General features: G+C 42.4%; 8 protein-coding genes and 1 non-coding gene across 20 annotated transcripts; 7 read left to right on the top strand and 2 right to left on the bottom strand.

Annotated features, from left to right (window-relative positions):
• Positions 1-17,781: 17,781 nt before the first annotated feature.
• Positions 17,782-24,080, bottom strand: mchr1b (melanin-concentrating hormone receptor 1b). Of its 2 annotated transcripts, none has more exons than XM_072693794.1 (3): positions 24,022-24,080; positions 23,454-23,539; positions 17,782-20,453 (listed from the first exon to the last, which is right to left on the bottom strand). In XM_072693794.1, the coding sequence occupies exons 2-3, from the start codon at positions 23,521-23,523 to the stop codon at positions 19,438-19,440; spliced, it is 1,086 nt and encodes a 361-aa protein (XP_072549895.1). In that variant the 5' UTR covers positions 23,524-23,539; positions 24,022-24,080; the 3' UTR covers positions 17,782-19,437. The 2 variants fall into 2 exon arrangements, with proteins under 2 accessions (XP_072549895.1, XP_072549894.1); XM_072693793.1 differs by lacking the exon at positions 24,022-24,080 and adding an exon at positions 23,751-23,974.
• A 6,731-nt stretch (positions 24,081-30,811) lies between these two features.
• grb2b (growth factor receptor-bound protein 2b) lies at positions 30,812-75,468 on the top strand. Its single transcript, XM_072693975.1, has 6 exons — positions 30,812-30,945; positions 32,460-32,764; positions 61,313-61,410; positions 68,864-68,986; positions 71,512-71,680; positions 73,360-75,468. The coding sequence occupies exons 2-6, from the start codon at positions 32,687-32,689 to the stop codon at positions 73,543-73,545; spliced, it is 654 nt and encodes a 217-aa protein (XP_072550076.1). The 5' UTR covers positions 30,812-30,945; positions 32,460-32,686; the 3' UTR covers positions 73,546-75,468.
• Positions 75,469-87,835: 12,367 nt separating this feature from the next.
• Positions 87,836-87,917, bottom strand: trnas-aga (transfer RNA serine (anticodon AGA)). Its single transcript has one exon. It is a non-coding gene; the product is annotated as a tRNA-Ser (tRNA).
• A 2,213-nt stretch (positions 87,918-90,130) lies between these two features.
• On the top strand, positions 90,131-130,564 carry bptf (bromodomain PHD finger transcription factor). 7 transcript variants are annotated; one of them, XM_072692852.1, is made up of 32 exons: positions 90,131-90,857; positions 92,873-93,695; positions 97,066-97,289; positions 103,076-103,279; positions 103,679-103,852; positions 106,255-106,440; positions 107,212-107,363; positions 107,895-108,238; positions 109,089-109,220; positions 109,574-109,703; positions 110,495-110,630; positions 110,831-111,142; positions 111,242-113,102; positions 113,822-113,946; positions 114,041-114,169; positions 114,312-114,462; positions 114,554-114,593; positions 115,029-115,257; positions 115,660-115,830; positions 116,900-117,036; positions 117,552-117,663; positions 117,797-118,011; positions 118,156-118,450; positions 118,719-119,806; positions 121,598-121,680; positions 121,793-122,018; positions 122,403-122,689; positions 123,087-123,260; positions 123,407-123,599; positions 123,728-123,812; positions 125,751-125,937; positions 129,751-130,564. In XM_072692852.1, exons 1-32 carry the CDS (start codon positions 90,389-90,391, stop codon positions 129,785-129,787), a joined length of 9,111 nt encoding a protein of 3,036 aa, XP_072548953.1. In that variant the 5' UTR covers positions 90,131-90,388; the 3' UTR covers positions 129,788-130,564. The 7 variants fall into 7 exon arrangements, with proteins under 7 accessions (XP_072548953.1, XP_072548952.1, XP_072548950.1 ...); XM_072692851.1 differs by having other exon boundaries at positions 115,029-115,266; XM_072692849.1 differs by having other exon boundaries at positions 114,554-114,674; positions 115,029-115,266.
• A 6,125-nt stretch (positions 130,565-136,689) lies between these two features.
• Positions 136,690-140,857, top strand: kpna2 (karyopherin alpha 2 (RAG cohort 1, importin alpha 1)). Its single transcript, XM_072693167.1, has 10 exons — positions 136,690-136,809; positions 136,917-137,057; positions 137,800-137,885; positions 137,999-138,267; positions 138,370-138,464; positions 138,683-138,946; positions 139,148-139,381; positions 139,515-139,697; positions 139,804-139,953; positions 140,632-140,857. The coding sequence occupies exons 1-10, from the start codon at positions 136,744-136,746 to the stop codon at positions 140,719-140,721; spliced, it is 1,578 nt and encodes a 525-aa protein (XP_072549268.1). The 5' UTR covers positions 136,690-136,743; the 3' UTR covers positions 140,722-140,857.
• A 192-nt stretch (positions 140,858-141,049) lies between these two features.
• Positions 141,050-207,110, top strand: smurf2 (SMAD specific E3 ubiquitin protein ligase 2). 3 transcript variants are annotated; one of them, XM_072693485.1, is made up of 20 exons: positions 141,050-141,378; positions 171,532-171,570; positions 173,895-174,003; positions 180,399-180,532; positions 183,702-183,767; positions 185,948-186,032; positions 186,130-186,213; positions 187,985-188,187; positions 190,756-190,840; positions 191,444-191,602; positions 191,747-191,791; positions 196,928-197,126; positions 200,846-200,949; positions 201,374-201,488; positions 201,617-201,795; positions 202,618-202,755; positions 202,865-202,985; positions 203,111-203,312; positions 204,154-204,229; positions 204,352-207,110. In XM_072693485.1, coding segments are annotated over exons 1-20 (2,244 nt in total). In that variant the 5' UTR covers positions 141,050-141,377; the 3' UTR covers positions 204,452-207,110. The 3 variants fall into 3 exon arrangements, with proteins under 3 accessions (XP_072549586.1, XP_072549585.1, XP_072549584.1); XM_072693484.1 differs by having other exon boundaries at positions 141,050-141,530; positions 204,163-204,229; XM_072693483.1 differs by having other exon boundaries at positions 141,050-141,530.
• A 6,535-nt stretch (positions 207,111-213,645) lies between these two features.
• On the top strand, positions 213,646-219,166 carry ddx5 (DEAD (Asp-Glu-Ala-Asp) box helicase 5). 2 transcript variants are annotated; one of them, XM_072693381.1, is made up of 13 exons: positions 213,646-213,798; positions 214,659-214,830; positions 214,958-215,054; positions 215,144-215,277; positions 215,388-215,453; positions 215,543-215,684; positions 215,794-215,954; positions 216,100-216,272; positions 216,462-216,572; positions 216,661-216,722; positions 216,818-216,877; positions 217,914-218,135; positions 218,368-219,166. In XM_072693381.1, the coding sequence occupies exons 1-13, from the start codon at positions 213,758-213,760 to the stop codon at positions 218,787-218,789; spliced, it is 1,863 nt and encodes a 620-aa protein (XP_072549482.1). In that variant the 5' UTR covers positions 213,646-213,757; the 3' UTR covers positions 218,790-219,166. The 2 variants fall into 2 exon arrangements, with proteins under 2 accessions (XP_072549482.1, XP_072549484.1); XM_072693383.1 differs by having other exon boundaries at positions 217,914-218,148; positions 218,368-218,497.
• Positions 219,167-223,546: 4,380 nt separating this feature from the next.
• Positions 223,547-231,824, top strand: pglyrp6 (peptidoglycan recognition protein 6). Its single transcript, XM_072693492.1, has 5 exons — positions 223,547-223,612; positions 229,265-230,119; positions 230,209-230,419; positions 231,325-231,619; positions 231,735-231,824. Exons 1-5 carry the CDS (start codon positions 223,552-223,554, stop codon positions 231,747-231,749), a joined length of 1,437 nt encoding a protein of 478 aa, XP_072549593.1. The 5' UTR covers positions 223,547-223,551; the 3' UTR covers positions 231,750-231,824.
• A 3,828-nt stretch (positions 231,825-235,652) lies between these two features.
• wizb (WIZ zinc finger b) lies at positions 235,653-269,014 on the top strand. 2 transcript variants are annotated; one of them, XM_072693523.1, is made up of 18 exons: positions 235,653-235,917; positions 238,296-238,441; positions 238,539-238,716; positions 239,629-239,713; positions 239,960-240,105; positions 240,225-241,763; positions 243,180-243,368; positions 244,416-244,877; positions 247,653-248,009; positions 253,612-253,746; positions 255,539-256,117; positions 257,796-258,287; positions 260,084-260,602; positions 261,944-262,477; positions 262,822-263,042; positions 263,262-263,553; positions 263,890-264,055; positions 264,401-269,014. In XM_072693523.1, exons 2-18 carry the CDS (start codon positions 238,340-238,342, stop codon positions 264,768-264,770), a joined length of 6,366 nt encoding a protein of 2,121 aa, XP_072549624.1. In that variant the 5' UTR covers positions 235,653-235,917; positions 238,296-238,339; the 3' UTR covers positions 264,771-269,014. The 2 variants fall into 2 exon arrangements, with proteins under 2 accessions (XP_072549624.1, XP_072549625.1); XM_072693524.1 differs by lacking the exon at positions 243,180-243,368.
• Positions 269,015-288,358: the final 19,344 nt, after the last annotated feature.

Below are 288,358 nucleotides of genomic sequence, written 5' to 3'. Positions count from 1 at the left end.
TGCTGTGACACACCTCTCAGCGTGTTAGAAGTGCCCTAGAATTTAAAACTGTATATAACTTGGAATAGTTGAGTTCAATAATGAGAGTTCAGGACATTGAAGTGACATATTGTGCAACGTCAAACACTGTTCTGTTCTTATTTAAATGCAAAACCCATCCAGTAAAATGAGAGCTCTAAATCTGTTTTTTTGACAGTCGACTCAAAAAATTGACCCAACTGACCCAAAACTGACATATATCTAGATCACTAGAATGAATATGGCAGTTAGGCTCAAAACTGTGCTAGGCAACATGGAAAATGGAGAATGGCTGTCCAGAACAAGTGTCATAATGGTTATCCATGACGGAGGTGCCCCTCGACGACTGAAAAGGCTAAAAACTAACTCAGCCGTCTTGCTACTAACAGTACACTGTGACAACTGGACACTGACCTTTTAGCATAGGTCATCATGATTACGTCATCACGTCCACACAAGCTGATGTGCAGCCCACTTGCGGTATGCGCAATGCTTGTTGGTTGGGCACAAAAGTGGGAGGCATTCTCGTAGGGTCTGCATAGTTGGAGACAGCCTGTAAGATTGCAAGATTTTTTGTATAGGCTATTTTTTCTTAGTTAGTTTCAACACTGGTAACTACAAATATGGAAGATCAGCTTGGGCCGACACCTGCTTCCATGCTAAACCTTTTATGATTGGTCATGATTAGTTGTCAGATGGGTTAAAAACATTTAAACTTCATATCACCACATGCATCTGTCGCTGAGCTCAGCACAGTGAAAACTTGCATCTGCACAGCACATCCCATTGGAAATAGTGTAACAGTGTATTGACCGCATTCAGAGCAAAATAGCTCAAAACCATGAATTCAACATTCACATAGTTTAAAGGGCAGCTAGTGGCTGTGCTTCCACTTAAGTCGAGTTGCTCTGACGTTTGAGGACACCCAATGTGTCATAGCAAAGCTGTTTGGCACTACAACCTATCCTGATATCAGCCTATCCAACAGCATATTTACACAGCACTGTTGCCTTTTGCTTCAGCTGTGTGAATATGCATGATCTTCCAGTGAACTAATGATTAATAATATATATAAAAGCACTTTTCACTGATTCAAGAGAAGCACGTACTGTGTGCACTGGATGTTTGCCTTCTGAGCAGGGGGCACAAACACACACACACACACACACACTTATCCACGCGCACACTCACTGTTGTGCTTCCAAAGCATGGATTTGCAAAAATGTCAAAGTTCTTGAGGCTTCAAAACATTCACTTCACAAGCAACAGACTAGTCCTCCTACTTTTCATAATTGCTTCCTGCCAACTGCCTGAAGGGTCATTTTAATTTAGTCTCCGCCATATTGTGCAGCAAGGAAAAGAAGAACTTTATTCCAGAGGAACTGTATGCAAATGAAATGGCAAAAAACAAGAAAAGTTAGGTGTAATTGCTATTAGTATGTTTTTTCCCCCAAGGTATAATGCATATGTGGATGCGAGAAAAATGACAGCTTTTTCTATGACCTTGAACTGACCCATCGTGTAAGGAAAGTGTGTTTATTTTTATTACTTTAGGAGCTTTTTCATAAACCATAGTAAGGACAGACAGAGGTACAATAAATGTACAATAAAAAATACTGTAAAATTAAAGCAATATTATTACAATCTATCTTAAAATAACAGCTTCCAAATCAGTTGGATGCTCCACTGACTTGTGATAAGGAGAACAGCATCTACAGTATATCATTGCTACTCTGGGTTAAAGTGACTTTGGTGAAGCGGGTAGAACAGAACTCCCACACGCTTCTTTCCCTTCAGATGCTGGATGCAGATGTTCAGTGTCTCTCTGGTTGTTTAAAAATGCCTGTGTAAAGTGTGTCCTTTAAGATGTGGCTCAAAATGGAGTTTTGGGAGGTGGCCCACGCCTCAAACTCCTCCCACCATACATAGCCATACATAAACCCTCAGTCGCACTCCATCACCGCATCGAACAAGTTTGCACCATCTGCCTCCCAGTCTCCTCCCCTCACGTCCCCTCCACCTAAAAGCAGCACCGAACTCCATCCAGGAGCCCAAAAGCGCTCCAGGTTCGCCTCCCTGTTAAAGTAATCAAAAGGCATACTTTAATGGGACGTACTAGCAAAGCATTAATTACACTTTTTGACTGTAGGGGGAGCAAGAAATAGCAATTCTTGTAAAATGCTGCTTAAACCTAGACTATAATATCAATGATGTAGCACCACTGACTATATTTAACACCAATGATATGGTTTATGATTTGACTCGAATGTGCAAAATATTTGGATACAAATTCAATACAAATATTCCTTAAAACCATTAAACTTACTAGTGTAACTCCAGTCTATCCTCATTAAAGCTATGGACTAGACTGCTAGCAACAACAAAAAAGCATGGCTCAGGGCTATGCACTTTCTCCATCACTCTAAATCTAAATGTTTAGCCAGACAAAACAGATTCCTCACACAATGTCGGAATATTTAGCTCAGACATCAAAAAAAAAAAAAAAAAAGCTAATGAGCTCACTGAGGCTAGCCTAGAGGAGATTAAATGCATTCCCATGGAACATCATAAAACAGAGATTTAAGCCTTAGACCAAGCAGTGTTTGGAAAAATGGATGTCTATAAGTGTGTGTGCTTTTATTATTTATGGGACTGGATTTGGCATATACAGAGGTTCAAAATATAAAGTCCATGCTGTGTTTTCATGCACTGAATTTAAACTGAGCAGCACGCCAGCAGAACTTGAAACAGGCCGTGGATTTGCACTTGTCATACGGTGTGTGTGTATTTGCGCTCCATAGCTGGAGCAGGAGTAAGCAGATCAGAGGCTGTGACCAAAATGAATTTCTACTCCTACATTAGTATTGCACTGTATGGGAGGGTTAGAGTGGTGCTAGAAACCCAAATCAATTTCCACATCCTCATCATTCGTCAGCAACGCGTCTCTGGCTGAGCCATGTTTTTAATCTTCATTCACACAGGACCTGAATCCCGAATTCAAGCGTGCTGTTCATGAAATAATTTCTGATCATCATGCTTAGGCTTATGTTGCTATCATTAACTAATTACATGGGGATATATCTGAAATGCACCACCTCCAGTGACTCGGAACTATCGCTTGCTAAAATGAGCAAGCGCCATTGGCTGCATCTCGTTCCACTGACTGTTGCTGAGTAACAATGTGACGCGCACTGCATTACGGTCTACGCTCAGTTAATGTAGTGAGCTACGCTGTTCACTAACCAGATAGCAAGGTGATTTTGATATCATTGATTATTGATCAGAATCAGCAATTTGGTTGAGGTTGAAATTTTGATAGCACTACTATGTTGGATCAGAGGTACAGTATCAATGAAAGATGACCGTTCCTAACGTTCCTAACAGCAATTACATTTACATTTATATTTACATTTACAGCATTTAGCAGACGCTCTTATCCAGAGCGACTTACAAAAGTGCTTTGCTATTTACCCAAGAAAAACCTTAGCTAGTTAGAATAGACTAATAGTTCAAAGATACCTCTAAGCTTTAGACATTACTAAGCACAAGTCAATAAGGTGACCATAGTACTCTACTCTTCACCCAAGTATTCTCTGAAGAGGAGGGTTTTCAGTCTGCGTTTGAAGACAGCGAGCGACACGGCCGGTTGGACACCCAGGGGAAGCTCGTTCCACCACTTTGGTGCCAGGACAGAAAAAAGCCTGGACGCTTGTCTTCCGTGGATTTTGAGAGATGGCGGGTCGAGCCGAGCAGTACTTTAAGCTCGAAGGGCTCTAGGTGCCGATCGGCTTTTGACCATTGCCATCAAGTACAGAGGGGCTGGTCCGTTCTTGGCTTTGTAGGCCAGCGTCAGGGTTTTGAATCTGATGCGGGCATGACTACACCAAGGCTTGACACCAAGGCTCATCCATGACTACACCAAGGCTTCTAGCTTCTGTAGAAGCAGTGACCAGTGAGTTCTGAAAGGAGATGGCAAGATCGTTTTAGGTCTAGCAGTTCCCGGTTCCCAGTTCCTAGTTCCCAATTACACTGAATACACACTGAGTTATAGTTGACGGGGAGTGTGCGGAAGCTCACTCTGTCAATTCCAATGGACCCAAACAGACATTTACAACTAATTGAGGTTGAACTTCTGAGTGTCTGAAGCAAACACTTCATAATGTAAAACAATATTTATATATATATATATATATATATATATATATACTCATATAATGTCAGACTATTGCAATGTCTAACCTAGTTCACATTTCACTTATTAGCTCAACGTTTGAGTATGATTTTAATTTAAAAAAATAGCTAGCTAGGTAACATTGTGTTACTTTAATGTTTTAAACAGAGTTGTAAAGTCTTTGAAACTGTTTAAATTGGCAAGTGTTTTGAAGTTGTTTTTTAATATAATAATTACTTTCTTTGCTGTGCTGTATGCTCTGCTATGAGCCGAATTGCTAAGCTGAACCAGGTTGCCAGACAAGTGCTGCACCTACTGATTTGGAACATGAACTGAGGGCATGAACGTTAACATAGGGGGGATAGTGAGGAACAACCTTATGTAGGGTAAAATATAACATAGATATTTTATGTAGTGTAACATGTAATTGTGATTTTTATCTGAAGATTCATATTTTACTCCGTAAAATTAACTTTTAGTAAGTCGCACAGAAATATTTTTCCAGTTAGATAAGAAGTTTGATAGATATGCAAGGATGATTTGCAAAAATCTATGTATTTATTTATACAACTGTATTCATGCATACATTTGACAAAGTCTCTTTTCACTATTCCTTGATTAAACATATTTTACTGCAGTAATAGAATTTTTAGAAGGTTTAAAGATGATGAGTGCTTTTGAGTTTTTATGATAACATTCCAGTGTTGTTTCAATGTTAATTTAGAGTGCAAAAGTGATGATGGATCAACATAATAGTGGAACATTGAATCAATAAAGTTAAGGGTGACAGTTTAATGTTGATTTAACATCTACTCAATGACTGACTGCTATCTGGGTAGAAAATATGAGCGCTTTGTGGGAGATTAAAATTCCTCGTCAAATTAATCAAATCAAATTTCATGGAAATAAGCCACAGCTAAATGTACTATGTAGAAATCGTACATGTGTTTAATCCTACTTGTTTATGATATCAGCCTATTAAATAGAAACCTGGCTAGATATTAGGTGGTGGGCATCCATCAACGCACCTTTCAACTCAAACCTTTCAACCATTTAACATTAACCTGAAATCTAAATGGATCTTTTTGCTTTTTCAGGTCATGTCCTTAGTCATATTTTATCAAAACGCAAAGAGCCAGATTCATTTTGGCATCCAAACAGGCAGAATGTCAGCCATGAGCTCTGCGTGTGGGTGCCAAAATGAAGCAGCAATCAGAGTCAGAGCTACAGACTATAATAAACAAAGCTGAGCTGAGTTATGCTCAGAAATTCTCCTAACAGTGGTCGTTATATTTGTCATGATACTTTATTAAAATAGACCTAATTATGCAGGACTGTGATGGTGAGAAGAGGGGTAAAGTGGTGCTACTTCTCTCACAGATGTTAAAACATTATGGCAGCAGCAGGGAGGGAAAAATAATAATAACCAAAAATAGCTTGCTTCACCTCCTCCTACCATCACCCCCATGCTCAGTTCAGAGACCTTTCCTGTTACTGCAGGTCTCCTAAAAAATCCCAGCCTTAACACAGCCTCGTTATTCTAATTATTTATTAAATACAGTGACTGCAGTGCAAACTAGCTAATACTGTCTTAAAGAATGAAATGGAATGTGTGTGGTATAGCTTTTGGTCTAGCCAGCTGATCCGATGGTGCTGGTCATCTGAGGGGTTAAAATGACCTTTTAGGCCAAAGGATTTTCAATATGTTCTTTGGAGAAGTGTTAAATAATTATCATCATCATTTGATGATTTTGCATAAATCATAATTGAGTGCTAAGTTTTTTTATGTTAAAATAGAATATATACCTTGTTAAATCTCAAGTTTAGACCATTTGGGAGGAGACTGAAGAGAGGACAGGGAAATTGGAGCGGAAGTTCAGGTGGCTTCTGCTTGTGGTAGGAAGCCATTCCCTCCATCTGATAAGCAGAGCTAAGAATGAGATATTTGACGGTGTTTAATGGAGGTGACGGTGGGGTTGGTGGAGGGCTGCAAAGACCTGTCAAGGACATGTGAGCAAGGTAGAGATGCTATTAGTTCAACATTAGACAAACAACAACAAAAATGGTTCTTCTATGGCATCAGTCAAAGAACCTTTTGCAGTACCTTTATTTTATAAAGACTGTAGCTGCAATTAGCTCTTCTTTCATTCACAAACTCCAGATGGTGCAGAACTCTGTTCTCTCTACCTCAGCTGGCTCTCTACCTCAAGTTCAAAGCTCTCAACACTCTAGCTCCTTCTGACCTGTCTGATCATCTTCATCAGCAAAAGAGCAGAGAACCCTCTTGGGTCTTCTTCAACTGGGCTACTCACCATTCCTCTATCCAACCTCCATGGCTTTGGTTGACTGAGCGTTCCGTACATTTCCACCTTAACTCTGGAACTCTCTTTTTCCAGTGGCCCTTCTCTTTTACATTCAGTCTTTCTCAAGCCTAAACTCACTGGCAGACTATGCCACCCCTGACAGTGACAGTGTCCCAAATAGTGTTCTATGCAGCAGAGAAAAAAAACACCTCTACAGGTGAGAAAACATGATGACATGCCCAAATATGTACTCCTGTAATGCAAAAGTGCCTATGCACTTAAAATGTGATGCATATGTTTGAGCATGTGGGGAAGTTTCCTTCCTTTCCCAGTAAGAGGACATGATGAAGTGCCCTTGCAACATACTCTTTGGGCAGACTTTCCCAAAGTGGGTGCTGTGACAGCAGTCTAGGGGTCTCCGCAAAGAGATTCTGAATTAAGTGTAGGCTAATAACGTTATTTTAGCCTTAATTAAGGATGAAGATTTGATCCTACAAGGTGCATCTTAGCTTTCTGTTCATGTGGTGGGCCCCCATGTTGCGCAGTAGATGGCCTTTTTTTATTTTTTCACCCCTGCCCTTCAAAGAGTCCACCACTATGTAAACTAGTCCTCCAGTTAGTGCTGGTCATTTCTTGTGCTGTCCATTGTCCACGGCCCATAAAACACTTCAAAACATGTTCGACAGACAGAGAATTTCAAATAAGGGTAGCTTTCTGTAGTAGGAGGTGCAGTCACTGAGGAACAACAGCTGAATGTTTTCTTAAAGCAGCTGGAGACAGCTTCTGCTTTGGACTTGTGTTCTTTCACGTCTGTGTTGTTGACTTCTGAAAGTTTCATGCTTTGCATTAACGATGGCTGGGAAGCCTATGGTGCGGCTGTAGACAGTCCAGAGGAGGATGAGGAGGTGGTGCAGGTTTTGAAAGTTTCTTCTCTGCCATCACTTTTAAAGATTACATTGTTTTCCCCACCTTAGTTCATACAGGATTTGACATTTAAAACTGTCAATTGCCCGTTATGAACATTTCCTGAGTCATTTGTAAACAACAACAACAAAAACAACAACAAAACAAGAAGTGACTTTACTTTATCAGAGAAATGTCACGGTTAGTGGAGGTTGGAGGCGGAGGCAGACGTAAATGCAGGTTTTCTGCAATACTTTCAGAAAACAAAGCAAATCGCACAGGATACCAAAGAAAAACAAACCAAAACAAACACTTGGAAAAAAGGCCACTGCTACCAGGCCACGGCTACCAGGCCATGGCTACCAGGCCACGGCTACCCCATTTAACATGCACAAGACCAGACAAGGAACACTGAAAGAAAGGGACTAGGAACATCTGAGACTAACAAGAGGGCAAGGCTACAAAAGAGGCACAGGTGAGAACACTAATGACAAGGTGGGGCAAGTACGGAGACAAGGGAGGAGACACAAACAAAGCGATGTGCTGAAGAGCACATGGGAAAAACAAAAACAAGCCCAAATCCAAGAGAAATAGAGCAGAGGGACACAAACAGGACAAAAGCGTGATAAGAAAATGGTACTCAACGTGTCCTTATAATAAGCAACATTCAGGATTCAAGGATTTACTGTCATATGCACACGCCAAATATCAGAGAGCAATAGAAAATATGAGATTTTTTATTAAACTTCATCTAAAAGAACAGTTCTTGTACAGAAAAAAAACATAGATGAAAGATTTAATAATAATGCCTAGACGTAAGCATGGTAGGCCTGTTACAATAAATGGCCCTGCATGAAAGCCGATTTTTTCATTAGGATGTTTCACTGAGAGACATGCTCTGATAAATAACCTGACCCCAAAACATATGCGCACTGAACAATTCCAGAAACAGATCATGATATTTCCCAGGAGAAACAATGACAGATCAGTCACAGCTAAAAAAAAAAAGCCATTAGACCTGCAGATTGGCTTCAAGACAGGACTTTTAAAGCACTGTTAAATTGTCCCTATTCAATCTCATACAACAGAATCAGGAAATATATGGAATCCATGTGAATAGTGTATCAAAGTGAGCCATTTACCACTTACAATCACCATCCCTATAGTCAGCCTGTTTTAAGACCCAGCCATTTTTCCAAAGCCAAATTCTTTGGCTGCATTCTACTCCATTTAATATCATTCGGTTGCTGAGCACAGGACTGCTGCTGACAGACAGATAAGCACTGTCAGGAAAAGATTATATCATAAATTGCTGTAGTTAATGAGTATAACTGCTCCATTTTCCATTGAAGTTAAATTACAAGTGACATTACAGGGCAGTTTGAAAATGGTCTTTTTTCTCCCTTGTTAGTTCATATTTCTGGCAATGTTAAATTATATCATTTATTATTATATCATAAAAACGTGATAATTATATCATGTTTGGGGAAAAAGAACTAAAATTCTTGAAAAAAGGCATGTCCCTGGTTCACATAGTGACTGACAGTGGTGTAGTTATGGCTAAAAAAATATTATTTTAAATACAAAGCATCTCATAGACCTCACTTACTCACTTACGTTTAGCAGCTGCTTTTAGTATTCTAATAAGTGTTGATCCATCTTAAAGGAGACTTCTTTTACTCTTTATGCCTGTTTTAAAGAGTAAAGAGTAAAAACAGCAATAATGCAGTAATCAGTTTTTATATGATGTGTTTTACCCTGCTAATAACGCTAGCTTCAAGTCAAGTGATAGCTTTCTTTAGAAGTTCCTACTTAGAACTTAGTAAGTCATAGTAGGAAATTGTACTTACTTATACATATTAAGTACATTGCATTTACTGTCTCCTACCAAAGACTAAGTAAGTCCACAGAAATCATGAATAGAGCACCGGAGCTATTGATAACAGGGTTGTGGGTTCGATTCACTGTCAAGGGCCCAACAGTGGCAGCTTGCCGAGCCGGGAATCGAACCCACAACCTTGTTATCGATAGCCCGGCGCTCTAACCGCTGAGCCACCACTGCCCCTAGAACCTAGAATGTCAGAACCTAGAACCTAGAAAGTCAGGGTTCATTAAGAATTCCACTTTTCCACTAGTAAATACAACATTATGGTGGCATTCATAAGCACTGTTAATAAGCTTCCTGTTAATACAACATTTCCCACATGACTTGAAGGCAGCATTACTCCTTCTTGAGGTATTGCTTTTGTGTATTTATGACAACTGCTCTAATGGGTCTGAGATAAGGAGAGTATCTTTGTATTGCAGCAAGGAAGTCAACAATGGCTGCTAATTTCTACTGGGCTAGTAAGTAATGTTTTGTTAGCATTAAGCTAACAATGATAGGTTTCGACATTCTACAGCAGCTCTCCAGATTAACCGTAGACATTTGAAGCTTGTAACAGAATTATAAGCACTATTCTTTACTCTGGATGTTGTGTTGTTCAGTTCTTCTCCTTTTATTTCAGGTAGAGGTCAGATTTTCAATTGGTATGATACTGTATATTGGACTACAGCGGTAACATCATGTTCACTTATCATCAAGTGAAAATGCTCAGCAAGCTCAGACACCCTCCCTAATACTGTGTTTCACTGAACCATGTCTTTCTACAGAGGGAAAATGCATTTCCCATTTTCACATACTTTTAGTCCCACTGTTGGACACTACAGGGTTCAGTACAGGCTCCCTTGCCTTTAAAAGTTTTCAAAGCCGGCCTTTTGAAGTTCTTCAGGCTGGGAAAAATAGTTTCCCTCGAGAAACCTCTCAATAGAGAAGCCTCAGGGATTGCTTCTATGTAGTGATTTCTCTACATACGGAATCAAAACTAGGAACGCCTACAGGCCACTGAAAATGTGGACATATTATGGGTGTGATGATGAAGGTCTTTAATGTTGCAACTGCATATCTGACATTTATTTGAGCCACAAATGATATTCTTTTATAGAAGCTATTGCAGGATTGGGCAAGCTTTTTTACATTGGGAGCTCTGACATAAGTAGGACCATTTAACATGGTAGAAATGGTAGCTTAGATTATGTCAAAATATTTCTGAACATTTGGGGTGTTCATTTCAGCCGGCATTTATATTGTATGTCAGGTCACACTTACGATATATATATTTTTAAAGACGTTTATTCGAGCTCACATTAGTCAATTTCCAACCTGCTTAAAATCCAACATAGTGCAGCTATGTACACTCTTATTTGAAAAAAATTGTTTGAATGATTAACTTAGTCTTTAGGTGGTTAAAGGGTTCTTTAAATACAACCTAAACACGGTTGTATGTAGGCGTGCAACAAGATCTCAAAAAATGTGTTACCCCAAAAAAAAGTGCACCCAAGAAATATATTGTATTTCGTACATATCTTACATTGAGCTCCCGTCCACTGGTGTCGCTATTTTGTCACATTCTACTACTATGTTTAGAGTTAGTGTTAGTTTAGGTCTAGGGTAAGTTTAGGGTAAGGCTTAGGTTAAGTTTAGGGTTTTGGTAAGTATAGGGTAAGGTTTAGGGTAAGGGTTAGGGTACGTTTAGGTTTACGGTTATGGTTAGGGTAGGTTTAGGGTAAGTTTAGGGTTAGGTTACATTTATGGTTAGGTTAAATTTAGGATTAGGGTCAGTTCATGTTTAGGGTTAGGTTAAGTTTAGGGTTAGGGTAAGTTTATGGTTAGAGTAAGTTTAGGGTTTAGGGCAAGGGTTAGGTTAAGTTTAGGGTTATGGTAAGTTTAGAGTTAGGATAAGGGTTGTGTTAAGTCTAGGGTTAGGTTATGTTTAGGATTAGGGTCAGTTTATGTTTAGGGTTAGGGCAAGGGTTAGGTTAAGTTTAGGGTTAGGGTAAGTTTAGGGTTAGAGTAAGTTTAGGGTTAGGGCAAGGGTTAGGTTAAGTTTAGGGTTATGGTAAGTTTAGAGTTAGGATAAGAATTGTGTTAAGTTTAGGGTTAGGTTAAGTTTAGGGTTATGGTAAGTTTAGAGTTTGAGTTAGTTTAGGGTTAGGTTATGTTTAGGGTTAGGTTACATTTAAGGTTAGGTTAAGTTTAGCGTTAGGGTAAGTTTAGAGTTTGAGTTAGTTTAGGGTTAGGTTACGTTTAGGGTTAGGGTAAGTTTAAGGTTAGGTTACATTTAGGGTTAGGATAAGTTTAGGGTTAGGTTACATTTAGGGTTAGGGTAGGTTTAGGGTTAGGATAAGTTAAGGGTTAGGTTAAGTTTATGGTTAGGGTAAGTTTAAGGTTAGGTTACATTTAGGGTTAGGTTACATTTAGGGTTAGGGTAGGTTTAGGGTTAGGTTACGTTTAGGGTTAGGATAAGTTAAGGGTTAGGTTACGTTTAGGGTTAGGATAAGTTAAGGGTTAGGTTACGTTTAGGGTTAGGGTAAGTTTAAGGTTAGGTTACATTTAGGGTAAGGTTACGTTTAGGGTTAGGGTAAGTTTAAGGTTAGGTTACATTTAGGGTTAGGTTATGTTTAGGGTTAGGGTAGGTTTAAGGTTAGGTTACATTTAGGGTTATGATAAGTTTAGGTTTAGGTTACATTTAGGGTTAGGATAAGTTTAGGGTTAGGTTACGTTTAGGGTTAGGGTAGGTTTAGGGTTAGGTTACGTTTAGGGTTAGGTTATGTACACATTGTATGAATCCTAAAAAACGTCTTTTAGTCTCATTTGTACAAATTACTCTTGACACCAGGCTGCCAGAAAGGGTTCCTCTTTTGTTACGAGTCAAATAATCTTTTTCAACCTAATCAAAGGGTGCTACACTTTCTCATTAGGTATAACAGAACTCAGTAACCTAAAGGGGGGGGGGGGGGGGGGAAATGGTTCTGAATCTGTGCACTGCTTTGCATTCCTAACTGGCCCCTGAAATAGTAACTGTTATTATATTTGAATATCATCATGATGTTGAGCTGCCACTGTTCCACAGCGTGAAAAGAATCCAAAAACATTCAGTGAGCAAAAAGAAGCCTTTATAAATCTTCACAGTAAACATCAAAGGCAGGCTAGCCTGATCCAACACCAACCTGCAACATCAACAGCTGCGTGCACAGCCAGCAACTAATCAGCCCTATCAGAGCCTGTTTCTGTGTCCTGTGTACCCTTTCAGTCACTCCATAAAACCACATGATAGTGATTATTTCAGTTACCAGTGCTTTCATATGTCCAAGCGAAGCTTCTATTATGGATGGCTTCAGGTTTTCTGTGGGTCCTTTGCTCAAAATGTTGACCCTCTAGATCACTGTAGTCACTCAACATGTACACCATCATTTTGGGGACTACTTTGCGAAGCCATCATTTATTTATTTCTGGTTAAATAACTCTCACATTCAAGAAACTCATTTTTCTGAAGATTAGTATTTTTTTTCATAAGTTTTAATACGTTTTTTTTTTAGTTAAAAATGAAAAAAACAAAAAAATAAAGGAAATGGGACCCTTAATAACTATGCAAGACTATACAAGACCACCTGCTACCACCAAATTAGCCCCATCCATACAGAAAAGGCTTTCTAAAGCTAAAAGTTAATCCATGAAAGTCTACAGATTGTGTTGTCATTGCTTAAAAAAATAAATGAGCATCAGCAACCAGAGCCTGAGAGAGCACAATTGGCCTTGCTCTCTTTGGGTGGGTAGATACCACGCTCTCTCACTTCAGTTTGATGCTAGTCGGCACAGGTATTTGCACAGGTATATGCATCAGAGCCGGTTACCACCTAGAGTATTAAAAATAAAAAAAATAAAAAATATAAGAAAATGGGACCCTTAACAACCATACAAAACCTGCTACCACCAAAATTGTCAGATAAACAGCACTTTCATCTTTGAAAGTGTATAAAATCAAGCTCCATTCTCGTCTCAATCCCTCCACTGTGAGAAGACCTTTCGAAACTGTGGATCTTTAGGGATTCAGAGCTTGTTTAGAAGCTCCTACTGAGAAAAGCAAAGAAATAAAAAGAAGAAGATTTGGAAATCAGACTGCTGAAGCTGCTGGTGTTCTCTGACCACCCAGAAGCCAGACCTCAACATTATCATAGGACATGTTTGGGATTACTGGGATGGCGAGAAGAAGAAAAGCTTGAACTTTGGAGGAGTGGAAAATCCCCTTGCAGATTTCTGCAAATTAAAAGATGGAAATTAAAAGACTCCTGAAATGAACAAAAGTTAGAATGTGGGGAAAGGATAGATGCATGAAACACTGCAACATTAGATGTTGTTGTATTTAGCTGTTGAGGCCTCATTTTCTTTTTGTTCTGAAGGTGAAAAAAATAAAACCTTGTGCTTAATGGATGTTTGGCATGCAAATGAAATAAAAATGAATGAAGTCTTTGATTGTTGCAACTTTGAAGTACACATTCACATATAAGCCAAATTTAGACTATATGACTATATGGATGTTCGTTCATATAATTGGAGTCCATTGACTTTTATGTAAGTCTACTTCATACATCCAGTCATGCAAAAATGTCTTTGCAACACAACCATGGAATGAGCCATGAGAACTGACTATTATAGCCCTGTCTGAAACCCAAATCAGTGCTCAATAAAACACAGTATCATCCAATCAAAGCCACCCTCCTGCTGCGTCCCATCTGTGCATCACATTATTATTACAGTTTGATTGGTGGGGAGAGGAATGATGGGATCTAAATTATGTTTAAACCTTTGATTGAAGCCATTAATCACTGAATCAGTACCGCTGCCTAGGCCATGGTTATTTGGAAGCTTATTCTCCTATGACATTATGACAAAAATAGCTTGTTAAGAAGGGATTCTTACTCTGAAAGAAGCAGATAAGGGACTTCATATAGCAGCAATCTGTCTTTTTAGAGTAGCTGCAGAGCTCTGTGGAGCTACTCCCATCTGTCATGCAGGGGAGCTGGCACCATGACGAAAAAACAGCTTACCATTAGAACAAATCCCACACACAGCCATTAAGGAGAAATCAGCTTTATTGTGAAAGATATGTCAACAGGTACTTGATCAGATGTGCTTTATCACAAAAGTCGCAGGTGGCACATATGTAGTTCTATCAATTAATCTTTTTTTTACAGAATACAGAAATTACACAGAGGAACATTTCTACTTACTTTCTAAAGCATTTTGTGTGTGATCGAGGCTGGATCAGTAGATCTAAAGCAGCACACTTAAAAATAGAGGTGTTACAAAGGGTTCTTGGAGTGATATTGTAGGATCAGGGCAGCTGCCAGGGATTTTGGGCCCTGTCAAAAGATAATACATTGGGCTACCACCTACCGCCCCCACCTAAAAATGTAACTTTATGCATAGTAAAAAATCTATTTGTTTTTTTATTGATAATAACAATAACAGTAATAACAACAATAATAATACATTTCCCTACTGAGTCCCTGTAAGTATGCCAAGTGATAAGACATTCAACACAGTGCTGTTTACCTCCTTTATCAGTTGGTAGTAGGGCTGTGCTATGAGGATGGGGAGGCAGGGCTGCTGAGCCTGAAGCTGCGTCTGCCTGTCCTGGCTCAGGGCAGAGGCAGGGACAAAGGACTTAGTATGAACAGCTGCTAAAAGCTGCATGCCTGCATTGGTTAAATGTCAGCTAAAAGAAGAGTGAAAAATACTCAACACTACTCACAGACTACACCCACCTTTCTCTGGGATAAATTGGGCGACACGTCATCACCCTTTTCTTTCTCTGTTCTGTCTTTGTTGACTTACTGCACGTTTCTGATTTTCCTTTTACGCACAACACAATGCTTCACGCTTAACTCACAGGGCACTGCTCACAATTCCAATTTGCACCTGTTTGGAGGGTGGACTGAATTTCATCTAAATAAAAGGGGGAGGCAAATCAGGCAAAGCAGAAGCTCTGGATGTTTACTTTTTGCCAAACAAGAATACATTTAAGAAAATGTTTTAGCATTTTCATTTAAATATTCTATGGATGATGAACATTTTATAGTTTAATTTCGAAATAAAATAAAAAAAAATGTTCTAACACAATTTTAGGGCCCCTGTCAGTCCCAGGCCTTTAGAATTATTCTAACTTCCCCCACCGTTCAGCACCCCTGCTAAGAAGAAACACTTTGGTTCCACAAAAAACATGGTTTGTAAAATAGGTGTGAAAGTGTAAGCAATGGTCAAAAGCCGATCCGCACCAAGAGCCCTTCGAGCTTCAAGTACAGCTCGGCTCGACCCGCCATCCCTCAAAATCCACAGAAGACAAGTGTCCAGGCTTTTTTCTGTCCTGCACCAAAGTGGTGGAACGAGCTTCCCCTGGGTGTCCGAACGGCAGAGTCGCTCACTGTCTTCAAACGCTGACTGAAGACCCACCTCTTCAGAGAACACTTGGGCGAATAGCAGAGTGTATTGAAGTACACTTGAGCAAATAGCAGAGAGTATTGAATTTCGTAGTTTAGTAGTGTTTTAACTTAAATTTTAGCCTATTCAAACTAGCTGAGGTTATTCTTAAGTAAATAGCAAAGCACTTTTGTAAGTCGCTCTGGAAAAGAGTGTCTGCTAACTGCCTTAAATGTAAATGTAAATGTACACACAGGACATCTCAAAATCACCCACAGGCAACCTTTAAAAAATCAAGGGTATTAAAAGTAAAATAGGAGTAAATGTCTCTCCCTGTCCAGGGAACGCTTTCTATTAGATTTAGATATTGGATTTTGGAACATTGTTGTGGGAATTCACCCCACCTCATCCCCAATTCATCTGAAAAGTATTGAATGGAGCACCATCAGTTCCAGTGCTCCACAGCTCAATGCTGGAGGCCTTTCCACCCAATAGATGGTTTAAGTAGTTGTTCTGCGCCTTTTTAAAAGATGTGGCACCATCACTGGACTGCGTATTGAGTACACAATCCTAGTACACAAGTAACTGTGTGGTTCGGTAGGTTAGCCAGTTAACTGTGTGCTGCAGAGTCCTGTGTTGTGCATGAGGACTGTGATGATCATTTTAAAGTGTGGATGAATTGCTGCAGTGGCTGCTGTAGATCACCTAGTAGTGATAGTTAGTAGTGACTAAGCTTAGAGGTATCTTTGTAAGATTTGTAAGTATGTATGAAGAGCCTTCTATGGGTTTAAAGAATCTCCATGTGATGTAAAGCTTCTTCAAACTCTCTTACATATCTCTTACAAACATGGTCTTTTTTTGGCATCACTCAAAGAATCCTTTGAAGCACCTTCATTTTTATTTTTTACATTGGAGACATTTCCCCACTTCTAGTTGAAATTATGATCTTTGAATATTATCACCTTTGCTAAGCTGTCATGGTTCTCCCATATGAAAAGGATTCTGTATGCAGACCCCTTATTTAATACTACGAAAGCCCCTTTGTCTCCACAAGTTTTACAATCTTCGTCGAATTAGCCGGCTCTTCACAGACCTTTGTTGGGGTTCATGTCTGGGCTTTGGCCAGACTGCTTAAGGTCTACTTTCTCAGAAACTAGCCCTTTGGGATATGCTTTGGGTCATTGTCATGTCGCAAGGTCAGCTGTCGCTCTGGCTGTCTGGCTTTGTGTGTACTCTGGACAAGGTTTTCTTTAAGAATGTTCCTGTATTTGCCTGCATTCATCTGTCCCCTCAATTGTTACGAGTCTCTCTGTCCCTACCACTGAGAAGCATCCCCATAGCATGATGCTGCCACCACTATGTTTCACCATATGGATGGTATTAGCCGGGTGACGTACAGAACCTGTGTTTCACAAGACATCATCACATCAGAGAAACCTTTCCACAATTTGCCACAATTCCCATCAATTCAAATTGCAACAGGTGGACTCCAAATAAGTTCTAGACAAAAACATAATGATAATTAGAGCAAAACAGGATGCAGAGGCTCAGAATGCTTTTGGGAATGAGGGATTTTGAGTGTGATGGGTAAAAATATATATGCATTCAAAATCAAATCCACAACACAATACACCATGCAAGTGAAGGGACTTGTTTATATCTAGCTTTTGGCAAAATTGTTGCCCTAAACAGTCTCATTTTAATCAACACAGCATGACTAGGAATTCAATAAATATAAAAAACAAATACATTTTTGTCAAAAGACGACAATTATGGATCAATCGAAAGATGCAGCTGGCCTTCTGTAATCCAAATGTCACTGCATTGCCTTCAAATTGTGCTAGGTCTCCTGCAGGTAAATTGCGGTGCCAATTTTACCATCATTTCACCTTGGGCTTGAGTTCACCCATACTCCTTTCAGCTTACCAGGTAAGCACATACGCGAAAAGAGCTGTACTGCCAGCAGTGTTTCGTTCATGTATTATTTATTACCCTTTCTTAACAAGGAAAATATCAATATCAATGAAAACAAACTGTTTCCACATATACATACATTACATAACATGAAAAACTAACCAGCATGTAAAACATTCACAAAACATTCTGCCCACTTCTATACCTTGAAGAACATTTTAAAATGAGTTAACGACAGCATACAATTGCTTGAGCCTTAAATCTTCCTGAAACACATTCCCTCAGACGGAGCAGCGCGCCTTAAAGCTTGTGTTCCTAATTCAGTACGTACATTAGTACAATAGGGGCCTTAAGATGAAGAACGTAGACTGTTGAGTTTTAGAAAATGGCTAATTTTAACCCCTTAAAAAACCCTTAATGGGCCGCCGACAAGCCAAAAATGTTATTACAATCTTCTATTAGCAAAGAATAGCCCCATCAGTTTGTACAGATATCCCTGTAGTTACTGAATAATACACCTTAGATGTGTAATAAGCCTTAAAGCTTAATAGAGGTTAAATAAAATACTCTATACCAGTGGGTTTTGTCTGAGGATCAACATTTCCATACTGGTATCAGAAAATAAAAGGTAGCACTGTGCCATCTCTGACAGAATTCAAGTGATAATCGCCTTTTTTTCTGCTTACACACACAAATTGTCTTGTTTTATTCAGGTACAAGTGAGACATAATTAATATCAAAACACCAGCAATGACTAAAATGACACAATAAGACATAAGACAATACAATAAAATCAATCACTTTCACTTATCATGAAAAAGGAAGTTTTTTTACCAAGAGCAGTGAGATGCTCAGCCAAGGCCACCATTCACTGGCATCGGGACCTCTCTTGAAGGAATGGTAGAGGGTTTTAAAAAAAAGTATCTGTCGTTTCAACTTCAGCGGGATAATGTGACTGACCACACTTGACATCCATTCGTCAGGCAGAAAATGGAACACAACTTCCTGCAAGCGTTAAAACTCACAGGTCCTATCCAATCTTCTGGGCCACCAATCTGTGGGATGTACTGCATCTAATCAGGTTTTACGCCATTCTTCTCCAAAGTGCAACAGCAAACTGGAATCGGGAATCATTATGGAGCCTCTAATTGCTCGATTTATGATTAGCTTTGATTTATTTCAGCGATATGTTCTCTGTGCTACAGGTTTATCCGTTATCCATTTGAGGTCCGGCAAAAAGAGAGAAAAGAGTGTGCTGATGCATTTTGATGCACCACATGCAGTGACTGAGTGATGGAAATGTCTCAGTCCCAGAGGACTGAATCCTTTTGTGCCTTTTGTGTCTCACAGTTCAAAGAGTCTCCGTATCTCTACTAGCTACATTCAACAACAGCCTTTCATGCTGGAGCAGATACATGCAGTCATATAAATGTGAGAAGTGTGTTTTCCCCAGCCTTTAATGAAGATGTACAACTTCCAATGGCGACTGCTTACACTCAAAGCAGACCAATGCTCCATTTTTCAACCTTGATCTAATTCCAGTATTTCCTTTTCAGCCTCAAGAGTGCAAAGTGTCTTTGAATAAGGTTCATCTGTAACAAGCAGAACAGGATAAGAGCAGCCTCTTACATGACTTGCGACACAAAAGAACTACTCATACACTACTGAATGTTAGCACTAGCAGGTTTTTTTTTTTTGGGGGGGGGGGGGGGTTGTTCATTATAGACAGCTTCATGATGTTCTATTCAGTGTGTTTTATCCTCATTCGCCCAAGGCCCTCTCTTAGAGTCCTGTGGAGCTGTGGAAAGCTTACTGAGGCTTAGCCTTCCCTAGTGCACAGCCACTGTGACGGGCAAGAGCTCCCTGGAGGACTGGGACTGCTGCACCCCGTCAGGGGCCAAACGCATGCTCACGCTGCCATCTGCCATGCCCGGATCAGCCCGCAAGTCCCTGTGGCCCGGCCGGATGGCGACAATGAACTGCCTCTTGAAGGTCTCGCTTAGTACGATGTACAGCAGCGGGTTGATGCAGCTGTTGGCGTACCCCATGCTAATAGCGATGTTATAAGCACAGAGGAAGGCGAAGCTCGGCCGCTGGACCCCGAGGTGGGCCAGCTGTAAGATGTAATAAGGGGCCCAGCAGATGAAGAACGCCAAGCAGATGGCCACAGCCATGCGGGTGACCTTCCTGGTGCGAACGCGGAGGCTTCTCTGGGGAAGAGGGGCCACGGTGGCGGCCATGTTCTTGAGGATCTTGAAGAAGACCACGCAGATGACCACCAGCGGCAGGGCGAAAGTCAGCACGAACTGGTAAAGGGTGAACCAGTAGGTGTCCGTGGACGGGTTGGGGAGGAGGAGAGCGCAACCCACGGAGCCGTCTCGCAGGGGCATAAGGCCTGCGTACATCCAGACGGGCGTGATGGAGAGCAGGGACAGTATCCACACCAGGCTGACCACGGAGACGGCCATACATGGAGTGCGTACGTGGTTGAAGCGGATGGGGTGGACCGTGGCCAGGTATCGGTCCAGTGTCATGACCGTCAGGATGTAGGTGCTGACTGTCTGGCTGTTGGAGTCCAGCGCGGTGATGACTGTGCACATGGTGGCCCCAAAACACCAAGAGCCGTTTCCCACCAGCTGGTGGATGAGGAACGGCATGCCCAGAAGGAAGAGCAGGTCCACGATAGACAGGCTAAAGATGAAGATGTCGGGCACAGTCTGCTGAGCCCGAAACTTTGTCTTCTTGACTATTGTGTAGATGACGATGCAGTTCCCAATGATGCCCACAAAGCAGATAACTCCATAGATGCTCGGCATGAAAACATTATGATAGGGCTCGCTGGTCTCTGTGGGGAACACGATAGACACTTAAAGAATGGTTCACCACAAAATCTGATTAATTTAGTTTACTCTTACCACACACATACACACACATTCTATCAGCCAAGAAAGGTTTGATATCCAAAGTTATTATTTTGTTTTGCTTGGTCCTATAATTGTGGTGTCATTTATCCATTGTCATTTATCCAACTCTTTAAAAAATCTATGCATTTTTAATGAACAATTTACTTTTAATCTATAGTTGAACATTAGCTGTGCCAGCACTGGAGGGAGGGGGGGGGGTATTGTACCAGGTCAATAGCCATTAAAACATGAACAATATTACAGCCATTATACTGAAATTGCTGGACAGGTGGAAAGAATACAATGTATGTACAAAGTACTGAAATCTACAAGGACACTACAGCGACCAGTTCACAGTGTGCTGTTTTAACTGCTGCTTATTTCACTAGATAATGACTTTAGAGCACATATTTTAAAGTATGGAATCATATCAGTACCAACATTAGAATGAAAAAGTAATATGAATGAATGTCTGGGCCCACTGAAACCTTTAGCACTTTTTAATGGCATTCCTCATTATGCTTTTATCTGCACAAACCCATTTGTGCTCTGAATCTCTGTTGGGTCTTTTATCTTACAATGCGATGATCACGTTTACGTTTTCGTGAAATATCAAATATTTTCATAGCTTGTTCAAGGCATTGCCTTATTTGAGGCTTTTCGGCAGCAGAGAGATCCTTTTTCTTTCCCATGTTGCTTGAAACCTGTGGTCTGCTTAATACCGTGGAACATCCTTCTCAAGTAGTTTTCCTTTAATTGGGCTGACCTGGCAAACTAATTATCACAGGTGTCTGAGATGCTTTCAGTGATCCAAAGAGCCTCGAGACACAATATCATCTAGGAGTTTAATTGAACAGCAAAGATCTTTATGACACTTAAATCCAATTTGCATAATAATTTGGAATGCGTGTTAAAGTTCCACTCACACATGCAAGTTTGAGCTCCAGAATCCCATTTACATTTGACATTTGGGAGACTTCTTTTGATATTTCATTTACACAGATATTTGTATGCTTTATGAGTAGCTTTATTTGATTTAATTGCCTTGCAATCAGTCTGGGTCAAAACTCTTGTAAAATTGCAAACCGATAATTGCATTTTCATTTCCAAGGTCTTTCACCACAGTCAGTCAATCAGGTTCCACAGCCTTCTACCTCAGTCAGCCTATCAGGTGCCACAGTTTTCTACTGCAGCCAGCCAATCAGGTTTCACAGCCTTGCCTCAGTCAGCCTATCAGGTTTCACAACATTCTACCTCATTCAGCCAATCAGGTTCCAAAGTCCTCTATCTAATTCAGCCAATCAGATTCCACAGCCTTCTACCTTGGTTAGTCAGTCAGGTTCTACAGTTTTCCACCTCAGTCAGCCAATCAGGTTCCACAGCCTTCTACCTAAGTCACCTCAGTCAGCCAATCACATTCCACAGTCTTCCACCACAGTCAGTCAATCTGAACGGGACTCCTGATTGGGGTGTGAGGTCAGTGGAAGTCTACCAAATGGCGAATGTAAGTGGAATTATTCTGGGATTTGAATTCTGAGCTCAAACTTGCATGTATGAGTGGAAAATTTCAAACCTGGCAGTGCACTGCTATTTTGCATATTACATTTTCATTCCAATTCTGGTACTGAAATGCTTCCATATTCAAGGACACACCGCTAATTTGTTCCATTTCCCCGCCTTCCCTAAAGCTGCTGAAAACAAAGCTGCAGCTGGACTAAAAATGATGCTGTTAATTGGCGCTATAGTGCAGAGTGAAAGCCAGCCACAGATGACCCTGAACTGAAACATGCCTATAGTCCTATAGCTGTCTCCATTCCCCACAGGCGGTGTAATTGGGGGGCGTGAGGGATGCGTGGTGGCCAGTGATGTCAGGAATGCGTACTTAGTAACACGTCGCTCTAATCTGACCACTTCTTTCAGTAATGAGAAATCGAAGAAGTTACTATTCAGTACCAATCCAGTAATCAGATTAAAGTTACTTATCCAAGTCACTATATCCATCATATTTTCGCTTTCTTCTTGCGTCATCGAGGAGTGACGTCTGGCCTATGCGACAATTAAGTGACGTTTTCGGCAAGAGGACAACTCGCGTGTAATACCACGCAGCGTCACGAACGTAAAGAATGGAGGAAGGAGAGAGATGCTCGTATTCCAGCTGGAACTACAGGCACTATTTTGAGTTTTGTGTGAGCTAAAGATGACAACATCAAGGTTTGCTGTACACTTTTTGTGCTGGCGACAAAGTGCTATCTAGCTGAAAATACACCACGTCAAATTTGAAGAAACATTTGGTGTTGCAGCACGGCACAGTCAAACTTACAGAGCAAGTCCTACCAGGTGGTGCGAAGCAGAGAGCTGCGACTAATGCAGGAGGTCCCACACCACCCAAAAACATCAAAAGCTGGACTGGAAAGGGGTACAGAACGTTGTAGTGAAGGCAAAACTGGTGGTCATTTACTGATGGATTACTGATTACTTCAGCATATTTTAGTTTTTACATAATACTTTTTAGCTATACTAGCCTCACTCCTGCAGCACAACACTGAAGAAATACACTTAAGCCACTAAACAAGGGCACACCGTTATGGGCACCCATCACTGGAAGCTAATCACGCCCCCTTGTGGAGAATCAGCCTGCTAACTGTGAGCAAGTGAGTGAGAATATGTGACTGAGAGTAGTTACAGGCCAGGGCAATGAGGTGCTTCTCTTCTAATAACATACATGAACATATCATTTCTATATGAATCAAGTATTTCATCAAAACAGTTTGGACAGCTGCCTTACTTTTGTCAATGGATGCATTGATGTCACCTAATTTCATTCATGTGGAAATCATGTACACGTTGCAGCCAAGCAAGACTGTCTGTCTATCAGACATCTACGTCATATATCTTTAAATCCTGGATGAGGGAGGAAAGAGGGTGGAAAGCCATGAGCCTACCTGTCTGAACAGTCCGAGATGAGCTGTCCTGGAGGCTGGAATTATCATCGGGTTCAGAGATGAAATCCATCTCCAGCTTGATCGACCTACGTTCCAGTCAGAAAAGCACAAGGTGTAGAAATAAGCACAATGCAGTGACCCTAGCAAACCCAAAAGCACAGAAGACAGTCCTATAAACTAGAGAAATGAATGCTGCAGCTCCTTCACAGGCGTACCTGGGGGACCGCTGGCTAATTGCTGTTGGTAGGTTAATTACATGGAGCGCAACGTTAGCCAGACGTTAGCCAGTTCACTTACCTTCTTCCAGAGCCTCTTCACTGGACCGCGTTTCTTCGTTCTTGGGCATTTCTCCCTTCTACATCCCTTCTACAGTCTGTGTGACACAATTACAGCCCAGAAGTTTAACTAGCTAGCTACCTCTCCTCAGGTTCAGCACAGACGCCCCCTCTCACTCTCTCTCTCTCTGTGTGTGTGTGTGTGTGAGTGTGTGAGTGAAGAGCTGCTGTCTGAATGAGCGCTAAGCGCGGCTCCGCCTCTCCCGTGTAGCCGACAGACGTAGAGCTCTTACCGGAGCCGACAGCGGAGAGAGAACGGAGGATGAAGCCACGGCAGCGGTTCACGGTCGGCTCTCGGGGAGCTCTTCGGTGCTCTCCTGCTTTTCAAAGACCAGGCTTATTCATCTCCCACCCACCGACCAGGGGGCTCTGCAAAGTTGCTCCTCAGCCTCCTGCTTCTGTGAGCTCACTGACTGCAAAGCTGCAAAGTGCAACGCTTAAAAGAGCTGGACCCCAGACGACCGGCATTCCGGAGGACCATTACCGAAGACGGTCCACATTTAATGAAACATTACGTTATATATAATTTATATAATTATTATTATTATTATTTATAAAAACATTTAAGTATATATTTATATATCATTTATAGAATTTGCACTTTTATATATTTAAATTTGATATTTAATAAACAGAAAAAATATTGTAATTGTAGAAGATCTTTGTAAAATGGACAAGAATTGTAGCTAAATATAACTGATATATCATTCAGTATTATTTTAGAGTACATATATATATATATACATATAAATAATATAAATACATTATAATATTATATTATATACATAATATATATACCGTCACTGTCGTGCAAAAAAAAAAGTCTTCAGTTTCGGTTTTTAATCCAGGAATAAAATATTACAACATAGTTTCTCATATAAATATACATTTTTAACTACTTAAACGTAAAGAAATTACTTCCTGTAAAATGTTTTTTATATTGTAATGTGAAAAAATGTGGACAGCCCATAAACACCTTTTATATAATTAAACAAATAAAACTGAAGAAGTGTCTCTAAAAATGTGAATTCAAGCAATGATTTATTTCTTAGGAGGAAAAGGTTTGAACACCCCCACATTAATTAGAGATTAATTATTATAAGATGGGGGAGAGGGGGGCAGTACAGAGTATGCCATGTTCGGACTGGTGTACTTGGTGGTACTGATTTTGAAGGTTGGATTCCTGAGAACAGTAGGACGCTGTACAGTAATTCTGCAATTGGTACAGCAGTGTGGTGTGTAATGCATCCTGGGATATTTAGCTGTGCCAAGTTCACACAAATCACGTCCTGATCCGAACAAGAACACATCCGGGCTTTCGGACTGTATGTGGCTAGATGTGAACTTTTGAATGGAACAGTACTTGAGCAACAACCAATGAGAATCGGCCATGATTTTGGAGGAGCCTGTCTTATTTGGACCTCAGACATGTAGGCTGTGTCCGAAACGTAAAAAGCGCTGCCTATTCAGGCAGTTTTCGAAGGCAGGGTAGTAATCAGTCATGTTTGAATCAAATGTTTGTGTTTGTGATGTATCTATCCTGCTGTACGTATCCCATTAGCGATCTACCTTAACCTGAGCGACCAAAAAAAATGTCCCTGCTGCCAATGTAAGGTGCACATATTTGTCACTGTACTACGTACAGCAAAATGTGTCCTCAACATTTAACCCATCTGTGGTAGTTCACACTAATGTGTGAACCTGGGAAACCTGGGGAACAGAGAGGGTAAAGGGCCTTGCTCAAGGGCCCAATAGTGGCAGCTTGCCAAGCAAGGGAAATGGAACCCACAACCCTGTTATCGATAGCCTGGCAATCTAACCACTGAGCCACCACTGCCCCTATAGAGAAATGGTGATTAAACATGTGAAATGGCTTCAGCTACAACACACTCTTGATCATTCATCTCGCCAGTAGGACTTAGAGTATTTCACAACAAGGATCTCTGACAGTGAGAAACTGTCCAGTAGGACTGTTTCATAAGTACCACTTTTCAGATTGGACACCCTTGACCTTATCTGAGAAGTCCTGCTATGGTGAATCGGTGTGGACAACTTGGAGATGGCTTTGTGCAGACTCCCAGGGCAGTGTTGGGGTACAGTGGTGAACAAGACACGTGCACCCACATGAGTGTTTCCTATGTGGCTGAAAGGTCTGGGACAAAATGAAGAAAAATGTCCAAAACCATCTCAGGTCTTTTCCTTCATTTAATCTGTTTCTTCAGGGATGTGAGAACCTAAGGCCAGGGTATTTGTGGGCAACAGTCTGCCCTTCATCAGGTTACACATGTCATGCCTGCCCCTGTCGTCATGTCTGCCTTTGTTTGGTTTTGCCATGTGCTCCCAAGCACATGGCTCTGTTTGTGTCTTGTCTGCCCTAGCCACGCCTGTCCATTAGTGTTTCCACAAGTGTCTTTGTAGCCATGCCCCCTTGTTAGTCCCAGGTGTTCCTCGTGAGTCTCTTGTTAGTGTCTGTAAAAGTATCCCTTTGTTTCAGTCGTCCCTTGTCTGGTCTTGTGCATGTATGTGAGAAGATGTTCTGTAGATGTTTTGTAGATTTGGCCTGTTTATGGGATTTATGTGTTTATTTAGTAAGCTTTGCGTGTTTGGTTTCTGTTTGTTCTGTTTTCTTGTCTGGCATTAAAATATCCTGCGAGTACGTCCACCTCTGTCTGGTGACAAACCGTGACAACACAAATCATCACTGTCACTCCAAGACCTAATTTGACCAAAAAAACCTTCTAAACCTTTGATAGAAAAAATCAGTGTGAAACGGATTTATTCACCAAATCAGATCTGTGTCAAAAGGTAACAGTAACACCTTCAATATACATCATCGTGAATGGATTCTCCTGATATTTAACCTGGAAAATCTAGCTCTGGAGACTATCACAGCACAATTGGTGGGAGGTGAGCAGTCATGTTCACAACAGATGTAGCGAAAATTACATTTCTTCCCTCCAGACTGGAGTGTCCATTTACTGGCTATTACTACGAGGCCTATAAACCCATTATGTTGTCTGCTGATAATTTCAGGCACATTACATAAGCTATTACCATTAGCAAAGCTGTCAGACATTATATCTGTCAACTAGCCAATTAGCAGACAGAAGAATTAGGCCTGTCCTCAGGAAAGATGAATGAAAACAGTATAAAAAAGGTCACACAGGAGGAAAATTGCACCTTAATAAATGAAAAAAAATGATAATGTTTCAGTGATCTGTAGAAGGCTAAAATCCTAGACATGGTTGTTTGTGTGATTCATTTACATGGGCAGTTTCTAGCCCTTTTGTATTAATTATGGGTGGAATTATAATAATGTTAATGTGCCTCTAAGACTGATATATGTAAATGATCTCATCTTTGTTACTGTGCCTGTAATCATTTTGGAGCACGCTCACTGTGGGCTCAGGCAAGGATGGGTACCCAAGAGAAACTTGGGCTAGAGTTCTGGGTGGCTTCAGCTCATGCGACTTGAAGCCAGGTCTCCCTTTGGCGAGCAAAAACCAGTCATGAGTTGGAAGAGAAGGCGGAGATTGAGGGGGGTGAATGGAAAGTGAGGGGTTTGGGCATGGTCTATCTTGCAAACTTTCATTATTTTCATCGTGCCTTTAAGATCAATATTATTAAGGGGCAGTGGTGGCTCAGCGGTTACAGTGCGGTTAGAGTGCCGGGACATCGATAACAGGGTTGTGGGTTCGATTCCCGGGCTTGGCAAGCTGCCACTGTTGGGCCCTTGAGCAAGGCCCTTTACCCTCTCTGCTCCCTGGGTGCTGGAGTTGGCTGCCCACCAGGGTGTGGGTGTGTGCTCACTGCCCCTAACACATGTGAGTGTGTGTTCACTACCAGATGGGTTAAATGCAGAGGACACATTTCACTGTACACTGTACAGTGACAAATATCGATTTTAACCTTTACCTTAAGATCAATATATCTGAATGATCACTTTTTTCTTTTGGTGCCTTTAAGGATCTGTGGATCTGTGTGAATTTTCTTTTTTGTTACTGTGCCTTTAAGACGGATATACACTGCTCACAAAAACATTAGGGATATCTGGCTTTTGGGTGATATATATAAAAAATGCAATTCAGCTGATACCATAGCTTTTCTATGGGATTGAAGTCTGGAGAAAATGCAGGCCACTGCAGGACACTGATGCGACCCCGATGAGCTGGAGCATGCTGGAGTCGTCCATGAAGATTCATGCAGAGGCACAACGACTGGATTAATAATGTTATTCAAGTAGTATGGGCTTGTCACTGTACCATTCACAAAGTGTAGGGCAGTTCTGTATAGACTAGACACCCCTGCCCACACTGTAACACTCGTCTACTCATGACAGCAGTGGCTAATGCACAGCGCTCTCCTTGACCTCACCAACATCGTTGGCGGTTATCTTTTCTGCTCAGCGTGAATCGTTTTTTATCAGTGAACAGCACTGAGGGCCACAGGTCCCTCGTCCAGCGGAAATGGCCCTCCCTGGCCCATGCAAGACAATGACGCTGATGTGATGCTTCGAATGGTCTGACGTGACACTTTCCTTAAATGTGCCTTAAATGAGTGGTGTGGCATTCATCATCCAGTTCCGCAGGGCACTGTTCACTTTAAGCTCAGTGGCCACTTCCGTCTGAGAACATTCTGTTTGAAGCCTCGCAATGGCGAGGTACTGTTGATTAACTGTGAGGAGGACTGTTTAAATACCAATTCTAATTGAACCAGGGAATCTATCGGTCTCAAACACCTGTTGTGAATTTTGCTGTTGCATCCTGGCCTCTCACAGCAAAGCAGCAAGGAAATGTCAATTTCAGTGGTATGAGCCCTTTAAAATCGATCCGGTTGATTTGAATCCATCGGCGAAAACACGGCTATTGTTGGAATCAACACAAAAGACACTGGACTACAAGGTTACAGAGTGAAATTACTTATCTGCAGGTACAATAGCAAGACTCATGAACGAGAAAAAGAAGCAGACAGGACCGGATGACCCCAATTGTAACCCAGCATCAACAACCATGTACAAAGTCAGATAAGATTACATATGTTACCAACAGAAAATCACCAGCAGAGACATGAGGAATATGTGAGGGAGAAACCAAGAGATACGTGAGGGGAATTTCATAAAGCAGTTGTTCAGTGAAGGCATTGTTCCTTAATTAATGGTAACCTTAACATTTAATAACCCATCCTACTCAGATGGTGATAAGATATCCTCTGACAAAGCATTTATACTCCAGTGGGAGTGCTTCGGTCCAGGATGGCTCTGATCCACATATGCCATTGAGTGGTCAATAAAGTTCAACACATTCAAAAGCAACAGGGGAATCCAGAGTGGCCATGAAGATAAACAAAGCTCAAGCATGGATTCTATAAGACTTAACAATGTGTTTGCCTTGTATGGCCTTCAGCAGCATGGAGAAATCAACCTTTCTGTAACCACTGCATACTGTGGACAGAGGACACTTCTACTAGAAATGACGAGGCTGCTCTGTTTAGACTGTTTTCATAGAAGATTCGAAATAAACATATATATTTTTAGACTGGAAGAAACAAGGCCATCAGAAATGTAAAATACCCTATACTGTTAAGCTAGCTGGTTAGTCATGCTTGGTCTTGTTGGTCTTGCTGGTTGATGATCTTGGTCTTGTTGGTCATGCTGGTTGATCAGTTTGGTATTGCTGGTTGATCGGCTTGGTCTTGTTGGTCATGCTGGTGGATTAGCTTGATACTGCTGGTCATGCTGATCATTCAGTTTGCGACCGTTACACTTCTACTTCCAACATATGAACTTCAAGAACTGACTGTTTACTTGCTGCCTAATACACCACACCTCATTGTGATGCTCCACTGACTTGTAAAAGGAAGAAAAACAGCTCTATTGTTACTACCCTGGGCTCGACATGCTGCTAACTGCACCTATATCACTACCATCACATCTGTCCACATTCTTCTTTCACTTTCAGTGTCGGTTCAGTATCTCTCAGCTTGATCAGAAATGCATGTCCTTTAGGGTGGCCCAGAGGTCAAATTGCACTTCTCAACTGTAGAGGGAGCCCTTTGGTTTGATTTGGTTCTAGTCATTATAGCCATGGTAACAGATTTTGAAGAACAGTGGTCAAAGAACTTGGTTAACCGTTTAAAGCTAAGGACCATACAGTTTGGACTCAGTTTGGGTCAGACCAGTAAGGAATGATTCCACCTGAGTAAACAGCACAGGGGAGGTGTTAACAGATCTGACCAAATGTTAAATAAATGCACAGTCTACTTAAAAACAATATATATATATTATATTATATTATCCTTCATATATAAATCAAACTAAATACAACATTAGAATTGCTCTGTTCTTTGATTTAATTTAGTGTATTATTATTATTATTATTATTATTATTAATAATAATAATAATAATAATATCATGTGATAGTATGATATGTTTATTATCATATATTTAATGCAATTATGTGAGGGTTTGCAATATTAATATATATATGATGTTTTTTTTTGTCTTTTAAATTTTTTTTATGATGTGTTTGTGATCTTTTGTCGTCAGTGTGCTTGTTTTGTCATACTAAATTAACTGTTAATATATTTAACGCAATAATTCTGCCAAAATAAACTACAATTTTCAAGAAGAAGAAGAAAAAGGAAGAAAATATTTAATATATTGAAGATATTTTATCAGGAAAGTGAAATGGGAATTATATGAACATTGTAAACCACTAAAGACAGTTTAAAAAAAAAAAATTGAAAAAATGAAATTCAGATTTTGAATTTGTGAATCATGAAGAAATGCATGTTAAAAATCACCATGATCACAATCATAATACTACAAAATAATTAATAAAAAAAAATAATATTCAGAATAGACAATAGGATATTTCAATCTGAACTGAATATTAAACAGCGCGAGTGGAGTGTCAGTTAGAGGGTCGGTCAGCCGGGGGCAGCCTGAGCCCGTGTAAAGAGAACAGCCCCCTCCTGAGGAAGCGGAAACGCACGTCGCGAAACGAGCAAAGGCAAACAAGCGTCTGGCCGGAGCTTCATCGGGAGAAACGGGCTTTCCGTGGGCAGGTTAACGGGGAAACACGGCGCCGTAGCGGTCCAGTACTTCTCCGAGTGGGATTTAGCGGGGCCTCAGAAAGAGTGAAGACCTTCCACGAGGGTGAGAACACCTTATCCCTACCCTTCTCGCTGACGGGCTGCCAGAAGGTGGAGGTTTTCTCCAGCCCTCAGCAGCGTTAGATAACGTTAGCCCCAGCTACCGCCGAGTTAGCAAAACAAGCTAGCTAGCGCTGCAGTCAGAGCGGCCCGGTCAGTCTCAGCTCGCGCTCAGCTGCCCAGTGCGGTTAAAGGTCCGAAACGGTAAACACGCAGCTCTCCCCGACCACTTGTTGTGGAGAGCTCAAGCTCACACTCCGAGTAGTCATGTACACTCGTTATTTTCGCCTCTTGGTAGCTAGCTAACTGATGTTATGCCACGTTAGCGCGGTGGCAGGGGCTCGCGGTTTACTCGTTTGGTGAGCGCTCGCTGTGCTAGGTTAGCTAGCCGGAGAGTGCGCGAGGTTTTAGACTTTAGCTACCATAAAACAAATAGGTGGCTTATACTTTACAGGTTTTTCTTTTTAGTTATACGTTATCAGTGATCGCTTTAAACGTAAAACAAACGTTGTGTGGCGTTTGGAAGCTGTTAGTGAGTTGACTGGCGTGATTGATGTGATGACAAATGAACGTTAGCCAGTCAGCTAGCTAGTGCTAGCTCCCGAATATTCTAGTGAACGTTAGCTAGCTAACTTGGTTAACGCAAGCTCGCCTCTTTGGCGCTTTAACGACATACGTTTCCACTGTTTTGTCACTAACTGGGTTTCGTGGTGTTCTTTTGATTGCTCTTTTAAGAACTAGCACTATATATTTTTTTTTTATCTAGTGCTACTGTAAACATAAATGGGCGATTAGCTGGACTGTTGGTGCCTGCTGTGGCGAAGTGAACTGCGTAGACAGCTGTGATTTGCGAGCAGTTGTCATCTGTCTGTGATGGGGAAACCATCTGAAGTTACACTGGAATGAAATCGTTGTATTTCTGTCTGATGTAAGGATTGTGTCGATTAAAAGGACATCCACAAAAACAGTCCCAGTTCTCAGGGTTTTTTTTAAGTGAAACTATGGGACTAGTATCGCAGATTTGTGGGTAAAAGTTGAAGTAACACTATTTTCACTTAGTAAGTTTGACGCGTGAACTGGAGCTTTTGCCCTTTAATTGAATTGAATCTTTTTAATGCGCTGCTTTCACGAAATGCTCATCTCTACATGTGCATATGCGCCATGTCGTCATCGAGCTTCGTCCTTCTTCTTTTTGGGGGGCTGCGTACGTCTGGCCAGCTACTGGTCTAATGCCAGACCGCCGTCAGCCAATCGGGCGCGTCCCTCTCGAGTTTCTGCCGTGCTCTTGTACAGCCTCGCTCTGTGCTGGACCCTGATTGGTCGGTGCTCGGCGCTTGGACGACGCAGTTGGCTGCTGGAAATGTCAGACACACGGGCTTCCTTCCTCTTCATAGGGAGCGCAGGGCTTTTAATGCCAGTCGTATTGTGGGCGCGGTCCATTGAACAGCGTTGAGTCAGTCTGTCTGTTTCAGCAGCCCGGTCTCACTCTTCTTCTTCATCCACTTCTTGCATTTGCAGGCTCGTCGCCGTGATCTGTATGCGAGGATCGAGACGGAGGGTCAGAGACTGGAGGGCTGATTCGAAGCCGCCGGTTGCAGCGTCTGTCCTGGATCTAGCCTTGTGCTCACACTTGTGACATCTTTTGTCTTCAGCCAGCCAGCCAGAGGGGAGCAAACTCTTCCAAACAAACAACAGACGTTTTTCTGCTGTAGTTAGTCTCTTGTAGGTGTCCGGCACGCTGAATCATGGAGGCCATCGCCAAGTATGATTTCAAAGCGACTGCAGATGATGAGCTAAGTTTTAAACGTGGAGAAATCCTAAAGGTAATGTACCCCCTCTTGCACCTTGACTTCATTCATTCTCATGTATAGGCACAGTACGTTTATGTGGGTTTGCCTAGATGTTTGTTTAATGTGTTGAGCCGCTCTGGCTCTCTCCGGTTGTCAAGTTCTGCTGTACCACGGAAGCACAAACGTCAGAAAGGCTTGATTTGTGTGCTTGTTTGCCTGTTATTTACCTGCTACTTGTTAACAATGTGGGTTTGTTTATGGATGAGTATTGCAAGTATGAGGGGACCTCCTTCTGGTCTGTGAGCCACAATAAATGAAGTGGGGTTACTGACATCTTCACATCACCACACAAACTCATCATTTATCATTGAGACAAAACTGTTTTTAACAGTTGCTCAGGCGAGTGTGTGTAGTGTTGGTGGTGGTTAATGAAGTAGCAAAGTGTTACACAGTGCTGAAAGTTTTGAGGAAGTGTCTTGAGGTTATCAGTTTTTGACTGTTAGCCACACGGCAAACTGCTGTTCACATCCAGATGTTCTTTTAATTCATTTTATCAATTACAAGCTATGGGTGGTGCAGGAACATTAAAAATAATGTCTCTGTTTAGAATGAAACAAAATGAAAAATCTAGTTTGTAATCCTCGTGGCCAAATCAGAACTCCGTGGTGTGACACTCAGCACTGCTTTTCCTCTTTCTTTAGTTTGCCTGTGTTGTTTTTAGGGGAAGTGTTCTGTGAATTGTCTCAAAGAAATTTGGTTCTGCCTAGCACTAGTATTAGCAGTAAACACAGAAGGAGTAACAGTATCAGTGTGACTTCTGCGCACAGTGATTGCGCAGCATGACTGTCTTTAACCAATCGGTGGTCTGTGCTGTTTTTAGCTCCACCTGCATCCCAGTTTGGTAGACTTGGTACCTTTTTTATATATATACATCTGTTGTTAGGACTGCTCTTTTGTCCTAATTTCACATTATTCAACACACATCTTTAGGTGGTATTGGCCTAAAACATTTGATTTAGAATAAATGACACATTCCCTCAATATGTTGAAATTCTGTCATTTTAACAACTCCTTTTAGAGTGTGGGCAGCCACCCACCACAGGCATCTTGTGAATTGTAATGCAAGCATAATTGTTTTAGACACCTTAGAGTAACATGACTTTAGAGTGACTAACGTTTTCTTACTTCTTCGGACTGCACTGAAACATTCTTTTGTTCTGCTTTCTAATCTCAGTCTAATGCCAGTTATGTTTGTTACTCATCGTGTTGCTTAGAATTTGTATGTTGAAATTAGAAGTCAACAGAAGTGCCTTAAAATGTCTGCGTTCCGCTTCTCTTTTTGCTTTTAATGCCTGAATGCTTATCTTCAGCTGCAGTTTCTGTGAATCTGTTTGGCCCTTGAGGCTGCAGGGCATTGCCCTGCTTGTGCAAAACAGAGCTCTGCCTAAAAGACTTTGAGCTACCGCCTTTGAGCATGATGGTACAGAGAAGCTTTTTCACTCCAGTGCTCTAAGATTTAAATGCAGTCATCGTAATCCCCCTCAATGGATGCTGTAGGACCTTTGATAAAGAGGCAACATAAGCACTTGAAATACGTCATGTCTTTTATCTTCTTTGCCATTGGACTTGTGGCCTGAGCTTGCTCTGGGAAGAGCCACAAAAAAGAGACAAAATGAAATGCAAAAATACGCATCCATTTAGGACAAATCAGATTTATCGTTTCGCAAAGGATTAAAAGAACCCTCACTGTACCCTAGATTGGGACCCCCCCCCCCCCATGGACAACTGTTGGATAATACTTGCGTAATACTTACGCTGGAAGTCACGAACACATTACTTTAAGCATTTATGCACGTCTAATTTATAGACCATACAGAACATGAGTGTAGACTTGACATGTAGAAAGCCACTGATGTAAATGCTTGTAGCAGGAAGCAGGAGGGCGTAAATGACAAGTGTACAAACATATATTTAGACACACTTGTATGTCATGACACTCTTTTCACCACAGTCAACTTAGAAAGTACTCTAAATTTAAATAATTTGTTTGCAGCTATCATGATATAATCGTTTCTCAGGTCATTTTCAGAATTTTCAGTGTGTGTGTGTGTGTGATATATATATATCTTATGTTATGATAACAGACCCCAGACGAATTCAGTTGTATGGAATGATTTAAGGTGCTGTAGAATGCATTTCCTGAGTAATTTTAATTGTTCTTTGCTGTGTAAATACTAAGTAGGAGACTTGGGTTGGGGCGAAAAATGCTCAAATGTCATTTAGCAAGCTTATTTACAACCCTCTAATTAACCTGAGATTAAAACAAGTGGAATTTCCTTTTACAGAGAAAAGCTCTGCTTTTATTGTCTGGTTTACAACACTGGGAACAGATTGCAAAAGCTGCCTATTTCAACAAAACAAACGCAGACACACTAACTATTTCTGGATAGAGGCGTTGTCCTTGTTGTGTTGTCCTTCTCTCGGAGTTTGAATATATTGCAGTTGATGGTGGGATAATTGTTTATTATAAGCAGAATTTCTAAGTCTGGTAACAGGTGATGAAAGTGATGACCAACTTAAGGGCATTTTATTTAATAAACATGTTAGACGTTGATTCCTTTGTCCTTGTATCTTATCTTTGCTTCCTCAGTAGGCAGAGCTAAGGCACAAGGAGAGAAAACAAAAATGTGAGGTCCAATCCAGATTGCCCAGGAGCCCAGCCCTGGTTCATTCAAGGGCAGGTGATAGTTCAGAATCCTCAACTTAACATGCCCTTCAGCAGTGCAGTCGTGTAGCTTAAGTTGATATGGTGGCGATAAAAACGAGTTTGATGTCATTTTCTGTGCACTGCACTTTTTCGCGTCAGAGCATCCTAATTGACGTTTACACCTCGGTGACTAAAATATGCAGAAAATCATATCTACCGAAAGTAGAAATACACTAAATACTCTTCACTCTATACCAGTCTACCTTACATAAGCAAACAAATACCTCAGCTAACCCAAATGTACTTTTCCAGGATGGAATCAAATTTTAACATGTATACCTGCCTCGTTCTCTGAATCGCTTCCCTGTCCTTATTACATGCGGCAGCAAACGAACAGGCTCGGGGAAGCTGAAAGTAACGACTTTTTTTCCCCTCTCTCTCTCTTTAAATTTGTTTTTAACCTTTAAGTCCTCATGCTTCTTGGGAGCGTTCTTCCAAGAGCTGAGGACATTTCCACTAAAAGCTCCATTAAGCCTAATTTTAAACCATTTCGATAATGTCGCCGTTTCTCTGAAGCGTATCCCTCCCACCCAACTGTGACGTTGGCAAAAAAAGCCACAGAAGAGGAACGCCACAGGACGTTTTAACTGCTAGACATTTTAACCCCAAGTCGGGCCTAAAGATGAGGCTAGAAAAATGAAGCGTGCTACATCCTTGCTTTATTAATGTGGTTTGACAGCAGTTGTGGCATTTCACATGACCCCACTTTTTGCTGTTGCCACCTGTTGTCGGAACCCAATGCATGGCTGCTCCCTTTCAGCACAGACAGCGAGTGAGACAGCGAGTATAGGACTCAATCACGCAAATATCTCGTTACACTTTTGTCTGATGTGGTCTTCAAATCAGCCTTGCGCTCGTGCAACCTGTATTGCACGGGTGAACTCTTTGCACAGCAGCTAAGTGGCCTGAAGTTGTTACAACACTGTTACGATAAACCTAACAATAGAGAGCAGTAATGACAGTATTTTAAGGTCTTTGAGCATTGTGTTTATTACGGCTCCTCTCAGATATGTGGCAGAACCTTAACTAAATGCATATATTAAAGTTAATGTGGGGCATATTTATCCAACCTCTGATCTGGTTGTTCATATCTGAATGAATGTAATCATACGCGAAGGCTGTGCTGAGAATAGGATATTAATGCTGCAGGCATCTTTGACGTTCTTCTCTGCAAAGCTTCCGTCGTAGTGGTAGAGTAGCACGGGAGGGAGGGGGGGAGCAATACAGGCAGCAAGCGATCATTGCTGTGCTGTATGTGTGTTCTTTTAGGTTTTGACTGGTTGGTCACGTAAAAAGATTAAGCAGCTGTTTTAAGATCCATTATGGCAGCTGTGCGCATTTAACAAGTATAGGCTGAGACATATAAACAGCATCAGATGGTGCCCTCACTCGATTTAAAATAATAAGCATTCAGTTTTAGGGAAAGCTTAAGCTTTATGGCAGCATTGTCGAGCACTCCCAGCTGTTTTGTGTAGGCTGCATCCGCTAATATTTATCATTTTGTATTTTTTTTAAACCGTATGCTAAAGAGGTCATTTATGTTTATCTAATTATGTTCCTCACTTTATTTTAAATACTTTCTTTATGTTCTGCAGTTTTCTCCAGTGGCTGTGATCCTCGAAGCCTCACTACAGACCATCATGGTTCAGCGAGGGCAGCCTGATGATTTCAAACGAAAGGCCAGCAGTTCTTGCCTTGACCCGTTTTACTCTCGCTTATTTCTGACCCTTAGGGCTCCGCGAGACTCTGATTCACCAGGCTGGCTCTATTTATTCTGCTCTCCTGCCTTTGAAGTAAGTGAGAGTCAGTCCGTCAGATTATGCCCCAAGGGTTATGATCCTGTGGATGCGCAAATTGCGCTGGTAGTGGGGGGAAAAAAGGCCTCGTTGACACATGCATGGCTGCGTCCTTGTTTCTCATTCAAAATCCATCTCAAACACGTCATTTTTAGTCTGTAAACTTGCTGCTGGGCTGTTCAGGTTCCTTGAAACTTTTTTTTTTTTTTATGTTTCTTTCAGATTCCTAGCAATCATTACGTAAAATCAGAACAGAGTACTGTCATCATTCAGAAAGCAGGCTTTTTGAGTCTGTGTTCTTCCCCCAAGTTGTTCCCTGTTCCTACCCGATTTTGCCCTTTTAAGTGACTTTATGAAACAGGACAGGCTGGAACACACTAGTTGAACCCATGCTCCTGGTGCCCCTTTAGAACCTTTAACCTCCTCACATCGTAAGGAATAAAACACAGAGCACCGGGCACTGGGAGACCTTAGCAGTAACATGAAGTTGAATTGATTAGGGACTCCCCTCTTGCTTGAAATGGAAGTGTTGTGATATTTGTATTGTTTTATGAACAGTAGGTCCAGGTTGTTTCCGTCTGTTATTATTACAGTCATGCTTGGCATATGGCTATGTTCACTTTAATCCATGAGTGATCTTGAGACTTTCCTGGGAATCCTGGTATTTAGATGGCTTAGTCGGAATGCTCCCTGCCCCCTTTATTCATCTATTTCCTGATGCACTGACCGAACTAAAATATATGTATACATCTTGCTGACTGGCTGTTTATTTCTGCAGGATTTCAATCTCCCAAAGCACTTGAATCCGGGTGTCTTACATAATGTGATTAACGGCATGACGTGCCAGATGGAACTGCTGCTTTTTATTGGCTAACAATGTTAATTTAGATAAATGGTCATCATCTGCAAAGTTATTGCAATAGCTGATATTATTGCAGTATAATTCGAGTGCTACAACGTGTTTTGAACCTCGTGACCTGTCTGTTCTGCACCTCAGTGGTAAAATTCAAATGTAGGACATGTTAATCGGGAATAGTTCCTAGTAGTTACTGATTCAGAGTATTTAGCAATATGATTTCATTCAAACACAAACATGCTGCAGTGTTCCCAATAAAAAATAATAGTTTACATGACTCCACGCTACTCACCTGCCATCATAAATCACTGCAGAAACCAGTGTCTGCTATAAATGTAAACGCACTGTTTGCAGACCTGTGTGTGTATTTAGTGTACAATACATCCCTGTGTCAGAAAAGCCTGAAAGACGTTACTGTAGCCACTGCTTTGGTGCTGGGTAGGATTTAAGCAGAAAAAAAAGCTGCATGTGAACAGTAAAACATATTTTCATTATAGGCCTTCACTTGGTGGCAGTCGTAGTGGTGGTGAGCTGCTGCTGCTGCTGCTGCTGCTGATTTGTGGCTGTTACTTGATTCTGAATGGCGCAGACTTGGAAGCATTGGGACACATGTCAATCAGTGCTGATGTCCAATTACATAGGCCGATCTCCCTGGCCTGTACTGAACTACAGATTTTGGAGGCTCTTTGTTCTCCCAAAAGGCATAACTATCTTATGTTTAGGCTCCCTCATCAGAAGATCATGAGTTTGGTCCCTGGTGATGCCACAGCAGTCCATGCTTCAAGTATTATTGACTTTCTTCGCATTTTCTAGCGTTCTCTGCCAAGCGGGCTATGCTGCCCAATAAGGTTGAGTAAGCGGCAATTAAAAAAATAATAATAATAATTGGCTTTAAATGAAGTACATGCTAACCCTCCTCATCTCAGCACTGTTGACACATAAGGCACAATAAGGCAGTCCCAGCTAGTGAGTAGGGATAGACAAATTGAAATGTGGAAAAAATACATAATAAATGAGCCATGTAAGTGTACCGTCCACTGCGACTGCAGAATTTCAACAACTGGATTAGGAAAAGTTGTGACTGCAGCTTGAAATACACAAAAAACAGAACTGCGTCATTAGTGTTGAAAATCCAGTAGCTAACTCCTAAGGGCCTTCCTTTGATCATGTAGTATTTTATAATCGTAGTGACAGTTTGAGGGTGAGCGCCTACAGTAGAAGAACTGGATGTCTTCTGTATCTCGTTCTGTGAAAGTCACAGATCAGTCAGAAAGTGCCTTTAACTATTCATCATCTACCGAGACAGAGAGTGTGAGTGGATAACCAGGAATTACTCAGTCCCAGCTTTCTCTGAATTCCTTAATGTTTTATTTGGTGCTGATGTTACGCAGCAGGGACAGGAAAGTAGAGCGCTTAATAAACATAGTGTTACTGGGGAAGCTTTTGCAGTTTGCATATCCTCTAATGAACAACCAGCCTTTAACGTCTAGAGATTCATTTAATAATTTTTGTTCATAACACTGTACATGGGAACAGTGAGTGGGTTTGTATTCCTAGTGTAAACTTTTGCTATTATGTAGAAATGTACAAATGTACCATTATGTACAAATTTAGCCACAAAAAAAATGGAAAGCCTGAAAAGTGTATTGGTGAGGTCTAAAGTATAAGATTTCAATAATTTGACTGATAAAGGATAAAGCTACTGGACCTGTGCTGACACAATTGAAAATACTTCCCCTTTTGGACATTACATTTTATTGAAAAGAGAACTGTGGAGAAGACTTGCTGAATAAGACGTTCTTTTCACAGCATGGCCCTCTGTTCTCACTCCCACCTCGCTCCCCACTGCTTAATATGGCCCCGGTTTACATGCAGATGGTTCCTCATTGTCTCTCTGTCTTTGTCTCTCTTGCTCTGTCTCTTTCTACAGTAGTAAACTACAAGTTTAAGGTCTCTGCTCCTCTATTTGATTCTTATAATCAGACATTCTGTTTTTTTATATAACATGTAATTTAGCTTGATTGCTGATAGGATTGATGGAGGAGGGGGATCAGATTCTAAGCTTCCCCCCTTCCCCTGGCATTAATCGCCTCAAAGCACTGGTATGTAAAGCCTTTGTTTTGTCTTCTATCTGGCACCACTGGATTTTTCCAGGAATAGATTTCACTTCATAATCCTAAAGCCAAAGATGAACCCGATTCTGTGAGGGTATTTCTGAGTCGCTTCTTTGAACCTCACTCCAGTAAGGTTTTTCTCGGGCTTCACAAAAGCTTTATTGTTCAAACTAGGGATTAACCATTTATCAGTAAACCATTAAGTCCAGTGTGGTAATAGTTGATAGAATGTAAACAAATCTTGTTTTCTGCTTGAATAAGTACGCTGTATGTGGGGAGGATGATGATGATGATGATGTGGTGATAGGATATTAATAGGTAATGTGATATGATTTTTTTATGTGTGTTTTAAATCTTACGCTATTCTTATCAGTAGCAGAGTTGAACCTTTAGGTTACTTGGCGTTTAGCGTTAAACCTTTGGGTTACTTCTTGCAATGCAGCCTTTTGACTTGTGCTTGTTGAGTTATTTGTTTGTGGATTTACACCCGTATTGACCAACCACAGATTAATCGTGGTGTTGTAAACTTTCATCATCTTATGTGAAATGTGACCCAGTCGGTGCTCTAGATGAGCTTTGGTTAGAAACCAGAACCAAAACAGTTATTTTCTTTACATTCCTGTTTTATCTTCTCTATTTGGACTCTAATGACCCAAAAGGCTATTTTAAACTAAAATTGCTAAAACAGCAAAAATGATCCAAGTAATGGCTTGTATTTATAATAGTAGTATATTAGTAAGAGCAACTTACCAATTAATTACTAATTAATGCTCTGTAATATTTTGTTTTTCTAAAGTAAAGAAAACCTCCATTTGAAGTATTATTTTTCAAGTTGTAAAATTAAATTAAGTGTTTCACTGTTTCTAAAAATGTCCTAACACCTACAATTGTAATAGAATTGTGCCCTTCACAGCCTAATGTAATAAATTGCCTTATATTGTAATACCTCAATACCATTTTTATCAGTAATATTACCTTATTACATTATTGGGTTTTATTCACCTTTTCTGATTGCGTTAGGTGCAAAATTGCGGCATAGTGAGACGTGCAGTGTCCTGTCAGAACACAATATACATGCACATCATGCTACAACAGGATTCCATAGAGTTCTTATTGTCCATGACGCATGTACTCGAGGCTGATTGTATCTGCCCAGTATCAGTTATTTTACTGCAATATTCAATACACAGAATGGAATATTAATATCATTACATGTTGATCATTGGCTTCTGAAGAAATCTGGTGAGCAGATTTTAAGTACTACAAGTGTACAAGGTATGAGACTGAAATTAATTCTGTTCTCTTTCCTAACATGGCAACCATCATCTTTCAAGCATTGCCATTGCATTCTATCAGTCATTGGCATCTCCGGTCATGTTACGTGACCATCATCTCCAGCATCCGCTTACATTTCTGTATTGCCCAGGCGCTACGTCTACATGCTTATTGAGTCGTCTTTGGGGTATTTTTGAAGGTAGCTGGCCCATTAATAGGGCAGACAATATTCACAAGGGCACAGTCACCCACTGTACTGAGATTGTGCTTTGCTGGTGCTGGATCTCAACATTTTTGTGTGTTCAAACAAAGACCAACTTGTGGCACAAACATGTTGGTGTACCATGAGCAGCTTAGTTTCAGCAAAGAGACCTTGTGGTTATGAATCATGCTAGTCAGGGTGAAAAAAGGAGAAGCACCTTATTTCTGTCTTGGTACGTTTTAGCCGAGCTGTCTAAATATGCACTTGGGCTTGCAATCACAAATGAGTTGTGTACTTGGTGTGATAATAGATGAGCTGTTGGGCCTTTGAATTTGAACAAGGCTAGCACTTTTGAGGAGCTAGTGTCTTACACTCTCTCACTCACTATTATTAATTTTTTTAAGCATGTTTATTATTTATTAGCATTTATTAAGGATTAAGAAGTTATTTGATTTAGTAGTAAGTATGTGACATTGGCGTCAAAAAGTGCTCAGATGCAGTCTAACAAGCTCATTTGCAACCCTGCTATTTTGCCAGCAGAATGAAACACAGGTTTTCCTTAAATTGTGGGCTCATTGTTTAGCCCTGGTTTCTAGCATAAACGGCCATATCTGGCATAGCATAGTCTAGCGCTGTTATAAGCAAATAATGTCTTGTAATTATTTCTGAGGCTTTGGGCGATTTGGTTAGAATTTAGCCAAGCTGTGTAAACTTTTAACTTCTCGCCCAGCATCTGGTCAGAATTAGCTTTTCGCCTCTCGCCTTATTAGCCACTCCCCTGATTTACCTTGCGGTGCTCTTCTCCAGCCTCCACACACTGATACCCGCAGCAGCTGTTTGTTCGGTTAGCCCCTCTCTCTTCTCCTGCCGGACCTGCATAAGCTTTTGGGCTTTTCTTCCGTATTCTCCTGAGGTATTTGTTTCGCTCGTGGAGCTGAGGTGTACAAAAGTTTTAGGGGATGTAAATAAAATAAGTCAAAACTGTTACATGACAGTTTGGAGATTTTAAAATTGGCTTGTGTTGATTTAGATAAGATTTAGCTTGATTAGATGAATGCATTACTGGCAGCTCGTTATCTAAAATGGTGCATATGTGTTATTTTTCCTCAGGTTATCGTGCACACTAGTGTTGCTGTGGTGTGCCAACAAAACTTTTTGTTTGTGTACAAACCACCTCTTTGTTTTGTGCTGATATGAAGTACATAATTTGTTGTAGATAACTTGTAGATTTGAACAGAGTTGACTGATGACTTGATCCAAAAATGACCACTGTTGTTAGAATTCAAGCACAAATCCATAGAAGCTAAATATGAATTAAATATTAATATTAAAATTAATGCGATATTCTAAATATTAATGTTTTTCTGCATCTGCACCATCAATTATGTCAACATTTTGTAGTAAAGGAGCAGGAGTCTCGTAGTGAATGTTCTGTACCATCCTCTAAAGCTTGTTTATTGGTCATAAATCAGGCCATGCAGAAATGTACTGGCAGGTTCATAGGTGGTCTTTCTCCATCAAGTCCTGCCTACCTTTACGACTTGATTCGTAAGATGGAACGAAGATGACTTGCATGTAGCAGCACCTTGGTAACGTGTGCATGTGAGTTTGCAGCCGCCCTTGACACCACTTTGTTCTCACTTCCTGTTTGGTGCCTCTTCCACCCCCAGCAACTTCCTGTCTCCATGGAGCTACAGTGGAGATTGTGTGTTGAGCCCTTAGCTGTGCTGTGGCCTGTCAGTTCTTCTGTCTTTTTTGCAAACGTGTGCTTGCACGGGTCCCGTCTTTCTCGACCACCTTGTCCTGTGCAGTCTGTCTCCTTTCATCTAATGTGTTTCGTTTCAGTAACCTGAACAGATTTTGTTCAGGTCATAGAGGTGTGAGATGAGGCATGACTTAAGACTTTGTCCTCTTTTTGTGTTAATTGCCATTTGCTTTTGACAGAACAGCCCTTCTTCAGAGAGACTGAAGAAGAATTAAATCAAATGCTGACAGCTTTAGTTCTTAGTACATGGCGTGCTAAGTCAATCCCTTACAGCCTTTGCTGTGATGCAAGGCAGAGGTGTTTGTAGAGATGGCATATTCACATTGCTGGGTATCTGTAGTGGGCAGATATGACAAAAAATGAATGGGTCTTGTAGCAAATCTGGCTTGCAGTAGCTCTCACACACATTGTGTGATGTGGTGTTGGCTCTGTGTATCGTCCCGGGGTAGTAGTGTGTTTGAGTAGTTGAGTTTGAGTATGATCGTCTACTGTTGGATGCTCGAATTAAGTAAAGTGCTTCAGCATTGTTTCTGTAAATTTGAAGCTCAAGCTTTCAGGACAGCACAAGGCGTAGAAACCCCACTGTACCCTTCTTCTGCTTGGTAAATGAAGTGACCTTGTTTGCCCTGGTAGTGGTTTCATGTTGTGGCTTGTAACTGCTGTGCTGCAAATGAATGCTTCAGGACACATTTTCCTTCTTTATCGTTAGCTACGCTTCAGCAGTGTCCATTCTTTTCTGCCCTTTTTCAACTAATATGCATAATATTCAAATTATTCTTACTGTTCTAACATAACAAAAAAGAAATTCAGTGTCTGTGTTTGGAGCACACATTGCAATAAGCATAAGAAGGTGTTGAACATGAAGGAAAAATATGAAAAAGGAGTTACATATCGCTGCTGTTCACTGAAAACCATGCATCTCCATTTTTGTCAGTTTTTTAGTTTTCTCCATGGTTTGAACCCTGTAGCTGAGTGAATCTGAATGAATAGACAAATAGAAATGCTCTAAATTACTTGGAATTAACTCTTATTTTTACGTTGACTTCTATTCAAAGTTAAGGAGTCACCCTTTTGGAGATACATTTTTCATTGGACAGTGATGACATGCTTTTTACATCCTTCTGTATGAAAAATACAAGATAAACAATATGATTGTTCATCTGTTTTATTTGATAAATTTTAATTTATGTTTATCACTCAGTGGTTGTATAATTCTGTGTTTTTATGACATTTTTAGGTATTACTTTTCTTTCCGTTTTTTGGTAGAGACTTTGATTTATAGGAACAGTGTGTCCAGATTTGACTATACCTGTCTGCTGCATGAAGAAACAGCCTAGACAGACTGGGGGCCTTTGGCTGAATGTCTCAGTGGGATTGGTTGGAGCTCGGACTCAAAGTGATTACCACTTGAGGCTTTGTGCTCTCTATCTGCTGTTCATTCCAGCCAGAGCCGTGCTGTGAGGAGCTGTCATTCCACAGCAGGGGAGGAAGCTCTGCCACGCGGCATGTGCCTGTATATGTATGCGTGTGTGCTGAGCAACCAGACAGTGACTGACTCTGATTATTTTTTAATTGAAGTCTTCCTCTTTACCCTCCAACCAGCGAACAGAGCAATTTAGCGCTCAGTCATTTCTCTTTGCTTCTCCTTACTCCAACCCAAAAAGCAAGGTGCCCTTGACATTGAAAGTGGCAGCTAAAACCAAATCATCAGCAGTGGTTTTATTTGTAAAGCCCATCAACACAAAATCATGTGTACCCAACAATAAGGGAAGCCCAATTTTTTTTTATTTGGTGATAATAAACACAGTAGTACTAAAAGCACAGATTCTAACCGCTGATGCATGTTGTTCTGGCCAGTATAGGCATGCATGCATGCTCTATGAGTGAACTGGGCCAATGCCAGGAGATGTCAAGGTGGGAATAATACATCAACAATGCATGTAGAGCGTGGAGCTGCATGATATGCACAAAATACAATTGTAGTACAATTGTGATGCACCTTAATGTGAGCGATCCACCTGCGTTGACTGTTTTTACACTTGTTGGATGTAGTGTATGCTTTGATTGGGGCTGAGTGATGTATTAAATATTCATGTTAATTCGTGAATGCATTATTTTGTAGATGCAGACAACGGTAAATATTACAATCTTAATGGGTCTCGTACGCATGAATGCATTTCAAAGCACTTTCGAGTTTCTTGAAGGTCATTGGAGTTATGCAACCTATACTTGAGCCAAATAGAAACCTCAGGTCATGTGACCGTTTGATGATTTTAATTCAAGGTTCAACTCATCAGGACTGTGGATTGTGTGGATTGCACCAGTAAATCACCAGCACCAGTCAGCAACCCTTCCCCAGCTCAGGTGTCATGCTCCACACTTGTTCTGAGTAACTCCAGTCTCAAGTTTATTTGTAGAATTAGCAAGAACTGACTTTTTAAATATTTTAGGTGGTAAATTGTGCAGCTCTGATATAACCACATGCTTCCTGTTCTAAGATCTCATGCAGTTGAATCATATTATTTTCCATGTTTTACCACATTTGTTTCAACTCTCCGGGTAATTCCACACTTGGGTGTTTCTCAGCCGGGAAAACCCAAACATGAGCAGCACGTGGCTTCTCCATGACCGTTTAAAACAAGTAGGTTAGATGCACTCTGAGCTGGGCTACAATATTCATTCAATCATTAGCAGCAACACAGTAGCTGAGATCTGGTGCGGTCTCAGCGTCAGTGACTCAGTACTGCGGACAGGGAGCAGTACTCCTAAAGGGAGCTGTGATTCAGTGACAGGTCACATGGCAAGCTCTGAGGTTTTATATCCACCTTGAGTGTCTTGGATGCTGAATTACTTAGTCAGATGTCTTTTTGTGTGAGGTCTGTGTATATTTAAGAGAGATGAACACTGGTACATCTTAAGTACTCTTAACCATTCAAGCACTCAGTCGTACAAAATGGAAATCGCTGTTTTTTTTTTCTTTCATTGTGGGAAGAAAATCTAGAGAAGACACAGTGGTTTTGTTTTACATAACTGTAAAATGTGACTGCTGCGCTCATATTTGTGACCTTTTTACATAAGTGACTCAGCAAGAACATGTTGTTGTCAAGACTGTGACTGAGAAGGCAGAGAAGCGCATGGCTGGAACTAACGTTGATGATGAGTCCAGAAACCGTTACTCATTCAGCACAGAATTCTATATGATTTTCTTTTGGCTGATTTTTAAACTGATTTCTTCATCCACAGCCCCAGTGTTCCTATAAAAACATTTGTTTTTGGCTGATTGGCATTAGATATTAATCAGAAATTAGCCAGAATGCACATCGCTAGTGTATATTAAATTGATGTGTGGTGTTCAAACAATCAGAAACACAACAAAGGCAACAAATTCTGTTTCTGAGGTGAGCTGTTTACACCTGGTCACCTCATGTGACTAGTATCTGAATTATTTTATCCTGATACTATTTTAGCCACATGCATTTTTGCTTTGTGCTCAAAAGGGTCTCCAGTTAGTCAGACTGAAATCTGATCACTGTGTGGGACAGAACATGCAAATTTACACGTTACGCTACAATTACTATTGGTGTTTCGGTCGTTCTGGGAAAGGTTTCGGTTGCAGAATGTGTCCTTGTGAGACGGATGCATTTGCACTGCAGGACGCCCTACGCCATCACTATGGAAGCAATAAGGTCATTATTTTGCTAATTCCTACCTTAAAGCAGCTTTATGGAGCATTTGTACCTTAAAATAACAGCTTCGAAATCATTGTGATGCTCCACTGATCTAAAATGGGGAGAGTAATGTCACTATCGCTGCTTCTCTGGGCTCAGCACACTGGTAACTGCAGTATGTAACTTTATTTATGTAAGTATTTAAGCCATACTTGTGTAAAAATGCTTCTTTCGCTTTCAGTGACCGTTCCATATCTCTCAGCTAGTAAAGGTGGCTCAAAGCGCTAGTTACACTTCTCAATCCTAGGGGGAGCCCAGGAGCAAGAAATACCCATTTTCCCCTAGTGTTGCTTTTAAAGAGGTAGTTTAACAAGCCCTACTTTACTCAATCACACTTTGCACCATCTAATCATTTTATGTCTTTGTGACCCTTTCTTTAACCTCCATAATGCTGCCAGAATTCACTTTCTGAAAGTCCCTCCTCGCCTTTCCTCTTTTCCTCTTTTCCTCCATCTCTTTGCTAAATCCTTAGGCTAAGACACCATGTGTCCATCCAGCCCATCACAGTGCCGTAAGCCATGTAACAGAGTTCATGGCGATGAGATTACAGCTCAGCGATCACAGCAGGAGGGAGAGCTGCTCTCATCTGTCTCCGCTCTAACCAAGCAAGAAAGAGAGCAATAGATGAAATGTAGGAGAGGGATAAAATCTAATGTGGATTTTTATGCAGTTTAACAGAATGAAATAGTACATGGTTCATCTTGTATTCCCATAGCAACCTCCAGTTGCATCTTTCCTGTACAAGTCAGAGTATTAACCTTTGTATTATTTTAATCTTACTGGGTTTTAAAGCATGTAGTGAGAGCCACTCAGCAGGGTTAGCTGCAACACTGATAATACTAAACCTCCCAAAAGAAACAATGAGAGACGTCTATTTCCCCACATATAAACTCAAATCAGTTATTTATTGGAACTTTTTTATGCAAAGATTTATCAAGAATATGATCCTTTTCTGTGCAGTCTATTTGCAAATCATGTTTATTGTCATTTTTATGCATTTATGATATCAGGCTTGTCTAGTCTGGTTAAAATAACACTTAAGTGAATCTAATTAAATAAATTGTGCAAGCATACTTTTAAAAATTCTGTCCTAATAAATTATCCCTGGTACTGTCGAATTTGCCCGTGGGGTGGGTTGGTTGGTTGCACGTTTGCCCTTATGCCAACAATTGGAGGCTAAAGTGTTTTTGTTTAGTAATTTTGTTTGTTGTTGTTGTTGTTTTATTTGTTTGTTTTTTCCCTCTCCCCTCTCTCCCTGGTCTGTCCACAATATGACAAGCATTAGGAAAAATAAAGCCAAAATAGGTTCATTCAAACAGGTACAGAATTGGGCTATAAAGCAGTAGTAAATGTCAGCGTTTGTCCCCATAATTATTATGTGCCTTAGAGCTGTTATTTACCTCATTCTTTTAGTTTCCAATAAAATGGAAAGCTGTAGCGGAATGGTCTTTAACCCTATGACTGCAGACCTACCTTCTGCAGATATCTGCTGATCCATCTAATGATGGCCTTCTGAAGTCCTTGGTTAGATGAATGAGGCGAGTTCGATTTGGACATAAAGCCTACAAGAAAGTAGATCTTCAGTAGGAGGGTTGATGGCCACTGAATTGGAGCTTTCTATAATAGTCTTGTCTAGTTTGGTTGCATCAGCTAGAGATATGAAAACTATACTGACAAGACCCACAGGGAGTGGAGGTTGCTCGTATTTGCTGGGTAAGTGAGAATGACCTCTGTGTTTAAACAGTAATCAAACTCCTCCACAAGGGACGTCTTGACATGAACTGTGAGTCAGCCAAACTTAAGGCTCTGCCTTGTCCCTTTAGACTCTTGTTGTTTTTTTTTTCTTGAAATCCTTCTTGCCTTTTTTGGAAAACTGCTTTGTGTTTATATTAAACACACGCGGTTATATCTAAAGAAAACTTGTGCTGCAATCCCCTGCTAACAGTGTTCCATTTTTTCCCTTTTTTCCTGGTATTACTTTATCAAAAGCTGCAGTTTCCTTTTATTTTCTTTTGTTGACCCTACATGACATGATTGTGTGTGTGTGGGGGGGGGGGTGGAATTATGTGCTTTATAATTCCTTTTAAATGCTTAGAGTGGGTCAGTTTTATTGTTTTTACTGTCATTTATTATCTCTATTATAAAGTGATGTTTTCTAAGACTATATAACAACAGTTGAAGGGTATGTTGAAGTAATGGCCTGCGTGCCAGTGCTGATCTGGATTGGCAGCACAGTTTTCTAATCTTGCTTCAGCATTATCACTAATGCAATCCGAATAATGTTCTTTTTCATCTCTCTGATGGGACTCTAGTCAGCAGAAATGCTGATTACTTGCATGTCGGAGTGTGAGATTGCCACTTAGAGCTAATCAAAGCCAAGTCTGGGTAATCACAGAAATTGGCTGTACGTTGCAGCATGCCCTTGCCCTGCTTTTTCCACAGGGACGTTACAGTAATTAAGTACAGTCATCTTAGCACTGACTGGCGCTTGGATAGGGGATGAGCACACAGAGCGTTTCTTATGCCGATGTCTCCTGGGTGCAGCGCTTCCATTAGCACCATCAAAATTAGCATCTCATTGTCCTATCTTGTTGTCTTCAGTCTGTCTGCTCGACCCCCGGTTTAAGTGACCGTGGTGGTTGAACTGTTGTTTTTGGTTTCATTTTGAGTTCTGCTTGTATTTCAGGGCCCTTAGGAATGGAGTGAGTGATTTAGAGTTCAATGTGTGTGGTGCTACAGGTACTAACAGCAGTGAACAGAGACTGGACTGAACATGTAGCTAGATTTTCAGCACAAATTGAAGCTGATCAGATGAAAATTAGTTTTCAAAAAAGAAATAAAAAAGGGGTCCCTGAGTGATCCTATCCTTGGTCGATGCCACAACTAACTAATGGCAGAGATTTCCAGAGACCTTGTTTTCTCTAGGTGGATAGGATGGCCCTCCCCCTTCCCCCATCAGTCAAAGCCATGCTGGCCAGTGCGACATCTTGTTAGCTGACGTAACTGGAACTGTCAGTTATCGCTCTCTTCCAGATGTGTTCAGCTGTTTAATGAGATTGCATTAAAGGCTGTTTTAAAAAGAAAAGGTTGGCTGACAACATGTGACTCAGAGGAAGCACATGTCTTCACCCTGTCTACGCTGGTAGAATGTGGAAATCCAAGTGAGTGAGTCGAAATGAGGAATGACTAAATCCATCAAAGATTTCCATCAAACTAAGTTATCGCAATAAAAATAAATCTTTAAATAAGGACAGTTCTGTCCTGTTGTCTCATAAGTTTCTTTTGGATAAATGTTTATTAAAAGTATAGATGGACTAATCAGTGATTCCATCATCAGTGCAGCTGGAAAGCAGGGCAGGACCCCACATTAATCTTTCCAGGCACACTTGGTAATGCATCATGGTGCAAGGCTTCTGTAATGCTCTGTGAAATATTCTTTGGTTTTTGAAATCACACTGTGTGTGTTGTGTATATTTGATCATTTCTGCAAATAAAGTTTCCTTACAACAAATATTCATCCTTTCATCTTGGAGCCAGGGGGTTGAGGCAGATGGTCTCTTGTAAGAGGGAGGCGTGTTCCTAAGCCCTGTGTTGATTACAGCAAGAACCGGAGTGATTCAGTAGTCACTTTAATCTGGTTTCTAGTGCATTTCAGGATTCTAATCCCTCATGCTGCCCTGGAAGGAAATAAAGACCCTTTTCCCCTTTTGTTTGAGGTAATGTCTGTATTTTCAGATGAGAAGATGTAAGTAACATTTCTTCTCCCATCTTAAGCCCCTTTTTTGCTGAATAAGGCATTCGGCATATTGGAAAATATGTGCTCTGTGGTGCTGCCTACTGTAGCCGAAGCTTAGTTCTTGGATCAGCTTTCTCCAGGCCAGCTGTGTTGGCTGTACGCACACACGCCATGTCAACGTTGAGTTTGTGCTAACGTGTAACCGTCCATTCTTTTAAAACATCTCAGCGTTTTCATGTGTGTCTTAGATAAGCGAACGTGGGAACATGACGTTTGCCGTCTTTGAACGTGTATACAGTGCTCTATTGCTTGTATAGTCAGTTTTCCAATTTGTCATGAGGTACAGAGTGGCTGGTACGAACATGCACACTCGCAGCATTGTGAAAGCCGTCGTTCCAATGAAAGTAAGCCTTGTTTACTGAGCATGGCTGTTTATTATGGTGCAGAGCTGTGCTGAGGCAGCCTTTTGTTGAGTCATGTTTTGGAGTGTCGATACTGTAGTGTGTGTGTGTGTGTGTGGTGCTTAAACGTTTTCACACATCTGCACTAATGTTTCTGTTTAGTCATTTAGGTGATAAAAAGGTAAAACCGTGACCTGAATGATGCTCACCTTGACATGGGAATAGATGTATCCTTGAAAGATACTTCCTTTGAAATCCTTTGGGCCTACTGTAATTCTGTAGAGCTGACTAACTAGAGTCCAGACTAATACAGTCTCATGGTCCTAGGGTGTGATTTAAAAAAAAATATTTTTAGATACAGATATATAGATACAGATATATTGATATAGATACATATCTACAGATATATAAATAGTGTGCAGGGCTATGTTTGAACTGTGTTGGGACGCCTCAAGGACAATTAACTTGTAGTGTGTGTGTGTGTGTGTGTGTGTGTGTGTGTGTGTGTGTGTGTGTGTGTGTGTGTGAGGCTTAATGTGTGTAAGGCATAGTTGCAAGTTCTGTAAATGTGTCCATACCCTTCTTGAATATAACAAACTGTATTTAATGAACTTTAATAAGTACCTTTTTATTGTTTATCAAAGTTTTACCCAGAGCATGATGCTGATTTCTGTTAGCCTGCCAGTGAGATTTCTCATGTAATGTTAGCACCTTTTTGTCTATTCCCTTTTAATCAGGAGTTATCTGTTTATAGATCAGTTGTCTTAAACTTCTGTTGGGGTTTTAGTCTCTCTTTAGTACAGTTAACAAACTGTAATCACATGCTTTGTGTTCTGTTAAAAGCCAGTTGTGTTGCATCAGCCAAGCCTTTCAACCCTTTTGTGTGTGGAAAATTTTGAATAAATACTTGGGGATGTCTGATACTTAGATCCAATCTAGGCATATTTTAATGGGTATCGGCTATTTTAATCCCAATCCAGTTCAGGGTCTTTGTTTTTTTTATTGTGCTCAGAGCACCATCTGGTGTCCTAGCCAGCAGCGCTGAGGATTTTCTCGGAAGGTAAATTAAAGAGTTTAGAGTCCAGTGTGAAACTATTTTACAGTGGAACATGAAAAGATAACATCTGAAGCTATGTAAAACTATTGCTAACACTTTTTTTTTTTTTTAACAGCATGGGAACCACATGCCTCTCTTTGTTTATAAACATGTACTGAAGAGCTCATTTAGAACCAAGTGGAGGCGGAGGCCAATGCTATTACACACATGCTATAGAAACCCAATCATAGCACATTGACCTTACTGTAAAATAAGTTGTTTCACATCAGTAGTTGACAAACAGATATCAGTCCAGAGTGTGCATCACTACACACACACACACACACACACACACACACACACACACACACCTTATGTTATTTCTTTTTTGTCTCTCTTTTACTAATTACTAATTATGTAAAGCTGCTTTGTGACAGTTGTAAAAAGCGCTATACAAATAAATTTGACTTGTCTTGAGACACACACACTGAATTTGGCTGCAGTGTTTTAAAGGGACTAGGAGCTGATGGTCAGGGAGATGAGTCAGACTGGATTATAAGATATTAAACACACTATAAAAATTAACAGCATGTCTTCTGAAAAGTCTATTAAAATTTGAGTGGTTGAAAATTGAGTGTATTTCAGGACTGCGGCTCATAATGAATGAAGTGATGCTTAATAACATTTTAATTACAGAGCTTTTAGTCTACCGGCCAAATACATATGAACGTTAATGAGTTTCAGGACCATAGATGTGTGTGTAAATGCGTATGTGTGCTTCTCCAAATTTGTTGTTTTGGGAATTTACAAAAAATATTGAGAAATGTTTGCTGGTCGTTTTTCTAGGCAGTTCTGGATCCCTGCTGACCAGCAAATAACAGATCAGGTCATAGGCAGAATGAGCACCTGAGCTGTAAACCACACGCTAACATTAGATGTTAGTGCTGTGGCAGGTTAGCTGTGGTAAATACCCTCAGTCGATGCTTAAAAAAGCAACTCTGGCTAGAAACATTGCTTTTTTGCCATCAGTGAGAGAAGTGAATAGGAGAAATGTAAATGCTGCTGTGAAATGTTAGATGTTTAAATTGATGTCTGTATTTCTACAGTTTTTATTAGCACAAAAGGAAGCTGGAAAAAAAATGGGAAGAACCTTAAATGTATGTGAAAATGTTCCGTAATTGCATTCGTCATCCAGTTTTCCACTTGGTACAGTCATACTGACTGAGGTGATTTCTTCATCTGTCTATGTTCACTCTACATTAATGAATCAATAGACGTTTGATGGTGTAGGCCTCCTCATTAGGTGCTAAAGGCCTGTGGTTAATGTCTGGATGGAGGAGCAGTGTGTGTGATTGTTTGTTCCAAATGGGTGACAGAAGGCAGAGACCCATTATCAGCAATCCAGCATGTGGCCTACAGTTGGAAGGAGCTTTGTCCAGTGGTCGATTAATTCACTCTCCTATAATCCTGTCTTGATTTATAGCTGTCCTCAGTAGATTGCATGGATATGTGAGAAGCCGTTCCCCGACTTGCAGTAGAACATGGGGCTTTTTGAATCCTGTTATTATTCAGAAATCAATAATGGGTCCAAGAAACAGTGTATGTGGACCATGTAGCAGTTCAACATAAGGTAAAGTGCTGCCAAATTCTAACTGCGGCATTGGATATTTAAGAAGTTTTGGCTTGATTTTTTTTTTTAAGTTTAAATATTTTTCTGCATGATATATTTGAAATTATATAAACTTTATGATATAAAGTTTTTCCACCTTCCAATTGTTTTGTGTAAATTTGCTTTTGTGATCTCTATATGTTAATGCTCATCCCCTACAGAAGAAACTTGAGGCTCCAATAAGTCTTTTAATAATGCTCTAGTCAGTCCACATGCTTCTTTTACCTCAGCTTGTCAACAAATGCACATGTACAGCTGTACATTTTTTAAAGTGTGATTTGCGTTTACGGTAGTGGTGTTAAAGTGAACTACACTCCCCGACCTTTAAGGGAGCCCAGAAGCCAGATTAATGCTGCTTTAAAGTGACCTGGTTTAAAGATACACCCCATCTAGGAATTTGCAGTCTTGCAATCACAAGAGTTTACTCAAACTAAACCCATTCTTACAGTATTTGCCAGGGTTCTCTCTTCTCCTAATAATGGCTTCATTTCCTCTTTTTTCTTATCCTCCCCCTCACCTGAACTGTCAGCGCTCTTAAGCTCTGAGTAAAATGCTGAGAATTCTCCTCAGGTGGGATATTGAACAGTGGGGAATTTATTCTACTGCAATGGCTTATTAATGCCCTGTAAGAATCCAGTTATTTTAACAGTACAGAGCTAATCATTTATCAAGCTGTTCAACTTCCAATTAGTTTTCTTTAGTCCTCCATCAGTTCTTTCACACCACTACGATTAATCACCTGGAGTCATTGGAATCAGGTAACATGATTAGGTTTATAACTTCTGGCCCAGGTCTGCATGGCACTGCATCATTTTCTGTTGTTCCTGCTCGCATAAACATCAGATATAGTTCACAAAGAGCTTGATAATTATCCAGGAATTGAGTCATATGACCTCTTGAACAACTTCTCTGCACAGTGGTGTAGCCAGTCTGACTCGAGGTTAACAGTACAGTCATAACATGAGCATTGATGGTAGCAGGAGGTCATAACGGCTATGGACAAGATTATCCCTCAGTCCATCTGGAAGTAATAGAAACTGTGTTGTAGCTTGGTAAGAAAATAAGATGATATAGTTTGTGTATGTGTGTTTTTTTTTTTTTTTTTGTTACTTTACTTTTCTTTTTGACTGCGTCGGAGTCGTTCTATATGAGGAGATCAGCTGAAATATGTAATGGGAGTGAATTGGGACAACATGGCCCTGGCTCCAAAGTGGTGGATCGAACTTCCCCTGGGTGTCCGAACAGCAGAGTTGCTCCCCGTCTTAAAACACAAATTTAAGGCTCACCTCTTCCGAGAGTGCTTGGGCGAAGTCTAGAGTACTATGGTCTCCATATTGACTTGTGTTTAGTAGTGTGTAAACTTAAAGGTATCATAGAATTCTTAGTCTATTCAAACTAGCTAAGGTTATTCTTGAGTAAGTATCGAAGCACTTTTGTAAGTCGCTCTGGATAAGAGTGTCTGCTAAACGCCTTAAATGAACATGGAAATGCTTACAAATAAAGTCCCACCTCTTAAGAAAAAGAGCCAGTCAGCCTGCTGTTTAGACCGTGAGCGGAGGAACACCCCCACCCCCCACCCTCGATGCGGAGATAGTAGCTAGAACAAGCTGAAAATCACACTTTTGTGCATTATTGAGCCAATGTTACAAATTATTCATGGTGTTTTTTGTCAGATTTCTATCTGTGATTTAAAAATGTTTTGAAAAGTAATCTGCCCTTCAATTTCCAATATTTTGGTCTCTTCCAATTTATATGGTCTTGTGTTGCTGGAAATAGCTGCCCGGCGGCATTGTGTATATGGCCACAGAGTGAACAGACTTGCCTGTAGGGACTGTGAGTGTATTCGTGTCTGGTTGTGATCACAGATGCTGAAACTATGCAAAAAGGAAGAGAGTGAAAGTGAAGCTTTTTCTTCCTCTTCCTTGTCACTTTTTGTTCCCTCCTTGTTCTGTAAATCATACATAAAATATGCAGCCCAGTCACTTTATGCAAGTATTTTTGGACTGGAGTTCTTAGTACTTTTCCTCCAGCTGTCTTGCAAGGTTTTGCGGAAAGATCCTGAACGGTCCTGAACTGGAATGTCACGGAGTTCAGTGAATTTGGTTAGATTAAATAAAAACAAATGCATAACATATAGTTTGTTAATCGCTAATGTGGAGGTAGATGATATGGCAAAAATGTTATATACATAAAAACTTTGAAGAATTGCTAACTCTGTCCAATGTTGTCACACAGGGCTACAGGGTGATGCACTGGCGAAGTCCTCAGTATCGTCAATTTGACAATGAAATGATTTTCATATTGGCCACACATACCTTACTTCTAAGTTGATATTTGCCGTACTAATGTTTCTAAAGGCCGCAAGGTACAGTTGAGTGCTCTGTTTTTGTGTGGTGTGTGCAAGACTCATTAAGCTGGCTCAGATCATTGGCATTTCTCCGTTCTTATTTATGAAATATTTTAGTATTTATTATTTACTATTTACATTACTGTTCCAAAGAGTAAGACAGTGTTATGTCCTAAACCCATGGGTGGGTTCTCTTAAATATCTAGCATCCCCAAAAGCCCCCAGTGTTCCATACCAGCGTTTTTCAGCAAATGTGTGTCAGATGGTTGTCTAAATAAAGATACCTAGGCTTATTTTTGCATATTGTTGAGGAACTTTTCCATTAAAATGCCCCGGGCCAGTGGTCATGGTAAGCGGCTGCCTGAATGAAGGCAAGTCAAATAAGGTCTCTAACCAGCAGAAGTGTAGCTTCAGTCGACACCACAAAACCAGTCAGCTCAATAAACTGGAATATGCTGTTCTGCAGAAACGAAACTGATTGCTAATATTTGTTGAAAATGTGCATGATTATTAGCCTACTGTGCTACAGAGAACCCGCGTTTAGAGTGTTTGCCTGTGAGAAAGTGTCCCATCTAAGTTTAGACAGAAGCAGAGAAATGTATTCGGCTTATTAGCTCTTTATTCTTTATTTAAGCTGTGATGTTTGATGTATAAATAGAAGGCATGTGTAGTTAATTGGTCTAGATTCAATTTTTGCTGCTACTTTCTTTGATTTTTATTTATTTTTTTGCTTCAGAATTAACTGGTTGTGTTTTTTTTATGTTATTGGCTGGATTACTTTACTACAACAAATTACAGGAGCCACAGAGCATAGCTTAGCATAGCTTTAATTTTTTAGAGCTATGTAACAAAAACATTGTGTCTTTATTTTTGCAATTATTCCTGAGTCCATGTTCTCTAAGCTTGGTGTAATAACTGAGGGGATTGTAGCCAGTTGGCTTATGTTAGTTTTCAGCTAATACCTGCTAGCTTCCTGAATTTAGCTTTTCCTCTCGCCATGAACACTGGCACTGGAAAAGACACAGTCATGAGACGACGTCTGATTTGTGTAGCAACTTGTTTACCTTTCTTGAAGTGATGGTCATTTTTGTCTGTACTAAACATCTACTAAAGGAAAAACTAACCATCTCCACAACACCATATTATCCATTGGCGTGTTTTTATGGTTTGCAGTAGGAATGCACTGATCCGATATGAGGTTTGGATATTGCTCCTGATATAAAAAAAAATTAACTGGATCGTGTATCGGATAATTAGGCCAGTCCATGGAACCGATCCTTTCACTTTAATTTGTTGGTATGAAACTGCAATAAATGTTTACATGTTTACAAGGTTTGATCACTGCTTGCATGTTTGGCAAAGTTACTTATTTATTCCCAGGTTCGGCGGCTAGATTTTTTTTTTTTTGTTTGTTTTTTATTACTGTTTACAGTAAATGTTTAAAATAAGATTGATTGATTGATTACTTTGACAAAGTGAAGCTACTTTTATTTTATGTTTTGGCTGATACATTTTAATTATTTTAATATATTTTAAGTTTGACTCCTTTTTTATTTTGAATTTGAATGCAGTGTCAAGGTCCTGTACAATTGTTTATTTTAGTGACAAAGAAATAGCAATGTAGTGCTCAAACATAGCAGCAGCTTGCAGTCATTTTTCATCCAGCTCGTATAGATCATTTCATTTTCATGGACAAAATTTGAAAAATAAAGTTGTCAGCCTGCACGTAATAACCGTGTGCACGACAGTGCAACATTTCTCATGTTTATATCATGTTAAAATTTTTTTGCTAGGGACAATACCAGCAGACCCCTGTACTTTGTCACCTATTTTTGGTCTTTTTTAATATACTTCATTCTGGTCATAGGAAGTGTCTCTTTAAGGGGGGTTTTGAGCACGTTTCCTGTGTTCAGGTGGGTGTCTAGTCATCTTGAAACCGCAATATAGTGACGGTACTTTACACCATCCTTAACCACCAGAAGGGGGGGCGTTACCTGAATATTAAAAGCCTCTCCCCCAACCCCCCCTCCCACTTCTTGTTCTGCTTTCATGAAGACTGTAATTCTGCTGTCAACTTTCATAAAAGTGGATTCACATACGTTAATATTCAGACTTAATGTTGCTAACATAAGTCACTTGCAGGTTTTTTTTTTAGCGTATTGTTAGAGTTTTAGCGTTTTAACCACATTCCCACTTTTTACAGCAGGGTGCGGCCTTCCTCATTAGCCATGCTTCAGTGAGGCGATCAGACCATTTCTCAATGTCTGTCCCCTGAGCCTGCCCCCATCACCGCTCGTTTTCTCTCTGAATAATTGGCGCACATCTGCAGCTTTCACCCCTGATTGGCTCCACTGAGTGGATGGTTTCAATCTAATTGCTTTCCTTTTGGCCTCCACTCCGTTCTGAAGAAAACTACAGAGAGCTGTTTACGCTTCATTACGCTTTAAAAAGACGCTGGGGAGATGCCTCCTTAACAGCTGTATACCTAAGCAATCAATATTCTCTCTAGCTAGAGAGAACCTCTCCCCTCCTCAGAGTTGCTCTCTACCGCCCCTCCCAATGGTAATGCTGAAAGTAGCCCGACTAAAGCCCCCCCCAGTCAGTTCAGGCTTTCCACCCACTCTACATCATTGGCTATGAATATGCCTGATTGTCTGTATCTCTGAGTCAATAAAAAGGGAACAGCTGTATATTGATGTAAAATGAGCCTTTGCTGCTGTAGGTTTTTGGCCTCTTAGGAGTGTCTTGTTTCGTTTTGAGGTGTCCGCCACATGTATTAAGTGCTGAGGTGCAAACCACGAGAAAAGGTCATGTTAGTGGACTGTGTTTTGTGGGGTTAAATAGACTAATTGTTGGTACTCTTGCACAAAAAAGAAGAAACCACAATTTTCTGTGCAAATAACACTTATAATAAAATATATATATATATATTGGCATCCATATTTGAATATTCCTTGTTGATTATTGACTTGATATAGACAAACAGACTATATTTTGAATTTTGTTGTTGCAATATTTTGAGGCAATCACTGCAAAGAAGCCATTTCTATATCCCTCAATAAGACGTGCACCTGTCAGCAGGTAATTTGGCTCACTTTCCCTGAGCAAACAGCTCCTCGGGTGTCTCGGGTTTTAGGTGTCCTCTTCAGACTGCATGTTTAATCTTTTTCAGTAGATATTTAATATGGTTCAGATCAGGGTTTGTCATTTCTGGGTGCTTTTAGCTGTATGTTTCGGGGCGCAGTCCTTTTGAAAGAACTGTGACCTGCAGTTAACAGAACTTTGACACCGGGCACAGTATTTCGCTCCACAGTGCCTTGATGGTCTTTAGATTGTTATGCCGTGCCAGACACCGTAAAGTAGCCCCATGCCATAACAGAGCCTCCTCCATGTTTCACAGTTGTTATGGTGGCCTATTCTTTTTAAGCTATTAACTTAAAGCCAATGTAACTTCTCCATGAAGCATTGTGGAGTAGTCTGGCTGTGAGAGGTCACAGGAACATCAGGCTACTTTGAGATGGTCCTATAGCCTTTCCCATTAACCTGCTTGTCTTATCTTTGGTCTGTCCTTTTCTTTCTTTGATCCATGTTCACTATGGTGCTCACAGTGTTACCAGACAGCAGGCTGGTTACTTTTTGTTCACGTTTTTTTGTTTGTTTGTTTGGTTGGTTGGTATTTATTTATTTATTTATTACTTTTCAGGGTTTTTTTCATAATAAAGATGAACTCCTTTTCCATGCCTTTTTCTTTGGAGGAAAAAAAAAAAAAGAATAGTTCATTTGGTGCTTGGAGTTTAAGCTTTGCACACATCAGAGGGAGATGTATGTGAACCTACAGTTTTGTAGGTTCATGGTTACTAGTGCAACAGTCAGGGCTGACTGATTTGACTGATCAAGATGACATTTTTCAACCCGTAGTTTATTTCAACATCAGACCTGCTTTGCTGCTGTCGCTCTGGCTTTGTATCGCTCTTGCTCTCTCGCTTGCACTTGCTCTTAGCATTGGCACAACAAGGAATACTTCTATACTATTTCCTTTAGCAGTCACTTCTTATACCCCTGTTCTTATTTAGGCTACATTTGAATATGCACAAGGAAAAAAGCAAGCCTTCATACAGGCACCGGGAGGAGTAGAGACGCAGAGAGTAGAGTAGTACCGCTCTTGACTGTTGAGCTGCACAGAAAAAAAAAGCCAAATCACGTCTTCCTACACGCCTGTTCTGTCCAAATCTAGCTTTTGTGGTTATTTTGCGCCACAGAGCCTGATAGCAACAGCATGTTAATGAATTTTCCTGAGAATTATTATGATGAGGTAATACTAGATTTGCGGTAATGGAGGCGCTGCTGTATTCAAATTACTTAATTGTTTGTGACTAAAAATAGACCAGATTCAAACACTGTGGGTTCAGCTCTTTTTCTTTTCTTTTTTTTTCTCTGGGATTCATTTACATTTTTCATGTTTGTTAGTGGAGGAGGTCTGGTGTTGGTGCTGTGGAACGCATGAGTCAATAACCCACAGTTTCACAGAAACTTGACTGCCTCTCAGATAGAGATGAGACATCTGCCACGGAGCGTTTCAGTGCACACATGCGGATACACATGCTTGAATTTCACCACTGCTAAATATATGCTAAATAAGAAGTTCAGTTCTTACCAGTGCTAGCATGGCAACCCATGCGTGTGTGTGTGTGTGTGTGTGTACGTACAGGTGGCTGATGTGCTTAAATGTAAATGTGATTTCTGCTATTCAAAATCTTGCATCTCTGACATGTAATGTTCTCTTGTTATTTTGTTGTCTTTGACTGTGACTGTTTCTGGCCAAGGCAAGCATGTAATACTGTCATGCTTAGCAAATTCTTAACCCCTTTTTAATTTTTTTTTTACTGCAGGTATTAAATGAAGAATGTGACCAGAACTGGTATAAAGCAGAGCTGAATGGCAAAGATGGTTTCATCCCTAAGAACTACATAGAAATGAAAGCACATCCGTAAGTACTGCTCTTTCCTCTCGTTCACTGTCATCCAGCTGCATACATTCTCCCTTCACCCTTAGGAGCTTAGCCAGATTTTTTTTAACTGTCCCCACCGAGTGCGGCGCCAGGATTGCGTCGAGTAAGGCCAAACGCATCTTCATTGTGATTTAATCTTCTAATCTATGAGAACAGCCAGCAGGCCTGCAGTGGCTCTGGATTGCTCTATGTGAAGCGTGAACTGCTGAACTGCTGTAATCACACCCACAGGTCCCTATGGAGGCCTGAGTGCAGCTAAATCACAGCGCAGATTCTAACAGAGGAGTAGTAGCCCTTAGAAGTTCACTATCTAGTGAATTGGGCACAGTTTCGGACACTAGTAGTTCAGCAAAAGTAAAATAATCAAATGTATTTAATATTCCCAGACTCACAATCTTGTTAGGTTTGTTGTTTTACTTTGGAGCTTAAACACCTAGAAAGATGTTGAGTGACTTGGACCACCTATTTGATGGTTCTGTCCAGGGCCATGTTCGGGAATGGATGGGTGACTTGTGTGCTACCGTCACCTCCAGGGGACAAAAAAAAAAATTATCCCATTTATAGTAATACTGAAAAATTTGCTTACAAATTAGTTCATAACACATATGTGGGCCTTTGAGAATTGAATGCGGGTGGAAAGCCCAGTTTGACACGCGTGGTTGAGTGCAATTTTGAATTGTAACCATGGAAAATATGCGTTGCCTATCGTCAGCGAGACAATAAATAAAACCATGAGCCTAACTGTGACTGGCTGAACCACAGATTTCGATTTAAGGTTCATGACTGTTAAGACATCATCTGTAGTACTTATTGTTATAGCTGCTACATATAGACTCATATAGAAGAACCTTTTAGCTCAGTCATCATTCACCAGTTTTAAATTCCGATGCCACAGTGTTGATCGGGGGCTAAAAAAAGGCTCTAGATCTAATGCACACTGTAATCATTTTATTCGTTTTTTTTCCTTGTTGCAGATTAGCTTAGGCTGAAATTGTGTCAGGGAGAATTAACATTTAACTGAAATTTTCTCTGTCTATATTTTTGGGGTCGTATAGTACAAATAAAAGCCCCTATTGAATGATCTCTTCAGAGAGTGAGATTTGCTTGTGTGATTTGGATCATTGTCCTGTTGCATGGCCTAACTGCATTTTAGTCTATTGACGTGTAGATGATAAAGCAGCTATGCCACTGCATACCACCTCTTTAGCTTTTTGTTTGCTCAACTGATTTTGGTTTCTAACATTTGAGGGCTTATATTTGCGTCCTATGTGACACACCTATAGTCTGTTGCCAGTCCATTCAGGATCCCTTTTAGAAAACATTGTAGGTCTGTTGAATGTCCCTAGACAAGAGGTGTTTGCCCATGTCTTGTTAACGCCCACAGTTGACCAACTGCGCTCTAAATGGCATCAGCTCCCACTCAGTATGGGCATAGTTCTCAGTATATCTCAGTTATTGGCAAATGACGAAAGCTTATCAAGCTTATCAAGCCACATGCTTATTTGGTAGGTCTGTTCAGCAGCTGGAGCACACAGCACTAAACCACTGTCAGTTTTGGCTAGCAAAACATTGTGTTGCTTCAAAATGTACACTGCCAGTATTAGATTCGCATGCAAGGATAAATGTGACATTTCTGGGAATTGCACTCAGGATAGGATACAACATCCTTCATTAACTTTAACGTGAGCTGAGCCAGAAGCCGGGTTTCTATTCAAATTTTAAGCACTTTTCCAAAGTCATTAAAAGAGCATGTAAATGAAGAGAAGTGGAGAAAGCTACTTTCTCTGCAATAGAGCGTCTCTGATTAACTGCACCAGTAGCTGGGTATCATCTGCATTTGCTGCCATCGTTCGAAGATTGAAGCCTTCTTCTGGGAAATGTGTCTGAATTCCTGCAGGACCTTAAATCTCAGCAGCAGACTTCAGAATAAATGTCTCTTTCTCTGCAAGTCCTGTGAGCTTTACTGACATATAAGATGCACAATAAATACACAGGTACAATTAGCATAGCACATTAAAATATGTCCTACAAGAATTTCTGCAAATGAAAATATACAGTGCCCTCCATAATTATTGGCATTATTAATTATAATTTTTTAATTAATTAATTATTAATTATTGGTTAAGATGTGTTCTTTAGCTTCTAATAAATTGAGTTTTTTTCTAAATAATATAGGACCACGATGGGAAAAAGAGTAAAATCCAACCTTTAACTCAAGTGAATTTATTCAGTAGGAAAAAAATCCCACATTAAGAAATAATTGTTTAACATCAAATCATGTGTGCCATAATTATTGGCACCCCTGATGTTAATACTTTGTACAACCCCCTTTTGCCAACAAAACAGCACCTAATCTTCTCTTATAATGTTTCACAAGATGGGAGAATACAGATAGAAGGATCTTTGACCATTCCTCTTTGCACAATCTCTCTAAATCATCCAGCAACCTGGGTCCTCTCCTCTGCACTCTCCTCTTCAGCTCACCCCACAGGTTTTCAATGGGGTTGAGGTCTGGGGACTGAGATGGCCATGGGAGGAGCTTGATTCTGTGTGGTGAACCATTTCTGTGTAGATTTGGCCATATGATTTGGGTCATCGTCTTGCTGAAAGACCCAGTGACGATCCATCTTCAGCTTTTGGGCAGAAGCCACCAGATTTTGTTTTAAAATGTCCTGGTATTTCATGCACCCTGTCCATGGTATTTTCATGCCATGCACCCTAACAAGGTTCCCAGGGCCTTTGGAAGAGAAACAGGCCCACAGCATCACTGATCCTCCCCCATATTTCACAGTGGGCATGAGGTGCTTTTCTGCATACTCAGCTCGTGTTACGGCAGACCCACCCCAGTTTAAGTTCTAGTACTGCTTAGCAAACTCCAAACGTTTGCGTTTATGATTGTGAGTGAGAAAAGGTTTTTTCCGTGCATGCCTCCCAAACAGCTTGCTGGCATGCAGATAGCGCCTGATGGTTGTTTTGGAGACTTTGTGACCCCAAGAAGCTACCATTTGTTGCAATTCTGTAACAGTGAGCTTTGGAGACCTTTTTATTTCTCTTATCATCCTCCTCACTGTGCGTGGTGGCTAAATAAACTTGCGTCCTCGTCCAGGCTTGTTTACCACTGTTCCAGTTGTTTTAAACTTCTTAATAATTCCTCTGACAGTAGATATGGACAGGTGTAGGTGAGTGGCTATTTTCTTGTAGCCATTGCCTGACTTGTGGAGGTCAACACACATCTGCCTTACTTGAATGGTATGTTCCTTTGTCTTTCCCATGTTGAAGAGAAATGGCCTCTGTGTCACGTCATATTTATACCCCAGGGAAACTACATACTCTGATCAACTTCGTAAACTACTGTAGAATTGACAGAAATACTTTAATTACATTTATTTCCTAAGAAATGTTAGGGGTGCCAATAATTGTGGAACAGGGTGATTTTTATGAAGGATAATTATTTCTTAGTCAGGGATTTATTTTTCCCCTTAAAATTCACTTGAGTTAAAGGTTGGATTTTACTCTTTTTTTTTTTTTTCCATCGTGGTCCTATATTATTTAGAAAAAACTCAATTTATTAGAAGCTAAAGAACACATCTTAACCAGGGGTGCCAATAATTATGGAGGGCACTGTATAAAGTACTAGATTTTATCTTAAGCACTCTTTTAAGCAGCTACAATAATGCAGATTTATCATACTATAAGCATCATGTTAATTTAAAGCCTGGCTCTGAACGTTACTAAATTGGCCTGTTTGCAGTCTGCAAGCTGTTAGTGAAACGAAAAAGCGTATGTATTTGGAGTATGTGTGGTGTGGATTGAGGACTTTTCACTTTGTATACATGTAAGTTGAGTGCTAGCAAAAATCTGTTTGGAAAAGCCTGCATTTTATAGTCCTCTAAACTAGGTGGGATGTGCGTTTACACTTTTTTTTTTTTTTTTTTTTTTTTTGGGGGGGGGGGGGGGGGGGTTTGAGGAAAAGGTTATGTTCATTTTACTCTGTAGCACGAAGATTGTTTACCAGCCTTTTTGGTCTTCTCAGAAGAGGCAATCAGATGGAATCAGATCACGGCAGAGTATTGGCGCTTGTGAAAGTAGAGCTGCCTTGCGTGTGTGAGAAGTGATTAATCTTTGTAGCTCAGGCTGTGGGATATTCTAGCAAATGTTGCAATAGAAGCTGCAGTTTGTTTGAATCCGTAGAAGAGTTGGAATTTTCAACGTTCTGTCTCCTTTACTGTCTTTTCTTTTTTACAGTTTTACAGTAGCATCAGCCGAACTCAGATGAAGCATGATCTGGCACATTTAAGGTGTTAAATACATTTTTTTACCAATTACTTTATCCCTCTAACTAAAGCGTTATGTTTATGATGGGCAAAGACAGGTTCTTCACACTACGCTAGTTGTCTTATGTGCTGTATGTGGTAACTTTGGTAATTGCTGGTATGAAACAGGAAATCAACAGCATTCACCAGCAGCCGAGCAGAACTTTACTAGTAGCTATTCTGTCCTTCGCCTGCCAGTCATTTATTTGTGTGTTTTTGCAAAACGGGTGACTTTTTAGTCAGTCTGTGTCAGGAATATAACCAGCACTAAAGAACAGCTGGGCCTTTTGGGAGTCTCTGCAGGGTTGCCATGGTCCTCAGGGGCAGGGAGGCGTCCCTTATCAGGCCCTGGGATGTAAATGTGTGTAATCATACAGAACGGCGGTTGTCGGGGGCGACCCGATGGCCATTTCCTCGTCATGTGCTCTTTTATGTCTGGGCTGTAGATGAGCAAGAGTGACAAAAAAATGGCCATGTTTAAGACTTCACTTTTCCTTCCAGCATCAGGGCCCTTGAGCAAGGCCCTTTACCCTCTCTGCTCCCTGGGCGCTGGAGTTGGCTGCCCACCGCTCTGGGTGTGTGTGTGTACTCACTGCCCCTAACACGTGTGTGTGTGTGTGTGTGAGTGTGTGTTCACTGCCAGACGGGTTAAATGTGGAGGACACATTTCGCTGTACAGTGTACACTGTACAGTGACAAATACGTGCACCTTTACCTTCACCTTTACCTTTATACACATCTCTGGACACAAAGATCAGTGGTCAGTAACATAATGAGGTGTGCTTTGGAGTAGAGCTGGGCAATATGACGATATTTTATCGTATCGTGATAAATTTTGTTATTGTGATGATAATGTGCTTTTCTAAGCATGACTGTATTCTGTACAGGAGAGTATCTGAATAGTGATTTATAAGAATCTGGAGCTACTGATTAGTAAACTACTGTTTAGTCTGTGATTACATGTATGGTGATAAATTGCAAAATTGTGTATTGTGAAACACGTCTTTTGAATATCATGATATAGTATTTTTACCATATGGCCTAGCCCTACTGTGGTGGTCTAGTTGGTTTGGTTGTCGGTCACTTTTTTTTTTTTTTTTTTTTTTTTAATAAACAATTTCCCATTCTCATACGTATTACAGCACAGTTGCAGGTATAGGAAATGAACCCTCAGGATTTTTGCACAGATTTTTAATAAAATATGGTCTGATCCTTATCGAGGTCTCAATTATACACAAGTGCAATCTAACTAAAGTAATAGCAGTACTAAACGCAGTTGTAGTGTTCATGTCTCTCTCTCTCTCTCTCTCTCTCTCTCTCAGACAGGGAGCTGAAATGTCCTCAGGCTATCCTGAGCCTCTCCGTACAGTTTGTCTTTAATGCTGAGAACATTATTACTCTTTCTCTTCATTATTCATCTAGCCTTACATGCAGCCCAGCCAGCTTGTCCGCTTTGACAGCCGGTTAATTATTTAACTTAGCTCTGCTCTCATCTCCCCTTTTCACTTGTGCCTGAATTCATTTTCTCCATTAATGTTTTTCAACCTCTTTTTCTAGACTGTTCTGTGTACTCTGCAGATGTTCTCTCCTCTCTCAGATCTTTATCTCCCTATCTCCCCCCACAACCCCCCCACCTGGTGTTTTCTCTCATCTCTCACCGCCCTGGCCGATTTAACTGTAAACCTCAGTTTACCTCTAATCTGAAAATAACATCATGAGGTTGGGCTCTGAATTTCATAGCAGAGAATACATCACAGACACTCAGCCTCCAGACAGTTCTTAACCATCAGCACTTGCAGGGTGATGTATTAATAGAGAAATAAAGTCCAGAATATTTAGGAAAACACGTTGTACTACAAAGTTTCACAGTGAAAGGTTCCTTGTGGTCCCTCTGTGAAGCTGGCACCCCACATAAAGTGGTAATATAGTGATTTAGTACATTTATGATTAAGTTGGAGCATAAGTTGTAGCATTTTTACCTTAGAATCGTTCATATTACAACTTAACTGACTCGCAAGTTGAAGAACAGCGACTCCATCATTTCTGCTCCGGGTTTGGAATTCTGCACTATGTACCTTTTTAAAGAAGCGGACAGGAGGCCGCTAGCAAGAATGGCAAAACGTTGCATAACCGCATAGCACAGGGTCATATTTGTGCAAAATCCTGTAATCTAGCTCTACTACGTCAGTCCACGTGCTTCTTTCAATTTCAGTTCTGTATCTCTCGACTTGCCAGGAAATGTATGCAAACATGCTCTTCTTGAGGGGTGTCTCGGAGTGTGAATTTCTACTGGCTGTAGGGGGGAGCCCAGGAGCAAGAAATACTAATTCTTACATAGTGCTGCTTTAAACTGCAGGCTACACAATATAACCACTCCACATCCCATTCAGATCCCAACACGATACAATTTGTTTGCTTGTGTTTCCTCTGTGCTGAATGTGGGAGGCTTAGTAATGACAGGAAATGAAACGTTTCTCAAAGATCTTACTAATAAATCTTATGAAGAAATGAAACCACTTTTTTTAGTGATAGTCCTTTTGGGTTTTTTTTTTGTTTGTTTTTTTGTTTTTTAGGAGAGCCACTAAAGATATCAGTAATAACACGTCTATCTGTGTGGTGCCCATTTCTGCAGATTTCTTCCAGAAGCATTTACGAGATGTACAATTTGAGGCTATGTTCACCTGGATTAGCATTGTAGAGGAATGTAAGATCTATTGTAGTGGGTTTCAGATGCATGGGAAATGAAGGAAATGCAAACAAAGGCTGTACTTTAGCAATAGAGTGCAAAAATACATTCTCAAACATCAGAGAAACCTTTTTGCCATTTTTCTTAGTATTAATAAGTCATTTTTATGTCTGCCTCTATAATTCCCATATCCTCTGGCATCCCTGATCAGAACAGGCTCTGTATTATTGTGATATTCTTTAGTATTGAGTAGCAGTATCAAAAGGAAATGGGTTGATTAACTTTATCAGTACTAGATGAAGCAGTCTTGGAAATCAATGTGATGCTAAATTTACAGGGAAGCTCTTTGCTGGTCCACTTCGTTTCTCAGCAGTGCGAGAGAGCCTCAGCAAGCTCCATGTGCTAATTCTACCGTTTGTGTGTACATGTGCAGGTGGTTCTTCGGAAGGATTCCTCGGGCCAGAGCAGAGGAGTTGCTGAACAAACAGAGGCACGACGGTGCTTTCCTTATTAGAGAGAGTGAGAGTGCACCTGGAGACTTCTCCCTGTCTGTCAAGTGAGTGTCCACACTTTTCTCTGTTTCACGCTCTCACTTTGATGATCACATTTTTCATTGTTTTTCTCTCATGCACATATTTGTTTTGGGCAAGTTTCTCCGTAGTGTTTGTCGGTGCGCTGTCAAATTTTGTGTCCTTCAGCTCAGGTCACATGCTGTTTGCTTGGGGTGGCCTGGTTGCTAACGTGAATTTGTGGTAAATGATTTTATCACAGTATTACTGTGAAGCATCTTGTGAGTGTACTCCTCTGTTTCAGTCATGTGACCATTTACTTGCTGGCGCCTTCTGCAGCGTCTCACTTGCTAAGCATGAGTGAAAGAATGAATGTTCATTTTGGAAAAAGCAATGCAGCGATATGTTTTAGGAAAATGATTTTTGTTCATGAACAGTTCAGTCGTTCCTCATTCAAACTGAACTCGTTCAGACACAAACCCACTGCCACTTCCCGATAAATGAATGATTGAATGAAGTTCGTGACTCCATGCTTTTCTTCTGCCATTAAAAATCACTATAGAGAGCAGTATCTGCTACGAACGGGAACACAATATATAAAGCATAAATATCTCTGTAATTCCTGGTGTTTTTGGACATTGCTTGATTCTTAATGACTGAGACAGCAGTAGCTTGTGTAGTCTGGTGAGGGAATATCCAATCTAATGTCAAAAACAGTGATCAACTATCAAAAATGATGATTGATTGAAGCCGAATGGCAGTTTGACTGATATTGTCACAAATTCACAATTTAGCAATATTCAATAATATGATGCAAATACCATTGTAATCCAACCCCCCAATCCCAAAAGAAATCATCAGAGACATTTTGAGGCGCATGGATAATCCTCTTCTCTTGTCTATAACACAGTATGAAATTAAGATTTAGCTTCATTGTACCTGTACAGTAGCTCTGCATTACGTCTGATGCTTCACTATCATGTCAGATCTGCATTTTGTTCCACAGTTTATTCCTTCCGGCTTCATTCATCCCATTGTTTTACGCTCATGTACAGATATCGGGTTCAGTGACGCACCTTTGACCGAAGCTTTGATAACTAGTCAGACCTTCATCACCCTTTTAATCCATTTGGTAAATTTGTCTCTGTAGGCCTGACCTCTAGTGGTGATTTCCTCAAGCCCACTCTTCAGGCCCACTGTCCAGTCCTTCAGCCTTCCCTTCAGTGCCTGCTTTGTGTGTGTTCTCCTTTGTCTCTGTGTTATGAGCGTGTAACAGTACAGCACATCGTATTGTAACATCGAACATGAGCACTGATTCAGTATGCATAGACATCAGACGATGCATTCAGCAGACGAGTGCATAGAAAATCCATAAATACATAAAGTCAAAAAAAAGAATTAAAGCCTGCAGTTAGAGCACATAGAAAATGAGAGCAGCGACGAAAAGCACACTCCTCATGCTATACAAACAGATTAGCTCATTTTAATTATAAATGCATTTATTTGATAACATTGAATGCTGGAATAAACTCTGAAGGAATTGAAAATGTATGCAATTGAGGCACCACTGTATTACATCCAGTTGAATGATGAATTTTGAGAGTTGTTACTCCCCTAGTGTCTCCAAGTCTTGGCGAGTGTGCTTCCTTCTTCTGTCTGCTTGTGAGTCATGAGGCTGTTCTGGCCTTTCATATGCAGTTCCATATGTAAAACAACTCTTGATTATCATCAGCATAATTGCCTTGTTTTATTCCAGGCCCACGTGCATGTTACCACACTGATGAACACAGCGTCTGTCTCCGTTTCCAGTCAGTCGCGTGCACGTGTGTGTGTGTGTGTGTGTGTGTGTGTGTGTGTGTGTGATTGTGTGTATTCATGCTATGATAAGGTTGTACTGCAGGTTGACGCCTCGCTCATACGCTTGGACATTTGAATTTTATTGTCAGGTGTTACTATGGAACTAGGACTAGAGTTTTGTAAATAGGCATGGAGTACACAGACAAAGTCTCAAGCTGGGCTATATGCTGTACAGTCGTGTGCAAAAATCAGCACACCCTATGAAAACACCCTATGAAAAAAAAATATATATATATATTTTTTAAAAGCATTTTTAAACATAAGGATGAACAATATTGAGAGATGGAGGCAATATTACTGAACACAAAAAACTGAAGGAATGTCTTTTATGGGGCAGTGGTGGCTCAGCGGTTAGAGCGCCGGGCTGTTGATAACAGGGTTGTGGGTTCGATTCCAGGGCGCTGGAGTTGGCTGCCCACCGCTTTGGGTGTGTGTGTACTCACTGCCCCTAGTTCACGTGTGTGTGTGTGTGTTTACTACCACAGATGGGTTAAATGCGGAGGACACATTTCGCTGTACATAGTACAGTGACAAATACATGCACCTTTACTTTTACCTTTTACCTTTAAAAAGGTTTTTTAGGGTTTTTGTTTGGTTTTTTGTTTGTTTGTTTGTTTTTTTTTCCCCTCATGATAATGTTCTGTCTCAATCTGCTATGGTCATAAATCACCCTCTCACTCTCTCTCTCCGTCTCTCTCTCTCTCTGCCTCGGCAGGTTCGGCAATGACGTGCAGCACTTCAAAGTGCTGCGTGATGGGGCAGGGAAGTACTTCCTGTGGGTGGTAAAGTTTAACTCACTCAACGAGCTGGTGGATTATCATCGTTCCACCTCCGTTTCACGAAACCAACAAATCTTTCTACGAGACATTGAGCAGGTGCCTCAGGTCAGTCAACCCACACACCCTACACACTAATGAACTGGGCCGAAGTTAACGCATATGGGCCTCACAATGGTTATAGTCCTGACAGTCAGTCAGGTATTAAAAAATGACTAAAATCAGTGCAGACTTGGATCATTGATTTGTGATTGGTTTTTGGTGTACAGGCAATGCTGAGACTAATAACAGTTATTTGCATTTAGTCCATGTTAAAGCAGCAGGCTACAAATCACATTTACAGTTTTCCCCATTACTGTACATCAGCGCACATTTGGTTTCTAAAGCTTGTTACTTTGTGATGCTACGAGCACCCACAAACTATTAGCAGCAGTAGATAGAGTAGAAAAGAGCTTGTGTAGAAGCCAAGAGATCTGAAACTGTACTGGGTGAGCTCTGTTAGTTCATTAGCTCAACTGAAGAGACAGTCCCCAAACATATGCTTCTGCATACTTCTAAACAGTTGTGTATGGTGTCCCCTGCATTACTCTGCCTCCCCTGTTAGTTGGATGTTGCGTTCATTTCTGAGCAAGCGCACAATCTATGCTTGAAATGAACATGTGATGTTCGGGGCAGCCGTGTCGCATGTTGTGTGTGTCGTGTGTTTTGAAAAGCAAGTGTCTTGCAGCCCTAAGGCTTATGGTTTTGGTTTTTGGTTTTTAAAAAGAGTGCTCTGGGGACGCATGGGCTTCAGCTGTGGTTAGGATGTTGTGGCCGGGAGGTTTAAGTTGGCCTGAGTGGTAGGACAGGATGTGTGTGTATGTGAGAGAGGGTAGGATGTTTTAAAAAATGAGTTTAATATCATGCAGCTATATTAATCAACATTTTAAAGGGCGTGTTTATTTATTAGAGGCATGAGAGAGTTCTGCTCTCTGTTTTCGTTTACAGGTACTTAAATGTCAAAGCGCAGGCACAGAATCAGCCATTTTTTTATTCTGAATTTTGTTTATTGTTATAGACGCTAAACTGAGCATATAATATCTCAAGTCAAGTGAAGTGTGTTTTTATTGTCATTTCAACTACATACAGAGTACACAGTGAAACGAAACAACGTTCCTCCAGGACCATGGTGCAACATAGACACAGTGCATACAGAACACAAGTGCAACACAGTACAAGTGCAGACAGAAAACACAACACAGTACAGACAAAGAATAATACATAATTAGGGATAGTGTGCAAATTATGCAGTGTGCAATAAATATTGAGTCCAGTGAGGTAGTTATTGAGGTAGTAAGAAAGTTATTTGTGCAAAATGCTTCCCATTTTATTGTGGGTGAGTGGGTGGGTGGGTCGTTCGGCTGGCTTGGGGGGGAAGAAGCTATTGCAGAGTCTGGTCAGGTTGGACCGGATGCTGCGGTACCTTCTTCCTGATGGCAGGAGAGAGAACAGTCTGTGTGAAGGGTGGGTGGAGTCATCCACAATGCTGGTTGCTTTGCAGATGCAGAGGGCAGTGTAAATGCCCATGACGGAGGGGGATCTGATCTGTATCCATCTACAGTTGTGACACAGGGATATATTTTTATTTTATTTATTTTTTTGTATCTTTGAATGATGTGGAAAAGGCCAGAAAATGATGCAGAAGAGAAATAAAAGGGCTGTCAGCAGCTTTGTGGTTTATAAATGAGTCTTCAGAACCGTGTCATTGAAAGAAAGAAAGTCATGTTCGTCTTTTCTTGTGTCCACAGCACCCCACATATGTGCAGGCCCTGTTTGACTTTGACCCTCAGGAGGATGGAGAGCTGGGTTTCCGGCGTGGAGATTTCATCCAGGTCCTAGACAACTCCGACCCCAACTGGTGGAAGGGAGCGTGCCACGGCCAAACGGGCATGTTCCCGCGCAATTACGTCACGCCCGTCAGTCGGAACATGTAAAAAGGAAAAAAGAAAATTCCCTCTCTTCCTACACACACGCACGCACACACACACACTCACAAAAACCCTAAATTCCTTATTCTGACCCCATACCCTCAACACCCTGTGATTTCCACAGTGTAAAAGAGAAACCTTAAAAAGAGAAAGAAAGAAACAAAGAAGAAGCAATTGTGGAGAATGGATGTCTCATCTCTGCAGGGACATCTGGGGCTAAATCAGCGCTGATTCCTGAGAATATCTGCATCACCACGAACGCTTGCAGCCAGGCCCTTAGCAGTCTGCTGGGGCAGAATGATCCGAGTGTCGAAGCCTGAAGCTACACCACAAAAACTAAAAACAAAAAACCACAACGATTCTGTCTTTAGATTCACCTTGCTGCTTTTGCCTCCCCCATTTTTTCCCCCTTTCCCTTCTCCTTTGTAGTGCATTTGTGCATATATATATTTTTTCCATTAATTTTTGGCTGCATGTTTTAATCACTGCATAACACAATTCTAAGGCTGTTTTAAGTTTTAAGACATAATTAAAAAAATCCAAAAAATATATATTAGGTTGAAGTTTAAAAAGAAAATGGATGCTACATAGACGTTTCTGAGTATGAAATCATGGGCACAAGAGCATTGTACATTAACTTTGGGCTGTGTAAAAAACAAAAAAGGAAAAAAAAAGAAAAAAATCACCTATAGAGAGAAGAATCCATTTTTTAAGAATATATATATTATATATTTGTATGTGTTTGTCTGTTTTACCTTTCCACTTTTTTTTTCATTTCTTTTCTTTTTTTTTGGACTATATTTTTTCCACTTGTAAATTATGTTCAGTTTTTTTGGATGAAACAGAGTAGCTCTGGGACATGCTGAATCGTCAGTATAATTTTTATGAATTATATCTGAGATTGCTCAGATAACGCCGCATGATATTTAAATCACATATTCCATTTGAAATCAGTTTTTGTCTCTATTTTTTATTTTTTTTTTTCCTCTTTCTTTTTTTGGTTTAAGAGCTGCATACTTTTGCATCGAAACCATTTATTGTCCGGCCGCTACTATTCAGTGACATGCAATCGAGAGCCATTTATCCTGCAGGAGTTTGTTTAATGTGAAATCGTATTAAAAGGCCAGCCACCGTTTTAAGCCAAGGTATTTATTGCAGCCACTTTTACTTCTCGGGCCGTGAATGTAGCTGACTTTAGTCCTTAGAAATGAACATGAGGGAATTAAGGTCGGAGTTCTGAACCACACAACTTGAGGCGAGTTCATTTACAGTGTCAAAAAGCGTTATTATCCAGTGTATGCGTACGTATGTATGAAATCATATGCACCGGCAGGGTGTCCGCGCTTCAACCAGAAATCTTCACATTCTGATCCTTCCTTGCTACGTATTCGCCAGTCCGTTACTGGCACCAGTACTACCAGTATGAGAAACCATAAAAGCAGAGAGTCGTCGTATGTGAATAGTAGAAATATCAGCTTTAATGATGTACTTTTTGTTTCCTCTCCCCCTTTGTTGTTGTTTGTTTCGAGCACTTGTTGGCCATTTTTGATTCCTTTGTGTCTTATGACTTTCCTTTTTTTTTTTTTTTTTTTTTTTTTTTTTTTTTTAAATAACCTTTTTGTTTTGTGGCCTGTAGTTGGGATGTGTTGTTTATTTGTTCTCTCTGGATTAGTGCCTTTTTCTCTGGTGTGTCAGTGTCTCCGGCCTGCTGCTTCGGCCTGCCTGGCAGGCTCTGTCAGTGCCGCAGCGAGAGATCACGTTTGAACTCCTGCCTCCCAAACACCCACTCATTCCCCCCCTCGCACCAGTGCACCAGTGTCTTCATGGAACCAATCCTTCCTATTTAAATGTCTCGTATTCTCTTACCTAATGATACTTAATGTTTTGCCTGTTTCTTTTTTTCTTTTGTTTTTGGGCTCTTTTTTTATTATTTGCTTTTTTTTTTTTTTTTTTTTTTTTTTTTTCAATTAATAAAAATGAAATTCTGAAAATACCTTGGAGTGTATTGATGTAATTTTGACTTTTCATCACCACAGTGTTGTTTCCCACCAAGGAAGGGAAGTAAGACAGTAGCTAATATCGCTGCTGTATAATGAAAAGTGTGTTTCCCCATTTTGTCCGTTTTTATTTTTCTTAATGGCTAGAACTCTGTAGCTGCTCTCTGTACAGTGCTCTAAATGACTTCCATTCAGAGTTAAGGACGTTTCTGTCTTCTCCTATAAAGTCACCATTTTTGAGGTATAGACGTTTGAAGATATGGAATATATGCATCTTTAGGGATGAAAGTCTTTTGTTTGATGGTTGTTGTAACAGAGCGGCGACTCTGGTCTGGATGATTTGCAGGGAAAAACAAGATTTAATATGAAAGGCCACAAGAGCTAATTCCAATCATACAGCACTGAAGTCAATGACAATCAATGACCGTAGAAAACATGGACAGCCAAGCGTCTCTCAATAGCGACGCATTTTCCATCTCCAGCGTCTTTTTCCAATCAGTTGGTTTTTCCCTGTGCTGCTAATTTTGGCACATTTTCAGTTTTGACCCAGAATTTTTTTTTTTTTTTAAACCTTATTCTGATCAATCACAAGAAGACTGGGGTGCAGTAAGGAATTTAGTCTGCAGAACCGGCATCGGGCCAAAATCCTTATGGGCAAATCTGTTGAAACACCGTCAGGCAGTTCATTCCAGGCACGCGAGAACAGGCTCTCATCTCTATTAACGGGGAGAGGCCAAAACACTCAACCGAAGATCAAATTACTCTTTCACTGATCAAATCTGACACAAATAAACCTCGTGAAGTTTATAGCGTGGTTTTTTTTTTTTGTTGTTTTTTGGGGGCTTAAAGCTCGAAAACGCATGGCGTCCATGTTGTCTACAGTCTCTGGTTATAACACAGTAACCTTTTTAAGACCTCCTTATTTGGAGGCCGCTTACCAGATTTCGTGGAGTGCCACAGGGTTCTGTTGTTGGGCCTACAAAGGTGTTGCATGTTGTGATATTAATTAGCTGTGGGCCTACGTACAGAGTGTTAAGGGTTTAGAGAGTTTAAAGGAGTTAAGTAGTAAATATTTAAGAAAATTATGATAAGGAATTTTTTATTTCTAATTCTGTATCTAAAGCGCTTGGCGGAAGAACGATAAAGGCGAGGCAAAGCAAAAATATTGGTTTCCTAGAGAGATTAACCTTGATTGAGTGTTTTCTAGTAGGTGAAGAACCTTGCTGTATAGTCCAGGACTAGGCTTAGTCCCTGCCAGGGAAACTGACCCATCATTTATTTGGATAAAATTGATAGACTGATGGACAGATATTTGTCGTGAGGACATAAGTGAATGTTTACTGCCAGAGACCCCAAATAAAAACGTCTACCTGAACACCAGGTTTACAGTTAGTCGTAGTTTGAGGCACGTGTAGTGATTGTGCAGTGCGAGGTGGTGAGGGTGGGGTGTAGGCTTTCACTAATTTTAGCTTCTTTAGCTCCAGTTCAAAAATTAAGAAACCTAGATCAGACGCTGATCAGCTACACTTGTTGATTTATTGCTTAAACCTATGATTGCAGCAGCAACTTGATGCTCTACTGTTGAGGCGTAAAGCTTCCTAGAAGTTTTCTGGCATGCAAAAGTTGACTTGGATACGCCAAATGTTTGGGTCAAAAATGTCTAGGTAAGCCAATAAAAGAGGACCTGATGTTGAGAAGGCGTAAAGCGAAAGATCACATGTTTCGGTAATATTTAGGCAATATTAGTGCTATTGTTTGTGTTGTACAGCTATAGAGGGAAAAAAAAAAAAGGCACATATGCAGGAGCCACCACAAGAGACCAATGTCCCAGTCCCAGTGTAATTGTCCTGTTAGGGCCATCACTTGCTCACATTAGAAAAGACCAGGTGATGCTAGTTATTGTCCGCAGCTTGTCCTAATAATCAGCAGCCATACACGTCTGTAAGCAGCTGCCCAGCACTCTGAACATAACTGATGCCCAGATCAAATCAAAACCCCTCTGAGTGCAAAAGGCCTTCAGAAAAATGGAGCTGACTCTTGAGTGGAGGTGCACTGTTTTACTGTGCAGCAAATAAGAATTTTTGCAAAAAGTATTTGGACGCCTTATTGATTGCTTCTTCCGAAATCAAGCGTATTAAAATAGTTTATCCTGCTTTTGTTGGAATAACTGTCTCTACCGTCCAGTCAAGGCTTGCTGCCAGGATTTGATTGTGTTCGGTGACGAGCACTAGTTAGGATGTTGGATGATCACCACCCCAACTCATCCCAAAAGTATTGAAAGGAGCACCACCATCATTCCAGAGAAGACAGTTCCACTGCTCTAGCCCATGCCTGGCATTAGGAACAGTGCCAATAGGTTCATGGTCATCTGCACCATAGAGTCCTATTCTATTGGCCATTCTTCTCTACAGGGACTAGACAAGCTGTGTGCGTGGCAGGGTGCAACTTAGAGTAGCTGAATGCATTCGTTAGAAGGGGTGTCCACAAACCTTTGGACAGAGTGTATGTGTACCTCAGGCAGTTCTTCTTGACTGCTAGTGTGTTGACCCCAACTGTGGAATTTGCAGCATCACAAGGCGGACCAATGGTCTGGGCTTGTGTTGCAATTCAGCAAATTCTGGAAGCAAACCTACACCCCACCTGTTAAAAAAAGGGCAGAAGATGGACTGCAGCAGGATGGTGAGCACACCTTAAAATCCACAATGGATGACCTCTAGAGGCCCGGCTGTAGGTTTTACCATGGCCCTCACGGTCCACTGACCTTAACATCATCGGAAATCTGTGGGTAGGCCTCAAAAGAGCAGTGCCTGCAAGACGGCCCAAGAATCTCAAAGGCTTTTGCAAGAAAAAATGGTCGAAAATCCCTCAAAGAAGACCTGAAAGACTGTTATCTGACTAGCAAGAGTGTTTCCCAGCTGTGATACTTGCCAAAGGGGGTGTGCTGACCATGCAGGAAGATGGAAATTAAAAAGCTGTGTGTCTCTTCCTGTGGGGTAGCAGAGTGTTTGAGTGGTTTGAAAATGAGCGTCTTCTTTTTGATGCGTTTTTAAAGTGCTTTGATTAAAAACTGCTCACTTTTGAAGCTTGAAACTTTTTTAAAGAGATGAATATTGTCCAAAGCCCGAGATTTCAAAATTGCCCCCAGAAAAGTGACCCTTTTTTTATTTATTTAAACCCCAACATATTTTTACCTCGTGTCCAGTTGACAACGACAGCTTGGTCAGTATGTGTGTGTGTGTATGTGTGTGTGTGTCGCCTTGGGTCCTGTTCATGTGCAGTGGCTCTGCTCAGCCAGAACCTAAACATTGCATTACTTACAGTCTGGTGAATCGTCTGCCCGCGTATGTGCGGTTTGTTTGTCGTGTTGGCTTTACATCAGCACTGGCCTTTATCAGGACCGCTTCCCGGATGCCTTTGGACTGAAGCACTGTCCCTCTCTTGAGTGACCGCAGCTTGTTAGGTACTGGATATTGAAAAAAAGGCATTTATCCGTCCATCAGTGCTGAATAGGGCTGTGGCCTGGAGAGTGTTGGACCCCTTTTGTACCAAGACAGAGCTGAGATTTGCAAAGCTGTCAAGTGCCGATCCAGTCGAGCTACAGCCAGAGGTCCTTTCGGACGGGAAATGGACACATTGAATGACTGTTTGCTTCAGTCGCCGCCGCCCCTTCCTGCTGTAGGTCTTGCGCGGCCGTCGAACCATATGGTACAACTCAGCAGGCCTCGGGCCAGATTCTGGATGATTCTGAAGCAGGTCATCTTCACGGCTTGACATTTTTCGAGACCTTTGGAGAAGTTCAACAACATGGGTGGCCTCAAGATTAATACCGACCGTTTGCGTGAACCTGGATGTCCTGCGTATGATGGCGGCCCTGCAGGAGGACACACACAGAGCGATGTTGCATCAGTCAGGCCACTGCGAGGGGGAAACTGGAGATAGGCTGCAAGGGGGGCGGCAAGAACAGATCAATGAGCTTCAAGGATTAAATGCGTAGATGGAACTCCAGGAATACTTCAGCATTTTCCAACCTAATCTGAATCTGCAGCAGCTGTCGCTGATGTGGTTGCTTACCATGTACATCCTGGTGCTTCATAAATGCACAGAAAAGCAGGTGACACAGTTGTAATAGAGGCCCACAGGCCTTTACTACAACTGTGTGAACTGGCTTCCTGTGCATTTATGAAGCACCGGTAAGCAGCCAGTTGACACAGTTGTAATAGAGGCCTGTGGGCACTCAGGTGCACTCAGACATCGTCCTGATGGCCTCTATTACAGCTGTGCCAACTGGTTGCTTACCATGTACGTCCCGGTGCTTCATAAATGCACAGAAAACCAGTTGGCACAGCTGTAATAGAGGCCATCAGGACGATGTCTGAGTGCACCTGAGTGCCCACAGGCCTCTATTACAACTGTGTCAACTGGCTGCTTACCGGTGCTTCATAAATGCACAGGAAGCCAGTTCACACAGTTGTAGTAAAGGCCTGTGGGCACTCAGGAGCACTTAGACACCATCCCAATGGCCTCTGTTACACATATTGGATAAAAAAAAAGGCCTCCAGGAAAATGGAGCAGACTTTTAATTGTGGAGATGCACTGTTCTACTGTGCAGCAACATCCATGCAAATATGACTTTTTGCAAAAAGTATTGGGACACCTCTTTCATTGCTTCTTCTGAAATCAAGGGTATTGAAAGAGTTTACCATGTTTTAGTTGGAGTGACTGTCTCTACTGTCCAGGGGAGGCTTTCTACGCAATACTAGAAACATTGCTGTGAGGATTTGCTTGCATTCACTAACAGGAGTGTTAGTGTGGCCAGGAGTGAGGCTCAACCCCCCAACTCATCTATCATTCCAGCTCAGTGCTGCTCTAGCCCATGCCTGGTATTATCCAGGATGCCAATAGGTTCATGTTTATCTGCTCCAGAGAGTCCTATTCTATTGGCCATTTTTCTTTCCAAGGACTAGACAGGCTGTGTGTGTGTGCATTTGCACCTCTGTGTCAGTGTTACAAACTTCTATTACCTAAGAATAGCCCCACCAGTTTCTACAGAAGTCCATGTCGTTACTGAGTAATACACCTTAGTGTGTAATAAGACCTGGGGCCCTGTCTTACACCCTGCGCAAGGCGCGTCGCGATGCTCATTGCTATCTTACACCCCATCAACAGTTTATTTGCACGCCATGCGTGGACTAAACAGCAACAGTGCTTGTGAATATATCTACGCCGATGGGCGTGATGGCTTTGAAATTCTGTGTGTTCAGGTCAATTTCTGACGTATTGCTGCCTTGACAATAGAAAACACAGGTGCACCACTGACTGAAAACAACCTAGGCAGACTTCAACAGTCAGACTGTCAGATTGCTGTCTTGGCAGTGAATTGTCAACACAGGCGCGAGCCCAGCGCACATACACCCCCTGCTTTGCGCCATTGAAATAGCAATCCGCCAAAGTCAGGTGGCTCTTAAAGGGAATGGCAAGTGACACGCTGATTGGTTTATTGCACATTACCCCCAAAACACACCCATCAGTGCACGGGTGATGGCTCGCCAAAAGATCGCTAAAATAGGGCCTTTGGAGTTAACATCATACTTCTACTTAAGCACTCAGATATGTGCAGTATTTTGGCTGACACTGAGTAGTAACTTGTGGGCAGTGGTGGGCAGTAGGGGCTCAGCAGTTAAAGCGCCGGGCTATCGATAACAGGGTTGTGGGTTCGATTCCCAGGCTTGGCAAGCTGCTACTGTTGGGCCCTTGAGCAAGGCCTTTTACCCTCTCTGCTCCCCGGGCGCTGGAGTTGGCTGCCCACCGCTCTGGGTGTGTGTGTACTCACTGCCCCTAGTTCACTAGTGTGTGTGTGTTCACTACCACAGATGGGTTAAATGCGGAGGACACATTTCGCTGTACAGTGTACAGTGACAAATACGTGCACCTTTACTTACATTTGAATCATGTAACACAGGTAGGTGACTGTAGTGTTAGTGTGGAGTTCTGCCCAAAGCGAAGCGTGTTATTGGCTAAGCGTGGTGTGCTTTGCCCAACCAGGAAACTGAACCCTAGTCTGCCACAGGAAGGGTGGTGTTGTAACCCACTATGCTGCACCAGTTGCATGTATATTAGTTTTGCACTTTATAGGTAAAAATGTAAATGCAACTGTAAGTACATTTGAAGTTGACTAATATGAATAGTACCAGTGGACGACACAGTTTCATAAACTTCATATATGAGACGTTATTTTATATGTAGTGACAATTGAAACCATCCAACCCCACTGCAAACTTTCAGATGTTCGCAATGCACCAATCAAACAAGAGCAATTGAAATAGACACAACACTCAACACAACTCGTAAAACAAGTGTTGCTCCAAATTCAACACAAAGTGCCATTTTTCATGACCACTGCAGTCTCAGAATTTTTCAACCTAATGCATAGCCAGACACCCGCTTCTGGCAGCGTTCCTTAGGAATCTTAACCCATTCCTCATGGGCACTGGACTCCTCTGACCGCTTCCCTCAAATCACACCAAAGATTTTCTGTGGGGTTCAAGTCAGACGACTGTGACAGGCACTACAGAATCTTCCAGGACTTCTTCTGAAGCCATGCCTTGTATGGACTTTCCTGTTAGAAGATCCAAGGACACCCAAGCTTTAACTTTTTTTCTCCTAGAAATATTTCCTGATACTTGACTGAATCCATCCTGCCCTCCGCATGCTGCAGGTTTGCAGTGCCAGAGGAAGCAAAGCAGCCTGTAGTCAGTAGAGGTGTACAGGAATGAAGAAGCTGAAGGTCTTTTGCAGTCATTCTATGGTTATTGCTTATAGTATCAACCAATGTGAATTGAGTGTGTTACAGTCCTCTCACATATTGGATGAATTGTCAGTAAAAATCAGCCAAATCTGTATCTGGGTTAAGAACACTGTGTACATAAAAATCAGGCTCAGTTCCCCCCCTGGCTATTTACTCTAAGCTTTTCCACCCCAAACTGCAAGCATAGGCTACTTAATGGATAAATATATGAATGGATATAAAAGGTATATATATATGAAAGATATATATATATATATATATATATATATATATATATATATATATATATATATATATATATATATGAAGAATAGGCTTTATGTATAAGACACAAAGTATCTCGAAGTAGACTACATGTCAATCAAAAGATCAAGAACAAACAGGTCACAAACATACATACACATAGGTACATACTTATACACACACACACACTATATATATATATATATATAAATATATATATATATATATATATATATATATATATATACACAGTGGGGAAAGTATTTAGTCAGTCACCAACTGTGCAAGTTCGCCCACTTAAAAAATTAGAGACGCCTGTAATTAACATCATAGGTAGACCTCAACTATAAGAGACAAAATGAGGGGAAAAAATCAGAAAATAACACTGTCTGATTTTTAAAGAATTTATTTGCAAATAATGGTGGAAAATAAGTATTTGGTCACCTACAAACAAGCAAGATTTCTGGCTGCCACAGACCTGTAACTTCTTCTTTAAGAGGCTTCTCTGTCCTCCACTCATTACCTGTATTAATGGCACCTGTTTGAACTCGTTAACAGTATAAAAGACACCTGCCCACAACCTCAAACAGTCCCACTCCAAACTCCACTATGGTGAAGACCAAAGAGCTGTCGAAGGACACCAGAAACAAAATTGTAGACCTGCACCAGGCTGGGAAGACTGAATCTGCAATAGGCAAGCAGCTTGGTGTGAAGAAATCTACTGTGGGAGCAATAATCAGAAAATGGGAGACCTACAAGACCACTGCTAATCTCCCTCGATCAGGGGCTCCACGCAAGATCTCAGCCCGTGGGGTCAAAATGATCACAAGAACGGTGAGCAAAAATCCCAGAACCACACAGGGGGACCTAGTGAATGACCTGCAGAAAGCTGGGACCAACGTTACAAAAGCTACCGTCAGTAACACACTACGCCGCCAGGGACTCAGGGATCTTGCAGTGCCAGACATGTTCCCCTGCTTAAGCCAGTACATATCCGGGCGCATCTGAAGTTTGCTAGAGAGCATTTGGATGTCCCGGAAGAGTATTGGGAGAATGTCTTATGGTCAGATGAAACCAAAGTAGAACTGTTTGGTACAAACACAACTCATTGTGTTTGGAGTAGAGTGAATGCTGAGTTGCATCCAAAGAACATCATACCAACTGTGAAGCATGGGGGCGGCAACATCATGCTTTGGGGCTGTTTCTATGCAAAGGAACTAGGACGACTGGTCCGTGTACACGAAAGAATGAATTAATATATATATATATATATATATATATATATATATATATATATATATATATATATATATTTCATATATATTATAATTCAGATACGTACATAAAAACATAAACTGAAAGCAACCTCACTTATTATTAGTTTTTTTAAAATAGCACACTTGCATAAACTCCTTTTTGTACGGATAGGCTAGGTTTTTACTTTTGTTGCAACACTTACTACTTGCTCTCGCTTGTACACTAATCGAGAAATAGTGACTGAAATATGGAATTGAACTCAAATCCTGCTGTAGCTAAAGCATGTCATCACTGGGTCATTAAGAAACCATATATAATTTTTCCCAATACAGAGAAGAACCTTTTCATAAGACAAAGCTTTTCAAAGGCTATTCATGTTCTCTGTTTTTTAACAATGGAATGTGTTGCTTTGTACAATAAACTCTCATTTTCTCCTTTGGTTTTCCATCATATACCAGTAATACTGGCCATGTACCCTATTTAAGGCCTGGCTTAGCTCACACTGTGGTTACATTTGTGAGGACATTCTGCTCAGGTGTTGTGTTGTTTGCTTGCTGTTGTAATCAGCCTGGTAATGGGCTCGTTATAACGAGGAGAAGTGAAGTAGCATTAAGTATTCGTCCCTAAGTGCTTTGACTGAAAACAGCTGATAACTCCCATGAAGTAAGGCTAGTCTGGCCTGCTGTGCTGAGTGATGTATTGGTTACACAATATGCAAAAGCAGCCATAACTCCTCTCTTCATAACAGGTGCTGCGATGAGATCACCCTGGACCTATTCTAACTGCACCAGTCAGTCGCCTTTGGGTCACGCACACGCCCCGGGTTCACTGTAGTAATGGAAAAGCTTCAGGTGACCACAAAGGTCATGCTAGAAGTCTCCATTAAAAAAAAAAACGTTGTGCCGCCGTCGGATTAGAGAAAACAGATAACAACGGCGGATTTAACTGGTTAATCGCACGCTATGGAAATGTGTCCCAAAATGCAAACTTGCTGGTCTCTTTGTACTCCAGCATTTCCTTATCTCGGCCTTAACAGGCAGACGGGTCGGAGTGGTGCTCTTTTCACTATGCCGTGTTAAAGATTCTCCAGAAAAGGTCTCTCCTTTTTTTTGTGAGGAGCCCATCAGCACCACAGGACACCCACCAATCCCAGATTCTTTTGGGCTGCCCATGGAGGATTGGCCTTGAAATATCAAAGCTGTTGTTCCACCACTGCAGGTTCTATCAGCATTCATTACTATGATACTGAGAACTCTGCTTAACGCAGAACTTAGTACAGGACCCACTTCTTTTTGGCTGCAGTGAGAGGCCATTTGTGTGGGTCTTCTTCAGAATATATGAACGTGACAATAGCGCCACCTGCTGCCATGATTTCCCACCTTTCCTCAAGAGGGAATAGCCACACTGTATATGCGTGATTCTCTACCAAGCAGTGAAATCGAAAATCTACTTCGTTTATTGGATTATTTGTAAATATTGAAGCTAGTTACATATAATTTAGATGTAAAAATCCTAAAACCTGACCTTTTTTTTTTTGCTGCCACTTCTGTTCTTTGTAACCTTTGTACAATAAAAGGGAAACCCCCTGGTTTTTCCTTATCTCTGCAAAATTAAAGGTTAAGATCTATACAAAGTCATTCAGAGTGATGTGCTGTAAAAAGGTCAAAAATCCAGAAGTCTGAATAGTATCATGTCTTTAAAAGCTCCATGACAGAAGATTTAGGCCTTTTTAAATTTATTTTATTTATTTAATCCATCCATGGTAAATAGAATGGTGGAGGTATACATAGAGCGTAATCAAGGCAAAATAGTCCCTAAAGAAATCTGGCTTGATACCAATCAATCAACCTTATTGACCAAATACATGAAGTCATTTTTTTGGATAATTACAACGCTTCATCATCATTGTAAAGAAACTCTAGTTGGTAAGTTTCTTTACTTAATGAATCATCTCACATCGTACCCTCTCAATGACTTTGTTTACTTCTGAATGGGCCTCATTCATCAATACCTTCCTAAGAATTTTCTCAACCCCTTAAACAGCCCATGGGCCGACTGTGGGCCCAAAGGTTTTATTACAAACTTCTACTGGTAAGGAATATCCCCACCAGTTCCTGTAGTTACTGAGCAATACACCTTTGTGTGTAATAAGCCTTAGAGTGTTGTTCTTTTAAAAAAGTATAAAAAAAAACAGAAAAATAAGTATAGAGCTGTTTGCAGCTCTGCTCTTATAATAATGGACCTCACCGTCCTTGTAAACTGAGCAAATCCTAAATAAGAAAACACTGAGTTTTAGGATTTTTTTTTTTTGTTCTTTTTGAGAACGGTTGGTGAATGAAGCCCAGTGACTGAAATATTGTTGGGCCCCATTCTACATTTTCTTGTATTTAAAATTTTCCCTTTAGTTATAATTTTGTGTAGATGTGTGAATTGCCTAAATTCGTCTTTCTACCTCTCTTTATCCCATTTTCTGATACTGTGGTATGTTTGATATATAGAAATGACCTCTGTTCTAAACTGGCGGTCCTGTATTGTGCCTTGGTCCTGGAGCGCCAGTGTCCAAAAGACACAAAGTAAGCCTATCGCTTAGCTAATGAGTTTTAATCAGATGTGTTAGAAGAGGGAACTCACTAAACTATGCTGGACACATATTTGTGTGGATATATTTATATGTAATATGTTGTTGGCATACTACATTAAACGTTTTTTAATAGATCTTCATTTACAAACTTCATTTACTGTGTCTAATAAGTGCATTAACACCAGTTTTTAATGTGAGATGTGTGTTACAGGGCTTATGGGCTTGACTCCTATTTCAGAATGCCTGCAAGTCAAGAGCTGAGCAACCATCACAGTTTGCCCTAAGACGTTCATTTTCTCAGCATCCAGCTTCATTTTAAACTAGCCACCCATAACTGCTGAAATGCTCTTCAAACTTTTTATATGTTTTCTGCACCTGGAACACATCAATTTCTGCTGATATAACACTGTTCATGCTCGGGTTTGCTCAGTATCAGGTATGACTTTCAGTCGGTTTCAACTTATAAATACTGGACTATTCTTCATGTACTGTGAAAATGTCTTCAGTGTTCTATTTCCCATCTGCAAGTACAACATTAGACCTACATGAGAAAAGAAATCTTAAAGAATCATTAAGAAATCAAAAACAATAACATATCATCAAATTAATAAATAAATATTTTTTTCTCTTGGTTGCTGTTGTTTTTTTAATTGTGTCCAAAGGTTAATGGTTAATACCACTATTATAGACTCTAAATAGATAGATAGATAGATAGATAGATAGATAAATGACTGGATAGACAGGTAAATATATGGATAGATATATATAGGGACAGATGGACAGATAAATGGATAAATATATGAATGTACAGATGTACAGATATATGAATATATATATGAATGGACAGATATATGAATATATATGTGAATGGACAGATGGACAGATATATGAATATGAATATATATATATATATATATATATATATATATATATATATATATATATATATATATATATATATATATATATGGATGGACAGATATATGATTAGATATATGACTGGATAGACAGATTGATCAACATATGAATGGACAGATGGACAGATATATGGATAGATATATGAACGGACAGATGGACAGATATATGAATAGATATATGAACGGACAGATGGACAGATATATGGATAGATATATGAATAGACAGATGGATAGATGGATTCAACTTTATTGTCATTGCTCTGTACAGGTACAGGAAAATGAAATGCAGTTAGCATCTACCAGAAGTGCAAATAATAGTTTTGTGCAAATATAACAAAGAGCAAAAATGGCAGTATAGTGCAGGGACAAATATGGTGCAAACGTGGCAGTGTTGATGCTAGGAGGTTTTATTCTGAGAGATGTTAATCACGCCTCGTTTTAATCAATATCAGGTCATTGGTTGTTGTCGTTTTCAGCATTAATCGTTAAAAGCTTTCGTAGTCGGCAGGATTCGAACCTGCGCGGGGAGACCCCAATGGATTTCTAGTCCATCGCCTTAACCACTCGGCCACGACTACACACGTGCTACACGGCCCTCAGAACAAGGCTCAAGTAGAAATCCCACAATTCATCCTACAGAAAGTATCTAAACGCTACAGAGAAAATTCACTTCACGCTACATTTCCACGCGAACGATCGTCTAACTGAATATAGCTGGACGTTTCTGCGGTGTTTCCGGACAGCCCGGCGGGGTTGGCCGGTGTAGCTCGGGATTTTCTGTTAGCTTTCGCGTTGCGTGTGGACGGAGTTTGGGTTAGCTAAAGAGGCTAGCCAAAAACAGCCAAACTGACAAATAGCAGAGCAGGACCGTTGCGAAAGTGTCGCATTACGGAAAGCTGGCGAAGTGTGGAAAGGGAAAGCCGGTGTTTATCAATTTTTTAAAACGCAATTTTGTGAATTCTCCATTTCTTTATTCCAGTCAGAGCCGTGAGGCCCAAACAAAGCCAACCTCAGAGAACTTGAGGGTCGAGCCTACAGAACCTGGCTGAGCATCCCCTCTGCTGAAGTCCACTAACATTGTCCCCCTGCCTAGACAGACATGTGAGTTTCTTGAGACTACAGATCCTCTAAAGTATCAAAGAGGAAATTAATATTTGGAGACATAAACCGTTCCCTCGATTTCATAAATTGTTCCCTTAATTTAATAGATCGTTCCCTCGGGATAGAGGGGGCTCTTCAGTAAAACTGAAACTGTGAAAGAACAGTTTATTAAACTGTGGAATGATTTCAGTCTTTAAATATGTTTCTACCTTTTAATTAAATTGTATTTATATAGCTTTTTTTTTTTTTTTTAACAAATGTCATTTACAGAGATCCGGGTCCGAGCCTCTTTTGAGCAAGCTGGTGGCAACAGTGTGAAGGGACATTACTAAGAAGTGTCAGAAAGGATGGGGAGCTCCTCAGCCTGTGACTCTGAGGCTGTCCCAACAACAGTGGATTAATCCTGATGGCTACCTGAGATACCCAGAAGAAGAAGACTGAAACGTAAATGAAAAGTGAAGAGTGTATTTGAAGAGGGGATGGTATGGACCGTGCTGTAAATTCCCCACAGGCCTCGAAGTCCTGAGAGTTTCCCCAAACTGAAACTGACTTTGGTCAAATCACCAAGATTCATTACCCATTCTATGGTAGACATCCTGTGTGGTAAGCAGAAGACCCTCACGGTGATCACCTCCAACCACTTCACTCAGTTCCACAGTGTGACCTGTGGGAGCTCCAGATCATGCATTAAATGAATGGGTGAGGCCCCTTACTATAGTTCAGCTTCTTACACCCCATCTCCCAATTGTGCTAGTTGTACGTCTAAGGTATCCCGTGAGGAGGAGAGCTCCACCCAACCTATAGATTGCTCAGAAGTGAAAAAGGATGCGGGCATGAGGAACAGTCCTGGGGAAAGCTGAATAGATGGAAGTGATTTAGAAGGAGAGTGTGTATATTAAGTGTGTAAGAAGAGCAAATATGGACAAATGAGAAGAACTGTGTGTGTTGACTGTTGTACTTTTTAACACCATGAATGCAGCTCTCTGCCAGGATCAGATTTAAGAGTTCACATTTAGGCCAAAGCTTTCTCTGAAGAACTTTAGTAAACGGTGTCTCGGGCATCAGGCAACATACCATCACTCTCTGAGCGGTGGCTTTCACAGGAATTCAGATCTTCAGACATCTGCTTCTCATCATCACCACCACCACGGTGAAAAGTTGGGTTGGTAGGTGTTTCTGTAGCAAAGCATTTCTCATCAATACACTCAGATTGATTGATTTTGCTTGCATCTTATTGACAGTGAGGGCTCGGTGGTTATTGATCACAGGGGTGTAGATGCATTACCTGCGTCTGCAACGCTGCCACTTACGAGCCCTCGAGCAAGGCCCTTAACCTCTCGATGGTCGTCTGACGACCCTGCGCCCTTACCCCGGCCCGGCTTTCCAGACTGGGATATAGCTAAAAAAGAAATCAGCCTCGTTAAAGTGTACAAATATAATAACAACAAGGTGCTTAAAAACACGTAGCCTTATTATGATCGTGTGGGAACGTGGTGAGAAATCGGCGGAGTTCCCCTTTAAACGCGCGTAAATTCCGGATAACTGGGTTTAAAAAGCAGTACGAATTAATGCTGAACAAAAACTCCTGCCTCCTGGTGTGTGTTTATGTGCTGAGAGTCAGAAGGATGCTGCTGTTGGAAAGTTGCAGCGCGGAGTGTTGTCACCGTAGCTGGGACCATGTGACTCCCGCGTTAAGGCCTGCTGTCTGTTTTGAGCAGACGGAGAGAGGAAGGAACATGGCGGCTGCGAGCGACCCGAAGCGGGACGCCGGCCATTCGCTTTGAGCTTTCTTGCGCTAACAGAGGCCGTGGCTCTCCGCGGGAGCGCTTGCATCTGCATCTCGGCGAGCTTAGCTTTCCGGCGGTGCCCGAAATTCCGACTTCTGTGCGCTGGGAGTGCGCGCAAAAAGGGCCGAAGTCGACAAGAATAGATCTGGTGTATATATATAATGAGGGGGAGAAGAGGCAGGCCGCCCAAGACCGTGCTGATGCAGGAGCCCTCCACAGGGCCGGTGCGAGGGCTCAGACCCCGCCGAGGACCGAAGGTAAAAAGCAGAGGGGGAGCGGACGACGATTTCGTGACTCCCAGCAAGCGGGGGAACCACCACTCGTCGCGGGCCCGCAGGAAAGTCGGCTCCGCGGCATCGAGGGGCAGAGGCAGGGGCAGAGGAGCTGCTGGACGGGGCAGGGGGAGACGGAGCGCCGCCAGCGCCGTGGTCTACGACGACCACGAAAGCGATGAGGAGGACGACGCCGTGAGCCTGGCGTCCGAGGAGGACGAGGAGGTGGAAGAGGAGCCCATAACGGACGAGGAGGACGAAGTCATCGACAACGAGTCGGACTATCTCGAAGAGCTGCCCGAGGAGGAGGACGATGATGCGAGCTACTGTACGGAGAGCAGCCACGGCAGCACCCCAGGTACAAGGGAGCCGCTAGCGGGCTGAGTCCGCTCTCATTCACGCCCCGCTCTTGTTGTGCGGGTCGAGCACCGCAGCCGTGCCGGAGCTCCTTGAAGCCATATCTTTCTTGGAGAAAAACTTATTTGACACAGTGCGGGCTGTAACACTCAAAATGGAGTATGAGCTGCTAGCTGAGCAAAGACAGGCCCAACTTTTAGCACCAGTGCTAACAACTAGCTAGCTAGCTAGCTAGCTACCTTCCCTGCTAACAGCAAGTGTCACCATTGTCACAGCCTTAAAGCTGCGCTTTAAATGATGAACGAATGAACGTTGAATTAGTTTAGGTTTATACTGGAGGTTATTTCATATACTAAACTTTAAAATAAGTGTTATCTGGGTGAAAGTAAAATTAGCATGCTAGCTAGATAAACGTCTGAGAAATGCATTCAGCTAGCATCTAGCTAGCTTCCAGGCTAACGTTAGCCTGCTAGCTAACTAGCTAGCAAATTAAGCGCGGACGGAGTACGAACTCCTAACGGGCTGTAGCTACTTCTTGCTCTGAAAAGCGATGCCTGCACCCGTGTGTCTTGTGAACATACTGGCGGCTTGAGCACAAAATGAAGCTCATGTTAATAAGTGTGATTATTGTTTGGGCTGGCTGGCTATCGTTAGCTAGCTGGAGCTCCCAATGTGGGCTCATAATGAAGTCTTAAAAAGTTCTCCGAGTTAGCCGGTCGACTGGCTAACTGTTGTTTTTGTTGAGGCAGTGCTAACAAGAACACCGTGTTTGCCGGCCTAATTCATTCATTCCTAAAATGAACCCCCTTCCTGTCACGTATTCTCGCCCCTCTCCTTCACTTCAGTTCGTCGCACCCCACCAAAAAAGCTCTAAAGCCTCACGTCGTTGTTGTGCGAGGGGCCGGCAGAAGGTGTGTAGCCGAGCTAGCGCCCACCCTTTCAGCTAGCGCGCTTTCATTAGCGGAGCAGCTACGAGGCAGCAGGTTGAGGAGTCTAATGACAGACTCGCATGCGGCCGAGTGTTTTGAAAACGGGCGCCAGAGCGGTTTCACCTGATGCACGGGGGGAGTTACATATGATTGGCAATATCGGGCGGACTCTGTGAAAACCTCCTATACTTTGACTGGATTTTTTTTTTTTTATTAAGATCTTGGTTCAGGCTCATCTTTTTTTTTTTTTAAATGGCTACACGTGTTTATACACTTCATTTCTGTTCATAGTTTTAAAAATGTAGCTGCAGACACAGAAGTTCCTCAGCTCGAGATGGAGGGTGTAATATTTGGCTTTATGAAATGCATTGGATTTTTCCAAAATGGCTCCAGATATTTATGTGCTGTTTATTTTTTAGTGTAATAACCCAGTGTCCTAGTCCCTTCTCTTAAAATCCATGTACACACTGCTTGGTGCTTATCTTTCCCTGAAACTGTGGATAAATATACAGCAATATATTTTTTTAAACTTTCCACATAATGGAAAAATTAATTTACTAAGCTTCTGGTTTTTATAGACTTGAGCATCAGCCCTTAGTTAATTTTATTATTTTTTTTTTTTTCTTCAAATCTACAAAGTCATTAAAGAGTATTAATAAGCACTTTACGTAAGATGAGAATCTAAACTTTGGGGATCCTGTTGTAAGTACTCATTCTCACCACCACTCCACAGGAGGAACTACACAGCCAGGAGCATCATCCCTCTGTGTGTGTGACTAGGTTTAACTAGCATTAACACAATTTGCTACAGAAATGAATCCTATTGATTCCATCCCTACTTTTAACCTGGAGTTTCCAGTCCTGACCCTGGAGTGCTCCTGTGCTGCATATTTTAGAGTCTGCCCTGTTCTAACACACCTGATCCAACAGATCAGCTGTTTACCAGGCCTTTCTTGAGTTGAAGTAGGGGAGGTGGAGCAGGGAAACACTGGAAGCGCTGGTTTGAAGCACTTCCTCTTATGATCTGTGCAGAATGTTTTGGATGGGTCACTTCCATGTGAGCTTAATTTTTAATTTTTTTTTGTAGGCCGGAGGAGACGGAGAGCCCACCGTCCACGCTCCCCTATCCTGGAGCAGAAAGAGATCCCCGCTTTGGACCTGCCCGCATCGTCTGAAGACCTTCTTATTCCCGCAGAGCAGTTGCTCAATGCCTCGGCCATTTACGAGGTCCTTCGCAACTTCAGCACGGTGCTGCGTCTCTCACCCTTCCGCTTCGAGGACTTCTGCGCAGCCCTGGTGGGGCAGGAGCAGTGCACGCTGATGGCAGAGACGCACGTTGCGCTGTTGAAGGCCATCCTGCGCGAGGAGGACACGTCCAACACCACCTTCGGCCCGGCCGACCTCAAAGACAGCGTCAACTCCACGCTGTACTTCATCGACGGCATGACTTGGCCGGAGGTGGTGCGGTCTTACTGCGAGAGCGACCCCGAGTACCGGGATGTCCTGCCTCACCTGGAGGGCGAGGACTACCCCTTTGGACCACTTGAAAGCAAGGTGAAGGTGCTGCAGTTCCTAGTGGACCAGTTCCTGACCACCAACCTGGCGCGCGAGGAGCTGATGTCGGAGGGCGTGGTGCAGTATGACGATCACTGTCGTGTGTGCCACCGGCTTGGCGACCTGCTGTGCTGTGAGACCTGCTCGGCTGTGTACCACCTGGAGTGTGTGAAGCCTCCTCTAGAGGAGGTGCCTGAGGACGAATGGCAGTGCGAGGTGTGTGTGGCACACAAGGTACCTGGCGTCTCTGACTGCGTGATGGAGGTCCAGAAGAGCCGACCGTACCTCAGACAGGAGCCGATTGGCTATGATCGGCACCAGAGGAAGTACTGGTTCCTGAACCGCAGGATCATTGTGTGAGTTTTTATTTCATACTTGCTGTTTTTTTTTTTTTTAAAGCAAGTAAGCTAATAAATTAACATGATTTATCACTCACGCCACATGCAGTAGGTCAGCCAAGACTTGGTGATTTGGTGTCTGATGTGTGCTTCTGAAGTTTACAATAAGAGAAGCCAAGCTAGCATTGCTAACATGCTGAACTTGGACAGTCACCAGTCTCATCTTTGTAAATACATGTCTAAAATATCTCTTACCACTCCTCCAGATCTTCCTTTTTTTTGCACAGGCCAAGATTTAGAAAGTGCTATGACTTCCAGTATGACTATAAACACACACTTTTGTCTCTGCGTAGCTTAATAATACTGTACAAAACATTTCGAATCCCAAGCCATGATGCTTTGCCATCAGCGGCCGGAGACGGAGAGAGCATAATTGGACATGCGGAGTCCACTCCTTCATCCTCTCATCCAGTGTTGACTGGCACAGGCATTTGGTTAACTGGTGTGGTTTCCTCTGAGTGCGTTGGCTGTACGACGATACCTCATCAGTGTTTGAAAAGAGGTGGTGGCTGGCGTTGCGCGTTGATACGTTTTGAGTAGCAGATCAGTTTAGATTTTGGCTTGGGATGAGATTGGTGACCATCAGAGTCTAGTGTTTTTTAGCAGCTTTAGCCTCGCATCTTTCATTGCAAATCTAAAGACGCACGCCTCAGACACAAACATGCTTTGGCTTATTGCCTACTTTTGGGATAAGTGATAAACCAGGCTCATTTGGTTCCTTTAACTTCTTATTTTAGAATGATAAACTATAAAACCATAAAAAAATGCATTTAAAGCACAGTGTGAGAAAATGAAAATAAGTGAGTGAGTTTATCTGGCTCTCCTTCTTACTCTGAAAGAAGTATCTTGATACAAATTGGCAAATATCCACTGCTAATATTTTTATAAGTTTTTAATGACTTGGATACTGTAACACCTGGTCACTTTATGCATCTTGTTAATCAGGATTACATCTGGATATGGCCCAGCCACACAAAAATAAACCAGTGCAAATGCAGACACATTAAAACTGATACAAATCCAGGCACTCAAACCACTCCAAGACTCATTTAACCAGCGTTACAGCAGTGTAAACGCATCCGTTTCTGCAAGACACCAGTAACGGCTGCTGCGCAACAAGTGAATTTGCATATTCCGTCCCACACAGCACGATTTCAGTCTGTCTAACCGGAGACGCATTTGACTGTCAAGTGTAAATGCTTGTGGCTAAAATCTTATGAGGATACAATCCAGATACTAGTCAGAAGAAGTGACCAGGTGTAAGCAGGGTCTTTGTTGTGTTGTGATAGTGCTGAGAAGCACAGTTTACAGGCAGAGATGTGAAACTAGTCCTAGGCTGAGAGCAGCACAGTGTGTTTCTTGCTGTTACGCACCTGATTCAGCTCATCAGCAACTCTCAAGCTTTCCTAAGTTGAATCAGAGGTCTGTGCAGGGAAACCCTGCATGTTGGGTTGCCAGATTAGTGTGTCTAACCCTGCGTGTCTTACAAAAAATACACACGAATAACTTAATCTAAAACTGACTAAAAACTAGAAGCTGTGTTTATTCTGGCCTGTAATGTCGGCCTCTCCTCCAAACTAATACAGTGGGAGATTGTGTAAGGTACAGTGGTAATGCAAAAATACTTGGCCTCGCGAAACTCAGTATGATGGATTTTTTGGACTATCTGCTTTAGCACAGTCGATGTGCAGAGGTGGACAAGCTTCTGGTACTGTGGTTCTCCTCGTGCCAAAATCCTACTGATCAGTCTGGTGCATGTGCCTCACAAGCAAGCAAGTGTGCATCTCTTTGAGCGAGCAGTTTATTCACAATTGGAAGGAATACGAAAAAAAGCCTGGTCGGGCTGGATATACACTCAACCTTGTATGCATTTACTTTCACATGGAAATTAGGGGTTCCATTAAAGATCAGCGTTCATTGGTGTGCTTGATCTGTCACAGAAAGAGAAGAGCTTAAGAAAAGCATCTTTATTCACGTGGTGTATTTTCACTCCTAGAGCCTAGAGTTTTCGAAGCCGCTCTGTGGTGGGGTTCTGATGGCTACCAGCATCGGTGTATCTGTTGTGTGTTCAGGTGTTGCAGGCCCAGTTAGATGAATGGAGCATTTGTCCTTGACACGCTTTGGAGAACGTATTTCTATTAGTGTATGTAGGCACCTCTGTTTACCTTCCATTTTTCTCCCCGATTTGGATCGTTAGTTACCCAGCTCCTATATATACATTCTCCCCCTATCACAAGCAATACTCCCGACACACTGTGAGGACCGGCACACGCCTCCCTCCTCCGACACATGCGGAGCCAGCCATCACCTCAATTTTCTGACGGCAGTGTTGGCCAGCATTGCACTGCAGCGATGTGGGGAGAAAGTGCCATCTACCCACCCTGGAACCCACCCAGTTGCGCTCTCTCAGGGGCCTTGGCTGCCAGTGGCTAGCAGCATGACCGGGATTCGAACCAGCGATCATCTGGTCATAGTGACAGCGCCTTATTTCGCTGGACCATTCGTGGGCCCTTTCCTTCCCAGCATTTTTGTGCAAGTCAGTTGTTGAAGTAGGGAAAGTCATTCAGAGTTGTTTGTCGTCTTTAGTCACTTTGTGAACCTACACGTGTCATCAGCGTTTCAGATATCATCGTGGTTACCCAAAAACCTTGTATGTCCATTTTTACAGTTTCTCAGTTTTTGATATACACTGAAATGTGATGGTTGGTCCATTCGTCATGTTCAAAATGACATGACAAAAGGACCAATAGAAATGACCCACGGTGACTTGACCCAAAGTGGAAATAGCCACCTGTGGCTCGGATGACCCTAGCAAGACAGCATGGCATGGGGACTGTATTAGGTGACAGAAGGTGTTCGGTATATAGGTTAACTGGTCCACCGTGGTGCGTCTCTTGCTCTGTACCCACTTGCAGGCGTCGCCCTTCCTTCTCTGGTATCAGTGGAACCACCCTTGCATATGACATGTGTGTGTATAAGTTGTATAAAATGTAGGCCTAGGTTTTGCACCAAGAAATTCATCATGCAGAAACTGTCATTGGGAATCCTCTGTAAGGCTTTACGAGTTATGTTCAGTGCATCTCTGTCCAAGATTTAAGTGCCTCATATTTAGAGATCTTGAAATACTTTCAGCTGCTTGCCAGATTTAAAGCATAGTCGGTGTGCTTTAGGAGGCCTCTGATGATATGTTTGCAGTGCTTCAGCAAAACGCAGTGAGTCACTTTGAATGTAATTGGTATGTAAATGTTCCCATTGTATGTCACAAGTACAAAAAAAACAAGACTTGTCCATTTTGGCTGCCAGCTAAAGCTCTGTGTGTGTGTTTCAGAGAGGAGGATGGCGAGGAGGAGCTGGGGAAGAGGATCTGGTACTACAGCTCTAAAGTGCAACTGGGGGAGCTGCAGGAGCTGATGGATAAGGAGTTTTGGGAGAACGACCTGTGTGCGGTCCTGGAGGAGCTGAAGGAGGAGATCCACGCTCACATGGACATCACTGAGGAGCTCACCACCAAGGCCCGCGGCAACAACAAGGCCTACCTCACTGTCGTCAACGGTAAGAAACCTGTGCTTAATCCTAAACAGATCACCACTGCTGTAACTCAACCGTGTGTCTCCAAAACAGCAACTTTAAAGGAGACCTCTTGTAAATTCACTTTTATAGGCTGTCCTAGGAGAGAGGGGGGGAATTTTGGGGGGAGGGTGGAGGCCGACCATACATGTTGAACTTTTTAAGCTTCGTTTGCCCTAAAACACCAGAAACAGTGAGCATGTGAGCCAAGTCTGCTGAGATTCCCAAGCAGTAGGTTTAGAAGGCGAGAAGGTTTTGTTTTGTTTAGTTTTTGGTTCAACAGACAAAAAAAGACAAAAAGGAATTCTAATTAATAAGAATCAGATCTGTCTATTCCCGCTAAAAGTGTGTGACCACATGCACTGGTGGTTCACTGTTGAGGCAAGCTGAAGCAGCGAAGCTGAGGCAGAGAGGGTGTTCAGTTAGGCAAGCAGTAACAATGCTTCAGAAGAATGCCTCAAGAATTTGCTAATTATTAATGAACATCGAACACTGCAAACCATTCTCCAATTATATGGGCAGTTATAATGCAAACAGTAGTCTTTTTCATCTTAGTTTCATCTTTAGTTTTCTTATTTATTCTTCTATGTCTAAGATTTATTTAGATGTAATGAAAACATCTCCTAATAAGCCTGCAGAAGACGAGAAATTGTTTCAAAGCAAGTGAAGCAGGCCTTCATCCAGAATAATTGAAACCTTTTTTTTTTTTTTTTTTTTTTTTTTTTTAGTCAAATAAAGTAGGCTGATCTTGTAAAATAAGTTTTAAAGGTTAAAGCTGAAATAAAACATGAAATAAAATGGGCTATAAGAGCTTATTGTAAAAATAAACACATGCTGCTGTCCGTCTCAATATTCCACAATTTCATATGGCAGCTCGACTTTATATGTTGCTAATTCAAATTAAAAGTCTGTGAACGTTCATCGTTCACAACGTCTGATTTACTGACGCTCCCAAATATGTTTCCATATGGGGTAGGGGGGGGGACCTATGAACTAGTAGTCGAATCTTCATATTCGACTAATCGGCAAGCGCCCTAGTCATAACACAGCCCAGCCCAGAAACCTTGTAATTTGCTTTGAGTGTAGCTAATGCTTTTTTCCATTAGCCTGGTAAGGGGTTTTGCTTAGTATGTTAGCATTGAGCTAATGGTGGTGAGTTTTAGAATGTTCTAGCGGCTCTCTGGATCAGCTGCAGACGTTTTGAAGCATGTAACATATTCATTACTCTGGATGTCAGTTAAAATTCAGAGTCTGTCTCTGATTCTGAGCTTAGCTAAAGGCTCGGCTTACTCTTCTGAGCATAGAATATGGCCTAGAGCTTGCTTTTTATTGCTATTAAGTCCAACACCAGTGTTGTGCTATGTGGCCTTACATCGCTGTTCTACACTCTCCTGTGCATCAGAGATGTCTGTGTGTGTAACGGCTGGCAGCCGCTGAAAGTTTAGGAGCTGGCCAAGGGGATGGGGTTGTTTAGTGGGGGTAGAGAGGGAGGCCTGCTCCCTCTCACAGAAATGAGCAGAAGATCTGGAGTGCGTGTAGAAACACTCACCTTTCTTACGAAAGGCAAGTATGGCAAAAAAGTGTTGTATTCACAATTCACGTTTTTGTGGATGGTAAATCCACAAATACGAAGACAAGTAATTTATTTGGGAACCGTAATACATTTTTTAAAATTTTGTATTCCCAAAATAAGTTCTTCCAGATGTTTTCCTGCATGCCCACAACACAGGCGTGCCACCCTTCCTGGTATACAGAGCGGTTTCTCAAAGGTCAGGTAGCTTCTGTCAGAAAGTGGTTCTTTATTAGTAGCCTCCCTTTGCCCCGTAACTCCCTTTAGCACAGCCTGTAGGGGGTGCTGTTGGCGTTAGATTAAATCCTGGTAGTAAATCGGCCCAAGTGTGCTCAGCTTGCTTCATTGGTTCGGACCTGATTTAGTAAACTAGGGTTTTATTCCAGACACCCAGAAGGACTGCTTCTGAGCGAAGGTGCTGAAGAGGATGTTATGAATGAGAGGCTGAGGGTGGGAGTGGTGCACACTGGTGTAAAGGAAGCGCGCGGTTGTGGGAGTTGTGCGTCTTCATGCGCAGAGATCAGAAACGCACCTGTGAAATTTTGAGACGCTCACGGGTTTGTGTGCACGAGCTTGCGTATTTGCCGAGGAGCCAGCCGATGTGTTTCCTGAGGGTGAAATGTCAGCAGCTAACAGCTCTACAGTTTCATGCTGTCATTAGTTTTGCTGTGAGGGATTCGGAATGACAGAAGAGCACTAGAGAAGGAGGAGAGGACAGCATGCATATGAGCATTCAGTCTCTCTGACGCTCTACCTATTCATCTGTCTGTCTGTCTTCCTTCCTCCATTGTTCACCTCTCTGTAGGCGTTTTCCCAGCTGAAAGTCCGGACCAGGGTTCATGGATTTTGGTTTCACATTGCTATTTAGCGAGTGCACTAAAGAACTTTGTGAAAGCATCCTCTTGCTTTCTGCTGGTCGCGCTCTTTCTCCCTCAGTTGCTGTTTTTATTTCTCACCCTCTCGCGTCTCTTGTGAGAAAAGTGTGTGTGTGTGTGTGTGTAGTTTGATTTATTCCCCTGTATTGCAGTGTTCATTATACAGTCAGGTGCCGGAGAACGCTCGCTAAAAATAATTAACGTTCCAGCTCTTACACTTATCCAAGCAATTCCTCATCTCTTTCATTGTCCCGCGCTGTTGTAGCACAGGCTTTATGCGCTGTTACAAGCTGCTCAGGTCTATTAAACTCTCTTAATGCTGTCGGTAGTGGGACATTGGGTCCTCCGGTTTGTTCAGTTCTGAGTGACGGGATCCTTTGTCGCCGGGTGTCAGCTTTAGGGAGACTTATCTCTTCTAGCACACCGCTGTTTAGCGGCACGGCACTGCTGATCCAGCGTTGTTCTTAGGTGTGTAGGAAAATATTGATTCACTTGAGTGTCGTGAGAATGTTGTCAATACTATATTGATTCTCAGTTCTTTTACTCCGATACTCAATTTTCTTCTTTATTATTATTATTATTATTATTATTTTATTTTTTATAAAAGTTAATGTGACGGCTGTATGTAAGTTGCAAGTAGGTAGCGCAAATGGTTCTACGTATACGTGGCGTATAGACCTCAACCTGCCATATTTTAAAACTGAAAAATGATCAAATTCGACGTTTAGTTTGCTCACAAGGTGAAAAACTAAGTTGTATGTGTCTCACAACAAGTGCAAATGTTAAACTGCTCTGAACCAGGAGAGAGAAGCTGGTTAACAGTCTGCTCACAACAGAGCAAATTCAGGTCTGGCTAACAAAGCCCACTTATAAACATTTAGACAAGAAGGATTTCGTCTAAGGATTTAGCTGAAGAACAGAAAGCTGTAGAGTAAAGGGAGTTGAAGGAGTGTTTCAGCTGTTTTCAGAGCTCCTACGGCACCCCCTCCCTGTGGCACAAGTATTTGACACATCCGTCAACAGACGTCCTCATTATGAGACAGTCAGCATTAAATACCGCGGTATACGATATTACCGTTATACCGGCCCAACCCTATCTCGATATATTACCTTGCTTGTAAATTGAATTGTAACCTCTGTATGGTGCTGAGTATTGTACCGCCCGGTTCTTGCAAATACACAGCCCTAGTCCGTCTCCTCCAACAACTGCCGTTTTCAAACGTGCACAGATCATCAGGTTTCACTCTCACTAATTGCCAGTACATTTTGAAAGTGCCGACTTGAGGCTGATCTGGTGAGCTTTGGAATTTACCGTTTATATTAACAGCTAGACAAGTCACTGATTGTCATACTCCGAGTGTGAAATGATGGTAAATTCAGTGCCAGTGCAGGCTACACTCCCGCAGGTATGTTTCCCCTAAGCCATTTATAGCCGTGGAGAGGCTTACACGGAACCTGTAGTGTGTAGGAGTGAAACTCATCTTCGGCAGATGTCTGCTGAGAGATGCCACTAGATAAGAGCTTGTTTGATTTTCATTTGTTTCTTCACTGTACCAGTCTGTTTGTGTGATCATTTCTCTCGTGGAAAAACCTCCCCACACTTTCTTTAAGATTTTGATAACTTGAATCTGGCCGTTGTATGTGTTTTGGACCAGTTGATATGGCCCAGAATGACTTGAGTGCTGGGAAATGTAACAATATTTTATCATATCGTAATAAATGTTAGTGTTATAATATATAGGCTTTTCTAAACATATTGAGGATATTGTTAGCACTTAAAGAACACTGATCAACTGCACGTTACATTACCAGCAGCGTAAGTAGTTTGTAAGAGTCCATTGCTACTGTTGAATTCAGTTTGTGATGACATTGTGATAAATATTGTGCATCATAAAAATGTCGTTAAATATCGTGACGTAATATTTTTACCATATCACCCAGCCCTTCTTGGAATGAAACCCCCCCCCCTCTCTTTTTTTTACTAAATACTATTAATTCTTGGTGAAAATGTATGAACAAAAGGAATCTCAAGAACACATTATTCTATTTTGACTAACAGTCTACATCCAAAGATTGGTGTCAGACAGTGGTTTATTTTGTGTTGTGTTTAAGCTCTGACCCCTAGATGGCGGCGCTGTTCTCTCTTAAGATCCCGCTGTTCTGATAAACATACCACCCTATGCATAAAATCTGTGTCGCAGCTTATTGAACGGAAATTTATCTGATTAAGTGAACCTCTTAAAAGTAGCCTCTGGGCCATTGAAGCCGATAGGTGATGGGTCTTGGTTTCACTATAGCTGTCTTGCCCCTGCTTTAATGTACTGTTTGTGTCCTGTGAGTCTACTTTTCTTCGTGATCAAAAGTGTCTGCAGTGCTCTGAACAACAAGGCAACAAATATTGTGTGAAATGGGGCTGGCAAAATAAAAATTGACTTTCAAATATTTGTCAAATTTAATGAAAGCGTGCACATGTAAATGTGGAGAATGCAACTCTGTCACTCATTTACACTCTGTTACATGTTTGCGTTTAGCAGCATCAGACCAGTGTGTTTCTCTGCTTTCTTAAGAGCTAGCGCTCTAAAGAGTGTTCAGTGCTTTTTCCATTGCTTTTAATTCTGTATATTGCCTGAAATACAATCACATCTGCCTGTTTTTGCATTAAGGATGAGCGAATTACACTCTTTTCCATGTGAATTCACAATGACCTGTAGCTTGTTTAATCATTAAGTCTCATGTTGGCTAATTTTGGACTGAACCCATCCACAATTTGTCCATAAATTGTCCACATTCCTGCCTCTGACTGTCCTTCAGAACCAGTGTTCAGTATCTTTGGTTGAATTAATATGCAGGCCATGAAGAATGGAACTGTCAGAAGACCACAGACACACTAGTATTCTTGGCTTAGACCCTCAAACATGCAAAGAAACGCTCTTAACTTTTTAGAACAAGACTGAGAGGTATTTGAAGTGTTTGCTTGTATAGTAGTGATTGTGTTGCTTTATTTAGCAAATTGCTTTATTTAAAAATCAACCTTTTGCAGTCTGATTTTACTGTTCAGTCAACAGTGTATATATATATATATATATATATATATATATATATATATATATATATATATATATATATACACACACACACACACACACACATATATATAATGTGTATATATATGTGTGTGTGTGTGTGTGTGTGTGTGTGTGTGTATATATATACACACACACACTTATATTTGACTAATATTCAAAACAATGTATAGTGTTTTACATGCATGTTAAGAGTCCTTGTCTGTGTTTTATCTGTACAAACGTGTGTGTGTGTGTTCGCAGACGAGATCTTAGATAAGGTAAAGACCCGGCAAGAGGCTGAGCTTGAAGAGGCCAAACGGCGAGTGGCTGAGAAGGGCAAGCAGGGCTCAAAGGTTGGCGAGGGAAGCGAGGTCGAGAACACAATCTCCTCTGTGGCTGATGGCTCTTCACCACAGCTAGACTCTGGAGATAGGAGTGTGGCGAGCGAGAAGGCTGCAGCTGATGGTAAGAATTGCCTGTTTGTTTTTTACTGTTTCTTATTGCCTGTGATCAAAATGCAAAATCTAAAATCATGATGGACAGAACTTTGAATTCTGCTCTTCGTAAAAAAAAAATTAAAAAAAAATCCTCATGACGTCTGAAACTGCAGCGATTGGTTGAGCATGTCTGTGCATTTGACACAATCATCCGTTGTATTGTTCTATCCCCAACATCCCTAACATAAAATATTTAAACAAGCGGTTTAGAAAGAACAGACGTTCTGTAAAGGCTCGTAGCAGAGGTGGAGGACATTCCCTCAGCATTGCATCAGTTGGCCTTCGGTTGAAGTTGTCATTGGTTTAGTCTGCAAGGTGACCTGGAATGGATGGGTGTTTGTATATCTGTGCTGTACCTGTTCCACAGCTGCAACTCTCCCTGCTGCTGAGGACAGTAGCATCGGCGTGTCTGGACGCCCTCAGGCTGACCCGCCTAAACCCGACCTCCAGAGCCCTCCAGGGGGTGCTGCCATCACTGCCCCCTCCACTGCAGCGGCAGAGGAACCTGGAGAAGGGGCTGAGGCGGAGAGGGAATGGGCAGGTAACAGAGGAAAGCTCTCTGTTGTCACTTTCATTTATCCTCTTATGTCTCATCACAACTTGGTTGCGCTTTTACTGTTGGGTCATCTAGGGCTTGTCTGGCTTGTTGCTCTAAACTTTTGGGCTGCTGATTTTTCTTTATTTTTGCGTTCTATAATCCAAGTGTGTTCATCTTGGTTCATCCCTGCATGTTGTGCATAATAATATTGAGCTTGCTTTGTTTCATTTTGCACCTTGTCCTACTTGTTCTACCTGTAGGCCACACTTCATTCATGTGCATCAGAGCAGCTGGCTTTGGAATGCACATTTTCTGGCATGTCTCAACGTCTTTGCCACAAAGAACCCCTTTCCATGTGGAAAATGTTCCGCTGACCCCACAGACGTTTGGCACATCATGTTTATTCTCTAGTGTAGCGTTTGGTTTTTATATGGGTGTTTCATAACCAGGTTAATGGCTTGATTTGCTAGAATATTGAGACTGAGTCCAGATCCTATCCAGGCATGTTTTAATGGATCGGGTATTGGCTATTTTAATTCCAATCCAGTCTGTCAGAGTCTTTGGTGCCATCAGCAGGCATTATTGCCCAGCCAGCAGCAGTGGGGTAAATAAGACTTTCACCTGGACAGTGTGAACACTTGCCTTTCTTTGTTTTTAAACCAGCAGATGTGAAGAGCGCATTCAGATTTGAGTGGAGGCTAATGCTATTTCGCACACGCTACATAGACCTAGCACATTGACCTCTCACATTTCATATCAGAATTTGACCAATACAAATAGTTGATATGAATGGACACTTTTCTGCTGTGCGCTTCTCCACTATGAATCAAATCAGAAGAAATTGTGGGGAAATTTGAGACTGAGGCACTGAGCGTTTTCTCAAGGAGTCATAGTCCGATATTAAGATCATTGCTTTGGGCCTGCTTTCTGCTTATAGATGCAGCCTCCTCCTCTTCTCCATTTGCCTACATTGCCCTAATACAACATGGATTTTGGCCCTCTGCGCGCTTTCGGGTCATGGCTAGCATCTCTGCTGCACGGAGTCCTCTGCTTCCAGCCAGGCTGACAGCAGGGTTCCAGTTGTCCTCCGGGGGAAACAAAGCCTTTCTGGCACAGGAGCGATGGTAGCTCCTCCCAGCTACCTCTGCTTCACAATACCGCCATAGAGAAGTGTGCTGGACTGGTGCCATCTTCAGCCCGAGCTTTAACCAAGGCCTGCTGGCATGCCTTCTTTGCTGCAAGGGCATGGCTTGGATTGTGCTCCTGTGTTTGGTGCAGATCATGTACAGTTTGCTCCGTGGTTTCGTCGGTCACTGGCTGCTGACTGAATTTTTGTGTTCATTCTTTTGAGCATCTTTGCCCTTTCACATTGGTTGTGATGATTTTGAGGAGACTGAAGGAATACTTATTTGTTTAGCAAACATGTACAAATGTACACAGATTTTCTTCTTATCCCAACTACAGTTTGATTAGCCAAGACACCAAAATTGCAGTAATGCTGAAATCAACATTGATGAATCAGAAATTAGCATCATGCAAGCTCCAGGCAGATTTTGCCTAATTAAAATATAAACAGAATCAAGTCAGGAGTGGTTTGATGCGAAATTGGCCGTTCTGGAGAAATGTGGATACTTGGATTTCTTCCCAGTTGTGGTGACCTGAATCAGACGTCCAAGGTGTTTTAAAGCATCTGAAAACAACACAAATAACACAGTTATTGCACTGTTATCGCATGTGGACAGGCATCGGTTGCTTAGTGCCCTGATCACATTTGTAAAAGGATAATACCCAAAAATGCATGGTAAAATAATAGGGCTGGACAATATGGTCAAAATATTGTATCACAATACATAAACATTTTTACGATACATGGTATTCATCAGAATATTTTTGACATGATGCAGACAAAATGCATCAGTAGTGACCGATTCTGCTACTCCTATCGCAGCTGTCCAATGAAAAAGGTGTATTCGGTTTTTAGTTTTCTCCATGGTTTGAACCCTGTAGCTGCCCCGCACACTGTGTAAATAATCCTGGATGATTAGACCATTAGAAATGCTCTAAATTACTTGAAGTAAACTTCATACTTTGCTTTATTTTTGCTCTTTTAAAGTCACCATTTTTGAGATTTATTGAATCTGAGACAAGACAAAGACAAAGTATATTTAACATTTTGATGCCATGTAAGAGGTGTGTGATGTAGGTAGGCAGTCTACACCATGTGAGCCGATGGCTATAAGCTACCATCACTTGTCGTCCAGTACAAAACCAAAGAAGCAAAATTCAGAGGCCGAACATGTCTTGGCTGACCGCATGCAAGTTAAATATTAGGTCTTTGTGATGGAGGTGGTCCTTAAACATAAGCGTTTGACTGCAGTCAGATGTTGGAATGTTCTCTGTTCTAGATAAAAGCACGGAGCCTGCTTGTCGAGGCGATGGGGAGCCGGTCCTAGAGAGTGAACCGCCGCAGACTGCTGATGAGAACAGCTGCAGCAGTCACTTCTCCATCTCCGACTGCCTGAGGGCACCAGAGGAGCCGGACCTTGCTGACCGTTCCTCACAGTCCTCCCTCAATAGCCAGGATGATGCGGGTATGTGCAGTAACACGCTGATCTAACACGCACACACACTTGTGCACCTTCAGTCATGCTATAAAACCTGCCGTATTTCCAAGACCTGCACTACCTTCCTTAGAATTACTTTGTCAGTTTACAGGAATTTAACATGATAAGAAAAGGCCTGACTGTTTTACTATTTAGGAAAACCAAAGGCACAATCAACAAGTCCTACTTTGGGAATAATATCAAACCCCACACTGAATTGCCACTTTTGCAAACTGCAGTGTCAGCACTTCAACCTTTTCATTAGTTTAAACCACATTTGAGAATCAATGTGTGTGTTTAATAATTCACTAACTGTTGGGAGCTAAGCGCTTGCTAGAGAAAATACTCTACAGTCTACTCTACTCTCTCTGCTCTACATGCATCTGTCACTCTCTGTGGCGGTTTGGTATCTTTTTAGCTCGTCCAGAAATGCATGCGTAAATCGCGTCCTCCTTTAGTGGTATCTCTAAGCGGAAATTCCACTTCCCAACTGCAGGGGGAGCCCAGGAGCAAGAAATTGCCATTCTCACATACAGCTGCTTTAATTGAAGACTAACGGGTGCAATCATACTTTAGTAAAAGACCAGGTACATCTACATACACACATGGACCCTCTGAGATGGCCAGTTTACAGAACCTGCATTTTAACACAACTTGTTTCTTGATGAGGACCTTGCTTTGTTGAACACACCCGCATTGTTGTATTTGAAGGATATGTTCATTTTAAAGTCGTTTAAGTTGACTGGCATCTTTGGACAGGTGAGGGGAAAGGAAATGGAGACGGTACGAGATCTGGGTCGTCTATGCGCATGGTGACGCGCCTGCGCAACCCTGACAGCAAACTCAGCCAGCGGAAGATCATGCAGGACAAGGACGGCAGTTCACAGGACGGCTGCAGAGCACTTAATCAGGTAAGACAATACAGTGTGATGGTGTTCGTTCACAGCAGGCGTGGAAATATAGTGGACATGCATACAGGAGTGTGCAAAAGTCACAGACATCTGAAAAAAATATCGCCACTGTCACGCAGAAACCTCGTATCCAGGATGGCAACTTTCAGTAGACTTGAATAAAAAGATTTCGTTCTGCAAAATTCTGGATCGTTCTACTGATTCATCATGAAATTGATAGAATGTAAAGGGATTAAAAAATAAATAAATAAAAAAAAAGGTTTAAAGAGTCAGATAGGAAAATGGAAGGTTTGTGTGTAAGTGTGTAAATGCGATATGTAAAGCGGTTCATACAATAGTGTCTCAAAAGTGTCTCATTCTCTTGGCAATGCTGGAACACCTGTGTCAGTGAAGGAACCATAAAATAGCTGAATTAATTAACTGTGTCTCGATACTTTTAGACAATGAGTCTAGAAGCATGAGATTTCACATTTTGTCATCATATTCATACTGTGATGGTCATGTTTATATATACTCCTTTTCCTCCCACAGACCCCATCGCTGACTGCCTTCGGCTCTGTCAGGAAGGACCTGACTGGTAAGAGCAACCCTAACAGTGGTTTCTTTAAGCTGGGCCAGGAGGGCAAATTCCGAGTCTACCACAACCAGTACAGCACAAACACCCTGGCCCTTAACAAGCACCAGCACCGTGAGGACCACGACAAGCGCCGCCACCTCTCTCACAAGTTCTGCATGACCACTGCCGGCGAGTTTAAGTGGAACGGCTCTGTACACGGCTCCAAAACGCTAACCGTGTCCACTCTGAGGTTGACCATCATCCAGTTGGAGAACAACGTCCCTGCTCCCTTCCTGCATCCCAACTGGGCCTCGCACAGGTAGTCCTGCTGAAGGGTACTTCCCCTTCATACGAGATTGGGATGGGTGCTTTTGGGGTCAGCTATAAGGTGTTTTTTTTTGTTTGTTTGTTTTTAGGCTTTTTTGGTAGAAGACTCTGCAGTCTGTGAAATTACACATTAATAGGCCTTGTGGTATATTAAATGTTAGGGTTTATGTAATTACACATTCATATCAAGAAGAGTAAGTACGACACTAGTAATTAGGTTATTACATGAACTGTTAATGCATAACTGCTATGCTTGGGTACTGAAGTCACCTGCGTCTGTTGAGAAACCGGCCTCCTGGGGAAGTTCACACAGCAAAACCATAGTATTGGATTTTGCTGCCCATTCCAATAGAAAACACATGGTTAATCGATCAGTTTTTAACTATATTTGACTCCAACTTGGCCAAAGCTGCTGGTGAAATGTGTAAAACTAATAAGCTTTTTGGGGAAGCAGAGTAAAAACACCACTAACCTGATACACACTAAGGGAGCATGACTCTGCCCAATACAGTGAGTATCAGAGCACAGCAGAACTAGCAAAGACCACTGACGGCACAAAAGGCTTGATCTTTGTATGACAATGGTAATACATTGAGCATGGCCAAACATCTGAAGTGGAAAAAAACATAGTTAAAATGGAGAAATTTGGACAGAAATTATTATATATATATAAAATATATAAATATTTTTTTTCACAGTTATTGTTATATTGGTGTTATGGAGTAAGTGCTTTCCTCTAGTCGGGCAGTAATCTCTCCACATTCAGGGAATAAATCATCTCTAAAACGGAGCCTCTCTGAACCTGACCCTTTTTTTTTTTTCTTTTTTTTTTTTTGCCACAGGTCAAACTGGATAAAGGCAGTCCAGATGTGCAGCAAAGCACGAGAGTTTGCCCTGGCTTTGGCCATCCTAGAGTGTGCAATCAAGCCAGTGGTCATGCTCCCAATGTGGAGGGATTCTCTGGGTCACACAAGGTCAGTGAAGACAAACTTTCTGTTGAATTAGATTAATATTCAAAGTATGCTATTGAGCATGATTCATACTATGTCCTAATATCTACTGGCATATGCTGTGTAATAATATTTTGGTGTTACCTTGTGCTGCTGAATAGATCTTATATATATTAAAAATATTATAAACATACATCCTGAATACTTCTTTTAATGGAAACTCATGTTCTTTTAAAGTCCCATGCTCATGTTTAGCTAATGTCCTTGCCCCAAGCTACATAAAAAATGTAATGTTTAAGGTCAAACAGTGCTGATTAAACACGTCAGAGTCACCTTGCTCTTTTTATCCCCCCTGTTCTCTCTTGGTCTTCCCTTAGGCTTCATCGAATGACCTCCATGGAACGAGAGGAGAAAGAAAAAGTGAAAAAAAGAGAGAAAAAGCTGGAGGATGAAGAGACGATGCAGCAGGCCACGTGGGTGAAGTACACTTTCCCCATTAAGCACCAGGTAAGTGCAGTACGAGCTCTCATTCGAGTCTTTAATCTTGCTCGCCTATGGTTCGTCCAGTATTGTAAGAGTGGCACAGGAGCGTAGAGTAGCTACAAGGATACTTAACATGATGTTGTTTGAGTGTACTGGGACAATCAACCAAACTGTTAAACAGTTAATTTAATTAAACTCTTGGGAAAACTTTTGGCATGCATCCTTGAATGAAGGTTGTGTATTTCTGTTTTCTGTGGCTTTATTTATTATTATTTAAGAGGATGGGAAAGCGCTTGTGAGAAGTGCGTCTTTCACTTTCAGAGATGGTTCTGTGGGTCTTAGCATGTCCAGAAATGGATGTAAAAAGGGGGAGCCCAGCAGTAATGCTCAGGCATATTCATCTGATAATTGATGCCTTACATTGAATCAGTTTTCTTCTTTTCAGCTTTGTAAATGTAAATAATGGGTTTAGATCATTTGTGGAAAAACATTATTAAGGATAAAGAGACTTTATTGTCCTTCGCGTCACATGTGGTACATGGGGTGGTGATCAAGGTCCCAATTATTGAATAAATATAATAATTGAATATAAAAAGGGTAGACACAAATGGGAAAAGTAAAGAAATGTAAAAAGGTAGCAGCAATATGACCACAAAATATGCAAGGAGTGTAGCAGCATGAATGAATGATTAGCAGTAACATAATAAAGTGTCCAAGTGTGTGTAAAGTGTCTAAATGTCCTCAAAGCGTCAGTGCAGTGTAATATCAAGATATCAGAATGTGCCACTAATGTTCTTTATTTCTCTGTGTGATAGGTGTGGAAACAGAAAGGGGAGGAGTACAGAGTCACGGGTTATGGTGGCTGGAGCTGGGTCTCCAAGACCCATGTCCACCGCTTTGTCCCTAGACTACCCGGAAACACAAATGTCAACTACCGAAAAGCACTTGAGGGTACATAATTATTAATAATTACAGAATTATTACCATTTATTTAGATTTTGACATTGGTTCTAGAACATTGCATTACCTTAGTAGAAGTATAACCGAATAAATAATAAAAAAAATGTGATCTAGAAATTCAGAGTTGTTAAAGACACTAACTGTTTAGAGTGACAGTTGGTCATGACCGAAGTCTTTCTTGCTTCTTGTAGCAGCTAAAATTGACCGCGAAAACCAAGCGTCCTTCTCGGAGAAGCAAACCAGCCCTTCAGAATCGCACCAAGTCTCCAATTCCGTCCAGAAGCCTGCAGACGAAGACAAGCACCCAAATTCTGTCCCAGAATCAGCAAAGGAACAGTTGTCTGCTGAGGAGCAAACCCTGACGGAGAAGAATGAAAAAGAGGAAGAAAAGATGGAGGTGGATGAGGAGGCTGTGGACAAAAGTAATAACTTTATCAAGAACGAGTCCTGTGAACAAATGGACAGTAGTGCCTCAAACTCCACTAGTCCTAGTGAGGAGAAAGGTATCTATATGGGAATAGGGTGTTTATTTTTCATGTTTTTGTCCATGTTCAAATGATTACAACCTCTGAAATGATGTCGCCATTTTCTTACATTTACAGTTAACGTAAGAAGCACACAGTCACCTTTGCTGAATGACCAGGCTGCTAAAGTGGAGGCTATTGATGGTGAAACGTCCAAAGCCAGCGAAGCAACTCCTCTTCAAGCACCTTTTGATTGTGAAGTTGTGAATGTTAGCGAGGGCTTCCAACTGCGCACAGCTTACAAGAAGAAAGTCAAAGCCTCAAAGCTAGACGGCCTTCTGGAGCGGCGAGTCAAACAGTTTACCCTGGAGGAGAGGCTTCGGCTGGAGAAACTCAAGCAGGCGGGCGTCTCTAAACCAGCTACCGAGGAGGTGAAGGAGGACCAGAAGAAGACCACCTCATCCACAAACCAAGAGATTCAGAGAACGGAAGGAACCACCTCTGATGCTCCAAAATCTGTCCAGTCTGATGGGTTAGTAGACCCAGTAATGAAGGAAAAAGACCCTGTAGTCCAAAAGCTTGAATTTGACCAAGAGGAGGAGCAACCAAAGCCCAATTCCTTAGAACAGACTGATGATAATCTTGATGTCAGATTGGACTCCAGTCCAAAGACCGAAACGGTGGAACCAGGACAGAAAGCAGGAACGGAAGCAGAGCACAAAACAGGCAATGGAGCACCAGTAACTACCGCTGCCGAGCTTAACGGAGGTTCGCGGCAAGACCTCGAAAAAGGTCTTGACTTAAAGACTGAAACGGAGTGTCCCAAAATTGAGGACACAGGAAGAACATCCCCAGTTGAAAACAGTTCCTCTGTTGGCGAGAATGGTTTAAATGTAGAAAAAATGTTGCCGGTTCATGTAAACGGAAAAGATGGTTCCATGGACTCTTCACCCACGAATCTGACCAATAATGTCAACTCAAAAGAGATGATGCAGACCACGGAAGACGAGACAAGACTGTTAACGCCAAAGGAACCCTTGAAATCCCTCATGAATGGGGACTTAACTCAGGAGGGCCAGAAGGAAAAGGCTAAGCCTGAAGAGGAACCATTGGTGGATAAGCCAGACTCCGAGTATCTGCCACCTCAGAAGGTAGCCAAGATAGCAGAGAAGAGCGCAGAAGGCATTGTTGACTCTACTGTTAGTTCTACTGTGTCCCAGCTTGCCCCAACAGAAACTAGCTTAAAGCCAGATGTGCTTAGTAACAGTGCCAAGGTGCCATCGCTAGAGACCGAGGAGGCCAAGCCCAAGTCTCTCAGCCCGTCGTCCATTCCGTCTGCGGATGAGTCCAGCCTTAGCAGTGACGTTCCTGAAAACAGCAATAGTAGTGGTAGTGGGATGAAGACCATAATTACGCAGGTTACCACAACTACCACAACCACCACCACAGTCTCCACAGAGTCCCGCACTGTACAGTTAGCAGAAGCACCAAGCAAACTTGATGCTACTGCTAGCAGTAACGTCTCTGCCGCATCAGCGTCATCGGAACCAAAGGTGGAGTCCACCACATCGGTCGCCACTCTTTCCACTACAACTACCACCACGGTCACCAAGGTTGCCAATCCAGTCCTTGGAGCCAAGGTGACTGAGGAGTGTAAGACTGTGGTCACAGCAATGCTAACTGATGCTAAATCAGGACCTTCCGGTTCCTCCGTGACCTCCATGACCGTGAGTAAGGAGTACTCTACCCGAGATCGGGTACGACTAATGAAATTTGTGCGCTCCAAGAAAACCCGATCAGGGACAGCTCTGCCTTCTTACCGCAAGTTCGTAACCAAGAGCAGCAAGAAGAGCATCTTCGTCCTTCCCAACGACGAGCTCAAGAAGCTTGCACGGCGTGCTGGTATCCGCGAGGTGCCCATTTTTAATTACAATGCCAAACCAGCTCTGGACATCTGGCCCTATCCATCCCCGAGACCCACGTTTGGGATCACATGGAGGTTTGTGAACAGTTTGGCTAATCTGGGGACCCGCTTTGGGGAAGCCTCAGTTATTTTTTCCTAATATTTTATTAAAATGATCTAAACTTCACTGTTTTCCCCAGACCTCATATAGTATATTGATTTATTCTTCTATTTGGAGACACAGTTTTCAATGCTGTTTACATAATGGAGCACAGTCTCGCACTTTATAAATACTGTTTAAATCTGCTGAGTATGTTCATGATATCACCTGAACGTCCTCGCTCCTCAACCCACACCATCACTTTATGATTGGTGTGGCATGCTGTATTGTCTTGTTGGCAGATCATATCCTTTTTATGGTTCTGTACCAAAGTTCTCCATCCAGAACAGTTGCTAAACATGCCATAATTATAGGGACACATTCATTGCTTTATTGCAGAATTGAGAATGTGATTGCATTCAGCAACTAGCATTCCAGAGAACAGTTTCACTTCTCCACAGCTCAGTGCTGGGGGGTTGCTGGGGGGTTGCTGGGGGGTTGCTGGGGGGTTTGGTGGTTTACACCCCTCTAGCCTACGCCTGAGATTAGATTAAGACATGGTGCCAGTAAGTTCTAGGACTAGAAAAGCTGTGTCTGCAATGGGTGCAACTTAAAGTAGCTGAATGCGTTCATCAGAAATGGTGTCCACAAACATTTGGACATATTGTGTATATGTACATCTGAGCAGTTCTAAGTCACCCTTCTGTTCTCACAGGTACCGGCTCCAAACAGTGAGGTCTTTGGCTGGAGTCAGCCTGATGTTACGGTTGCTCTGGGCTTGTCTCAGATGGGACGACATGGCAGTGAAGCCCTCGCCTGCTGTGGGAACCACACGCACAGGTGACCATGAGTTTTGTTGCTCTGTTGTCTCTACGTGACTGTGCATCGAGTGCTTAATCAAGGATGTTTTTCGTTGTTTCCCTAATCATTTCAGAAACTTCTGAGACTGATATCACCACCACAGAGATCATCAAAAGGAGGGATGTGGGACCTTATGGCATTCGCTCAGAGTACTGCATTAGAAAAATTATTTGCCCCCTGGGAGTGCCCGAGACTCCCAAAGGTAAGGTAGACGCAATGACTGAGAGAAAAGGGAGCAGACGTTACGTTACGTTGTCAGCAGGTCTTAAGATATTTGATTTGATTTACTTTCCAACTAATCACATATGCAGATACTTTTAGCTAATACCTTTTACTTCATTCAGAGACCCCCACGCCCCAGAGAAAAGGCCTGCGCTCCAGTGCCCTTCGGCCAAAGAAGCCAGAGCCTTCTAAGCAGACGGGGCCTGTAGTGATTGAGACCTGGGTGCCAGAAGAGGATCTGGAGCTCTGGGAGATACGAGCCTTTACTGAAAGGTGCGATTATCTCTGCTTTCTGACACAAGATTTCGATTTTTATTTTGACTGTAAGAGATGTATTTTTCATTCGCCTCTGATTTCTCTGCAGGGTTGAGAGGGAAAAGGCACAGGCAGCAGACCCAACTAAGGTTAGTGTGCAGAAGAAAGCTGAAGAGGTCAAGGCTCAATTGGAAGCTCAGCTAAAGCAGCAGAGATTGGCAGCCCAGCAGGTGGGAAATTAGGCTTGTGCCCACCTGGGGATCCCCTGTTAGCATGCCCTTAAATGAAGGGACAGAGTTTTTTTATATTAAAAATAAATAAATAAATAAAAAATAAAAATCAATAGTCTCTTTCCTATGGAAATGGCTGCTTGGGCTTTCCCAGGCTTGTTTGATGTCCTGTTTATATCATTTTAATTTAGCATAATTTTTGTCAGTCTCTCATTTTTTTGTCTTTTATTTCTGGATGCTTATTCTACACCCTTCCAGTCATCTCCCCTTGTGTGCTTTGCTTGTCTGTCTGTGAGTTTCTCCAGGTACAAGCTTCATGTTCTGCTTTCATGTTCTCTCACATTTGCATTGTAGAAACGGTTGGAACAGCAAAAACCTGGAGGCATCCCAACCAACACCACCTTGACCAGCACGCCCACCAGCGCTGGGTCCTCCACGCAGAAGGTGGTGGTAGGCTCCCTGACCAGTCCGGTCACCCCTGGGACAAAAGTGGTACTGGCCACCAAGTTAGGAACTCCGGTGACATTCCAGCAGAACAAGAACTTCCAGCAGACCTTTGCTTCATGGGTCAAGCAAGGCCAAGGTAATACAGGTCAGTGTGTCGGGGGTTGGACTGTTGAAGATAGAATTTTTAAGGTTTTGTTTGACAGAGGTGTGGCTGAATGCTTTCGTTTCAAGCCCTTGCGTTCGCTTGCTTTGTATACAGTCTGGTTATTCTAGCTTTCCTGACTTATTCCGTTGAATTGCAGTCGAATCCCAATGCATGGATGCTTTTAAAGTAATGTAATATAGTAAACAGCAGTATTCTAAACCAGTGATGCCCACTTGCTATCTAGTGCACATGTCCTGGACTAAAATGACTGTGGATGGTCGTGGGCACCACTGCCACACAGTTGCCGTTTTTTGGGGGGGGGAGGATTTTTTTATTTTATTTTTTTTGCTGCGGCTGTTTCGTGGTGATCACCGGCGATCGTGTATGTTGCAGCCTCCACAACTTCCATTACCACGGTAGCAGCAAGTAGCATCAGCACGTCTGGGCAAACGTTCCAGATCGCTGCTGCCCCGGGCTCGAAGGCCGCCAATGTCATCACCGCCAAACTGCCTCTGCCGGCCAACAGCAAGATAGTCACAGTGAACGTGCCAACCACCCAAGGAGGTAGGGCAGGCCTCGGTCCGCTCTGGCATGCTTTCTATAACTAGGCCTGCCCGCACACAAACAGAGCCACCCTACCCAGAACTGTCAATCAAAAGAACAAAGGTTGTGGTCTCAGCTAGAAGAGTTGTTCGGCTAAAAGCACTGTTGCACTTTTCAGCAGCAAGAAAGCATGTATGACTCTGAACTAGGGCTCAACTGATATGTTGGTTGACAAATAATGATAAACCATTGGTTTATTGTTATTGGCATAACTATGTTTCCCGCTCACCCAGTCATTGGGATTCAATCAAAACGGGTATATCTCAATACGCCGGTGGTTAATATAACAAAGCTTGTAAAAGACATCTTAAGTCCTTGAACTCTAGGCTTTCAGTAATCTTTGAGAATTCTGTTTCTACCATTGATGATTCAATATCGTCATTACATGTTTCAGTATAGTCATTGAATGATTCAGTATCTTCATTAAATGATTCAGTAGCTTTATTCAATAATTTCGTATCTACACCAAATGATTCCCCATCTACCTTAAATGTTTCCCCAACTGATGATAAACTCAGTATCTACTATAAATGATTCATTATGGTCTTTTAATGATTTGGTATGCACAATAAAGGCTTCAGTATCTAAACTAAATGATTCACTAACTGTTAACACGATTCAAATAGTATGGGACCTATATATGGTTGATGGTAAATAGAATAATGGGCCACATGTGGACTGTTGGGGTTAAAAGGAAGAAGAATGTTATAATACAAACTATTTTATAATGAAGAAAACTGCTGAAAACCAAAACTGCACAACATTGTTTAGCTTTTGATGTAGAAAAAAAATGTAATATCGATATGTTATCTGAATTTTCTGAAAATAATCAGAACCCTAAAATTAGCATCGTATTGGACACCAGATCTTCCTATCAGTCGAGCCCTTCAGAATTCAGTTGTTGTCATTGCCGTTCTTGGAGAGAGATGGCGATTAACAGGTTCTCAAGCTGCAGATTGTATGAGCCCAACCTAAATGTGGACTCTTGTCAAATGATCAGGTGGAGCCTAAAGTTTGTGTCTCTCTACAGGTGTGGTCCAGGTACAGCAGAAGGTGGTGGGCATCATTCCATCCAGCACAGCAGGCACCGCTCAGTCCTTTTCTTCATTCCAGCCACGTTCGGCCACCGTCAGCATCCGACCCAACACCGCCTCATCCACGCAGCAGGTGTGCTTTTTTCGACCCAGTGTTTTCCTTATCTGAGGAATATGTTGAACTTCTGAAATGAATGTACATTTACAAAAAAACACTCCATTTTTGTTTCAGACCATATCCTGGTCAACGATACTATATTGTCCTACTTGACTAAATAGGACATTCACTGAATCATCAAGGTAGTTTAGTTTAGGGGCTTAAAGCGATAGAGAAATGAGTTTTGTGCAGTTTTGCCCTTATCTCACAGGCAGCTAATCAGCCAAGATCATAGCCAGTCAGCCATGTTTGTTGTCGGAGTTTGCTTCTTTAGGTTAGCTTTGGAGCTACAGGACTAATGTAGTCAAGTAGATCTTGCCTCCCTCCATCCAGTTATAAAATGCTTGCTTCAAACTGCAATTGCTTTATGTTGTTAGGCAGTGTGACCTACTGTTGTTTGTAAAAAATGGAGAAGTTCTTCCAAATCACTGAAATCACATGCAAAAATATGACACTCCATAACCCATTATTTTCTTTCCCCCGTCTCTTAGGTCACAACAACTGGAACCCCTTTGCGGCCTGGGATGACCGTGGTTCGTTCACCTCTCCAGCAGGCCACAGCTTTAGGAAAGACCATCATCCGTACACCCCTAATGGTTCAAGGTAATCTTCCTGCACATTGGTCTTGTCCACTTGTCTGTCCACTTGCCAGCCTTTTTTTTTTTATGAGGTTGCATGAGGCTTCTATGTGAGGTACTCATTTGTGTTATATGTCCCCTCTCATATGGTCTCTCAGGTCAGGGTCAGCAGGTGGTCACTCAGATCATCCGTGGAACTCCCGTGTCAAAGGCTGTGACCAGCAGCCCGGCACAGGTTGGGACTGGTACTCCTCCCCGGCCCTCCACCCCTGGGCAGCCACAGACCCCGCAGACGGCCACCGGTGCTCGGCCACAACAGGGCCAGGTTAAACTGACCCTGGCTCAGCTCACGCAACTCACGCAGGGTGCTCAGGTTTGTACAGGGCTTGACTTATTTATGGAGTTTTGGTTAATCTGAAGCCCTGCCATATTTATTACATAATCTGTTATGATCAGTTATTTGAGATTTGAGAATGCAATTAACCCCCCACCACCGCTTCCTTTCTGTCTCCTGAAGGGAGGAAATCCAGGTTTGACTGTGGTGATCCAAGGCCAGGGCCAGACCACAGGCCAGCTCCAAGTCATCCCGCAGGGGGTGACCGTGATACCAGGTCCTGGTCAGCAGCTCATGCAGGCAGCCATGCCGAACGGCCAGGTCCAGCGCTTCCTCTTCACCCCCATGCCTCCTGCACCAGCACCAGCCCCAGTTCCAGTTTCTGCGGCCCCTGTCGTATCCACACCCAGTACCTCGGTCACCCCAACTACCCCAACTGCCGCCACCACTACCACACCTATGATGCCCACACAGCCAGGTAAGATGTTTTTAAAGTTAGTTTAGTTCCAGCCTCTAGCAGCCTAGCCGGAAGTGGATTGTTCAGGTTCGGGGATAAGGAAAAGCCTCCAGTGGATTTTAATACTATTGGCATCCATCACTTTTAGTGTTGCTGACTAGATTCTGTAGATCTCTGTGACCTGTTTGGTGGCCGCTGGTTCTGGCAAATTGCCACGAGAAAGCAGTCAATGCTAGTTTAAGGTATAATTTCAGAATGGTACACAATTTGGTACTTCTTTCTTTTTCAGCGAGGCAACCTGCAGCACAGGCCCAACCTCCTATCCAGCCCTCCAACCTTCCATCATCTCCTCCCTCTCTTCCTACACCACAACCTGTCCAACATCCAGCCACCCCAGCCCAAACCCCAGCACCTTCTTTTCCACTCCCCTCTCCACAAACAACTCATCTTTCTTCGCCACAGCTTCAAATACAACCACAGTCTCAACTACAGCCCCAGTCCCAGCCCCAACTTCAACCCCAGCCTCAGCCCCAAGTCCAATTGCAACCCCAACTTCAGCCGCAGATCCAGCCTCAGCCCCAACTTCAACCCCAGACTCAACTTCTGCCCCAGCCCCAACTTCAGCCTCAACTTCAGCCCCAGACTCAAATTCTGCCACAGCCCCAACTCCAACTCCAAACTCAACCTCTGCCACAACCCCAACTTCAGCTACAGACTCAGTCTCTGCCACAGCCCCAACCTCAGCTCCAGACGCAACCTCTGCCACAGCCCCAACCTCAGCTCCAGACGCAACCTCTACTACAGCCCCAACCTCAGCTCCAGACTCAGCCTCTTCTTCAGCCACAGCCTCAGCTCCAGGCCCAACCCCAACTTCAGCCTCAACCTCACCTGCCCGCTCAAACCCAAATACAGCAATCCCCTCCCATACCCGTCTCTCACGTAGCCCAGGTCACCTCCCCTCCAGCACAAGTAGCCTCCATTGCCGTAGCCCCTCAGGTGACCCAGACCACGGTAACACAAGTCCAGCCTCAGATTCAGCTCCCCGCTCAGCTCCTCAGTGTGCCAGGGCTCCAGCAGCAGGTCCTCTCTCATATCCAGAACCAGGTAGCAGCCCAGCTCCAGGCTCAGGCGCAGCAGGGCACACTACCCCAGCAGATCAAGCTGCAGCTGCCCATCCAGATCCAGCAGCAGGGTGGAGGACAGGTGCAGACACATCAGATCCAGAACGTGGTGACCATTCAGACGGCCAGCGTGCAGGAGCAACTCCAGCGCATCCAGCAGCTGCGAGAGCAGCAGCAAAAGAAGAAGCAGCAGCAGGAGGCTAAGAGGGAGCAAGCTCAACAGGCCAGCAGCCAGAGTGACCTGCTGCAGAAACAGGTACTAGGCAGCCTTAGAGTGCACTTACATTTAGTCAGCTGGCAGACACTGACTTCAAAAACAACATAAGAATTGTGCAAACAGTACAGAGTAAAGCAATGAAGGCTAGATTTACAGTCTAAATAAGCAACATTTTGTAGCATTTCTACCTTAAAATAATAGCTTCAGAGTCATGTTGATGCTCCACTAACCCATCATATGGAAAATGCTTATTGTGACCGTACCCAGGCCTCAAGTCTTAGCTGATACAGTCAAGACTCATTTATGCTCAGCAGTAAATGTACCTGTACTCTGCGTTTGATTCGTCCGTATTCGTGCACATTCTCTGAAAGCTTAAAGATACAGACAGAACAGCACATTGTGGGTGGTAGTAGGGGTGCGTTTAGAAATATAAGCAAGAGATCAGTCTTTAAATTTAGCATACTCACCACCCCCACCCCAGCCCTTGCGTCGCAAGTTTACTTAAGTCGACAGAGAAAGCCGAGAAAGAGACAGAGAAAGCCCTTATCTGTGATAGCTGGACATCAGGAGCAATGGATTCGTAGCCAATAATTACAGCTCACTATATCAACGACGAATGGAGATTCATGTTTCAGGTTTTACAGACAAGGACAACTGAACTCAGTCACACGACCGGTAATCTATCTGAACTACTGTCCGAAGCGATACAAGACTAAGAGTTGCAAACAAAGATCCAGCTATCATGACAGACAACTCTGCGAATATAACCCATGAATATGACCCATCCAACTTGTTGCACATTGGATGCATCAGGCAGCTCTCAAAAGTCCACCTGTTGTGCGTTTGCTTGGCTGAGTGAGGCACATTGCATCATTTTTTTCATCGTAGCACTACGGCAAGCCACAAACTCAATGTTACAATATAAAATACAGCGTTTATATGAACTCTATCTTTTTAGGGGTGGGGTAGGCTGAGCGTTCTTTGTACAATTACGATTAGTTCTCTGAAAATCGTATTCAAACAAAACATATTGTAACTGAAATAAAACTGAATGAATCAATATTGAATTCAATTCAATCGAATCGGAAATCTAATTGAATTGGGACCGGGTGAAACGGAATCAAATCAGTGGTGATACCCAGCCCTAGGTGGTAATGTAGCCAATAGTTCAAGAGAAAATGAGACGTGAACACGACGAAGAAGCAACTCTGGCAGAAACTATGAACGTTTACAGTGCTTCATTATTTATTTATTTTTTGTGTAATCTAGTGCCCTCTAGTGGATGTCTTGCTTAACACCCTCTGTAAAGGACGCATAGAAGTATGTGGGCAGTGATGGTTACGACGTTTGAAAACGGCACATCTATTTTCGTATGTGAAGGAAGTATTAATGAGCCTTTAGAGCACCAACCTACTTTTATTTACATATGGAAGAGAAACGTTTGCTAGGTGAGAAGACAACTGGCAGTGATACTCAGTTTAATACTAATGCCTGTGTACATCAGTGAATGGGTTTCTTAATTACTGGTATACCTGTATGCAACAAAAAAGTGCAGAATCGAATTCAGGACCATATAAAGTCAATTTTCCATATATTGACCATACTGTACTAATTTAAATTCTTCCATGATTATAATTTTTTTCCCCATTACCTCCCTCTACTAAATTGTGTAAATAATTTATGGATGACCCAAAAACACTTAATGTAATTCCAATATTGATTCTAAAGTCCAAGTGTTGGCTTATAAGAACAAACTGAAGCACGCAAAAAATATAATTGTCTAACATGGAGTGTATTTTAGTCTCACTTTGGTTTCTGTGGCTGTTTTAGGTCGTGATGAAGCAGAACGCCGTCATAGAACACTTAAAGCAAAAGAAAACCATGACTCCTGCCGAGAGGGAGGAGAACCAGAGGTAAGAACGACACTGCACCTCCCCACATCCAGATTCGGACACTGCCCTTGATATCAAAACCATTGCCAGAGGAGTATTTGCCATATTCTTTCTCTCTGCTGTCTCCATGCAGGATGATCGTGTGTAACCAGGTGATGAAATTCATCCTGGATAAGATCGACAAGGACGAGAAGCAGGCAGCTAAAAAGAGGAAGCGCGAGGAGTCGGTGGAGCAGAAGCGCAGCAAACAGAACGCCAGCAAGCTCTCGGCTCTGCTGTTCAAACACAAGGAGCAGCTCAAAGCGGAGATCCTGAAGAAGAGGGCACTGCTAGATAAGGAGTTACAGGTAGAGGTGCAGGTAAGAGATAAAAGCAAAAAGCATAACTTGCACAATTTTGCTTTACTGTAGTCAAACAGCCAAGGCACGTTTGGAGTGGCAAGTGTGCTGCTTTAGTTTTGGGCTTTAAGGCAAATGTGGCAAAACTACACAATTCTCAGCTTATTTCAAATGTAAACAACCAGCCAATAAATCTTTTCTGGTAAAGTTCTTGATTTTCATGATACATCTTAATAAATTAATAAATTATTATTGAGCCAATTGAGAGCATTGGGTTGAGGCTAGTTCTTCAGAACTGTTGTACTTGCAGCAAAGTGTGAACGACAAGGGAACACTCATCAGACTAAGCACCAGTGCTAAGCCCTTCTCCGCATACCCCACTCATTCTTCTACACCCCCTTTCAGGAGGAGCTGAGGAAAGATCTAAGTAAGTTGAGAAGAGAGAAGGAAAAGGCTCAGGCTGCAGCCTCTCAGGCAGCTGCTGCGGCTGCCAGTGCCCAGGCAGCTGCTCACGCTGCAGCCACTGCTCCGGTCACCTCCGCATCCTCCAGTCACAAACGCAAGCGGGATGAAGACCGTGACGGGACCTCCTCCAAGAGCAAGAAGAAGAAAATGATCTCCACGTCCTCAAAGGACAACAAGAGAGACACCAAGCTGTACTGTGTATGCAAAACGCCCTACGACGAGTCCAAGTAAGAGCTTGTATGAAGCTTTTCTACTGAACCCGTGCACAACCAACACGATTGTATGTGTATGTTGATGTTGATGAGGTATTCTTTGATGTGGTACTGCCTCCCAAAATGTTGCTGGTAGTGTTCCTGCTAATAAGAGAAAGCAGAAGGAGACCAGTTGGCATTAAGCAAATGAAAATACTCCCCTTGCTCTTTCCTTCTTTGCTAATAGCCTAAGCATTTTTTAATCTGCATGGTGGAGATGTCATAATACATTATAAACAATAGCCATTTTGTTTAATGTCCTGTCTAATGCAACTTGCCTTTAATCTCGATAATAGATGCATTTTAAATTTTGTTGATATTATTGAGCAGTGACCCCATGATGCTCATGATCACTGCACGACTTCACTTGCAGGTTTTATATCGGTTGCGATCTCTGCTCGAACTGGTACCACGGTGAATGTGTGGGCATCACGGAGAAGGAGGCGAAGAAGATGGACGACTACATCTGCACAGAGTGTAAAAGAGCACAAGAGGGCAGCTCAGAAGAGCTCTATTGTATCTGCAGAACACCTTACGATGAGTCCCAGTATGTGATCCGGCCTTAAAGGCTTTCATTGTTTGTTGCTCAACTGTGCGCATGCCGCTTAACGCGTCTTTGAAGACTGAGCGTTGACATTCAGGAATTAACAGGACCCGTCAGTTGCTGACCTGTGTCTCGTCCATTGTGTGCAGGTTCTACATCGGCTGTGACCGTTGCCAGAACTGGTACCATGGGCGCTGTGTGGGCATTCTGCAGAGTGAGGCCACTCACATCGACGAGTACGTGTGCCCTCAGTGTCAGTCCACGGAGGAGGCCATGACGGTCCTGACGCCGCTCACGGACAAAGACTACGAGGGCTTAAAGCGAATACTCCGCTCTTTACAGGTAATTTAGACTGCGGTTAGATGTGGGATGCGTATAATAAACCTGTTGCTTTTTACTATATATCTATAGGGGTTTCTGTTTATTTGTACAATATATGCAAAGTTCAAATGACCTTGTGTGTCCGCCAGGCCCATAAGATGGCATGGCCGTTCTTGGAACCAGTAGATCCTAACGATGCTCCAGATTACTATGGGGTCATAAAGGAACCAATGGGTGAGTGCCTTTATTAATTTAACTGAGTTGAACTATGTAACTTCTACTAGGTTTACCTGACCGTCTTTGGGTCAGGTAAACCTAGTAGAAGTCTGTCTGTGCTGGTTGGCTCCAATCTTCAGATTTTTCTTCAGTCAAAGTTGACAGTTGGGGAGAGCATTGTGGGAGGGACTCTAATTTTTAGCCTCCATTCAGAGGCTTGTTGTTTTTTTTATAAACTCTACCCCATCTAGTAGTGTATACTGGTTAGTGACTGAATCTGAAAGGGTCTTGTCTTTAGCCAATAAAAATTAAACAGGTAAAAGTGCAGTTTTTGGCAGTTACTAGATCCCAACAGTTCTCCAGATTACTATGGGGTCCTAAAGGAACCAGTGGATGAGTGCCTTTATTTATTTATCTGACTTAAAATTTGTAAGCTCAGCCAGGTTTACCTGACCGTCTCAGTAATGGAATGAAATGAACAATTGCAGTTGGTAGGTGAGCACACCGCCTACCCTATAGCAGACCAGGTCCCAATTCGTCAGGCAGGCATGCATACCACATCACACTACAGCAGTAAGAGTCCTTGGGCTATACTCCTAACACAACATTTACCTACCTGTGTAACATAATTCAGGTTTATGGCGGTCTGGACCGGAGTCTCCGACAAATGCTATAAATGCAAATAAGCAGTTGCACAGTGAATTACAGTAGAAATGCAGGATATCAAATGTGGCTGATACAGATTTTAAATTCTGTGAACACATAAATTCGGTTAATGAAACAGAACTTTACAGACTAATATCATATTCAGTTCTCCATTGTCAAACTTCCCAAGCTCAAACAAACAGCAGGAACCATTTTTGCTTGTTTATTCCTTTTCTTGGTAGTTTTCCCTATAAAAATAACCTTATAGGTTTGGAGACATTTTCCATGTTTTTGCATAGTAAAGCAGGGATAGCGTCATACTGGGTTGTCCAGTGGCACAGCTGTCTAAAGCCAGGGTTCCACTAGGTGATTTTTACCCTGATTTTAGCCCTGAGTGTCATTCTGGCTAAGTTTGTGCTGGTTAGCTTTAGTCTACAGAATTATTGAGAGTTTGAATCTTCGCAGTGCTGTGACAAAGCTTTGCTGATCACCAGCACAACATTGGTGATGCTTGTGGTAATAACATCCCCACGTATGGTATAGACAGATGTTATTGGTCAGTCAAAGTGTATATATATAGGTAGGACTGTAGTCTGTATTGAGTAAACCATATAGAAATCACAGTTGGGTGCCTAAAGTAATTGGACAAATAAAGATTCGTAAATAATAAAAATGTGTTGTGTTGACTGCATGCAGATTTGCAAAGATTCTTTGTATCTTCCCTGATGCAATACTTTTATTATCTGACAGGCCTGTGGACTCTCTACTCTCACTCTTGAGTCTCCAAGGCATGTTCAATGTAGTTGAGGCCAACTTGACTGTCAGAATATTTCAGTTTTTGGCCCTTAAAACTCTGTTGTTACCTTAGCAGCATATCCTTACCTTTTCCTTCCCCCCCCCCAATCCAACTTTCACAGACCCTCCTTCTACTGTCTGCAATCACATAGATGTCTATTAGAAAGTGGTAAGAAAGAGGTCAACAACAGCAAACAAATAGACAGAGCCTAAAGTACCTAGTTGCCCCATTCCTTCTAGTACCCTGAAGCTGAGCATGATGTACTGAAAGGGCTGTGAGTTCTTATATGGTTCCCTGAATTTGACCTCAAAGTCATTGCGACTGGAAGTAATGATCTCACGGTGGCTGCTGTTTCAAGTCCGCTGTCAACACAACAGCATCCACCATGATGCCATTACTTGCAGTCGTGACTGTGTTGCACCGCCTGTAGAGCATTTTACATCATCTTGTCTGCTCTGTTCTTCACTGTTTTGTTAATATTTTTTTGTTTTTTCCCCCCTGTGTGTCACCTGCAGACCTTTCCACAATAGAGCAGAAGATACAGAAACGATTTTACAGCAAGCTAACAGAGTTTGTAGCGGACATGACCAAAATTTTCGACAACTGCCGCTACTACAACCCCAGTGACTCACCTTTTTACCAGTGCGCAGAGTTCTTGGAATCCTTCTTTGTACAGAAGCTCAAAGCTTTCAAAGCAAGCAGGTAAGATCGGATGCTGGGGGACTGCTGAGGTTTTGAAGGCCTTTTTTTTTTTTTTTTTTTTTTTTTTTTTTTTGGAGATTATGAAGAAATCACTTGTGGTGTTTTTACATTTCCCCCTTTTTTACTTTGGGATATTTTGTGTGTGTATTTGTAGTGCTTTGTAGTTTTATGTATTTAAAACCATGACATTTAGAAAGAAAATCATAGTCCTCAATCATGCCATTTCTAGATAAGGGTCCATATTTACATCTTTGATTTGATATGATCTTCAGATGTTTGCAAGTTTTTCTATTTAATCAATCATCCAAGACATGTCTTAAAGGTGCCATAGAATGCGTTTAATTGAAGTCGTTTACGAGTTTAACCTTCGTTGGAGTAAAAAAATGTCTACATGCGAGTGTTTTTTTAATATATATATATATATATATATATATATATATATATATATATATATATATATATATATGTGTATATATGTGTGTGTGTCTCGCACCCCCTCTCACTTCCCTGGGTTTGGCTTCCTCATGCAGCGCTTTTGCCTTCGCCTTCTGTTGTGTGGTTGTCTCTAGTTAAAGTCCAGGCAGTCCAGTTTATTTTGTAAGAAAACGAACATTGTATAGAAGAGACTGTAAATGCCAGATGGCTAAGCTCTGCGGACACTGGCACAGGAAAAGCCATGGTCACGAGGCCTGGTTCTACTAGCAACTCCTGTTACTTTAAATAGCGAAGGCTAGCGGAAATGTGCTGCTTGACTCAGGAAACTGAGTGGGTATCGTGAAGAATTTTACCATGGGCCCTTACAATCGTCCTTCGTCCTTCCCCCTCATATGGCGCCCCGGTCCACGGTTGGGTCACTTCCTTGTACCGAACTTTCATTATTCAAATGGTAAAGAAAAATACAGATTTTCATTCTAGGGCACCTTTAAGTTTTCATCTGGAGTTATGAGACTAATGTAGCCAACAAGTAACGAGAGGTTTGTGAAGACCACGTAATGACAAATGTGATCAACAGGCAGGTTGCAGGTCAGGTACTGACATCTTGATTACAGAATTGGGATGATCATGAAAATACAAGCCTCAAAGTAATTACGCAAGATTGGTAGCAATGTTTTAGACAGGCTGTTTTCAGTGCTGAATGGTATATTTACACTCCCACTACTTACTGGTTACATTAGCAGCCTAAAACTAAAGCAGCTAACTTCATACACTAGTCATGACTTGAACGATCCCCAAAGGAAAATTGTGTAACCCTGTCCTTCCTTTTAAACCTTGGAAACTTGGGAGTATGGACCCTGTTCTCTGACCAGTTTTGAGGCTGGTAACTAACTTTCTATGCTCCTGCAGGCTGGCATGTGATGGTAGTGCAGTTTGTTGTTTAGCTTTGTTAAAACCGTTCCTATGCTTGCATGCTTTTTTTTTTTTTTTCCTCATCCACCTGAGTTCGGTTTGTGCTCTGCGCATGTCATTTACTCCACCCATTCTTCTTTTGCAGATTGTGATGTGATGAGTCTGACGTATAGCTGGAATCTTTGCTGGAGGGGTGGAGTTTCTCTTTTATAGAATCATGGAACTCCTGGCAGTTTCATGAGCAGCTGAAACTCCACACGATTTTACATTTTAAGTAAATTGAATCATTCTGCTCCTGGAGACAGGAGAGAAAACCCTTTAAAACTCCAAAACTCCAGACAGGCCTTCACTGACAATCACAGTATGGCAGCCATGTGGTTAACCGATGAATACAAAAGTAATCAAGGGACATGTCTTGTTCTTGTTCCATAAGAGCTCTCGAATTAGTTTTCTTTTCTTTTCTTTTTTTTTTTTTTTTTTTGAAGTCTGTTTTTAATAATAATGTTTATGTAAGGAATTGTGGTCAGTGCATCAAGATGGGAAAATTTGCATTTTGCTTACTGGATGCTTTAAAGATTGTATTTGCCCAACAACAACTTCTGTGTTTCTTGCTCAAGTATGTTTACCCTGGCACTAATCCAATGTTGTGTATATTTTATTGTAATATATATTGAGTTAAGTGTCATGTGGCTCTCAGCCAGCCTTACTGGTTCACTCATTTGTTCAGGTGTCCATTAAGAACACAGACTTAAGCTCTTAGAGGTGAAACCAGATTTGACAGAATGCTGAGTACTTTTTTTTTTTTTTTTTTAAAGATCAGTCTAACGGTAATAAAAACATATAAATAGGTGTCTTTTTGTGCATATAATATGGTTTTAAATCCTTTTGTGAAGGATTTTATTCATTATGATCATGTTCTGAAAGGTTTTGGAGACTCTGATACTTTAGTCTTGAAGTGCAGTCACAAGTGCAACATTTCTCTTTGGTTTTTCTGATGAGCACAATAATTGGCCCATTCCTCCTCCGCCCACAGATGCATCCTTTGGTAGCGACTGCTGTGAGATAAGACAAACTTTACAAAATGTTGGCAAAAATCTCATTCAGTCTAATAAACTTGGGTCAGAATTTAGATTCACTGCATACTAGGGGTGCAGCAAAGTAAAAAATGTGTTTTTAATGTTTCCACACAATGTTGACACATCCTCATCCAATGTCCTCGACCAATCCACCATGAGTTGAAGTAAGTTGAGCCGAATGTTAAGAATTTCGGATGTTTTACTTTAAAGCAGAACAGTGAGCGAAAGAGAGAATAAAGACAGTAAATACTGACCCTGTTCGCCACTTGCTCTACATGCAAAGAGGGAGCGTAGTGGAGAGAGGGGGCAAACAAGACTACAGTTACCACAGCAATACCCTAGTCCAGGAGGCCTACTGCGCTGCACATTTTAGGGCTTTCCTGCTCCGGACACACCCGATTCAACTACTCTATGGAGTTGAAGGGAGTGTGTTAAAGCAGGGCAGTGGGCCTCGAAGACCAGGGTTGCGACACCTTGTCCTAAAGCACTACACATCCCACAATACCATGCAATTCCAACAGTGTACATGGTGCCCATGGCATGTATTCTCCATGCGGTTGCTTGCACCGAACCGTGACCTCCATATTGTGACGGTTCGATACGAATTCATGTACCGTTACACCCATTATGCGTAGTGTTAAATCTCTAAACACAATGAATCATTTATTTTTATTATTAATAATCATATTTCTTAAAACATCTTGTTTTCCTGTAATGTTTAAAGGGAGTGTTAGGAATTCTACAACACGTTTGGAGTTTTGATCGCTCTACAGTGCACTAGTGCTTAGGAAAAATATCATTGATATGTTCACCCCACTTGGCATTGATAGAAAATGCTCAGCTTGCCTAGCGACTCTTCGTGATCCAGCTTTGGAAACGGTCACTATGTTGTCACCATATGGAAGGAAAATGGAAAATGAACTAATTGTTCAAGTTGGACCATGTTTAAACTAATTATTAGAGGCATATATAGGTTATATTTGGTTTCCTAAAGATTGTCCAATCTCAGAACTGTTGCTCAGAATGGACATTGTGGGCGGAGCTTGGCTAGGCCAGTCAACAGGCTTTGATCGGGCATTTTGATTTCTTCTACAAAACTGGTCTCTGAACTGCAAAGAAAAAAAGGGCAAATATTCCAGAAACCCCAAAAAGACGACTGAAAGGCATTCCCTGCGGATTATGCCAACATGGCTGCCATGTCCTCTCTCTCTCATCCCTGTAGCACCCCTTCCGGCATTCCATGTCTGTGTTGCGTGTCTTCTTTTTCTTTTTTTCTTTTTCTTTTCTACTCTTCATTTTGTTTGTCTCGTGTATCTGTCTCACTGCTGTTCAATAAAACCGTCAAAGGGCTCTTAACTTCACTTCAGTTTGCTCTCTTTTGTATCTGTAGGTCTCATAACAACAAACTACAGTCTTCAGCCTCATAGAATACAACCACATGCAGTGCTAACACACGCCCAAAAGGATTTTTTTTTTTTCTTGTTTTTCCCCCTGTGGGGTGGGGGCAGGGGTTGGGGGTGATCAAGGGGAAGGTGGGTGGCTACTTTTGAGCACTCAACCCACAACCTGGACCCAGGCATCTTCTCTTCTCGGACGCCCCCGCGTGTTCTCCATAATCTCCTTCAGCAGATGGTTCTTCTTCCCCTGTCGACCAGCATCGCACAGAAGCGCAGCATTCAAAGGATGTTCTCTTTGACCTGCACTGCTCTCTGACTGTGGAGGAATTGCGTCGAGCGTTTCGTAACCCGTAACGATTGTTACCTCAAAGCAATGACTTTTGAATGGGATTCCTGTTTGACCCCCCTTTTTTTTTTGTTTTAAAGGAATCATGTTTTGCATAATTCAGGTCTCCCAATATCTTTTTCATGACGAGAACAGCTTTTCACATGATGTACAAGGAAGAACACATATGTTCGAGACTTTGAAACGCAGCCAACTGTGTTTGTTGAGCAGTTGGGGGTGGGGGACGGGTCGGGACGGGGTGCAGGATGCCGAAAAGAATAGCGTACCATGTTAATGCAGTAAGGAGGAGTGACTGAATCAGCTAAAACCAAGATGCGTTGGAAGGCATTCTGTTTATGTCTCTTCTTTTTCTTTCGTTCTTTCTTTCTTTCCTTTTTTTGTATTACAGCTGAAGAACTATTGATGTATATGAAACATAAATAAATGAGAAAGGGCAGTGTTCTCTTTCCCACACTGATGAACATGGCGTCATTATTTCTTTCTTTAACGGTCCGCCCTAGGACCCTAGGAATAGCCTTACGGACCTAAGAAGCCTGAGCCCCTACCACAGCCCTGTCAGCTCACCTACACTCTTAAAATCAAGGTGCTACAAATGGTTCTTTAAGCAGTCTCCAAGAGGAACTATTGTTGGTTCCATAAAGAGTCATGTTTAAACCTTTTAACCTATTGGTGTTGGTTCTTTAGACCTTTATAAGGCCCTTTACACAAATACTCTTTCAGACATGGTTCTTCTCTAAAATGATGGTGCTCCATCCAATACTTTTGGGATAAGGTGGTAAGGGGTGGGGATCATCCAACATCCTGACCTCATTAATGCTCTTGTCACTTCCAAAACCTAGTAGAGACCCTTTCTGGTCCATATGGTCGGGACTGCATCACACGATGCCTGCAGACTTTCCTGGAGCTCTTTCATGCAGAAACCAGAAAGGACTGGTTAATGAGTTGATTATTTGGGTCAGGTGTGCTAGGAGCAAGGGACACTCAAATGTGCTGGACAGTGGGCCTAGAGGACCAGGGTTTGGACTGCTGCTCTAGGTTGTGAGGTGGAACCACCACTGATCCGTCTACAACCAACTGTCTCTCTTTCTCACTCTGAACAATCTTCAGGACCCCCACCAGTCTGGCTTCAAAGCTGCACACTCTACTGAAACTGCTCTCATTGCAGTTACAGAGAAGCTCCATGCAGCTAAAGCTGCCAGACTGTCCTCGGTTCTGATCCTTCTCGACCTCTCCGCAGCTTTTGACACAGTGGACCACAAGATCCTCCTGTCTATCCTTGCCGGTCTTGGAATTACCAGCTCTGCATGGCAATGGTTTGCATCATACCTGCAGGGACGCTCATACCAGGTAACGTGGCAGGGCGACACGTCCGCTCCTTGTAGTCTCTCCACTGGCGTTCCACAAGGCTCAGTTCTTGGTCCTCTTCTTTTCTCACTGTACACTCACTCTCTTGGTAAAGTGATCTCCTCCCATGGATTCTCTTACCACTGTTACGCCGAAGACACTCAACTCATGCTCTCTTTCCCCCCCCTCTGACACACAGGTTTCTGCCCGTATCTCAGCATGCCTCGCCGACGTCTCGTCTTGGATGGCGGCTCACCACCTCAAACTCAACCCCAGCAAGACGGAGCTGCTGTACATCCCGGGAACTGCTGGACCAAGAAACGATCTTGCCATCACCTTCGAGAACTCACTGGTCACTCCCTCTACTGAAGCCCGAAGCCTTGGTGTAGTGATGGATGATCAGTTATCGTTCTCAAGTCATGTTGCAAACGTAACTCGGTCCTGCAGATTTCACCTGTACAACATCCAGAGAATTCGACCCTTCCTCTCTAGAGAGGCCACCCAGGTGCTTGTTCAGTCTCTCGTCACTTCCAGACTTGACTACTGCAACTCTCTTCTGGCTGGTCTCCCTCTGCGCACCATCAGGCCCCTGCAACTCATCCAGAATGCAGCGGCACGGGTCGTCTTCAATGTCCCAAAATTTAGCCATGTCACTCCACTGCTGCGTTCTCTCCACTGGCTTCCAGTAGCTGCCCGCATCAGATTTAAAACCCTGACGCTGGCCTACAAAGCCAAGAACGGACCAGCCCCTCCGTATCTGATGGCAATGGTCAAAAGCCGATCCGCACCAAGAGCCCTTCGAGCTTCAAGTACGGCTTGGCTCGACCCCCCATCCCTCAAAATCCGCGGAAGACAATCGTCCAGGCTTTTTTCTGTCCTGGCACCAAAGTGGTGGAACGAGCCGCCCCTGGGTGTCCGAACGGCCGAGTCGCTCGCTGTCTTCAAACGCAGACTGAAGACCCACCTCTTCAGAGAGTACTTGGACGAATAGTTCTATGGTCGCCTTATTGTATTGTGCTTAGTAATGTCTAAGCTTCGAGGTATCTTTTGTATTATTAGTCTATTCTAACTAGCTAAGGCTTTTCTTGGGTAAATAGCAAAGCACTTTGTAAGTCGCTCTGGATAAGAGCGTCTGCTAAATGCCGTAAATGTAAATGTAAATGTAAATGATCAGACTGGCACATCCCCACAGGTAAACAGTGCACAAGTACCTGGCTGTCCATGTGACGGGACTCATCAGATCAGGCAAACTCTTCGTTGCTCTTAGGTCCAGTTCCGATGGTAATTTCTTCTACACGGTAGACAGGGGTTAGAATGGGCACATAAGCAGCAGGGTGGGCCGCCTTCCTTGCGATGATCATTAATAGTTTCTGTGACTTTGACCAGAGTTGTCTTGGTCTTCTAGATCTTGCGTTGACCTCCACAGTTCGGTTTGTGAGCTGAAGATCTTTTTGTAGCCCTCTTTTTATGCATCAGCCTTTCCTGGACAGCAGACAGTTACTCCCACAAAAGCAGGATACACTCCTGGTGTATTGAGTATTGTCACTAACCATGTGCATCCTGTAATGGCCACAATTAACTCATCTTCTAACGGCTGCCTCTAGCAGGATGATGCACCATATCACAAAGCAAGTCCAACACGAATCTGACTGGATCTGGATCCAGTCGGACACCTTTGAGATGTGGTAGAACAGCATGAAAGTGCTCCAGTGCTACAGTATTAAAAAAGCTGCAGGCATCGTGAACCAGACATCAATCATATGAAGTACTGATTCCAGCATCTTGTGGAATCCACGCCACAAAAGAATTGAAGCTGTTCTGAGAGCAAAAGGAGGCTGTACCCCGAGGCTGTGTAGTATTCCTTCGAAAGTGCTCAGTGAGTGTACGTAAGAGGTTGTAAGGTTATGTAAAATGAACGAATGCTAAAGTGATTAAGGATAGCTAGTAATTATCGCCATAAGATAAGTCATAAGCTATTGGGTGCAGTCAGGACTAATTTTTTTAAAATGGCACAAACGACATTTTATCAGTGTCAGCAGATTTTCCAGTTGCTTTTATCTGCTGACTAAAAGCCACAGCATAGGATTTCCATCTTTTTTAATTCTCCTAAAACCATTCAGGGACTCCTCGTTATGGAAGAGACCCATCCCATTAGGAAATAAATGTCTCATAGGATGAAAGTAATAAGGCAAAATAACATTGTACTGATTTGCAGTGACCCTGCAGACAAATGGATGGACTAAAACCATGCCAGCAAGACGCCCACCACAGCATGCCAGAGCAAACCTATGCCATCACTGCTATTGCTTTTATTGACAGAGGACAGGGGTCCCCTGCTGGCTGGGGTAAGGTGCTGCAGCAGCACTATTCTATTCAGTCCCTACTGATAGGCTTACTCTGTCTCGCTCAGGGTTGCTCAAGTCAAATGATAGAGAACCCTATAAGTCAAAGACAACTTTGGCATACCTTCTTACAGAGGACTGTGTTGGGTATTCAATCAGTTGCTGCCTTTCTCATTTCCCTCTCATATTATGAATGAGAACTTTACAGCTGTTCTGACAGTGTGGGTTAGAAAAGAGTGGACAGGCTTGGAAAATACTGACATGTTAAAATGGGCACGGAAATGAGCAATTCACATCAAACGAACAGATGGAAGGGATAAACATGAACCCATTGGTACCTTGTATAATGTCAGATGTGGGCTTAGACGGGTACAAAGCCCCCCAGCATTGAGCTGTGGAGCAGTGGAACTGTGTTCTCTGGAATGAGGGTTATGCATCCAATACTTGTGGATGAGGTGGTGCGGAGTGGTGATCATCCAACATCCTGACCTCACCAACTCTTTTTTTGCTGAATGCAATCAAATCCTCACAGCACTGCTCCAAAATCTAGTAAAAACCTATCCCTGGACAGCAGAGACAGTTACTTCAACAAAAGCAGGACACACTCTTTTTCAATAACCTTGATTTTAGAAAAAAAAATTTTTAAATGAATGAGCAGGTGTCCCAATACTTTTGTCCAATAAATATTCTACATCAATGAGCTTCAAAACATGATGACCGTCTGCCTTTTATTACCTCTAAAGGTGCCCTGTGGTATTTGGCACATAGACAATGGCAGCAGATCCTTAAAGTCCTTCACTGGTCCCCAATCCTGGATCTCGAGACACATTTTTGTTTCCCCAGCTTTGACACACCCACTTTAACTCAGAAAGGACTGGTTAATGAGTTGATTATTTGGGACAGGTGTGCCAGGAGCCAGGGACACTAAAATGTGCTGGACAGTGGGCCTAGAGGACCAGGGTTTGGACTGCTGCTCTAGGTTGTGAGGTGGAAGCACCACTGATCAGACTGGCACATCCCCACAGGTAAACAGTGCACACGTACCTGGCTGTCCATGTGATGTAACAGAAAAACAGGACTCCAGCAAACTCTTTTTGTTGCTCCAAGGTCCAGTTCAGATGGTCATTTCTCCTACACTTTAGACGGTAGACAGGGGTTAGCATGGACACTCTGATCGGTCTGCTACGTAGCCACATAAGCAGCAGGGTGGGCCGCCTTCCCTATGATGATCATTAAAGGTTTCTGTGACTTTGACCAGAGTTGTCTTGGTCTTCTAGATCTTGCGTTGACCTCCACAGTTCGGTTTGTGAGCTGAAGATCTTTTTGTAGCCTTTTTTTATGCATCAAGCATAAATAATTAGCTGTCGATTACTAATGACAACTCATGCCCAGCAAAACCAGTCAATAAAGGCCTAAAACAGAGTCCAACCTTTCTCACATTGCAAAATACCTCCTTTAAATGTATGTTTTTAATGTTAATGCTTTTCCAGTGCCAAGTAACTATGTAGTAAGTGAAAAGCAGAAATGTAGGATGTATTTACTTCTCACAAAACTAACAAAGCCCAGACTCTTGCATGCAACTGTATATAAGCATAAGGTTATACTTTGCAGATGGTTTTTCAAGTGTTAATACTGTAGATCTCACAGGAAAGTCCAACATATAGACAATCTACATAAAGATATTCCCTTAAATGTTGTTTTAATGGCACTATATAACCTCAGTGTAAAATGTGTGATCACTTTACTTACTGTTCCTGATGAAACACCAGCCAGTTGAGCAGTCTTTGAGGGAAATGCCTAGAAATTGTGTCCCAATAGTGAACCCCCTTCAATGTCACCTAGATCCTGATACATGTAACAGAGCATGGTATGATGTTATTTGCTTAATTTTAGGATGCCCTACATCTGTCTGGAGCCTTCTGAAATTGTAATGCTTCTGTTACTGGTTTTATTTATGTTTTTCCTTCAAATTGTAACTCATCTGGATGCATAATATAGTACAGTATAGTATCCTACCTTTTTTATATTTCTACAGGAGTCGTTATTTCACATATGCAACAGAAAACTCAAATATGGCTCGACTCTACACAACCCTGGTGGTATTTCTGATATATCTTGCTTAATGCGTCAAATATACTTAAAGAGCGAATAATTACTCTTAGTATTCCTAAAATATGAATAATAAATAAAACGAAATAAAACAGATGGGACCTGAAAAGCTTACTAGCAGAATAACAACCCACAGAGCAGCTAGCTAGCTACACATGCAGCCACACTGCGCCATGGCAGCTTTCAGACTTCGGATAAAACATAGCTAGCTAGCTACAAGACTGAACCCGTTTGACGTGAATATTAATAATAATAATAATAATTTGTTAGAAATGTATCAATTAATATTTTCTTTTAATGCTTTTTAACTCTGAACGCTGTACTCGTTCAAAATCGTCGAAATCTCGCGTTAGTTTGCCGCCGGCTCCTAAACGACGCCCCTTCCTGACTTGTGATTTTTTGAAACCGTCCAATCAGACGCTGCTTTCGCTCAAACTGACCAATAGGATCGTCCGAAGCGCGAATTTAAAGGTCTGTAGTACAAGTTCTCTGAGCTCATTTCCACAGGAGAGAGACGGTAAGCAGCGCTTAGTGCTGAAGAGACTTTAACTCTATTTATTTAATGCATTTCTGTTTATTAACGTCGATGTAAATGTAGTGTACATTATATTGCGTATTATTTAACTAGCTAGATATATTACATGAGGTGTATCAGGACATGGCGACGTTCTGCTCGTAAACACTGTCGCAGAGGTGTCTAGGTAGATGGATAGATAGCTAGCTAGCCTGCGATGCCATACGTGTCTTGTGCTAATCCCTCTATTCTTCATTTTTGTGTCTTTTTAGGGTTGTCATTCAGTGTGGTTTGAACTTCTCGAGCTATCAGCTAGCTTGCTGCTTTTAAAATGTCTGCTGCCAACGAGAACACTGCCCGCCTGACCCAGTTCAAAAATAAGGGGAAGGATGTGACCGTAAGTGCTTTTGCCCTGGGCCAGCTGAGCCATCTCTGAAAGACTAGCTATACTTTACACACAGCTGTACTAAAAAATTAAGAGCGTGTGATCGACTGTGTGTTTAGGAGCTTCGGCGAAGGAGGATTGAGGTGAATGTCGAGCTTCGAAAGGCAAAGAAAGATGACCAGATCATGAAGAGGAGGAACGTCGCGGTTCTGCCGGACGAAGTTACTTCACCTCTGCAGGAGAAAAGTCAGAACTGTCAGGTATGGAGCAGCACACGAGTGTGGCTTTAATTCATGTGCCTGGATGAGATCTGAGAAATCTGGGCAGAAGATTAAGACTCGGTTGTATAATGATTCATATGAAGGTCAAATGGACCAGTTTCAACATGTCTGGTTTGGTTGGGTTGGGTGGGGTGGGTTAGCTGTAGGATCGACTAAAGCGGGTTTAATTGTGTGTTAATTCTTCCTTCTGTTTGGGAGCATGAGTGGAATGAGTTCTCCTAGTGATAATTAGGGTGTAATGAGTTACAGGTTCATAATTTGGTTCAATGATCTCCTGAATTGGTGCAATTTGTCGTGTACATGATTCATTATCAGTCTATTAGGCCATTGAGCTCTTACAAATGTACTGTATCCTGTAAAGTGTCCTGATCTAATGCACAAGTTATGTTGGCCCCAAGAATACCATGATCAGATGGTATCTCGAGTATCTTCTAATCTTGTAAATGAACAAGATTTACAAGATGAAAGTTGTTTGGCTAGACATGATCATTCAGTGCATCTTTAGGCATTCTCATATAGGCTTGTACAGTACAGCCGAACACTTGGGCGTTAAGTTTCTGATGCAAAAGTGCAAGGACGATGGACAAGACACAAGACAGGGTGCAGAGACAATAACTACGTGTGTGTGAGTGTGTGTTGCTGAGGTTGACCGTAAACAGAGTGTACAGTGCAGGAATAAATTCTCCATGTACTGATTGTGGTACTGATCACCTCACTCTAGGCACAGCACTGGACGGTGGAAGAGATTGTTAATGGCGTCAACAGTAACAATCTCGAAACTCAAATGCAAGCAACCCAAGCTGCGAGGTCAGTGACTAATATTTCTCTTAACCAGTGACCAGTAGATATTTTTTTTTTTTTTTTTTTTTTCCCTCAATCTTTTGCTTGTTGTAACCATATCCGATGTCTTTCAAATTTAGGAAACTGCTTTCACGAGAGAGACATCCACCGATTGACAGAATCATCAGCGCAGGCCTGATCCCCAAGTTTGTGGGCTTCCTAGGAATGGTGGATTCTGCCCCCATTCAGTTCGAAGCCGCCTGGGCCCTGACTAACATTGCATCTGGAACATCTGACCAGACTGCAGCAGTAGTGGAAGGAGGGGCTATCCCGGCTTTCATCGGTCTAATTTCATCTCCTCACCCTCATATTAGCGAGCAAGCTGTCTGGGCTTTAGGCAATATTGCTGGTAGGTGAAGGATGAATGACCTGTGACTCAACTTGAATTGACTTCTTTTGTAGAGTGTTGAGTTGAGTTCTACCTTAACGTCTTGCTGCTCTGTCTTTGTAGGTGATGGCTCTGCCTATAGAGACAAGGTCATCAAGCATGGCGCTATTCCTCCACTTCTGAATCTGCTTGCTGTCCCTGACCTTTCTGTATTTGCAGTAAGTCAAAGTCAAATATTTTTTTGAATAGTTTATGGTTTACAAAGTCTAGTTTGGTCCCTTATGTTGAATGGAGCTGTTGCCCAGCACTGGCTTTAAGGATGGGTCACAGGAAGTTGTTTGAGCTGCAGAAATGGCTTCTTGCCACTAGGTGGTGTCAAGACTCCACTGACCATGCCCTCATTCCCCCCCCCCCCCCCCCTTTGTTTTTTTGGCAGTCTGGCTACTTGAGGAACATCACCTGGACCTTGTCTAACCTGTGTCGCAACAAAAACCCTGCACCACCTCTGGATGCAGTACGGCAGATTCTGCCAACTCTTGTCCGTCTACTGCATCACAACGATAAGGAGGTGCTGGCAGACACTTGCTGGGCAGTCTCATATCTCACAGATGGGCCAAATGACCGGATTGAGGTGGTGGTCCAAACTGGCCTGGTTTCTCGCCTGGTACAGCTTCTTGGCTCTGGAGAGCTCTCTATTATTGTAAGTCTACCAGCAATTTGCATCTGTGCACAGGCCACATTATGCACTGTATTATTCAGTTCTCTGAATTCTAAAATTATTTGCTTGATCCATGTTTCTCTGATCCTTAGGGTATATTACCTTTTGAGTCATTTGGAGAATTCTTCATTGCATCACATTTCACTTAATTTGTGAATTAATGCTTAACTGCTCTACCCTCAGACTCCCTCGCTCCGCTCTATTGGCAACATTGTAACTGGCACGGATGAGCAGACCCAGGCAGTTCTGGATGCAGGTGCTCTTGCAATGTTCTCCAACTTGTTACAGCACCACAAAAACAACATCCAGAAAGAGGCTGCCTGGACCATGTCCAACATCACTGCAGGCAAGGACACGCAGATCCAGGAGGTGATCAACGCTGGCCTGGTTCCCTACCTGGTGGAGGTTCTTAAAAGGGTATGTTGAGTGATTTGATGTGGGTAAAGACCCAACTAGTATTGTTTGGCTGATCACTTGTCTTGCACCAAATATTTGGTTCAGATATTCTTTCTCCTAAAACCAGTCCTTTCCTTCATGTCTGTCCATCCAGGGTGACTACAAGACTCAGAAGGAGGCAGTGTGGGCAGTGACCAACTACACCAGTGGAGGCACCATAGAGCAAGTTATCTATCTTGTTCAGGCCAATGTGCTGGAGCCACTCCTGAATTTGCTGTCGGTCAAGGACAGCAAAACTATTCTTGTCATTTTGGATGCAATCAGCAACATCTTTCTCGTACGTTCTTCTCAGTTTGAACTGATCTGTTGGTGCACGGTCTATAATGGTCTTTCTTAAATGCAGTTTTCCCTCCCCTGCTTAATGCGCTCATTCTGCCTTCTAGGCCGGTGAGAAGATTGGTGAGACTGATAAGCTATGTCTGATGATTGAAGAATGTGGTGGCTTGGATAAAATCGAAGCCCTGCAGACCCATGAGAATGAAATGGTGTACAAAGCATCACTCAACCTCATTGAGAAATACTTCTCTGGCGAGGTAGGTCTTAAAGTAGACTCTTAGAACATGGACGTATTTATGTACAATGATTTGATTCCCATTTAAAGCCAGAAATTATTTTCTTCATCGTGTGTATGATGAAACTCCACAGGGCCCACTCAATCCAACTTTCAGTTTTGCATCCGTTTACCAACATCAATATAGCCTTTACAGTTAGCTAACTTTATACTGCCTTTTCACCCTTCCCGATCCAGTCCTGCACTTTTAGTATTATAATTCTTTAAACTTTGCTATACTATTTGTCCAACTACATATAGATGTAATTGGGCTTCTTTTATATAATGAATATTGTCACTGTCCAAAGAAAATCATACATCTCTAAAATGGTGACTTTACAGACAAAGGCAAAAATGTGCATAACTTTGAATGAAGGTCAATGTAAAGAGTTTATTCCAAAATTCTATTGGTGTATTCATCCAGAATGTAGTGTACAGAGCAGCTATAGGGATCTCCATGGTTTGAAAACTGTTTTTCAGTGGACAGTTGAAGTACTGTGACCCTAATTTGACATCTTCACCTTCTATGGAACATATAGTATACAGAGCATACTTTTATTTTAAGAAATTTAAATGATGGGACTCTAACTATTAAAGGTCATATTAAAGCTTTTTTTTTTTTTTTTTTTTTTTTTTAATGAATAATCTGTTTGTCTTGCAGGAGGAAGAGGATGAGTGTGTGGCCCCGGAAGCTACAACCGATGGCTATGCATTCCAGATTAATGAAAACCAAGGCACTTTCAATTTCTAGACCCCTTTCTTTTTCTGTCCCTTGCTGCTGTTCTGTATGTTCTGTCTTTGTTCAGTGTTCGTGTGAGTGGACCTCTCTGTTCTTCAGAATTGTACATATGGAACTGTCCATTTTATTACTGTGTAAATAAAGTAAACGAACAAATAAACCAAGTGTGTGAGTGTGGTTTAACTCCTTGGGCTAATATGAGCTAAGCAGGCAAGAGGAGGGGAAGAGTACAGAGGAGGAGACTGGTGATGTCAGTGTTGAGCATCTTGCCCCCTCCCCACCATCCTCCCACCTCCCTCCCTCCAGGACTGAACACATGCCAGTTGGCTGTGACGAACTACATGAGAAGGCTCCCTCAGTTGGTCCGTAGCTGCCCAACTTTCCACAGGCTCTTCGTCACTCACTGCCTCACTCAGAGGAGGGAGGGGGGGCCGCTTTCGTGTGGTCGGCTTCATTAGACCAGCTACTCCGCTGCTGCACGGATGATCACCCTGTAGCCCGATTTCGTGCTGCGGATTTTGCAGGCTAGGTGGCTCCAGCCTTGAGGGACAACTGCACGTAGACGAGAAATGCGTTGATCGCGCTGGTCAGTGTGGACATGGCAGCAGACGCTCTATGCACATCCGGGCCACAACACAGCGCCTCCATTATTCCCAGCTCCCTGTGAAAGTGAGTGAGCAGCTAGCACAGCGCACAGAGGAGGTGGGCGATAACCCCTCACAGGGCTTTCACACGGGAATTCTGCGACCAAGCTGGAAAGTTAAAGGAGATGTCTAATCAAGGAGGAAGGAGGAATGGGCCCGTGAAGTTGCGATTAACCGGTAAGGACCCAAACAAGCAGCGAGCGACACTTGCAGCGGCTTTGCTAAACCTGGTAACGTTCAAGGCAGCAAGCAAGTGTTGTGCGACGGTGGCAAATCCAGGTCCGAAGAGTGGGAATCCAGCCCGGGGTTTCTTTCCAACTGCCTGGGCGGGTCGGCTGCAGCGGGGCTGCCCAAGCAGTTGGAACAAACACCTGGGCTGGATCTTTACTCTCGGGACCTGGATTTGCCACCTCTGGTGTTGTGTCCTGTTATACAGCGCTGTTTTGCCTACGTTTACGCCACATTTAAAGCTTATAAAGCGTAATAACAGCAGACTTGCACTGCTGACTATATGCTGTTTATCAGTTAAATGGTTTGCCGGAGCCAGTTTGCGAGATATCTGCTATAATGAGCTAGTGATAGCTAGTCTTGCTAAGATTAGCCAGCTTGGTTTCTATATGAACGCAAAGCTCGGGGTGCAGATATTGCTGCTCATCTTAAACTCAGCCAAAACATTTATTTATTTATTTATTTATTTATTTTATAAAGAGCTAAAAAAAAAAACAATATATTAATGTAGTCAGAATATGCTCAAAGGTGTGTGTTAACTTATGGGCTAAACTATGCGACGTTTTGCGAGCTAGCTAGTTAGCTAGTTAGTTAGCTAGCTTGGCAGCACTGAATCCCTGTCCCAAAGGCAGTTTCACTAGCTAGCTAAGTAATTGGCTTTATTTGGTTTGAAAACGTGCTAGAATAACGTTTATTTAATATATTCATGTAATAATATTATATATATATTTAATTTGAATAATGTAAGCTCCAGTTCATTTAGTTTGGCTCCCCACCAACACAGTATCAGGGTGACGCGACCTATCTAGCACTATCTAGCCGGTGCTGTTAGAGAAGCCCTGTTGATTTCTTTGGCCGTGCGTTGACTTTTTACTTGCATATTCCTTAAATTCCACACTCTCAGCTTTTTCTAAAGCATCCATTCATCTAAAATTGCTCCGTTTGCTAAAGAGAATGCCCCGTTTTGTCTGTGTGGGGGTGTGGGGGTGACTAGCTACCAAGAACTGCCAGGTTTGAATGACTATTGTCATGTTAAAGCAGGGAGGCTTTACCCCGGTCTTCTGGGGTGTGTGTGTGTGTGTGTGTGTGTGTGTGTGTGTGTGTGTGTGTGTGTGTGTGTGTCTGCCTGCCTGCTCATCTGTCCCCTACCCTTGCTCGGATGTGTAAGATTGGGTCTAGGCGAGGTCTAGGTGGGCTCGCCTGTCCCCTACACTTGCTCGGATGTGTAAGATTGGGTCTAGGCGAGGTCTAGGTGGGCTCGACTGTCCCCTACCCTTGCTCGGATGTGTAAGATTGGGTCTAGGCGAGGTCTAGGTGGGCTCGTCTGTCCCCTACCCTTGCTCGGATGTGTAAGATTGGGTCTAGGCGAGGTCTAGGTGGGCTCGTCTGTCCCCTACCCTTGCTCGGATGTGTAAGATTGGGTCTAGGCGAGGTCTAGGTGGGCTCGCCTGTCCCCTACCCTTGCTCGGATGTGTAAGATTGGGTCTAGGCGAGGTCTAGGTGGGCTCGACTGTCCCCTACCCTTGCTCGGATGTGTAAGATTGGGTCTAGGCGAGGTCTAGGTGGGCTCGTCTGTCCCCTACCCTTGCTCGGATGTGTAAGATTGGGTCTAGGCGAGGTCTAGGTGGGCTCGTCTGTCCCCTACCCTTGCTCGGATGTGTAAGATTGGGTCTAGGCGAGGTCTAGGTGGGCTCGCCTGTCCCCTACCCTTGCTCGGATGTGTAAGATTGGGTCTAGGCGAGGTCTAGGTGGGCTCGCCTGTCCCCTACCCTTGCTCGGATGTGTAAGATTGGGTCTAGGCGAGGTCTAGGTGGGCTCGCCTGTCCCCTACCCTTGCTCGGATGTGTAAGATTGGGTCTAGGCGAGGTCTAGGTGGGCTCGCCTGTCCCCTACCCTTGCTCGGATGTGTAAGATTGGGTCTAGGCGAGGTCTAGGTGGGCTCGTCTGTCCCCTACCATTGCTCGGGTGTGTAAGATTGGGTCTAGGCGAGGTCTAGGTGGGCTCGCCTGTCCCCTACCCTTGCTCGGATGTGTAAGATTGGGTCTAGGCAAGGTCTAGGTGGGCTCGTCTGTCCCCTACCCTTGCTCGGATGTGTAAGATTGGGTCTAGGCGAGGTCTAGGTGGGCTTGCCTGTCCCCTACCCTTGCTCGGATGTGTAAGATTGGGTCTAGGCGAGGTCTAGGTGGGCTCGCCTGTCCCCTACCCTTGCTCGGATGTGTAAGATTGGGTCTAGGCGAGGTCTAGGTGGGCTCGTCTGTCCCCTACCCTTGCTCGGATGTGTAAGATTGGGTCTAGGCGAGGTCTAGGTGGGCTCGCCTGTCCCCTACCCTTGCTCGGATGTGTAAGATTGGGTCTAGGCGAGGTCTAGGTGGGCTCGCCTGTCCCCTACCCTTGCTCGGATGTGTAAGATTGGGTCTAGGCGAGGTCTAGGTGGGCTCGCCTGTCCCCTACCCTTGCTCGGATGTGTAAGATTGGGTCTAGGCGAGGTCTAGGTGGGCTACGACAGTTCCAGTGTGTCTCTCTTGGCCCGGCTGGCTCTTCGTGATGCCTGGAGGGGGTTTCCTTTGGCTTCGGGTGCTTTTCTTTTCGCTCCTCTCGCTCTCAGCTCTGTTTGGTTGGTTAGTGCTGTTTGAATACACAGCTAACCGAGCCTGAGGGGCTGTGTGTTTTGACTGGGAGAGGGAGATGACCGCGCCGGTGTTTGATGTCCATCCAGGATCAGCGCTGAGGCAAATTCCAGGGTTTTCCATTCGCCCGGAGAAGCCAAGGGCAATATTGAAGCTATTATGGTTACTGGTGGGATAAAGTGGATGAGAGAGAGAGAGAGGGGCTTCAGTTCTCAACCCCGAACAACCTTGTTGGAGCCAGGTTGCTGCGCCGTGCCAGACAGTGGTCGTGACACCTTTGTGCTCTTTTAGTGAGGAGCTCATCTCCTCATCATGACTTTACTGAAGGACACTGACGGAGGCGAGGCAAGACAGCTTTTGTCCCACTTCATCAGAAAGCGGAGGTCTTGAGCTGCGTTGCAAATTCGTGATGTTCAGGGGCAAATAGTTGCACCTTGTGAGCAGGGCCAGATCATGGTCTTACCCATGAGTACCATCCCTGAGTGCTTCAGCCACATAGTGGAAAGATGTTTGAGCTCATTTTCTATAATATTTCTAATATTAAATGAATTTGGAAAGGTTTTTGTTTTCTAATAAAGGAGGGGATGTCCCGAGCCAGTCCCTCGATCCAGTCTTTGTGTTTTCATAGATGATATCATTTGGGTAACACATCATTTGGGTAGGGTGTACTTTTGAGTAATACAGACATACGGAAGACCCTGTCATGCAAAAAACGACCTACCTACACTACCTCAATCTCTCCTCTTCTGAGCTTTTCGTGTGACTGTTCTCTTACTAAATAGGAATGGGCCTGCTAGTGTGAATCTGATCATACCTGTTTATAATAAGTAGGGATGCACTGATGCCAGATTTTCAAGCATCTGCCAAAACAGAGTATCAATACCGTGACCAGCTCTGACCGATGGCTATATACCCTGATATTTATGGCGTTCCACTTTATATAGGTCGTACTTTTTTATGTTTTATCCCAAATAAGACTTGAGAGCTTGGAAAAACAGCGTTTACTGGATGAGGAACTACACGTTTGAAAAGTTTCAGAGCTGTGAAAAAATAAAAATGGCAACAATACAGAAACGTGCAAGTAGGGAAGCATAATCTGGCTAAGCTCGACCAAACAGCTTTTAATAAATGTAACATTTTAAAGTGTGATTCTTTTAACCTTTTTGGTTTCAGAACCAAAAAAGCACAACAAGGTAAAAGTTCCATTAGATGTCTTTAATGGTAACAAATACTTATGACTGGCTTTTACTGGTTGTTTAAACGTTTGATTTCATAACAAAGTATGCAAACAAAAATGTTTTATGTAAAAAATAAAACAACAAAAAACTACAAAAACATGTAGAATTATTATTATTATTATTATTATTATTATTATTGTAAAGGTTTTCTGTGCTTAATCACCTTGTTTTGAATGTCTTGTCTACAAAACAGGAGATTTTACAGCACTAACTTCAATAGAGTCAATGTAAAGACTGTATACAGTGTGATTTTGGAGCATTTCTATTGGTCCAATCATTCTCAAATTTTTGAAAATGAAACAGATGCATGTTATTTCATGACCGCAATAATACGATTGCACAGTTTTGAAAGAGAGAACCATCACACTATTAAAAGGACCTTACCTCCTGGAAATACAGCGTGTCAGATGATTGAACTTTGTAGCGCTGAGATTTTTCTCAGAAGGGTTTTTTCAGGTTATCACAACATAACGTCTACAGGGAGTGGCGACAAAACTGTTTCCCGTCTAAATTGAAGATCAGGCGATAATTTCACTGAGCGTCATTCATGTATGGAAGTGATTCCAACCATGTTGGCGTTCACACTGGGTGTGTGTGTGTGTGTGTGTGTTTGTAGTAAAAGCGACTATTAGCGGCGCCGATCTGATTCTGCTGCCAGATTTCAGAGCTGCGTTCAGCAAACACTTGTTCACTATGTTCTGTTTAAACGGCAGCGAAAACCAACCTGAGGCGTGCAGGGGGAGAAAAGTGGCGTAATTGCACATCATTTGTAGACGTTTTTCTTTTCCGACTGAGGGCTCTTGAATGATTTGAAATGGTTCCCCCAATTAATGGACTGGGACTGGATTTCCTGTTGGTTCAGCTGCTTTGTGGGAAGGACAGAGGCTGAGGCCGTCCCGCTTTCAAACTGCCGCCGCGGTTCCGTGAGGGCCAGATGTGGAGAGGGTATCGTGGCACGATTTGCACACGAGGACCTTACAAACGAGGAGACCCGAGCAGAGGTCGGCGCTGGCAGGTTCAGTAGTCATTTGTGGTGGTCGCCGTAATCGATCCCTGGCGGTGCTGCGTCAGGCGGCGGACTTCACGTGTCGGAGGAGGCATACGGTAGTCTTCCCCCTCCTAGTGTTGGGGGCATTGCTAGTGATGGGGGGTGGTTCACATTGGCCTTCCAAATTGGGTAGAAAATGAATGAATAAATAAAGTGGTTTGAGTGATGGTGGGATTTTATCTGGTTTTAAAAAGTCTTGGGTGCGTTCTTATGTGGCTTGGCCTCATCCAGATATAATCCTGATACTGAAGAAGCATGAAGTGACCAGGTGTAAACAAGATTGGAGTGTTAATGGGGTCAATAATGAATAGCGATGCACCAATCCTGACTATTCTGGATTTTATGTCTAATTCTAAGATGCTTTACAGCTGTTATTTTACCCCAAAGCTCACAACTGAATGTAGGCCAAGCTAATGTTTACAAATTTTGAATGAAAATTAGCTATTATTTATTTATATTAGCCTATTTAATAATGTCATCTACTTTACAGATCTGCCAAAATCATCACAGTTAAATATTCAAATATAAAGTCAAATATTGTGCGTCCCAAGTACCGATGCTGAGCTCTGAGGGTGAAGTACTTGGTATGTGTGGTAAAACTAACTTATTATTTTGTTTTCACATATTCTGAAGAAATAAGACCAGTACAAAGTCCTATTTCTCTTTGACATTAATGCACAGTGGATAACAAGTAATTGACTGTTTATCTCCCACTTGTTGATGCTGTATTGTATTGCACTTGTTGATAGTGTATTGTAGACTGCCTGGTGTGAACATTCATGATGAATAGACCAATAGAAACGCTCTAAAATCATTTGGAAAACAGTCTTGTTGCATTGATGGAGTTTCTTTTTTTTTTGTTATGCTTTGATTTGGGTGGAAGTTGACCATTGGCTCCTGCACTATCCTTTCTTTGTTGTCGATTGTCCTGAACTCCACTGTAACGGAAGGAATTTCAGGCTGAGCACAGTACGAAAAAACTTTCCGTAGCCTGCTTACACTTTTCACCATTGCTGCCCACACATTAACCAGTCACGTTAATATTTGACCAAGCCGCAATGCTTTTTGGGTGTCTCCTGCATCACTCTGAACACGTTTTGGTGTCTGTCCTGGTGACATGTTTCTTTTGGACTTATAAGGCACTCCTGTTTCTGGATCAGCTTTGCTTCGTAGCCGACAGACGTGCACCAGAGCGGACGTGGGGAAACGTGATCCTAGGTCAGCACTTTTGAGACACTTCATGAATACAGTCTCATAACCGTCTCGCAGCCCAGTACCAGCTGTGTCAAGTCTGCGCGGCTTTCACCGCAAGTCTGCCTGAAAGCTATAACGTTTGTAGACGTTTCCCGAGCACAGTCTAATTCTCTCATTTCGCCACCGAGGCCTTGAAGACCTTGTTCCTTCAGAGTCTCAGAGCCTGCCCCTCTCTGTAATGTTCCGCAGATGCCGAGATGGAGTGCCTGTTGCCAACATCTGATCTCGTAAACCCCCAGGTGCTCAAAGTGCTAGCCGTTACTGTTGTGCTGGATAAGTCTGGCTATCTCTCTCTCTCTCTCTCTCTCTCTCTCTCTCTCTCTCTCTCTCTCTCTCTCTGTCTCTCTCTCTCTCTCTCTCTCTATCTCTGTGTCTTTCTCTTCCTCTCTGATTGCCCTTGGAACTGAACTCATTTAGATGTGCAAGGATATTGCACCTGTCAACTTGCCAGCGGTTCTCTGCAGCGTTTTCCCTGTAGTCGTCTGCTCTCTGTCAGCAAAGCAGAGCAAAACAATTAACTGATGGCTTGATGTCAAGCTTTTACAAGGCATAGCCTACAAAGCTACTTGAATTGTTTGGCCGCAGAAGCATATTTCTCTCTTACGCTCTCGCTCTCGCCATTCTCTCCTCTCACCCACTCGGCCCTTTTTCTCTGCGTATGTCTTACAAGCGCAGAAGGACGTTACATGGAGAGTTAAACTGAAGCCAACGTTTATTTCACAAGTGCACAGAAAATCAGTTAATGATGCTGCAAGTTGTGTAACGCTGCAGCTTGTTTTGTTTTTGTTGCTGTTAGCCAGGAAAAGCTCATTTACGCTCAGCCTTATATACGGATACGGGTACGAAAGTCTGCAGAAACTTCTGTCTGTACTCTGTGTTCATTTCGTCTGTATTTGTGCATGTTTTCTAACAGCTTAAGGATATGGCGGATACGGCCCGAACAGTCCCGAGCAGTGCCGCTGGAAATTGTGGGGGGCAATGTAGACAACGGTTGAAGTAAGACCAGACCACTGCTATATGTAGGAAACTCTGGTAGAATGGGTTTCCTGTTTTTAGCCGTCTACATGGACGGCTCCACACCAACGTAAAGGATGCCTAGAAGCATGGGGCCAGTGGCTGCTAAACCGTACGTCTACATTTCCGTACGTAAGAGGCCTTAAGGCCTTAAGATTAGTGGCTGTGTGTGTTATATACTGTGATGATCTCGGGCTCAGTTTTCACAGCTGCAGTTTTTATGACCTTGTATATTCGGTTGGCATTCGGTTGGCATCCTCCCGCTGTGGCTAAATTGCACCCAACGTTTTTACATTTACAGTTGTGCCACTTAGCTGATGTTCTGTTTGAATCATTTGAATGTTACACAGGCTGGAGACTGTAGTGTGGTGTAGAGTCTTGCCTATGGACTCTTATTTGGTGTAGTGTGTTGTGCTTGTCCAGCCAGGGAATCCAACCCCTGGTCTACTACGGTGAAGGCAGTGGTGTTACCCACCTACACACTACACCAAACGCTAGCCCTTTATAGTATAAATCCAGGTCTGTTCTGCACATAAACTCCTAAAAACAAAGGTGCCACAGTGGGTTCTTTGAGTGATGGCATGGAAGAAGCACTTGAAGTGTAGTGAAGAACCTTCTTCACCAAATTCTTTCAAAATTCTAAAAAGATTCTTCATGTCACACATTTCCTTTCCGAATATGGTTCTTACTGGAACCAACAGAATAACTTTTATTTATAAACCTTGCTTGTTCTTGGCTTGATCAGGAGGTGGTGTTTGGGGGTGTTTAGGGTTGACCAGTCTGAGGGTGACCTCATCTAATAGAAACGCTCCACTGGCCATTTGATGCCTCACTGTTGTTCATTTGCTCTTATTAGCAACAGCTTGTGTCGCAGGAATGATTCGGGCGTCCGATGTTAAAACTGGCAGATTCCGCAGATGCTGCAGTGCAGTCCTGCTGCAAGAAGAAGAAGAGGAAATGATGCTAAATTCCCCGGTTTGGTGCGCACCAGTGAAAATATGCGCACCCACCCGCACAGAATCTTTGGCCGGTGTTTTATCGGTTTGGTGCTCTCTTCAAACCGACGAAGAAGGGTCTGCACCAAACAAGGTAGGTGTAGCAGCCCTAGACCTTCTTTTCTTTCATTTCTTACCTCATAGCTGACTCACATACAGCTGTCTGCGTCTGCTCTGAGGGTCACTGTTGACGTTCACTGCTTGGAAGATGTTTGTTTAGGCTAAATTATAGGCCCGTTCCCTAAGCTATTTATATTTCTGACCATTGGCACCCACATGTCTCGCAGGTTTGTCTTTCACACCTTCCTTGCTGTTTGGGTATGCCATGCATCACCGTTTGTGTTTGTGCTGTTCCAACAGTGTCATTAGTAAGAGCCTTTCGTTGATTGGGCAACGGACCTCCAGGGCGTAGACCAGACATGAACTTTCTGGTCAGCACTTGCACAAAACCGCACGCAGTAGTGGTGGTCTCGTGTAGGATCAGGTGTGTTTACCTGCAGCAGGTACAGTAGCGCTGAGGCAGTCGTCCACGCTTCCTCGGCCCTGTTTTGTTTAGTCTGATCCTAGCAGAGCAGACCTCTTTGACTCCGAGTCAGGCATCCGATACTACAGGCTTCCAGTGTTCTCTGTTCACAGCATGAAAGGGTCTGTCTCTGCTTAGCCTTTGTGGTTCGGAGGGGCTTGTTTTGAGCACACATTTTACATTCCTGGTAGTGCTTGTTTGCTGACTTGCAAATAAAATTGCTCTTTTTAGTGCAAAAAAAGGATGAGGCTTTTCAGTAGAAAAGTTATGTTTTTGAAGACAACAAAAAGGGTACATAGTCAAATTCACAGTAAAAATCTTGAAATTTGGGCCTACAAAAAATATGTAACTTTTAATAATTAATAATATATATTTTTTATTTATATTTCGTAGTCAATTTAATGTTAATGCCATAAGAACATGCCATTACTGACCATAAATAAAAGAAAACAGTCCATTTTGACTTGAATTACATATTTAGGACGGTTTCACACTTCTGAATACACAGATCCACACCCGGGACCGATGCTGGGCTCGGTCATGGGAGGGGCTCATTATTGCGGGTTTGCTTTGACATAGAAGAATTCCATACCAACCGTCGATTGATTGCACAGTTTCGAGCATCACCATTCTGCAAAATAGTGGCACCTAGGCTCAACGGTTTATCGCTGTTCATTATTTTCCTTGGATGCAAACCCTCAGCACTTTTCTGAAGTCATGGCATCTTACTGTGCATGAACGCCTGCAAACGAGGGGCTGTTCTCGTAGGATTTTAGCCAGGCAAGCGATCATCAAAGCAGTCATGTGAAAAAATGAACCAATCACACGACTCCACGCGCAACACCGGGAGCGGTACGTTTCTATGCGTGCAGCAGACTGAACAGGAGACCGCTTGAAGCAAACCCAGATTCCAGAAGGACCAAAGATTGGGTCTTTGGGCCACTCCCAAGCTTAAAACCAGCTTTCACACTTGAGCAGATGCATTAAACTCTCAGGGCAAGTGAATCTGGGTCCGGGGGAAAAAACTGTAGTGTGTAAACGCTGTTAAATGTATGCAGAACACCTGACAACTTGTTTTGCTGCTCAACAATTCCGAGCAAATCAATATGTAAATTTTTACAGCTTACAGTGACGTTAGAACAGGCATCATAAATCACTGTGATAAACCTAATGATCAATGTGTTTTTAACAAAACTGCTCGAATTCCAGCCACTAAATTGTATTTCAGTGTTGTTATGCATATATTATCATTGATTATCAATGATTATTAATCATTTTAGTGTCAACTTTTGCATGCATGAATGAACGCATGTAGGGCTGCACAGTATATCCTTTCAGCATAGTCATAGTCATAGTCGCAGGATGTGCAGCGTCACAGAAGACATTAATAAAATGTGACCATTTTTGCTGCTTGATGCCAAATGAAAATTTGCACTGTTCTCTTTTACTGTGACATCTTTCTGTGACCGTCTGCCAGATGCAGATTGTAGCTGCCCAATATTGTTTGTTTTACTCTACTCCTGGATACACAGAGGACATTATTCTTATTGTGACCTGCTGGATCATTGACTTCTGGTGAAAACGTAGTATCGCAGTATATAGGGATGCACTGATTTTCTCAATTATCAAGTATCTGCCGATACCAACTCTGACTTAAATACTCGATAGACGGCTATAAATCCTGATGTTTATGGTGTTTCACTTTTTATAGATTCTACTTTTTTATATCTTATCTGAAATAAGATAACATAATAACATAATACGCTTGAAAGAACAGCATTTATTAGTTGAGTAACTGCATGTTTAAAAAGTAGGGAAGTTTAGAAATAAAATGTGCTTATGCAGCAATTTCACATTTAAGTACATGTCTGTGTAAAAAAAAAAAAAAAAAAAAACACCACATGGAAACATGGAAGCTCTAACTTAATGGTAATAACTATTTATGACTGGCTTTTACTGTTTGTTTTAATGTTTGGTTCCATAGCAAAGAAAAAAAAAGTAGGGTGTCTGTAAGCTTCATGGTATCTGTGCTTGCTATTGCTGATACCGATGCTGTTGGTGTGTAAGGGCCAGTATAGGTGTTTATATTTATACTATATATAATATACTAGCCATATTTACATAGCGGTGAAATCACCTCATGTTAAGTCTGTTTGTAGTGGTTCACACTTAAACCTGATGTGAGAACTTTATTAGTGTTGTTAATGCCCATTATTTCCTTTTTTTCTATAATGTGTGTTTATCAGTCTGCTTCTCTTAGCTCCCGCTGATACTTCAGTTTCTAAGCAGCTGTAGTTAAAGAGTAAAGATGTGGTGCGAGTCCTTTTCCTCTCATACGTTTTGCAGCATGGAAATGACCAAACGTCTGGAGGAAAAGCGGCTCAAATGCAGCCAAAACCCTCGTTTTTGTGTTCCACTGTTTTTGTTTTTTTGACCAACTTGATTTGGTCTGCTGATTTGTGGAGATGCGAACCATTATTATTTTTTTGCTCAGGTCGAGCTCTCGCGCTGTGTGCCCAGCTGAGGATTTGGCTGTGCTCTTCTGCGACTGCCTGTGTGGTGAGAATGGGGTGGAAAAATATTATGAAATCATGGTACTCATCCAGGACTGAAGAAACACTGGTCCATCCTTCACCTGATGTAACATACTTCATCACCCTGGGTTACGAAGTACCTCTCCAGAAACTGGAAAATGTGTTGGTGTGCTAAATGATGCAGGCTATTTTCCTTGTCATTTGGCATGCGAGGTTGCCATCTGTGCCATCATGGAGGAGTGTGACAATAAGGCTGTAAATCTTGAGCGTTTCTTGAAAAAGAGGACGAAAGCAGTTATAAGCAAAAGTGATGCGGCCTTGTAGGTTGCCTGGTCAGTTGTTTTGGCGGGCTGAGTAATGCTGTTGTCTGGTGACACTGTCATGTGTATCAACTCCAAGTGTGTATAACATGTGGAGCTGTAGCCATTATCCAAATCAAGAGGTGTGTGTGTGTGTGTGTGGTTATTGACATGGGGCCTAGGGCTTCTGGCAAAAGGGGCATGCGCTAGCGCTAACCCTCAAAATGGTCCTCAAACACATGCAAAATGATAGTGTGTTAGGGCGTTTTGTAAAAAAGAATGGTGGGGAAATTACGGTACACTATGAAACGCTAACCGTTACAAATTGTCCTCTTCAGCAGAGGAATGTCTCTCGCCGTTAACATCACTAAGCTCACCAACCCTCCTGTCTCTGCTAAAGCGATTAGTGAACTCCCATTCCTCCATGGCTCCACTCCATTACATCATATTAGTCCGAAGAGCCAAACTCTGCTTAGAGACTCCTTCAGTACCTTGTTCTTTAAGTTCTTCTCGAGGACCAGCTTCCCAGCTACAGAAAGGAGACATGGTCTTGGGTCAGTAACCAATGGCGACCTCAGTTCTTCGGTGGACTGTAATGAGCGTGTCAAATGCACTTCTTTTCTCAGTACAGTTTTACCCCTACATAAAAATAGTGAGAGGTAGACATGGGCCAGTCAGTGTTTTTGCATTGGCTGATCGCCGAATCCATTTGAGGGCGGGGCTGCATGTCGCATTAAGCTTTTCAGGCAGACTTGGTAGGTTCCCCCGGGTTTCCTCCGGGTACTTCGGATTACTCCCGCCTCCCATAAACACACGGTTGGTGAACTGGCTATGCTAAATTGCCCCTAGGTGTGAATGTGTGTGTAAGTGTCTTAGTGAAGGGTTGTCGGTGAGTGTTCTCTTGCGATGGATTGGCGCACTGTCCAGGGGGTATTCCTGCCTTGAGCCTAGGCTCCAGGCCGACCGCGACCCTGGCCAGAAAGAAGAGGATGAGAAGACGTATGGGTGATCTGCCCTGCTGAATTATCAGCTGATCTGTGAAAATTGGTGGATAACGACACACAGCTGATCAATCCTTCCATCTCTAGTTCTTTATCTCCCATCTCTACATTGTCCAGCCTTTACATGAGTTTCTGTTATCCGATTGTGGCAGTGTCTTCCGCATCCCTCTAGCAACCAATATGAGTGTTCCCTTACTGTACAGATTCTTAATTTGCCTTCAGTGTGGTTTAATGCGTGGTTTCCCCTCCATCGGGCCTCCACTGTGCCTTCACCTATAGAATAGCTCAAAGGAAGTTTGGTCTTGCGTGTCTTTAAATGCATAATACATCTTGGTTTTGACTTTTGACTTTCCCTTGAGACCTTGAAGGGACCACATCCTCTAGTTTTTTCCCTTTCTCTATGGGAACCTGGTTCGGATGTGTGTTTTGTGGCCGGGCGTTCTCTCTTCCCTTCCACTAGGCCAGCGTGAAGGGGATTCCCCTCCGGGAATGGTGGGAGTACGAGAACTGCCCGCTCTGTGAGCTTGACTGATCCCTTGATGAAGGCCGACCTCGGATACGTGAGGAGCCACGTTCGTTTAGCTCCAGGCTCGCCCTGGTTTAAAGTGTCAGAAGATTTCTTCGCTCTGGCTTACTCTGCAGATTAGTCTGAAAACAACTGCTTGGTAATTGCTGCTGTCAAAGCTGCAGGTACTCTATTAAAACCAGTGAGGAGACTCTTCTTAGAAGTCTTAGAAGAGGTGTGTCTCCTCGCAAGCTTTCAGCCCACAGCATGCCCACCGTGACTCACTGTCTGTTTCAGCCGGCTCTTTCGATTACTTCTAAGCCCACCAGCATTCATTATAATAAGCCAGTAGTTGCAGATAAGACTGCACACATTGCAAAAAAAAGGTTTCCTCTGAATCCTTGTGTTTTTTTCCTCTGGTGTTTCTCTGGTGTTTTTTTTTTTTTACACTGCAACCAAGTAAAAGATGACCAGTCATTTTTGAGCGTCTGAAATGTGTGTTGGGCTGGGGGTGGTCTGGTATACTTTTAAGTCAAAAAAGTGGAACCCAGACCCTCCCTGTATTGACCTGTGGATTCATTCTGGCCAAGAAAAACAGATCCTGAACCAGATCTGATGTCTCAAAAGATGGCTCATAAACCTACACTCAACAGCGAAGGTGCTACAAAAGGTTAAATGGACGTCATTCGGTTTCTCAGGCTCCTGGCCCGTCACATTAGCTCCAGTTCCTCCCTGTCGCCGCACTGCTCCGGTTCAGATAAGTGGCTGTCCTGAGTCAGATGAGAACTCCAACAGACAGGATGTTCGGAGTCAACAGCCCTGGCTAATGAATGACAAGAGAGGATAGGAGGAAAAGGCTTTTAAGAGGGAGGAGAATCGCAGAGGCCTGGAAGAGGAAGCCAACTTGAGATTAGGCACGGTTCTCCAATAATACTCCCTGTCTGTCTCTCTCGTTCCCTCTCCCTCGCTCTCTTGCTGTTTTCAGAAGCCGAGTGGCAGAGGGAAAAGGAAGCCTTTTGTTTATAGAAGAACAATGCTGCAAATGAAAGCGTGGAGTCCTGGAGCTGGAGTCAAAACACGTCCAGAGGCAGGCAGGCAGGCAGGGCTGGGCCAGGCTGTGGACAGGAGGAGGGCGGGGGGAGGCTGCATTCCAGCGAGATACCTCCGTCTTGTTGGAGTGCCTTGATTGGACAGTAGTAAAGCAGTGGGATTAGGGTATTTTCATACCGTTGTACCGGGGTGGGGGGTGTTACGTTTACGTGGCTTCCGTACAGTCTCATCCCTACATATTTTAAAAAGCAAAAATTGTCCAAACCGTCGATCTGATCATTACAAATGTTAAACTGCAGGAGAGAGAAGCGGGTTAGATTTAGCTTAGACTGCTGACTAATGATTGCAGCTGGTTATCAGGGCTTGGATAAGTTAGCTAGAGTAAGAGTATATAGAGTGCTAGTGAGGTCAGGATGATCACCACACCACCTCATCACCAACTCATCCCAACAAGCATCGTATGGATCACCATCAATCCAGAGAATGCGATTCCACAGCCGTTCCACAGCTCAATTCTGGGGGACTTAATACCCCTCTAGCCTCTAGCCTGACATGGTGCTAATAGATTCATGTTTAGCAGCTCCAGAGAGTCCTATTCTATTGGCAGCACTTCTCTATAGGCATTGAACAGACTGTCTGTGTATGCATGTGCACATCTGTGTCAGCAGTGGGTGCAACTTGGCTGCTAAAGTAGCTGACTGCATTCATTAGAAGGGGATGTCCACAAATCATTTGGACATATCGTGTATGTTTCCTTCAAGTCCTCCTTGGATGTTCCTACTTACGACCAACTTGCGGTTGTCCATGGTAATCGGCCGCATACTGCACACACAGCTGATGGTCATTAGGTTGAGAAACGCTGGAGTACTCTTCTCTCCTTGATGCATTAAAATAACGTGAGAAAACAAAAAGAAAAGTTGCCTCGTTATTGAAGGTGTACCTCATAAGTCGTGGCTTGAATCAAAGGCCTACTGACGCTTAGAAACCCACAGGGGCCGGACTACTGACACTGGGAAACGTATAGACCTGACTTACGTTACAGTCTCCTTTATGAATTGTGTACAAAGCTTTAATGAGCTGGGAAAGTTTTGCCTTTCCTGCCCAGGCTCTCTCACACCCCCACATGCTTGCTTAAGTTGCACAGCGTGGAATGGACAGCTAACCGCCAACCCTGCAGCGTTTACCCCAGAGCACCGTGTGAACCATTTTTCCACTAGGACTGCGAGCTCTCATGTCACCATTGCGTGAGTGTGTGAAAGAGCAAGAGGCTACTGGGGGCCTGGTTTTGGGTCCAACACCTGTTTTCAAATTGGATCACTGCTGTTTTGTACTTTGGGCTTGAAGATGGCCCAAAATGTTTTTTTTTTTTTTTTTTTTTTTTTTTGGTGTGCCTTTTTTGATCTTTGGCTGTGTCTCACATAGAGGTGGGAGATATGGGGAATATATATATATATATATATATATATATATATTTATGATTCATGACTTTTTCAGTGGCAGATTCATAAAGCTATTATGTACAGTGATTTGTATTTAAAATGTGATGCACTTCATCCAGTTAAACCAGACTAATTACACATCTTGCCGTGAAACTGTAAGCACTGAGGATATCCTTGATATGCGTAGAAATGAATAATGTGTATCACGATACCAAAATTTCTCACAATACGACAAAATATCATCATATTGGCCTCCCCTGGTCTCACCTGTAGTTTGTTGTAGTAGAGGTGGGTGGTATTGATACTGTGTTACACAATATATGCTACTCTGGGCATCTCTGTGCGAATGAATGGGTGTGTATGGTACCCTGTGATTGAGTGGCACCCTGTCCAGGTGGTATTCCTGCCTTATGCTCAATGTTTCCTGCCAGCACAACCTAAATCTAGAAGAATTGGATAAGACGATGGATGGTGCATTTTTTCTGGGTATTAAATCCTGTTCTCTTGTATACCATGTCTGCACTGACCGAGACAGAACCTAGGTCAGCGTCCCTACTCTGATTGTATGTGCTACAACACGCCAGTCCCTTCCTTCGGAAGTGTAGAAAAATACCCTGACCAGACTATGAATTTACACCGTTCCAAGACTTCTGAGGTTTGCAGCTATTACCCTTTTCTTCATGCAATCCACTGACACATATATAGCCCCCTGCTGTGTTGTCTGTATTTCACCAGCAACATATTGCCACCCGCTTTTACTGTCTGCGTCAGACCTCCGATGAAGCTGTCTTGATCTATGTCATTGCTTCAATGGTGGCGCGCAGAGACTTGGGCATGGATAAATTACTTCTCAGTACGAAATACATCAGCCCAGGCAGTCAGTACTGAGCTGGGAATCGGGATTCATGGCAGCAAGCCATCATGGAGCGTTTTTTTTGTTGTTGTTGTTTTTTTACATCCAATGCCTAGGGGGTATACAATGCTGCATAGAGATTTAAAGCAGTGTATATGCTAAAACACCCTCCGAGGACTGGATGCACCATTGATTCTGAGGAGGAAATCGTGTCTGTACTTTAGCCTTAACCAAAATTTAAGGCATTTAGGAGTCGCTGTTATCCATAGCGACTAGCAAAAGTGCTTCACTGTTTTTTAGAAAATACCCTAGGCTACTTTGTTAAGACTGCGGTCCAAAAATGCCCTAGATTAGATACTACTCAATACAAAAGCCAGTATGGAGACCATAATACTCAACACTACACTTCACCCGAGTACTTTAAGGTGGGTCTTCAGTCTGCCTTTGAAGACAGCGAGGGACTCTGCCATTTAGACACACAGAAGAAGTTCGTTCCACCACTTCGGTGCCAGGGATGCTTGTCTTGCACAGATCTTAAGGGATCGCGAGTCAAGCCGAGCCAAACCTGAAGCTCAAAGGCCTCTTGGTACAGATCGGCTTTTGATCATTGCCATCAAGTACGAAGGGGCTGGTTCATTCATGCCTTTGTAGGCCACCACCAGTGCTGGCAGGACGGAGGCCTTTTTTGATTCAGTGCCATTGAACAGTTCGACATTCTTAGAGGAGAGCGCTTAACTCCAATTCTGCTATGTTAACTCCCAGATCCACGCATTAGCTGTGTGATGGGCAAGGGAGGCCCATCCTGATGGCTGTGGCATTGTTGGGGTTGGTCTTGCGATATCCTAGTGGTAGGACAGTTGCACCATACTGTGTGTAGAATAGTAAATGAAAAGTCTATGCTGCTGATGTACGTAGAAGCTCATTGAGGCAACATTGCATGTACTCACCCCCCTAACTGGTTTGCGTAAGTGGCACTTGTCAAATCTTCATTTGACAGTCTCAAGAATGGGACTATTATTTTTTAAAAAGAAGTAAAGGTCTCTTCACATCAAGTACAATATTTATAGACAAAAAATGATTGTTATTTCTTTAATTTAGTGAATCCTTGGTCTATGAAGTCCCCCCAGCCTCTTCCTCACACCCACACACACTGTGTTTTCCCCTTATTCAACACTAAAGGACAACCAGATACGTACCCACCATCATTTAGCAGCCTTTCAGCACTCTGCCACGTTCAAGAAGACTTAGCACATATGCTAATGAAGGGTCAGATTTTAAACCTTGGGCCGGCCATGTTGTATTGTAGTCCGTCAGTGTGAAGTGTGTACATTAATATGCATGTTTGTTGTCAAAACACAAATTCCTTACACCACATGTTTCCTTCATTGTAAAAACAGGCCACTCTCAGAAGCCAAGAAGATTGAGCCTCCCCCACCCCTCTCCACCTCCACCCCTTCTCAGACCATTGTCATCCCTAATGACATCACTGTTCTTTCTCTCATCCTGTCAGTCAGCTCCTCGCAGCCTTGGCGTGGTGAGCGGGATCACGCGCTGAATGAGAAACGCGCAGACTCACACAGAGGCCTCTCTCTTCTCCCCCAGCCGCGTCTCGAACCTGCCGTTCCCATGACAACCCTGCACTTCTGACTGGCCCGAGATGCACCGGGTTACAGTTTCGCTTTTTCTGGCCATTTGTAGGAAAAGAAGGTTGTGCCCCGTTCATTGAGTCGTGGACTGGGGAGAACTTCACAGTGATTGCTCTCGGGGAACGCTGACTTCCTTCTTGGGCTCTGAGATGGAAGATAGACAGGATGAGAGACAGCAGATACTCAATGCAGCTCAGCGGTTAGAGCTTTGGGTTATTGATAACAGGGTTGTGGGTTCGATTCCCGGGCTTGGCAAGCTGCCACTGTTGGGCCCTTGAGCAAGGCCCTTTACTCTCTCTGCTCCCCGGGCGCTGGAGTTGGCTGCCCACCGCGTGTGTGTGTACTCAATGCCCCTAGTTCACTAGTGTGTGTGTGTGTGTGTGTGTGTGTGTGTGTGTGTGTGTGTGTGTGTTCACTACCACAGATGGGTTAAATGTGGACACATTTCCATGTACAGTGACAAATACGTGCACCTTCACCTTTGTTTTGCACCAGGTTAGCTTTTCTAACTAAAATGTGCAAACTTGCAATACTTGCATACAATGAAAGAATGCAAACATTAAAATATTAATTTGAAAGCAGTTTTGACCACTTTCTGTTAGCTGTAGATGGCTGTTCCTCTAACAGTCCAGAGATAGCAAGAGAAACAGCCAGTGGTCTATTTTATTAAGGGCCAAATTTACTTTCCCACTTTGCCGCCACCCACTGAAACCCTAGGTGGGAACACGACTGCAACAAACCGATCTGATAGGCCGTAATGCCAAACAGTCCCAATGCATTACTAGATTCTTACCCAATTACCCAATCCCCTTTCATATGAATTCCCCCTATCACTAGCATTGCCTCCAACACTAGAAGGCGTGAAAACTAGCCCATGTCTTCTCCAGCACACTTTCACTTTTCGAACTGCCACTGATGCAACATTTCTAGACAGTCAGGGAGTGCTTGGAGGAAAGTAAGGTACCCCAGCTCCGATACAACACCTAAAAGATGCCTGGGCTGACCAGCATGGGGAGGAAGTGCCAGCAACCTACCCCTGAGCGAGCAAGGCCAATTGTGCCCTCTTAGACTCTGGCTGCTGATTGCAAGCAGCTTGACTTAGGATTCGAACCAGCCACTCCCAGATCATAGTGGCAGCTCTTTAAACGACTGGACCAGTCTGTGCCCCCACTGCATCACGAACACGTTTTTTGTAGTTTTCGGCATATCCAAGGATAATTAGGGGAGTTTCCATCCAGTTTTTTAAGGGCGTTTTCAAAGTGTTACAAAAAGGGGGCAGACGGAAAACCCATTACATCATTGGTATATAGTTTGTAGGGATGCAGTAATATAGGAAATATAGGCCAAAGCCATGTCCTACATGATGCTTCCTGACTAATCAAATTAGTGTTGTCACCATCCCATCACTGGTCCTGTAGTATGTATGTGTGTGTGTGTGTGTGTGTGTGTGTGTGTGTGTGTGTGTGTGTGCGCGCATGCATTTGAAACAGGCCTGTAAGCTGTTGTTCAGCATGAAGTCATGAGAAAGCACTTCCAACCTGATCAATAAAAGTAGATTTACAATGCTGCCCTGCAGGTTCATACCGCCACGTTTCCTCTTCTCAGCTTTTCCCACAAACCCCCTCTTCCCAACAGCGAACAGAGAAGAATGATGACTGATGAACGCTGGCATTGCACTCCCAGGATTTCCTAGAAAGACGTGAGCTGGACTAATGGATTTTCATTAAGATAACGATTCTAACTTTTTCAGTTCGTTTTCAATTAGCGTCTGCCCCTGAGCGGTGTTTTTGTAGCGATATCAGTTAGCCAGAACCGCATGGATTATGTACGGGAGAGGAGTCAAGCTGTGGGTGTTTCATTAACTGGTCAGTTTATTCTGCTTCAGTAGCGAGGAGGCCAAGGTTGGCCTCTTCTAAATGTTTGTTCACGCTTGTTTTCGCTTGGCCTCGATGGAAGGATTTCACGCTGAAGTTAAAGCGGCATGGTTTCCACTGACAGACGTCAGACGGTTTTGTGTGCATGTAAGTATTCATGAGCTCGAGTTTTTGGAAGACACTGTATTAGAGATGGACCGATTTAGCATGTTTGAGGAAGATGTTGGTTGCAGATTGTCTTTTAGCACCATCGGCAGGTCGCCAATACCGATTAAGGTCAGGGAAGGATGCCCCATTAACCATTCTGAGCAAACTTGGTACAGTGCAGGGCTTCTGTCTCTCAAGATGAAATGCACTTCTACCACATAACAAAAAAACTGTGGACCTCTGAAGTCTTGCTGAATTCAGAACTGCAATGTGTAGAAGGTCAGAGTGTCATTGGCTGTGTTTGCTAGCTTTCCTGTTTTTGATACTCCCTGTACTGGGCTGAGTGAATTCCAACACTGGCTTTAATGGTGTGATGCTGATGCTGTGCATGAGGTCTGTATTGCCATCCAAAGATTGAGCATCCAAAGATTGAATGAGCAGGGTGAGTACTGTGACTGAGGGGCCTTGCACAACACTGCAGCAACTCGAGAAATATGGATAATATATGATCCGACCAGCTCTTTTGGAAAATCAGCCAATAGCGATGCATAGCTGATCGATCCTTTCATCTCTAGTCTGTCTCAAAAATCATCATTTTGGCCACAAGATTCACTAGCTTGGTGACTTGAGTAGCCATCGGTCTACTCCTGAGAATGATGATGTTCTAGCCATAAGGGATATTCAACATTAGTATGTTAAAGATGTCTCTAGGTAGTTATATGTCTTAAAATAACCCAGTAAATCAATCTTTCCAGTACTTTGTGGTTTGTTAAGGCTTTAGTGTCTGTTGGAAATTTCCTTTTCATTCCACTTTTGCTCCAGAATTCTTCTCTGACACATCCCTTGGACGGAAGTCCAATCCATATGATTACTTGCATGCTTTGTGAAACTTTAATATGCAGACCCTTTAACATTGACCATTTTGTCCCCTTGACCATGTGTTAAGAGTAGCGAAACACACTGGCACACCCATGAACTAGAACATTAGCTTATTGGTGTGGTTTAACTAAATACACTGGTCAGCCACAACATTAGCACCACCTGTCTAATATTGAGTAGGTCCCCCCAGATCTGACTATTCGAGGCATGGACTCCACAAGGCCTCTGAAGCCTCCCTGTGGTATCTAGCACTGAGACGTAAGCAGCAGATCCTAAACAAGTCCTGTAAGTTGTAAGGTGGAGCCTTCATGGATTGCATCAATGACCCTGCCGCTGGTTCACCGGTTGTCCTTTCTTGGACCACTTTTGGTAGGTACTGATCACTGCACACCAGAAGAACCCCGCAAGACCTGCGTTCTGACCCAGAACTGACTGTTCACTCGCTGCCAAATATATCCCACCCCTTCACCTGTCAGTGGTGCTAATGTTATGGGTCATTGGTGGATTAACACTGTATTTAAGTGACTTGGTTGGATGACAGTACCTGCGAGAGGCCATAGTGGGAATACGTTAAAAATGGAAATGGATGCACTGAAACAGAAAGCTTATCTGGCTTGGAGACGAAGCTCTTGGGGATGGATCTGCAGACGCGTTCCGTATTGACAGATACATTATTGACCCCCCCCCCCTCTGCTTTAATGCTTTTCTTAATTCCTTTAGCTCATATCGCATTGGATCCTTGTTTGGCCTCAGCACTCTCTTCCTCTCCCTGGCTGTGACTCCACACCTCCCGCCAGCGCACACTCACTTTTTCTCACTGTGACGCGACAGCATGAGGAAGCTCACAGGTCACAGCACAGCTCAAGATAGACGGGACTCCCAACACCAGCCGCAGTGTCGCGGGGAAGTCTCACAGGGTGGAAATCAGTGGGAAACACCCAACCGGCAGCACCATCCTATCGCTTCATCACATTCTGAGCCGGGCCTGTGCGGCTCTATGATTCATTGGCAGGAAGTACCAAGCGTCCTTCTAAATGGTGTATTCCCCTTTTTAAATAGGACCTCTCATGGCATTTTGGTGGGCTTGGCACGTACAAGGGAACCCAGTAGACCTTTCCAAATGCATGTCGATTATTAAAAAAAAGTCCCAGCTGTGGGACTGCATTTATAACTGTTTACTCACTTGAATATCCACACACACACACCAATCTCTGTCCAGCTCAAGGTCTTGTGGCTGTGGCTGATCGTCATCCGGGGGGGGGGGGGGGGGGGGTTGTGGATAGCCCACACGGAGACTGGCTCTAGCCCCTGACCGCTTCCTTTCCTGGCGTCAAACTGCTCTCAAACACTCACGCTTGCACACGTACACATTCATGTCCACTGTGTTGACTGCTCTCAAACCTCAGGGTCACTAAAAAAACAAGCTCTGAAAACTTCCACTCGTTTTTGGACTGGACAGGACACAGGCATTGTGCCTTTGGGGAGACTGTTTACTAGCTTTTTATGAGGGATGACTACATGACTACTGAGGACTAGTATGGTCAAGCTTCTAAAGCTCTGCCTGCCTCTGACCAGTTGACCAGTTGATCTTTTGTGTGGTATCTGCAATGAAGAATGGATGTCCAAGATCTTTTGGAAAGGCCTTTTTGACAGTAAGCGATCGGAAGACACACCCAGAGGAAAGCAGCCATTGAGCAAGCCCACCCACAGTGCATATGGAAATGTCAGATGGTCTGAGCGCATTGGCAGACTGGTTAGTGAGAATATAGCGCCCAGTCTTACAGCAAAGGAAGTGACAGACTGGGAGACAAATGCTTTGGGGGTTTTCAGCATGCGCTGCGAGAAACGCCACGACAGACCGCGCTCATGTTGAACTGCTGGCGGGACGCTCAAGCCCGGCAATCGCGCCTAATTTAGACGCAGTACTTAGAGGAACATTAGAACATTTGTGAAATGGCTATATGTTTGTTGAATCCTTTGAATATTAAACCTGTGAGAAATGCTAACTTGAATGCTAACTGGATTTATCCGAATTTCAGTATTACAGTAAAACACTGCCGTAAAATGTTACCTAGTTTAGGACCTCAAGGTAGCCCGAGAAGTTCCGGACCCAGATCACGGTGTGTTTAGGCCAGCTTCGGCTCTTAGTTCACGGCTCTTAGTTCACGTCCGGATTTAGCGAGGTACTTTCGCTCGCTCCCTGGTTTTACCCATGACTCTCGCTCCAGCTAGGTGACCCTCTTCCACGTTGCGTTGTCAGGTTTGGTCAGCCTAGCCGTTTATGGTTCAGCGGCTGGTTCTCCAGCTCTCTTCTCCACTGCCTGTAGGTTTGGTTAGTATTCCCCCTGTTTCTCTTGCCAAGTAGTAGGTTCCCCAGCTAAACCCCCGGTCTCAGGTGTGCTTTGTGGTCGACCCTCTTGTTTGTGTTCGCCCTTCTTGTTCCTGTTATTCCCATTAGTTGCTGCATTGTTTGCTTTGGTTTGCCTTTTGTATTGTTTCCCTTTGTGTTATTATAAAGTACTTGCATTGGACCCATCTCTGCAAGTGTTCATCCCTCCGTGTCTGGCCTAACCAGCCATGACACCTTGAAGAAGACTTTTTGTCCATTTGTAGTTTTCTCCATTGGTTAAACCCTGTAGCTGCTCTGTTTACTGTAATTCTGGATGAATAAACCAATAGAAATGCTCCAAATGACTTGGAATAAGCTCTTATTTTATATTGACTTCCAAGTAAATAACATTTTTGCTCTAACCTGTAAAGTCACCATTTTGGAGATACATGGTTTTCTATTGGACAGCGATGATATGTGAATATGTCGTAGTGATTTCTTTTATGCCAGGATCAGAATACACGTATTCAGCCAGATTTTCCTGCAAATTTGCCGACCACTTTCTGCCGGCTGGTCCGATAATGAGCCTCGGGAACGAGGAACGGACCATGTAGGATAACATAATCAAAGGACAGCAGCCTGTCAGAATTGTGACCATCTCGTCCTTGACCGTTGACCAATCGGATTAGAGTGCTCATGGAGTGATGCCGCTGTTGCAGCTGTCAGATGGAACGACATAATGGAGGAAAGGTTTGATGGCAAGACATGGCAAAGGAAGCCCAGCAAGCCAGTGAGTAGCTGGTTACGCTAGGTTATATTTCCCCAGCAGCCGAAAAAGCACCCTGCCTTTGGCACACCATTGCAGCTACAGTGCCATGTAGTTCATTTCCAGGTTTACTGGTGAAACCTGTACTACATGTTGGATGATTGATGTCACCAGTCAGAATTCATGGCACTAAGATTGGCTAGTCTTAGGTGGTGACCTTCATGAAAGACAAAGGTTTTGTAAAAATAGTGTGATCCCAGCTTTACCGTAAAAATACACAGCTTTTTTTAAACCAACATTTGTGAAAGTATTCATCAGAATAAATGTTACGTTACTATGTTGCTGTTATAATTAATGCTAACAATAAATGAAAGCGAATGGCCTCAACTTAGCACATTACACGTTATGTGCACACCACAGACTGTCTGATGCTGCATTTCTGCACTTTCGTCTTTCATTTTTTATCAGATAAAATTTTGCAAATCAATTTTTGACATTTTGTGAATTGATTCAGAATCGCCCACATCTGAAAATCAAATTCCCCCCACCCAAACTAAGAGTAGCCTAATAGTTAGAGATGCACCGATACCACTTTTTCCTTTCCGATACCGATACCAGATTTTCAAGTATCTGCCGATACTGAGTACCGATACCAACTCTGACTTAAATACTTGATAGGTGACTATCAATCCTGATACTTCTTAAAGGAACAGCATTTATAGTTGAGTAACTGCATATTTAAAACGTTTCAGAGCTATGAAACAATGAAAATCGCCACAATGCAGTAAGCAAGTAGCGAAGCATAATCTTGCTAAGCTCGACCAAACAGATTTTTACGTCTCTGTGTATAAAGATACTAAACTTCAGTATGTGGCCTTAAAGCAAGCTGCTTAAACTCTTAAATACCACATGGAAAGAAAGAATTCCTCCATTAAATGTCTTAATGTTTAATGGAAATATATTTACGACTGGCTGTTTTCTGGTTGTTTAATTGCTCTCTATTGCCTATGTGCCTGTATCAGCGGTGCAACACTACTAATAAATGTGCAGTTATAGATCCTATAGAATTACTAGTTGTATTTTTGTTAGCTATTAACATAAGGCACATTTACTGGCACTCCTTATTTCTGCTGTATACAAAAAATGAGTGAAACGGAGCCACCGCTGTATTGTCTTGAATTGAATTATGAGTTTTGTGAATCGTTAAACTTCTAATTGTCAGTCATTTTCAGTGAAACCTTCTCTCCCGCCCTGTCATCGGAACTAATCGGGTGATGCCACAGCCGTCTGTGGCTTGCTGTCCCAGAGAGCATTAATTGGCCTCTCCTTCTGTCTTGGATGGGTAGGATGGCCCTCCCTCTCCGCCATCACTCGAACATAACGCTCGCCAGTTATTTCCAGCCCCAGTTCCTCTGTATTGTAGTGAAAATAGTGTTTCCCCCAGTCTTCCCCAGTTCCATGTTAAACAGCGAGACCTGACTTGAGTCAGGCTGGAAGTGCAGCTTTAAAGGCTCTGGCACGTCGGCACGTTGATTCTATCTTCAGTGACCCAGTTTATTTCAACAACACCCCAACACCCCCAGCCCCTGTTCTCTTCCCTTGAGCAGAGCATGGGGTTAAAGATGGAACGCCAAAGGCCTGCTCACCTGTACTCCCCCAACACACGCACACAGCCTGTGAATAATTAATGGAAGCGCAGGGTGAAGTAAGAGTAAGGTGCTGAAGACTCGCTCAGGGGCTGTGCGTATGCGTGTGTGGCGTGACTGGCATTTGGAGAGAGAGATGCATTCCAGATGTTTGAGTGATGAGGTGGGTTTCAGTGGAACGTTGCACATTCCCAGGGATGTTTATGGAGAGAAATTCTTCCTAGCCCGTGAAGCGAGCATGTACACTCCTTCATACATACATACACCCCCCCCTCCACCCAACCCCCCTCCCTCCTGCGCCTTTCCTCTCTCTCTTCCTCTCTTCCTCCAGAGAATCCTGATATGCTTTCCCCACACCATGTATGAATGCCTCTGCCTCACGTTGCTCTGTACTGCACCAACTGGAAAACCTCAGGAAAACCTGGGGTGTGTGCACGTGTAGGTGGGGGAATCGGCTAGATCATGCTAGTGCACCGAATGAATCTGAACAAGGCTGTTTTGCGGCTCTCCTTAGGCATGTGGGTGCAGGCTGCTTGTGGATGTTCGGAGGTCTGTGTGTGGTACACGGCGGGGCCTATTGTTTCCATTGAGTTGCTCAGTGCATTCATTCACATTTTGAGTTACTGCGTGAGTTACTGTGGGAGGTATTCCGGTAAATTGTTCATATACATGATGTGGATTTTACCATATCATGAATTCTACTACTGGCTGGGCTGTGCTGACCTCTAGAAGAGGAGCCCTTTATATAGCAGCGCTGAAGCAATGGAGGAAAATCTACATTTAGCAATGTCTGAGCACAACACACGAGCGTTTCTTCCCCATCCGCTATAAATAAATACATTACAGAGACTGCACCAGACTGACTTCTGTGTTTTACTGCTCACAGTGGGAGAGGCAGTTTGCTGAATGCTGTATTAGCACCTTGGCAAACCAAGCTACTGTTTCTCTGCTGAAATGCACAGCTCTGTGCTTGCAGAGTGGAGGTGTTGATCAGGTTTTACTGTGTTCACTTTTGTATTTGTACTTGTAGGCGAGTTAGCCAGCTTGCTGCCTGCTCCAAAATGAAGTAATTCCGGCCCAGCCGTGGTCACAGGCGTTTCGCGGGGTGACGCGAACTGCAAATCCCTACTGTGGCTTTAGCCAAAACACCAGCAGCTCTTTTTACCACCTGAACACCATGACGTTCTGTATGTGTAGGACTATGCTGGTGAGCAACACAATAAAGAATGACTGGGAAAGGGGCCAAGCCAAATAAAACACCCAAAACGGACACTTTTACACTTATTATTATTATTATCATTATTAATAAGAGTAATAGTAGATTTTCAGAGCATGTGATCATTTTATTTGGTCTATGTACAGTGTAGCACTCAGTGTGCAGCAGACGGATTCAATAAGGGAGTATAGAGTTTCTCCATATGGGCTTACCTCTGTATGTTTGGGTTAGCTAAGTAAAGTCTGCGACTCACCTGCAAGCCCGTACCCCTACACACACACACACACACACACACACACACACACACACACACACACACACACACACACATTCTCAGTCACTCTCACTCTCTCTCTCTAGCGCACATTCCAGTCTGTTATTCTTTACTGTCTCTGATTTCTTAGAGCCAGCAGGCTGCTCTGTTTGTTTAGGTTGAATACCTCAAATGCAGCCCTCCTGACAAGCACCGTTTCTCCTCGCTCCTCTCGTCACCCCTTTGGCGTTCCCCTTTTTTCCCCTCCGCTTGCATTCTTTTCATGCATCCTTCCATCCCGGCAGCCAGACAGCTGTCAGTTGTGCGTCTTTTGTTCTTCGCCCCTCTCTTTTCTTCTCGCCCGACTGTCTCCCCGAAGTGCTTGTCGAACGCTCCTGTGTGTGTGTGTGTGTGTGTGTGTGTGTGTGTGTGTGTATAAGGTGCTTGCTTTCTGAAGCCTCCATATGGTCACCACGAGTCCTCTATGGCTCCCTAATGAGAGTAGCAGGTTCATTAAGGGTACTTCCATGAAGAGCCCTCGACCTCCTCTCCTTATATCCGCCACACAGACATAGTAAAGTAGTCTTGGAGAGAGCAGCCTCTAAGCCTCTTACACAAGTGCGTTAAAGTGCTCCCAGATGCAGTGATACTGGACAGAGGTCTTTCTCTCAAGTGAGCTGTTCGTTCATTCTGATTATGTCAGCCTGGCAAGTACGTAGCTCTGGGCAGTATAGGGGGAAAGTCGGCAGAACCTGGCGATACGGAACAGCACATGGGTTACGATTCAATATGTAAGCGAGGCGATATGAGTGATTATGGCTTCAAATCAATCTCACAATTAATTAAAGCAATAAGCCATGATTTTTTCACCTGGAAGGGTGTCAATGTTGCCAATCACAAGATCGGAATACTTTGATATATCATTATCTGCTCACATTTATCAATAGTGTATTGTTTTAGAAATGTACTTTTATATGGCCAAAATCTAACCTGTATTATACTAGCCCAACTGATTAGTTAGTGTATAACTGCACAGGCTTTACCAATCCTTGAACCATCTATGATTGGTTAGTATTCTCTCAGCATGCTGTTAACCATTGAGTGATTGGTCAGGATCGTATTGTTGAACTGCAGGCCCTGCCCTGGTGCCTTTGACATGAGCGTGTTTTTGTTGAGACACCATTGTGTCAGATATCTGAAACCTTGAGAAAACTTGCACCAGAACATAGTCAGCTTTTTTTGTACAGACATGAAACAACCTGCCTGCCGCTGTGGCCCTCTCCCCTGAGTGCGCTCAGCCAGTGCAGCTTAACAGCAAATCTTCTCTTTGCTCAGTACAATAAATGTGCGTTAATGTGGTATTACCATAGGGGACACGTCACCTAGAACGTTCACCGGTCCAGTGCGTTTGGTTTATAAGTAAATAAAACATTCATTGATTGAAGGTTTAAAGACTAATTAGTTATATTACAGAGGTTTTCAACTCTGGACCTTGAATTCATTTTTCAATCCAGGATCTTGTTAACCAATCAGCTACCGCCAGCACTTCAGTTAAAGCTCTGGAGTCTTTTTTATTATTATTATTATTATTATTATTATTATTATTGCATATCTTCTTAAAATCCTCTTTAAAGGCACTTAAATATGATATGAAACCCACATATTTTCTATCTAATAGACTCAGCTCTCAGTCTCTATAATGAGACCCCATGTGACCTAGGGCACTGTGTAAAGAGATAATCTGACCCTAAACCTGAATAATTGAAGTCAGTCTTCATGTCTCTTGTGGACGCATTGTTTTGGTGCTTAAGATGGAGTTACCAGTGTCTTAGGTTTACAAATGTAGTGGAATATATGAATGAAGTGGTAAATAAACAGAGTTTCTGAATGTCCATTGGTCAGTTTTACACAAACCCATAGACATACGCACAATATCCCCAGTTACAGATGAGAGGCCGAGTGTCTCTGCCATTCTTCATAGCCTCATAGCTCCAGATGTGAGTAACGTACAATCTGGAAATGACCAATCAAAAGCGTGGGCTCTACAGATTCAGGAAGTGTTTGAACCGTATTTCTGAGAGGAGTTATCGCTAAGACATTCGCAGAAACATAAAATGTGCCGTATTTGCCAGTGAACACACAACCCAGGACTGGAAACTGGATCAGGTCAGGAGTTGAAGGCTCACCTGGCTTAAAGGAATAAGCATCTTACTGAACACATTATTAAGAGGAGAATATTGCCGGTGCCTTTTGGTTCAGCTCAAGCTTAGCATGGTTATCGTAGCCTCGTGAGCCACCAAAACTGCAAGCATTTGACTTCTAAAGTTTTCAGGGTCCTTTAGGAGCGGAGCAGTTAAAGCCCTGGCGGACCGGCGGAGGCGAATGTAGGCCAGCTGCGGGCTGCAGATCCGCCAGCGCTCTCGGCAGCTCACGATGCATTTTTTAAAGCTCGTCTGCTTGATCCGAGCACGTCGAGCTCAGTAAGAGTCTGGGCACGAATCTCAGCATCTCCTGACCCATTTCGCCGCTGCGATCCTAAAAATACAGCCCGCTGACGGCCAGATTAGAAACCTGTCCCTCTCCAGCTTTGCCTTAATCGCCGTAGCCGTATTTAAGAGGGACCGCGACCATCGCGGACCAAGCACGGCCTCTGCCATGGGCTTTATTTCAAGCACTTATTAATCACGTCTCTTTGTTGTGATCTGCCGCTTTAGCATGTACTGTCTTTTAAAAGCCTGCTCTGATGTCCCTCAGCCAGCCAATGAAATTAAACCTCCTTTTTTTTCTCTCTCTCTCTTTCTGTTTCCCTTGCAGTGCTGTGTGCGAAGAATCTGGCGAAGAAAGACTTCTTTCGTAAGTAACCCAGAGAGCGAGAGCGGCAAAAAGAGTGAGAGAGAGAGTGTGTGTGCTCCATTTCCGTAGCTCTATGTAAATCAGCCTCAGTGTTTTAGCCGTCCCGTCTGTTTGAAGTGCTCCAAGTGAGATACGTTCCCCCCCCACCCCCCGAGACGCCAGAAATGTGGGTCAGTTTGAGGAGATAAAGTGCCCCTGACTACAAGGCGTACACACACACACACACACACACTCACACACAACTATAATCTGTCTCTGTCTAGTCTCTCTTTCTAGTCTCTCTCCCGCTCGCTCGCTCACTCTCTCACTCCAGCACACAGCACAGTGCACGTCTGATGCTGACGACAAGGGTGATCAGATAACCCGGGAGAGAAGATTGGGGAGAAAAGCTAGGAAGAGCGAATGGAAGAGAAGAAAAGCAGTAATCGTCAGATTGCATGTCTGTACATTCTGCACAGCTGCAAAAGCCTAGCAGCGCACCCGTAAAAAACACTGGCCGGCCTAGAGGGAAATTAAAGAGAGTGACTGTGTGTGTATGTGTGTGTGTGTCTGTCTGCATGTCTGTCTGATCTGTGGTTTTGTGTGTGTTTGGAGTTGTTTGGGTTGTGGATGTCACAGTAATAGGTTGTTAAGGTCAGTCATTTATTTTCCAGTTACTGCTTACCTGTCTTATAATAGCACTGTCTGCAGCTTTTTTTGAGAAAGTGTGTGTGTGTGTGTGTGTGTTTGCGTGTGCGTCAGGTGTGGGCAATATGACATGCTGCTGTTGTTGTTATCGCAGTATATTGCCTACACTTTTCTGAGTATATATGGATATCAGTAAGTGGGTCTGATTTAGACCAATCATAGACAGCCTACAAAGACAGTGAGTACAGTCCTCCTGTATAAAGTGCAAAACGCAGTTAGCTGATAGGATGTTAATAATGTTTCTTCACTGATTGCCAGCCCGATACCCGATAAGTATTGTTGTCGGCCCGTCACTGGCCAAAATCAGAAGTAAAATCCGATCAGTTACCCGGAATGATTACATGAATGCCCGGTTCAAGCCCACATGCCGTTATTCTAGGCTCCATAACACACGATCAGTGTAACTTACAGACAGATACACTGAGTATAACAAGCAGCAGTACTTCCCCTGTCTTACCATGTTTTTATGCATATCTTTATACATTTATACATAACTCCAGTTGCAGACGTAAAGTATGTTTCTAATCAAAACATGGTCTAAATTCTGTTATCGTGGACATCTCCGATTCAGATCTCTTTAAGTAGCCAAGAATCTCCTGAAAATAACAAGGCATGTGTGACTGTCTCTTAGGAAGTCTTTGATTTTTTTAGGGAAAATAACGTAAATTTAAAAAAAAATCACACGAAGTTGGCTTGGGGGGTAAGAGAGGGGACAAAGGTGGTATGGGATTGCTATCCGTAGTGGCAGATACTCAAAGACACAGTATCCGTATCAGACATGAAACAGTGAAAAGGTGGTATCGCGCCGCCCCCTAAAAAAGGTAAATTATCTTTCCATACAGATTCCAATATCTTTGTGCTACCTCAAAAATTCATACACGCTAACTCGTCACCTGGCTTTGAATTGTGCTTTGGTTTAAAAATCAGCCCAAATATGTCATTATTCCTCTGATACAGTGAGTAATTTTTAATGGGCCAATCAGAACTTGTTACAGAAATGTACAAAAGAGTTTTGATGACAGTTAGCTACCCAGACCAAACCTGCAATTGATGCAGAACATGTTGAGCACAGATTGTTCTGTAACTGCTATAAGAGCTGAGCATTCGTCTTCTATTACATTGCAACAATCAATGCAAACTGCAATCTTAGGGGTCCAAGCACCGAGTGCTACTACGGAGCCACTATAGCACAAAATGATGGGCAGTGTTTTACACTATACTAATTTATAATATAATATAACCTTCTCCTTGGAACGAGTGAGACAGGAGTGTGGTTCCTGAACTCTGCTCTGTTTCACTGCTCATAAATCTATTAATATTAATAACCTGGTGCGTTTTGTCAGTTTCACCGTCTTGTTCGCAAGCCTTCGAATAATTACATAGATTGATACATTTGTGGACACAGATTAAGCATAGTCTGGGACTACATCGTAATCTCAGTGGTGGTTTGCATTTGTAAACCTTTTGATTGTAGGATTAAGCCATATCTAGGTCCAAGAAATCAGCCCATATTGTCTTGTGCAAAGCATGCTTCCATATTGCCCACCCTTAGTCAGTTTTGTGTGTGTGTGTGTGTGTGTGTGTAAGTGTGTGTCTGTTTGTATATTTATAATTCTATATTCTAATCCCCATTCTAGGCCTGCCTGACCCCTTTGCTAAGGTGGTAGTGGATGGTTCCGGGCAGTGCCACTCCACAGACACAGTCAGAAACACTCTTGACCCCAAATGGAACCAACACTACGACCTGTAAGTACTCCGGCACACACCGGTGTATCATTTGCACTGAATCTCATTTGCACCCACCTTCTCCACTTTTCCTCCTTTCTGCTTTCTTACTTTCACACACATCATCTCTCATACAGTGCAAATATTACTCATACACACGTATCTCAGCACACCCTGTCTTGCCATCCCACACACACCCTCATTCACTGTTGCTTACTCACCTTCGCTGGAACCCTGAGAGGGACTAATGAGGGCACAGTGTCATCCGTGAGGAGGCTGAGGGAGGTTAATTATTTGATCAGGCACAGCGCTCGTTCACTTGATATTCTTCAAACTGTCTCGGAATGGCATTTTCGCTTGTCCTGTGGACGTCTTTCTGGGTTTTCCCCTTTCTCACATTTTCAGTCAGGCCACGTCTCACTGGCTGATTTCCGTTGCGCCGTTCTTCACAAACCATTTTTTTTTTATTTTAAGCTTTTTCAGAGCAGCTCCCATCACCAGTGCTTACCTGTCTACCTGTCTATGTTGGATGGGACCGTCTCTTGTAGAGAAATTTGCTGAGTTACCATTGGTGGGGATTTGATGTCTGAAGAGTCTAATGCCTCATGTCGATAAACAACATGTTTATTTTAATAAAGCTCAGTTCCTACACTAAAGGAATAATTGATTTAAAAATAAAATAAAATTAAAAAACAATTGCACAATATTCTTGTTGCTGTAAATTAGAATCTGACCAATCAGTGTTTTTAGGGCTGATACCAATCGCCAATCATCTTTCTGTGCAATGGGTCAGTCGCCAATACCAATTAAGGACTGTGCAGGACGCTACGTTAACCTTTCCAGGCAAACTTACCAAATACTTAAAAAATGTGAAACTCTGAGGACTGCAGAACACTGTGGGCTGCTTAGTGTAGCGCAGGAAACAACATTTTTTTGGACGGGATTCCTTTAGCTTTCCGTTTTTCAGTTGCTGCTGTACTTTTGGCCATGGTTGAATGTGGTCTACATGTTGCGGATATGATCTGAACGGCTCTCAGAATTGGCTAATTAGAGTATCATCGGTTGATTGCATTATGGAACTCAAATTAAACAGGAAGTGATGAAAGCTTGTACCAGTTAGCATCATGTCTGAGACACTATCTGACTTTATCTTAAAACTACTGTACAACTAAAGTGGTAGGGATGTCCCTTTTTGCTTTAGTGGATCAGCATCCAGGAATATGTTAATGGATGGATATTGCCATTTTTGGCTGGATACAGTTCCGATTTTTTTGGTTTTTACTGCTGTTCTAGCAGAGCACCTTACAGGGCACTCTGGCATGTTCTGGTCACCATTAACGGACGTTATTCACAGGCTGCCTAGTCAAGGAACGCTCTCAGAATTTAACAGTTTATGGTCTCCAGTGCGGAACTATTAGACAGTGGACCTTTAAAATGAAATTGTCGTTCTGATGCTCTAACGACACACTTTTGCACATGCCGCCTAAACCAAACCAGTGTTGTCATGCTGTTCTATTACATCCATGTGGGGCAATGCACTCCTGCCGCTTAAAATGGCACATCAATTAATTGCGAAACTTATAAAATAGTCGTCTCACATCAGTAGACAGCAAAAAAACCAGCAGTTGTCGGACACGCACCTCAAACCTGAAGTGATGTCATTGCAGCATTTTAATGTAACTGGAAGCTGAATGATCAGGGAGGTCGATCAGACTGGAAATAGGCAGATATTAAATGCACTGTAAAATAGCCAATTAAAAAAAGTTACTAAATAAACTAAATAAATCAGTCCAGAATGACACAATATATAAACTGTTTACTATGAAGAAATTGGCTTTTTTTTAACTTTTGTATTAATTAGCTGCACATCTTGCCTATATTGTGTGCCTGTATTATTTATACAAACACAAAGAGCAGGTATCAGGTATCAGCCAAGCATTAAAGGCACTGTATGCAATTTCAGTCTGGCACACTTTTGGTAAAATCCAATGCACGTTTCCTCCCTGTTCACTTGATCGCTGTTCTTTTTGCATGCTCTGTTCCTTTTGCATCCATGGGTGAGGCGTTTGGACAGTGCCGAGCCCTACAAACATTGAAAGGCATAAAAAAGGATGAGGATAGTGCTCTAGTCCTGCTGAATAGGTTGATAACATTGGTTTAGAAATAGCTCAGTATCGTTTTGTCCCGTTTGAGAATGTTTGTGATGGATATTCGCAACTTGTTTCAGTAGTAGCATCAGTTGGCAAATGCATGAATTTGGGGGGTGGGGCTTATGAAGCTGCACTGAAGGGAAGGTTGTGTTTGCTTTACTGTTAAGTTTAAATATCATCAGTCATTCTCCAGAATCATACACACACACAGTTTCCCGAAACTTATTAGGTTTCCCATCGCTGTAAAGAATTCGAGGAAGAGTCGGCAGCGTTCCCTAGAAAGGACCATTCCACACCAAACCACTCCAAATGCCTCTGTTTCCACCTCAACCACTGAATTATGCAGACATTTGGACAAATCTGTCGAATTCTCGATCATTCCCTTTTTTTAACCCATCAGATTTGGTCAATACATCTTTAGCCTACATAAAGATTCAGGACAGGAGAGGCTCCCATAGACGAAGCAATCATTTGTAAACAGGCCTCCTAGCGCTCTGTATCTGACCATGTCTGCAGGGGTCTTTAAAGGAGCTTTGCAGTTATCAGCCTCTCTATAGCATAGTCTCATCTAGCACACACCTCTCAGTGTGTGTTGACACAGAGCTAAAGTTTTCAGTAAAAATAGCAACTTTCCCTCATGCGAGCTTCTCAATGTCACTTTTCGCAAAGCCCAAAAAAATAGAGGCCAAATAAGAGAGAGAGAGAGTGTGTGTGTCTGTGCACTCCTCTATGGGTTAGAATGGGAGTCTGAGAAAGAGCAGGGGAGAGAGTTTTTCCAGTATCTGCGCTCCCCTCACATGGGGCGACGCTGAGAGGAAGCACGTGTCTCAGTTTGTTTGATTGCCATGGCGACCAGACGCTTTTTTTTTTCTTCTTCTTCTTTTTCTTCCCTGCAATCGGCCGAGGGGGGGTGGGGGACCATGCGAGAGAGGGGACTGACATTGGCATTAAAGGAGCAGTTTGCTATAAAATCAATTTTACAGTTTTCCCTTCCCGCAAATGTGCTCCGTCAGCCAAGACGAGTTTGACTGGACCAAAGTGTGGACGAAAGTAGGGACAAGAAGAAAGTAGGGCTTCGAGATGATGATGATGCTGCTGCTGTTTTTGGCAGAATGATCTGCCTTTGTCCGTTTCTATAGTTAACAGTCAGACCAGACGGCAGCGGGTGGAAAACATGTCTGACACATCATCACAGCAGGGGAGGCAGTGGAGAAATGTAGCACTTCATTGTGCTTGCTTGCTTACAGCTTTAACCACCTCATCTCTCATGCCTGTAGACACCTGTGTACAGTGTGTGAGTAGAAGATTTAGGGCCTTTTTTTAACACTAGAAAGTCCAAACCAAGGTCTGAACCAAGGTTGATGTTTTTGCTACGTTGTGTGCATGTGATCTGGTTAGTTTCGGGAGTGCACTAATGGACTTTGCATGAAATACATACGTACAGCCCATGTAGGTGATGACGACATGACGTATTTCCCTATCCTTGACACTTCCTGTAACTGGTTAGAAGGTCCAAACCATTTAAAGAAGTGTTCACACAGCAAACGAACCGAGCCACCACCATTAATCTGACCAAGTTGTGAAACTGTGAGGAGGTGGAGGTGGAGGTGGGGGGATGGTCCTGAACAACCTACTGTACACACGCAAGGCCAGCTGTGGCCAAAAGCTGCTTCTGCTTCTGCTCTATTGTTCCACAGTTTCTCTTCTTGTACTTTTCCACCAGGAGCATGATGGGAAATAATCTCGAAATGAATCTAGTAGCAAATAGAGACCCTGCGAGACCCTGTGAGTAAATGCAGATTGTCTTTAGATGTGAGAGAGGGTCAGACTTTAGTCTTTCCAAAGTCTTTTAGCATATAGTTGGCATTAGTTGCTCAGGCAGGACTGTTTCACCAGAGCTACAAGGCCAATGTACCTGCACCATACTAAGTGATGAGAGGAGAGGGAAGGCCATCCTACCTACCCACAGAGAGCAGGGCCACTTATGGCCTCTCGTTGGAACTCCCTGCCACGGATGGCTGTGGCATCGCCAGGGTTCGGACCTAGCTGATGATTATACTAAGGCGCTAATACTAAGCCAAGCCTAGCTGTTGCTTTAATGCCAGTGCCTGCCCTCCCTCCCTTCCTCTCTCTCTCTCTCTCTCTCTCTCTCTCTCTCTCTCCCACTCCGTAGCCGGGGGCAACAGGTGGACTGTGTTCCCCGGGTGCAGCTGGCCCTTTCATTGAGGAACGTTGGCTCAGGGAGAGCCATGTGGGTCGTGCCAAGCACGGCCAAGCCGTAACCGCTGGCCCCAGTACAGCCGCAAGTGCTCAGCACTTGATTAGCACCTGCTTATTACAGCCGATCTCAGATCAGCGTCTGAGGAGCTCTGAGCATTTTCTTTACTGTAACCACCTGCGTGCGATCGCTGGCATGTACTTCAGAGCGTTCGGATGCGTCTGCATAGCTTGTCGGTTATTTCGGTCAGAGCTAAGACCATCTGCTAACATTAGGATGTTCTTGTGTGTTGAGAAACATGACCTGCTTTAGATTTATGTGGAAAAAAAATGGCTCGCAAGCTGGTTCTCATGAGCAGTAAATCGACTGCTCAGACAGCTTATCAGTCCTGTTTTTAACACTTCACGTCAGATTTTGGCCTGAAGTCTCCTCGAAGCTCCTTTCTAAGTACTTGTATTGTCTGGAAATAAGCATAGTTTGGCACGCACAAGAGTTCCACATAATTTGGATCGGAGGGGTTTCTGTGCTCAGGACTTTATTAAATTCTCTGGCGCTGGAAATTTGATAAATGTTAGCCAACTCCAGAGAAGCAGCTTTTTTTTTTTTTTTTTTTTTTCCGTTGTTTGGGTTTTCTTCACCCCCCCTCTGACCTGCCCGGCTTCGTCTGAACATCTAGAAGTGCTATCCATCTCCTGTTAGTTTAGTCTCTGCTCTCCTGACTGCTTTCATCTGACACCTCCCCCTCCTCCCTTTTCTCCCCCTCCTCTCTCCTTACCTCTTCTTTCTTGAACAGAGCATTCTTTCACTTTGGCAGAATCTTAAGAACCTATGACATTTCAGACATGCTAGAAGAACTCTCTGGCCAGAGCTTTTGAGCTTCAAGGCCTACATTGTCCTGCCTTTATTTTGACACATGGTGCCGGACGGCATTGTTCAAATTCAGCGTTGTGGCATTCACCAATTTAGGGATGTGCATCCCAGATCACTTTGCTCTTTGATTGATTGGAGCACCATCAATCATTTCAGAGAACACCGTCCCACTGCTCCACAGCTCAGTGCTGGGGTGGGGGGGTTAATACCCCTCTAGGCATTAGGCATTGTACCAATAAGTTTATGAAGGACCAGACGAGCTGTATGTGTGTGCATTTGCACATGTATCTCAGCAATAGGTGCAACTTGAAGTAGCTAAATGCTACATATAGGACATATAGGGTAGATGTCCCTATTACATGAACACTGCACAACTACATGGTTAAGTAAGCCCCTTTCAGACATATAACTTTTTCCCAATCTGGAAAAGCTGTATGTGTGAATGCAAATGACTAGATCAGTCGTGCCAGACAGTACCCAGTTATCCTGCCAGCCCCCCCCCCAGTACAAAGTCAGGGAGTGAGCCACTGTGTGAATAGGGCATGTAACTTTCCCAGTGAATTCACAGTGAACCTGTTGATGGCATTATTATGCTGAGCCAATCTTCAGTGTGCTGTAAACAAAACACTGCTATTTCCACTGCATGACTCCTGCAACGCAGGCGCTGCCACTTGCCTGTATCACGTAGAACGTTTCCTGTATGTCTGGCTGTACGATACATGTGTGAAAGGGTAAATCTGGACATTTTCCATAGTTCATATGTGAAAACGTTTTACAGACAGAACCTGCTTGGGGTGTATATATATATGATATGATTAATTATGCTCTAGAACACTTGGACCTGATAAACCAGAATGTGTGAAATTAATAATAATTAATAAAAAATTATTTGTACTTTTTGTACAGTTTTGATTTCAGTATTTATTTATATATTAATTTATGTTTAGGTTTTTATATATCATGAAAGTGTTTTAAAGGACCCTATTATTGAGGAACAGAATGTTTCAAATTTATTAACCATCAGGAAGAGCAGAGCGTGTTGTAATAGAAAGCAATTTCCGCCCTTAAAGTTCAAGAGTCAGGCAAGCCAAACCAAGTGCGCAGTTCCGTGTTACCGAACTGGTGAATGAATTGCCAAGATAGTCTGATTTACCGCTGCACGTCTTCTCTCTCTGTAGATACATCGGGAAGTTGGACTCCATCACTATCAGTGTTTGGAACCATAAGAAGATCCACAAGAAGCAGGGCGCCGGCTTTCTGGGCTGCGTACGGCTCCTCTCCAACTCCATCAACCGCCTCAAAGACACTGGCTGTAAGTGTGCGTGTGTGTGTGTGCGCGTGTGTTTTATTACCCCCATTTGAAAAGGATTTGGGAGGCGAGAGCTGATGCCTGTGTGTAGATGACCTCAGCTCAATGATGTTCCTGTGCACTCTCAGCTCACGCTGAGATTAATATGCGTGTTTTAGTCCAGAGGGCCATTCTCAAAGTCTGGACATGAATCGAATGGGAACTCGACCAATAGAAAAGGAGCATCCTCTGGCAGACTCGGCCAGAGAGCTAAATTGCAGAGAGTTATTGACAGTTATGAGATCTATTCCATTCATGGTAGGAAGCTACATATACGACTTTGTTACCTTATTTTACCCTGTTTTTCAATGATCAGGACTCCACAGGGCCACCACATAGCAGCTGTTATTTTGGGTATTGGATCATTCTCAGCACTACGATGACACACTAACACACCACCACCATGCCAGTGTGTTGCGCTGGTACGAGTGGATCAGACACAGCAGTGCTGCTGGAGTTTTTAAACATCAGCATCACTCCTGGACTGAGAGTAGACCAGCAGCCAGAAATGTCTAGCCAATAGTGTCCGGTCGGTGTATATGCATAATATGTACAAATGTTTATGGACACCCCTTCTAATGAATGCATTTAGCTACTTTAAGTTGCACCCCTTGCTGCAAAAGCACACACACACACCTTGTCTAGTCCCTATAGAAAAGTATTGGCAATAGAAAAGGACTCTGTGGTAGGTATGCACCGATCCGACTTTTTCAGTTCCGATACCGATACATAGACTTCGCATTTCAATCGATACCCGATACCAGTCCGATACCACTGCTGAATTAATAAACTGTGTACCTCACCATGTGGGAGAGACGTCCAAAGGCATCAGGATTGACTTAAGCACTACTTTATATAATATTACAAATTAACACATAGATAATATTTATGCATTTGCACATTTAGTGCAGTCTCACACCAACAAATTAAAGTGAAAGGATCGGTTCCATGGATTGGCCTAATTATCTGATTATCCGATTGTTGATATCAGGACCGATATCCACATATTGGCACCATGCCTAATGCCAGGCGTGGGCCAGAGGGGAATAAACGCCCCACAGCCTTGAGCGGTGGAGCAGAAGAACTGTGTTCTCTGGAATGATAATGCTCCTTCCACTACTTTTGGGATGAGTTAGAGAGTTGGGGCTGAGGAGAGGTGGTGATCATCCAACATCCTGACCTCATGAATGCTCTTGTCACTGAATGCAGTCAAATCCTCACAGCAGTGCTCTAAAATCTAGTAGAAAGAAGAGATTATGATTAGGCTTTATAAATTATATCAATTTATATATTTAATAATATAAATAATAAATGAATAATATATAGATGCACTGAATTTAGGGTGTTTAATATGTAGCATTTATACTGCATTTTGCTGAAGTGTTCAGTACTATGTGCTCAGTCTCAGGCCGGTGGCAGTAGGGAACTTTTGAAACAGCTACAGTTTCCTAGAAACCCTCCAACAAGGCTGATTTCCTGAAGAAGTACAGGAAACCACCAGCCTCTCCCACAGCTGCGAGCAAGGGATTCCTCTCTGCCCGGCGTTTCCTGCTGTCTGTCTGCCCCTCTCTCTTTGTCTGCCTCTCTCTCTCTCTCTCTCTCATTTTTGCTCGCTCACATTTATATAATCTCCATCTGTTTCATTTTTGTTTCACTTTCATTCTTTTATTTCTGCCTCTCTCTTTCTCTCCTCTCTCTCTCCCCATCTCTCTCATATGTCACTCGATCAGGGATGAATTGGGGCGTTCTTAGTTGTGGCCATTTTGATACATGTTTATCATTTCTTTCATTTGCAGCTGTTTAGTCCCTCTGTGGTTATAGTGTGTGTGTGTGTGTGTGTGTGTGTGTGTGTGTGTGTGTGTGTGTGTTCAGTCAACTCAACCCATCCCTGTTTAGTCTAGTCGTACATCCTGACTTGACTTGACTGTCTGTCTGTGTGTGTGTGAAAAAACCCTACTTGTTATTCCTGTCCCTTTCTTCCCATGGTGCAACATAGACAGAGAGACCTAGCATCTCTACTTCTCAAGTCGGGAATGAATAAAGCCGGCTTTGTGTGTACAAACACACACTCTCACACACACGCGCACACACACGCGGTCACGGCTGCAGTGGGCGTGACCTCTTGGGAGCGTTTAACGGTCTGTGGTGGCGCTGCCTCTGTGTCCATCTGCTGCAGTGGCTCAGAGGCGGTAGGTCACACTCCGGCTGAGAGTCAGTGGCCATGGTGGGAACGTCATGCAGGGATGAGTGAGAGACACACTGCTCTTGTGGGCGTATTGTGAAGAACGTGCCACTTGTCTTAGCTTTCTAGACAGGGTTAGGAGTGAGCGGTGTCACGGTATATTAAAATGATAGTTATCATGATTAATTAGACGACTCTTTGCCTTTTGAGGTGTATTATGATCGTTATTAGGGTCTCTAGAACCAATTGATGGATTTTAATCTCTTAAACTGCAGATAATTACTAGGTTACAAATTGTAATTCATCAACTTATTAGGAATTACTTATGATAAATGCTTAGTTTAGCATATTTGATATTTGAGTCCCACAGGGTTCAGTTTTAGGGCTTCTGAAATTGATGAAAATGTTGAGATGTATCTGAAGTGTGGGCCTACCTAAAGGGTTAAAAGGGACCTATCGATTATAGAGAGAGCCTGTAAAGAACAAGCAGTGTATAGTAAGTGTATAAACTGCTTAAAGAAGTAGCTGATTGGAGGTTAGTCCATTATGCCTTAAACATTATGGAGAAAATGTGACATTGCTTCTTTTTGACTGCTGCATTTTGTCTCTACCACGTTGTTTGCAAACCTGAGGAAAAAGAAATATCATGAACTGTAATGATGCCTTCCATAATGATTTTGAATGGTTTCTTTTTTTGCTTTTCCTGCTTACCTGATTGAACTCGCCTGTTGATTTAGGTTTAGTAACTCTGTTAGAACAGGGAAATCAGCAAACAGTCCTGGACTCCAGCCCCTGTTTCCCACCCCTTATTGTGAATAATCACTTGCACCATGCTTGCACCATGCTTGCACCATGCATATAGGGGGTGCCTAACAGTTGGGCAACTGTGTGGTCATGGGGAATCGCCAGGGTTTCGGTTTCTCAGTCTGTTTTTCTTTCTCTCATCCACAGATCAGAGACTGGACCTCAACAAGTTGGGACCCAATGACAGTGACACCGTGAGGGGACAGATAGTAGGTGGGTTTCGTCTTAGGGCTTCGTCTTTTCACTTCGACCAACCTGGGAAACCACAGTGACGCAGTGCCTTCTTGCTTTAACATATAACAAGAGATGCATACAACCCACAAGAACAGCGTGGTTCTGAAAATTTGGTAGACATCACAGTCACTGTCTGAACGCTAAGAGAACCACAACCTAAACAACATATCACTTTCTGTTTTGGTGCAGAACCAAACTGCACATATTAACACACCCTTAGTTTCTCTCCAGACCTCTGTCATGGCCACTGGATATGACACTCTCCCACAGTTTTCAGTTTCAGCATGTTAAATCCGATGGTTAGTTGAAGGCAGCTTGATTCTCGGCTCCGCCTTAATCTGTTCATATGGCTACACGAAAAAAAAAAAATGAATGATTGGTATTCGATCCACCCCTGCTCCTTCCTCGGACGATCTGATTTCCCCCCAGCATTCCTGTCTTCCCACTCAACTTACCACATCTGCCTTTCATCCTGTGAGTCAGCCCAGCTCTGGGGACCGCCGGAGCTGCTCTGTAATGACTGTTAAACCAACGCATTTACACAAAGGATGATGAGATGAACACCTCAAGGTGAAAAGGAGAAAAGGGAGGAAAAAGGCTCATGCCTTAGGTTGGGTATTCCATGCATTTCCTCACACTCCGTAGCTACCTGAATAAGCTCATCATTCGCAGCCACTGAACTGAGGAGAAGATCATCATAATGGTGTGCCTGTAATCACACATTTTTCAGGGCTGATGGTGTTCAGAACCCTGCCCATATTAAGGTGAACTCGAGATGAACTCTGAGGCGCATAGCGACAGCAACTTGAAATCTGTCTTTGGTCCAGTTCAAGTGAGAAGACAGCCTGCGCCCTATAAACCGTTGGCGTGACCCGGAGTGCAGACATGAGCTTGACACCCAGCTTTATGAGCAAGCCTTTAGTCACAGTCTTCTGTGTGGCAACTTGTGCTTCAAATACTTCCTATGATGTCAGCGTCGGTGGCGCTCTCTAATTACAGAAGCAAAGCTCTTCTCTGAAGCAGACGTCGCTGCATGCGCTGGGCCTCCCAGGCTTCATGGACTTTTCTCTGTAGTCTGTCAGAGCTCACAGATGGTTTACACCTCATACCACTGCTAATGGTCACTGAAAGGCATCCCTTACATGCCCTTGTGAAAGACTGCTCTCCGAGCCAGACAGGCCACCCATAACTCATGAAGCTGATATGTGGCAGAGATTGCTAAGATGTTTACACCTCATTCATGTTTAACTGCAGGAGTCTGTATGTAGGTACACTCTTCAGTTCCTCGCATTTTTAAATACATACATTGCAGGTCGGTTTCATAGTAGTTACAGAGGTTAAAGGAGAATGGCTCCAAATTTTAAAGCTGTCAATGTAAACGCAGCCAGCCAGAGTGGCTTGATGTAAGTTGGGTTTCTTACTGGAGAGAAACGTGCAGACTCTTCACAGTGGTCCAGATGGGAGTCAAGGATATAGCCATGATATTTACAGCTGCTAATTTTTAGACCAAAAAGACTTTAGAGTTTATCATCTTCTAATACTTTATCAGCGGCTACAGGACGGCAGTGTGCAAATTGAGTAGCAACTCTCATCTTAGTGAATTACACTAAGATTTCTCATTCAGTCTAAATAATACATCTTATTATATATATTATACTTGTGCTTAAAAAAAAAAAAAAAACATTTAAGTACAATACGCAGAATTCCACATTGAACACATGAAGTCCCCATGCCATGTCTGTCCTTACAGGCAAATGAATGTTTTTTTGCTGATGATGATTTGGAGATGTTTGGCCATATATAAAGGCTACATGACATAAGTGTCTTTTTGTTTGAATAAGTGTCTCAGACATCATAAACATAGGAACTTTCAGTGAGGTTTTAAACTCTTTAGAGGTTCGGTTTCTGTCTCTTTACCGCATTTCTCCCTCGGTACGTTTCTCTAGAGCAGCAGCACAGCAGAATGATTGACATCAGACCACTCCAAATTTGGCTTAGTTTATGTCTTAACCGTTTCATTATTAAGGACCTTTGGAAATTTTGGATGGTTTCTTTTAATATTTGAGTAATATGCTTGCAGTTCAAGAGGTTCAACCTCTGGATCAGTGCTATGAATTTATACCTGATGTCTTGCTATCTGGTCTTGTGTGTTTGTGCAGTGAGCCTGCAGTCCAGAGACCGAATTGGAACCGGAGGGCCGGTGGTGGATTGCAGTCGTCTGTTTGATAATGACCTACCTGATGGGTGAGATTTTGTGACTGATACCTATGTAAATATTTTATTGGTCTTTTATTGGTTGAATGAACTTTTAAGAAGTGTAACTGTGTGTGTGTGTGTGCAGCTGGGAGGAGAGGAGAACCGCGTCTGGTCGAATCCAGTACCTGAACCACATCACGCGCAGCACGCAGTGGGAGAGGCCTACCAGGTGAGTGACAGCTGATCTGACCTCAGGGTTTCTGTTCTGTACTAATAGAGACAGTGGACTCAACCTGCTTGTCTTGCAGTGGTGGTCTGCTTTATAGGATGGCGTCGCCCACCGCAGCAGTAAATTACTACCTCTGCTGTGTAGTCTGAGTGTCTTAAATGCTGATAGAAAAGGTGGTCTGCAAGGCTTCACACTGGAAAGAGGCTTACTTCACTAGCAGAGAATTCCTCTTTTCAGGATCTGTACATTAGCCCTTATAAACCCTAAAGACCTGTCTGCTTTTATAGCTCTTGCACTAACTGCATATTAGCTTCATAGTGCTTATCAAGTCATTAGTAGCAGTTAACTGAACAATGGTCTTACGATTCTAATCCTAGGGTCTAAAATATGCACTGTTTTTGTAGTTTGCTTTTGTGAGGCATGCATTTCGCAGCGTAATCTCACGCTGAGTCACAGTTAGTCACAGCAAGCCCACAAATATTATGTTGTCAGAGAGACGCTCGCACACAATGATCACTTGGGTGATCGAGAGAGTGCACAAGTGTTAACCAAGCAGACTGAAGGGTCTGTAATGGCCAGTGGAGACTCCTCTTCACCCTCCACTGCAGGCAGACATCTTCAGACACTAACTATACATCTTACGCACACATGCACACACGTTGACTGCCCTCGGGGTGGGGTTCAGTGCCCTGCAGCCCATCCATGTGAAGTCTGTGAAGTGCTACAAAACATTCTTCAGCCAGTCTTCCTGTTGGAAGCCTCACAAAATGCAAATTAGGCCTCCTTGGTTTATATATTTTTTCCCCCTGGACACAGATTAGACCCAGTCTTCATTTGAATGCTTGGCCTTTTAATAATGCAGGACTTTAACGAATGCTAATTTGAAGAGTGGGGGATTCTGAGCTAATCCAGTGGAGCGGAGGCTCTAGATTAAAGCAGAGTCGGAGGGAGTCACATAACTTCAGATTGTACCCACTTATATCGGACAGGAGCTGTGTGAAGAGCATCACTAAGGAGAGGGAGGAATCACTTAATCACCATATGTGTTGCACACACAAGAATTTGACCTCATTTGTGCAGTGAACACACACAGGGGGACAGTGAGCACACATTCCCAGAGCAGTGGGCAGCCCTAGCTGCGGCACCAGGGGAGCAGTTGGTGGTTAGGTGGCTTTATCGAGGGCACTTCTGTTGTGTCTAGTCACAGGGCTACATCTATGAACTTCAGGCCATGACTGCCTACTAATGAAGAATGAAGACGTTTATCCCATTATAAATCCATAGGCATTAATTTGGACCTCCCCCCCTTTGCAGCTATAACAACTTTCATTTTTAATAATACCACTTACAGTTAATGGTTGAATGTCTAGAAGGGAAGACCAACAGAAAGACCAACATTGTTGCAGAAATGACCTCCACGCTGGAATTCAGTGAGCTCTTTAGAACGACCCAGCAGGCTGCATGGCTAGGTGCTTGATTTGATACACCTGGGGCAAAGGGACATAAATATAAAACCTAAATTCAGTGATTCAGAGGTGTGTCCCAATACTTTCGTCCATATTACGGATCTCCAGTTTTCCCCACATTAGCCTTTGCGGTATATGCCCTAGTTATGTGTGCTCAAATAGCTGTTTGTGCCTTTTTTATTTCATATTTTTTATATTATATGGAATCATCCATAGTGGATGATGTGCGTCACAGTATTTTACCTGAATAATGTTGTAGTCATAAGCTTTCTTTCTAATAAAAACGAAATAAATGTTTTTCTTAGGCCGGCTTCTGAGTACTCCAGCCCCGGTCGTCCGCTCAGCTGTCTGGTGGATGAGAACACTCCCATCATGACGCCTAACGGCGCAGCGGGTGTGCAGGCGGGTGACCTGCGGGTGCAGGAGCGCCGCGTGCGCTCCCAGAGACACAGAAACTACATGAGCCGAACTCATCTCCACACCCCACCGGACCTGCCCGAGGGCTACGGTAAGTTACAGCAACAGTGGTGGTCAGAGTCTTTACATCTCACCACAGTTCAGTTCAGACAGGGTTCCCAACCCTGGTTCTGGAGGACTCCCTGCTCTGCAAATTTGAGTGGTTTCATGCTCTAACACACTGCCTTTAACCCTGAAAGGACTTTTTAATTAGCTGATTAGCTAGAGAGGTCCCCAGGACCACTGATATAGACCATAATAATACTACGTCTGGCTTTTATATATATATATAGCACAAATGCATTCTTGAAAATTATCATAATAGACTAAAACCAGTTGTAACTGTTCTATTTCCTCTGAAATGCCCAGGGGATGTGGTGAGTTCACTGTGCAGACACCAGAGGACTCATACCTTCAGCCTGCCAGAGGAATGCACTGACATAGCTCACACACACACATGCACGCAGTGCAGGGAGCTGCTTGGCTTGTTGAAGTGAGCAGTGTTGCTAAGGGAATTGGAGTGATGCTGTAGCTCGGGAGGGAACAATGTGTCTGAAATATCTCTCTCTGACATGCTGTCATCACCAGTGCAGGGTTAGACAAGGCCAGTCCATACGGACCATGCACGCGTGTGTGTGCCTGCGTGTGTGTGTGCAGGAAAGATATGAGGAGACTGTGTGCTAGGGTATGTGCATCTCTGGGGAGAGTTACAGGGAGTTTGGACACATGCAAGTCTAATAAAGGAGAGCGTGTGTGTGTGTGTGTGTTCACATGTGACTCAGCACATCCTGTGGGATGCATCCGTAGAAACGGAACAGGGTGGGGATTATGCACACATGTGCATGTGTATGTGTGTGTCCATGGAGAGAGTGCAGGGTGGAGGTTAAGTACACGTAATGTGGAATATGTGTGTGTATTTGTGTGTGTGTGTGTGTAACACGGGGCGGTGCGTGTCGACAGGAAAGCCAGTGGGATCTCGGCTCCGTGAAAATCTCTGTCAACAATGATAAATGAGCTCTCAGTGTAACACACACACACACACACACACACACAGCTCTCTGACGACCTGGTTTCTTCCATAATCCCTATTCTCAGACACATGCACACGCACTCAGACGCTTAACGTTTAGAAACTTGTTTTCCTCTGATTATAGAAACATGCTCTTTACTCCAGGCCACGAACACACATTGATGTCGAAGTAAAGGGAAGTGTGTGGTGGTTTGGATATATGAATGTCCATTTGGAGCTTCAGCTCAGCGGTCAGCCCTTCATTCAGCTTTGTTTGGCTCTCAGCTCTCAGCTTGGCCTTCTCTTCATTTACCATCCCCACTCATCTCAGCCCTCTATTCAGTTTGGGCAAACTGTCAGTTCAGCCATCTGATGAGTTTAGAGTTTTAGCTCTGCCCTCAGCTTGGCCCCCTGCTCATCTTGGCCCTCTCATAAGTTTTGGTCTACCTTTAGCTCAGCCCTCTTTTCACCTTCAACCTCAGCTTGGGCCTATACTCAGGTCCTCCGCACAGCTCAGCCCTCTGCTCTCAGCTTGGTCATCTGTTCATCTCCGCCCTCAGCATGGCCCTCTACCCAGTAGGGCCGTCCACTCAGCTTGGCCAACTGATTAGTTTGGGCCCTCCCTTTGCTTAACCTTCCGTTCACCTCCACCTTCAGCATGGCCCTCTGCTTGGCCTGGCACTTGGCTCATCACCGATCCCAGTTTGGCCCTTTGCTCAGCTTGCTTTATATTCAGCATGGTCCTCCAATCGGCTCAGCCCTCTATTCAGCTCAGCTTTCACCATGGCTTCTCTCAACTTGGTCATCCATTCACCTCCGCCATCAGCTTGGCCCTCTACCCAGCAGGGCCATCCGCTCAGCTCAGCCCTCTGATCCGTTTGGGCCTGCCCTTTGCTCTGTCCTCCGCTCAGCTTGGCCCTCAGCCTGGCCCTTTAATCAGTTTGGTCCTCCACTCAGCTCAGCACTCAGTTTGGCCATCCGTTCATTTCCGCCCTCAGCTTGGCCCTTTTTACATTTACAGCCCCCAATCAACTCTGTCCCCTGCTCAGCTCCACCCTTTATTCAATTTAGGCCTAGGCTCAGCCTGGCCTTCCTTTCAGATCTGCCTCCCATTCAGCTTGGCCTTCAGTCCAGCTCAACCCCCCTCATTTAGGTTGCCCCCCCAAGGAGTCCTCTGAATCCGCTGAGCCCCACTTTGCATAGCTTGGCCCTCAGAATTGACCTGATTACCCTGTAGTGTGACCCAGGCATCGCGTGAAACGTCAGACAGTTCAGGACAGCAGTTCTTGATTAACCCCTTAAAAAGCTGGTGTTTCGTTATTACAGGGGTTATTACAAACTTCTGTTACCAAATAATAGCCCTACCAGTTTGTACAGACGTCCCTGGAGTTACTGAAGTTTAGTTTTTCTGTTTGTACCAGTATGAAATATTCGGTATATCCATTCAGTATTTGAATGGAATTTGTTTAGAAGTGGGAATATATTAAAAAAAAAAAAAAAAAGTCCACCTTGCTACAAAAACACACATTCAAAGTTGTTTATATCTCAGTCATGCTTGTATTACCAGCTCTGACTAATCCTGCTCCCTCCTCTTCTCTGATTGGTTCACAGAGCAGCGCACCACGCAGCAGGGACAGGTGTACTTCCTGCACACCCAGACAGGCGTCAGCACATGGCATGACCCCAGAGTACCCAGGTAACCGCCCCCCTCCCCCATCTATGGCCTTTCTTATACTGTTTGTACTGTCAGTATGAACTCTAGTCCTTCATGAGACAAGCACACTTTCAGCCGTTCCCATACAACATTTTTTTTAGATTAGGACAGCGGTTTTGAAAATTTGCCTCGATGCGGTGAAGAGCTGTGGTCAGCCGTTTTTTGTGGTGTTGATTCATCATTAAAGCTAAATTTAGGTTATCTAAGTGCTATTTTTAGAGGTTTTAAACCAGCATGCTCGGGAGTGTGAATCTGTCCCTAGAGACAGCAGGGCAGGTCTCAGCAGTGTGCTTTTTCCACTGTGCCCTCCACAGTGCACCTAGCACTCATTACCCTCTGCTGTGAGAATTTTTAACCTGGCCTCCCTGGACAAAGAGTGCTGTCCACTGCAGTGAATGGTAGATACTGAGATACAGGAGAGCTTGATTTCTCCATGATTTCTTTAGAGTTCTTTATAGTTGTTTATCTCTTCGGTTCAGTCTTGCCGCCTTGTCTTCTCTTGCTTGCATTGCTTCCTTTGTGTTTCTCTCTCTCTGTCTGTCTTGCTGTGTCTTGCTTGTGTCCTTACTATCTTTCTCTCTGCAGGGATCTGAGTAATGTGAACTGTGAGGAGTTGGGACCACTGCCTCCAGGCTGGGAGATCAGGAACACAGCTACAGGTCGGGTTTACTTTGTGGACCACAACAACCGAACCACGCAGTTCACTGACCCGCGGCTCTCGGCCAACCTGCACCTCGTCCTCAAGTGAGTGCTGCCCCGACCCGTGGTGTCCCAACACCAAAACAGTACTTCTTTTGTTAAGATGCCTCTACTAATGAAGCTGCTTTGGATTTGGATTAGATGTTGTGGTCTGTGTATTCATCTGTCATTCCACACTTTCTCCATCAGTCCCAGTCCTAATGGTTCCCGTGGACCGGTCGAGGCTCCAAACAGGTAAGACGCTCTTCTACAATAACCTAATGTTGGTTAAAGGGTCTCTGAAACCCTCTAAAAGGCAGGGTATGACTACTATTAATTGAACGGCTGGTCATCAAGCAGAAAAAGCATAGGGTGGAGCTGGAGGAAAAAAGAACTCTTTACAGCTGTGATGCACAGAGATGGAATGAACCGGTGGTTGACTTTCCATGATATGACATTACTCTCCCTCTCTCTGAAATCCCCTCTGTCTGCTTCGTGCGTGCGTGCGTGTGTGTGTGTGTGTGTGTGTCTTTTTGCCTGTGCACACTGCGGGTCAGAGGAATGCACTGATGAAGAGATCAAGTTTCTCTTTTCCTGTTCTGACAGATCAAAGAACATGTTCTATGCTGCTTTTCCTTTCCATACATTTTTCTTCCCAATCCTCCCAGTCCAGAAGAGACCTTATTAAAAACCTGAGACCTGCTCTGCGTTAAAGCCATGCCGGATCTAAGCATACAGGCCAGTGCTTATGCCAGTGACTCATTCACTCCATAGTCGTTTGCTTGGAAACCAATAGAATAACCACCATCGGGACTACAGTACTTTAAACTGGCATCCAGCTGTATTTCTATATTCCTTACATACACCCTTAAAAATAAAGGTCTCCGACTGGTTTGTGGCTTGGGTGTAGGCTTTTAGGAAAAACCTATAAAAGGCATAGAGACTTCACATAATGCGGAGGTTCTTAAAATGTTCTTTATACATCTAATGGACCAAAATCCATGTTCTAAAGGACCTGGTCATTTCATGCATTTTGAGTATCAGGATTATATCTGGATAAAGCCAAGCCACAAAAATGTCAATCTAATCGCATTTAAAATGGATATAAATCGCTCAGTCCACTTCAGGAGGTGGTCTGAGACGCCTTTTAGCCACATGTTATAGCAATCTAAACACATCAGCCTCTCCAAGACTCATTTAACAACCAAAACACCTCCCCATGCAGTACGCAACTGCTGATATGCATAATCCGTCCTACACTGCAATAGGTTTTCAGTCTAACCAGAGGCAAATTTCACTAACCAGTGTAAATGCATGTGGCTAAATTCTTATTAGAATGGCATCCAGATACTTGTCCGTTTCATGTGAAATTAAGAGGATTCTTGGGAATTAGGTTCTTCTTTTGCTGCAGTTAAAGCCTCTGCTCTTCTGAGAAGAGTAGCTGTGGGAATTTGATTTCTGATTGCATTCAGTCACAAGAGCATTAGTGAGGTAAGCCACTGATGTTGGATGATTAGTTCATCCCAAAGGAGGTGCTTCACTGCCCAATGCGTAGGGGGCTTTGAACCCCTCTAGCCCACACTTGGGAAGGTGCATGGGTACAATAGTTAATATACCTTAAAATAACTTCTAATTTGAATGGGTCTTAATACTTTTGGACACATAGTGTGTCTACATGGTGGAACAGTGTGATGTGAAATCTGAAATTCAGTGTTGAGCGCATGAACATCACATCAGCATGAACAAGCAAGGAGACATTTGTTTTAATAACACTGTCTGATTAATCATATAATCGTCCTAGCAGTGCTACTACTAGTCTCCGACAGCCCTCAGCACAGCAGTAGGACATTGGGACATTAGGAAATGGGGTGCAGCTAGGAAATATAACGCATAATGGAACAACCACTCTGAGGACTAGTGGAGTCTCCTGCTGAAAAGTTAGAACCAAATCAACTGCATGACTGCATGAATGAACTAATGGCCACATTCAGATTTCATTTTGTGATCTGGACTAAATCCACGCACCCCAAGGAGCAGCGGGGAAGACGGCAGGCGTCAGCCTGTGGGGGTCACTTTTCCATTAGAGCCCATGCTCCAATCCATCCCAGCCATTTATAAGTGCTGGATGTTCCAAGCAAGGACACACTCTGGTAAAGACATCAGAGGGACCTTGCTTAGTGGACGAACGTCAACACATCTGTCTTCTATCAGTAGAGAGGAGCTAAGAGGAGCTAAGGCTACCTCACTCCCGCCCTCCCCTAAGACACAACACAGAACCGCTAGCATCACTGTTTCACACAATATGGGTCTTGTTGTTTTTTCATTAAGCCAGTAAGGTGAACAAGCACGAGACGTGTATCAACCTACATGACGCATCCAAGCTGTTCGTATCAGCCTCCAGAAATGACTGGAGCTTGTTATTATCAGTTATGCCTTGAGGTGTTTGAGGGCCACTGCTGCAGGACTGTAATTCTTCTCTGGCAATGTTGGTCACAGCAGCATGTTAAGGATGAGGCGAGAGCTGAGCTTGGGTGCCACCTGTGTGCACTCCCCTTGCTTCTCTTCTTTCCCCCCCTTTCTACAGCTACCTCACTCTCTTCTCTTACTGCGTTTCCTATCTTCTCTGCAATCTCATCCATGTGCTGCTCCCTCTGTTCCTCCTTTGCCCATACCTCTAATCTCATTTTCTCCATTTTCCTCTGTCTTCTCTCCCCCCCCCCCCCCCCCCCCCTGCCGCTCCCTAGGCTGTATCCTTGCTCCATGGTGGATTTGGAGCATGTGGTGGCTGTAGGAGTGTGTGTGTCTGTGTGTATGAGTGTGTGTGCTCAGGATGTGGCAGCTCTGCTCAGCTGGGCGAGGCTCTGCAGACACCACAGCAGCCACTCAGGAATGCAGGCAGCCAGAGAGGGAGAGACCACGCTGCATACCACTACACACACTCTCACACACACACACACACACACACGCACACTTACTCATATGCTACGAAGGGAAGAGAGAGTGCGTGCTCGTCTGATTAATGACCAGTAAAACTATGATAGGTTTGTGGGGGTAGCACTATGAATGCCAGGTTCCTACTGTACTGTATTTCAACAATAAGAGGATGAACATCACTATCTGTATTAAACCGAGTAAGTTACTGCAGTAGTACTGTAGTAATTCTGTCTTACCTTATAGTGTTTTACCCTCTGTACAACATTCCTGTCCTATAGTAGGGTATCTGAGTACTTGGTTAACCGTTCAAAGGTGCCTAATACTGAAATCACTACTCAGTTATTCATGACCTTATGGGCTCTGAGTGGCTCAGCAGTCTAATGCACTAACTAATGCGCCATGCCGCTTTGCCATCAGCGCCCAGAGTCGAAGAAAGCACAATTGGCCATGCTTTCTCTCCAAGTGGGTAGATTGTATTCTGGGATTCTAGGAAAAAAACTTAAACTGGCTCTCTTCCCTCATCACTCTTAAGGGATCATCTATCATCTGTTAGCTTGTGCAGTGGAGCTGGTAAGCGTGTCAGCTACCCGGCGATGCCGTATTGGCGTAAGAGTTTGAAAAAAGGCAGTGACTGGAGCATTGCTAGAGCTAGAAGGAGCTTAGAACGGGTGGGTTATTTGACAGTACTGGACTGGGAGAAAAAAGGAAACAATCAACAAACAAATTAAAATAGCCTCAGCTTACTCGCAGAAGGCATGGTGATTTTTCCAAGGATATCCTGATACTTGATTGGGTCCATCTTGCCCTCCACACTCCTCTGCCACTGGAAACCTGCAGTTGTAGATATCATCAACACTGACCAACTGCATGTCTCATTACAAAGTAATTTGTCCTGTTTAATCATTTTTCAAACCAGACACTGGTTTTCGGGTGTGTGTGATATCCAAATTTTTAACAACATTTAAATATGTCACGTCTTCTACTATATAATTTTATGATCAATGAACCACTAGAAATGCTCTAAAATTGAATCTTTTTACATTGACTATCATTGAAAGTTAATGATTCTTTCTTCTGTGAAGCCATTTTGGAGATAGGAGACTTCCTGTAGTAAACAATAGTCATTTTCATAATTTACTACAAAATTATTGTACTCTTACTGTAGCTGTGTTTTGTAATCGGTTGCCTGGCGAATAGGTGTGGCTAATGCAGCATGTTTTAGTCTGTATCTGTAAACACGTGCAGGTCTTTCATACTGATCAGCTGCAAAATATTAAGAGTTTAAAAGCACTTGAGGGAGGAAGAAAGCCACTGGCTATGCATGTAAGCCCCCTTGATTTATGAGCGTCCCACTCGTTTGTTAATTTGGCTACAGCGACGGTGCCACCCTGTGAAAGCCTCTGAGTTTCTGCCCTGCTGAACCACTGACCTCAGCACAGGGTCACAGTCCGTTTAAAGTCTTCCTCTCTGTGAAAGGTCTTTGTCCTCCTTTCGGACGTGGTTAGGGGGGCGAAGGTGGGCCGTTGTGCCCTGCTGCTTTGGTATTACAGCCATGTGTAGGCTGGCATGTAAAGGATGAGGGGATGTTGGGGGGAGCGGGGGCAGCGGGGGCAGCGGGGGGGGGAAAGCGTTAGTACAGGCAGGAACTTGTGGGAAGACTCTGGGTGTGAATGGAATGTTGAGTGTGAAAGTGCATGTTATTTTGTTATTATGATTTATTAATTGTTTGTATGCTACTATGCATATCACATCACACACTATATGTCCAAATGTTTGTAGACACCCCTTTTAATGAATGCATTCAGTAACTTTACGTTGCACCCATTGCTGAAACAGTTGTTTAGATGCACGCACACACACACACACACAGCCTGGCCAGTCCCTGTGGAGAAGCATTGCCAATAGAATAGGACTCTGTTGGCACCATGCCTAAAGTCAGGTGTGGGTCAGAGGGGTATAAAGCCCCCCCGCATTGAGCTGTGTTGTCTGGAATGATGGATGGTGCTCCCATCCAGTACTTTTGGGTTGCGCTGGGGAGTTAGGGATGAGGAGGTGTGGTACTCCTCCAACATCCTGACCTCACTAATGCTGTTGTCGCTGAATGCAATCAAATCCTTATAGCAATGCTCCAGAAATCTAGCTGAAAACCTTCTCTGTAACAATGTGTCCCAATACTTTTGAGTATCATCCTAAAGAGCTTTGGGTTGGAAGTTCATAACCCAGCATAAGTTACTTTTGGAGATGGTATCCAAACACCTAATGACAAAGAGCAAATTGTACTGGCTATAATGTAGCCATGGCAACAGAGGCCGCAGCCAAACAAGGGATTATAGATGTGTTCCCATAAATTAAGATCAAATCCTGTTCGATGTGTAAAGTGCGTGTCACATTTGCTCAGCTGCAAACATCTTCACCGAGAAAACCCACCATGTCCTCTCTCCCTGTTTGTCTGTGCAGTCGAGTAAGTCAGCTGAAGGAGCAGACCCCGCCTGCGCTGTCTCCTGGTAATCTCCCTGAAGACGCAGAGTGTCTGACTGTGCCCAAGTACAAGAGAGACCTGGTGCAGAAGCTAAAGATCCTCCGGCAGGAGCTCTCCCAGCAGCAGCCGCAGGCTGGACACTGCCGCATCGAGGTGTCCCGCGAGGAGATTTTTGAGGTAGGACGAGCAAAACGACCAGAATCAACAGACACCAGCTCCGCACCAGCTGTTTCTATTAACTTTGAAAACACTGAGCAAGAGTGTAATTACAGCTCAGGTGGGGTGATGTCAGTACGCTGTACAGAGCCAGCCTACTCCAAGTGCAAAGTTTCTTTTTAAAATATTAGAATTCTTGCGATTCATGTCAATTTTAAGTCGCAAGTCAAATATTATTAAGTAATTTATAGAAGAATTGAACAGTGTTTGGAGTCCTTGACTGCCACCGTGCTTCGGCGCCAGCGTGCAAACCTCCATTAAAGCAATGTAACGAATTTTATGCAAGCAGTTCGGCACAGCGCATCCGGTACATGTTGGCATTTAGACCCGGTTTACACCTGGTCACTTCAAGTGACTGATATCTGGATTGATATACCCTGATAAGGTTTTAGCCACATGCATTTAAACACGGTACTCAAGCGTGTCTCAGGTTGGTCAGACTAAAATTCGATTGCTGTGTGGGACGGAATATGCAGATTAGCTCGTTGCCCAGCAGTTATTACTGGTGTTTCAGAAATATTGGGATGGGTTTTCATTTGGGTCTTCAACTCAACTCAAATTAAAGTTTATTTGCATCTTACATAGTCATACATGGTACAACTAACAGTGAAATGCTGTGACATGGAGTGACGGATGCTATGACATAGCAGACCACCTCTTGAAGTGGTTTGAGTGATCAGATTTGTATCTGATTTTAAACGCGTCTTGGGTTTGTTTACTAGGGATGCACCAATCCCTCTTTTTTTTGTTCCGATACCAATACCGATACATAACCTTGGCGGATCAGCCGATTGCCGATACCGATCATTGAATTAATAAACCAGATACCTCACCATATGGGAGAGACTTCTCCTTATATGTAAGACCCTAAATTCAGCCATGTCACTCCACTGCTGCGTTCTCTTCACTGGCTTCCTGTCGCTGCCCGCATCAGATTTAAAACCCTAATGCTGGCCTACAAAGCCAAGAACGGACCAGTCCCTCCATACTTGATGGCAATGGTCAAAAGCCGATCCGCACCAAGAGCCCTTCGAGCTTCAAGTACGGCTCGGCTCGACACGCCATCCCTGAAAATCCACGGAAGACAAGCGTCCAGGCTTTTTTCTGTCCTGGCACCAAAGTGGTGGAACGAGCTTCCCCTGGGTGTCCGAACGGCCGAGTCGCTCGCTGTCTTCAAACGCAGACTGAAGACCCACCTCTTCCAAGAGTACTTGGACGATTAGAGTACTATGGTCGCCTTATTGTCTTGTGTTTAGTAATGTCTAAAGCTTAGAGGTATAATTTGAATTATTAGTCTATTCTAACTAGCTAAAGTTTTTCTTGGGTAAATGGCAAAGCACTTTGTAAGTCGCTTTGGATAAGAGCGTCTGCTAAATGCCGTAAATGTAAATGTAAATGTAAGACCAGCTGTGGCTGTCCTCCATTACAGGCGCGTGTCGATGCGGGAATCGGATTCAGAGAATGGATCGGCCCTGTGGTTAGGCCTGATAATCCGATACCCCGTCCAGCTATTTTGTCAGTATCAGAACCGATATCCAATCCTAGTATCGGATCAGTGCATCCCTGGTGTTTTCCTAGTGTTTTGTGGCTTGGCCTTATCCAGATATAACCCCGATACTCAATACACATGAAGTGACCAGGTGTAAACTGTCCTCATCCACTGCCCTACGTTATTCATAGCATTGAGGATTTCAAGGTTTTGTGCCATGGAAAATCCAACAAGAGGGTTTTTGCATTCAGGGCACAACTGTCTAAGCAGCAAAAATTGTTCGTAAGGGCAAGGGCTATAGAAGAAGGCCATATAATATTAGTAGTCTTTATGGGTGCTCTGCTACATCACAACATTAAAAGGGTGCAAGAAGAACAACTTGTAGAAGGCATCCAATCCCCTTAATTTATAGCTTTGGTACTGCTTGGCCTTACCTGCCTGTTTTCTTCTTTACCTTCTCTGTATGTAACTCCATATTACGCTACTACGCCACCTAGTGGCTGTGAATAACACAGCAAAAAGAAATGCGACTTCCATTCTGCTTTGTCAAAATGTTTAAACAAACATTGAATGAGGAAAAAAAAGGCTACTTACTAATGGGATTAGAGCTGGTAGATGGTGAGCATTCTGTCCCATCACATGGCTGTGCTGAAGTAAGGAATAAACAGTGGACATCTCCTTGACTGATGACGAGATCAGAGGGTGTAGACTGGTTTGTCACTCCCCTGGCAGAGTCTGACTGTGAGCCATGTGCTCTCACAACAGTGTGACATCTGCCATAGTGCCACATACTGTTTTTTTCTGTCCTCTTGAGCTGAGAGTGGAGCGGTTTTGTGCTCTTGCTTGCTCTCTTGCGAAGGTCGTTTCATTTCTCCGCTCTTGGTCTCCGTCGTCTCTCACTGCGTACCGGAAGTAAAGCACTTGAGAATGCCAGCGAATTAAAGCATAAGAGCTGCGATAAGCTTGCTGTTATGTTGTACACGGCAGCTACACAAGCAGCACTGATCGCATACTCTGGAGGATTAAAAGCTTTGTCCACCAGGGGGCGAATCAGAGCTGAAACATCTCCTACCAGCTTTTCTTGAATAATTTACTCCTTCTGATTTAGCACAGAAATGAGAAATGAGCACAGGTGAGGAGATGGTACTATTGCTTAACTTAAGAAATCGTCAGAAGGTACTTGAGAAGTACTTGTTTTCACTTGTTGTTCAGTGTGCTGGTCACATAACGTCACTATGCTATACTGCCACTACTGTGTAAGTTGGTATTGCTATATATCTCATGGACTCATCACTTTAATTCCTGAGGATGCAAACAAGCTACACTCCAAAAAACACAAGATGTGCGGAGTGGAAAGCAAGTATATTGCAGTCCTAAAGGGCAGTGTCATCAGCTGTAAACATGGCTGGGAGCTCTGCTTGGTATTACCTTTTTCATCCACTAATGAGAAGGTCCTTAACGGGCATGTTTGGGTGGCTAAGCCAACTGGCCATAAGAATTGTGCTTGCATGTGTATGACCGTGGAAGTCTGAGGAAGTCCAAAGCTTTTGCAGCTTTGAGTGATTTGTCCGGCGCGTGTGCTTGCCTACGTTTGGGTGCTTAAGGGAGTGTGAGGCTGGACTCTCAGAGATGTTTCTGTTGCTGCATTCCTCCATTCCTCTGTGTTCTCTCCAGAGCTCAGAGGCACGCAGGCCTGCAACAGACAGGCTATATGGACCCACAGAGTAAAAACAAGCCTGTGTGTGTGTGCATATATTAGAGTTATATAAGAGTTATAAGATGTGTTCGAAACCTGTGCCCTATTCACTATTCCCTACATGTGAAAATCCAGATCACTATATGTAGCCCTATTATAGGGAACAGAATTCCACAAGGTAGTTGACGATTTCACACATGTCGTTATGTGTGTGAGCTCACCGCTGTGCAACAGCAGATTGCATGGTATAAACAACCTGTCAAACTTCTGTCTTCCTAAGGGAGGTTGTGCACAAATCTTCAAACCAAAATACACTATGGATTATGGGTATTCCATGTCTGTTTAGTGTACACTGTATATTAAGCATGCATTATGGGATTGTTGCAGTGCTCTGAAAACTCGGTGCTACGTTTCGGATGCAGCTATAGAGTGTGTTGAGTTAGAGATTTCCAGCCCTCCACTAACTGTCTATCTTTCTGTCCTCACTCTTCTCAGGAGTCGTACCGCCAAGTGATGAAGATGAGGCCGAAGGACTTATGGAAGAGACTGATGGTGAAGTTCAGAGGCGAGGAAGGGCTGGACTATGGAGGCGTGGCCAGGTCTGTTGAACTAATCACCAGAAGCAGTGGTCCACAAGCCCTGGTCATGGAGTACCACTGCACTGCTCAGTTTTAAAAGTTTTTAAAGCAGGGAGAACATTATAACATGTCAAGCAGTGTTGCTCTAGAGCCAGAATTGAAATCCTGAGTCACATATTTAATCCTGTTTACCAATCCTGTAGTACCATATTCCAAGCACAAATCATATACAGTACAATAAACAGATTGGTAATTCTGTGTGTGTGTGTGTGTGTGTGTGTGCCTCCCTCTGGATGAAGGCAGTCTAGGCACTAGTCCCTCTGGTGGTGACCAGTGGGTATTGCATAATTTGAATGTGAATCAAGCAATGAGCATCTTCTGTAATTGTAGAACTTGAAAATTTCCTTCTGCTGTGCCTAATCTGTATACTTATGTGTGCTTATAGGGAGTGGCTATACCTCCTGTCCCATGAGATGTTGAATCCATACTATGGACTCTTCCAGTACTCACGAGATGACATCTACACTCTACAGATCAACCCAGACTCTGCCGTCAACCCGGTACATAAACTGTATTCCGAGCCAGACAGTAACTGTCCTAGTTGGCTGATTTTCAGATATGTGGACCACCTCTGCACTGCTGGTGCAAAGTGATCAATTATTGATAGCAGGCCTGTTTTTCGTTTTAGGAACACTTGTCCTACTTCCACTTTGTGGGCCGCATAATGGGCATGGCTGTGTTCCACGGCCACTACATCGATGGCGGCTTCACTCTGCCCTTTTACAAGCAGCTGCTGGGCAAACCCATCACCCTGGATGACATGGAGTCTGTGGACCCTGACCTCCATAACAGTCTGGTCTGGATCCTGTAAGTGCTTCACTGATTCCTGCTACATTTCCTGCTCCAAGTTCTGAGTAGGATTTTGTTGTTTAGTATGTAATCTGTATGAATGTATGTATGTGTATATTATTCTGTATACTCCTACATTATTCCTATTGCTTTTCCTAATTTATGTTCAAAGTAAGGCTAATTAAGTTGAATCGTTTGTCCGGGTCACCTTTAATCTTCAACTTGTAATCCCACAATTCGGATAATGCCAGTTGTCTACGTTGCACCATTATTCAGAATGCTGCACGCAACATTATACATACACTATATGTCAGAATATTTGTGGACACCCCTTCTAATGAATGCATTCAGCTACTTCAAGTTGCTTCCTTTGCTGACACAGATGCGCACACACAGCTTGTCTAGTCCCTGTAGAGAATATTGTCAATAGAAGAGGACTCTCTGGAGCAGATAAACATGAACCTATTGGCACCATGACTAATGCCAGGCATGGGCTAGAGAGTTGTAAAGCCCCCCAGTGTTGAGCTGTGGAGCAGCAGAACTGTGATGGTGCTCCATACAGTAATTCTGGGATGAGTTGGGGATGAGTGGGTTGGTGATCATCCAATATCTTGACCTCACTAACACTGAATGCAACCAAATCCTCACAACAATGCTCCACAATCTAGTAGAACGCCTACACTGTAAAGTAAGGACAGTTACTCCAACAAAAGCAGGATTAATACCTTTGATTTAGGAAGAAACAATGAATGAGCAGGTGTCCCAATACTTTTGTCCGTACATATATAGTAAACATATTCTGTAACAAATGTTTTTATTTTCTGCCATCTGTTTTCTCAGTGACAATGACATCACAGGAGTGTTGGACCACACATTCTGTGTAGAGCACAACGCGTACGGGGAGATCATTCAGCATGAGCTCAAACCCAATGGCAAGAGCATACCTGTCACCCAGGATACCAAGAAGGAGTATGTCAGGTATGTGTAAAGGATCCTACACAGCTACTAAACATGTCCTTGCCGTATCGTGGGAGGTAATGAAGGTGATCTCTCGCGAGGCTAATGTAATGGGTGTGGTCTCCTGCAGGCTGTATGTGAACTGGCGGTTCCTGAGAGGCATAGAAGCTCAGTTCCTGGCCCTGCAGAAAGGCTTCAATGAGGTCATACCACAACACCTGCTCAAGGCCTTTGATGAGAAAGAGCTTGAGGTATTGAAATGCTTTTTTTTTAAACAGGCGAAATAGTGCACATGTATGCTCAATTATATAAGCTCATTGATTGACACATGATTGATTAGCAAATATTACATTAATATTACTTTCCCCTCTGCCAGCTGATCGTGTGTGGCCTGGGAAAGATCGACATCAACGACTGGAAGTCCAACACACGGTTGAAGCACTGCACGCCCGACAGCAACATTGTGAAGTGGTTCTGGCGGGCTGTTGAGTCGTTCGACGAGGAGCGAAGAGCCAGACTGCTGCAGTTCGTCACCGGCTCCTCCAGAGTGCCGCTGCAAGGCTTCAAAGCCCTACAAGGTACTTCAGCTCTGGCTATTTGCAGCAGTGTGGGGAGCAGGGTTTAACCTTGACTATAAACAAATGATCTGCGGACCAGATAAAGTAAACAGGAGCCGTTCGAATAGTTTGTTATAACCTTAACTCAACACAACTACTTAAATATGCTAATAACGAGCTCTTGGTGTATAAATAATATAGGCATGCCATTTAGCTGACGTCCAAAAAGCGGTCGTAGTGGTTGTAGCGGTTGTAGTGGGTAACAGGATTGCCCTCCCTGTGGCAGACTAGGGTTCAGTTCCCAGGCCACGCAAGCACACCACACTACACCAGTAAGGGACTTTGGGCACCTACCTGTTTAATATGATTAAAATAGTAGTCACTCTGGGCAAGGGCATCAGCTAAATGCCATAAATGTAGATTTCATGTACATATATTTGAAATTAACATTCTTGGGACATTTTCAGATGTAAATGTATCAGGATTATATCTGGGTAAAGCCAAGCCACATAAAAATGCAAGTGTAACACACTCAAGACCTATTTAAACCAGTTTAGGATGTGGTCTGAGACGCATTTCAGCCACATTATAGCAATGTAAACACATCTGTCTCTTCAAGACGAATCCGACAGCCCAAACTCCTCCCAGTATAACCCAAACACTAGTTATAATTGCAGTGCAATGAGCAAATTTGCATATTCCGTCCCCTGCAGCAATCAGTTTCCAGTCTGATTAACCAGAGACGCATTTGTGTAAATGCATGTGCCTAAAATCTTATCAAGATACGTCCCAGATACTAGTCACATCAGGTGACCAGGCGTAAACACGGCCTTTAGTTCTCATGCAATCTCCTTGTGTCCAGGAGCTGCAGGCCCACGTCTCTTCACTATTCATCAGATTGACGCCAGCACCGACAACCTGCCCAAGGCCCACACATGGTGAGTGAAAACCCATCAGTCTTGTTCATCATATTACTGGCATTAGTTTACAAATTGGCTGGGCCACAGCACTGCCCGTCAGGTGAGCTCCTATTAATCGTCCTGTTCTTGTGTGTCCACAGCTTCAATCGCATTGACATTCCTCCATATGAGCACTACGACAAGCTCTATGACAAACTTCTGACGGCCATCGAGGAGACTTGTGGCTTCGCCGTGGAGTGATTCACCTGCGTTTAGAGGATGAGCTGTTTCGTGGGAGGAGTTGACCTGTCACTCGACCCCCTCCCCCCAGATGGGGCGTGGCTTATGGTGCAGCAGCACCGCCCCTGACGTCAGAAGCAGGGACAGGACTAGGAATAAGAAATTGAGGGGGATAGATTATCTTGCAGCACTCTATGCCTGACATGAGTTTTTTTTCTGCATCCCCACATATTTTATTGTTTTTTATTATTATTATTATTATTATTATTATTATTAAAGAGATGAAAGGACTTTTTCAGCTGCTAGTAACTCTGACTTTTTGACTTTTTAATCTTTTTTGGAACATGCGTAAATGACGGCTCTTCCTCTTCTGCTTTTTTTATAGCATTAATGAAAAAAGATATAGACAGTATTTCATGTAGCGTCTGTACCAACTGACTGAGGAAAAAGGAGGGACACTGACGGGATGCTAACAGAGCATTGCTGCATAAGCTAACAGAGTAGCACTACTGCCCTCACTCAAGACAAGACAAGTGGAAGATGTCAGTGCTGCAAAAGGACTACACACAGTGGTGTATTTGTTGACCATGTGGACTCGGAAGCCCTCGTAGCAGGCCCTGTTCTTCTGAAGTAGTACGGGGTGCCGCACTCGGACCACGAACCTTGTTGCATGGTGGACATTCGGGGCCCAGATGTGCCATTGCAATCGACAAGGGCCCTTTAATGAAGGCCCTCGCTAGGGGCCCTAGTATAAGTGCCCCACTGGCCACTGTTGTTAAGCCTGTAGAACCATCTACCAGGAACCATCGTGACTACCTGTGCTCCATTCCGTAAGAGCAGACTCATCAGCAGTCTGCCGTATAAGCTTCTTTGAAATGAATGAATGGACGATTGCTTGATAGGTTAGGTTGACTGATTAGATTAAGTAGGTTAGTGATATTTTTATATGACGCGGGGCTGGAGGGGGGTGGGAGGGGGTTGAAACGTGGAGAAATGAACAACCAAATTATATAGATCTGTAATTTATTACCCTTATTGCAGAAACTTCTTGTATCCAGAGCAAGAAACCGAAGCAGAACTTCTGCATTGCATTGTCATGGATGACTAACAGGTAAAGTTACTTACTGGCAAATGGGAAAAAAGAAGGATGAGCTGAATGTCTTAAAGGACCCATTTTTTTGCTGCCATAAATAATGGTATGACCTCCTCGGACATTAACCTTTTAGCACCTAACCTTTTTGCACCTAACTGTGCTTGTATGATCACGTGGTAAACACCCTTTGCACCCATCAACCATGGACCCAGTTTCTTATCAACCGCCCCATCCCCCCAACCCATCTCCACACTTTCCCCTGAATGAGTTTCAACACGAATGCTGCCCACTGTAACACATGGGAACAAAAAGGGGGCATGAATGAGGTATTGTTTTTCTATGCTTTTCTGTATGTGACTCACCTAAGTTCTTCTCCACGTTTTATAACAATCTATGACCAAGTAATGAAGTAATGCAATTTTCCAAATCGGACGGCGGTCACTTTACGACTTTCGGTTGACCAGCATTTAGAACATGGCTTTAGCAGATTCCAGCTGTTCGCCACTGCCGTTATCCCCTTCTCCAGGCTGCCCGGAATCAAAGGGACTGTTGCTGCAGTTGCTTACTAGATACCTTAAACCATTGAAATGACTCGAAAGTCAGACCCGAATGCCTTGAAAGCAAGTCCTCCTCACCGTACGTATTATTTTAAACGTGTAGCCTCAAACTCCCAATTCAATTACAGGATTCCCGAGCAACACATCTTAATCCTCCCCCGATAGGTTGCGTTTTTAGCTGTCCTCTCTTGCGAAAGGAATCTCCATCATATTTATTATTTTTGGATAAGCTCGTATTAGATGGTTGAATGTTTGAGATGATACTATGTCTATTGCAATCCTCTACGACCATGGACTGTTGTTTAAATTTGCATATGCTGAAAATGAATTACATGAATACAACTTTTTCTCTTTGTATTATGTTTTTTTATAGACTGAGTGTGGATATATATATATATATATATATATATATATATATATATATATATATTAAAAAAGGTGGGGGGAAAAAAGCCTCTGGATAAATCGATTTAAAACGATCCTGAAAAGGTGCTTTGTACAGTAATAGAATATTGTCCTTATACAGTTGGCTATGTGGATCACAGAACCTGTCATATATCTTTAAATTAAATAGAAAGATATAAAAGAAAACATTGGGGGGGAAATAGATTTTGCACACAAGCAAGCAGGCTGTAATTGCTGTAAATAATAGGCAAAAAAATCTATTTACCGAACTCTATGAATGGAACGACTTTTTTTTATGTATTTCATTTATTCTCAAGTCCAGTGCACACATACAGACTCTCTACTTGTCTTTTTTTTTGTTGTTGTTGTTTTTTTTTCCTTCTCTCTCTACTCGACGTCACTCCTCTGTTGTACAGCTGCCTCCAGGACGTTGGACTGGATGATGTTTTGGCATGTTAAAATTTGAGCGGCGCCTCTGGTTTATTTTAGCATGACTTACTAGCAGGACTATATCTCATAGTTGACAGGTGCAATTTGTTTAATGTAACACACTATCATTTTTGTAAGAGTATTTTATTTTTGTGTGTAATTAGTTCTGATTAAACTGGCCTTTGGCACCAATGGCTCTTTTTGTGCAAGTGTGTTTTATGCCTAGAGTTTGTCTGGTTTCTAATGATGCCAATTTCTGTCTGAGAAACGTCCCTTCAAGCCCCTTCAAGCCCCTTCAGTGACAAAGGACTGAGCTGAAGGACCTCAAACCCGCTGTAGATGTGGGCTTATAGAGCTTTTTAAATGAGCGTGTTAGTGATGTTTCATCCAATGGTACTAAAATCAAATCATGTTTATTGTCACGTCACATTGATTCCGTTGATTTCACCTGTCAATTGTCCTTATGTTCACTTGTCCTTATGCACGTTTATCGTCACGTCACATTACACAGGTGGAAAAGTGGGTGGAAAAACTTGCATGGTCCTCGTCCCTCACGGTAGTAAAAATAGATAAATAGAAAATACAGAATATATACACATTAACTTACACCGTACACACACTTTATATATTCTGTACACACATTTCCCTTATTGTTTATAAAATTTACAAGTTAATATATATCTCATATGTTTACCTTTACTGTTTACATGTAGACACTGGATAAGGTGTGAATTCAAGTGTAGTGTGAGTGGGCAAAGGTATTTTGTAGGTGCAGTGTGACTGAGCAGAGGCCAGTTTTAGGTAGTAGGGTTGGAGTGCAGTGTGTGTGTGTGTGTGTAGGTGGTGGAGGTCAGTTTTACCATTTACTACTTAAAAGTGTTGCAAATATCCGATTCTATCTAATCAGAAAGTTTTTTTTTTTGACCAAATAAGAAATTTGCCTTTATATTAAATCTCATTATTTTATTTTGTTTTACATTTCTGTTTAGTTAAAAGGTTAATATGTAAACGTAGTCGTTCAGAGGGGTCTGATGTGAAAAGCCTTCTAGAGAAACTTGCTGAGTCCGGAATCTTTACAGTGGTGGTGCTCTAAACATTTGCTTCCTGATGTGTGAGATATTTCGTTAGGGACCTCATAAAGTAATGCAGTATAGATGGTCTAAATGTATTAAACTTAATAGGTGGTGTTCTTCTTCACAGGTTTCACATACTTTAGTAGTGCAAAGTGAAGCATTAGGGTATTTGTGTGGCCCATTTCTGGCAGGGTCAGAGATCTGATGTATCTTGAGTTCAGGGCCAATCGATACTAGCTTTGGATATCCTGAGTAAACGACTGAGCCATTCTGAATAAGAGTGTCTGCTAAATGTTGCAAATATAAATATATAATAATTATACTACTTAATTCTTAAGTATGCTTTTCTAAAACTTAAAGACGCTTACAGTCCTTAGTAAAGACATATAGACACATAAACAATACATAATATATGACCACCCAAAAATGAATAAATAAATAATATACGTTTCCAGGCGTAAGTTGCTGTAAGGGAAGCACTGTTGCAACTTGGGTTAACCAAAAACATATGAAACCCTGAGGGGTTGACCTTTAATGCAAAATACAGACTCTAGACACTAAAGATATAAATAAATGCAGTTTATCATTAAGAACAGATTCTGTTTCAAAGTTTAAAAGAAGCAGAGAAAACATTTCATTTTGAGAAGGTTTTGACCCATTTGTTTTTAATACATTTACATTAGAGATACATGTAAAGCGTTGTGAGGCAAATAGGTCCCTGAAGACAACTTAATTATTTGGATTTTATTTGGATTTTATTTTTATTTACAAGCTTCAACATTACTAGGTCAGAAGCTACTGTGCATACAGCCATTCCACTGTATATTAATATGTTAAGATATCCCGGAATACATATATTAAATTACATACAGTATTCTACAGACATTTGGGTACCCCCTGGTCAAATTTAATGTGTTTTGAAATTTTCTAAGTGAAAATATGTTCAGATCCTGTGCACAGACACACTTCTGCACATTTCCATACACAATTTTACTGTTTGTAAATGTACTAATGTCTAAAGCTTAGAGGTATCTTTGAACTATTAGTCTATTCTAACTAGCTGAGTTTTTTCTTGGGTAAATAGTAAAGCACTTTGTAAGTCGCTCTGGATAAGAGCGTCTGCTAAATGCCTTAAATGTAATGTAATGTACTTTACATTTAAAAAACATGTGGCATGGTGTGCAAAAATAATGGCACATTTAAATAAGTATGTTTTATATATTGTTTTAGATATGATATATTATCTTATATATTCTGGATAATAGGAATTGTGTGTAGAATGTGCAGAAATTTGGTTTCCTTTGTTTTTACTTTTCACTTAGAAATTCAACCTGAGCTGCTCAAACCACATGTTGTTGATTTTCTAAGTAGAAATAAGTGACATATCCTCCACAGGAAACAAACATAAATATCTGGCGTTTTTTTTTTTTTTTTTGACATTTTACAGCACTATTTCTGTTTATATGCTGGATTTAATCAAATGTGGGGGAAAAAACGAGACAAAGAAGTGTAGTATCTTCTAAATCTTCGTAGACCCCACATGTATGCCCTTTCCCTCCAAATATGTTAAATCAACCAAACCAGTACTAACAGTTGAGTAAAATGTACAGACGTGTGTTCTCTGTAGAGGATGTGGACTTATTTTCCCATAAAAATCAATAATACCTGTGATTTGACCAGGGGTGTCCAAAGTTTTGCATATGATTGTGTTGGTTGGTTTTTGATGGTAAACGTTCTTTTCACCACCACTGTGGAGAAACCAGAGTTGGTCGGTTTCTCAACAATAAAGCATTTCACAGCGACCCAGAATGACCTTGTTTACGCCTCGAACCCTGAACCATCATGCGGATATTGTGAAGACCCAGGGGAATCCCCTTCAGGACAGCCAGGGAAAAGCACATGCTTTAAAAGAGAAGAGTAAAGGATTGATGGTATGTCCTGAAGTATCATATGATGGTCTGTTAGGAACTGTAGCAGGTCTCTGAACATCTGATCAGATGTACACCATAGGCTCACGTCTGCATACTTGTCATATACTCTTTCCTGCAAACTGGGTTTTGTCATTCTGATGAGGACATTCAAGCCTGCTGTCTTTCACCATGCTCAGACAAAGCAGACAGCAGTTGTCTCTGTTAGAATGATAAAGGATCCGTCCTTTGTTTTGAAAGAAGTTGGAGGGTGTGAATGGCCTCCTGTTAGCAAGAGGGGTGCTAGCCAGTTCTGAGGGGAAAGGCTGATCATTTGGATCATTACTAGGTCAATCGGGGGAGCTGTATGAGAGGTAATGTCTGAATGTTCATCAGACACATCCTGAAAAATCAGTTTTTACACAATGTTCCTCTCTTAGTTTTGCACTGGAGCTACAATGCTAATGTTGCTAAGAAGCACTGAATCTTTAAATCTTTATATTATCTTCATGTGGATCCACTCCTAATTGTGTTTTTAAGCTATGTGATAAAAAAGGCTATTTTATACAATTTCATACTAAAAAACTGTAGCTTTGTTGGTCTTTACAACTTATCTCAGGATCACAAGAAAAACAACACTTGTTATCCAGGCAAATCAGTTTATCTTGAGATCACAAGAAAAATAAGTTGTGATCATGAGATAATGGTATATGACAAAAGACTTATGAAGATATTTCTACATTGACATTCTATTAAAAATTGACATTTTAGAGATATTTTGGATCATTTGGATCCACTCCTAAACTCTTTTAAAGCTAAGTGATAAAAAAGGACATTTTGTAGAATTTCATACCAGAAAACTGTAGCTGAGATACTGAAAGCAGAACTTCTTGGACTTTAAGAGAAATGATGAGAAATCCCATTAGGGTTGATAAGACTAGACTATTATTTAAGCTGTTTTTATTTTGTATTGGCATTAAACACACATGAGTCCATGAGTTTATTGTAATTTTCTGGAGAAACAAAAAGTAAAAAGTGGTGAGTAATAAAAGTGTTCCCCACAAAACCACTCAAAATCTCAGGATCACAAGAAAAAAACAACACTTGTTATCCAGATAAATTAATTCATCTTGAGATCACAAAAAAATAAGTTGTGATCCTGAGATAATGGTTTAGGACATATTTACACTGACTTCCACTGAAAGTTCAGTTCTTTTCCTTCTACTGGAAAGTTAACATTTTAGAGATACAAAAGAGGTGCTTTTGGATCATTTGGATCCACTCCTAAACTTTTTTAAAGCTAAGTGATAAAAACTGTAGCTGAGATACTGAAAGCAGAGCTGAGTTGATAAAACTAGGCTATTATTTAGGCTGTTTTAATTTTGTATTGCCAATAAATACACATGAGTTCATGAGTCCATGAGTTTGTTGTATTTTAGTAAACAGTGGTGAGTAATATAAGTGTTCTCCACCAAACTATTCAAAGTCTCAGGATCACAAGACAAAACAACATGTGTTATCCAGATAAATTAGTTTATCTTGAGATCACAAGAAAAATGAGTTGTCACACTGAGATAATGGTTTAGGACAATTTACATTTCCTCCTAATGTAAAGCTGACTTTTTAGAGATACAAAAGAGGTTTTGGCTTTGGTTATTCTTTCAATTTAACCATTATGAACATATTTAAAAAATGCTAAAGTCATACGTAATGTATGTTTTTGTGTGTTTTTTGTATTTAATTTCGGAGCAGTTTTTATTGGTCCACTTATCATAAACCTTTGAACAACTGCCAGGTTCACATTATGTCACAAAGTTAAAAAAAATGGTGAACAGTGGCAATATATCAATATGTTAGCTAATAATAAATATATTATTTATATATAAATATAAATTGTTTAAATTATTACATATATATCTTACAACTTATTTTTCTTTAGAAAACAGACAAAACAACTTTCTTGAGAGCATAAAGCACAGGTTGTGATCAATAGAATGAACTCATGGACTTTCTGAACTTCCATGCATTGATGTATAGTATGAAAAGTTGGAAGATGTGAGTGTTCAAATCAGAGCATGAACTACATCCAAAAGTGCAAAACCAGTTCCATCAGAAATGCTTTAATCAAGGCATGAATACACTCAGATAACATAAACAACGATGGTTTTACATTATATTCACAACAGACATGCACATGTGGGCATAATTTACTATATGTCTACTACAGGATACATTCTATATAAACCACTGCTTAAAAAAATACTGCTTAAAAAATAAATAATATTGTTATTGCGTTTTTACTTCTATTATTTATATTGTGTATATAGTGGTAATTTATCTATTTTTTGCATCTGAGTGTCTTGCTATCCCTTTTTTTTTGCTGTGACACTGTGAATTTCCCCACTGTGGGACTAATAAAGGATTATCTTATCTTATCTTATCTTCACTCTTTTAGCACATGAGTTTAATACATACAGTTAAACCGTTCCACGTTTCTGGAGATAGAAGAAAGTCGTTGAGGTTTATATGTGGTATGCTTGAGGTAAAATGCATCTATTGTAGAGAAACTGGCATAGTCATAGTTGTTCATAGTGGTGGTGATAGAGACAAGACCTCTAACGAGTTTAATAAAAGCTAAGCAAAAAGTTTACACTAAATTATTATTAATTTAGGAACATATTTCAGTTCTTCACATTTTAACATAATTTTAATCTTTTACATAGACTTCCACTGAAAGTTAAGGGGGATTACCCCCTTCTCCAAAGTTTTTGCGTGATCATTTGGATCATTACTAGGTCAATCGGGGGAGCTGTATGAGAGGTAATGTCTGAATGTTCATCAGACACATCCTGAAAAATCAGTTTTTACACAATGTTCCTCTCTTAGTTTTGCACTGGAGCTACAATGCTAATGTTGCTAAGAAGTACTGAATCTTTAAATCTTTATATTATCTTTAAGTGGATCCACTCCTAATTGTTTTTTTTAAGCTATGTGATAAAAAAATGGCTATTTTATAGAATTTCATACTAAAAAACTGTAGCTTTGTCTGTCTTTAAGAGAACTGGTGAGAAATCCCATTGAGATTAAAAAGGCTAGGCTATTGTTTAGGCTGTTTTTATTTAGTATTGTCATTAAACACACATACGTCCAGAAAGGCCATGAGTTTATTGTATTTTTCTTGAGAGGACAAATAAAAAGTACTAAGTAATAAAAGTGCAGTGTTCTCCACAAAACTACTTATCTCAGGATCACAAGAAAAACAACACTTGTTATCCAGGCAAATCAGTTTATCTTGAGATCACAAGAAAAATAAGTTGTGATCATGATGGTAAGATGATAAAAGACTTGTATGAAGATATTTCTATTAAAAGTTAATATATATTTTTTATTTTACTGGACAAGGATGATGATATTATTTCTGATGTACGACTATTTTTTAAATTAGAATTAGATGTAAAAAACATTGAAGACATGTTTCACATGGTCATTTTGGATAATTTACACACCGTGGTTCTACATCCACTCTTTACAGCTCAACCACTGAATTAACCTGAAACCTTAAAACATCGTGTTGGGCTTTGTTTTTTAGGCCGTAAATGATCAATAAGAGTGTGTTGATCATTTATGTGCTTAAATTTAATAAAAATTGCGACTGACTAATCTGAAACAAGCAGCCCTGCAGACAGCCCCCCGCAGCACGTGGAAGGGAGTGACGTAACTTCTTGGTATAAAAGCGAGGTGAGCCGAACCATCACCGGCATTCAGAGCACCATCACTGCCGGTGGAGGAAGGAAAGGGGTCCCCGGAGTTCTTCATTTTTTAAAATTTTTTGCATTTTAATTTATTAGCTTTAGTAACAAAACATGCCTAGCTATTCCGACAGAGACCGCAGCCGAGACAGAGGGTGAGTTTTCTTCATTTTACTGAAGCGACTTGGTAATTCGCCAGCCAGCCAGCTAGCTATAGCTAACTCTCCGGGCCGTTTAGCTAGCTATCTAGCTTCCGGAGGTAGCTGTGGCTAATATAGAAATACGTTATTTAACATTAATAAACTCATTTTTTTGTATCTAAAATGAAAGACAAGGCTTACAAACGTCGTGGAGCTCAAATGACAGACGTTAAATCTAAAAGTAGGCATTTATTAAAGCGCAGGTTCGTTATTAGCTAGCGATAGCTCGCGTTGGTTGTCTGGTGTTAGCACTAGCTAGCGCTAGCTACTTCGCATGCCGAATAGTTAGCTAGCGCTAGCTAGCTAATCCCTCTAACATTTAGCTGTAAATTTGGTGGTAAATATACCGATTTGCTCGATGACCGTCAACATTATGGAGACATGTTGGTCCGAGTGCCTGTTTAAGTGCGTGAATTGACCTCGATGGCTTACCGTTGGGTTATATTTGTCGTGTGAACGCGATTTTCAGTGAGGCCTAGTCTCGCCATGTGGCAGAAGCAGATGCCGGTACAAAATGCCGGCCGGTGTGTTTTTTCCTTTGTTTCCCTGCCGGTCCGAATTAAAATGGCAGCGGCTTAAAATGTGACGCAGGAAACTCAAAATTGACTTTACAGCCTCTTAAAACCGAGCTTATTCCTGAAACGACCTCACGCGTTTTTCACGCTATGCTCCTTTTTCACAAGGCCGCTGGCGATGCTTTAGTTCTCGTGTTTTTAGGCAGTTCTTCGTGAGTCCGTCGTGTCTTGTGTTCGTGACGTATATCTGAACTGCTTGTTGGCAGATGTGTCTAAAACGGGGTCTTTGTGTTCCTACAGTTATGGCAATGGACCACCGCGTTTTGGGGGTAGTCGAGGTGGACCCCCACCTGGTAAGAAGTTCGGCAATCCTGGTGACAGACTGCGGAAGAAGCACTGGAACCTCGACGAGTTGCCCAAGTTCGAGAAGAACTTTTACCAGGAGCATCCTGATGTGGTCCACCGGGCTTCAGTGAGTAAAGAATACATGTCCACTTTATAGCGGCTAATGAAGTAGTTTTTACTGGCCACTTTTCTTGCATCTTTATGGTTGTTTGCGAGCTCAGCTCTTACTGTGTGCTCTTACTTTGTTCTTACAGCAAGAAGTTGAGCAGTACAGGCGGAGCAAAGAAATAACAGTAAAGGGACGAGACTGTCCCAAACCTGTTATGCGGTTCCATGAAGCCAGCTTTCCATGTAAGTTGTAAGCACTAGGCGTTGGTTAAAAATCTTCAGCTGGATGTGTGAATAAGTGGCTGATGGAAACGTTTTGCTCTGTTTTGCAGCATATGTTATGGATGTGATCAATAAACAGAACTGGACTGATCCGACTCCTATCCAAGCTCAAGGGTGGCCGCTGGCATTAAGTGGCAAAGATATGGTTGGCATTGCTCAGACAGGCTCTGGGAAAACCCTCTCTGTAAGAATACCTTGCTTTTTCTTATTTATTGTGCATTTGGCAGCATATGTTTAATAAGGGCTTTCTAAATAAGATTCTTAGATTTTAAAATTATTTCCTTTTTGTTTTAGTATTTGCTTCCTGCTATTGTGCACATAAACCACCAGCCGTTCTTGGAGCGTGGAGATGGGCCTATTGTAAGTTATTCAACATCTTTTAAGAATGGTTTGTTTATTGGTTTTATTTGGTTATGTGTCTGGACATTAAATCATGTTATGTTCCTCAGTGTCTGGTGCTGGCTCCAACTCGTGAGTTGGCCCAACAGGTCCAGCAGGTGGCAGCAGAGTACGGCAGAGCCTCTCGTCTCAAGTCAACTTGCATCTATGGAGGCGCTCCTAAAGGACCACAGATCAGGGATCTGGAGAGGGGTAGGAGTTGTTTAGGGTTTTTGTTTTCCCTTCTCTCTCTTCCTCAGTTATTAACCTGAGCTCATGTGCTTTCAAGTCTTTCTAAACAGTTTACAACTTTGTCCCCCAGGGGTAGAGATCTGCATTGCCACTCCAGGCAGGCTTATTGACTTCCTGGAAGCTGGGAAGACAAATCTGCGAAGGTGTACATATCTGGTCCTGGATGAGGCAGACAGAATGCTGGATATGGGCTTCGAACCCCAAATTCGTAAAATTGTCGACCAGATCAGGGTATGAGTTATTTGCAAAACATGAGTTTTTGTTTTTCTTTTTTTTTCTTTTAGTAAACTTTTACCACTTGAATTTGTCAAGTTCTACTGCTGGTTTATTTATTTATTTTTTTTTTAAACACAAATGTCTTTGTTCCCTCATGAAGCCTGACAGGCAGACTCTGATGTGGAGCGCTACTTGGCCCAAAGAGGTGCGTCAGCTGGCTGAAGACTTCTTGAAGGAATACGTCCAGATCAATGTGGGTGCGCTGCAGCTTAGTGCCAACCACAACATCCTGCAGATTGTGGATGTGTGCAACGATGGTGAAAAGGAAGACAAGTGAGTGGACTCATTTCTTGTTCAAACATTCCTTATGACTGGTGTCTAAACCGCCCATGTAGAACTTTGTTAAATATAATAAGCTTAAATAGGAAGTTGACATGGTCTGCCAAATATTTGGGGAAAACTGCAACTTGATATTTGATTACATTGAGCTACAGCCTAAAGCCTGTCACCCTTCCTGTCCAGGCTACTGCGTTTGCTGGAGGAAATCATGAGTGAGAAGGAGAACAAGACCATCATCTTTGTGGAGACGAAGAGGAGATGTGATGACCTTACCAGGAGAATGCGCAGGGATGGGTAAGTTCCCCCTTGAACAGTTGGCTAAGTAGTCTGGATGGCTTCTGGTGGTGGATCTACATTAATTTATCCAATTTCTATGCTACAGGTGGCCTGCAATGGGTATACATGGAGATAAAAGCCAACAGGAGAGGGACTGGGTGCTCAATGGTATGTAGTTATCACAATTCTGTATAAACTGGTCCGTGTTTGGTGTAATGGCTGAACTAACCCTTTTTACCCACCCTCTTTCTTCCCCACCACAGAATTCAAATTCGGCAAAGCTCCAATTCTCATTGCTACTGATGTGGCCTCAAGAGGGCTAGGTAAGTTTGTTTTCCTGTTTTCCTTAAGCAAGTTAATGAAGTGTACTGTTGGTATTCTTGCATTATTTTGATAAAGAAAGTGTTTAAGCTGCTTTCTTTAACTGCTGTCCCTCTGAGTTTCCCCTCACCTGAAGGTGCAGTCTTGGAGGCAGGGCGTTGGCATGACGCGTCCAGGTTCTCCGGAGGGGTCTGGAGCTCCGTTGCTGGAGTTCTGCTATTCTGCCAGCCAATGAAATCGCATACAGAGGTGCTGGGAGGTTTTTGCGTGCTGCTGGTGCGCTGAGCTGACCACTGAGGAGTGTGGCATTGTGGGATGGCCTCATGTCTCCTGTTTGCTGTTGCACTCGCAGAACTTGAAGTGACTTTGCATACGAGAGTCCTTCCTACTCAAAGCCTTTAAACCCTGCTGATGAGGCACCACAGAAATTGCATAACGGTTGAGGTCCCTTGGTTCCTGGGCCTCTTCCGCAGTATTTGGCTTATAAACAAGAGTTGCTAGTTATCTGCACACCTCTGTACCGAATGCGATTCCCAGGCTGGTTGAGTTCCCTCCTTTTTCTGGCTTCAGTCATGTCGAGTCCTGCCAAAAAGAGACACATTGTCAAATGACCACTGATTGGTTGGGAAGACTTTGCCTTGGCATATTGTAAAATTTGATCTGCCCTCTTTTGAGGGTGCTTTACCAGAACCCTGACAAGATGCAACACTTGGACCTCAGGTTTCCTGAAGTCTGTAGATGGTTCCTGCACCAGTGCAGAGCAAGGCAAAAGTGTACTGTATTAGTGGGAAGCACCTGTTCACTTAAACCTGTGGGGAGGTCAGATCAGAGCCATGGAAACTGTAGTTATCCTTTTAGCAAAGATGGTTGGAATTTGAGATGCTAAACTGCTTGTTTCTCAGCCAACTTTGTTTTCAATCTGGTAAGTATATACTGCCCTATTAAGGTCACTACTGTTTCTAATGTGTCTACCTCTGCTGTGGCCGTGTGCACACTCTTGCACCCTCTTTCTGCCACGCTGCATTACCACTTCCACAGATGTTGAAGACGTCAAATTCGTCATTAACTATGACTACCCTAACAACTCTGAGGACTACATCCACCGTATTGGGCGCACAGCCCGTAGCCAGAAAACGGGGACAGCCTACACGTTCTTCACGCCCAACAACATGAAGCAGGCACATGACCTCGTCTCTGTCCTCCGTGAGGCCAACCAGGCCATTAACCCCAAGCTCATCCAGATGGCAGAAGACAGAGGAGGTAAATCCAATTGGTGAGATACAGGAACTGTGGTTTATCTGCAGTCACTTTTTTCCCCCCTTTTGGGTTCTTCATTAGAGCTTTTTTCTCAATGTTTGAGGGGTTTATCCCGCAGACAGGGTCCTTTTTTCCCTTCCTTTTTTTCCCCCTCTCTAGCCTTGTGTTCCGTTTTTTCTAACACTTGCCTTTCAATCACACCAGATTATTAACTTTATTTGTCTCCCTCCTTTAGGGCGTTCAAGGGGCGGTCGAGGTGGCGGGTATAGAGATGACCGCAGAGATCACTACTCTGGAGGCAGACGGGACTTCAATGGTTACGGTCAGGACAATCGCGGCGGTGATCGTGGTTATGACGGTGGACCAAAAAAGGTCTTTGGTAACAAAGCCCAAAATGGGGGCGCAGCATATGGGGCTAGCAACTTCAACGGTAGCAGCAATAATGGCTTTAACGGGGCTTACAGCAATGGACAGAACAGCTTTGCTGGTAACCAGGCTGCTGGCTTTGGAAACCAGGGTTTCCCGAATCAGCAGTTTGGTGCCACCCAGGGCAGCGTGCAGAACGGAATGAACCACAACCAGTTCCCTTTCAACCCTCCGCAGCAGCCCCCACAGCCCATGGTGCCATTTTCCATGCCTCGCCCCGCCTTCCCCTAGTTAAAACCCCGTGCACAGCTGCAAACGCACAGTAATTTATTGCATTTGTCCTGTATACTACTGTTCACGTTTCATGGCAGTGTTTAATATAATTAACATTTTTTCCCCCCCAAAGGCAGGATTTAAGAGGAGTTGTGCCTCCCAATTAAGTCCCAAAGTCTGCAGTGCAGCAGTAGTGATGGTGCACTTTTGTTTTGTTTTTTTGTTTTTTTTTGGTGCATTTCTTTTCTTTTTGTTTTTGTATAGCCATTACATTCCTTGGTATCATAAATTGTTACTTTTTTTTGTACCTGTTATCTATTAAGGACCTAGACCTGTAAAGTTCTTATTGAGGGACATTGCATGGCCCTTAAATAAATAAAAAAAAAACAAACGCACTGACTCGTGTCCTCACTGGTTCTAGTCTAAATTTATGCTAGTGAGCCTGAACTTCAGGCAGTTTTGTTTTATTTTAAATGGGCTGAAGACTGTGTAAACTTGTTTTTGACTAACAATCATTGACCCTTTTATCTCAAATTCTGACTGGATTATCTAGGTTCATTTGCCTTGACCTAAAATTAAAGTTTACTTTTAACTCCTATTACATGTGACAAGCTTTGTGTACAGATGTAAGTTAAACAGTCTCCCTCAAACACACCCTTTGATGGTCAAATCAGACCCTGGGTTTTCAGCACTTTCTGGGCTGGTGTGAGTACAGTAATCACACTCTAATTCGGTCCAAAACAACTGCATGACCTCCCTTGAAGAGGAGGTCTCAGTTCAGTCTCAGACAAGTGCTGAAATGGTTGGTTTGTGATTGAGTGGTCCAACCCAACCAGCAGGCTTGTGGTTCCCGTAGTGTGATACTAACCTGGTATATTCCTGGTTATTACAGCTATGAGCAAATACCATGTCTACTGTTCATGTTCAATTGCATAGGAATGTGCACTAGTCTGAAATACAGGAGCTGCCTTCCTCTACTTTTTACCCCCTTTCTCCTAAATGGGACTGACCAATAAGCAAAGAGACTGTTCTTATTTCTAAACAAACCAATGGGAAAATGCTTAGTTCATAAACTAACAGAACAAACTGACTAGGTGTGAAAATGGCTGTAGAGTCCTGGCAAAAGAGAGATCAGAGTACTGAGTCATTCCCTGAACAGGGCAGTGACTGCAATGTGTTATGGTTTTAAAGCCTCAGGACTGCTGTACTCAGTGTGGACTTCCCCTGTAAAATGAAAAGTGTTAATTGAAATAAGCTATATTCTAATCCGCAATGGGGTTTAAGAAAAATAACCAAGCTCACAGGATTGGAAAGGTGGGACACAATTTTAAAGTGGGTTGTGTTGTGGTCTGTGTATCCTGTAGTGTGGAGGTTTTGAAGATGCAAGGCCAACACATGTCTGGAAGCAGGCGTCTTGCTTTTTTAACACTGGATAGTTTTATATAAGCTGTGATGTGACGCAGACAATTTATCTCATTTAAAAAGTCTTTTTTTTTTTTTTTTTTTTAAGTCTGGGAATGGAGGGAGCTTAATATACCAATTCACCAGTGTCACCCATATGCACAGACATGCATACTTCTCTATCAGTGCCAGCCTGAATTTGTGGAGGGGAATGAAACTGAAAGTCTGTTAGATTGGAGGTCATTTTCTAGTTTGGGTTCGCCAGCTTGAAAATACTAAGAGGGAGGGTTGAGGAGGAATAGTGCTCATTTTGGAGTATCATCCTAAATGAGTTTAGTTAAGCAAGAGGCTTTCTTGGTGTGTGTTTAAAAAAAATAAAAATAAAAAGATGACTGTTGTAATGGGAAGTCAACTGGAAGGCCCTGTTCTCTTTTCTCTTGCTCTACTGGCAGGATATGCTATTTCCGATTTGATTATTGCTGGATGTGCAATTGCACAAGACAGAAAAATTTGAGTACATTCCAGCAGTGTTGGGATTCCTTCTGGCTTGCTAAATTTTCACACCATTCGCATGTGATTTCAACACAAATTTAGGACCTGTTACATAAGGGTTAGGTTGCCACTTCAGTTCTGTACAGTTCCTGGGTAATAATCATTGGCTTTTTTTTTTTAGGGTGGAATTCAGTGTATGGGCAGCCTTGCTTCCGATGCACTATCACAAGTTTAAACTCCATAAAAATACTAACCTGTCAATGCTACGAAGCTACTTCAGCCATGACCTACTTCAGGATGATCCAGGGAAATCCTGGCCGGGTGACAAGCCTAAAACAAAAACAGGGTTGGCCCTATTGGGTAACCCTGCAGAACACGTCACTATGATATGCAATATATGTCTGTTATCACGCTAATTTCTTTATCACCAATGTAAAACGGAGATCCTAACATCAAAATTCAACTATTGCTTGTCATTTTTTTATGTTCCTAGTTCAGTTATTACTAAGAAGGAACCATGGCTTTCCCTATTACATTAAAATGAATGATATAATTTTTGCTAGATGTTACTTTTTTATCAGCAAAGTGTAAACTTTTTCTAAGAGTAGCAGTGCAAGTGAAGGTGGCTGGGAAAAATGTGATAGAAATTTTAGGAGTGACCAAATTGGTAATTTTTTAATAAAAGAAGGACTACAATGGCAAGCTTAGCAGCACCAACAGGCCTGGAATACAACTAAAGACTTCTTTTCCTGATGAGACAAACATCTAGTCAAGAATACCCCTGACATGGTAGGCACTAAGGCTGGACAGTTAATCAAAAATGAACCAAAGCCGACATTCAGCACCTCTAATCAACAGTTTCTTGCCTATGTCAATTTTTACATTTCTGTTAATTCTTTTTAACCTATTAGGGCCCAGTTTGAATATGGTTTGAAATGACTGAATCTTATTGGGGGTCCGTTTCCAGCTGCAGTATCTTCCTAAATGACTTTAGTTAAGCAAGAGGCTTTCTTAGTGCATGTGCCTTCAAAGTTTCTTTAAAAAGATGAGGACTGTGATAAAGAGGTCACATGATCATTTTTAAAAATTGCTAGTTGGGTTGGAACAGACTGAGCTGGAAATGAACTGGTTTTGTCGCAAGCACTATGCAGGCTTTTGTAAATGAGGTCACATTTACACACATTCGCAAACTGTCCTGTGACGCACCCAGGATGTTGAGTATATCTCACAGAGGGTCTTTCTGAGGTAAAGTGACGGACAATGTGCTGTAAGGAGCCACGTCTTTTGAAGGGTCTCGGACATATATGCCGCCATGGGCTTTTCTGTTAATAGTGTCCCCACTGTGTGTGTTCATGTACTGTCCCCTTAAAGAAATACTACCCCGTGTGTAGTCATGTGACTCTGCCCCGTCCAGTCTGCAACATGGAAGCAACATGGAGGAGACCTCAAATACTGAGCCAACTGAGCAACGTGAGCAGCTTGTATCAAAGACATTTATTAATCGTAGTCGAGGCCAAATGTTCAATTAATCGTGAGATTTATTTAAGGTTATATCGTCCAGCACTAGTAGCCGTATTATTGTCAACGTCCATAAGTGTGAAGAGACACCTCCATCAGCGTAAATACAGAGGTTTACTTGAGATGCAAACCACTTCATTAATACTGAAGAACAGAAAGGTCAGCTTTAATAATAACAATGAGTGAAATACTGAGATTAACTTGAATATGGAGAAGAAAAGGAAGAGCTCATGATCTAAAGCGTACCACATTATCTGTCAAACATGATGGAGGCACTGTTACAGCATAGGCAAGTCTGGCTGCCAATGGAAATGGGTCACTGGGACTGGGACTCACGGCTTATGCTGGATTTCAGTTAAAGCCCTTGAACAAGTCAAAACATCAGTCACATCCTGATTGCTCCTTTTAAAATCCACTGAGGTGCTGTACAAATGGCATGCCTTTAAAGTGGTGTATTCCAAATCTCCACTCTTTCAGTCAGTCAGGGTGGCTCCTGCATGCTTTCTCGTGCTGATGTAATCATTTTCAGACATGTCCAGAAGATGGGAAATAGGGGCCTCGGAAACAGCATTCGTGACGAGTCCAGACGTTGACGGAACGCCCCAGGTTGCATGTGGTCAGACATGCAACCAGTACACTTGATCATGTGTTTCGTCATGTGAGTGAGGGTGAACCATTGTGTTTTCCTGAACACACTCGTGTATAATCCACTCTGTGTTTACGCTGCGACCAAACATGGTGCAATGCCACTGCAGGAGGTTGAATGGTGCAATGTAATTAAAAACACAGGCGTAGTAGTAGGTCCTGACAGGCTTGTTAATGATTTGCTGTTGCTGTGTATGGTACAGAATGAAATATGAGTCACTGTTCTGGGGTTAGGCTGAGGTAAAGACTGCATAGGCTCAGGGGCCCAGTACTGAGTGGGACAATAGTGACTGGGGGCACGTGACTGACAGGGGCCATAAAAATGTCTTCGTTGAGTATTTTTGGCAGAATTATTGGAGCTGTGCGGGCCAGTGTAACATCTTTTCATGGGGCCTAAAATCCCTGGCTGCGCCCCCGTGCAGGGTTCAAGCATTGCCTTTCCATTTCTATCACTGTCCAAGTGAATAAATATAATAACTGGAAAAAGAGATACTGAGAACCTTGAGGATTTCGTTGCATGAGGGCCTGTATGCACACGCCCTCCTGGCACCTGCCATTTTCCCATAGTGCATTTGGCAAGGCATGATTTCGTGGTGACTGTTTATCTGTATATTGGGTTATGCAATAGGGCAACAAGTGGATGTGGATATAAAAGCTAGCCTATGTACCGCAGTCAGTGAGCGCTTCCTCACTGTAAAGCCAGGCTGTGTTCAGAGACGTTCTCATGGATTCGCATTTAAGAGGCATAGTTTTCTTGCTGCTGGTGGTTGGGTCTCTTACTGAAGGTAAGTGTGTGTGTGTGTTCTGTTGGAGGATATCATTTTATTGGTCTTTTAAAAATAAAACAAAGCTGCTGATAAAGACTAATAGGTGTGTTCACTTAACCTTTATTAAAGCTCTCCTCGAGGAAAGCCGGTATTTACAGTTATCAATTAATACCTAGTTAATCTAATCAGTCCTTCATTAAGGTAAAGCTGGAGAGCTGCTGGTGCTGGTGTTCTATCAGTATTCGTATATCAGTACTGACTGTTCGTTTATGTTCCAATACTCGATCTCAGATATGTAGATGCACGTCTTCTGAAAATATACAACGTAAATTGCACATGCGAGTACGAGAGGCTTCTTAGTTCTTCCCGAATGCTTCTCATTAACTTTATTATGCCGTCAAGCTTTGGTACACATGAATGTATTTTGTTATAGTATCGGTTTATTTTAGTGACATTACAGAACTTCCTTCATCTTTCTAAAGCATAATGAACTGCTATCTGGGTGAGAAGTGCTATATAAATAAGGTTGATTATTATTATTAGTGAAAGTATTAATATCTAGTTGAGTATACAATTCTACAATTCTATTTAATCTACTTCAAATGGATACAAATGACAAGTATTAGGAGAAAACATTAAAGGGATGTAGTGATACTGAAGCACTGGGTCATTTTTAAAAGTGTCCAACACTGAGTGTAATCTACTAAACATATATATATATATATATATATATATATATATATATATATATATATATATATATGTTGAGTCATAGCATGACTAGAAGATTATTTATTGGATTCAGATCTGGTGACTCGAAATGGGCACAGAAATGCACTGAACTCATTGTCATGTTCATGAAACCAGTTTGAAGCAACTGGAAGCTAGAAGTAGCCATTAGATAATGGCCAAATTGTGGTCATGAAGGAATGCACATGGTCAGCAACGATATTCAAACAGACTGTGACATTCAAGCGATGGTTGGTTGGTATTAACAGGCCCAAAAAGGTTCTAAGAAAACATTTCCCACACCATTACACCAGCGTGGAGGTTAGGTCCATGAATTCATGCAGTTTGTAGCAAATTCTGACTCTCCCATCTGTGTGCATCAGCTTTGGTGAGCCTCGGCTCAGCTCACTGCAGCCTCAGCTTTCTGTTCCTGGCTTCCACAGAAGTGGAACCTGGCGCGGTCTGCCTCAAAATCTGTGTTTGTGCATTATGCAATGTATTTCTACACACCAAAATCGCACTGTGTGGTTATCTGAGTTAGCATAGCTTTTCTGTCAATTGGCCAGAAGCAGTCTGACCATTCTTCATTGATGTCGCCGTTTTGTCTCCGTCAGTTCTGATGGTTGATGTGAACACTACCTGAAGCTGCTGGCCTGTATCTGCATGATTGCATGCACTGCACCGCGGCCACACAATAGGCTTTAAACGGTCTCTGAATCCTTTCATAAAAGCATCCCAAGCTTGCAGTACTTGATTCCCTAAACTAGTAATTTGACCATTTTTTCCCCCCTAAGCGGACATGTTAAAGCATGTTGAGGAGATCTGCATGCTTGAATGCCTCACTATTCTACACACCATGCTGTAGCTTTATGTCGGCACAGTGAACGGCTTAGAATAGACTCCCATCAGCAGAATGAGCAGCAGGGCTGACTGCCTGCACTTCTTTAATACACTACACAAAGCCTCACTTCAAAACACTTTCAGCTCATTAACATGATTAGACCCTGAACCAGCCCATCTTTCAAAAAAGCCTTATCACCGAGTGTCAGCAGCTCAGTTTTTACACACATCAGTGTCAGTCCAATGTTCTTTGATCTTTCTGAAGCTTTTTTTCCCATGCTGTTTTTGTTATTTGGTGCCAAAAATATGTCTGACATGCGTTTATCCCGTCACACAGCTTGGCAGCTACATTACAAAACCAGACAACCCCCTGCTATTTGAATCGAGCACCAGAAATCCTCTAAATGCAAAGAGTATTCATAGAATATACGGTGTGGAATTGGATTTTTTCACATAAAAAAGAAAAGTGTGTCCAAGCAAATTCACTTCGATACTTTTAGTTTCCCTTCTTCTTTAAAGTTCACCTCCTAAACAGCCTATGGTCCACCGGCGGGCAGAAAGTTTTAATACAGACTTCTATTACCAAAGAATATCACCACCAGTTTGTATAGAAGTCTCTGTAGTTACTAAGAAATACACATCAGTGTGTAATCAGCGTTCCTGCATTAAGGGGTTAAAGTAGCACTATGTAGCAGTTTGGTCTTAAATTAACAGCTTCAAAAATTATGCAGATGCTCCACTGACCTAGAATAGGGAGAAAGGTGCCGATATCGTTGCTACTCTGAGCTCAGCAAGCTGCCGACTGCACAATGTAACTCTGGTGAAGCCATTCGCAGTCCACATGCTACTTTCACTTCAGATGCAGGTTCTGTATCTCACAGCTTGTAAAATGTATGTGTAAAGCGTGTCCGTTATGGAGTGGGAGACCAGGAGCAAGGCTGCTTTGAATTAAGGCACCCTAAATGATTAATAACAGAACAGAAGAGTTTGTGATAGTGTGTAATCATTATTAACACATTCTTAAAAACATGTTAAAACATACTCACCAGACCAAAAGGTCATTGATTTGCAATTCGAAAAGTCAATGTAAAAAGACTGTATTCAAACTCATTCAATTGTGGTACAATGTTAAAAATATCAGCTTCAAATTAATGTCAAAAAGGGGGAAAAAATGGAGATACAAGGCTTCTGAAAAAAGAACACTCCAGCTATTATTCAACTATTCAGCCTTGCACAGTTTAGCCCCACCTATTCATACTGCAGTTACATAGAGTTACACAGAGTGTTTTGAGGAAGACCGGGTCATTTGCATATAGCAGCCAGGCAAAGTGGCCCGTAAAACATATGAGCTGCTGTCTGTCTGTCCCATAACTGTAAGCAAATGTCATTTTCATTGCTTCAACCTTGCATGCAGCAATTATGATACATGTGTTGTTTAGTATTATAATCCATGTAGTGGTTTTGCACTACATTTAAACCAGTTTAAATATATAAGAAAATGTAATGGGACCCAAAACAGGTCATTGCGGGCCTCTTGTTCTTGAATGGCTTCCTTCAGTGATTGTTTCGGACTATCCAGCAATAGTGTGGGAGTAGCAGTAGCTATTCAACAATCTTGATAGCAAACATAACCCTTTGTATGTAATGGCCATGGTTTACCTTTCACCCAGTTCAAGTAGATAAGAAAATATAAAGAGAAACAAAGCGAAAATGTTTTGGAAACGGCTACCTGAGCCTACCTGACGTAATGCTCACAGGACATGTAGGACATCTTATTTTGGAAAGAATACGCCACCATTTTCAGCTAATCTCTGTCTGTCTTTATCTTGCAGTCGATTTCCACAGAGAGTAGTTTCCTTAGTAACATAGAAAACACTTTTAAAAAATAGAAAACAATATGGGTTCCAAGCACACTTACTATAGACAGCACAGTGCAAGAATTTTAGAGAAAGCACTAAAACAACTGTCTGTTGTAACTGATTTTATATTATAGAGGCAGCAGATAGATTAGGAGTATGCTGGAGTATTCCTTTAACTGACTGTAAGGATTGTTTAGCTATTGATCCTTTATTAGTAATTACATTATTAGTAATTGTGTAATTTTGATTATGGCAATCAATATACCCATTTATTTTATTTTATTTATTTCTTTCTTGTCTTAATTTGTACAGTTACATGTTATTTATTTATCGCATATTTTGTAAATGAAATGGGAAAGTCTTCTCATCACTTTTTTCATATTTTGTCATGTTAAGGCTGATAAAAATGTAAAAAAAAAACTTTTCCCCCCATCAACTTGTACTTAAAAAAACTCAAATTTATAAAAAATTAAAAACTAGAATTTCGCATGGACGTATCTATTCAGACCCTTTGCTATGACACTTGAAATTTAGCTCTAGGGGCCTCCCATTTCTCTGGATCATCTTTGAGATGTTTCTACACCTTGACTGAAGTCCGCCTGTGGTAAATTTAGTTGACTGGACATGCACCTGTCTATGTGACAATGCTGACGAGCTAAGCGAGCTAAGAGATCTGGAGATGGCTAAAAGAATTTTTCATCTGCACTGAAAGCTCCCAAGAGCACAGTGACCTCCACAATTCTTAAATGGAAGAAGTTTGGAACAACCAGGACTCTACCTACCCCACCAAACCAAGTAATAGGGGGAGAAGGGCCTTGAAAAGAGAGGTGACCAACAACCCAGTGGTCACTCTGGCTGAACTCCAAAGATCCTGTGTGTAAGTGGGAGAACCTTCCAGAAGGTCAATTATCACTGCTGCACTCCACCAATTCTGACTTTTTGGCAGAGTGGCCAGACAGAAGCTTCTTCTCAGTAAAAGATCAAGCACTGCTCATCACCTGCCCAATACCATCCCTACAGTGAAGCATGGTGGTGGGAGTGTTTTTTTTTTAGAGTGGCTGGGACAGGGAGATTGGTGAGGGTTGAGGAAAAGCTGAATGGAGCAAAGTACAGAGATATTCTTAATGAAAACCTGGTCCAGAGTGCTCGTTCCTCAGACTAGGCTGAAGGTTCCCCTTCCAACAAGACATTGAGGCTAAGCTCACAGCCAAAACAACACAGGAGTGCTTGAGTGGCCCAGCCAGAGCCCAATCAAACCTATTAGAACACCCAACCTGCAGAGCGGGAGAGGATCCAGGTGTGCAAAGACTTATAATATTCAAAAATTTTCACTTTTCATAGGGTCATCATAGATCATCATAGATATTGAGTGCAGAATTATGGGGGGATTATTTTGCCCACCACCACAACGCCCCCTTAGGAGGACTTTATAGACTTTATTATTTATTTACAGAAATAACTGGAATTATGTTCATATATCTAGGGAGTAGAATATACATCGGTATACATGGGGGGTGGGGGGGTGTCTAAATGAACAGATAGACACACAGAAACTAACAAGTGAACAGAGACCCTGATGTGATGTGGGGTGGAGGGTTTCTAGTATATGGTTTGGTTCTGGGGGGCTATAACTTGTTTTATGAGCTTTTATTACTTATTATTGAGGTAACTTTACGATGGGCTCCAACATAGGTTTGGTGAAGTCTTTTTTGTGGATTCTGACAGTTTTTCCACTGAGATAAAGTCCATTTTTAGTTTTTTTTCCAGTTCATGAGATTGGTCTTTGTAGGGAAAACCCACAAGTTCCAATAATATTTCAAGCTCCAATAATGACATTTGTATTATATTGAATATAAGACTCATATTCCAGCTGACACCAAAACCTTGTATCCCAGAATTGTATCCCGCTTGGACAGCTGCACAGGTGCATTTTACAGAGATATGGCATAAAACGTGAAAGAATCTGATGCAGCATCTGGCACAAATATAAGATGGGTTAAACAGTTCTCGTGAGCGGTCTCATGAACGTGCCACCAAAGTTACATATAGTACAGTAGAAGCGTTCTGGGCCTGGAGTGGCAATGACAGAGACACCATTCTCCCTAATACAAGTCAGTGTACCATCAGAATAATTCTATAGCTGTTATTAGGTAAAATGCTTGAAAATGTTGCTTTAAAGTCCCTAATGTTTACAGACCTTCAATGTTTCCTCTTCTTCTTCTCTGCTGTTTTCCCTGGTTAGACCCTCCCCCAAAGCATATGGATAACTTCATCAAAGCTGTGGAGACCATTGAAGCTGACAATCTTGGGCTTGGGCCTTTAGCTGTGGTGATTGGTCTACGTAAAGCTGCTGGCATTGAGACAACCTTCATCCAGAATTATTTTGGTTCCCTCAGTGATGACAGTCCCACTAACAGCCTGGTGATAAAGCCAGAGCTCATTAGATTACTCAACAGCATGATCAAGCATGAGGTGAGTGAGCTGGGAGTGGAGGAAGGGGTGGTCTTGACTGCGGATGGAATAACTGTGGCTCTTACCCCTCTGCTCCTGGGCCTTGAGGCTGGTTTAAGGTCCACTTCCCCTAGTCGTGTGCGTGGCCTCTACCCCCTATCCCTAACCAATAACTTGGTTCGCTCATTCCTCCACCATTCCCGGGGTGACTCGTCCTCCTCCTCCTCCCGGCTGGGACCTGGCGGCTGTTGGGACAATGTAAAGGACCCTCGGGTGTTCACTCTTTCTGGTGTGGCCTCCTTGGCAACTGATGCTCAGGTAACTGGAGGAATGGATGGAGTAATTCTGGGAAAGCGTATGGCCGAAATCAACAAACATCCGCTACCACTGAGTAGCCTTCTGAAACGGTACTACAACCATCGGCTGGGCGCAGCAGGGTTGGACGCTGCTCCTGGCCTGATCAGTCAACTCCGAAGAACCAACTTCAGGAAGCTGGTCAATCTCCCTTTACTGGAAAGGCAACTAATGAGGAGTCTGTCTACAGTTCAGAAGCTTGAAAAATATTTTAAGAGACAAAAAGTGGAGAAGAAGAAGTTAGAGGAGATTCTGAATCAGGGCCTGGATGAGTTTGTCCATAGCTATATGGGTAGGTTGATATGTGAGTTTCATCTGCACAACATGAATGTCACTATTACAAAGCCACTATATGCTTAACAATATCCCTTCCTTCTTCAGATTGTCCAGCCATTATTCCACGGTGCATGTGGGAAGCAAAGCCATATCGTGGAACCCCCACCCAGCTGACCTTGCCACTGTCCTTCTTGTACATCCACCACACCTACGGGCCTTCTCAGCCCTGCTTGTCCTTCCAGGAGTGCTCCCGAGACATGAGGTCCATGCAGCGCTTCCACCAGGATGACCGTGGCTGGGACGACATTGGATACAGGTGAGAGAGGATCACAGTCTGTGGACCAGAACTAGCTAATTGAAGCTAAAATGCCTTGCACAGTACGCCATTCACATTTATATACACCAATGACTGTATAGAAACATGGACTGTGCAACATCTCTGAGAAGTAAAGCCATCACAGGTCTAGCACCTGTAACTCCGCCCATCCCCATTGGTCTCAATGACAAAACAGCCCATCTAATTTTTCTCCTCTAAATTCTCCTTCCATCTGTTGTAAGTAGGTGGGGTTATACTTAGGAATTAAATGATATAGACAGCCTTTGCTGGAAGACAGCGCCTGCAGGATTACTCAAGCTGTCAGGCAACTAGCTAGTTAATCGTAATATTATTTATCATTGCATATTCTTGAATGTTATATTTAGACATTTTTACAGTTATGCTGTTGGTCATATTAACATACATTCTACAAAGTTCTTTGCAGTCTTTTTCAGTAAGTCTGATATTAGCATAAAATGGCCAATGTGATCTAATTAGTTGTTAGCTAGTCATTTGCATAGTTATATATGCTGGGCTGTAATATTTGTACTTGGCCTCTGCCATCACTGTCACCAAATTAATTTTCTGGTCCAAATACTGTTTAAAACATCTTTTTTTCTTGTTTTAATCATCACCAGTGCACGTTAAGTCTCTTGTTTACAGCAGCTCTGGAGTTAAACTGGACCATATTCTTCTAAAAATCTTTTCTTGAAGGATCCTCAAAGCACCTTAAGCTCGGAACCCCAAAAAGTTCCTGAAGAAACGTATTCTTTTAACAGTTATGTCCACCCCCCGTCCCCCTGTTCCCCACCAACACTTGAACCCTACAGAAATGTGTAGTCTGCAGGCTTAACAGTCCCTTGACCTGTAACCTTATTTTCTCTTCACTGTTTGCTTATGTCCAGCTTTGTGACTGGCTCTGACGGGTACCTGTATGAAGGGCGTGGTTGGCATTGGCGAGGTGCGCACACCAAAGGCCACAACTCCATAGGTTATGGCGTGTCCTTTATAGGAGATTACACCTCCAGCATCCCGGGAAAGCGCACCATGGATCTAGTGAGACACCAGTTGGCTAAGTGTGCCACAGACAGGGGGAGACTGGTCTCAAACTTCACTATACACGGCCACAGGCAGGTGGTCAACACCTCCTGCCCTGGAGATGCTTTTTACGCTGAAATCCAAGGGTGGAAGCACTTTGGGGTAAGAAATTCACATAACTGTTAGTACTTTTAGTGTTTATTGGATGTGAAAACACATTGACACCACCCTTAACAACTTGTGTTTGTGTGTGTGTGTGTGTGTGTGTGTTTTACAGGAGGTTAAGAAGTAGAGTCCTGAACATTTCCTGATAATGTGTTATGCTTTGCATTGTAAAATAAATCTTGGAAATCTTAATAAACTGCAACCAAGATATTTTATTATACAAATGTTGGATTCATTTGTAATTAATGGTGATTATTAGTTATTACTTGGCACATACAGTACATAACACTAAAGGGATCATTAGTAAATGAGTAGTGTGCAACACATGGCAGATTTACACTTTTAACTCCCATGGATTTAAGGTTGTCACGATATCGAGACAAACCCGATGATACAATAACAAAAAAATCCAAACAATCAAACACCTGGTCTCGACACCAAGGGCTGGTTTCCTGGATATTGGTTAACCTGACTAAATTGCAGTGTTAATGGTGAATCACTATTTACAATTGTTTTAGGCTAATCTCAGCATTAATATAACTGGCTCAAAATGTTTACTGGTTTGAACACAGTGACATTTCAGATTTGTACCTCTTAATTGTCTGTTTTTAATTAAATCTCTTCAGTTTTTCTTCTATATTTTTTGACAACTACTGAAATGCGCTGAACTTTCAATATTTCAATATTAACTCTAAATATAACATGGACTTTTTCATGATTTCAGAAGAGATTTGAGATTTGTATACTTTCTAATCATAAATATACATATATTCACAGATGTCATGTAAGTAAGATATATTCAAATTTAATACTTTCTCTTTTTTGCTTTATGCAGCTTGTGGCAGAGATGATGGCAGGTTGCTTGGATAACGGATATCGATCTTGCTTATATATATTTATATATACCTCAACAATGAGTTTTGGAACTACATTTTAAGTAAAAGGTTCCTCAAGGGTTCTTTAGGCAATGGTTCTGTGTAGAACCATGACAACTCAAAAATCGATTTGAATGGTTTATTGCCTGGATTAAAGAGTCTTTAATCTATTTAAATACAACCATATGAAACATTTTGGGGCCTCCTGTAGATAATAAATTCTCTATGCAAAACGCCTGCAAATGCCTAAATTATTTTCAGAATTTAACATAAGAAAAAAAACCCAATATATATTTAATGTACCATTATTTTGTACACACCTCATTAATAATTAACCTCTTAAACTCCTCAGAAACACATGTGGTCCCTGGCTCTTCCCCTACTGTTATAACTTGGGAACAAATCAACTATATTTCTATATGAATATATACTTCTATATGAATATTAATTCAAATCAAAGGTCATGGGGTGCCTAAAGTTCTGCGGATGAACATCTGTAACTTCTGCACTAGACTTTCCAGAAAGCTGGAAGCGGGGCTGGACAATATGATGGTATCTTATCGTATCGTAATAAATTATGTTATCATGATACACAATATGCTTTTGTAAGCATATCGAAGATATTGTTAGTGCTTAATAAACACTGATCAGCTGCATGTTTCATTGCAAACAGTGCAATTAGACTGGATTAAACTGGAAATAGTAGTTTTTAAGAAATAGTTCCTATGTATTTAGTCTGTGAAGACATGTATCGTGAAAGATATTGTGAAATATCGTGATCATAGTATTTTTACCATATCGCCCTGCCCTGGCTGGAAGTCTTAAGTTGCTGGCTGGCTCTGGAGTCCTGCAGGGGAAGATGAACAACATGACATTGTAGTCAGTTTGATTTTTTTTTTTTGACCCACTCAGAATGAAGGGCACTTCACTCACGTTTCAGAAACTTCCACTGTGTGTGTGACCCGCTTACATATGTAACATTTCCCCTCAGGAAAAATCCAGCAGGACTTTCTGCTTCAGGCGCGGATGTACCCAAGAGAACGGAAGTACAGTCAATAAAACCAAGTGGAAAACATGTCGCAGTGAGGAGCTGCCGAGCAGATAAACCTTTACTAAAGCTGCTGTACACGAAAGCTATCAGCAATGTGCTGTACTCCATTAAAAACAACAGCTTTGCACTGGGTTACATGACAACTACATGCTAAAGTGGATTCTCGCTGGCATTACTCCCATGAACCTTTAGGACTGCCTCACTACTCGGCCAAACCCTGAACTCCTTTAGTACTCAAACAACCTCATAGGCTCATTGTTCGGTTATTAATGCTAAAGCTTATCATGCAATCACTACTACTGTTTATTACACAATAACTATTATGAAACTACTATGTAAGTAGTTATGTAGTTATGAGAAAGAAGAATTGGCCCTGAGAAAGCCAGGCCCAGACCCTGCAGCCACAAAGAGGCTAGCTAGGTTCTCTAGCGCACTCCCAGCCTCAGCCTCCGAATACGAGTTTCTGTACTAAACTACAAATAAATGGACAATTAGATAGAAATAGATTTGGACAATTTTAATAGTTTGACATATTTTAAATCACAAAAAAACAAAAAACAACAACAAAAACCCCGCTCTCGTTTGTCCACATGGGCACTGTCGCCCCCATCAGGTCATAAAGCATAATGACGCCTTCTGGTCACATCAATGGCTTTGACCAAAGACATTCATTCAGTAATTCATATCATACCTTATCATATCTTCTCTTTATGTCAAGAGGTAAGAAAAATCAAACACAGACAATCTCACAACCTCATCTCTGCAAATCTTACTTTTTAAGGCTGATATAATAAAACGCCTCCAATTTGGTAGAACAAAGATACTTCAATAATAAATAGTAGTAAAAAGGAAAAATAGTGCCACAATATTTTACGCAGTTATATGTAGCGTGTTGTGTTAAAATGGTTAATATCCTATATTCTACTTGTATTTTGTTTTATATTTCCATTTATAACATCTCTGTCGTTTCATGTACCCTAAAAAGCGCCATAGTATTTTTTCTTATTTTTCTTTTTACTTATTGATCGATGTTTCTTTACTTCTTTAATTTTACTTTAAAATGTAAAATAGTGCAGCAACAGTTTATGTAGGTTAGTTATATGCAGCGTGTTGTGTTAAAATGGTTCATATCCTACACACTACTTGTATTTTGTAATTTTTTTTCTCGATGTTTTTTTACTCACATTTTTACTGTATGCCCTCATACCGAAAGTCTGAGCCCAGTGAAAATGCTTCTACTTTGTATAACTTTATCATTATTATCATTATTACACATGGTATTACTGGAAGAGTCCGTTTAAACGACTGGTATAATAATGTTAACACGTCGGTGTCACGAATTTGATTCAATTTCAAGATTTACCTAGAAATAAGTGCAATTACATTTATTTATTATACTTTCTTGTAGTTGAATCAGTGTATAAATGTACTATATATAGGTACCATATATGTACCGGATTTTTAACGTCATTTTGCTCACTGGGTGCTTGCTTATAAAAATATATAAAATATATATTAGACATACGATTGTCAGTGTGTTTTTTTATTTTATTTAGAGTATGTTAAAAACATCTAATAATAATAATAATAATAATAATAATAATAATAAAAAAACGCTAAAATGGAGATACTAGTTTTTGGGCTCATCACGTGATGCAGTGGGCTGAGGAGTTTTAGGCTTAGGAGGAATGATCAAGCCAGTATCCAGCACTGGGAACTTGTGGGGCTGTGTTGCAGACAGAGAACTGTGGAGAAGACGAGCCCCGCCACTGTTGGAGGTCTGTGTACGATATGTAGGCCTACTAGCCATGTGAGCTGGACAGTGAATGGCATATTTTTCTAATAAGTTCTAATAAAGTCTTTTTGTTATGTATTATATTTGTCTCTTGGCTCTTTAATGTGCTCGTCCTACTGAACCCAGAGGTCGACCATAACTTCCCTGTGTTTGAACTGATCACTGGGCTAAACGCACTGAAGGTTTGCTGTGGGATCTCTGGAGGAGTTAGCTAGTGTTGGTAAAGCCTGACCGGGGCTTAAACAGCTCCCGTCTCTCAGAGCTACAACTCCAGGGTTAACAGCAACTCTTTCCCCCCACCCCGTCAACGTCACCATCGCAGCCGTGGCGTCCCTCCGAAGCCAACAACATGGAGTCCGGGCTGCTGTCTGCGAGCACGGCCGCTTAGCTTCCACGCACTCAACGCACCGAGCCGCACCGAGCCGGGGGGACAGGCGCGCGCAGTAGCGGGCGGGTTTACATGCGACTTCAGCCCGAGCAGAACATGGAGAGCCGCTGCGTGTGACTGGACGCAGGACATTCCGTGAAGGCTGAGACTGAGGCAGGCAGGCAGGCAGGCAGGCAGGCCGTTTCGGTAAGTGTTGCACAATTTTTCTGCTTTCCCCCTCACGTCTGCTTAACCGAGGGGGTGTTTAACATTCACGTGCTGTTGTTCTCTTTTCCCCGACCTGAGGGTAGGCTAGCCCACCCCCACGTAATCTCCTCAGTAGCCCTCCATCATCGCTAGCGAGCAGAAGAGCGTTTGCCTCCTCAGCCTTCGTCATCGCAAGGACAGCGCTAAATTTACTGAAACCAGACATGTTGAAATAGGTCAGACAGACGGTCCCAGATTGCAGCGGGCAGGTGCTGCAAATGAGCCCCTTTTTTTGCTTCATTCAGGGGACAGAAGAGGCACTGGGCAGGTGGGCAGCAGTGGACACTAAATATGAACACGTCAAGTTGCTTAAAAAAAAAAAAAGAATAATAAACGTCTTCTTGTTGCTGCCTTAATGCCAGTGCCATTTACTGTACTCAGCCTCCTTTTTGTCTTGCACACTGTAGTCAAACATGACTGCTGAGATCCTTAGCAGCTGGGTTTAGGATGTTTTGGAGAAGATCAAGAAGACTTACAGGATGCCACCCTGCTCATCACGTGATTGGAGTGGGTTGAGGGGTCAAGAAGTTCAGGAGGTAATGGCCAACACAATATCCAGATTTAGAAAGCATTGAGAACTTGTGGGGACTGTGTCGGAGGGGGAAATGTGCGGAGAATGACAACAACCCAACCACTAAAGGAGGTCCTGTGGACAGCGGTGAAGAATGTAGCCTCCAGGAAGCAGTTTATTTAGAGCAGAGCTGCCTCCAAGTATGCCCCAAGCTAAAGTTGGTCCAGAAGAACAGTTGGGTTGGCCCATCCTGACCAAACCCAACCCAACCCAACCCCACCCCATCACCCATATTTTTTTATATATGATGCCACGCTCAGAAGGCAGACCTTGTTTTATTTAGGTCAGTATATTTTGTTGCATGTTCCTTCTTCTGGACGTCAGCTGGACGAAGTCTTCGAGGCATGGAGCACATGAGTTTACACAAATGATGCTCAGCCAGGCTTGTTGGCTTTTCTCTCTTGGGTGGCTGTGTGTGGCAGCTTCAAAACTTTTCCTGTGTCGTTCCCATGACTTTGGTGTTGGTGTGGCGCAACACCACTACCTGCCACTGAGCTACCACACCTTGTTGGGAGACTAGGGTTCGATTCCCAGTCTGGGTGACTACGCTGTGCTACACCAATAAGAGTCCTTGGGCCAGACTCCTAACACTACATTGGCCCGACTCTGTAATACGAGTAACCTTGTAAGTCGCTCTGGCTAAAAGTGTCAGCTAAATGCTTTAAATGGGACATTTTTTAGCCAGGTACAAGGTTTCCCACAACAAAAAATCCTGGAAATGTTCTTGGAAAGCATTGGAGATGTCTGGATGAATATAATGTCTGTGCATTTGGAATAGGTGGTTTATGAAAGGATTTGGTAATATATTAGTAATAATATAGCTGACATGATTTACTTTTGAATATGATAAGCGCAGTTGCAATATTTGCCGTTTGTGACGGACACAGATGGAATTTGGCTTCCGCTTTTATCCTAACCGTGCAGTGAACACACATACACACCAGTGAAACGCACACAGTGGACAGTGAGCACATGTGCCTGGAGCGTTGGGCAGGCCTTGCTGCTGCGCCCGGGGAGCAGAGAGGGTGAAGGGCCTTGCTTAAGGGCCCAACAGTGGCAGCTTGCCGAGCCCGGGTATCGAACCCACAACAAGTCATCAGTAGCCCAAAGCTCTAACCGCTGAGCCACCACTGCCATTCTTTACTACATTGGATAATTAAAAAAAAATTCATGTGAGACAACTTTTTAAAATTATTATTATTTGTGCATTTGTACGGTTTGTCTTCTAGGTCCTCAACCCACCACAAACACTGTACTTTTGACCTGCAAGACTAAATAAAAAGGTGCAAAAGGTAAAGGTGCACGTATTTGTCACTGTATAGTGTGCACTGTACAGCGAAATGTGTCCTCCGCATTTAACCCATCTGTGGTAGTGAACACACACACACACACACACACACACACTAGTGAACTAGGGGCAGTGAGTACACACACACCCAGAGCGGTGTGCAGCCAACTCCAGTGCCCGGGGAGCAGAGAGGGTAAAGGGTCTTGCTCAAGGGCCCAACATGCTTGGACAATCTCATTTAGCCCATTTTAAGAATACATAATAAGAAATCTAAAGCAGTGTGAGGCCAAAGGTGGATCTCCAGAATACTAGTAGACACACAAAGTGTTTTTGTTTCTTATGTGAATCAATGATCATCGAAAAATCTAAGACTACCTTATGAAGATCAGTGTACCACCAGACAACAGGGCAAGAATGACTTGGATGTGATATTTGTGTTCTTGTGTCTGTAACCTGAAGAAAAAACTATGTAGGTGAGGTGCAGCAGACCAGCCTACAGGACCATGGAGCCTGGCGTAGGTGCTCTGTCTAGTATGGATCCCCATAACCCAGCATCCATCAGTGGGCCATCAGCATCCCCGCCTCTTCTCAACAACAGCTTGCTGGTAATACGTTAAACAGATCTTCATATCATACACTCCCATCTCCTCATGCATTTTCCTCTTTTCTTCTGCATCTGACCTTTTCTTAAAACACACACAGGGGGGATTGTCCCAGGGTAGTGGTCTGGAGAGGGGGGACGGAGAAGAGGATTCCGGGCTTCAAAGAAGCCTGCTCCCCAAAACTGAACCCTATGCGAATAGCCAGAGAAAACCTCGATCCTCAGCCTTCCCTTCATCTCTAACATGGGACTCCGACTCAGAGAAGGAAACATTTGATGGTAATTACAGTGCAGTATGTCAGTGGACAGTAATGAGGTGACTGGGTGCTTGGCCTGAGGGGTTTTATGTTTGTAAGTTGTTGGTTTGTGATGTGTTATGCTTTGCAGAAGTCATAGGTACCTGAGGATCTTACTTAAAAAGATATTTACCTGTGCAGTAAGTGTAATCTTCTCACCGTACTGAGATTTCCAACGTCCATACAGTCATCTAGTATCAATATTGTGTAATCTGTTTTTTGATTCTGCAGGATTGGGGATATTCAGAATGCAGTATATATATATATATATATATATATATATATATATATAATCTGCACATCTGAATATTCACATATTCAGATATGCAGTAAGTCATATAAGCAGGGCTTTAAAAGTGGCCATATTAAAGTTCAGGCCATCAATATGCTTACAGCTTACAATGAGAGCCAAATGCAATTATAAGCATTTACAAGCCACATTTACTGTCTTTTACATAGCAGTGGTTAATGTAATTTTAACATTTGTTAGTGTTGATGCTGTGGCAGCTTGCTTTAGCTAATCTTTGCTTCATCAAGTAAAATCGGGTGCAAATATTTGTTTTCCCCATGCTTTGTACTTCATTTATGTCTATTTGTACCTCACATTCGAATGCTGTGCCACAACACACTTATTGCCAAGATTTTAATCAATTTGCCTGGTGGCTAAAACTTCTGCACAGCACTGTACAGACAGCGCACTGATCCTGAATTTCTCCAGAGTAATCATTTGGTAATTACGTTAGGCTGCTGTTTGTATTTATGTGTAGTTGTGTGAATAATGGTCCTGGCAAAGTGCAGTTGTCGGAAGTGCTGTAAATGTATGTGTGGGTCTTTCCTCCTTTGTGTTAAGTCACTTGTTTGCTGTTTATGTTGTTCCCAATGGTGTGTCTGTCAGAAGAGGAGCTTCAGCACTTTTCTAATCCTCATGGCCTAGCTGCTCACAGTCCAGGAAGTCCCACCTGTGGACAGGAGCAAGATAGGTGAGATGAAGTGGGACAGGTATATTTACAGATATTGCAGGCATATGGCTAAAACCTGTGGACATATCGACTGACAGTTATTTGGACACATAATGGTCAGTGCAGTGCATTCCAATGGGAGATGTTTCTTAAAAGAACTAATGGATAATAAAAATATAAAAATCTAAGAGCATGAAACACATGTAGTAGCACATTGTATTTAATCCTTTTATTAAATTCCTGCTATGTGCATGTCATTATGTGCAGAGTTGACGGTGGGGCTTACCAAACAACCGAGGTGCCCAAGAACTTGCTCTTCAAGAAGGACTTGGCCAGTCCTTTGGAGAGGAGGGATCAATGTAGCGACAACACATATGAAGAGCCAAGGATGGCACAGACCAGCACCAAGCAACGTGAGAGTTGGAGGGAGGGGCATTGTTTTCTGTAGAGAAATGTATATTAATAAGATCTGTGCTTTAGAACAGCAGCGTATGGAGATTTTGAATTATGCAGTGTTCCATTCTGTTTGCAGTGGAAAATGACAAAGTCGGAAGTGTATCAGACCAAGCTGGGCCACTTTTCTCAGACACAAAACCAAAGGAGGGATACCAAAAACAAGAAAAAAAGGTGAAAAGGTTTGATCAAAGGAAGAAGGAGGAGAAGAAGAAGGTTCCTGAACGGGACGTATACACGTTTCCTGGGGACTCAGACCCGGAAAGCCCACCTCCAGGTCCATGGGCACACTGCACGTTCATCCAGCGTCGGAGAAAGAAGAGAGCTTTACTGAGACCTTTCTCTGGATTGAACTCCTGGCAGCGCACAACTGGGACAAACAGGAAGACAAGGTTAACCCCTGCCAGGACAAAAGGCCGTGGCAAGGTGGTGAACGATGAAGGAGGGGTGTTTGAATTCAAGGAGGAAGAAGAAGAGAAAGTCCAGGAGAAGGAGCTGTCACAAGGACACCGAGGAGAACTGTGCCAGGAGATTTTCACTTGCGTGGAATGTAGCATTTACTTCAAAAGACGAGCACATCTGCGGGAACACATGCGAGAGCATGCCCCAGATGGTGTGAAAAAGGGACAGCGTGGCGAAGAGGGCGTTGGGAGGAGGCGAGCCAAAAAGACGGGCTTTGAGTGCATGGAGTGTGGTCAGGAATTCTCAGACAGGCTGGTGTTGGTGGATCATCACAGACGGCATCAAGAAGCACGGCGCAAAATCCTGGAAGAGATAGGAAAGCTGAACGAGGGAGGGAAGGGTACAGGAGCGCAGCCTAATCGCAGAAAGCCCAGGCGTCCAGCCATCAAAGAACCTTCCACTGCCTGTGGCCAGTTTGTCTGTCTCAAATGCAACTACAGCTCAGATGTACCTCAAGAACTCGCAGACCATGCCAAGACACATACAACTCGAGCAAAGGCCGGGTCTCCAAGAGCCGCTTCCCGCTCCCAGCAAAGGTCCCGTAAAAAAGGACAGACCCGACCCTCTGGGAATGTTGCCTCAAGCCCTGCCAACACACTGCCCAGCGAGAGGTACCCCACGAGAGCCTCTGTGCAAGCAGTGGAAAAACAGCCTGAAGTTGACCATTCTCAAGCCAGTGCCTGTGACCCACTGGCTACGAACGAGGGGGACTCCATTCCAGGGTCTAGCCAGGATCACACCGACTCTGCAACTCCAGCAGAACTCGCAAACCAGCCAGAGGTAGCAAGTGCTCAGACTGATGCCGCTCCCCCAGTGGGTCCATGCCTACGGGAGGAATCACGCTCAACTGATGCTGGTCCAGTAGAGGAGAACGTCCCAAAGCCCCAATGTCCTGTTCCAGTACCTTCAAATGCAAAGGCTACACCACGTCGCAGGGAAGTTGCATTCAAGAGTACAGGGAATCGGCGCTCGAAGCGGGTTGTGAGGGACGCAATGGGCCGGACGCGAGCAAGTAGCAGACTAGATCCGCAGCCTACTGACAGTACCGATACTAAGAACCAGATCCAAAACACTGAGCAGACTACAGAGCAGGACCAAAAGGAAGCTGCACCACTACCAGAGCCAGGGCCTGATCCAAAGCTGGTCACCAAAACAGGTAAGACAAGATATTGTAATTGTAATTGTAATTTTATTCATATCAAAAGTCTTGTCTGCTTTAAACTCATTTCCTGATAGTTTCTGATGAGCACATTTGGTTTTCAAACATATTGTTGAATACCATGTACTTAACAACCACATCTCTCATTTCAGTCAATGTTTTTACATTTATTTTTATACTTTGGTCTGATGATTTGTGCAGTGTTTATTGTAATGCACATATTTTATTTATCAAATTCATGTGCTGCATTTCTCCCTGCCATTGGCTGAAAGCTCATTATACCTTTAAGGACAGGATAGTAACATTTCATTCATCAGTGGCCATTGTTAGTGAGTGCCAGTACCTGGGAGAGAAATGCCCAACTTCTAAAGATCATGTTTTCCAAATCCTGTGTGCCATTATGGGCCATGTGTTTTGGAGGTAGGTCCAGGTTTCTTCTCCTGTCTAAACCTGGTCGACCCCTTTGCTTCCCCTTGCAGGCCCTTTGGAGGCACCTGCCCTGGCATTGCAGCTGATGCACAGTTTCTCAGACAGCCTTCAGGGGGTGGCAGAGAGCTTAGGTTTGGCCAAGGGGCAGCAGGCCCAGCTCAGACAGTTACCCCTCGTCCTCGTAAACGTCCTCAGCTCTGACCTTCCAACTCCCCTCTTATACAGCAGAGTTATGGGTGAGTGACAGGCTGAGGTCTGTAAGCAATGCAGATTAGTATGTAGTGTCTCTGTAGGTTTAGCTTAAGCTCCTTTTACTGTAGTTAGTAGTTAGTATTGTTTCTATGTCAGGTTCTCCTCAATGTCAGGGTAGACCTACCTGTGGTGTCATCATCTTCATTACATCCCTCAACTCTATGCATTTTGTCCACGTTTGGATTTTTATTTCAGTAGTAGGTATGGGATCTCATCTCATGAGCTGCTCTTAGACATTGGATTATAGTATCTGTATAGCATAATTTGTTTATTAATGGAAGCCAGATTTGGGATTCATATTGATATTGGCAAACAGTTGATTAAAGGAACAGTGCAGTCAGTCACCCATGATATGTTTGGTGTCTGGCGTGTGCTTCTTTAGCTTAGAACAGGAGATGCTAGGCTAAATTTGTTAACAAACACAGGATTTAAGACTGTCACCAATCTCGTCTCTGTAAATACATGCACAAAAACACCTCTCAATCTGCTCAAAACACACGTAGATCTTTACTTGTTTTGCACATAGAAAGCAATGTGGTTTAGAAGACAGTATGACTTACATTTCTGCAGAGCTGTTTACACCTGGCATTAACATGCGTTTTGTATCCATATAGTATCTGGATCTACTTTACTGGATTCTGTTTACACTGTGTGCCCAGATGAGATCCGATTCTACTTCCCTACGTAAAACACGAATCAACACTTCGTTTCTGTTTTACTTCCTGCAAACAGCGCTTTCTCATCAAGGTTGTCCGACTCTGGGAGACTGTGAACAGTTTAGAGGAACCATGGGGGTTCTACAATGCGATGGAACAAGAGATGGAAAGAGTTCTCACTTTCCCATAACGGCTCTATCAGAAAATGCAACGGACTGTTTAAATCGCAGGGGAACTCACTCCGTAGGACCGCCATTATCCACCGGTAAATAAGCATGGTACACAAACACACAGAGCGCGAGAGAAAGGGAGAGAGTGAGAGAAGCCAAGATCCACTGTAATAATTACTCATATTGACGCTTTTCTAGACAGACCTATTTCCACTTGCTTGACTGTATCAGAAAGAAGTCATACATTCTGTTTACACTTGTACTAAATCTGAATGCGAGCCGCCTCTGACTGTAATCTGATCACAATGCGTCCTGGGGGTGTTAGCACCTTGCTTTTCGTGTGGTCAAGTGAAATCTGAACATAAGCCGAAACACAGAAAACACATGTGAATGGCAGGTGTAAACAGGATCTTTGAGTAACCATTAGGCTAAATATTTAAATGAGGTGTATCCATTGTTACTAAATCACTTAAAAAATGATTATAGCTTTTTGCTATATATATATATTTTTTTTTTTACCAAATGAAGGTCGGCATGTATTTACTGAGCTAAAGAGTTGGTTGGACACAGATGGAATTTGGCCTCCGCCTTTAACACATCCGTGCACTGAACACACACATACACACTTGTGATCAATCACACACAGTATGCCCGGAGTGGTGCTGCAGTGCTCGAGGAGCAGGGAGTGCGAAGGGCCTTGCTCAAGGGCCCAACAGTGGCAGCCTGCCGAGCCTGGGTATTGAACCCACAACCTTGTCATCAATAGCCTGGAGCTCTAACCACTGAACCACCACTGCCCCACAAATTTAGCCCCCCTTGTGGCTACCACAGCATGTCTTGGTTGATTAACTGGAACTGGATGTGGTGGAAGTGCTAAATCGTGTCCATTTAACTTTTCAGTGGACTATTGCTTTTAAAAAACTGACCGGCAGCAGACATATGTTTAGATTTCTATTTAATAACATTACTTATAGTACTGGGATGCAGAGCTGGATCATGAAAAGCAGTGACCGTACTTACAGACACCATTTCCTTTCTGCCAGTTTACAACATATAAATAGCCCAGCAAGAGCTGTGGACTCCTCTTGGAGGTTTGGCGCTCTTGTGGCTCTTCACACTACTGCATACCTTTTCTCTTGTAGAAGAGTCCTGTGCTGCGACTTCTGACCTCAGACCTTCCCCTCCACCAAAGACCAGTGAGGAGTCCAAAGAAGAGAGTAATGCGGAGACCCCACCAGACAGAAACAGAAAGGATGGGTGTGATGATGCCACTGCTGCTAAAGTCGAAGATCATGCTGAAGATGAGGTTAATGATGACAATGATGAGGATGAAGATGAAGACGATGAGGATGTTTTTAGTCGTCTTCTTGATGCCTTAACTGAGGAGGAGGATGAGGAAGACGAGGAGGGTGTTTCATTAAAGAGCGTGGGAAGGAAGTGCCCCTACTGCCCAGACCGCTTTGATAATGGAATCGGATTGGCCAATCATATTAGAGGCCATCTCAACAGAGTTGGAGTCAGCTACAATGTTCGACACTTCATATCCCCAGAAGAGGTTAATGCCATTGAGAAGAAGTTCTCCTACCAAAAGAAGAAGAAAAAAGGTAAGGACAGCAACTTCTCTGGTCACACATTTCTCATGGGGAAAATATGGAAGCCTATTTGGGAAAAGCCTCCTGAGATGACCACATAAGTAATAAAAAAACAACAACAAAGTAAAGACCTGCAAGTATAGTATAGGACACACTGTAAATCTGCGTATTAAAAAAGTCTTGTAATACAGAATGTGCTTCTTTCTGAAAGGAATTAATTTTGATACAGACCCAAAAAAGTGAATAAATGGGCCTTTGTGTGCCTGACATTTGAAACATAGGTCAGACCTGGGTGAACATATCTTGTAAACACACCAGTATTAGATACATTCTATAAATAAACTTAAAATTAAGTTCCTGCACACTGATTGAATTCAGCAGTTTTAATCCGTATTATCATAATTCATCATAACAAACTTTCATAAGACCAAAGCATGACATTTTTACCACTTTTATGTTTTATGACTTTTTAGTCATACTAGAAAAATACATACAAGCAAATACAAATCTAAAATGTCTCATATCTAAAAACATTGATTTGAGTTTGCTGAAGAGAGAACTTTTGGGTAAATTTACGGTTGCAAATTCTGTAGTTTACAACCTGATGGTAAATTGTTGCTAAAATAATAATAAAAATGTATTCATATAGCACTTAACTTATTAACAAATGCAGCTACCTCTCAAAAAATACATTATATCTAAACAAATTATTCTTTAATTCTTGTTCTGTCATTCTTTAACAAGCTTAGCTTTTACAAACACGAGCTTGTGGGACTGTGCTGGAGATGCAAATTTGAAGGTCTGATGACAGCAGTGAAGAATGTGTGGAAGCAGATCATGTTATTTAAATATTAAAATTATTTAAATATTAAAAATATGATAGTTCAGATAGTTGTCAAGGCCAAGGATCATTTGCACAGTTGTTTTGGACTGCCTCTATATGTTGCATTCATTGACACATTTATTGTTTTCTGTCTTCTATAAACCTAGTTGGTTTAACTTAAGTTAATTTAATAAATTACTTCCAAAAGAAGCTCTGATAATCCTAAATTATTGTACACACAATAAATCAGCCAAATAACATAATGGGCCTGTTTACAGCTGGCATTAAAATGCGCTTTTGGTGATTGGATCACGTTCAGATTTCACTTGTCCGCATGTAAAGCCAGGTGAAATGCATGTGGTCAGGTAGTCAGACACGGCTCTCATTCACATTTAACATAAGTGTAAACTGAATGCGTTTTCTGTGCTCAGATTCCATCAGTCAATCGGAAACACATCTGTCGGAAAAACCAAATACTAGTCATTTATACTGTGCATCTCTCCTCTCTCCCTCTTGCTGCATCTCCCTCGCTGTCTCTCCTGTGAATCGACTACACAGCAGCGTGTTTACCGGTAGATGAGAGCGTTATTACTGTATTTGTTCCCTTGTAGTTTAAATAGTCCGTCACATTTTCTGATAATCATTACAGGAATGCGAGAACCAGGTACTGTTCCACCACGCTGTAGGACCCCCACCGTTCCTCTAAACTGCTCAAACTGTTCTCTCGTGGCAGGGCTACTTTGATGAGAAGTCCTTGTGTACAGGAGTAAAACAGAAATGATGAAAGCAGTGGTGTGCTTTTTACGTGGGAAATCGGATCTCATCTGGTCACACTGGGACCCAATTTAATGACGAGTGTAAACTGAATCCGGTCTAAGTATATTCAGTATATACACGAATACACTATCCAAGTACAAAAGACATGTTAATGTCAGGTGTAAACAGGCCCAATCGACTCTGGCGGATAATTGCTTAAGAAATGGTGTAGATTTAAAACAATATTTGATGATGTCTTTATTGGATTACATATTTTTTATATATGTATTTCTATAAGAGTAGAAGGTGTAGACTTTGGGCTACTGGGCTAAAATATTAGCATTTTATTTTACTGCACTTTTAACACTACAGACAATATTACATTTCTCTGTAGTATAAATGTTTATGTATCGACACTGGTGTCGACATTGGCAGATAAACACACAAAAATTATTGGCCTCAGCCCTGGGTTTCCACCATCTGTGCATCCCTGGTATCAATTTTTAGAGTAATTAAAGTATTTAATTTAATTTAGAGTCTAATTAAAGTATTGAAGCCCTCATTGGCACTCATTTACCTATTTACTTTTCCCATGATAATTTAGATTTCTCAAGATCTTGAGAAAATTATCTCATGCTTTTTTTTTTTTGCCTTGCAAAGGATCTTAAACATGAAATTTAAAAACTAATTCTGACAGGAATAAAATATGCCTTTTAAACAGTACAGGAATGAAGTTACTGCAATGTAGATTAAAGGAGTTTTTACCATTAGTAGGGCATTAGAGCCTAACCCTGGTCCTAGATTTAGCTCCAACCCTGATTCAACAGACCTGAGCTAGGCATCTGAATATTAGAGCCAGATCTGAACTGGATCTGAGCTAGTTCTAAACTATCCACAATGGTAGGTCTTCAGGGCCAGGAAGATCTGGTCACTCCAGTTGTTTGGCCTTGTAGTAACTCCTATGTTACTTTTTACCACTGTGTAGCTTTAGTTTACCACTGTGTAACTGTACTTAACTGTAGTCCTGGAGCCCTGCTGCACAACTTTGTATTTTCCCTGTCTTACTCAGCAAGCAGTTAGTCATTAGCTAATGTCTTGACTCAGGTGAGCTAGAGCAAGGAAAATAGAAACACATGCAGGCTCCAGCACTGGAGTTGTTCCAGCTTCAGTCTCTCTGATGGATACTGTTCTTGATGTCTTACTGCCAGTTGCCAACTTTGACCCAGCAACCTTCAGCGTGATGCGCTGCGAGTTCTGCAGCGCTGGCTTCGACACCAGAGCCGGCCTATCCAGCCACGCCCGCGCCCACCTCCGAGACTTTGGCATCACCAACTGGGAGGTCACCGTCTCCCCCATTAACGTCCTCCGGGAGCTCTTCTCCAAGCGCCCGGATCTAGCTCTGTCCGCCTCTTTTCCCTCCGACGGGCACAAACAGGACCCAGATAAAGAGGAGGAGCCGGTCTCAGGACAGGATGAGGAGGGTGGCACTTCCGAAGCAGTGCCGCAGGCGCCCACAACTCCTACGCAGCCTTGGAAGGAGGAACGTAATGACAGTGAACCTGAGGGTGAGTGAAGTGGGTGTTTGTTGTCTCTGTATGGTTTCAGGCTTTGTAGTTAACACAGCTTGTCTGAGTAACTCTGCGCTTGAGGGTTTCTTTGAGTTGCTTCAGCTTCAGTCTTCATGGTATTCTTTCTGGTCTACTGGTATTCTTCTGGATGCCCTAGCAGCAGTTGGTAATGTTGGTACCTACAATAAAGTCTCTTACATAAATATTTAAGATACGTCACACATAGACGTTTAGAGGAAATGAGGATTTAACTTTAAAGGGCTTTCTTATACTGATATTGAAAACCTATGGAAATCTATATTTGGCTGATACACTACTCAAACACTCTACTACCCCCAAAGGAAGAAACACACCACTAACTTCACTGTCTTCAGAGGTGGAGCTGGATTTGTTGCTGGACTGGATTGTTTATTTTTTATTCTTCAATATAATACTGATACCCATCAATACTGCTATGCTGTCTAGATACTTCTAAAGGAGGCTCTAGTAATCTTATTTTGGTGCATGAAATGAGGTCACATCTGCCAAAAATAGAGTCTCATCACTCTTAAAGGGGAATTCTACCAATTCTTCAAAACTGCTGCATAATTCAGTGGTTCAGGTATAGACAAAAGTTATTCAGAGGGGTTTGATGTGTACCATCCTGCACAACCACTGTCTTCTGAATGTTATATGTAGTATTCATAATGGGGGGGGGGGGGGGGGGGGGCTACCTCTCATTGCCATTAATTGCCATCTCACTGCCATTAATGGATTTTACAACAACCCCCATGTCTCTCGTAGCAGGACTACTTTAATGAGAAACCATTGTGTGCAGGAAGTGAAGTGGAAAGGATGTATGCGTTGGTGTGCTTTTGACGCGGGAGGTAAAATCGGATCTCATCTGGTCAGGCTGGGACACATTTTAATGACAAGTGTATATCCAGTGTTTCCAGATTCTATCCGAGCACAAAACACATGGTAATGTCAAACAGGCATAAACAGGCCCATTCGGTACTAGCGGTGTAGATTTTAAACTGATAGATTTCAAATATTTGATGTTTGCATTTTATTTTACTGCATTATGATTTATTATGGTTTACATAACACAAATATGGCCTTTGCACTTACTGTTCAGCACAACCAGTGTCTTCTGATTGTTATATGTAATATTCATAATGGGGGAAGGTCCCTTAAGAAGGTCCTAAAGCTGATCAAATAAGTTTTCTTTTCGGGTGTACCTCTCAATAACTGCTATCTCACTGCCGTAAATGGATTTACAGCAACCTTTTATGTGTTTTTGGAGTGATGTGCAGTGCCTTTTGACCTCCCAACATGGGGTGTATTATGGCGTCCGAAGAGTTAAATCTTGGTCTCATCTGACCAGGCTATATTCTCCCTCACAGGCTTGTCTTAATGTTGTTGAGCTGAACTTTTAACACGCTTCAACCTGCTTTTTCTTCAGCAATGGAGTCTAGCGTAGTGAGCGTGCAAACAGGCAATGGCGGTTGAGTGAAACACTTACACCTGCTGATTCCAGGTCTTTCTGCAGCTCTCCACAGGTGGTCTTTGGCACTTGGGCAACTCCTCTGATAATTCTTTGCACTCCTCTTTTTGAAATATTGTGGAGAGCATGTGATCGCAGCCGGTTTATGGTGAAATAATGTTCCTTTTCAAATCCAGATAATGGCCCAAATAGTGCTCACTGGATCCTCCAGCAGTTTAGAAATTCTTCTGTAACCAATGCCATCAGTGTGTTTTGCAACAATAAGGTTGCGAAGGTCCTGTGGGAGCTCACTGGTTTTACCCATCATGAGATGTTCCATCTGTTGAAGCAGCTGATATTAATTGTGCACTATGTGGCAGGACTAACACATTTTGGCTTTCTGATTACTGATAGAGTTCAGCTGCTGTCATGACTTTCCGTTCTTCATATATTCAGTACTCCCCCCCCCCCATTTCTCATTATTACACATGAGTTAATTTATGGACATCTATGGTTTGATTTCTTTGGATGGGTTGTTACCGACATCTGGTGAGAATTTCATGTCAATAGCACTTGTATCTCTAGTATCATACTAGGAACATATTTGTTAACACTGAGTGTCATAAATGTAAGTGGTGTAGCGTTTAGAGGCATTAAATGCATATCGTCGCTGTGCAGTGAAAAACATGGATCTCCAAACTGGTGACTTCATAGAAGAAGGGGGCAGTGGTGCAGGGGCAGCTGTGGCTCAGCGGTTAGAGCGCCGGGTTATCGATAACAGGGTTGCAAGCTGCCACTGTTGGGCCCTTGAGCAAGGCCCTTTACCCTCTCTGCTCCCCGGGCGCTGGAGTTGGCTGCCCCTAGTTCCCTAGTGTGTGTGTGTTCACTACCACAGATGGGTACTGTACAGTGACAAATACGTGCACCTTTAACCTTTAAGAAAGAAAATCTTCCTTAATCTTAACTTTGAATGGAAGTCAATGTAAAATAAGAGATTATTCCAAGTGATTTTGAGCATTTCTATTGGTCTATTTATCCAGAAGTGTTGACACAGAGTACAGAGCAGCTGCAGGGTCCAACGATGGAGAGAAAACTAAAAATGGACAAAAATGGAGATGCATGTTTTTCATTGGACAGCAGCGATATGCTGGTTTTGCTGATGGTCTTGCTCTGGTGTTTTCATTCGTGCTATTTTTGACTTTTTGCCACTGTTTTAATCCAGCACTTTTACTTAGTCTATCAGAAATGATCCAGAATCCTTTGGAATAAAATAATTTTACATTCACTTCCACTGAAGGCTAAGAAGGCTGAGAAGCCCCCCCACCCCCACCACCCCCCCAAGACACGAGATTTGCTGGTTATTCCAGCAGGGCCACATTTCTCAGATACTTTCTTTCTTCAGTGGAATTGAGGTTTTACAAAATAAGAAGCAGATGTGAAGTACAGTTAAAATAGTTTACTAGAGTTCATTATGGCCACTTCTGAGAGGTCTGAGAGGACTTCAGGAGCCTGTTCCAGTGGCAGCGGCGACAGAGAGGGCTGTGCTCGGTGTGGGAGGCGCAGAACGCAGTGTCCTTCTCTCCGTGCTTCAGTGTCCCGACGCATATAAATTGATGTCTGGCTTTTTTTCTTTTTTTTTTTTTTGTGAACATTTCTCTCAGTCTCCGCCTTTACTCGGTTTGGTCACGCCTCGGCTCGCCGGTTTCCGTGTGTGCGGGGCAAAATGGCTGCTCCCAGCTCCCCGCAGACACAAACAATAGGGCGAAATCTGTCTGAGTGGAGGAGCCGAGAGTGCGAAGCTGTGCAGCTGTTGAACGGAGAGCGCGGCTCGTTTTAAGGCGCCGAGGTCGAAGCTCCTTCTGCCGGCTGTTTCCTCCGCTCAGCGGCACTGACTGACAGACAGACAGAGAGACAGACAGACAGAGAGACAGACCGCTGCTGTGGGACTGGAGGGTCTTCAGAAGGAAATAAGAAGTCGTTTCAGAGCATTGCGTTGGAGTAGTCGCGTCTGGCATCATCATCATCATCATCATCATCATCCTCCTCCTCCTCCTCATCATCCCTCCGAGCTGAGCCAGACAGTGCCGTCAAAGAGAGTCATATTTCAGGCGAGTTGAAGCCGTTTCGGTCTCCATCGGTTCTCCGAGTAAAATCTAACGGGACGGTTCGGGACTTTTAGCGGGTGTCAGAAAAGCCACTTAAGCAGTTTCTTGGGCTCCGTGAGAGCAGCGCTGTCAGTTCTGTGGAGACACTGTAACTGAGACCGAGCCTAAAAAAAAAAGGAGAAGCCCTCAGGTGCTCTTCACTCTTCGCCATTTTACCTCTTGTGTTTTGTTCAAGATGCAGTTGTTCGGCTTCAAACTTTGGAGTCCGGTTGTCTTACCGGCCACACGAGTTTAGAAAGTGCTGTTTGGTACTGCTTATTTCTCCGGTGGCTCAGTATAACTTAATGTTTTGCTATATTAAAAAAAATATATAATAATATACGGAGAGAAAAGGCTGCTAAAATGATCACGTGCTCGAACCAGCTGCTGGACGTGTGACTTTAAAAGGGTCCAAATCATAGAAAATCATTTTACTTTTTTTTTTTTTTTTTTTTACTTTGAATTTTTATATAGTATGTAATGTAAACACTAGGGTACTTTTATACAACATAGAACAAAAAAAATAAAGTATTGAACACGTGACCAATTTTCCTCAGGTAATATATTTCTAAAGCTTCTACTGAAAATAGAATGAAATAGATAAAGTCCATAAACTCAGTTATGTGTAATAAAGATTAATAACACAGTGGGAAAAGTATTGAACACATGGAGAAGAAAGAGACACCAGCTGAACTCTTTATTTATCAGTAGTTAGAAAGCAGTCCTGCCACTTAGTGCACCTTAATATTAGCTGCTTCTACTGAAGGCCTATAGAAAGGTGTCTCAGTACCAAGGTGCCACACAAGAAACATCTCATGATGGGTAAAACCAGTGAGCTCTCTCAAGACCTTCGCAACCTTATTGTTGCAAAACACACTGATGGCATTGGTTACAGAAGAATTTCGCAACTGCTAGAGGTTCCAGTGAGCACTATTGGGGCCATCATCCGGAAGTGGAAAGAACATCATTTCACCATAAACCGGCCGCGATCAGGTGCTCCCCGCAAGATTTCAGACCGAGGAGTGCCAAGAATTATCAGAGAAGTTGCCCAAGAGCCAAGGACCACCTGTGGAGAGCTGCAGAAAGACCTGGAATCAGCAGGTACAGGTGTTTCAAAGAAAGCAATAAGAAATGCACCCAAGCGCCACAGCCTGTTTGCACGTTCGCCACGCCACGTTCGACTCCACTGCTGAAGAAAAAGCAGGTTGAAGCGTGTTAAAAGTTCAGCTCAGCAACATGTAGACAAGCCTGTGAAATACTGGGAGAGTATAGTCTGGTCAGATGATGCCGTGCTGGGAATGAAACCCCTCTAGCCCTCTTGCTCCAGAGAGTTCTATTTTATTGGCAGTGCTTCTCTATGGGGCTAGACAAGCTGTGTGTGCCTCCTTGATGCTGAATGCATTCATTACAAGGGGTGTCCACAAACATTTGCAAATATACACTGTGTATGTGTCTTAATTAAGCTACTAAACAATAATCATGCTTTATTATGAAAGAGCTAATTTTCAGCCCTGTTGTAAAGGCACAGTCTGTTGCTTCTGAAAGGGTAAAGAGAAGTGGGGAAATGTTTGACAAATGTGGGCTATGAACCCTTTCTTTTTGGCCTTAGTACTTAAGCAGATGTTTCACATAAAACTAAATTTCACAATAAGCATCCTCTGTTTTCTGAGATGAGCTCGCATGTGTGTGAGTTAATCATTTCCATTAAGCTGGAGGCAGATATTGCCAGCATTCCTTAGTTAATTAGGCTGCGCTGAAAAACACTCTGATGGCATTACTGTTGCGTCGTATGGCATACAGCCTCCATCTATTGTACTTGTACTTAGCGCAGTAAAAGTCGTCTGTGTGATTAAAGAAGTTTCACATTTGCTGAATTTCCGTTACTTGCTGAATGCAATTACAAAGTCGTTACCCTTGACCTACAATCTACAAAGAGTTTACATTTAAGCATGTTCATTTAAAACGTTTGTGTGTGTGTCTGTGTTCTTAGGTGGGGAGGATGAGCTGGGAGAAGCAGTTGTGAAGATGCCATTGCTGGATAGCTTCCCGGCCAGCCCAAGGTCGAACAGCTCCTTCTCCTTACAGCCAGAGAGCACTGCTCCTGTAGAAGAGGCAGAGACCAAGAGTGAGTTGGCTTTGAGATGAGCTCAGTCCATCACATTAATGTGATATGCTTAAATTAATACACTTAACTTTGAGAGAACATTACGTTGATGACTGTGATAAGAACTTTTATGACTTGAACCGATAAAAGAGCCAACTCGTGTGTCAACCCTTGTTGGCGATTGTTGTGTGTTCCAGATTTGTGCTAACTGTTGGAAATACAAGGTTCTGCAGTCCCACTTTTTTTAAGTTTTTTAACTATGCAGTTGACAGATTTGCATCCTAGTAGCTACCAAATGATGTTTAGTAGGCACTGAATGTAAATATTCAGATTAATAAATGAGTAATAATCCTGTAGTTTGAAAGTTAAGCACTATGCACTTAGTTGTTGGCTGTCGATGCCAGCTTATCTGTTTATTGTCACGATTGTAGGGGTGGGAATCGACGCATAATAGGGGTCATAATTCAGTTCACAGTACGCTGTTGTCAGCTACAGGGCTGAGTTTCCCTTATTGTAAGACTTTCTGGTAAATAAATACAAGCACAATTAATTTAGTACAGTTCTGTGGTGTTTGAGCTAAATTAGCCTTTCAGCCTAAACACATAACATAACTATCTGCATCCAAATGAAAGTGATTACTGAAAAGAGGCTTTTCTGAATTTATTTGGGGCTTATAGACTTTGCTTGCTTTAACACTGTTACAACTATCCCCTTGGGTCTGTTGCGCTGCCACTATGGCCCAGGGGTCACAAGGTTCGAATCCCGAGCCTTGCCTCTTTGCCCGAGTCCAAAAGAACACAATTGGCCATGCTCTCTCCATATTTCTGGGTGGGTAGATGGCGCTCTCCCCCTCATCAGTTTAAAAGCGATGTTGGCCAGCACATGCTTATGTTGGCCCTGGGAACCCTACCCTTTCCCTGGAGCGTGTCTGCTGCCCCGCGACTCTGCCTTGGCAGCGTTTCGAAAATAGCCAGAGGAGTCCTCATTCTCCTAGTGTCGGAAGCATTGCTAGTGCAAGGGGGAGCTCTGAATGGGTGGGTTAACTGACAGTATCAAGTATAAATAAATTTATTACAGAAAATAATAATAACTCTGACATTTTGAGATTGTACTCGATTCCTTCTAGGTCTCACTGAGAGTTATTAATGCCTTACATTAATGCCTTACTGATTATAGCTGTCAAGAGGGTAATTAATATCTATTCAGTGGGGAAAATAAGTATTTGATATACTGCCGATTTTGCAAGTTTTCCCACCTGCAAAGAATGGAGAGGTCGGTCATTAGTATCATAAATACACTTCAGCTGTGAGGAAAAATACAGAAAATCACACTGTATGATTTTTAAGTAATACATTTGTATTTTATTGCATGAAATAAGTATTTGATCACTTATCAACCAGCAATAATTCTGTCTCTCATAGACCTGTTAGTCTTTAAGAAGCCCAAACATTTAGCATATTAGCATTTAGCACAAACACTAGCATATATCTTAATTAATTAGGTAATTCTGCACTCATTACCTGTATTAATTGTAGTGCACCTGTATAAAACTCATTACCTGTATAAAAGACACCTGTCCACACACGCAATCGATCACACTCCTACCTCTCCACCATGGCCAAGACCAAAGAGCTGTCTAAGGCTGGGATGGGCTACAGGACAACAGGCAAGCAGCTGGGTGAGAAGGTTGGCGCAATTGTTGGAAAATGAAAGAAACACAAGCTGACTGAGGTTACTGATGTTATATCTTGGCCATATTGGTCACTCTTAGATGATTGTTAGTGTTGTGGATTAACACTGTGTGTGTCTCCAGTTTCCAGTTTGCTGAAGTGTGAGGTCTGCAGTGCCCCCTTTGAGACACGACGAGGTTTATCAAGCCATGCCCGCTCACACTTGCGACAGCTGGGCGTAGGCGTGTCCGAGAGCAGTGGCGCACCCATAGATCTCCTCTACCAGATCACCAAGGAGCGGGCCAGTGACACAGAGACCCCTGACACGCCCCTGACACGCCCTTTGGCACCATCGCCCAAAAAAAGTCCTCCGTCACCCGTCCCCACACCAACCCCCAGGAGAGACACGGAGATTGAAGAGGAAACGCAGGATATTAAACCACCTCTTCCTCTGTCTGTCTTGGGTAGCGTAGTGAAGGTTCCCCCTTCTCCAACCAGCCCCTCTCCATGTGGTTCTCTTCCCTCCTCTCCGTTTGGAAAGTCTCGCTCTCCGTCTCCGTCCCCCGTGCTGAGAAAAGCCCCCATATCCTCACTGCTGCCTGTGTCTTCCCCACTGCGCTCCCAGGAGCATAAGACCATGTGCAGGGTCCAGACCACGGCCCTGTCCACTCCACCCAGACCTTTTTGGGCTCCGCAAGATACGGATGCACCTCTGAATCTCAGTAAGATGTTTCATTTCATTGATTGCTTTAAATGTATTCATACTCTTATTAAGTAGGGCTGAATGATATTGGGAAAAACACACATGAAACATTTTCACCACATTTCAACAGAAGTCAATAATCCTTGATATTAATAATGCGCATAGTGTATTCAAGATTGGATTGACAAATTATGTTCTGCAGATATAATAAACTGCCTGTGTCTTGGAAAATTAGTACCGTGCAAATTTTCCTTTTGTATCAAGCAGCAAACAAATTGTAGCATGATTTGGATTTATTTTTGTTTGATATTAATTTGTACAGTGTATATGTAAATCTAAACCAGGCACTAGAAAACATTTTGTTCAGTATTTCATGTTACCATACTACCTACTAGGATGTAGTATAGGATAGGTACTATGGTCCTGTGAAAAGGTTTGGCCTCCCTATGAAAACGTTTGTCTTTTTAATGTATTTAAACATTTAAACAGTATTAAGAGATGGAGGTAATATAGCTAAACCAATACAACTGAAATTATTTGTGAAGTGTAATTAATAGAAATTGTCTTGTGAGGAAAGAAAATGCCCTAATAGCTGGTATTTCCCCCCTGGCTGAAATACCATCAGTTCTATAATGGTCTACCAGTCTCTGATATCAACTGGGAGAAAGGTTTCCCCACTCCTCCATGCAGAATTCTTTGAGCTGTGTGATGTTTTAGTTTCATATTTTCCTCAAGTGCTCTCTGATAAAATAAACAATTTCCAGTGGCTTCTATGTTGGAGAGCTCTCCAGGTCCTAATGCAGAAAAGCAGCCTCAAACCATGACACTTCAACCTCCACACTTCAGAGCTGATATGGCTTATTGTGTTTAAATGCTGTGTCCAAATAATTCACCTTTGGATTCATTTGTCCAAAGCATATTGCTCCAGATGTCCTGGTCTTGGTCTAGGTGTTCTCCGGACGACTTTAGTCTTGCTCTGATGGTTTTTCTGACTGCCGACTTGCACCTGCAGTCTTCTTTCTGAAGGCCTCAAAAGGCTCTTTGAATCTCACCATGGTGATACCACTCATTTTACCAATCAAAAGCAAACTGAACTTACAGGAAAAGTGTCATTTTTATTCATTACATTTCACAACTGACTTCAGTTGTTATTTTGTTAAAATTATCATATGTTTAAATATAAAAAATGTTTTCCACTTTCTAGGAGTAAGTCATAACACCACATACCTGTATTCTGTTATTTCCTCATAGCCTCACTCTTAATGTTGACGTCAGTTTAGAATCATCTACAGCTCTGTATCATTCTGGAGACCTTGTAATTATACAATACAATGTATAATAATTTAATATTTAATATATATTTAAAATATTTTTGTATATATTGACCAGTTTAAGCAATTTTGTAAAGTATTCAACGTTTCATACTTTGTGAAATTCTCATGCACCATCTGACACTATAGCAGCTCTCTATAGTCGTCTAAAACATTGTGTAGTTGGCCCCTCTATAATCATGAGAAATATGTGCCTACATTGGACAGACCAAAATGGCTCTAAAGTTCTCTAACTACAGTTTATAATGCTTTCTGAGCACCTTGAGGTGACCATGCATATGCCTTTTCTGCTTCTAATTGTGTTCCTGCATTCTCTCCACCCTCACCCTGCCTCCCCATTGCCTTTTGTCATTCCTCTGCTCATAGCAATGGAGTCGGACCCTGACAAAGACATCATATGCAAGCTATGTGGTGCGTGGTTTGAGACACGCAAAGGTCTTTCGAGTCATGCACGGGCCCACCTGCGCCACTTCGGGGTGGAATACTCAGAATCCAAAGGTTCCCCCATCGATCTGCTCAACAGACTCATCCTCACAGACGACTTCAAACACAGAGCTGGCTCTTTACTCCCTGACAGCCCAGAGGACCTAAGGGTCCGGGGGTCTGCCGTGGCTCCGCCCTCTTCATCCGTATCTACGTCCACTTCTTCAGCCTCTAAGAGGCATCTCCTTCCCAGCTCTCTCCTTTTCAAAACTGCATCGTTAGGCAGTGGAGTCGGCCCCAAAGCTACCTCCTCTTCCTCCTCCTCATCCTCCACTGCTGCACACTCTCTGTTAGCTCCGCCCACCAAGAAGCTGAAACCTTCTTCTCAGCACGTCTTCCGTTTGAGTGGCAGGGAGCTCATGCCCATTCCTCTCAGTGAGTAAACCCATTTTGATGATATTTGAATATATCCTGGTGATTAATCAGGGTTGTACGTTCCACCTATATTTGGATTTTTGAGTAGCCTTAAGAGTTAACATTACTAGAGTAGTGAACATCTTGCTAATGCCACTTAATGTGGTTGACATCTATCTGATGAAACTGCTAGAGTTTATGTATAGATGCAGTGGGTGAAATAGGTATTGAACACGTCACCAATTCTATAAGTAAATATATTTCTAAAGGTGCTTTTGACATGACATTCCTACCAGATGTTGGTCACAACCCATTCAATCCACACATGCAAAGACATCAAACCATATATGTCCATAAATAAAGCTGTGTAATAATGAGAAATGACACAGGAAAGAAGTATTGAACACTCTTACTGAAATGTATTAAGCCTTTGTTGGTGATGACTGCTTCAAGGCGTCTCCTGTATGCAGAACGTAGTCACATGCGTTGCTCAGGTGTGATTTTGGCCCATTCCTCCATACAGACACTCTTTAAATCCTGTGGGCTTTAGTTCCTTCCATAGATTTTCAATTGGATTCAGGTCCGGTGATTGACTGGGCCATTCTAACTAATACCAATAGAGAGAGTTTCCTTGGCTGTGTGTTTGGGATTATTGTCTTGCTGATATGTCCACCCTCGTTTCATCCTTATCATCCTGGTATATGGCAGCAGATTTTTATCATGAACGTCTCCATACATTTGTCCGTTCATCCTTTCTTCAGTTAAATGAAGAGTGCCAGTGCTGTGTGCTAAAAAAAACAGTTCCACACGTGATGTTCCCACCTACAAACTTCACTGTTGGTGTGTTGTTTTGGGGTGATATACAGTGCCTTTTGACCTCCAAACATGGTCTGTATTATGGTGTCCAAAGAGTTACATTTTGGTCTCATCTAACCAGACTATATTCCCCCAGTATTTCACAGGCTTGTTTAAATGTTGCTGAGCTGAACTTTTAACACGCTTCAACCTGCTTTTTCTTTAGCAGTGGAGTCTAGTGTGGTGAGCGTGCAAACAGGCTGTGGCGGTTGAGTGCATTACTAAGACTGTTTTCTTTAAAACATTTGTACCTGCTGATTCCAGGTCTTTCTGTAGCTCTCCACAGGTGGTCTTTGGTTCTTGGGCAACTCTGCTGATAATTCTTTTCACTCCTTTGTCTGAAATCTTGTGGGGAGCATCTGATCGCAGCTGGTTTATGGTGAAATGATGTTCTTTCCACTTCAGGATTATGGCCCCAGTAGTGCTTACTGGAACCTCCAGTAGTCATCACCAATGCAATCAGTGTGTTTTGCAACAATAAGGTTGTGAAAGTCTTGAGAGAGCTCACTGGTTTTACCCATCATGAGATGTTTCTTGTGTGGCACCTTGGTAATGTGACACCTTTCTATAGGCCTTCAGTAGAAGCAGCTAATATTAAGGTGCACTAAGTGGTAGGAATGCTTTCTAATTGCTGGTAGATTTCAGGTGCTGTCATGACTTTCCATGGCTTTTTGCGCCTCTCTTTCTTCATGTGTTTAATACTTTTTCCCGGTGTCATTTCTCATTATTACACATAACCGAATTAATGGACATCTATGGTTTGATTTCTTTGCATGTGTGGATTGAATGGGCTTTTACCGACATCTGATGAGAATTTCATGTCAGTAGCACCTTTTGAAATATATTTACTTGGTGAAAAATTGGTGATGTGTTCAATACTTATTTCCCCCGCTATACATCAATCCTAAATTGTGCTTGTTCAATTGTGAAATGAACAGTCTCTCCCTGTTGTGTCTTTGTAGCTGAGCCGATGAAAGACGTGGGCTGTGAGTTCTGTGGTGAGCTTTTTGAGAACCGTAAGGGCCTCTCCAGCCACGCCCGCTCCCACCTGCGCCAGCTGGGCATTACCGAGTGGTCCGTGAACGGCTCACCCATCGACACGCTTAGAGAGCTCATAGCCCGTCGAGGTCTACCTTGTGTCATGCCCCTGAAACCTTTGAAATCACCCTCCTCCTCTCCAGGCCTGGGACCCCCTCGACCCTCCCTCCAGTCCTCCTCCCCGCAAGGGGGCGTTCTTGGCCGCCTGCCTTTTACTTTCACTCACCCGCCCAGCCAACACCAACCCGCTGCCCGCAAACTGCCTGCATCAGCTTCTGCCACCAGCACATCCCCCACTGTGGTAATGGTTAAGCCCAAGCCAGAACCTGAGCAGGTGGAAGTTACAGTGACTGAAGCAGGGGTCGAGGGACGTGAAGGGTTTGGGTCTGAGCCCCTGCATTCCAATTGGAGCAGCTCGGACAATGTGCATCCCATTAACCTGGGTGAGTTAGAAATTTGGATTGTTCACTTTTAATTTCATCCACTGCCCCAAACCCGTTTGATGTCTGTAGTTGCAGCTGGAGCTGCAAAGCTGAGTTAAAAGGTGATGTGCCCTTATGCACCACAACTTAGTGTTGTGCATTAGATTGTCATTTTAGATAGACTTGCTTACATTATTTCTGTTTCTATAAAAATAGAAAAAGCACAGATAAAATGTGGTATTAGGGCGGCTTCTGCTACAGTTATTAGCTATTCGACATACTTTCCCTCTTATTTTAATAGGTAGTGTTTTGCTGTACAGTGTCAAAGCACACAGGCAAGTCTGTTTGAGATTATTTAGCAACTCTAGGTAAATAATTGAGGCAAATGGGTAATAGGTTATGTATACAGAGTTAGTGTTTCTCTCTAATCTTGAGTGTGTGTGTGAAAGTTCTTTGAATATAAGGATAGTTCAAATAAGCATTTGTTGACTTATGTGGGTGTTCAAGTATACATTGATTAAATAAATGCTAAACCTTCCTTAACCTTTTTGTTTTACATACATGCAAACAAAAAAAGGCGAATTGGGTGAATAATTCTGAAGGAGAATCCTCCATTTCCTTAGTTGCTCACATTACTAACCCAGCCCATAGATATGATATTTATTAAGGCATTATCGAAACATGAGACAACCGAAACCAACCAAAAAATATTTAGTTTTCATCTGAAACTGATGTACAACATGTTGCATTTACTGATTTGGGTTAAAAAAAACACAAACAAACAAACAAACCATTGGTCCTAATCGAAAGGACAGATGATTGATGTTAATATACAAGCAGTGATTGTGGTGGAATATTTATTTATTAAAATAAAAAATATATAGTTTTGTGTGTGTGTGTGTATGTGTATGTATATGTATATATATATATATATATATATATATATATATATATATATATATATATATATTTTAATGGTCAGCTGAGTAAAACAGCTGCCCCCTCTCTCACTCTACGCATGTGTGCCATGGCTTTTCTGTAGCTTGGCACTAGAATTGCAGAAGAATTGTCCCATTAAAAAATATCTAAATGGCCATTGGTATACTTGGAGAAGTTGTTCTAGTATAGCATGTGTGTGGGGAAACTCTGTGTTTGGCATAGTATTGTATCAATTACAACCTGTAGCTCTGGTGCAAAGCTAAATGGCCCAAAGCTAATATGTTGTGTTTGGACAGAACATATCTTGGTCTTGATCTAAATAGTGTCCTGAGGTGAGGCATGTGGGGTAAGGGGAAAGTTGTGTAATTATAGAACTATGAGTTTCTGTCTGTTTCACTTTCTTCTCTCCACTCCTCCTTCCAGTCATGGCTCAAGAAAAGGAACCCTCACGTGATATCCGCTGTGAATTCTGCGGCGAGTTCTTTGAGAACCGCAAAGGCCTCTCCAGCCACGCCCGCTCCCACCTGCGACACATGGGCATCACTGAGTGGTCCGTCAACGGCTCGCCCATCGACACGCTGTGGGAGGTCATGCGAAAGCAAGGCACCACTCCTGCATCTGTAGTGCTGGGAGTGAAGGAGGAGCCAGGGCAGGACAGCAGCCCAACCTGGGACGCTCAGGGCTATCAGTCACCCAAAGTCTCTCGCAAATCACCCCTTAACCTGCTCCACTCTGGCTCACGCCTTCATAAACATGGATTAGGGACCACAGGGCTGTCCACCACACCCCCTGCAGGAAAGTTTTTTGGTATAGCACCAGTTGGGAAGAGGGTGGCGGGATCCGAAGGACACCTTGGCGAAAGGTCACCACCGTTCCAGTCCAAGACCTTCTCATCGTCACCACAGGATTTCTCAAAGGCCAAAGTGTCCACGGATAAGCATGGGGTAGGCCACATGGGTAAGAATGTTTTTTATTTTATTTATTTATTTATTTATATATATATATATATTTATTTTTCATTATTTACATTTTTGGCGGGGGGGAGGTATAAAAAGTAGTGAGCAGTTATACACAAACAGTCTAACTAAACTAATAAAACACAATAAAATGTTTATTGAGCACACTGACTAAACATCCACATTGCAGGCTAGAAAAAGTAAGTGACTGTGGGTTCATACTCTCTGATGTGTCCATGTTTATCTGATTTCTAAAATGTGCAAGTGTGGCATTTGCTGCAAGCCAAAGCAGTTCTTCTGCTATGCATCTCAACCTCAGAATGCATGTTTTATATCTGTCCTTAGATGCTAGCTGTGAGCTGTGCGGTTTCTTCTTTGAGAACCGGAAAGCTTTGGCTAGCCACGCTCGTGCCCATTTGCGGCAGTTTGGTGTGACGGAGTGGTGTGTGAACGGTTCACCCATCGAGACACTGAGTGCCTGGATGCGCAGCCGACCACAAACGGTAGCTGAGATACACCGTAGTTACCTCCATGGTGGACGCAGCACCCAAAGGAAGGTGCAAAAGGTTGGTGACTTGCTGCATGATTGTCAAGGATCTGTAGTCATTTTGGATTAGTATTTGACTGAAAACAAGCAGCATTTATTTATTGAATGGTGTTTAGGATGTTTTAGACAGTAATTTTTGGCATGTGGGCCAAAAATGATCACTTGTTGGAACGATTGTGGGTAAATCTGCTGAGTAAATTCCCTATTAATTAATATCCTGATGCTTTTTGTCTTCCAGAGGAGCAGTTCTTCCCTCTCGCCATCATCAGATTCTGATCTCATGGCCCCTATATCTCAGAAGCCTTCAGCAGCTCAGTGGTCATCCTTGGCTCTGTCCCAAGGCAGGACAGTCAGGCGGGAGGCCATGAATAGCTCCTGGGGGTCATCATCACAGGCAGCGGATGTGAAAATTGGAACGGGTGCCTCATCTCGGCATGGTGTTGGTCCACAGGGCAGGGGACATCACTCCAACAGTACACTTCCACACGCCCAAGTGGCACGGAGTGAACTTAATGTCCGTGTGCCACGGGGTAAGAGTTCAGTTCAGTCAATCACTCTTGCAGAGGGATTCCCAGGGCTGCTCAACATGATGATATCTGTTGGCTTTTCTCAGTATATTACACACATCCTCAGTCCTTAAAGAACACCAACTACATGTTTTCGTTACAGAGAGCTGTTACTGGTTAATGAGGTTTTAGGGAGATGCTTAATTCAAAATAATTCGTACTCCTAGTTTGTGATTGCCCACCCTGGTTCTCAAATGCTTGCTTACTTGCTTTTTGCCTGGATGTTTTTGCCTTGTTTTTATCTTGTGTTCAGAAACAAAGCCAGATACTTACAATATTTCTGATGATAATTTCCACTAGGCGTCGAGCGAAGGCCGCTGAAACACCCATCACATGCTGATGGAGGGGAAAAGGAGAGCTGTCCCCCAAAACCCCCTCGCAGCAGTACTGTACCTGCCCTTGTGCCAAAGCCACCCTCCACCCCTCTCGTCAAACTTGTGGGTAAAATCTACTCCCTCAAGTGCCGGTAAGTTGTGACTTTAGATAGTAGGATCCTAAATCTCACACAGGGGGTAAAGAACAGTTTGAGTTTAGGACACTGTTGAGATTCTAACGGCGCAACACACAGCACATGCAGCTGGCATAGTTCAGTTTACAACTGTTAATAACAGCATTATTAATTTCATAATGTTGCATGTCCATATATTTGTGTCACATATTGCTGTTTTTATTAGAATCCTAGCACAGGCTTGGATCAATAGATGCTTGATGCTGAAAAACCAGTGGTCCAAGCAAGGAACCTTGGAGCACTCCATATTGCAAATGTGCATTTCTTGTTGGTGACTTCAATGAAACTCCACATCACTTTCAGGTTCTGTGATGTGGAGTTCCACGGCCCCCTCTCAGTGCAGGAGGACTGGATCAGGCACCTCCAGCAACACATTCTGAATCTCAACTACGACAAGCCAGCCCCCAATGCAAACAACACTCCTACCAAGCCTGAAACAGCTGCTCCTCAAACCCAAGCCTCAGCTACTACCTCCACCTCTACTACTAATACCACAGCTCCAACTCCCACCTCGGCCATCGCGCTTAACCCCACACCTTTACCCACACCTGCCTCTACTCCCACTCCTACTCCCACACCCGCACCCACTCCAACCCCAACCTCAACAGCTCCCCCGGTGGCCAGCCCTGGAATTCCCACCCCAGCAGAGCCAGTTCATACTCCTGCCACATAGTACATGCCTTGTTGTCTAATGTATTCGCCTTCCATATCCTTCATTTGATCTGCACTTCCTTACAGACTGTTACAGACCAATCTTTTAATATGTTTCTCTCTGTCATTATAAAACCGAGCTTTCAGAAAAGCTTTGCCAACCACCCACTCACCCTGACCCACTTAGCATGCAGCAGTAAAGGTAGAGTGAGGCTTGAGAGAGGCCAGTTTCCATGACAATGTTGGCTTTCCAGGCCAACAAAATACCAAGCCATCAGTCAAGTACGGGAGGGTCACAGAATCCTCCATGCTGAATCTGATGCTTCTAATACTTTAAGTGAGTTTTGCGTAATCCGACACGTTCAGTTCAGAGGTGTTATGAAGACGGAGTATGGTGACGAACTTCTGTAAACTTGCTGACTTTGCCCTGTGAATTGTTCTCTTTGTAGCTCGCTGGGCACTTTAGTTTGCTCAAAACTAAACAAATAAAATATCAGATGGTACGGAGCATTAGTTCCATACATTCTTAGTCAAAACTACCATTAAGGTAGGAGTACCTAGGAATAATTTAAGGCGTAAATATGAAGACACGTTTTTGTGTTCATCCAAAATTATCATGGCACTTTTCTTAATTCTTGAGCACTTAAAACACTTGGCCAAGCCCCTTAACCCTGGATGGTAGAGGCAATCAGACATGCATTCAATGGTTGAAGCATGAACTGATGCTGCTGATATGCCATCGTTAAACTTTTAGGATCTCTTTGCACCTTAAAAGATCTCATTTAAGAATGAGACCGAATTTAGGTCACTTTTCATTGAAACAGGTCCTTTTGTCCTTATATGCCTAGTTCCCGGCATGAACGTTCTTAAACTAAAATTTTCTAAAAAAAATCTTTGTGTGTAGAGGAACAGCTCACATCATTTAGCATTTTTTTTTCTTCCAGTTATCATTTTTTTACCTATTAAATGTCCAAATAAGCTATGAATTATAGATTAAGCTAATCAGAATTTAAATTCCAGCAGTAATTTTTACATTTCTGCATAATTCAGTCATTTGTGTGAAATGGTTTGGTGTGAAATGGTTGAATGTAGAGAAACGTTGATTATTGCTCTGATTATTTACAGTAGTGGTGATGGGATCCAGGGGCTGCAATGTTGGTCAGTGAGCAGTGAACCTACTTATGTCTTTATTTTTTTATTTTTTATTTTTATTTTTTAATCAAAATAGTGGTTGCTGTACAGTGCCCCGCATGTACAGTTGTATACAACAGTTTGAGTACTCCATGTTAAATAACATGTATTGCGGATTTGCAAAGTGAAAGTAAGTTACACATCTCCTAAAGAAAACAATTTTGCAGCATTTCAGATATAAAATATAAAATGAAGCATTTAGAACATTAATTCAGTATTTGGCAAATATGCTAAAATTCAGCTAATACATTCAAATTCTGATGTAATATTTACAGAAAATGTGAGCTGTGATTTGAGTTTGTTTTTTGTAGAGTGTCCACTTAGAGAATCAACAAAACGTCAGCTGAAAAAGGTTATTTAAAGTTACACATGCAGCTTTTGTTTTGTGGAAAAAAAAACAAAAAAAACAAAAACGAAAATCTCAGACCGTGTTTAACCCGTTTGTAACTATTTTTGTGTAATAGTTTTCGGTGTGTAACTTTTGGATACATTAAACTCTTCAGACATCTGGTTCCTTTCACCACCACTTTGAACAGTTCTCCCATGTATCTGGAAATTACACTTAAAAAAAATAAATTTTATACATTTTTTTTTATTTTAAAATAATGTTTTTGTCCAGACCTTTCATGAGGATGCTAGTCCTGCATGGGGCGAAAACAAAAGGAAGGCCGGTTTCATCCCAAATTACACACTACTCCCTATGAAGTTATGAAATTCCGGATTCTAAATCTTAATTGAGCTTTGTATTTCTGTAATACAACAGTATTTACATGGAAATCTAAAATCTAGTCCGTGTGTAGATGTTTTAGTTTTATGACTTAAGTTCACTATATAGGAAATGAGGAGTTATATAAGCTTCAGCCAGAAACATGCATGCATTGAGAGGTTAGTTTTTTCATAAAGCTCAGTTTTCCACACAACAACACAGTTTTCTAAAATCTCCACCTTGTAGAGCACATTTGAAAAGCTGTTTTTAGTGACCAAACCCAATGTTTGCTGTGTGGACTGGAGGCCAAAACACACAAAAAACTTAGTTCTCTAAAATATCTGGATACATGTGTACATTTCACATCAAACCACTCTGAGTGACTCTGTTTTTACATCCCAGTGACTGAATTATGCACACTTTATTTTGGAATTAATGGAATTCGCCTTCAGTATTACAGATCAGCAGAATAAGTCCACCCTGTCTTTTTTTTTTTTTTTTTTAAGGAGGTTCTCACTACTGATTAGTTTCTGGGCTTATTGTAGCTCAGGTCGTTTTGTACATGTTGGTGCTGCAGAAAAGGTGGCAAGGTACCAGCATAAGCTAAACTTAAACTATCCTAATCCTTCCGTTAAGTGAACCCTAGATTGCCATTTGCACACCAGCGCTGGCTCTGCTTCTAGTGGAGCAGGCCCAAATGGTGAGGCAGCTTTATTGGAATTGGCCTCTTCCATTTGCTTAAAAAAAATTGCCTTGGATTCATTGAATGGGAACCGGGCCTAAAAATGTTGGGCTCTTCAAAAAATAGTTTTATTGAGATGCAGTTAAACTGTCTTTATTTATTTCCTGCCTTGACTAAAATCCAAACCTCTGTGCTAATTTATTGCACTTCTGAATGTTAGAAATTGGACTGTTTTGGCGTTGGATAAGTTGGCTAGGGAAGTGTCAGAGTGTATGTGTATGTATGTGTATGTATGTGTATGTATGTGTGTATGTGTGTGTGTGTGTGTGTGTGTGTGTATGTGTGTGTGCGTTCTTGTGTGCACGAGTGTCACTTACAGGGTCAGTAGTTAATAATTACAGTTGCCTGTGTATGCCCTCGCCACGTAGTGGTCAAACCCCTGGCCCTGTATAGGTTAAGCTGTTTTTTATAGCACTTTTTTTTTTTTTTTTTTTTTTTTTTTTTTTTTGTCCACGCCAAGAACCTGGCTGCATCGCATCCTTTCGCCCTGTGGCAGAATGTGCCAAAGAGTCTGTCTGCCTTTTAAACACGGGGTAGTCTCATTGGCTACGGCCATCAAGCGTAAGCTCTTCGATTGGACGGAGGGAGCGGATCCGTTTCCTTCATTTGGTTCCTTCCATGTTGCTGAAACTGTGGACAGTGCTGACCAGTAGAGAAGCTGCCTTGAACTTCTCTGGATTGTATTTTACACCTTAGCTGAACTACTTACTACGTAACTGCGTAACAAAAGCCCCATGACTTTGTGGCGTGCTGGATCTTAATATTTAAACCTTTACAGTCCCTGGTTGGTCCAGGAAAGGACTACACGGACACATCCTGCTACTATGAAGGACGATGAGAACCATGTAGCTTCACATTACACTTTACATTAGTTGGAAACTCATATCTACAAAGTGAAGCAATAACAGAATGGTCCATGTGACACAAACTCTGAAGGTTTGTTTCACCGCTCACTACATTTCTCTGACTGTTAAAGCTTACAGTATTCCTGTGGAGAATTATAGGCCTATATATTATGTAATTAAGAAACCGTAGGGGGAAAGATATTAAGTATAAACAGTTTGAAATGTGATCTTGATCCATTTATCGTGAATTTATTGCAACTTTTTAATGCTGTGTATTTTTTATTGCCATTTGTGTTTCTGTACTTGCGGTCAAAGATAAGTGAAATAGAGTAAGTGTTATTTTTTATGTTCGATGATCTTAAGAAAAACTACATTGGTGCTCATGAGGTCAAATGGCTATGAATGGAGTTTGAATGGAGTTGTTTTACTCTTAGATCTTGCAACTGTCCTGACTTGAAAGGACTTTAAGAAAGGAAAAAAAAGTGTGTCTTACGGGGGGGGCTGTAATGCACTTTACGATGAAGGGTTACTGTTTGATGGCAGGCAGTTTCTGCATAGATTCTGTATAGTGTTACGACTCCCCTTTATGACCTTTTTAGCTGGATTGACTGGCTGCAAGGTGTGTGCGAGTTTGTGAGTGTGTGTCTGTGTGTTTGTGTGTCTGTGTGTATGAGTAGTGTATGAGAAAGAGAGCAAAAGGCAGAGAATGCTAAGCTGCCATGGAAGAGTTGTACTCTGTGCACAAGTGTTAGAAAGATTCATGTGAATCAACAAATCATTAAATGTGATCTGAAACATACCGCTAAACGAGTCGTCTCATTTCTGCCTCTTGTTAAATGTGTAATACTCTATTCAAGAGTTGGAACAGTCCAAAGTGTTACTTATGCTGTAAATGGGTAACGCAATGCTGGGTAGAGCCTCCTTTTCCCCAAATCCGCCTCAGTTCTTCATGGCATGGATTCTACAAGATTCTGGTTCATGTTGAGATGATTGAATCACACAATTCCTGCAGGTTTTTCAAAAGCACTTTAATGCTGCAAATCTCCTGTTCTGCAACATCCTAAAGGTGTTCTACTGGATTCCGGGAAGGCCACTGAAGAACGCCGAACTCATTGTCATCTTCATGAACCCAGTTTGAGATGACTTTAGCTTTGTAACATGCATCATCATGCTGGAAGTAATAATGGGGTTAATTGTGGTCATAAATAAGTCTGTCTGCGAGTCTGTGGCTTTTAAGCGATGATGGATGGATGATAACAGGCCCAAAGTGTTCCAAGAAAACGTTCGCCACACCATTACACTACCCCCATCAGCCTGAACTGTTGACACAAGGCAGGTTGAGTCCGTGGATTAAAGCTACTGGTGCCAAATTCTGACCCTAATAGACAAGTATCTAATAGGCTGATTAGATACTTGCATGGATGACTAGGTCAACAAGCCTTTCTAATAAATTGCTTAGGTTTGTATATTAGCTGTTATTTTAGAATTGGCTAATTATTATTATAATAAAGGTGTATAATTTTAATAAAAACATTTGTCATTAATTTGTACATTTGATGTTTAAGAACTAACGTCCTTTTCTAGTGTACAGAAGTGTTTATCATGGTCTTTAGACTAAAATCCCCTGTTCTAGTGTATTTGAGTGATTCCCATGGTTGTTTATGGACTATTACAGCATATTCTAATGTATAGAAGTGTTTATCATGGTGGTTTATGGACTAATATTTCTTATTCTAATGTATAGAAGTGTTTATCATGGTGGTTTGTGGACTAATATTTCTTATTCTAATGTATAGAAGTGTTTATCGTGGTGGTTTGTGGACTAATATTTCTTATTCTAATGTATAGAAGTGTTTATCGTGGTGGTTTATGGACTAATATCTCTTATTCTAATGTATAGAAGTGTTTGTATTATGTTTTTATGGACTAATATGACTTATTCTAATGTATAGAAGTGTTTATTGTGGTGGTTTATGGACTAATATTTCTTATTCTAATGTATAGACGTGTTTATCATGGTGGTTTGTGGACTAATATCTCTTATACTAATGAATAGAAGTGTTTATCATGGTTGTTTCTGGACTAATATCTCTTATTCTAGTGTACAGAAGTTGAATCATGAATGTCATGATGATCAATTGGGAATTCAAATGTCTGCAGACATAGAGAGAGAGGGGGCATAAATTAGTTTGGCCTGTTTTTTTTTTTTTTTCATGTTGTTTTGCAAACTTGCACCAGGGGGTGGTGCTAGTGAATCGTTGATGGCAGTGCAAACGCAATATTTCACTTAATCTTGGGCCATTTAGGATATACAGTCATACCCTGGATCCCAGTGAATGTGATACTCATGAAAATGCCCTTCTGGATTACGCTTTTTATTGTAGACACAAGTTTTTTTTTTAAGAGGCAAAGAATGTCTTGCTTATGAGGCAGTTCATGGTTAATTATGATTACCTTCACAAAGACATAACCCAGCAGCTTTCTTGTGGAATGTGTAAGATGAAGGGCGCCCTGGGGAATGGAGGATGAAAAGGCAGTGAAAATGTCAAACCAACAATAACCTGCTCACTTAGCTGAAAAATGAATATAGTAGAAGGTAAACAGAGCCTAAGATGGCAGAAAGTGGGCCGTAGGATTCAAGGTAGAGATGCTATCAACAGTCTGGAGGCGACAGGATGGGGAAATAACAGAGATATCCATCCCCGAAACCAAAACATAAACTTTACTATCACAATGGTGCTTCTTTAGACTAAAGGAACACAGCAGTGCGCCTGGGGGATAAAGCAGAGCTATGAATAGGGCTTGGTAAAAACAATGACCTTTGTGACACTTTTACCAGAGATGTTAAGGTGTCCTACAGATGTAGGACGTGCTGGTTTCTTTGCATTTTCTGACTTCAGCTTAACCCCTTTAACACTCCAAGGCTTATTTCACACTAATGAGTATTACTCAGTTACTACAAGGACGTCTGTACAAACTGGTGGGGCTATTCTTTGGTAATAGAAGATAGTAATAACACTTTCAGGGGTTAAATAAGGTGATTAGTTATCTATCAGACATAATACATTACCATAGCTATTTTCCTGTATCCCTGTATTCCTGTATCAACCTCAGCTGTGAATGTTGACAGCAATCAACCAGACAAAGACCCAGATTCACCTCAACTTCACACAACTTCACAGAATTCACATGAATATTAATGCAGTCTTTCTCCTGGTGGCTGTAATATAGCACCAGCCCTCAGTAAGAGTGAGTCATGATAAAGTACAACCTCCACACAGCCTGATTAGCTGTAGTGTAGTATTAGCTGTGACAGCACCGACTTTACACCAAATTACTCATTTTTAACATCATCTCGATCGCTTGGTGTGAAATGGCCAGTTTTTAGCTTCAGGCCATCACCTTCATCAATAGCTAATTACCATCATCAGCTACAGGCCATAGACACTACTGATGAACATAAGATCAACTCTTATCACTCTTATCCTACAGTCACTGCAAACTGCACCATTACTCATTTCATGTGTACACTGCTATGGTTGCACAATATTTAATCTGTATAGTGTTGCTTACTGCTATTGTGTGAATAACACTGTAAAGCACACTGTATAGAAATGTCCTTGTAAGGTCTGTGTATACTGTGTATACTATTGTTCTCTGTAGATTGTGTATGGTCTGTAAATTATATGTAGCTGTATACTGTTAACACTAGAGAGTCACTAACAGCCGGAACAAATTCCTTGTGTGTGTGTGAACATACTTGGCCAATAAACCTGATTCTGATTGATAAGATCAACTTTCTTTAACATAAGCACAAGCTTTTAGTCTTGACTCATGCAAATTGTGATGTGGACGTTGTGAATAACCAATAGGTGAGCTCTCCTCAGCACCAAACAGGAAGCACCTTGCTGTCCCTGTTCATTTAACCAGGGAGGTGTCCACATTCTTAAGGAGGGGGCAGGCTCAGGCTACTCCTCATACACAAGGGCAGCTGTGGCCGAAAGCTGCTTCTGCTTCTTCTCCATTGTTCAACAGTCTCTCTTCTCGCACATTTCCACCAGGAGCATGATGGGAAATCTTCTCAAAAGAAATGTAGCTGCAGTCTTGCAAATAGTGACCCTGCAAGAGTCTCAGTCTGTCAGGCTTGTAATGGCAAAGTCTGGTTAGCATTAGCCTCCTGTTGAACACAATAAGAGGCTCATCATAAACATGCTACATAGCACATGACCCTCAACGTGCTCAGATTGCTGTACTGTTCACACTGCACAACGTGTCTTGTAATTAGAAATCTTTAAATCATCGCAGTTTACATTAAAAAATTCTTTACCAAGATGAAGCCCAGATGAGTCTGTCCGGTCGCCAAACTGTGCACAAGTAATATGGGAAACTGAAAATGTGCAAGACCTGTTTTTTTTTTCTTTCAGAGTGAATGTCCGTACAAGATGAATACTCCAGGTTTGCAGCAAAAAACAAGGTCCAAGCAGGCCGTGGAATTTTTTCTTGTAGCCATGTTTGTGGTTGTGCAACTCTCAAGCCCTCAAGCCCTCAAGCCCTATTCACTATCCCCTACATGTGTGATCACTATATAGAGCTCACATTATAGGGAACAGAATTCCACAAGGTAGTTAAAAATTTCATTATATGTGTGAGCTCAGTGCTGTACGACTGCAGATGGCGTTGCCTGAGCAATCTGAACATCGGCCTTCTTTAGAGAACGGGATTAATTATACATTTACATTTATGGCATTTAGCTGACGCTCTTATCCAAAGCGACTTACAAGGTTACTAGTATTACAGAGGAGGGCCAATGCAGTGTTAGGAGTCTTGCCCAAGGACTCTTATTGGTGTAGCGTAGTCACCCAGACCAGGAATCGAACCCCAGTCTCCCACATGGTGTGGTAACTCACTGGCAAGTAGTGGTGTTATCTGTTGCGCCACACCAACCAATTATGGGCTCTATATATTACGGTACATTGTGAAAATAGGGAAGTAGATGTAAGGGAAGTGAATAGGGCACAGTATTGGACACCGCTTGCGTCTTGCGCTCTCGTTGGCTGTAGCTCGTCGCTGCACTCACTGATAGTCACAATTGCATTGCAACTCCCTGACATTTTTGGATTTTGGACTTTCCAGATGTGGTTTGGGTGTCTGTGAGGCATCAGGGAGCACATCTTTGAAGTGCTCACAAATAGCAATCGAGCCAGCGCCAAGCAAACACCAATTTGCCTCTGATCTGGGGCTTTTGTTGCCGATCTCCAGAAACCGTATAACACTCTTTACCTTTAGTCACACTTTGTGGATAACCAGTTTGTGGATAGCCAGTTATTTACTACCTCAGCTTTAGTGGCAGTTACAATGTTATTACATCTGTTTCTCTTGCTGTAGCATTCTGACAAATAAAAAGGTCTGCTTTTAACCAGTAGCTGACCACATTTCTGTACAGGAGCTAATTTGTACTTTAGGTTTCTCAGCTCTTACCTTTCACCACCCCTGCAGAAAGGGCCATCTTTTCCACAACATTGCCTACACTGACTATTAGGTTTTCGGCTCATTGCAATGCTGCCCAGCGCCACTGGAACATTGTGCAGGCCATGAGCCGTATCCTTGGTCATAGATTGTTTCAAGGAAGCTTTAACTAATCTGTGAATGCGTCAGAGACTGAGATCTATGTCACATAAAGTCAGATGCTGTTCCTTCTTTGACAAGCCTCAACCCAAGCGAAGCCACCCGAGACAAGATGTAGGGATCCGACATCACAATCTACCACTCTGGTGCACAAGGAGGTCAAGTAATCATTGGTAGAGATCTAAAATAAGCCTTGTTTCTGGCACTCCTCCGAAGTTCTGACCATTCCACATTACCACCCATGCAGAAGCCCAAAGATAACATCTCAGCAGGAAGAATCTCAATCCTCTTTTCTTATGGATGAAAAAATAGGCATTTAGACATTTGTCTAGGCACTGGTCCATTGCAGAGTCTCCACACACTCATGAGAGGATATACTCTCACACTCAGGTCCAGTTAAGTGACCACTTTACTGGGAACTAGTACTGGCTTGTTTAGATCTAGGCGAATCCTCTTTAATCACTGCCAAGCACAAGAGTTGCTAGCCTACAACTATGTTAAGGAGCTCAATGGTGCCTGTGTCCTTCATCTCACTCTCACTCACTCTTATGTGTCCAGTTGTATTTTATATAATGGTTGAGAACCTGGTGTCAGTGTTGAAGGCTGTAATGAGCTACTGAGGGTGACCCTGTTGGCTAACTCTTGCACTGCTTCTGGTCATACTGTCGGTTAGTGGCAGATTATGTTAATTTAAGTTAAGTTAAGTGAACCTCCCTGGGCTTATAGTGTAGCTGGCACAATACTAAGTATATTATTGGACCAACTATGGATGTATCTGAACTTATTTAATTCATTTTTAGTTGAGTAAGCACTTTGGGTTGGCTAAAGAAATGAAATCGTAAAGAAGATTTCGCTAAAGACCACCTTTCTCCTGGAAATGTGCTCATATAAAGGCATTGGAGAACTGCATGCACTGTCTGTGATGAGCTGATGAGGACTCTCATCGTTCACTATTGTAAACGGTTCAGCCTTTGAGCCAACCTATAGACGCTTTCTCTGACATTAATATTTCTTCAGTGACAGGAATAAGGGGCTTTCACAGTGGGTGGTAGGAGGTAATGTCTTTGGCCCACAAGCAGTAGCATGGCCCTAGAGCGAAAAAAAAAAAATGCATCATGTTGCTTTAAAAGTTTGACCTCCTACAACTTTACAGTTTCAGTGAAATTAACATTTTTTTGTTCTGCAACAGATTTTGTTCAGTAAGCACAAAAGCAATCATTTACTGAACAAGAATTGCAGTTATCTTAATATCAAGTTCTTCACATGACGAACAGCCTCAACCAAATAATCAGTATTGTCTGAACAGGCAAATCTGTGTGACAGTTGGGTAAACAAATAACTGGTCTTAACAATCACGAGCAGCTCCCCTACACATTCATTTGGCACAATAGAATCAGCATTTCGAAACAGCCAATTCTTAATTTTCTGTTTCTATCTATACACACGTGGACAAAATTGTTGGTACCCCTCGGTTAATGAAAGAAAAACCCACAATGGTCACAGAAATAACTTGACTCTGACAAAAGTAATAATAAATAAAAATTCTATGAAAATGAACACATTAAAAACCCGACACTGATTTTAAACCATGCATCAACAGAATTATTTAAAAAAAATAAACTCATTAAAGAGGCCTGGACAAAAATGATGGTACCCCTGAAAATAATGTGACCAAAGGGACATGTTAAATCAAGGTGTGTCCACTAATGAGCATCACAGGTGTCTACAATCTGTCTACTATCAGTCAGTGGGCCTATATATAGGGCTACAGGTAGTCACTGTGCTGTTTGGTGACATGGTGTGTACCACACTCAACATAGACCAGAGGAAGCGAAAAAAAGAGTTGTCTCAGGAGCTTAGAAAGAAAATTAGAGACAAGCATGTTAAAGGTAAAGATTATAAGACCATCTCCAAGCAGCTTGATGTTCCTGTGACTACAGTTGCAAATATTATTCAGAAATGTAAGATCCATGGGACTGTAGCCAACCTGTTAAGAGGTGCAGAATTCTCATTGGCAGTTACAGGAATCGTTTGATTGCAGTGATTGCCTCAAAAGGTTGTGCAACAAAATATTAAGTTAAGGGTTTCATCATTTCTGTCCAGGCCTGTTTCATGAGTTTATTTTTTATTTTGATGTCTAAAATGTTTCCAAGTTTAGTCATTTCCAATGCCCACTCAGTCATTAGGACCTCTATCACATGATGCCACCAGTGCTGGTAGGGTAAAGGCTAGTGTGTGCTTTCTCCAAATACATAAAGCTGGCCACTACATCTTTTTTTGAACTGCTGCCAATGCAACACCATTGAACAGCTAAACATGCTTGGAGGAGAACGCTTCCACTGCCAGTTCTGTCATATTAGCTAACAGACACCTGCACAGGCTAACATCCCACTGAACCATGTAGGGATAATTGGGGGTAATTTCTAATTAAGTAGAAGTCAATGTGCAGTGGTGAAAGTTACCAGTAAGAAAGTACAAAAATATCGTTTTTTCTACTGTAGCTCGTCTCAATTGAACCTCACTGAGTTCCACTGTGAAATGCAACAGGGTCTTCCCTGTGGGTGTTTACTTTTATCCTTACCCACCCATGTTCATATAGAAGCCCAGCATAAGATTCTACAAAGAGTTAAAAGGCCTTCAGGAGGATTTTGCTGAAGACCACCTTTCTCCTGGAAATTAGCTCATATAAATACATTGGAAACCTTCATGCACTGTCTGTGAACCCTCTATGCTTGAGGTAGAGTCCAGATGGCTAAGGTATTACACTACTAATCCAATCCAGCATTATTTTCTGAGGTATCATGCCATGAATATATAAAACAGCATACTGATTTCCTTCCTCAACTGATGAGCTGATGAGGACTCTCGTCATTCACTCTGGTAAATGGTTCAGCCTTTGAGCCAACCTATAGACGTTTTCTCTGACATTAATATTTCTTCAGTGACAGGAATAAGGGGCTTTCACAGTGGGTGGTAGGAGGTAATGTCTTTGGCCCACAAGCAGTAGCAAAAATTGCTTTCAATGAACAACAGTTAAAAAGACTATTTGCTTGTTTACTCGTTATTGTTATGTCTTAAAGATGTTGCTCTCAAGGCATGCTACACTGCCCACTAGCTTCTAATATTAACCTAAATATTACATACATTTATATGCAACAATCCTAGTCAAACGCCTATATGTCTTTCAGTGCAAAAAATATGATTTCCTGCAAGAAAATACATAAACCTAAAACAAAAGTAAGCACTTACTCCTTTTTGTTTGCTGAATTCAACAACACAGAAAAAGGAAACATAAAGCATGGCTTGTGTCAGGTCCATGTCGCTGCGCCCGCCCCGGGGGCGGTCCCGAGCCACGGCCCGCAGGCTCTCCTGAGGACTTTTGTTTTGTGTTTGCGTTCATGTGTTGATTCACGGACTCCGTTCTAAGTTGATTTACGTCATGTGTGTTCAGTTCAGAGTCATGATTCTTGTTCACGTGTTTTAATTAATGTCCAATGTTTGATTCTTGTTTAGTTAATGCATTTCACCTGAGGCTGGGGTATTTAAGGGGCTATCACTAACCACTCGACACAGAGAATTAAACTAAACTATACCTTTAAGTGCTTTGGAGTTCATGTTCACGGTCCAAGAAACCTCGAGGTCGTCAGAGAGGCTTCCTCTCTATTCAGGATCACGTTAGTATTACCGTTCATGAGCGAGCCTCGTTACCAAGTCTGTTCTACTTTTGCCATTTTGGTTCTGCAGCTGATCTTTCAGCTCTCGTTTCCCCATCTCTTAGTTTCCCTAGGGCCTGACGAGCGCAGCCTTAGTTTCCCTGTATTTCCTCAGGCACGGCCTGTTGGTTTTTGTTATCATTTCTCATCCCGTTCCTTCCCTCAGTACTAGCCTAGCTCCCGGAGTCCCACCAGCCTTAGGTGTGCATTTGGTTTTGCCCATTTGTGTTGTCACAGTTGTGTTTGGTTTTTCCTTTGGCCCTGTACTTGGTGCTTTTTCCTACGTATCCCCTCCTTTGTTTTGATGACTTGCATCGAACTATCCTTGCGAGTGTTCACCCCTCTGTGTCTGACCTAGCCAGTCATGACAGCTTGTACAACAGTTGTGTATTAAGGTATGCTTTTTCTCTATATGTCAAATTCTGCAAATACATAGTGCTTTAAAATTAACTGATAATGTCTTTTCTAACTTATTTTCACCTAGAATATCAGCAAAACCTCAAGTTGGACCAGGAATGTCCAGCTTTTGCATTAGACTTTTCATATATTTAATTTATAATATTTTAGTATATGATATTGATTTCCTTTTTTGATTTTTCAGTTGAAAAGAATGAATACATCATATTATAGGTTATGAAGGATCAGTTTTAAAAAATCATTGATGAAAATACATTATAAATAATAGACATATTATTTATAGAGATAATAGAGAGATGAGTAAGGTAAGCTAAGGTATGTTGGGTTATGAGGGTACCGTTCTCTTAGTTTCTATATGAGAGGCCCAAAAAAGCTTTAGAGAGCCTCCCATATACAGACACCATCCTGCCTCCATTACTAGTCACACTAGTTAGAGGTTCAACCAGTAGTTCATCTCCTACACCATTACAAATAAAGAAGAACCACATTTGTCAGAAGATGAGTGTAAATGTGAAGAACCTTGAATCACACATCTCTTTTTTTCAAACATGGTTCTTGATAGGACCAAAAGTGGTGCTATTTAGTAACATGCGGGGCATGGTGGGACTAGCTCGGCCTCACCTAAGCGACCTAGGCATGGTAACTGGTCATCCACTGTGCCTTGCACTGCAACTATCGGTTGGTAAGAACAAAACAAGCCACAGAATGCAACTGCGGTTCTAAAATATTTGTTAAAGACTGAATTAAATAAACTACTTTTGGTTACTCCAAAACATTGACTCGAATGTTACTCATTCGAACAAACACTGGCATAAATACTGCCGTAATAACAAATGTTTTACATAAAGAACAGCAGGAAAACATTTGTGTGGTTCAGAGTTGTGCACTAATGCTTTCGGGTTAAACAAAACAAACATCGGAGCAGATTCTGAAACTTAATATGTAAACTACAGCGGTTCAGCTGAGTTTCTCGGGTGCTTCTGAGTCACCTCCTCCGTTCCTTCCGTCACTACAGCGCCATCCAGGGCCCCAGTATTACCTTTTTGAGAAATATCCCAGAACCATGCCACATCGGAAATTGCTTTTGTTTACAGTCCAGTTTCAATCCAGTTACTCCTCAGCTGAACAGTTTGTGCTGCAGTGACGCCATCAGCTATTGTCGTTGTTGCTACCGTGATGATTTGTTACTAAATCTGTTGTCATGGCGAGCCCTTTCTATCATATACTGTATCGGTAACACAATTACACAGCCAGCTCTCCATATGGTCGAATCTATAAAAATGTACTGCAAAATGAGTATGAAGCATAAAATGCATTAAAACCTGAAGAAGAAGAAAGCAGGAGATCAGTCCATCAGTGCACAGGTCCATGTGTGTATGTAGGTTTGGGATTCAAGTCTGCAGCTGCTCTTGAAAGATTACAGTGTTATCAGTACATTAGAAAATGTTCATACACCAACAAAACAGCCATCTTATTAGTCATTATACAGGCTAACTAAATTGTGAAACCTAATACCTTAAAAAAAATGGCAAGTTCTCAGACTGGGAGTTGCCCTTTCCTGGAATGTGTGTGTGTGGGAATGTGTGCCCATTTAGTTAAACAAGCATTCTCTGGACAAGAAGGCCTGACTCACAATCAACATTTCAGTTCATCCCGAAAGTGTTCAGTAGGGTTAAGGTCAGGGCTCTGTGCAAGACACTGGAGTTCCTCCACACCAGACTCATCATGTCACACCATGTCTTTATGAACCTTGCATTGTGTCCAGGGACAGGAAACTGCTGAGAGCCGGAAGAGTCGGAAGTGCATACAATGTCTTTGCATGCTGTAGCATTGACATTACCCTTCACTGGAACTGAGGGAGCTGGGACTGCCCTCCTCCACCAAACCTTTTACTGTGGGAACTCACAGTACCTGCCAGGAGTCTGATTGTCCATCAGACTGTTAGATATTGGAATGGGATTCATCGCTCCACAGAACACATTTCCACAGCTCCAGAGTCTTGCTTGGCATTGATTTAGTGATCTTAGGCTTGCGTGCAGCTGCTCAGCTGCAGAAATCAATGTCATGACACTATTGGCACACAGTTCTTGTACAGGTTGGAACTCTGTAATGAGTGATGGAACACATGATGGGCAATTTGTAAATCCTGCTCTGTGAGTTTGTGTAGTGTACCACTTTGTTGCTGAAAATTAATATCACTTACATTTACATTTTACATTTTTGGCATTTAGCTGACGCTCTTATCCAGAGCGACTTTTGTTGACTACTTACAGTTGACTAGGGCAGATCTAGCAGAGCAGACATTTCATGAACTCACAACTGGCAATGGTGTCATAGTACACATACATGCTAATATACAAGTACTTCTTCTATATAGAAATGCACTTGTCTTCAGATTTGTTCACTTCTGACCATTTGTCAAATTCTCTATTTTAATTGAACTATTTTTATTATTTATAAACATCCACAGCTCATCATTCTGAACTAACCTCAAATCAAATGTATTCACCAACTTCAGAAAAAGGTCTTAAAACCCATGTATGCAGTTTTCATGACAATTCTGCCACTGTCAGTGTTTTCTTATTTGGGATTTGTTCAATTCATGAGGACAATGGGATCCATCATTATAAGAGCATAACTGAGAGTGTTGATTTTTTGCAAACATTTATTGTTAACTACTACTAGACTAGACTATTAGTCTTCCTTTGGAGGTGTGACTTCATTGAGTGATGTTGCACTCCACCAACCATAGCCTAGAAAACACTTCAATCGTGCCTATGTTTTCACTTGTTTTCACCATATGTTATAGTTGAGACTATGAATTTGATTTGGATGTCATTGGGCTTAAATATGATCTCTAGTTCAACATGTGCATTGAACCTCTTTGGTTAATAACTAATGGATCCACCTTGCTGTCTGAAATCCATCTTGTTCTACATAGTCTACAGACATTTAGCTTTAAGTTAAGGCACACAATTTGAATAGATGTTATTTAGCAACACAGATATTTATGATGTCTGGAGCCTTAATGTCTTGATGTCTGACTTTCAGTTCACTCTTGTTGGCAATAAATCAATGCACGTACTGCACTGGACCGGACCAACACTTCTGGACTTTTTATCCATTTTTGGTTCTTTGGTATTTGGAATTAAACCTGGCAGTGGATTATGTCCACTATTGCAAGTCTGTTAGAATGCTGTAAAACATCTAAAGTGTTGGTCTACATATTTATTCCAATGTACTATTAGTTTGCGTCTTAATCCGCATTTATGCACACATTTGTACATGCACTTATCTGTATATGTTGAATTTATTATTTTTTTTGTACCATGTCTGACCTATTCTGCACTTGAGACTTGGCTTCACAGTGTTTCGATGTACTGTAAAACCCAGCATTAGTATAAAGAGCTGTGCATGATAAATGATTGCAGTAAATAAATCAAACAATGGCCATTTTTCATTCTACTTGGCTAAATGAAACACAGACAGGCACAATATTTCATTCTTCTGATTGAGTTTGAGTCAATGTGCTCTGGAAACTAAGAAATTCCAAAAGTATCTAGACTAAATTTGGCAACACCAATGACGGAGACAAGTCAAATTGTAAAATCCAAGTGTCCAAGTCCAGGTACATATACTATTGAATTCAAACAACTAATGAATCCAACATAAGTCCACGTATAAATACCATTGAGTCCAAGTTCTAATATATGTCCAGCACAAGCCTAAAAACAAATAATATTGAAGCCAAGACAGAGAACAAATGCTGTTGATTAGATTGAAAGTCCTTGTACAAATACTATTGAATTCAACATGTCCGAGTACAAATATTACTGAATCCAAGATACGAAGTCAAAGTAGGAATACTGTCAGGTCCAAAACAAGTGACAGTTCAAATACTGTTCATTCTGAAAGGTCACAGTACAAATATTATTGAGTCCAAGACAAAGTCTGAGAACAAATACTATTGAATCCAAAATAAGTCCAAGTACCAATACTGTCGAGTCCACAAAAGTCACAGTACAAATGCTGTTACATCCTGTTACACAAGTCAGGGTACAAACAGTATCGAGTTCAAGACAAGTCTGAGTACAAATATATAAAGTTTAAGACAACTCTGACTACATATATATGGAGTCCAACATAAGTACAAATACTAGTAAATCTCACAAGTATCAAGTATCAAGTAGAAGTGTAAGTACATATACCATTAAGAACCTTAACCTTGAGAATGTATGTGGATCAGTCAACAACAGACACAATTACAGCGAGTGTATGAAATCAATCTTTTTTCACTTTCCACAGGCAACAATAGAGCAATGTCTCCAAGTGACAAAATAGGAATAAGCCTTAGCAGTAAATGCAGTGATCGCTTTGATTGTAGCATTACACATGAAATTGGGAAGATATGCATCTTCCTTCAAGCAAGTTCTCCTTTAAAGACGTTTTCTTTTAAGCACAAGTAAAGTCCAGCCTTACCTCATCTATTAAAATCTGTATCTATTAATATCATACATGATGAAAGGGTTTCTTTGGAAGTGTGCAATATTTGGGAGGCCAAAAAAGCAAGCAGATAAACACAATATCTACATTTCTCAAGAATTGTATCCTTATATAGAAGTTTGCTCTGTAAATTTCCCGAATCTACTTAGCTGCAAATAATTAATGAATATTTATGATCATTAATATCATATTCCTTGGAGATCATGAAAATATAGCAGCCAAAATGAGTACTGGAAATGACACTTGTAGAAGAGCAGTGAGTGGAATAAGTCTAAGCTAAGTCTATCTGTACTTTTTAGTAAGTTAAATCTAACGGCTTGCTTGTGTGCTGTGTATGTAGTCACCTATTAAATTTGACATGGAACAACAAGGAAAATCATAGTGCTCTGTACGAATAAGCATATTACAGATGAGACTCTCTTCTGCTCCAAAGACAACCTGTAATCTGAAATTAAACATTTTTACAATATGTTTTGTGATATTTCTGTCTATGTAAAGCCCTTATAAGGAAAATGCTTATCATGGTTATTTAAACTAAAACTATGACCTAGAAACACATCACTATTATATTTGGCATAAGAGGCTGCTTGTGCTGTACCATTGTGTTCATAGGTTGATGTTTTATTATAAATTATTTAAATTAAATGACAGACATAAATAAAATGATTATTTATGTTTACAAAATTACAGGTTCCCAGATACACTACATGGACAAACGTATTGGAAAACATACATATTACACCTACAGGGGCTTTTGTGACATTCCATTCTAAATCCATATGCATTAATATGGAGTTGCCCCTATGGAGCTGTCCCATGATCACTCAGGTCTGTGGACAGTGGAGCAGATGGACGCCAATGTTGGAAGAAGGTGGAAGAAGCTGTTGCAGATTCTGGCAATGATGATTCGGATTGTCCGGTGATTGTCTGCTGAGTGTTTATGTGTGAGGGATGGGTGGAGCCATCCGCAATGTTGGTGGCATTGTGAATGCATTGGGCAAGGAAGCGTAAGAAAGACAAATGAGCTCTTCAACTGTCCTTGTACCCTGTAGAACCTTGTGGTCAGAGATCTAACAATTTCCAAACTCGACAGTGATGTAGCTGCGTAGTGTTCCTCTGTATAATGTGGTCCGGATAAGAGGGTGGAGGTAAGTTATTCTCATGTTGCTGGGCTTTCTTGGCTATGGATTTGGTGTTGGTGTTGAGGGATCAGGTGAGGTTCTCTACAATGTTAGCACCAGGGAGCTTGATGCTCTTAACAGTGTCCACAGTAGAGCCATTGATGTTCAGTAGTGGATGATCACCTCATACTTTCCAGAAGTCAATAACCATCTCTTCAGTTGTGTCCACATTAAGAGAAAGGTTGTTGCTTCTGAACTGGACTGCGAACTTGATTATATGATTCAAACTCTACTTTGCAGCACATTGTGAGTGAGTAAAGTAAATAGCAGTGGGTTGAGTACACAACCCTGAGGGACACCCATGTGGTGGTGCTGATCCTGACTGATTGAGAAGCTAAGTGAAGATCTAAAGTCAGACAAACTAAAGTCAAAGCAGTGCGATGTGTCTTTTTTGTCCAGGTGGATGAGAACCAGTTGCAGTGTGAACTGTTCCTTGTTGAAAAGTGTAAAAGTCATGTAGTATATCAAGATTGGGTGCATGAAGTTGATACAGGCAGGCAATGATCCCTTGCAGCTGGTGATGGCTTGGATGCCTTGCTTTCTTGAAGCAGCCAAAGATTTTCTGTGTGTGGCTGTGTAGATAAACTCTCTGAAGGCCTGGGACAGGCATGCTCTGGCTGTTCTTAGGGCTGCCTTATCACCTGACTCAAAGGCTACATCTCAAGTTCTCAGCAGTATGCTATCTTTAATTTGGAGTTTCATATTAATCTACCTCCAATAACAGTTCTGTTACCTTGTTCTAGACCACCAGACCAGGCGTTAAGTGTCTGTCTCTTGAAACAGCTTTCAACCTGGCAGTTACAACTGCTCAAGTTACAAGTTACAAGTCGGTGAGTTGCACTCCTTCTGTATCAGCCCTCATGCTTAAGAAGCTAAGAATATCAGTGTGAACTCTATGGTCAAACCCAGCATTCATTCCTAAATGCTGATATTTTGGTCAACGTCATACTGTATGTCCTGGACCTCGACCTGCCAGGTTTTGCAAGTCAATTGTGGTTGTCTTCCACTGGTTGTCTTCCCTCTGAATAAATAACACACACACACACACACACACACACACACATATATATATATATATATATATATATACACACATTTGTGCCTTACTTATCAAAAATTTTGACATCAAATCAATAGTTTTATTCAATTATGAACAGAACTACAATTGAATAGAATTATTTCTAATTTGTTAAGAGCTCTTACCAAAGTATTAATGCTTTTAAAACAGGATGCAAAGTTGATTTCCACTGAATCATCAATTTCCCTAGACCTCTGTTTATAAAAGTGTTATCTAAGAGGATCAGTCATGACACTTCATCCATGAAATTAAACTGTAAAATAATTTACTCAGAATGACTTCAAAGTTTTGCCTAAAGTCGCCTCCATATTTGACGTTGAACTTGAACTATTTCTGGTTCTTCTAGGGGTCAAAAGAGTTTAGCAAATCTTCTAGTCAAGAGCTGTATACATTACTTAATGAGTTATGATCATGGAGATGACCTCATTGATTATGTTTGGAAAACCTTTGGGTCTGAATGTATTGCTTACAGTGGAAATGTTGTGACTGACAACCTGGCTACTTTGTTTAGGCGTTTATTCTTGTTTTCCTTTCACTTTCTAGTTGTCATCTATTTGTTTTCCTTGACCCTCTGGCGCAGCATGCGCTCAGATGCTAACATTTGGAAAAGTAATTCAGGCCTCACATGTCTGCCTGGGCCAAGTATTCATAAGCAAAGAGGAGCTCTTGAATATGGTTATGCTCTTTCCAAGTGTTGAATGTGCTCGCAAGATCCCAAACCGGTAATACTTTAACAATATAATGACAAGGCATTATGTTTTGCGCAGCAGTGCCAAAGCTGTCAAATAAAAACATTTCATTGGCTCTTGGGAGTTCAAGTAACAATTTTGCTCAAGTAACTAATAGCTTTTCGCTATTTTGAAATGAGTGAAAGTGCTGATGTCAGATATTTTGCTTGTGAATTGAAATTATTATTATTTTTTCATTTGAATAGCAATGTGGATACACTTTGCCAAAAAAGAAGAAGAAGAAGAATGCTAGCACTGGAAATAATTAATGAAATCTCATAGGGAGCAGTTGAGGTTGTAAAAGTGAGATCACCTAAAATCATTGTTTTTCACCTAAGGTTCATTCATTGTTAGGCCCTTAAGCATTGTTAAAGAAAGTATTCCTCGTTTGAGTGCTGCTTGTTTGAGTTCAAAACCATGACCATGGCCAGTTATGAGTACAAGCAATGTGAAAGCAGTGTGGTCACCTTGTTAGAATATAAGCTCACTTATTTAAAATGTTGTTATATCAAAATGGAATACTAATTTTGAATATATTTTAATGCCACAATTATAGATTTAAATGGAAATCGCTTGATTTGCTGACATTCCCCCATGACTGCCATAAAACAGGGTTTTGTCATGGCGTGTGCGGCCAGACATATGGGATGAACACTCGCAGAGATGGAACTAAGCAAGGTTTATTAAAACATAAAGGGCTTACTAAACAAGGTGCAGAGAAAACAAGGTGCAGCAAACTAATGGCCAAAACTAGAAAAACACAAACAGAAGGTGACAAACAAAATGGCGAACACAACAAACCTGGGACTGAGAGGAGCAGGGAGTGACAGGGGATGAGCAGGAATGAACTGAGATCTAAACGAAGGCAGGGGACAAATGAAACCCACAAGCCTAGCTTGGGATGCAGGGGAAACTAGAACTGAGAACTAGAGCCGCACTCTGATTAAACAAAAAGGGGTAGCTGAAGAAACCAGCTGCCTGAACTAGATAACAGGGCAAGCCCAACCTGAGTATGCAGTGACTGCCTCGTGAGCTTGAGCCGCCAAGGAGCATGAACTGGAAGCGACATAACCAGCCAACAGGAACACGCCACGGATACGTGGAGAATCAATTCACGGCAGCGAGTCTTATATGGGCCTGTGGGTGGCGGCCCGGGATTGCCCCAGGGGAGGGCGCGATAACGAGGGCCTGACAGGTATAGGAATATGTAAACAAGCTGAGGATAGATTTTGATCATATTTTGAGAGTAATAAACCAATGATCCCACCAGGAAAGCCACCCTGTTATCTGCCATCTTGTTGTGTATCATATTGTTTGTGTTGTCTATTTGGTCAGTTTGTTCTATGTGAAGAAGACCATAATGGAAATAAGCTTTATGACTTTTTTTTTGTGTAATTTATTCTCCATAATCCAAAGTGTGTGTAATGGCTGCTGTGCAGTGTTGTGTCAACAAATCAGACAGAGTTGTTGAAGAAGAAGAAAGATACACATTCACTCTCTTTCCTATTGGTTCTGGTCTTAGCCTTTGACCTTACAGAAGGCAATATGGCCCCATTTACCTCTCAAGTTTTTTTTTTTTTATGGGAGGGCTAATGCCTTGTTGCAGTTGCTATGTTCCATTATTTTCCATTATAGTTTTCAGATATTAATGGCTTATGATCAAGCCACTTTGAAGGACAACTGTCATGCTTGTGTATTTTTTACTTGTATCTATTTCTACCCAATTTTGACCTAAATTTGCCATCCAAAGTTTTAATTGCCAAATCCCACCCCATTTGCTTGGTCTTCCCCTGTCACACCATTCTACCAAGCTAGAAAGGTGAAGGCTAGCATGTAGTTCCTCTGAGATAATGAATGCACCACCATATCTTTTCAAACTTTTTCAAATGACACATCATTGGAAGAGAACACTAACTGCCAGTTCTGGTATGCCAACTAACTGATGACTTGCATCATGCTGACTGATGGCAGGGAGAAGGCAGATCATCCTACCCATCCAAAGACATTGAGGTCAGTTATGTTCTCTTGGCCACTTCTGGCCATGAATGCTGTGGCATCTCTGGAATCTATCTCCTGACAATAGAAGATGAAGCCATTGGCAAGCTCCAGGTTTTTCACAACTGCTGAACTCACCAGAACATACTTAATATTTAACAATGCACCAATCAGATCCTTTTGACATACTTTATGTTGCCAAACCAGGCTGTGAATAATTTAGTAGAGACCGTTCAGCCTTGTGGTCTGCTTTAATGTGATTACACATCTACAATCAAATCTAGGCCTGCAGTTTGTTCTCTTGTACATGGGCTAATGATGCAACCACACAGCTGAAACAATAGCCAGATGTTTAATTATTCATAATTCCATGAAATGTGTGGATTATGTAGGGGAGAGCAGGATGTAACTAACTAATGCAGGGTTAAATGTAACATGGAACTTTTATGTACTTTAACACATTTACATTGGTCATGTTTGTTTTGTCAACTTCTCATATTTACATAGCAACATCATTTGTGAATTTTGACAGCATTTGGACAGATATTTCTCCAGGTCAAAGAATTCACTCCAGGTTTATTATTATCTTGTTGCACCATTGAACCATGAAGAATGTAACTAATCAACTCATAGTGAGAGCTAGCCAGGATAAAGTACAACCTCCACACAGTGGGGTTAATTTAACACATTCCCTCCCAATCTCAAGAAAATCTGAAATTCAGTATCTGAAATTATTAGAATATCTAATATCGAGTTTGGGTACATTAGCAGTACAAATAGTGTGTACTGTATGTCTCCGCACACACAACCACAATCATAGGGAAGACTGCTGACTTGACAGTTGTCCTGAAGACAATCGACACCCTCCGCAAGGGGGATAAGCCTC

This window comes from Salminus brasiliensis, chromosome 12 (assembly GCF_030463535.1).
Source record: "Salminus brasiliensis chromosome 12, fSalBra1.hap2, whole genome shotgun sequence".
Classification (NCBI taxonomy): domain Eukaryota; kingdom Metazoa; phylum Chordata; class Actinopteri; order Characiformes; family Bryconidae; genus Salminus; species Salminus brasiliensis.
Note: the sequence above shows the minus strand (reverse complement) of the source record. Positions and strands in the feature narration are given on the sequence as shown.

What these genes read in the sequence shown, in the direction of transcription:
- mchr1b (XM_072693794.1), bottom strand. Translation starts at nt 23,523, where the DNA reads ATGGATTTCATCTCTGAACCCGATGATAATTCCAGCCTCCAGGACAGC. An exon ending in ATCTCGGACTGTTCAGACAG is followed by an intron (nt 20,454 to 23,453) that starts GTAGGCTCATGG and finishes TGTTCCCCACAG; the next exon opens with AGACCAGCGAGCCCTATCAT.
- grb2b (XM_072693975.1), top strand. Translation starts at nt 32,687, where the DNA reads ATGGAGGCCATCGCCAAGTATGATTTCAAAGCGACTGCAGATGATGAG. An exon ending in ATAGAAATGAAAGCACATCC is followed by an intron (nt 61,411 to 68,863) that starts GTAAGTACTGCT and finishes GTACATGTGCAG; the next exon opens with GTGGTTCTTCGGAAGGATTC. An exon ending in ACATTGAGCAGGTGCCTCAG is followed by an intron (nt 71,681 to 73,359) that starts GTCAGTCAACCC and finishes TTGTGTCCACAG; the next exon opens with CACCCCACATATGTGCAGGC.
- bptf (XM_072692849.1), top strand. Translation starts at nt 90,389, where the DNA reads ATGAGGGGGAGAAGAGGCAGGCCGCCCAAGACCGTGCTGATGCAGGAG. An exon ending in TGTGGGAACCACACGCACAG is followed by an intron (nt 113,947 to 114,040) that starts GTGACCATGAGT and finishes TAATCATTTCAG; the next exon opens with AAACTTCTGAGACTGATATC. An exon ending in CCGCCTCATCCACGCAGCAG is followed by an intron (nt 117,037 to 117,551) that starts GTGTGCTTTTTT and finishes CCCGTCTCTTAG; the next exon opens with GTCACAACAACTGGAACCCC.
- kpna2 (XM_072693167.1), top strand. Translation starts at nt 136,744, where the DNA reads ATGTCTGCTGCCAACGAGAACACTGCCCGCCTGACCCAGTTCAAAAAT. An exon ending in CTGACCTTTCTGTATTTGCA is followed by an intron (nt 138,465 to 138,682) that starts GTAAGTCAAAGT and finishes TTTTTTTGGCAG; the next exon opens with TCTGGCTACTTGAGGAACAT. An exon ending in CTGGAGAGCTCTCTATTATT is followed by an intron (nt 138,947 to 139,147) that starts GTAAGTCTACCA and finishes CTCTACCCTCAG; the next exon opens with ACTCCCTCGCTCCGCTCTAT.
- smurf2 (XM_072693483.1), top strand. Translation starts at nt 141,479, where the DNA reads ATGTCTAATCAAGGAGGAAGGAGGAATGGGCCCGTGAAGTTGCGATTA. An exon ending in CCCGCGAGGAGATTTTTGAG is followed by an intron (nt 197,127 to 200,845) that starts GTAGGACGAGCA and finishes CACTCTTCTCAG; the next exon opens with GAGTCGTACCGCCAAGTGAT. An exon ending in AACAGTCTGGTCTGGATCCT is followed by an intron (nt 201,796 to 202,617) that starts GTAAGTGCTTCA and finishes CTGTTTTCTCAG; the next exon opens with TGACAATGACATCACAGGAG.
- ddx5 (XM_072693381.1), top strand. Translation starts at nt 213,758, where the DNA reads ATGCCTAGCTATTCCGACAGAGACCGCAGCCGAGACAGAGG. An exon ending in ATGTGGTCCACCGGGCTTCA is followed by an intron (nt 214,831 to 214,957) that starts GTGAGTAAAGAA and finishes TTGTTCTTACAG; the next exon opens with CAAGAAGTTGAGCAGTACAG. An exon ending in GAGGGACTGGGTGCTCAATG is followed by an intron (nt 216,723 to 216,817) that starts GTATGTAGTTAT and finishes TCCCCACCACAG; the next exon opens with AATTCAAATTCGGCAAAGCT.
- pglyrp6 (XM_072693492.1), top strand. Translation starts at nt 223,552, where the DNA reads ATGGATTCGCATTTAAGAGGCATAGTTTTCTTGCTGCTGGTGGTTGGG. An exon ending in GGTTGGGTCTCTTACTGAAG is followed by an intron (nt 223,613 to 229,264) that starts GTAAGTGTGTGT and finishes TTCCCTGGTTAG; the next exon opens with ACCCTCCCCCAAAGCATATG. An exon ending in GTTTGTCCATAGCTATATGG is followed by an intron (nt 230,120 to 230,208) that starts GTAGGTTGATAT and finishes TTCCTTCTTCAG; the next exon opens with ATTGTCCAGCCATTATTCCA.
- wizb (XM_072693523.1), top strand. Translation starts at nt 238,340, where the DNA reads ATGGAGCCTGGCGTAGGTGCTCTGTCTAGTATGGATCCCCATAACCCA. An exon ending in AGGACCGCCATTATCCACCG is followed by an intron (nt 243,369 to 244,415) that starts GTAAATAAGCAT and finishes TTTCTCTTGTAG; the next exon opens with AAGAGTCCTGTGCTGCGACT. An exon ending in GGATGCACCTCTGAATCTCA is followed by an intron (nt 256,118 to 257,795) that starts GTAAGATGTTTC and finishes CTCTGCTCATAG; the next exon opens with CAATGGAGTCGGACCCTGAC.